General features: G+C 37.2%; 1 protein-coding gene and 1 pseudogene across 6 annotated transcripts; both read right to left on the bottom strand.

The window, feature by feature from the left end:
* Positions 1-51,007: 51,007 nt before the first annotated feature.
* On the bottom strand, positions 51,008-51,089 carry LOC140609129 (U4 spliceosomal RNA; annotated as a pseudogene).
* Positions 51,090-78,121: 27,032 nt separating this feature from the next.
* On the bottom strand, positions 78,122-223,321 carry ADGRG6 (adhesion G protein-coupled receptor G6). 6 transcript variants are annotated; one of them, XM_072825879.1, is made up of 26 exons: positions 221,584-221,922; positions 214,207-214,307; positions 156,972-157,313; positions 153,978-154,601; positions 144,217-144,285; positions 141,841-141,924; positions 129,277-129,362; positions 126,575-126,627; positions 125,344-125,406; positions 121,798-121,940; positions 119,097-119,208; positions 117,950-118,014; positions 117,101-117,311; positions 115,940-116,111; positions 114,179-114,319; positions 111,672-111,791; positions 110,001-110,046; positions 108,468-108,574; positions 104,800-104,927; positions 103,405-103,673; positions 101,939-102,035; positions 99,608-99,891; positions 86,976-87,077; positions 86,195-86,347; positions 83,538-83,583; positions 80,885-81,022 (listed from the first exon to the last, which is right to left on the bottom strand). In XM_072825879.1, exons 1-25 carry the CDS (start codon positions 221,814-221,816, stop codon positions 83,570-83,572), a joined length of 3,819 nt encoding a protein of 1,272 aa, XP_072681980.1. In that variant the 5' UTR covers positions 221,817-221,922; the 3' UTR covers positions 80,885-81,022; positions 83,538-83,569. The 6 variants fall into 6 exon arrangements, with proteins under 6 accessions (XP_072681993.1, XP_072681985.1, XP_072681969.1 ...); XM_072825892.1 differs by lacking the exons at positions 83,538-83,583; positions 221,584-221,922 and adding an exon at positions 223,156-223,321 and having other exon boundaries at positions 78,122-81,022; XM_072825884.1 differs by lacking the exons at positions 83,538-83,583; positions 221,584-221,922 and adding an exon at positions 221,998-222,363 and having other exon boundaries at positions 78,122-81,022.
* Positions 223,322-288,358: the final 65,037 nt, after the last annotated feature.

Below are 288,358 nucleotides of genomic sequence, written 5' to 3'. Positions count from 1 at the left end.
AAGGATAGGACATACTGTAACCTAGAACGTGCACATCTAAATGGGATTATAGTAGCAATTCTGTAATAATTATACAAGCAATAGTCTGAAATCCAATCTGTAGCCACTGTCTCTAATCTGAAAGTGTTCAACCATGAAAACAGGTCAGTCATCTTGTGGGCTGGCCCCTGGGAATCTGTTCAAAGATTTGGGTAATGTGAAATATTTTAACATCTTCGGCCATTGGGTATAAGGAAGTTTGAACCTGTCTTGAGTTGGTAGACTATTCCATACCTCATCAAACTAATTTTTTAGTCCTAGGAATAAGTTGGTTCCATTTAAGGGTTGTCTTATTTCAGGAAACAGTGATACATGTGGGCTTCCAAAGTTAAGTCTATATGATGCAAGTATTTGCATCAGGTATTTAATAAGAGGCATATCTATGGAAACTAACAAAAACCCCACAAAAGTTAATGATTGGAGCATATTATAATTCCTGTTTCTGGATTCTGAAGACAGCCAGACAAAAATATTTCTAGATGTCAGGTCCAAAGCATCTTTAGATGGGGTGAGGTAGACAGTGACAACCTGATAGATTTTTGGTTCATACTATGAATGTCTCTGGTGGTGTTTTTGGGTGTCTTACACAGCAACAGGCATAAAGATTATCTATACATCACCTATTGTAGTGATTTCTCTGAAGTCTGTATAAAGTTGTCCCACTTTAGCTTTCATGGCTTTGGGAAAGGGCAGTTTTAGTTCTCAATGACTCCAAGTCAGAAGAATGGGAAAAAAATTAGGAATGTTAGTTTGGATGGTTGCAGCCAGATATTGGAGGAAATGAAAAGAGTTCAGTCCAATTTATAGGTAGAAAATAAAATTTTAACAATCAACAGAACTAGAATCTAATGTTCACAAGTGTATATTATAGTTTATAATAAAAAGAAAATAATTTCTAGCTCATTGAAAATAGTTAATAGAAAATAATAATAGTTAATAGAAAATAATTTTCTAATAAATAGAAAATAATAGAAAAATATTTTTTCTCTGCACAATCACACCTATTTCTATCAAAGAGACCCATAGTAAATCTAATTTGTTTGCAAATTAAGTCTAGTTTCTATAAATTTGGCCTGGTTATTTACGTAAGTGCAACAAGAATAGTGATTGACCATATAGGCTCTTTTAAGTCTGCTTTGTTGGAATCTTTCATAAGGAATTTCAGATTGAACATTTAAAAGCTTCTCCAGACTAGGAAGTCAAGCCAAGGACTTGTCATTAGACCTTGCCTAAAGTACCTATAGATTTGGATGACTTCCTCTCTTCTTGACATCCCCCAAGATATCCTGAACTTTGGCCCAGGAATCTGCCAGAAAGTGAGCTTCCTTACTCACGTGGTAAGGCTGCCAGGAACCCTGTAAGCAAGGTACTACGCTGATTTTTCAAAAGGGCTTTATCAATCCATAAAATCAAACTTAGCTTTCTTGAAGTTGTTCATTTATTTTTAAGTCTATGCACACTCTATCAAATATATCAAATATGACATTCCAGTCAAAGGCTTAACATAACCAATGTTTCCAATTGTGTGCTTGTGTTACAGGGAGAACAGATTCTTTTTTTTTTTTTTTTTTTTTTTTGAGAACAGATTCTTACTGAACTTATGCAAATAACTACATTGCCATGAAAATAAAAATATTCACTAAGAGTTTCTGAATTCTTTTTTTTTTTTTTTTTTTTTTTTGTTTCTGAATTCTGAAGGGATCAGATAGGGAGAAAAAGATAAATGTTTCTTCTTTGTTAACAAAGGTACATCTTGCCCAACTGCTGATAGCTTGAGAGAAAACAGAAAAAGGTCTCCTTAAATTTGGAAAACCAAAGTATGAAAGAACCAACAATATTTCAAGAAAAGCTCTTAAAAAAAGGAATAATTAATCTCATCAGGTTATTCAGTCCTATGTAATTAATTCTTGATCTTAACCTTTTGTTAGCAATGTTATGAATCCAATTTTACCTTAGAGTTCCGTAAACTCAAACCCAGTTCAGTGGTATGGTTATCAGAAACTTGTACTTGTCAGAGTTCTTCTCACAAATCTCCTTGAAGATGAAGCACTTTTGTAAAAGCACTTTTTGTAAAAGCACAAATGTCATTTGCATTTGTTTTTGTAAAAAATAAGACTTAAAAGTGTCCATGGCTGAAGATCTGATGAGAATTTGTCATAATGTGATTAAGAAGGAAATTTTATTCTTGCTGTGACATACAGTGCTTTAAGAGGATAAGTGGAATTATGACTGATAACATTTCATACCAGATTTTTAGGAATTTCATATAATTTTTGGAACACTTATATTAATGACACATATCCACACAGAGAAATGCATAAAAAGGCTTGGCATTATTTATTTGACAATGCTTCCTATGAAATTTAATATATCAACTAAGCCTAATTAGCTTAATGTCTCTCTTTTCATAAGGAGAGAGAACAATTTGATATGTTCCAGTGACCTGCTGGAAAATCCCAAATTACTTCCAGGTCAAAAAGGTTTCACTTAGGATTTGCTTTGGGGAAGTTTGTCAAAAATATTAAAAGGTTTTGGACACTTGACTAACTGGGATCTACGGCTCATTATGAAACAATAATTACTTATCTACTTAACCAAAGTGACAAAAGATTTTAAGGATAAAACAAGTTGCATAGTGTGAACAAAACTTAGCTCTTTTAATTTTCTTAAGTTATCAAATACCTAGTTAAGGCAATATGAAGCATAGGAAATTATTTTGGTAAAACACTAAAATCTTTGCTTTCTAGCCAGATGACTTCAAAAGTAAAAAAAAAAAAACATCTTTATAAGCTCTTATCAGTAGCATATCCAAGAAAACTTTGTTCTTTCAGCAGAAGAAAGAAAATTACAACAGCATACTATTGATATTAAAACTTATTGAAGGAGATCCTTGGGTGGATCAGCGGTTTAGCGCCGGCCTTTGGCCCAAGGAGTGATCACAGAGTCCCGGGATTGAGTCCCACATCAGGCTCCCTGCATGGAGCCTGCTTCTCCCTCTGCCTCTCTCTGTGTGTCTCTCATGAATAAAAAATAAACTCTTAAAAAAATAAAAAAAATAAAACTTATTGAAAAAGATAAAACAACCCTTTTAATAACAATTCATTTTAGCCAATTTGACCACAAAAGGTGAAATTCTCTCTCTTTCTTCCCAGCTTTCTCTATTTTGTCCTTTCTTTTTCTCTTTCTCATTCTGAAATAACCAGCTTTTCTTTTCTTTTTTTTAAGGACAAAATTACTTTTTTTTTTCCCTTAATAAAAATGTCTTTCCATACCTCATACCTTTTCTTAACCAAAACATATCCTACTTTCCCTGCATACGAGTTGTTCCTTTTATGATTTCTAGTAGCCTTAATAACACATGTTAATTAGAATTCCTTACCCTTAAAAATCCCGGTTTCTAGTTGAAATCCCCAAACTGAAAAGCAATTGTAAACTGTCTGTTATACCAGTATTCTTTACATTGGCAAATTTATGAATACATTTCATAATTTCTAGAAACATACATTTCCTTCCAGTACAGCTTTTTAGTGTGGCACAGATTGTGTTTATGAACAGACCCAAATATTAATTCACTTTCTCTATAATAAGAGGTCAAAAGTAAGTAAATTTAGACTTAATTGTTGAGCAATTAGTGTTTTTATATTTAATCTTATTTGGAAATGATCTAGACATGCAAGGAATTATCACTACTTCACTTAATTTAGCAAAATTCTGAAGTTTCAAGTTGCCATTGAGATTTTGGAAACTATTTTGAAATAGATGTAACATAGCTTACAATTATAGATGAAAAGTTTACCTAGAAGCCTATTCCACTTATATCCATGTAAGCCATTTCCTTCCCAAAATGATGTTTAGATTACCAATGAAACTTGATTACATGGTAGCCAAAGTCAGCCATCATTTCAAGCTATTTTTCTTGACAGGATTTGTAAAAGAGAGAACATGAATTTATTTGACTAGTAAACACAGGTAGAATTAAAGTTGTTTATCTGCATTATATTTAATGTTCATAACTCTGAAGACATACCTATTTTAACTAAACCAAATATAAATTAGCTTGTATTTACCAAAGATTACCCAGATGATGTAAACTTGAAAAATATTTGGGTTAATTCCTATATTTCTGAGTTTTAGGAATACTTAATTCATAAACACCTACTTTTAAGCCAGTTAAATAGAGCTCTTTTACAAATTGGTAACACTATTTGGAGGCAAGGGGCAGGGGAAGCACATATGCCTAATATACATCCATAGACATTCTTTTTTTTTTTTTAAGATTTTATCTATTTATTCATGAGAGAGAGAGAGAGAGAGGCAGAGACACAGGCAGAGGGAGAAGCAGGCTCCACGCAGGGAGCCTGATGCGGGACTCGAACCCGGGTCTCCAGGATCCTGCCCTGGGCTGAAGGCGGCGCTAAACCGCTGAGCCACCGGGGCTGCCCGATAGACATTCATAAACATGACAGACACAGAGACGCTATAGCTTCCGTTTCAAAACAGCCACAAATCAGGTACAAAAATAAAAGACTCAGTAGTTTATAAATGACAATTGAGCCCAAATTGCCATATAAAACAAGTTAAGTTTATCTATGTGGAGGCCGAGAAAATTAAGGCCATTCCACCTTAAATTCAGCGTTAGCACAAGTACAGCCATCCAAGGCCCCTGTGAATAAGAGCTGAACTTTACTTCAGTTACTGGAGAAAAAACATCTTACAGCTTAACGCCCTAGAAAGCCCCATATTAGAATGAGAACAGAGCTTAATACCCTTGAAAGCCCCACATCAGAATGTAAACAGAACTTGAGAAATTCCTCCCCCCCTTCTGGAGATCCCCTAGTTCAGCCCATAAAACTAAGCTGGCACCCACCTCGGGGTCCAAGTCCCTGCTCTGCTGTGTCGGGTATACTTGGACCCAAGCTCGAGCTTGTAAATAAACCCTCGTGTGTTTGCATCCGTGTGGGCTCCTTGGTGGTTTCTCGGATTCGGAATCTTGGGCACAACAATCTACTCCTATGGCTAAAGCATTTTACCAATATTTGTGGGGAAGACTTTCAAGATTTGTATTTGTCCTTGATTTGCAATCTTAAGAAAGCTGTGAACTAGATTTTGGACAAGAAAACTTTTATAGCATGGTGTGTGTGTGTGTGTGTGTGTGTGTGTGTGTGTGCCTGTGTGTATACAGAGAGAGAGAGAGAGAGAGAGAACAGTATAATTGACACATAACGTTACATTAATTGCCGGTATACAACATAGTGATTCAACAAGTTTATACCTTAAACCAGGTTCACCATAAGTGCAGCATTTAAGTGTAGCATTTTGTATTTTAAAAAGCCTCTCCCCTACCCCTCACCCTTCCCATTCCCCCAGGCCCCCACCCCCCACATTTTGCACTCCACCACCCCATCCTGCTTCTATTCTTTCAGTAGCAGGTGATTGTAAGCAGAGTTTTAGTTACCTTCTAAGATGTTTACATTTCAAAGATATGGTAAGATTTACATCTTCAAGGCATAGAGAAAGGATGCAAATTTTCTCCTAGAAGTTTGTTGTCTTTTGGATGGTTTCAGTAGTCCCAATAAAATGTAGTAGCACTGCTTTGTAGTTAGGTCTGGGCTCAGGATCATATGGGGACCTCTTCACAGAAAGGAAGAGAGGGTCTTTTGGGTCACTGTGGTTATGGACATGGTAAATCCATTGTACCATACCAATTTTGTGCAGCAGGAGATGGGCTTCATCTTAATATTTTCCATTCCTTTAGCAATGATCACTGTGATGGAGGAACTGGCACAGTACCAGGTAATATATAGCCAAGTGAGGAGAGGGAGGGCCCAGGTATGAATACTGGTGGCTCTAGCGGCCTTTGCTTTCCCATTTCCCTCTTCCTCCTCACTAGAAGCCTCAATGACCCCATCAGCTTTTCCCTGTAAGCTTCTCTATACCTAAATGGCAGGTTCATTCCTTGCGAAGTATGCTTCTAGCTCTACTCCTTTCAGAGAGAGCTCAGGATCTACAGTATCTCAGAGGAAACAAGGATATATGCCCCATAAACCCAGTTAAATCTTGAAGAAAATTATGGATTTTAGGGTTTTTAGAGATACTGGCCAATTGATTCATTTTGGCAGCTGTGACTAACAATTCAGAGCCTGTTCCAAACAAATGAGAAAACCCACATTGGTCAATTAGTTCTCCTCTCTTCTGCAGAGGCCTGTGATCTCTGTTACCACCTTTACCCTCTACTGTTGTTCTTTGCCCTCTCACCTGTTGGGATATTATGAGCCCAATCTCTGGTGTGATGTTGCTAAAAGACTAATGGATAAATGTAAATTCTTGAACATCTGGTACTAGAACCAGAGGAGGCATATCAGCTCTTTGATAAATGCAAAACCCCATGACTGCTTCCTGGGTGTTAGTGCCATGCACACCAGCATGCCCAGATGTTGGTATCATACTCCAGAGGCTTAGGGGCTTTTCCCAAAGACTCTATGCATATCTCACGGGTGGAGATGGACCCCAATCCTGGAGTGGTCTCTTAGGACACCCTTGAAAGGAAAACAGCCTTCAGTAATAACCACTGGGTAACTTTTACAAAATAAAGGATTGTTACTTACAGGACCTGGAAATTACATAGCATACCTGGGATCACACAGTGAGTTCAAGGGTAGAAAGAAAAAGAGAGAGAGTGAGTGTAAGCGTGGGGTTCACCTTTAACTGGGGTCAAGGGTGGGACCTAGGATTTCTCAATTTACTCTTTATTGGTGGATTTAAAATAAATATTTATATTTATATTTATAATCTATATTGTGGGAAGGTAGCCTGATTTTTTGTCTAGTCAAGAGGCTGTCCATGTGTTATTTAAGATAGCCATCCTTGAAGTGGAACCTGTTTGACATGAATGCTGCAAAATCAAAGCTTAAGTCAGATACTTGCATTACAAAACAGAGGAAAAAACTGTCAGTGCTTACAGGACAATGAGCCAACGTTACAAAATAGTAGAGAAGTAAAATGAAGTTGCACAATTGCTTAAGAAAAACTATTGTCAAAAATACAACTCTTCAGAATATGTAAGGAGATATAAAACCGTAATAAATATTTATTTAAAATTATTTTTTTATCAACATGTCACATACAAATATCACAGTTTAGCGGGCAGCTGGTATTTATTTTTGAAAGATTCTGGAATTCTATTCTATTCCTGAAAATCAGCTTTCAGGATTTCTTGTTCACTGCCTTTTAAAAATGGTAGAGTCTTATTATATCATAGCTCTTTTCAGCAATAATATGCAATATTCAGCAAAAGATATTTTGAAGAACTATTCATTGATCGTAAGAATGTAAGGACCAGTAATTGATTAGATATATGGATGAAAGACAGGAATATGAAAAAGACAACGCATCTTGGAATGATCAGGACAATGGAGATTTCAATGAGAACTAAGGAAGTTGGGGAGAAAAATTATATTGTGAATAATGGACTTAATCCTGATTACACTAAATTAGCAGCAATGTTAGGAAACTCAAGCAAAAGGGCTCAGAAGGCACACTCATGACCATGGAAAGACCATTTTTAATCTGTGACTTGCTGTTCCTTAAGGGTTGCTCTTATGGAGTACGTTGTGAATATTCTATTTATTTGAGTAACTAATGTCAATAGATATTTCTGAGCTAGCCACTAGGATATATATCTATATTTATCCATTTATTTGTTTGTTCATAAGGAAATACCCATATTAAACTAACTGGCTAACTTATTAGTTCTATCATATATTTTTCAATAGTAAATATAAATGAAGCCAGCTTTTTCAGTACTGCCTCAGGGAGCCAGCAAGTTTTCTACTATCCAATCTACAAATCTTGATTCAATAGGGATTGTATTAATATGAAATAGAAGATTTATTTGCTAAAAACCTCCATGGATTATGTAAACAGTATCTAACGGAAGGCCAGTAAGCAATGGCAGGCTGCCATACTCCCTGCTGAGGGTCGTTGATCTGATTTAACTATTATTAAGGAAGGAAACTAATGATCTGAGATAGGCCATTGCAAAGAATATTGGAGCTTTCAGAATTTTAAGAGAGTGGAATGTAAAAGTGTAGAAGAAATTGCATATAAGATGTTTGGGGATCCCTGTTCTCTAAACAGTGAGGGAAATGAGTAGCAAGGAGGTTTTAGGGTTAACCTTTCTTAAAAGGTAACTGTCAATGTATTTGTGTAAGGAGAGAAGAATGCCAAATCTGAAGACTAGAGGACATTTGATCTGGTGAAGAGGAAATTTAGATTAAATCTCAATATGAGAAGGTTGAGGTTTATATATGTTAAAATAAGAAAGTCTGAGTTGATGAACTTATGTTTGGCATTATGCTTAGGTGGGTCTAGGACTTGTAATTTGGAATTGACTCCTACTCATTCAAGAAACAACTGAAATACATGGAATTTAGCCTTGGCTATTCTAGAAAAATAAAAGTCTATTACTAATTTAAATATTTTAAACTACAGGAATCTAAACCTGTTTTATAGCTATGATGTAGAGTGGGGAACCCAATGATTAAGATCTCCATGTCTGAATGGAGGGAAGCCAATTTCTAGCAGAATACTGGACAATAGCACTGTATCATAGAAAACTACCTTCTAATTTCCTCTCTCTAAAACTAATTTGCTCAAAATAGCATAACTATTAACAGTGGGACCTAAACCCAGATGATCTGATTCTGAAACATCAATATCAATTTTGGATCTCTTGCTTGCACTTTGCTCTCATCTGTAGATCACATTGAAACAATGTGCATCTGAACTACTCTGCCATTGTTTGATCCTTTTTAAAGCAGAAACTTGAGGTGTTTAATATTGCCTTCATATATCAGTTTATGTTACTCAGATGAGCTATAGTTGTTCAAATTTGTAGCTTCAAATTCAATGATGTGTATCTTTCTTAAATTAATAATTTATCTTTTAATCTTCTTAGAAGGGATGCTAATCAGACAGATAAATAAGCCTTATTCCAAGTTCCCAAGGCCAAAAGAAAATTCGAGAATAACCTTAAAGGGAATATAGTGGAGAGGTGCTTGAGTGGCTCAGTCATTTAAGCATCTGACTCTTGATTTTGGCTCAGATCATGATCTCGGGGTCCTGGGATTGAGCCCCACATCAGTCTCTGGGCTCAGTGCAGAGTCTTCTTGTCCTACTACTCCTCTCCCCAGCTTTATGCACATGCTCTCTCTCTCTCTCTCTAACTCTAAAAAAAAATAATACAATCTTAAACAACAACAAAAAAAGCGAATGCAAGAGCTAGGCCAGGAGTTCCCAGATAGGCAACAGGAAATACCATAAGAGCTGGCCACACCTTTTTCTTCCTTTATGCATGCATGGTAATTATCAGGTTTGTATCTCTGAGTGACTAATGAACTTAGTTATTAGTGAATGGTATATCCTTCACTCTGGGTTCTGGGAAGGTGTAAGTAAAGGAATGGGCTTTAGGTTATGGTAACATTTTGGTGCTGTCCTAGTAGGAAATAGAGAGTTCATTGAAAGAGGCTACTGAATTGAGCTTGTTTATAAGGAAATTAGTGGGATTAAGGAAAAACAGTTATAAAGTTCCCAGGCATGATATTACCACGCTAGGTCTAACAGACAGAGACTAAAAAGTTAATGGAACCCAAAGAAAGTGCAGTAGTTGGTTAGTTGTAAATAAGCTCTGTCAGACAGAAGCTCTAGCCTTCAGTGAACAAACAAGAAAGAAAAGAAAAAACTCAAGCAACCTTAGTCATGACCCAGCAGGGCTAGGTTCAGGGAAACATACCCACCCTCCTTCCTCACTCAGATCTCCAGCCAGTGCAACAGTGCATAACACACTGGGAAGCCAGAGGACAAGAGAGCCTTTGACACAGACACGGAGGTGGTTCTCCCAAGGCATCAGGAGCAGGGAAGGGGAGTGCACCTAAGGTGTAAACAAACAGTGCCCAATGCAGAGGATGACAGTGAGTGAGGTTAAGGCTAATCCATTTTTTTTGTGGACCAATGCCGGTATATCTGACTCTCAAGTATTTGATAATTATTCTCTAAATGAATGGCTCTTGGCAGCAGAGATCTGCTGTTAATAACACCCTCAGAATCAAAGAGTGAACATCAGTGTCTGAATCTGGAGTCTGGGGTGAGACCCTTCGAATCATGACTTATCCGTTAACAACCCTGGGTGAAAGTGGATGGGGAACTCAGAAGGGAATCCAGCAAGAGCTCAATGGCTTTTACTTTCCTAGAGAAACAACCGCAAGAGTGAAGTAGATGAAATCAGCAAAGGAGAGGTGACTTCATGGTCAAGTTTCTTCTAGGGTATTGGAAACAGGAGCCAGTGCAAAAGTTTTTTGCAAATGAGTTGGTGATGTTTCTTTGAAAGCCAATTAAAGGAACCTCAGATTGAAAATGATTGTGAACAATATTTTTCTCATTTTAAATCGGGAGATTGAGGTTCATTTGTGAGAAATCAATGTAACCACATTTATCCTTCGGTTAGTACTGAAAAAAATATAGTTATAGTGCAAAATGATTTTAGTCTTTTGAAGCTGTGGGTAATATGAATGCTAACTGAATAGAAATTTCAGATTAAAGTGTACAAGATGGCAATTCAATAATGGTGTGGAATGTTTGAGGGGGGTGCGTTTAATCTCAAGACACATGGGTAACTATGCAAAAAAAAAATGTATTGCAGTAAATGATGTAACCCCAAAATTTTCACAGGATGGGCTCAATCACATTTTCACAAACCCAGCACATTTCAGCATCAGTTAAATATATGCTGTGAATGCAGAGGAATAAGGCCGGTATTGATGACAGCAAGCCTTGCAAAAACCAGACCCGGCACAGTATTCCCCTTCTGTTTTCCCCCTTTCAAGAAAGGGCTTCAAGCATTCATTTGAAATTTGTCTCTTAATCTGTTTTCCATTGATGGCAGCAACTGAAAAAGTTTTCAGCCGGAAAAAGTCAAGTTAAGTCAAACCAGTTTTGCGTGCAGCAAGCATGCAAATTGGCTATTTTTTTTAAAAATCAGAACTTAACCATATGCTTTGAATTCAGAAGTGGGATTATATACTAAAAGGCTGCATTATCCTTAAATCACCTTGTGTGTGTGTGTGCATGTGTCTGCACGTGCACGAATGCATGTATATGCCTGTATGTGGGTGTGTGTGCATGCCTGTGAGCAACAGAAAAGTATAGGCCTGCTCTCTCTGCACCCTGCTTTGCAGATGATCCTGAAACTGAGACAGTGGGATGGGGGACACTTACCAGAGATACTACCACAGTCCCCCACAGTGATTGTCTCTTAAGGATGCTGGAGAGACAGACTCACTCTAAATATACTCTGAGAGAAAATGTAGAGCCTCAGGAAGCACAGGAAGATTTCAGTAAAGTGCTTTTAATAAATAGCACTTGAACAGATATGTTCTTTTAAAATAAAAACATGCCATTAAATAGCATACCTTGAAGTTTAAGAGATTCACCACTGATGAATGGGTTGTGTCAGAAAAATATTCTACACACTAGAAATATGTACAACAAAAGGAATGAAGAGAGATCCTACCCTGATGCCTCTCCAGCAAGTTATATCTTTGGCTGAAATCAACAGCACCTCTAGAAGTGACTGCTTCATAGTCTCCTTCCCAGGCAGATGTACCCACGATGCCAAAGTTTCAGGGTTTTGAAAATGTTCTTCTGAGCACTGTGCATATATGTACAGTGCCCAGGGGGCACAGGCCCTGATGTTCTCACTGGGGTTGGAGCTCAGAGGTGTAGGACCATCCTATATGCCTCAATGAGCTCTGGCTCTAGCAAGAGGGGGACATGTTGCAGCCCTTCCCCATGTCCCAGACAATGTGCTTTTCTCAAACGTCAGAAGTAAGGCATAGAGAAGATATCCAATGGAGATGTTGAAGGGGCAAGTCAATTGGGATATTTTATCTTGTAACCAAGACTGGGTGAGAAGTGGAGTGTCATAAGACCGCCCCCCCAGCCCAATTTGACCATTTTTTTAGGGAGGCCACCTACCTCTCAATGTTGCAGCCTCTGGGAACCATCATATATTATTTTTTAAAATGCAGGTGTATCCCTTTACTCACTTTCCTACACATGTTATGGGTAAGTGAATTATCATATAAGCTTTCCCAGACCTACTGGTGAACACTGAGGCAGAAACGTGCTCTAAGGTCTTTGTATCTCAGCAGTGTTTCCAATTATCCAACAACATTTCACAGATGTTGCATCAATGTTAGGAAACTGGGTACTGCTCTGGGACCTCCCATTCTCACTCACCTTAAGCAATTGGTCAGGATAAGTGTGACAGCAGTCTGTGACCACCTGGGATTTTGACCCTCCTTGAGCAGAGAAGATCACTAGCTGTAACTCTCAGGTCAGGCTTGAGGTGGGGAAAAAAGGAAACTCAAGTGTGCATCCTCTTCCTCACACCTGCCCCAAGATGTCTGGTCATGGGTTCTCTGGACTTTTATACAAGTGATAATGGAGAAGGATGGGAATAGTGAAAAAAAGAGGGTGGAAACATAGCTACAGACAGAGGGTCACAACCCTTACCAAACTGCTGGTCAACATAGAAGTGTTCATCTGGCTGCCATGGGCAAAAAAAAAGTGTTCATCTGGCTGCCAGGGGCATGACTGTCCATGATGTTACAGACTCTACATATAAATTTTCTGTACACAAGTCCTCCAAAATCTGGGAAAACTTCCTCTTGGGTCATAGATTAATCCAGTTACATTTCTAGAATACTTTTTCACTAGAATATCATATTTTATCCAGCAATAATAATTTTTAAAAATTTTAAAAATTAAGCAAAGATTTTGACAAGATTTCCAAAAGCATTGGAATATAACTATACTGTAACCCCTGAGGAGTTACCTATGGTTGCTCTATGGTTGGTTTTAGGCAGATATTTTTATTTAATTTTTAATGAAATCAAGCAGCATAGATGGACTCTCTCTCTGTGACTTCCCATAACACCTTAAAGTCTTCTATCACATATCACATTTTATGTAGTCATTGCTCAATTTTTCAGCTCACAGCATGCATTAAAAAATAAAATATTTGCATTAATCATTGGGCTAATTAGATAACATTGCCCACAGCCAGAGGCAATTGGTCTGGGGATCTAAGCATCCATTGCCCAACTAGTCTCCCTGGTTTATTTATTTATTTATTTATTTATTTATTTATTTATTTATTTATTTTATTATTATTTTTTTTTTAGTCTCTCTGGTTCTAAGTTTATCAAATTGAACTCTTTGTGGGCTTTAAGAACATCTCCACTGCCTGAAGAGCAATGGAGAGGCTGGCCATTTTGGTCTTTTTCAGGATTTAGTGTCCCTCTTATATAAGTATAGTGTGAAACACTGACAGGTGAACAATACTCTCCAAACAGATTAAAAATGTCATTGTGAAGAGACCTGAACTGACTTGATGACACACTGATCCCATCCTAGGCAAGGTTCATTTACACTGTAATTGCTTATCTGCCACATCTGATTTATCTTTTTCCTGGCTATTATGTGCATGCTGCCTCAGGAAGTGAACTATCACTACTGTTCCTCTAGCATCAGAGTCTCCTTATATTTTGATGTTTCAAGAGACAATGAAAACATGGAACACTTTCTCTTACGTACATTCCAATCACCCTTGATTCTAAAGGCCTAGTGTGACTCCTTGATATTCTATCTCAATTGTAAGAGCACGATTATAGAAATATTAATAAAGTGCAATGGATTCTAGGCATCCAATAATATCGAACTTGAATATGAAAATCCCAGACTTTGATTCTGTATCAGTGAGGATAACCTATAACACTAAAGTTCATTTATAATTAGATTACATGTCCATCATGATCTGCAAGAGGGTTCTCCACATCATTGACACTCAGGAAGCCAGAATGTAGGAGGCTCCATCTCAAAACATGCTTCATCAATGCAGAGGTGGAGAAGAGAGGGCATGGCAAACCACAAGCTGCTACTTACAGCTGCTGACCAAATATAACCCATTATTTCTTCAGTTCAGTATTCATTGGCTAACTAAGTCACATGGCTATTTCTGAGTTCTTTGCAGGCAGGGAAACCAAGTATCTGTAATGATATAGTGTACCATGTGGCTTCATGAGCAGAAATAAGGCATTCATTTGTTCAACAAACACCTTTGAGTACCTATTATGGGTCAGAACAGGTTGAGGCTCTTGCAATATGTCAAACACAAAAACATATAAAGATCCCTGTCCTCATGGAGTTTCTACTTTAGTGGGAAGACAAAGTCAATACACAATAAGTGTAATGTAAAGTAAGGTACTTATTTTGTTAGAAGTTGATAATTGCTACGGAGAAAGAAATTTTAGAACAAGGTTGGGGAGCAGATGGCAGCGTGTGATTGGAAGTGCCAGAGAAAAAGGAATGGCGATGTTACTTTCTTTTTAATTAATTTATTTTAAAAAAGATTTTATTTATTTATTTGACAGAGAAAGAGAGAGCAAAAATGGGAAGAGGGGCAGAGGGAGAGGGAGAAGCAGACTCCCCCATGAGCAGAGAACCTGAATTTGGACTCTATCCCAGGATTCTGGGATCATAACCTGAGCCAAAGGCAGACACTTAAGGAACTGAGCCACCCAGACACCCCAAAATGATAATTTTAAATAAAATTGTCAGGGAAGGACCCACTAAATAAGTAAAATCTAAGCAAAAACTTGAAGTAGGTCAGGGAGTTACCTCCATGTACATCTGATCCTATACGACTCCCTTGGCTTTTATTTTCAGTAGTTAGGAAACCTTTGATGGCTTTTGAACAGAGAAATAGCATGACTAATATGACTTCTGTTATAAAAGAAACTTTTCTACTGAACATAGACTGTAGGGTTCAGGATAAAACAAGGGAACACGTTACAAAATTACCTCAGGAATCCAGGTGAGATATGATGGCAGCTCAGACCAGAGTGGCAGCGTTAGAGATGATATGGTGAGAAGTAGTCAGAATCTGGGTACTTCCTGAAAGTGGCAAAAACAGATTTTGGGAAGGGCTGAATGTGGTATAGGGGAGAAAGTTTTTGTCCTAAAGAGCTAGATGGCTAATGTAGGAGCACTGACAATACTGACTCCATTTTGGCCCTCCATCTTGTCCATGTTTGCTCAATGATCTTTCTTGGGACTATATGTCCTGGGCTCCTGGGAAATTAATATACATACCTTAAAAATTCCTGCCGAGACCAGGAAGGAGGGAGGCTTGCTTTGGCCTCCTATGATTCGTTAGAGACAACCTGGTCTTTTCCCTTCCTGATGCAGAGGTGATGCTTTGAGTTCTAATTGAAGGTTAGCTGTCAATTAAGTGCACACAAGCTGACCTTTGAGGTGTGTGTACACCTTGTAATCTCACTACAATGCCTTTCTGCAGGTCCCCTCACTCTATAAAGTTTGTGGACTAAGGTCTGGATTTTTCAGGGAGTAACTATGCAGCTGCCATGTCCTCTGCTTGATCCTGCCTGTCAGTAAATTACCTCAGATAAAACTGTGTCAACTATATGGAGTGGCCTGCCTCATTTTCTGGTCTCAAAGTGCCTTCTCAATTTGGGGGATATTTTGCTTTTTAACGATAGAAATGGAGCAGAACTAAAGTGGGGTGGAATCTGGGGGAAGATAATTCGGTTTTACACGTGCTACATTTGACACATTTCTTAGATGTCATGTGGAGGTATTGATTAAGGAGTTGAATATATGAATATGAAATTGACCAGACAGATTGAAGTTGAAGATAGAAACTTAGGAGTCTTCTAAGTGTGGATGGTGTTTAAAGTCATGATATTGAATCAGATTAATATGAGCGTAGATATTGGAAGGGTAGGAAATTTAGGCCTGAATTTTGGAAGACTCCAAAACTAAAGAATATTATTGAGTTTTCCAGGCCTGGTGTAAATTGACCACAGTGTTTATTTAATTCTTGTTTGTTTTTCTTCTTTGCTTCTTTAGGTTATCCTACACTTGTATTCCACATGAAAATGCATTTTCAATTCAATGGACTTTTTGAATGAAAAGTATTTATTCCCTGCTATCATGTAGGAATTAGGCTCCAAATCAATTCATTTTAAAATGAAATCTGAAAAAAATAAAATAAAATGAAATCTGAAATGAGATCTATGACTAGGTGCTGAATATAAAAAAAAGTGAACAAAAGAATCCTTAACCATAGTCTTCTGTGTAAAGGATATATTTCTACTTGTGGTAGATGAATGGAAAGGGAACCTGCTCCTTCTCCTCTGTTCCCAACCTTGGTCTTTGAGACCACCATCTACTCACAGGTGAAGAGAAAATCAGGGTGTTCTCTGTTATACCTGGCTGTCCCTTAATCCCAACATCAGTTGTAGCCAAGTTCTGTTGAATTTACCTTCAAAACAGCTCTTAAGTCCTTGCATTTCTTCCATTTTCAGCGGGTCAGTAGGGCTGTTTTTCAAAGAAGAAGAGGAGGAAGAAGAAAGAGAAGGGCAGCAAGAAGAGGGAGGGAGAAAAGGAGAGCGAAATGGGAGAGAAGAAAGAAAGATGCTTGAAATTCATCAGTGGCTTCCTACTGGCCTTGGGATAGACTCCAGTCTTTTATTACCTGTTCTTGCTGCCTCTCCAGTTGTCTCCTCCTTCTGGTCTTACTCCTAAGTATCCTTCAGATCTCAGCTTCAATATCAAGTCTCTAACACCATCACTCCATTCCTCCTAGACTGGAATGAATGCCCCAATATTTGTTTCTATAATCCCCTTTATTCTTTTGCCATGTGCATGATATGTTGTTATATTTGGACTCAGACAGGTTGTGTTGCTCATCCACATATGCCCAGAACCCAGGATTTTATGAGACATTCAACTAAAAGTTTTTAAGAACGTGAGTAATAAATGACAAAAAGGACACTCAAGTTTTAGTCTCTCTACATAGAGTGTTTGGTTTTTAACAGGGATAAAGCCTTTGATATCAATCAGAGCTAAAGCTGTAATTGATACTGGGACTGGGAAAGAAGGCTGAATATGCCAGGGGAAGCATCATGGAGAAAAACCTGAGCTCCTTAAAATATTTGGAAATGGAAAGGAAATGGCAATTCCCTGTATCCTGCTCTCTTTTAATGTGAGCTGCAGAGAGAGGATGAGAGGTGTGTCTAGCATGAGTGGAAGTCCTGCATGTTTCTTGGATCCCCCTCTTCCTTCTCCTTCTCCTCTCTGCTTTAACATTTTACAAAGGAGGAAGCATTCTTTATTTCCTGAATTCATGTAAATTTATTTGGAATTACCTCATTCTGAAAGCTGTTTCTCTATCTGCCTGTTTTTAATTTGCTGCAAATTTCAGAAAAGAAGATGATTTATGGATGTGTCAAATAATTCATGTTTGAAGTAACTCAAATATCAGCATTATTTGTCTTGCTGAGTATTTCAAGTATGAAAAAAAAATATTTGTCTTTAGAGTCTTCAGATCCTTAAACAATGTGGGAATGTGCAAAACCTACCATCGTACTTAAGTGTTTTCGTGAAATGAGCAACCAATGTTTCAACTGTTCTTTCTCTTCTTTCCCTTCCTCTCTTTCTCCCTTTCTCCTCTTCAAATGAGAATATATTCAAAATCATGGACAAACAAATGGCTTAGCTAGTTAGTCAAAACAGATGGAAAGATCAGATTAACAGAGTCTGGATCAGAGAGCTATGTATGGACTTAATGGTAGTGAGAAGGAAGTGCAAAGGTCTTTGTATTCCCTGATAATGGTCACTTGAGAGCACCCACTACAAAAAAAAAAAAAAAAATCTACCAGTAAACCAACAAGTAGGCAGGACAGAATTAATTGAATAGTTGATAACAGCCAGCCTCTATCATCAGATGTCAATACTCAACAGTATGTGAATGGAATAGTTCTGGTGGCAGGAATGGAGGCTATGCATGGGCCCAACAACATGAACTATCACTCCCCAGTGCTAACCTAGCCACTGGTATCGACAGATATCCAACCTACAAGCAACAGGAAACAGAAAACAATGATTTCCCCCTTCCTGTCCTTCCCCCATACACTCTTCCCTGGTATGGAATTTTATTTTGAAACCAATCAGCCACTCGGCAGAAAGTTGGCTATGTTGGATATCATCTATGCTAAAAAGAGCAGTGATTCATTTTTATGAGAATTGATTCATATTTCCCATTTCAGTTTACTTTTCCTACCTGTACAGCCTCAGCTGACACCACTATTTTAAAGTTGAGAGAATGTGATCCATTAACATGACATCTCACATAACATTCCATCAAAACAAATGAGTCACTTCACAAGAAAGAAGTTGTAAGAGTGGTCAAGTAACCATGGGCTCCATGGGTCTTATCACATACTTCACCATTGAGAAGTTGCCAAATAGAATGATGGAAAGGTTTGTTGAAGGCATTGCTGATGTGTCAGCCTGGGGACATTATCTTGCAAGGGTGGAACACCGTCCTCCCAGATATAATACATACACTAAATAAACAGATATATATGATGCTGTGTCTCCAACAGGTAAAATATCCCTGGGAATCAAGGGATGGGAACAGTAATAACCTTACTTCCCATCAGTATGATCAACGCTGTTGGGGAATTTGTGCCTAAGCTCTGTGGGTTTAGAGGTCCTGGTACCCAAAGAGACATATTTCCAACAGGGAATACAACAAGGATCCAACTGAATATTAAACAAAACCTGTCTTCTGGAAACATTAGGTTTCTTACACCAAGATACCTGCATGTAAGAGAAATCTCTACCTAAACAGGAGATGGAACTGATCTTCAGAAGATGGGACTGTTTATACACAAGGCATACAAGGAAATGAAGCAAATTAGCTGGGTGTCCCTTAGAATCCTCTTTCCCAATTTTGATGATAAATGGACAACTGCCACAGCCATAAAATGATAAAGGCATGGTGATGAAGGGCTTGGAGTCCTCAGGAATGAAAATCGGGGTCACCTCACCTGCCAACTAGAGCAGCCAAAGTGCTAACCAAGATAAAGGGGAATCTAAAATGTAAAATAAAGGAGGAAGATAAGTCACAGTGTAATCTTGAGACCAGATGAAACAAAGGTTTATTACCCACTAGCTTTCTTTTTATAAGTCTCACCCAGGAAAAGAGGTCAGCTGGTATCCTGGAGGAGCTTTAACATAACATATAAAAAGAGGTTGATTCAAGAAAAACAAAAAGTGGATTGCCATGGACGCTGCACTGTCTTGCTCAAATTTCTTGTCAGGTCTGCAGGACCTATTTCCCATAGGCTGAAGACAGTCACATCACCCAGCTTCATGCTCCTACGTTAGGGCTGTCCACATCCAGTAACTTGTCAGCATAGGGGCTGATCTCTGCCTCAACAAGGCAGCTCTGAAGGCAGAGCTGCCTCTCCATCCCAGCTTCAGAGCTCCCAGTTGCTTTGGGTTGGCCCAACCTCTTCCTCTGTCCTTTCTTGTTTCCTGTCCTTTCTTCCTACAGATTTTGATTCTAATAGCACTCCCTAACAAACTTCATGCCCACATATCTCCGTTGGAGTCTGCTTCCCAGGGGCCTTCCCCAGACAGATCAATTTACAAAGATAAAGGAAAGGTTTAGAGAAGCAAAAGGATTGCTGCTACCACTTCCATGCCTGAGGGACAAGAAAAGGAGCTTGTAATAAGAGCTAGATAGGAAAAAGCAACCTGACAGTTTATAATGATTCTAGCAGAAGCATAAGGCCAAGCGCTGTCAACCTCCACCTCTTATCCCTCCCACTCTTTGAACTTCTGCTGGTTCCTCCCATTGGTAGAACCAAAATGGAAGCTGAAGGTCAAGGGATTCCTTTGTTTATTCCATACAATTCAGCCTCCTACCGTAGCACACAATGTGGAAAAGGTTAAAGAGGGGCAAATGAAAGTTATACCATAGCCCACTTGGCTCTGCTGAAAATTTCTTTTTTTCCCCTTTTTCCAGGAAGCAAATTAAATAATACTTCTTTCTTAGAGATGGGGTGTGACTTCTAATTTGAGCTATTAGCGTCAATTAATCAATACCTTAACAAAATGACATCAAAGGAAATATTTATTTGAATATGAAGGGCAAAGACTTAGATTATAGCCAAGTCAGGGCAAAGACTTAAATTATAGCAAAGTCACCTCTTTATTTTTTAATTTAAATTCAATTAGCCAACATATATAGTACATCATTAGTTTGAGATGCAGTTTTCAACAATTCATCAGTTGTGTATAACACCCAGTGCAAAGCCAGCTCTTTACATGATATTTTATGCAAGTGCATTTATAGGAAACAGCATTATCAAAAACTGCTACAAAAACTGGAAAAATGATGCTCTTGTTAAATTCTTGTAAGGGAGCTGATATCAGCCCCCACCTCATTTCTAGGCTTTTACCAGCTCAGATTCCAAATGCCCTTCCATGGCTCTTCTCTTCTGCAGGCTTAGTCTTTCTCCAGACAAGGACCAATCCATATGCAGGACATTTAAATATCCCAGGCTTCATATTTTGTAAGTTTGGGGATTTAGTTAATTCCTAAATCCAAAACGTTTAGATAGCATGTTTATCAGATAGTAAGCAGAGTCAGAATTTGAACTCACATCTGTCCTATTCTTAGCCAATAATCTTTCCACCAACCACACATCATTAATTATTCAATGTTGTACCATTGGTTAATATGTATACCAAGGGACGTCATTGCTTCATGCAATGGTGTCTGTAGAGCTCAAATGGGAACTGTGGGCTCTAGATTCTGGTTTCCTATGGAGTAGCTGCAATGTTATTAGAATATAATCATTTCTCCTTAGTATAGAAAACAATTGTAGATTTCTCAGTAGGGAAGAGCTTTTGCAACATGAAATTTTATTTTAGCCACAGAAGTAAAGAAAATCTTTTGTTTTTGTTGATATGTCAGCATCAGAATATATATGAGCTGTATGTTTTTTATTTTTTATTTTATTTATTTATTTATTTATTTATTTATTTATTTATTTATTTTTGTGAGCAGCAGAAAACACTTTATTCCCAGGTTCTGAGCAGCCCTGTGGCCTCCAGCCAAGAGCCCCCAGACTGGTCCAGGCCACCCCTCATGGCCCAGCCCTGGGAGGCAGGGGCTGGCATCTGGGTTTGTTCCAGGGGGGCCCCGTGGAGACACAAACATGCGAGAGATGGAGGGAGTTACTCTTTCTGGAATATCAAGCACTTGTTGGCCGGCATGTCCACCATCCTCTCCAGCAGCAGGCCACTGGCTTGGCCCCCGTCCTCCAGGAGGGCCGTGTTCCGCAGCCCCCACTCAGGGTTCCTGCATCTAAGAGTTAGATCAAAATCCACGTTACTCTGCAGAGTATATATAATAAATATATGAGCTTTATATAATAAAGATGAGCGAAAGTGGCTGTAAAAGCCAGGTTGCCATCAGAGCATTCTATCCAATCTTCTAAGAGAATGGCCTTTCTGGTTGGAAATCTGAAAATGATCAGAAATTTTGCAACTCTTTTATCAGGTCAGAGTTATAAGTTAAAATTCAGAGACTTTGTAGATGAGAATGTGTGTCCTAAAATTTTTTAAATTGGGCAGCCTGTGTGGCTCAGTGGTTTAGTGCCGCCTTCAGCCCAAGGCCTGATCCTGGAGACCCGGGATCTAGTCCCACATCGCGCTCCCTGAATGGAGCCTGCTTCTCCCTCTGCCTGTGTCTCTGCCTCTCTCTGTGCATCTCTCTGTGTCTCTCATGGATAAATAAATAAAAACTTAAAAAAAAAACTTTAAAAAATAAAATTTTTAAAATTTATTTGACAACTTTAAAAAAATCACACTCTAATGAATCGGGCTGTATATTTCACCGTAGTTCTCATCACTTCACATAGTTCACACTCAGTTATGATCTGGACACGTCTCAGTTTATGACTCCTGGGTCTTCAGGAATTTTTTATGATGTTCTGAGTTTCATGATTTGATGGCTTTAGAGCTTAATGTCCAAATGATCCAAATGAAAAATCCCTCTTATTTCTTTTCCTTTTCAAAAAAACAAGGAGGACATTCAAGGCTTCAGTCTATATTATATTTTTACCATATACAAACAGGTTAATGATATCGTAGCCTAAAGAGATATTGGGGAGAAGAAAAATAGTTCTGAGATTTAACCAGAGTGCAATTTTTTTCTTGTAAATGTCTTTTAATATTTATCATCAGAGAACACCTACTTCTCTGCCTGGGTGATGCTATACAACATTCAAACTGAAGGATGTAGATGTGAGGATATTTAATTCATTCCTCTCATTTCCCAGTCTTTGGGTCTTTGGTGCTGCCACTGAGCTGTGATGCAAACAAACACCAACTTTGAAGATTCCAAAGGCTTTTTTCCTCCCCCCATCAAAAACATCCTTTTTCCTTTTGCACATCTAAAAAGTAAACCTGCAGCTAGCTCTTCAAACTTCCTTTAGTAGGAGTCCTGTTTCTTTACTAAAAATGTGGCTTGCCTTAACTAAGCCCCAGAGCTTGCCAGCTATCTTCCCTTGTTGGATTCGAGGTAGGATACAGGGAGATGAAGCACACTGATGATTGATGAGATCTTATGGGGATGGCAGAAAATATTTCCAATTTTAATTTATTAGGCTCATATTGACAAAGAAATCATAAGCTTTTAAAAGCTTACTTCATTCACATATTTTTTGGCCAACGAAAAGTTGCACTGTTGCCAAGTAAAAATGCTTCCTTTATTTCTCTCACTTCTGCTGACATATAATTTTTTTGGAAAGACTTAATTAGAATCAGAAAGCAGCTGATCTAGCCAGAACTGTTGATGGAGACAAGGTGTTTGGTAGCTGGGTCCTGCTTTTTTAAAAATGTATTTCCTGGTTTTGCTATAGACAAGAGCACGGTCCGTTGCCACCAAGAGAGCTCCTCTCACACTGGAGCACTTTAACTTGGAGAAAAAGGAAAATGAGGACTGCATGTACTATTTCCACCAATATGGATGCTGCTGACCTTGAAGGTTTCAAAAGAATAAATGTTGTTTTATGATTCTTAGAATTTCTGCTACAGTGAAAAAATTTTTGAGTTCCTGATGAATTCTTTAGAAAAATGATTTTTGCAATCCATTCAGTTCCATATTTTTAGCCAGAAGTGAAAGAGTTAAGAATGCTGAAAAAATAAATACCTTCTATAATCAGGAGTTTGGGGGGGAGAAGTGGGTGTATCCATTTGGTGCTTGCCAACTCTTGCTTTCTGTTTACTTCCCTCTTGTGTAATCGTTCTTCATGATGCTCTTGTTGATGTTAACATTTAATGAGGGCCAAAAATATGCTAAGCCCTCTGTGGTTATATAGAATGAGCAAAGCCCTTTCTTTGAGATCTCGCAAGGCACAACGAGGGTAGAAAAATAATAGATTAAAACGGGAGACATAACTATAGAATTATACAATGAATTCCATCAGCTGTTCTCAAAAAAAAAAAAAAAAAACAAAATACCAGTCCTTCCCAAATAAAAACCAAAATGCAACCCCTCAAAGGGGCACATATATACTAAGATATGAGGGAAAATATGTTTTGAGTGATTATATGCTCATGAACTTATCCCTTTATCCCCACATTCAAAAAATGTTTATTGCATTATTGCAGACTCCTGGAATCAGCTCTGTACAGGATAAAAATGTGTTTCCATTATATTCCTGACCTGAAGGAATTTTTTTTTTCTGAAGGAATTTCTGATCTGTTAAAAAAGATAAAGAAAATATGCACAAGATCTTTGCTGACAGGACAATACCACATTTAATAATAGGAAGTTGATGACTTTTCCCATGCAAGTGCCATCTATTTCTCTCCACTCCCAAATCTTAGTTCAGACCACATCATGTCCTAACTGATCTCCTGATTTCAGTTTTGTTTCCCTCTTGCCCATTCTTTAATCAGTAGCTGGTGGGCATTTCTCATCTGGAGAAAGCCTGAAGGTTATGCAGGACTTGGACACTAGAAGGGAACTAAGAATATTCTCAGAAGAAATTCATACATGAGACAAGCACATGAAAGGCATAATAGTGCATCTGAAGAAATGATAGACACCTCTGTGCCTGTCTGCCTGTCAGGTTCTGAGAGGGAGGAAGTATTGAGAGATGAGGCAGGAAATGCAGACAGGGTCTTGCAGGTTATCTGAAAGGAGCTTGTACTTTCTTGGATATGAGAATAATTGGAGGCCTGGAAGACTTTGGAGGGGTACATAGCATCCCTTCACACTTCCTACTTTTCTCATCTCTTTGCCTCTTTGTGTCCATAGAGCATTTTACTCTCCCTTAATATTACTCTATTGGGATTTCATTTCTATGTCTATAAATAAGAATCAGATTTCAGGGCTCAGAAATATGGCAGACCAAGTTAACACAGATAGATATGTTTCCTTGTAGGTGCACTTATCTGTACTGAATAGTATATTTAAAACAAAATAATAGTAGTATGAAATTCATTCATAAGGACAAATGAACCCTTCAAGTGCCAGTGAGTGTCTAAGCTGATGCCAGGAGGTATCTAAACCAGATAAAAGCTCCAAAGGCTAAAAACTGGAAGTTTACTATCCTTATAGGAAATCCTAAGCTAGACCACATGATGGCACAAACTAGGTGGCTTAAAATAACAGAAATTTCTTTCTGTCACAGTTGTGGAGGCCAGAAGTCCAAAACCAAAGTACTGACAGTGTTGGCTTCTTATGGAGGCTTTGAGAGAGAATCTGTTTCAGGCCTCTCACCTGGCTTCTGGTGATGGCTGGTGATCTTTGGTGGTCCTTGGTTTGTGAATGCATCATCCCAGTACTGGTCTTCATTGTCACAAGGTCTTCTTTCTTATGTCTCTCTCTAGGTCTCTGTATCAAAATCTCTTTCTGTTTTCTCTTAAAAAGATCCTAGTCTTTGGATTTAGGGTCCACCCTAATCCAATACACCACATCTTAGTTTTATTATGTCTACCAAGATCCTATTTCCAAATAAGACACATTCATAGATATAAGGGGTTATGATTTAAACATATCATTGGAGGGAGGGAGCACTTCAGCCTAATAACAAGAACATCAGTATAAAATTTGGTCCAGAGTAGTAAAATATTTATAGTGCCACATCAACGCAAATATAAAATATCTCACTAGAACAATCTCCTCCAATCAAGGCACGTGGAACTCCAACAAAAAATATACATACAAACACACATCTGAAGATTAGCTTATAGTAAAAAAATTAAGAGCACACAGGAAATGATCTAACACAAGGAAGAAATAGGAAGCACAACAATAAAGGACATGATTTGGAAATAACAAAAAACATCCCAAGGGTTCGAAGTTATGAAAACCATACACCATAAAATAGTATTAAAGTATTTAAGACATAAAAAAAGAAATGGGAAATAAAATGAAAGATAGGACAAAGGATTATGTGGACTCAGAAAATAGGTACTCTAAAAATAAAAATAATAGTTTTTAAGCTAATAAACTTAATAAATTGATTAGACAATAGATTAAACATAGCCAAAGAGGGGGGAAATCAGTTCAGTGGAAGATGAATCTGGTGCAAGTGCTCAGAAAGAAGCACAAACAGATCAAAGCAGAAAAATAAAATGTGAAATATTGAGAAAGGATGATGAAGGATTGAAGAAGAAAATACAAAATATATTCAAATAATTCTAGAGAAGAAAGGGAATTAATGTATGCGAGGCAATGTTTTAAAAGATAATGGCTGATAATTTCCTAGAATTAAGAAAAGTTATGACCCTCAGATTCATCCCTGAGCATCACAGATGCTCAATAGACTTTGGAATATTAAAGACAAAGAAAAAAATCTTAAACAAGCACACCAACTTGACAAGAAGAACGGATTACCTGTAAAGGAAGAGAAATGGGGCTAGTGACAAAATTTCTTATCAGTAAAAGTAAAGGCCAGAAGACCATAGAATGATACCTTTAAAGTACCAGAGAAAATAACAGTCAATGAGATTCTGTATCAAGTGATCCAAGAAGAAAGGTGTGAGAATGCTAATATGCATCAATAAATTAAACAAACAAACAAACAAATAAATAAATGACAGTGACTCACAAGCGATACAAAAGCCATAAGTAAATGAGAAAGTAAAATGAAGCCCGGTAGGAAAAAAAGAATAGGACCATAGACCATGAAGTAATAGAAATTTTAGAAAGTAAAATGACTAGTAATCTATCTAATGAACATAGATATAAAAACAATGAATGACACATTAGCACACCAAATTTAGTAGTGTATGTAAAAAGTGACTGTGGAGCAAGCAACGAATAGCTGAGGGCAGTGAAACTATTGGACGGATACATGTCATTATATATTTGTCCAAAATGATAAAATACACAACACCAAGAATGAACCCTAATGTAAACTGTGGACTTTGGATGATAATATTGTGTTAGTGTGGGTTCATCAGTTGTAAAAAGTGTACCACTATGACAGGGGATGTTGACAATGTGGCAGGCTATGCATGTGTGAGGGCAGAGGTTTGCGACATCTCTGTACCTCTCTCTCATTTTTGCTATGAACCAAGACTTCTCTAAAAAATTCACGCCTTAAAAGAAATACACATGACAAAGGAGAGTTTATCTCAGAAAGATAAGGATGCATTGATAGTAGCAAATGTAAGAAGATCAGAAATATGTAATAAACACATTTTAAAAGGGAAAAAAGGTGGAAACAAAGTACTTGAATATCTCAGTTGAAGTAGAAAAAGTATCAGATGAAATTCAACATTCAGATGTTATTACACACAGGCACATACACACTTACTCAGCTAACTATGAGTAAGAAGGAAACCTTTAAATAGGTGAATACCTTCCTGACAAACACAGCAAACAACATACTTTAACTGTCAAACATTAAGGGTTTTTCTGCAAAGTCTCAAACACAAGGATGCCAATTTACAAACTTATGAATTTTTAACTTTTTATTTTCAATTAGCTCTAACCTTACAGAAAAGTTGAAAAAAAAAAACAAAATTTTTTTTATATCTCTCATCCAATATCCCCCATAATTAACATTTTATATGACCCATACTATAATTATCAACCAGGAAATTAACATCAGTATAATGCTTATCAACTAAAGACCTTATTCAAACTTCACCATAATATCCTTTTCCTGGTCTAGTTTCCTAAAGAGGTTTCTGTGTTACATTTCCTTGTTTAGACATAATTGTCCCCAGCATTTTGTAATAATTCCCCAGTGATTCCTTGTCTTTCAGGATCTGGACACATGCACAAATATTGATCAGTTATTTTGCTGAATGTGCCTTAGTTTGGATTTGTTTGCTGTTTTGTGTGGATTTTGTTTTGTTTTGTTTGGTTTGGTTTTACAGTTGGGCTAAGATTATGCATTTTTGGTAAGACTAACATAGAAATAAGGTTGTGTTCTTCCTGGTATGTCATACTATGGAGTTCAGTATGTCCATTTGTTTAAGATGTGTTTTTAATATAAGTGATGGTAGCAACAAGACAAATATAAGGCAGAAAACAAAAGTTTAGGAATTGGAATGAATACTGTAAGTTACCTTTTTTTACAGATAATGCTTACCTGTGAGAAAATCCAAGACAGTATACAGACCAAATATTAAAAACAATTATATAATTAAACTTGCTAAATAAAAGATAAAAATAGATTTTTCTTCAACTGCATTAATTGATTTAAAAATGCAATAAAGTAAAATGTCACTTTTCAAAATATAAAAATAACAGTACATGCAAAAACTTTATGCTAAGACTTGAAAGAATAACTAAATGCATAAGGAGATATACTACATTGATGGACTGGAAAAATAGTTGAACTAGGACAATTCTTCCAAAATTGCTCTATAAATTCAGTGTAATTCCAGCTGGCCTTATCATGGTTTTTCATAGAATTAGACAAGCTGATTCTAGAAGATTATAGGAAAATACACCATCAAGATAACACAATTTGATAGATTTTTAAAAGCCTTAGTAAATTAATACTGTGATATTTGTGTGGGGATAAATAAATAGATGAACTGAAAAAAATGAAGCACAAACAAACTCATATATTTTGAGTCCTTTGGATATGACTGAGATGGCATTAAAAATGAATGAGAAAAGGCCGGATTACTCAAAATGTTTTTTTGGTAATTGGTTATTGCCAGTGGTCACTACATCACACTGTAACAAAATATCAATTCCAAATGGATGAAAGGTCTATAGCGAAAAAATTGAAGCTGCAGAAGTTCAGAAAAAGTTGGAGGAGATTATCTTTATGACATCAAGTAGGAATACATTAAAGCCTAATAAATAAATGAGCCATATAGAAAAAAAGTATGTTTGTCTACTCCAAAACTAAAAACTTCCACTTAAAAAATACATGTAAAGACTAAAAGGCCAACTAAACAAAATATTGAAAACTCATATTGTAGACAAAGAATTAGTATTCATATATCACATAGCTTAGATTATAAAATGCACATTTTCCCATATTTTAATATCTCTAAATTTGGATATATCTTGCCACTGGGAAGATAGTTTGACAATATCTTTTTTTTTTTAATTTTTATTTATTTATGATAGTCACACAGAGAGAGAGAGACAGAGAGAGGCAGAGACATAGGCAGAGGGAGAAGCAGGCTCCATGCACCGGGAGCCCGACGTGGGATTCCATCCCGGGTCACCAGGATCGCACCCTGGGCCAAAGGCAGGCGCCAAACCGCTGCGCCACCCAGGGATCCCGACAATATCTAATAAAGTTGAGGACACTCATACCCTCTGACCAAGCAGTTCTGCTCCCAGATGTATACCTCAAGCCAGTGTTTTTTAAATCTTAGGTCCTGACTTGTTGCTGGGTCATAGAATCAATGTAGTACATCATTCTCAGAATTTAGAAAGGAATAGAATAGAATAGAATAGAATAGAATAGAATAGAATAGAATAGAATAGAATAGAATTACATCAGATTGCACCTCAATTTTGTTTCAGTTAGATGTACACGCATATGTTTATGTGTGCTTGCACTTGGGCTTGTGGATGATGACATAAAATGTAGTCTAACTGTATATCCTTGTCAAAAGAAGGTTGAAAAACACTCCCCTAGCGAAATTCTCACACATATGAACAAGGAGGCATATACAAGAATGTTCACTGCAGCACTATTTTTAATAGCAAAAAGTTTTAAATGTGTATATGTTCATCAAAAATAGAAAAGTTGGATTATGGTAAGCTCATATAACAGAATAACAGTAAAGTAGCAGGATATACTGAACTAACTATGTGTGTCAAATTGGATAAATGTCAAAAGCATTATTTTGAATGGAAGATGTAATGTCCAAGAGAGCTTATAAAGTATGATACCATTTTGATATATTCTTAAAAGTCAAAATCATTCATTTTGTAATGCATGGCCACCAAGGAAGTAGGCCAGTAGTTACCTTGGAGAAAGAATGGAAGAAAGAGGGAAGGAGAGAGGGAGAAAGGAGAATTAAACTTTTGGCAGAGAGCTTTTCGATTCTCTTGGTAACATTTTCTTTTTCACCAATTTAAGTCTTTAGAAGATTTAGCAAAATGCTAATGTTTATATCTACTTAGTACTACATTAATTGCTGAATTTTTTTACTATTTGTATTATTTTACAATAAAATTTAATTTCTTGACAGCAAAACAAAGTATTGCATGAATCATATCTATTCCATATCCTAAGCATCTATGGCATGGTTGGGATATAGTAGATGTTTAATTCATTGGCTACTCAACTGATGGGCTTTAGGATATTGATGCCATTAGAGCGCATGCTAGAACCAGTCTATCTTGTGTGAGTAAACTGGTAGAGTGCTCAGGCTTGTAGGAAAAGGGTGGGCAGGGTTGGCAGGTGACAGCCTTATGACCAATGGCTTTCTTCATTCCTAAGCACTCTGTAGGAAAGCAGGAGGAGAGTTCAGACATTCCAGGAAATGTATTTTTGATGAAGATGAGAGTATGGAGAAAAATATCACCATTGCTCCTTTAAGAGTGCAAAGTCAGAACCAAAAAGGGATATTCTGTTGCTGGGTGCTTTTCATCAGTGTCAGGAATTTCCAGGAGGATATTTTAATCCCAAAAGACTAGGGGGGAGAGGAAAACCTTAGGGCACCAGGGCACAACCCAGTGTGCCTTAGATTGCCATGGAGCTGGAGATTCAGAAAGGGGTGAGTGAGAAGAGAGAGACAAAGAGGGTCTCAGGCTCAGGGGAATGGTTTGCCCTGACCATGTGTGGCTTTGTAAATTCCTCTGCATTTCTCCTAGTGTGAGGAGCCCAGGCAGCTGTACTCAGGATACTTCCCCTTCCAGGCTGCAGCTGTGGTGGATGCTGTTGCTCCCCAGGAGAGGACAAAAATAGGTTTGTGAAGGCACACAACTCCCTGGCTTAGAGAGAAAGAGAGAATTCACAATGAGAGAAACCAATCTTGGTTGTGTGAGATGCTGCCTTAGAGAATATGCAGTTCTAATTCATTCAAGGCTGATTAAAAGTGAAAATCCCCTCAGCAGTTGATCACAGAACTAAGGAATCAATTGGCCCCAAACTCTAATTCAGTGCTTATTACCCCAGGCCATTGTTATTGATTCAAGGAGGTAGAGGGTATAGGGCAGTTTCCTCGGTATAATTTTATAATCTCCTTGAGTTTTCATCTTCAAAGAGAGGACTCTGATTTATTTTGAGAGGGTAGAAGAGGAATTTTCTGTTCTTTTTTCCCTAGAAGTAGCTTTGTGGGATGGGGTTGGAGAGGAGAGTTGTTCTCACTTGGAGAATGAATGCACGCACTAGCAGACCAGAACAAAATGCAGACTGGAAAGATAAAGTCCAGGGCCGGGGCAGGGGTGGGGGGAAGGTTAAAAGGAATAGAGAAACATAACAATGCCTACAAGTTATTTGGGGTTTAATACAGATTAATCAGTTTATAGAATCCTATACACATTGCTTCATTTAACCCTCTAACAATCCTGAGAGATAAGCAGAATAGAATTTTTACAGATGAATACAGGGAGGTATAGAAAATTAAATAACTTGCCTGGGAGAGTCATTAGGTCTGCCCACCACTCCTTCTAAGTGCATAGTAGGATAGTATGCTTCTGCTTCTTGAAGGTAGGTGTCACCATTTGACCTGCTTTGTCTAATAAAATATGAGTGGAAGTGACATATGTCACTACTGCATAGTTTTAGGAAACAGCGTTTTCTATGTCCTTGTTCCCTTCCCCTTGCCATGACAAACCAGAGACGCTTCAGATGGAGAGCTGCCATCAGCTTGGGTCCTAGAATGAAGAAACATGACCCAGTTCTATACTGATCGGAAAGCACAGCCTAGAATCTACTGCTTCGGCCCTTCCCACAATTAGCTAATTCAGCAAATTCCATATCTTCTTGTTTAAAATACCTGCCATGTTTTCTGTTACCTTGACTGATACACTCAAGTAAGGACTCCTGTAGAATCTGACACACTGAATCACTCCCTCCTTGACCTTCTCTCTTTGGCTTTGATGGCACTGTTTTTTTTTTTTTTCTGAGTTTTCTTACTCCTTCGCAGTACCCATCATAGGTTTAGTACCCTCTGCCCATCCCTAAAATGTTGCTATGTTTCAGATTTGATTCTTGGCAGCCTTCTTTTATTGCACATTTTGCCCATAAAGTTCTATCCACACATGTTCATTTATACTGTATTCTATATGGATGCCTGCCGATATGGCTATTTTCAGACCAACCTTCCAAGATCCAGATTTGTGTTTGCAGTTACCAACCAGAAATCTCCATCCAAGCACTACTCAAGCACCTCAAACTCAAAATGGAGCTATCCTCACCACCACCAAACCTGCTCCTCCTTTGGGGTTTCACATCTCAGTTAATGGCATCACTATTCACTTCATGGCCTCTACTAAAAACCAGGCTTCTTCAACTCCTTTTCACTAACCTTCATACTTTACCTCCCATCTGTCAACTCTATTTCTTAAGTAAATTTATCCTGTCGTCTTATCAGTTACTTTTTAGTTCAGAAAATATTTATTAAACACACAAATATGTCAGGAACATCATGCCAGGCAATGGTGAACAAGATGTGGTCTCTGCCCTCAGAAAGCTTAGCTTAGTTCATGCATCATTATGTCTCACCCAGACTATTGCAATAGCCATCTAATAGGTGCATCTCTCCAATGTACCTCGTTTTGCTAAAGGGATCTTTCCGTTTTGAGATTAGAGAGTCTTCTGTACTCAGAGTGATCTGGTTTTGAATGCCTGCTCCACTACTTTTCGATTATGTACCCTGGTAACTCAAATAAATTTTCTGTTATGTCCTTCTATGTGAAATAGGCACAGGGTAGCTCAGTAAATGTTAACATAATTAAAATAAAAATCTGATCAAGTTGCTAGCTAGCTTATACTTCTTTTGTGAATCTTTATTGTGAATAAAGTCAAATCTCTTTATCATAGGGTATTAGAATCTTAACGACCAGCATAGAATAAATTTGACTTTGTTTCTCTGCACCCTCACACACCTATCCTGTGTTCCCCACCACACTGAATGACTTGTACTGAATGTACCTGTTATGTTCTTTCTGGCCTTTGTGCTCTTGCACATTCTGTCTGTCTAGAGTACTCTTCTTGTGGTTCACTGTGGACTACTGATTATTTTTCAAGACTCCATTCAGCAATAAATGTATTAGTTATTTATAATTTCCCAGACATTGTTACAGGCACAGGGCACTCAAAATTTTATAAGACATTTTATTTGTTCAGGAGATCCTTATAGTTTAATGAGAGAAGTGTCCAGTAAGCAGGTCATACAATACCTGGTGGTAGGAACTATAATGGCAGAGAAAGACTACCTATCTCAGATTCAGAGAGTCCTATGAGATTTGGGGGTTGAAGAGATGCCTGAGATGAGTTTTAAAGGAGGAAGTGGAGGAGAGAAATTGGAGAGTATAGTCAATGCTTTTGAGGAATTTGCTGTAAAGGGGAACAGAAAAAATAGGACACAAACTCTTGGGGGAATTGGATCAAAAGAGGTGTGTGTGTGCGTGTGTTTAAGATAGGAATATAAAAACATGTTTGTATACTGATATAATTGATACAACTGGACCAATAAAGAAGCAGTAATTGATGGGGGTAATGAGAGGGGAGACTTGCAAAGTGGTAGCTTTGAGAGGACAAGAGAAGACAGGATCCAGAGCATTAAGTACTAGAAGGGGCTAATCTACAGTACCCTCATGTCTGCTTCCTTCTCTGGTATACTCTTTTTCATCTTTCTAGAAGCCCTTATTACCATTTTCCCAAGAGCTAAGACTTTAACCATACTTTTGTAAGCAGAAAGCTAAAACAAAAATCTGTAAAATGAATAAAAAATGATGAATAACCTAGAGACTGCACCAGCATGTGCAAACCTAAAACACAAAACATGTCCAAAGGAAAGAATAATTGAATTACAAATTGTCTTTTAGAGCACACTTATTTGTGAATTGAAAACTACCTTTAAATTTCTTTATTGCAAACAATTTGACCTTTAAATGAATTTAAATAATTTTGCAACTTTTTTGAGAGAGGATTGTAAATGCTGTCTAGGGGATTGTCCATTTCGAAATAATAAATAATAATTTCATTTTATATAGAGAAGCTCTCAGATTTTGAGATTTTGAATGCTTGCTCTGAACAATACCACTGAAGAAAAAAATACTTTTTAAAGATTTTATTTATTTATTTATTTATTTATTTATTTATTTATTTATTTATTTATTCTTTCTTATTATTATTGGAATTCAATTTGCCAACATATAGCATAACACCCAGTGTTCATCCCACCAAGTGCCCCCCTCAGTGCCCATCACCCAGTCACCCCAACCCCCCACCCACTTCCCCTTCCACTACCCCTTGTTCATTTTCCAGAGTTAGGTGTCTCTCATGTTTTGTCACCCTCACTGATATTTTCACTCCTTTCCCTTTATTGCCTTTCACTAATTTTTATATTCCCCAAATGAATGAGACCATATAGTGTTTGTCCTTTTCCGATTGGTACTTATTTACTTGAGAGAGAGAGAAAGTGCGTGCGACAAGAGAGCAGGAGTGGAGGGAGGGGCAGAGGCAGAGGGAGAGGGAGAAGCAGACTCCCCACTGAGTGTGGAGCCCTAAGGCAAAGGCTTATCCTAGGACCTTCAGATCATGACCTAAGCTGAAGTCAGACACTTAACCAACTGTGCCATCCAGGCACCCCTGAAGAAAAAAATATTAAGTAGAAAAATTAGATTATATAATTATTTATCATAGCACTGTTAATTTAAAAAACAGGAAACAACCTACAAGAGGAAATTAGATTTAAAAATTTATTAAATTTGGGGATCCCTGGGTGGCACAGCAGTTTAGTGCCTGCCTTTGGCCCAGGGCGCAATCCTGGAGACCCGGGATCGAACCCCACGTCGGGGTCCCAGTGCATGGAGCCTGCTTCTCCCTCTGCCTATGTCTCTGCCCCTCTCTCTCTCTCTGTGTGTGACTATCACAAATAAATAAAAATTAAAAATAAATAAATAAAAATAAAAATTTATTAAATTTGATACAGCCACTGAAATTAATGAATAAAAGAATAGTTATATTTAATGATAAAAGTCGGTTTATGATATATATATTTAAGTGAAATAAATAGTTTACAAATAATATGTTCAGTTTTTGTCTTAGGAAAAATACAGATTTATGCATTGGAAAAATTCCTGGCATATCATATAATTTTCTCTACATACTGGAAAAATCATTGGTGGTTTTTTTTTTTTTCATTTCTCTCTCTCTTTTTGCTAATCTAAATTTTCTAGTTTTTTGCAATGAAAACATATTACTTTTGATTTTTAAGTGTGATTTTTCATGGAGAAAAATATATTTGCTGCATATTCTATCAACTCCCATAGTCAACATTCTACCTACGTGGCGTATATTCTCCATCACTCACATGCTTAATAGGCCATGTTTTCCTTCACCTCTTAGAAGCACAAAGTAGTTAACTACAGTGTTAAATCTCTCCTGAAGAAAAATGTTGTTTATACAGTGTTAGCATTCATCTGGGGGGGGGGGTGTAATGGTGTGGCAAACATATTATATTTTCCATTTTTTTAAAGATTTTTATTTTATTTATTTATGAGAGAAACAAATTGAGAGAGAGAGGCAGAGACACAGGCAGAGGGAGAAGCAGGCTCCATGAAGGGAGCCCGATGTGGGACTCGATTCTGGGACTCCAGGATCACGACCTGAGCCAAAGTCAGACATTTAACCACTGAGCCACCCAGGTGTTCCATATTTTCCATTCCAGACCAGGAGATGTACAAGTGGTTTGGGTATGTCAAGAGGTAAATGTTCATGGCCACTGGGTGTCCTGCCTATCCTGAAAAATGCTCAGTAGCAATGTAGCTGTTTCTTCAGGTGGTAAATTACTATTCATTTATCATCTTAGGATATTTCATTTTCTCCAATGCAAGTATGCTGTTTAAAAAGTAGACTTCAGTTTTTTTTGAATGAGGGAAGGGAAGGATTAAACTGGTGAATGCATTGTTAATTCTAATACAGAATCTATAGCATCTCCAAAGGGCACTAAAGAAGTATTACACAACAGGTAGGTGTTAGTATTTCCTGGTTTGACTCGTTATAGGTAAAAGTAACATTTTCAATTTTATGTACTTAATGCCCTCCATCTTAGTTATCCTTAATTTCCACTGCAATCTTCTCTAAAATTAGCCTCCAATAGAACACAAGCTTCCTCTCCAAATATAGCCTTCACCAGATCTAAAATAGCAAGCTTTTTTTTTTTTCTTTCTTTCTATTTCTTCTTGGTCACAATCAGAGAAGAGAGAATTCAGTAAAACTCTTCCCTGTGAGAAGGATGTGAAGCATAATTTGAAATCTTTTGGGAAAATAACTCACTCTAGATGTGTCTCTGGCAGAAGTTTGGACTGTTAATATTATATATGGCTGGTGTTCCATCAGCCCTGGAATGGATTTTAATTAAGCAACTTTGTGGACTTCTCCACAGGCCAGGTGACAGGAAGCAGGCTGTTAGCCTCATACTGTATGTTTTCATTGGTAACGGTGCTGAGGGATGCCAATGTGTGTGGAATAAGGAAATGCAATAAGAAAAGACTCAGCAGAAAATGATTTTTAAAAATAGCAAAAGAGAATGGGAAGGATCTGCACATTCATGGGGGGAGCACAAAATTATAAATATATGGGGAATAAATGCCAGAGAGGAAAAAACAGAGTAGAACAAGATTATGAGATTAATCAGATGTTGGATGCCCAGCTAATTGAGAAAATAGCAGTCTTAGTCAAAGGGAAAGAAGTACAAACAAAAGATTTACAGAGCTTCTCCAACACAGAAAATTAAGAAATGAGCACAGGAGAGTTATGATACTTCATGCACAACAAATGTCCAGGTATGGCACCCCTTTTAACCCTGTGAAGGGGGCGACTTTGGTGCAAAAGGATCAGGGAATACATCTAGGAGGAAATTAGTTTATTGAAGGGAAAGAGGCTTTAGAGGCGGAATGATTTGAGAGTTGCTTCCCAACTGTGCCTCTGGACCAAGACACTTTCCCCCCACCCCACACCCAGCTCAAGTCTGCTTTCTCTTATTTAAAATGGCAGTTTAGCCACTGTCTCTTTGGAGTTTTATTATCTCTGAAAATAGATAGTACAATGCCTGATGTATGATTGATGTTCAACAAAGAGTACCTATAATTATTTCAGAGAATGTTCAAACCTTTAAATATAGCTTCCCAGGAGATGCTTGGTTACTCTGACTTTGGGGTATAAATAATATAGTGATACTATACATATTTGTCTAATGTAGCCAATGCCCTTCGCTTTTTATGAACAAACTAATGTAATGCACGGGTTGGCTGATAAATAATCTTTTCTCACTGAGCATCATAGTTTGGTGTTAAATATTATAAATATGCCCTAAATACATTTTGCTTTTGTTGTATAAATTTAGGAACTAGCCAAGACCAGGATGGAGAAATGGATAAGAGTCAACAACAGAAGACTCATAGAATATGGCATCCAAGAGATCTGGTTTGAAAGATTATTATCTGTGATGCTCTGTGACCCTGAGCTATTTGTTTAAACTCTGTAAGTATCAATTTTTTCAACTCTATAAATGAACGTAGTAAATATTAATTACTATCATTAGTAATTAAAACAAATGAGTGGCCAAGAGTGGGTAAGTAGTGGACTCAAGTCCTTGCCTTGCCTAGTATGGAGATGCAAGCTTATGGAAGAACTTGGAGGGTCCAAAATGGACCTAAAAGCAGGTATTACCTTTGTAGGTATAAATTTGATTTTCTCTGACACTTGATGAGGTGTTGAGAACTCATTTCATATTAAATAAATACTTTGAGACTTTTTTTTAGTTATTGTTAGTTATGGTGGGGTTTGCAAAGATGAATAAATCCAAGTACTGTTTCTGTAAAGCATACATCCTCACCAGGATATATACTGATATATAGAGAGAGACATACAAGTGAGAGAGTGACATGTGTCATAAGAGGAGTGGAGATAAGGGACACCTGGGTGGCTCATTGGTTGAGTGTCTGCCTTTGGCTCAGGGTGTGATCCCGGAGTCCCGGGATCGAGTCTGCATCAGGTTCCCTGCAGGGAGCCTGCTTCTCCCTCTCCCTCTGCCTATGTCTCTGCCTCTTTCTGGGTCTCTCATGAACAAATAAATAAATCTTTTTTTAAAAGAGAGAAGTGTAGATAAAATGTTATGGGAGTTTAGAAAAATGATTACTTTCAATTGGGGGCCAATAGAAAAATGCCCTTTTTGTGTGACTTCTTGCAGTTTTTCTAAACCCAACAGAATCTATACCTAAATATGGGATTATTGAGACACAAACAAGCTCTGTGTTCCAATTCACTCAGGGGACATTTGAATACAAATTTGGAATTGTGTCATGAATCGCACCATAAACCAATATTTAGATTCCTTTCAATTTAAGGTAAAAGGTCAGTTTGTACTATTGAGTGGAAGTTCCAATGTGCAACAAAATATACTGATTGAACAAGCCAATTAGAAATTTTGGTTCTAATTCAGTTACCTCATAGATGATTAGCCTTAGGGATCCCTGGGTGGCTCAGTGGTTTAGCGCCTGCCTTCGGCCCAGGGTGTGATCCTGGAGTCCTGGGATTGAGTCCCGCATCAGGTTCCCTGCACTGAGCCTGCTTCTCCCTCTGCCTGTGTCTCTGCCTCTCTCTCTCTCTCTCTCTCTCTCTCATTCTCTTTCTCATGAATAAGTAAATTAAAAAAAAAAAGATGATTAGCCTTAGAGAAGAGTGAGCTAATTGTACCAGAACTTCTAAAATATGACAAAAGCAATAAATCAAGGATTAAGCCTTACTAATAATGATCATTACAGAGAAGTGTTTGTCTATACTCATCTACATGGAAAGCAAGCACCTCCAAAGACTTAAAACCACTTCCCTGCATAATATAGCATCTTTTCTGCTGGGGGCAGTGGGGGGAGGGCAGCGCAGCGGGGAGCATAACCTTAATTGCAAATGGGCTCACTACTCTCAGAGAAAAGTATTTCTTATTTTGAATGACGATCAAAATAGCAAGTTTTCCCTTACTTAGCAAAAGTAAAGTAAACAATGACAAGAAGTCTTTCTCACAGATTCATTATTGATTTTGACCCAGGGATTCTCTGACAGGCTGTTTTTGCATGTCTATAATCTGTTACTCTTAAAGATTACATAACTGAAATGTAGTTTAGACTATTTGAAGTCTCCATTGTTTAGATTGTTTTTTAAATGTTAGTGATGAAAGAAATCAGCTTATTATATATTCCCTATCCCCATTTCCAGATATTCTGATTCACTGAGTCTTGGGTACGACCCAAGGGTCGGTATATATCATAAATGATGCCAATTCATTCTAATACAAGGGGTCCATGGACTGCATGTGATAAACCCTGCTATAGACTTACTAAGCTTTATGACCTCCTTTAATCAAAGATCTAGCAAGTTCTTTCTTCCTGCAGTTTCTAGAATGCATCCTGTTCCCATTTCACTCTTTCTTAAAAATGCCACTCATTTCTGGGCCAAATCTTTGCCATGCTGTGAAAAAAAAAATCTCTCTGTGAAACTGTTTAAATGCTCAAAGTTAGTGATCTTCCAAGTAGGTGTGTGCACCCTAAGATCCGCACGAGGAAATCCACTGGAGAAGGAAGAAAAATTAGAATTTCTATTTCTTTTTGCTTTTATCTAAAAAGAAAAATTAAACGTTATCAATATTATTGGATTAGGGCATTAGTATAAGTGCCTTGTAGATATTTTTTTAAGGTTTATTTATTTGAGAGAGAGAGGAGGGGTAGCAGAGGGAAATGGAGAGAGAAAATCTCAAGCAGACTCTGTTCTGAGTGCAGAGCCTGACATGGATTTGATCCCACAACCCCGAGATCATGACCTGAGCTGAAACCAAGAGTCAGATGCTTAAACCAACTGAGCCAATCAGGCACCCTGAGTGTGTTGTTTCTAAGTAAATAAATATGCAATAGAGGCATGCACCCTCAAATACTTTTTACTGGTAGGGATGAGTTATGAAGACATTGAGAACCATCTGCTTTAATCAGTAAAGTTCCCATTTTCCTAAAACTTTTAGCATTTATTATAGCCTTGTATCATTACTTAGATTTAACATACTTCGGTCTTCTTTTCCCATTTAGAATATAAACTAGAGGACAGTTTAATACCCTCTCCCCCACACCCTCTCCCTACACTTAGCCCAGAGCTTTCAATTAGTGGGTGTTAAATAACTATTTGGAGATTAATGGACATGTTTCAAGTCCTTCAGTCTATTCATTCTCTAATTTCATTAAGATTGGCAGTACCATGGACTGCCCTTTCTCATTCCTGTTTTCACGTGCTGTGTCAGCCAGAACTACTCTTTTACTCATATTCCCCTCTGACCAACACATGTATCGTTGTGTCGGCTCCAATGCTACTTCTTCTATGATGGCTTTCCTACTTATCTAGCCTCAGTCGGCTCCACCTGTTTTCCTGACTTTCCAGAGTAACTCATCCATAATTCCGTCATGGTAATTACCATGCTATGTGCAAGCCTGAATGTCCTGGATCTAAGTTTACAAAGACTTAGGTCTTATGTCTATAACATAGGAGACACTCAATGTGTGTTCTTGAATTCTTGGTTCAATAATGAATGAAGGAACAAAAATGCTGCCTTTATCCTTTGTCTATGGAGGTAAAAAATCTTAGAAATGTGTTTATAAGTTTACAAGAGAAGAAAGCATAATTTTATCAACTTAAAGGGATTTTTCACAGCATCTTTTCATTTTAGTGTGTGAATAAAGAATTGCTATGCTAGAACTAAAAAAATTAGGCAAGTTTTAGTCCAGTTTCCTTTCAAAGGTAGCAATTTATAAACAATTACAAATGAGAAATGTTTTAAGGAATGCACAAGCACCCCAGAGTGCTGGTGAGCTTATATGGTGATTTTAGGAAATAAATGGTTGAAGTTAACTATAAATGAAAAGGTAAGAAATAATCTTAATTAAAGTTCATCTCTTTAGAATAGATCAACAACGCAAGAAACAACAGGTGTTGGCAAGGATGTGGAGAAAGGGGACTGCACTGTTGGTGGGAATGCAAACCGGTGTAGCCACTCTGGAAAACAATAGGGAGGTTCCTCAAAAAGTTAAAAAAATAGAGCTGCCCAATCATCCAGCAATGTATTACCAGGTATTTATCCAAAAAATACAAAAATACTAAATCAAAGGGATACATGCATGCATCCTGAAATTTATAACAGCATTATCTATAATAGCCAAATTATGGAAACAGCCCAAATATCTATCAACTGATAAATGGGTAAAGGAGACGTGGGGTGTGTGGGTTGTATATATATGTTATATATATATGCATACACACACTCATACACACACATATATAATGGAATATTACTGAGCCATAAAAAGAACAAAATCTTGCCATTTGCAATGACTTGAATGGAAGTAAAGAGTATTATGCTAAACAAAATAAGTCAGTCAGAGAAAGACTAATATCATTTCACACATATGTAGAATTTAAGAAAAAACAAAAGGGCAGAGGGAAAAAGAGAGGCAAACCAAGAAACTATGGAGAACAAACTGATGGTCCCTGGAGGGGTGGTGGGCAGGGTATTGGATTAAACAGAAGATGAATATTAAGGGTGGCAGTGGCACTTGTGATGAGCACTGGGTGTGGTATTTGAGTGTTAAATCACTAAACTGTACTCCTGAAACTAATATTACACTGTATGTTAACTAACTGGAATTTAAATAAAAAGTTAAAAAGAAATAAATGAATCTCTGTCCAGGTTTTCTTTCTTATTTCAAATGAACATTTGAACACAGTATTTGGGAATTTTCTACAGTTATATTATTCCAATATATTTTAAACCTCCTATTTCCTAGCAGCTGAGCATGACTCCATCACATTAAGTAAATATTTCCAGAAAGATTCCAACTGAGATGTTTTATAATATGTTGAGGTTGTTATTCTATATTCTATGCCTAAAACTCTAAAGAGATTACCAAGAAACTTCTGGGCCCAGGAAGTGGTTGGAAGGCCTGGTTTTGTCCTGGAAAAGATGGACAAAATGTTCTGGTTTTTATTTTTTTTTTTTGTTTTTTTTTTTTTTAATTTTTATTTTTTTATTTATTTATGATAGTCACAGAGAGAGAGAGAGAGAGGCAGAGACATAGGCAGAGGGAGAAGCAGGCTCCATGCACCGGGAGCCTGATGTGGGATTCGATCCCGGGTCTCCAGGATCACGCCCTGGGCCAAAGGCAGGCGCCAAACCGCTGCACCACCCAGGGATCCCTGGTTTTTAAAGTAAATGACTGTTTATGCCTATAATCAGGAAAATTCTTTTCTTTTTTCTTTTCCTTTCTTCTCTTTTATTTTCTTTTCCTTTCTTTCCTTTTCTTTCCTTTTCTTTTCTTTCTTTCTCCCTTTTTTCCTTTCCTCCTTTTTTCTCTCCCACTCTCCTTCCCTCCCTCCCTTCCTTCCTTCATCCCTGGCAAATTCAATGGTAGAGGTAAATAATAAGGCTGTAAAAAATAACTGTTATTCAAAACTATAAAATTATTCAAAACGTTTTCTGAAGCTGTCCATGTGAAAGGTAGGAGTAGCTTCAGGTAGGGAGGTGGTAGCATCTTTATTTTATTTCTGATTTTAGGGAAAATGTATTCAATCCTTCACAATCAACTGTGATATTAGCTCTTTGTTTTTCATAGCTGGTCTTTATCAAGCTGAGGAACTTACCCTCTGTTTCTAGATTATTGAGAGATTTTTTCAGAAATACAAATTAGATTTTGTCAAATGTTTTTTCTTCATCTTTTGAGATAATATATAATATATATGGGGTTTTTTTTTTTTAGTTTATTGAAATGGTGATTACATTGATTGGTTATGTTAACTAACCTTGCATTCCTCAGAAAAACCATACTTGATGTCCACTCTCACCACTAGACCAAGAACTGAGTTTTGCACAGTTGTAGAATATGAGTTCAATATACAAAACCAATTATATTTTTATTCATAAGCAATGAACAATCAGATATTGAAATTTTAAAGAATATTGTTCACAATAATATAAAAATCATGAACTTAGTGATAAATCTGACAAAAGATGTGTGAGACTTGTATACTGAAAACTGCAAAATGTTCCTGAGAGAAATTAATGAAATTAGAGGTTGTCTAAATAAATGTAGAGATATACCTTGTTCGTGGGTTAGAAGACTCAAAATTAAGATGCTAATTCTAGGGATGCCAGGTGGCTCAGCAGTTGAGCATCTGCCTTTTACTCAGGGTGTGATCCTGGAATCTGGGAGTCCCACATCAGGCTCCTGGTAGGGAGCCTGCTTCTTCCATGGCCTGTGTCTCTGCCTCTCTCTCTCTCTGTGTCTTTCATGAATAAATAAATAAGATGTTAAAAAAATAAGATGCTAATTCTCTCAAAATTGATCTATGGGTTGCAAACAAACCCAACCAAAATTCTAGCAGTCTATTTCATAAGGATTGACAATCTGATTTTAAAATTCATATGCAGATGCAAAGGACCAAGAATAGATAAATCAAATTTGAAAAAGAGCAAAGTTGGGTATTTTTTCAAGATTGTTTATAAAGTAATGGTAATCAACACAGTGTGGTATCAACATAAAAATAGAGGGAGCAGAATAGAGAATCCACAAATAGACTGCACATATATGTACAACTGATGTCTGACAAAAGTGCAAAGCCATTCAGTGGAGAAAGAATACTCTTTTCAATAAATGGCACTGGAATAATTGGACCTCCATATTCCCTCTCCCCGAAAATCAACTTTGACCTATCTATCACATCATACACAAAAATTAGATTAAAGTGAATCATAGAAGTAAATGTCAAACCTGAAATGATAACATTTTCTGAAGAAACATAGTTGAAATTATTTTGACCTTGGGTTAGGCAAAGATTTCTTAGATTCCATACCAAACATAAAAGAAAAAAATGATAACCGACTTCATCAAAATTAAAACGATTAGCTTTTCAAAAAATGCTCTTAATGGGGATCCCTGGGTGGCTCAGCAGTTTAGCGCCCGCCTTCGGCCCAGGGTGTGATCCTGGAGTCCCAGGATCCAGTCCCACGTCAGGCTCCCTGCATGGAGCCTGCTTCTCCCTCTGCCTGTGTCTCTGCCTCTATCTCTCTGTGTCTCTCATGAATAAATAAAACAAAAAATATTTTTAAAAAGGCTGTTAAGAGACTGAAAAGAGAAACTGAGAAAATATTTGGAATACATATATGATAAGGAACTTGTATCCAGTATATATAAAATTCTCAAAGCTCAGTAATAAGAAAAAAAAAATTCTTTTAATGATCAGGGTGCCTGGCTGGCTCAGTTGTAGAGCATGTAATTCTTGATGTTGGCATTGTGGGTTCAAGTCCCACGTTGGGCATGGAGCCTACTTTAAAAAAATGATCAAAATATTTGACCAGGCATTTCACTAAAGACATAGAATGGAAAATAAGCATATGGAAAGATGTTCAGCATCTTTACTCATTAGGGAAACACAAATTTAAACCACAATTAGATACCTGTTAGAATGGCTAAAATTAAGAAGATTACTCATGCCAAGCACAGGCAAAAGTATGGAAGAATGAGCACTCTCATTCACTGCTGGTAGGAGTATAAAATGGTATGACTTTTTGGAAAAGTTCATTGATTTCTTAAAAAGATAAATATACACCTTTTATAGGATCCAGCCATTTCCGTCATATAATTTACCTGTGAGAAATGAAAGCATTTGCCCACACAAAGAATTATGTACAAATGTTCACAGTAGCCTCATTAAAGATAGCCCCAAGCTGGAAATAATTCAAGTGTCATCTACAGATGAATAGATAAACAAATTGTGGTTCATCCATATAATAGAAAACTACTCAGTAATAAAAAAGAAATGAACTACTGACATATGCAGTGACATTGGTGAATCACAGAATAATTATGCTGAGGGAAAAAAGCTAGACATAAAAGAATACATACTGTATGATGTCATTTATATAAAATTCTAAAAAATTCAAATCAACCTATTCTGACAGAAAGTAAGTTAGTGCTTGAGGATGGAAGTAGAGCATGGAGAGGGTGGGATGGATTACAAAGAATGACAGGAAGCTTTTGGGCATGAGGGATACATTCACTGTCTTGTTTGTGGTAATGACTTCACAGTTGTATACGTATGCCAAAACTTTTAAAATGTACTTATTTTTGTACAAAATTATACAAAAATTTTAAAGTATCTATTTTCAATATGTGCCTTTGATTGCATGCTAATTATACCTCAAACAATTCTGAGGTACGTGTGCCTGTTAGAATAGTTGAAAGACTGTAATAAAGCATTTTAGAATTTTAAAGCCAAAAGTGACTATTAAAAAGCTTGTTTTATAATTGTATTTATTCATTTTTTTTAAATTAATAGGTGAAATAAAAGGAATTATTTTCTCAAAAGAAAATTCTAAGAAGAGTTGGTCACCCTACTAGTTCCTGGGGTTTTTTTTTTTTGCCTTCTAAGATAGTTACATCCAGTCATACACCTCCACAGTTTATTCACAGTTAATTGTATTTAGGCTAATTCCTCATATACTCCCACATATTGTTAAAAGCTTTATTGCTTCTTTACCTTTGATTCTTGCTAAAATGTTATTGCTTCCTACAACTGTGCCCAGAGCCAAGTACAGCCAAGTGACATGAAGTCATGCTTTGTGTCCACCACCATTTCTGTAAAAGTCCTCACTTCATTGCTAATGATCCAAAGACACCCTTTTAAATTTAACAATAGCTTCTTTATGGTTGGATCATCTTTAATCATTCATGATGTAGAAACAAGAAAGGAAAGTCAGATCTCTTTAGCCTCAGTATTCTAACAAAATGAAAAATAGCTTATAAAAAGGAACTTAGCAAATTGCCAAGCACCTTGCAAACAATTGTCTTTATTATTGTACCTCTTTATCACTGTGTCCCAATGAATGTCCATCTGTCTGGCTATGAGCATTACCCTCCTCTGTTTCTAGATGGAGAAAACTATCAACCTTCCTGACACAAAGAACAAACAAAAAACTAGTAAGTGATGTAGCTTGGGTTTCAAGCCCTCTCTGCGTAACACTAAAGGCTGAGCTTGTCACCATTCTTGGGTACTGCTTTCCACAAATGCCAACTGACGTGTTGAAATATATAGTAGATTCTCCTAATAGGTGCTCAGTATTTCTGAAATTGAATAAAATTGAAGCTTGTATCAGGACGAGGGGATGGTTGCAGGCCAATACTTTGTTTGCATAACATGACCTTGTATGTAGCCTCCTTAACAAAAGGCAATGCAGTTTAATTTCTCTGCGGTTCCATGAGTAATTTCCCACTGCATTCGCTATGTATCCCCCCTTGCCAAAAGCCAGATGCTCTTTTTTGATCTATATTTGTTCAGTAGTTGTGCTGTGCATGCTATTAATTGGTCAATTGGGACTCATAATATTTATTCCTTTATGATTCAAACAATACTAATTCTGTTGGAGGCAGAGAGCAGTTGTTGATGATATATTTTGGCCTGAACATCTTACTCTTTAAAACCTCAGCCTTGTGCTTTCTTTTCCCTTTTAAAAACATTTGAAGTATAAAAATCCTTGTTTATTCCTCTGAATTTTGTTAAAAACCTAAAATTGTTCTAAAAAACAATCTTTAAGGGGTGCCTGGGTGGCTCAGTCAGTTAAGTATTGAACTCTTGATTTTGGCTCAGATTATCATCTCAGGGTCTTGAAATGGAGCCCTGTGTGGGACTCTGCATTCACCAGGGAGTCTGCTTGGGGCTTTCTCTCTCCCTCTAACCCTCCCTCTCTCAAATAAATAAATAAATCCTTAAAATTTAATCTTGAAAAAAATCCTTTATTCTTCTCATTTGTATTGTATTTCACATCCCACTCCCATCCTAAAGAAACCATGAAAAAAATTCAGAGTGTAACTAAACTTTTAAATATTTTACATGATAATAGCTTGGTGAATGGTGTGTGTATGTGAGAGAGAGAAAGACATATTGTGCTTGTTATAAAAATATTCTTTAGTTGATATTGGTATACTAATTTTTAAAAATCTAATTTTCAAAAAATATTATGGGTCATTGAGTGCCTACTATGTACATGAGGAGTTTACACAGTACGAGTAATCTCATAAGAAATCATAGGAAAATGGAGGTTATGAGAAGTTAAGGGAATTGTCAAGTGTAAGTGCTACAATCTGCATCATTCAATCCCAGCTCTGCCTATTTTAATGTCCCACACTACAGTTACTAGCGTGAAAAGAGGATTATCATCTTGAGAATGTTGCTGCTGGTGTTAACACCCTTCCCACCTTGAGTCTGTTCTCCTCAAAGGCAGGAGGAATTAAAACTAGTTTCAGAGAAACAAATTTAATTCAGAGGTAATATTGACCCTAATCAGGGATCAGAGTTGCTTCATCTCTTTGCTTCCTGTTATCTACAGGAAAGCTTTGGTAAATGTCGGAGCAGAGCTGAGTGAAAGAAATGTCAGGGCTGCTCACAAGCTCCCCGTTCATATCATGGTGGCCACTTTGAAGCTTCCGTGGTTCTAGCAGAGTGGAAAAGGTAGGAAGGCAGTTAGTGGAGAAGAGACTCATTAGAAACAGAACAGGGTACAGTAATTTGAAAGAAAAAAAAAGAAAGCAACAAGCAGAGAACATAAGGGTTGAAGGTCAACAATATGTTTCATTAGCTCCTCTGAGCTTCTAATGGAATATGGATTGGTTTGCCCTGTGAAGGCTGGTTATAGCATAAGTCAGTGGTAATGTTCTTCTTGCAGAATACATTATCAAACTTGTTCTCCTGCCATAGCTGATATATCATCATTTTACAATAAAGCAACCATGAATGACATAGTAAATTTTTTCAAGAAAGAAAAACATGAGGGAAAAAAATTGACAAGTTTATAACTTTTCTCTTTTATAAATGTACTCTCAACACATCATATATTCACCTAATTTGAACAATACTTTTGAGTTGTAGGACACAAGGGTGCCATTCCCAGCTTTTGGTTGGGAAAATTTAGATGAAATAATCAAATTATCCAGCCAAAGCTTTATATGGGTTTGTGGCAGAAAGACATAGGTCTTCCAACCCATGTGCTATCTATCAGTTTCTAGTTGGACTGAGGGTATTTTCTTCCTGCCAGGAAAGACTACTCAGTTTACTGTTGTTTCAAGTGTTTAGCTGCCCTGGAATAAAAACATAACCATTGTTTTGAATTATCATCATCATTAAAAACTGGTAGACCTTGAAAGTAATGGTCATATACCAAAAAGATAAGAGAAGAAAATTTAAAAATTGCCTTTAAGGAAATAAACATCCATGAATGAGACTCAAGCAGTACCACCTCTGAGTTTGACAGTGATTTTTCTTGTCAACTAAAGAGTTCTCTGAATTTGAATTATATTTCATCAATGTCTTTCTTATTAGGAAAGAATTTTTACACTGAGAGTTCCATGTCTATTTTATCAGAATCCCACTGAAAAGAGGAAAAAATATACATATTTTTTACTGTTCAAGTCATTTAGATCAGAAATACTCTTTGGGGGCACTCCCGGTGGCTCAGCGGTTTAGCACCACCTTCAGCCCAGGTGTGATCCTGGAGACCTGGGATCAGTCCCACATTGGGCTCCCTGCATGGTGCCTGCTTCTCCCTCTGCCTGTGTCTCTGCCTCTCTCTCTCTCTGTCTCTCTCTTTCTGTCTCTCATGAGTAAATAAATAAAAAAAATAAAAATAAATTTTAAAAAAGAAATACTCTTTTGAATTAACCTGCCTGACCCATAATGCCTGCAATTGGCACTAAAAAAAAAAAAAAAAAAAAAAAAAATGTGCTGATTAGAATTACTTTGAATTTTGAATTGATAGAAACTGATGTGCTTTTGAATTGACAGAAATTGGTGCGCTCACACTGCCCTGTGTCTGGCAAAGCTGCATTGCCCAGTGGAATACCGAAAGAGGACCATAGCTAGAGCAAGAGAAAAATTTTTTTTCTCTAAATTCCTTGTTTCTTGAATTTTGAAACTACAGAAGAATGTTATTATTCCAATGTTTCCCTCACTAAGAAAAGAGAAAATCATTGTAGAATATGATTCAACAAATCTCTCAGGTTTACATAACTTTTACATTTTTGCCTTTTGAAATCTATATGTGATAGATTATAGATAGAAATCTATAGTGATTGATTTGTAGCCTGACCCAGTTTTTCTAGGATGAAGTAGAACACAGTTAGTCAGGTTCCCCAGAGATGTGATAGTGAAGTGGTTTGAATTTAGGTTCTGGAATTGGACAGATGTGGATTCAGTGCCCAATCACTATCATACACTCAGTTTTGTACACTGGACACTTATGGAATCACTCTGGGCACGTTTCCTAATTGGTAAAGTTAGTATTGCAATAAGAAGTAGCCCATATTTATTTTTCCTAAATATCTGCTGCAATACCAGAAAGTATTTAGCAAATAGTATACCCACCATAAATGTTAGCCATGATTATGACCATTACTTGTGCTGGAAGAACTCATAAGTTTTCTAAGACAGATCACTGAGGATGGAAGGAATCATCCAACTATAAAGAGCCATAACATGTGTTGACTGGTGTAAATGGAACTGGGGATGATATGCAAGTGAGGTCAACCCCTCATGGGGCTGACAGAGATGCAGGCTTGACAGCAAGCAGGGACACGGAGAGCCCAGAGGGAAGACTCCAAAACCACTGCCCATAACTTGCCTGGTGATGCCACCAGCCATAGCCTAGGCACCCGCTGCTTTTGCTGACCCTTCAAAATGCCTCGTGTTGCTGCCATTCCTGGAAGGTGTAAATTCTCACTTTGTCTCCCAGTTTGAATCACAGTCTTTAAATTCAGCGTTTTGTATGGATGATTCTGATCAGTGAAAGGGTCAGAAGAGCAGGCACAGCTTTTCACATTCTAAATAGGAGTCAGCCCTACCCATTGTGACTTATAGGGTGGAAAAGCCCAAGTGCAGGAAGGGAAATGATATGCTGATCCAGCCCAAATGCTTTGTTCCCTGTAAACTCATAGGATTAATGTCAGGTGTATTTCAGAACAAAAGGTACTTGTGTGAGTCATTCTGCAAAATGATTCATGCTTAGAGTGTAGATGGGGAAACTCAACAGTTAGATTGACTGAGTTATCTGATGCTTGAGGCCCCTTATTGGTCATTCTGTTCTGGAAAGCATCTGGCTATCTCCATGACAGCCCTGCAGCTATCTCCATGAGCTCTCTGAATGCTTTTGGGAAAAATGGAGGGTTGACCTATTTGTAAATTTTTTTAAAAAGATTCTATTTATTTATTCATGAGAGACACAGAGAGAGAGAGAGGGAGAGCAAGAGCGAGAGCGAGAGCGAGAGAGAGGCAGAGACACAGGCAGAGGGAGAAGCAGGCTCCATGCAGGGAGCCTGATGTGGAACTCCATCCTGGGACTCCAGGATCACGCCCTGGGCCAAAGGCAGGCCCTCAACCACTGAGCCACCCAGGGATCCCATTATTTGTAAATTAAAGCAATCTCCCTGCTTCTGATGTTCAACAATTCCTCCCAGATTAAAAGGGAAAAGATAGTATAGGGTTTTTGATTGGAAAAAGGGGACACCCATTAAGTCTAGGCATTATAACCCCATCCTACCCCTCCAGCCATAGCCCACTCTTGGGTTCTCATGTTTGGGGGCAGGGAAAAGGAAGTTTTTGAATCTCTTCCTTAAATCAGTTTATCCAGATTTAGTCTAAATAGAGAACATAAGAATAATTTCACCAGTTATTGATGCTTTAAAAATAAGCATGGTTTTATGTAAAAGGAATGTAATTCAATGAAATGGAATTTTGAAAAAATGGAGAAAATGAAAAAGTCTACTAATACTACTATTCTATATGTGCTGCTGAAGCGAGCACATAATCCCACTATTCTAATAAAGCTACTTTGACCCTTTTGGCCTGTCTTCTGTCACACAGCCTCTGCTATTAAAAGGCATTTGGTTGAGGGTGCCTGGGTGGCTCAGTCGGTTAAGCATCTGACTCTGGATTTGGGCTCAGGTCATCATCTTAGGGTCCTGAGACTGAGTCCCGGGTCAGGCTCCACAAGGAGCATGGAGCCTGCTTAAGATTCTCTGTCTCCCTCTCTTTCTGCCCCTTCTATCTCTCTCTCTCTCTCTTTTTCACTCCCTTCCCCCCCCCAAAGGCATCTGGTTGTTTCCCAAAATTGTCCTTATAAAGTAGAATTTGAGGGTTGCTTGGTTGAGCATCTGCCTTTGGCTCAGGGCAGGATCCTGAGGTCCAGTGATCGAATCCTGCATCAATCCTGAGAAGAGCCTGCTGTCTGCTTCTCCCTCTCCCTATGTCTCTGCCTTTCTCTCTGTCTTTCATGAATAAATAAATAAAATCTTTTAATTAGCAATAATCGCACCTCGGATAAACCTCATTGGTTACGATTCTGCTACTCTGCAAGCTATAAATAAAATCTTTAAAAAAAAACAAAAAGAATTTGAGGATCAGCTTCAGGTGTATGTGTGTATCTTTGGAGGTTGGTGGAAATAGGGAACAAGCCTTAGATGTTGGCAACAGGGTTGTGAGTCTACTCTTTACAAGTGCTGAGCAATCAGTTGACCTCTGTGACCCTTATCTGCCAACTGGAGAAATGCCAATCATACATACATTTGCATACATTGATAGGCAAATTCCTGGAGAGCAGTAAAGCCACCAATACAGCATGGACACAGAAGGAAAAGGAAAAATGAAGATTCTTACTTACTTCCCTTATCCTCCATGGAATAGACAACTCATGAGCAGCATCTACACTCTAATTATGTTTATTAGAGATAGCGGCTTTTATCTAACCATATTTAAATATAGCACTTTCTATGTGTCAGGTCCAGCTTTTAGGGTTTAAAAATTAACTCATTTATCCTCTTAACAACCTAGGGAGTGGTATTACTTCACAGCTGAGGCCACTGAGTGCAGAAAGTATACATCACTTACAGACCTCAGGACCCACAGCTGGTAAATGGCAAGGCTGACATTCAAATACAGTAGGCTGGACCCAAATCCATACTCTTACCTCTCACACTATAACCATCATCCTGTTCTAGCCCAGTGCTCTCTTTGGAGTTGCCATAGTCTTTCTTCTTAGGCGGAGGTATGGGCTCTTGTTCTCCTGAAATCCCTAAAAAACAACTCTAAACTTAACATCTTTCCTTAGAGACTTAAGAAATGTGGGCATCTCAGCTGCTTTGCAGGCTGGGTTAGGTCTGTGCAGAGCAAACTAGAAAGAAGACACATCCATGTTGAAGCATGGACCTTTCTCAGGATTATTCACTCCATGTTGCCATTTCCTATAATTCTTTTAAAAATAGTCAATAAAACAATCTAAATAGTTTCAAAATAGGAAGATGAAATCAAAGAGTAAAATTTTACCAGCCCAAACAAAAATCCAATATCACAAAAGTGCTGCAAGTTCCTTTGAATAAAATTTTTTAAACTCTCAAAGAAAGATTAAGTGTTGAGTTGACACAGATTAAGTGCAAGAAGTGCTTCTTATCAGGATGCTGCAGGTGAGGGCCTCTGGAGGATAGAATTCTCAGCTAGAAATTTCTTGTGGGAGAGCTCTCCCCCTGAGAAATAAGTACCTTCAGCTAAATTGTGCAGTTTCACTGGGGATGGGTAGAGGAGAGAGTGCTGGCCATTCAGCCCATCGGAGAAACGGAGCAATGTAGGCTTTTCTTCAAGCAGACACCAAGGAATTGCTTCTTCACAAACTGCATCCCTCAACAAGAGATGCCCTCATTTTGCAAATAACAAAATTGACAGCCTAAAGGAGTTATGTCTTAATTTCCATGGGGAGAATAATATCCCACAGTCTCTAAAATATCCTAATAGACTCTTCCTTCAATCAATCTTCCTTCCTCCCTCCCACCTACGTTCCTTCCTTCCTTCTTCCCTGCACCCCTCCTTTCCTCCTTCTCTCTCTAATATTACCTCTCAACTCTTTTTGCCAGTTGGAGTAGAGAATGTTAAAAAAAAAAACAACAACAACTCTTTTTCTGGGTATTGTCAAGGAGTAAACAACATTCTCATATAGTAATAGTTATAAGAGGTGCTGTCCTTATCAATCACGAATGTGTGCAAGATACTTTATATACCCTGTTTCTATTCTTAACACAAATACTCTAACAAGTAATTGTGGTTAACTTCATTTTATAGATAAGGAGAATGAAGCTCTCAGGAGTAAGGAACTTGCTGAAGTCACACAGTGACCTTGGATCAGAGGTGCACATGGAAGCAGAATGCATCTTTCTTCCTCATGCAGTCCATCCTGAGAACTCAAGAGGACAGGCTTGGGGCTGATTTGGTGTTTAAAGTAGAATGGTTGCTGAACTATTTAACTTAAGACCAAATGGCTGATTCCCTGAAGTATTTTATTTAACTGAATATAAGGAGGTGTGGCATGCTGGCTTTTTTTTTTTTTTTTTGGTTTATTTATCTGTGAGCCATGACAAGAAAAATCATTTTTATAATGTGTGTGCTCCTGACGCCATGGCTCCAAATGGCCAGTGAATGAATGAGTGAAATGAAGCTAGAAGGACAGTGGAAATGGGAAGCAGCGTGGCCTCTCAGAAGTGATGTAAGGCCCCCCTTCCACCCCACAGTCTATAAAACATCTTCAGAACAGGTGTCTTCTAGAATGGCGAGACTCAGAGAGCTCAGTGCCTAATGAGTGCAGGCATTTCTGAACCATACGTCATGGAGATCCCTTTAGACCAGAGCTCTTTGAGTTATTCCCCCTCCCAAGTAATTAAACTGTGTGACATCCCTTCTCCCACACTTACTCCCACCGTCGCACGTGGCTTTGTTAATGGGAACATGCGGCACTGCAATGTGGGTAGCTGTGTCAGGTGTGGGGTGTAAATCTATCTAAGGAGTAGGAGAAGGCGTAGAGGAAGAAATCTCTCTGTGCCTTTGAGTAACTCAGGAAGAGAGAAGTCAAATAGCTAGTGGATAAAAGGCTTTATTTTAGCTTGTCATTGCTATTCCTTAATAAAGAAATTGTCCCTAGAAAAGGAAATTGTGAATTTTGTGGTACCTGATACTCTTCCAGGGTTTAATGCTGAACAGATATCCACCAAGCAATATCTGAATCACTCCAGGACTTTGCACAAATTTCTTTGTCACTGTCCAGAATTGTGCCAGTATTAATTCTTCACGCCTACTTCACTGGATCAGGCTCCAGCTGGCAGTGGCATCACTGCCTTTGTGTGTTGATCTTATTGCTTCATGCCATTGAAGTTGAGCTTCTTTCTTTAGGGTGGTATGAGGACAAGAGGAATAAAACTAGACTTTAGCCACCAGACAGATGTCAATGACTCCCAAGTTGTCAAGCCTGGAGAGTTGAACAGCTACATTTCCTTCCAGGCAGCCAGATCATGACAGGGCTTCAGGTACCAGTTAGCAAGCATTAGCCAACACTGTGCAACCTTAGGATTTTCCCATCCAGGTGCATTTAATGGCTCCCAGGCAGCCAGGGAAGATATCAGGCGCTCTCTCTCTCTCTCTCTCTCTCTTTCTCCCCCCTTTCTTTCTCCCGCTTGCCCCTTTTTCCATTTCTCTCCTGCTTTCTTTTCTCAGACTGTGGCAAAATATGAAGAAAATCAAGGATTCAATGATAAGAGTAGCAAGTGCTCATTATAGAAACTTAGATGGAAAAGTTTAATGAAGAAAATAAATGGCACCAGGAAATCATACAGTTTACAGATAAACACTACTAATATGTTTTTAATACAGACTTCCAGCTCATTTCTACTACATGTGGGAGGGGGAGGAAGGCATGAAATTATCAAGACTTTCTAAGAATTATTATGCTTCATCTTCCAAAGGTAAATATAATTTGCCATGAAATGATGTTGAAGTGAGAGGAGTGTGAGGACTGAATTATAGTATTTCCCATCAGCCACTTAAAACCTATATTCTTCATATTTTAGCACAATAATTTATTTTAGTTTTATAAACAAGAAAAAATACTATGAAGTATTTCTGTTCACCCTTAACCACATCTCCAAATGTTAATATCTTACCACATTTGCTTTATCATTCAATCTATCTTACATTCTCTTCCATGGATGATAGATGATAGATAAATAGATAGGTAGGTAGGTAGGTAGGTAGGTGGATGGATAGATTTTTTTCTAAACTATTTGAGAATAAATTGTAAGTTGCAGACCTTGTACCCACTTATTGATGAATACTTCAGTGTATATTCCCTAAAAATAAGAGCATTCTTTTATGTAACCATACACAACAATCAAAATCAGGAAATTAATATTGATACAGAAATATTTTTTGGTCATGCCATTTTTGAAGAACACAGGCCATTTATTTTGTAGAATTCCCTTCAATTTAGGTCAGTTTGATGTTTCCTTATAGCTAGATTCAGGCTTTACATTTTTTGGCAAAAATACTGCAGAATATTGCATCTTTCTCAGGACATCATATTAGGAGAAACATAATAACTATCCCATTACTGGTGATGTTAACTATAATTACCAGATTAAGGTAGTATCTTCCATATTTCTTCACTGTAAAGTTACTATTTTAACCTTTTTCATTAATAAGTTTCTTATGGGAGATTATCAGTATCTCCCATAATATATATATTATATAATTACATTAATATATATTTTCTTGGTCCTTTGGATTGTATGTATATATGATATATATACAATATATAATATTACATATATTGTATATAATATATAATATATAATATATTTTATTGATCCTTTGGATTATATATTATAAAATATGTAAATATACTTAATTTTTAAAGTTTATTATAGAAATTTAAATATATAAAATTATATAATATATTTATAATATTTTTTCTTGGTCCTCTGGATTATATTTTGGATATGGTAAATTATGACGATTCTGGATTCTAATATTTTTTTCCAACAAGTATTACTTTCTTCAAGCAATGTAATTTACAATATTAATAGTTTTAGAAATTGTGTTAGGCACTGTCCTGGACACCTACCTAGAGAATGAGACAGAAAAGTTCTTCAGCCTCATGGCTAAAGTTTTTTCATGGAAAGAAAAAGACTGACAATGAGCAAGTACACAAATAGGTAAAACATCACCAGTGTGATCAGTGTGATGAAAAGGATAAATATGATGGTACATTACACTAGGGGTTGATAGACTTTTTACGTAAAGAGCCAGATAGTAATATTTTTTAGACTTTGCAACTATTTAACATGGCCATTGTAGCAACAAAGTAGCCGTAGATTATACATAAATGAATGAACATGGTTGTGTTCCAATAAAACTTTATATAAAAAATTGAATGGTGGGCTAGTTAGGCCCATGGGTCAAAATTTTCCAACCCCTGTGCTACGGAATAAAGCAATCTTTGTTCTTGATACTTTAGACAGAAATGGCCAAAGAAGATCTATTCAAGGAGAAATATTTTAGCTAAGGTTTTCAGAAATGCCAGTGTGTTCTGGGAAAAGAGGTGGTAAGCATAAGAGTTCTAAAAGGTAGGAGATGTGAGGGCTGTTCCAGGAGCTGTCAGAAGGCTGGTATAGCTAGAGTGTGATCAGTGGCAAGTTGAGGTTGGGGAGTGGTGAAGAAAGATCATCCAGGGCTCATGGGTCAGCATAAGGAATTTAGGTTTTCTCTCAAGTACAAAAGAGAGTCATAACAGGGTTTTAAAAATAGAGTGATGTGACGTGGCAAATAATTTAAAGGTCATGCAATCTGCCACATGGAGAACAGATTGGAAGATGATAAGAGGAACAGTGAGGACCCCAGCCTGGAGACATCTGCAAGAATCCTGTGAGAGATCGTTGAGCCTTTTACATGGTATCCACATCCTACTATTATTTGACTATTACCACTTGCCCCATTAGGTCTTATAATTCCTATGAAGTAGTTAACAGAGCTGGAATATAAACCTAGGAAGACTAATTTTCAGGTCTGTATTAGCCACTCTCCCAACATCCTTCGACTTAAGTCACCCTTCCTACCACTGCCTATGGTTATATGGTCGAGTGGTTTTCAGAACCCTTTGGCTCAATGCACTATGGTTCAGCAGTAAGCCATACACCTCAGGCTTTTGGCACTGATTTCAGCCAAAAGCCTGTGTGCTTGATGCCTAAATGCAGGGGAGCCAGTATTCTCCACAGGCAACCTTCTCACCTCGGAGAGCATGTGCCAAAGCTCAAATCTGGCTGAGTGTATATTTGAGAGCATGGTAAAGCATGAAGATATGTCATTATTCAGAAGACATCATATTGACAATATTAAAAATACTCTAAATCTAACTTTCTTTAGTTCTTAATGAGGAACGGCATCAGTTTGGCACAATCAGGATTTACAGTTTTGTTTTCATTTTACCAAGCAGTATTTTTTGAGATTATTACTATCTCACATTTAATTCAGTAAATTTGGTGAATAATGACCTTTGGAGCTGGAAGGCATTTTCAAGATCAGTCAGGCTGGTAGTATCCAGATTGTGCTCTCAAGAAGCTCAAGATTCTAGGAGAGAAAGTTCAAAGAGAGAAAGAAGTGCAAGAGGAAAAGTCTCCTTCAACTCAAGCACTTTCTTTTATTTTATATATTGAACTTTTGGATAAGATTTTTTTAAAAGATTCTGCTGGTAAAAATATTTGAACTTAATTATCTGATCCAATGCCTTAATTTTTACAGAAAAATTAAGTAAGGCCCAGAGAAATTAAATACCTTGCTTAGGAAACCACAGTGATAAGACAAGGACTAGAATTTTTTTTAAATTTCTCCACCCAATATGGGGTTTGGACTCACCACAGGGAGATCAAGAGTCCCCTGCTCTGTGACTGAGCCAGCCAGGCACCCCAAGGGCTGGAACTCTTTGACCCTGAGACTCAATGTGGCAAAATGTTAAAGAAAATGTTGGATCAACTAACATGTATCTAATTATCACTGGTTGGGCGTCTAGACAAATCATTTTCCCTTTCTTAAGTCTCCTTATATACAAGAGGATTTTAGGTGTCTTTGTTTTCCTTCCTTTCACTATAACATTTTGTCTCAGAAGTGTGGCTTTCAACAAAGTGATGAAGGACGAGAGAAAATTTAAAGAGAAGCTGTGGACAGTTCTCTTTTCTTGCTCACATATGTTACTTCACTAGGAGTACTCCCCATCACAGCAGTTTTTGACTGTTTATTGACCAGTGTCAACCCAGACTCTGAATAAGATCCTTGCACACAGCAGGAGATCCATAAACATTTATGTAGATCTACCAATCTCTAAAGACTGAACCCACCTTGTTCTAATTGTGTGCTCCGCTATTATTAATGGTGCAATGCCATCTGCTGGCAATATGAATAATTACAGTTGCATCTGTGAAAAAGAAATCTTGAGGGACTTTTTCCTTTCTTGTTTTATATTACTTTAACAGAGAAAGTAGTGTGGGAACACTTTATGTCTTTTATAATGAAATAAAGAATATTATCTCTGTAGACCATAAAATCTCTTCATTTTCCCAGCATAATGACAAAACATGAACCCTCACCTAGAGTGAGAATTCTAACCAAGCATAGGAAAAACCTGGAAGCGAATACACCTGAATCCTGAAGGAAACGAACAGTGGTGAGGGACGCCCCCTTGTGGACATTCTGAGCCCTACTTAGAATGGAAGGATGAAGGCTCCATTGGTGAAGTGAGGCCCTTTTTAAGAGAATTTTAAATTAGTAGAAATTTCTGACGCCATAGAAAATTCTCATGTCTCATTTGCTATGGGGCTTGATCCTTTAGAAACAAAATCTTCCTTGGCTTTTCTAAATCCTTCAGACCTTGTTTTAACATGAACCCTCCTGAAAGAATTTGTGTTTTGTTTCTTTTTTTAGAAGCCAGGATAGGTTACTGCAATGTGGGATTTCTCGGGGCCTCGAGTTTGTCCTATAAAATATGGATTGTTCTAGAGAAACTCTAAGGCAATTATAGCCCTGAAGCCCATTAAATCTGCTAAGCATTTCAGCTCTCCTGTTCAAAAAGTGTCTTCACCATCACTCCCCTTTCTGGAATGCAGTGCCTGTGAATATGAGAACTTACATGGCTAATGGACTTTGCAGATGCAATTAAATTAAGGGTCTTCAGATGGAGGGGTTATCCTGCATTATCAAGGTCAACCCCATGTGATCACAAGGAGACTCATAAGAGGCAGAAGAAGGACCAAAATCAGAAAAGGCAATGTGACAGCAGAAATAGATTGAAGTGATATAGTAAGGAGTAATCAGCAGCCTCTAGAAGCTGGAAGAAGCAAAGAATGGATTCTCCCCTGGAGCCTCCAGAAGGAATCAGCCATGCCAACACCTTGCTCCGGAAGACTCATTTCAGACTTCTGATCTCCAGAACTGTAAGAGAGTAAGTTTGTGTTGTGTCAAGTCACTAAATTTGTGGTGATTTGTTACAACAGCAATAGGAAACTAGTGCTAGACATATTTTTAATAAACAATGATTTTTAACATAATCATTGTGCTATTATCAGACTTCGTAAAGTTACCATTCTTTCATACTGAATGCCATATTCAAATTTCCTTGATTTTATGGCTCCAATCTCTGTGTCACCATCACCTGTTTAACACACCTGCTTTTCCCACCAGACCATGAGTTATTAAGAAGGGCTGATTCTGTTCAGCAATATATCCCCTACAGTGCTCAGGTTGTAGCATATAGTAGACACCTAATAAAAATGGGTTAAATTCAAGTTAATCACATCCACAGTAGCTTTGATGTGAAATTTCTGAAAATGCAACTTCACTCTCATGACTATCCTGTGTACACCAAATCAGAAATATGTTACACTCCAATGACAAAGTTACTATTTATTGAGTAGCCAACCTAACTGCTCTTTCTATGTGTAGTTTCAAATTTAATTGTTCTAGCAGCTCTGTGAAATAGGTAGTATTATCATATAGAGGCATACCTCATTTTATTGTGCTTTATTTGATCATGCCTTGCAGTTACTGCATTGTTTTACAAACAGAAAATTTGTGGCAACCCCGCATCAAGCACATCTGATTGGTACCATTTGTTCAGCAGCACTTGCTTCTTTGTGTCTCTGTGTCACATTTTGGCAATTCTCAAAATATCTCACACCTTTTCATTGTTATAGTATTTGTTGTGCTGTTAGTGTGGTCAGTGATCCTTGATGTCACTACTGTAATTGTTTGGGGGCACCATGAACCACACCTATATAAGATGGCAACTACCATCCTGGCCAGTCAGCAGCCATTAATATCAAAGGCAAGACTCTCCACAAGCAAAAATATTATGACTCCCTGAAACCTCAGATGATGGTTAGCATTTCTTAGCAAAGTATTTTTTAAGTAAGGGAAGTTTGTTGTTTTTTAAGACAATGCTATTGCACACTTAATAGGCCACAGTATGGTATAAACATAACTTTCATGTGCACAAGAAAACAAAAACAAAACAAAAAAATCACTTGATTTGCTTTATTTAGATGGTCCAGAAGCAAATCTGCAGTATCTTCAAGGTACGACTGTACCTCAAACTGAAATTGAGAGGTCTGTAACTGGATAAACACCGTTCAGCAGGTGATCAGCATAGACAAGATTCAATTCTTGGAAACATCAACTGTGAGCCATCCTGCATTCTTCGTGAATAACTACCGCTTACAGAGTTGAAAGGTGCAACAGCAAACAGGACTGGGAGCAAACCATGAACACAGTACCACTTGCTTACTGTAATTCACAGGGCAGGACTCTAGGTGGAGACAGACTGGCAGAGAGAGTCTTTCCCTAAGCCAGAAATGTGGTAATGATTCATATTTAATGTAAAATGTCATTTAGTTCCTGAATTATGAGTAAGAATGAATGTCATCCCCCTCCCCCCCAACACACACACACAAATCAGCTACAGTTAAAAACAAAATGAGGGCAGCCCTGGTGGCTCAGCAGTTTAGTGCCGCCTTGAGCCTGGGGCCTGATCCTGAAGACCCGGGATCAAGTCCCATGTTGGGCTCCCTGCATGGGGCCTGCCTCTCTCTCTCTCTCTCTCTCTCTCTCTGTCTCTCATGAATGAATAAATAAAATCTTTAAAAAATAAATAAATAAAAAACATATGTTTAAAAACAAAATGAAACCCTTAAAAAGCTATGGTACAGTAAGATTCCTGGATATCAGATTTTTCACTCTTTCACTTGCTCACAGTGGTAGGCTAATTTATGCCTCCTGAAGCGATCCAGGTCCTAATCCCTGGAACCTGTGAATGGCACCTTGTATGGCAATAGAGACTTGCAGATGTAATTAAATTGAGGATCTTGAGATGGGGAGGTTATCCTGGGTTAATTTTGTAAGCCCTAAACATAATCACAAATGTCCTTATGAAAGGAAAGATAAGAGAAGGCCGCGTGACTGAAGCAGAGAAAGACTCGTCTCTAGAAATGAAGGAAGGGCTCAAGAGGTGAGAATAGGAGTGCAGAAGAATCTGGGAAAGGCAAAGAAATGGATTCTTCCCTAGAGCCTCCCCTAGAACCTCCGAGAAAGCATAACTTGGCTGAAACCTTAACCTTAACCCACTGAATCCAACTTGGGAATTCTGGCCTCCAGAATCATAAAGAGAATAAATTTGTATCATTCTAAGCCACCGAGATTGTGGGCAGTGTGTTAGAACAACCATAGGAAACTACTACACTCACATAAAGAGATTATCTCTAATTGCAGGTGTACTTTAGTTTATATATAGAAGAGGCATGCTTCAGAAAATACTCCTAAAAAGTATACAGGCATCTCAAATCAATTTCTGTTGTCTTTTATTACAGAATAGTGGATGTTACATTATAGAACTTCAAGGAAATTCCACATTCTAGGAAGAATGAGAATTGGCTCACTAGTGACTATCACATTGTTTTATTTTTAAAAATATATACACAAAAGGGATGGCTGGGTGGCTCAGTGGCTGAGCATCTGCCTTCTGCTCCGGGTGTGATCCCAGGGCCCTGGGATTAAGTCCCACATAGGCTCCTTGCAGGGAGCCTGCTTCTCCCTCTGCCTGTGTCTCTGCCTCTCCTGTGTCTCTCATGAGTAAATAAATAAAATCTTAAAAAAATAAATGAAAATATGTACACAAAAGAAGCTCACAAGTCATAGTTGCAGCTTGACAAATTTTGAAAAGTGAATGTTCCTGTGTTATTAGCATCCATCAAGAAATAGAATATTCCCAGAATCCCAGGCAGCCCATCTACTTCCTCATAGTCACCTCACAGTGGCTACCAGCCTTCCCCAAACATCATATCTTTCTTGACTTTTTTTTTTCTTCTTTCTTGACTTTTACCTGTTTTCAAACTTTATATAAAGAAATCAATAGCATGTGTTCTTTTCTGTCTGGCTTCTTTCATTCAAAATTATGTTTTTGAGCCTTGTAGCTATAGTTTCCACATTTTCTCTACTGAATAATATGTGTTGATAAGGCAGTTTATTTAGCTATTGCATTGTTTGGTGGGCATTAACATCGTTTCCAGTTTGGGGTTCTTCTACACAGTAAACATTCTTGTGCATATTTTTTGGTACACACATTAGTATTCCTGTTACTTATATATCTAACAGTGAACTAGCTGGGCAGAGAGTATGTGTATGTCCAGCTTGGGGAATTACAGATTAATAGATTTCCAAACAATTAGATCAATTTATATTCCCACCAATAATGCATAGGAGTTCTAGGTTCTTTTGATAGTGACAGTTTGTTAATTTTAGCCATTATAAGGTATATAGTATATCTCAGTGTTTGTTTGTTTTTTTAAATTTTCATTTGGGAGGCAGCCCCGGTGGCGCAGCGGTTTAGCGCTGCCTGCAGCCCGGGTTTGATCCTGGGGACCCTGGATTGAGTCCCACGTCAGGCTCCCTGCATGGAGCCTGCTTCTCCTTCTGCCTGTGCCTCTGCCTCTGTGTGTGTGTGTGTGTGTCTCTATGAATAAATAAATAAAATCCTTAAAAAAAATAATAAATTTTCATTTGGTGAAGTTCCTATTGAAGTCTTTTGGCCACTTCTCTGTTAGGTTACTTCTGTTTCATGTAGGATTTTAAAAATATTCTGGACATAAGTCATTTGCAGGAGATAAGTATTTCAATTTTTTTATGGCATGCATTTTCAAGGTCTTAAATGGTACTTTTAATAAATGGAAGTTCTTAATTTAAAACAAAAGACAAAAATTTAACAATATTTTGTGTGTTCTCTTTAAGAAATATGTGCCCTCCCCAAAGTCACAAATATTGTCTTGTATGTTATTGTATAGAAGCTGTATGTTTTATCTTTAACATATAGGTTTACCAGTCACCTAGGTTTATTTTTCTGTGAGTGCAGCAGGAGACACATTCTATTTTTTTTCCATATGGGTATTCAGTTTATTGAATATTGCATTGACTTTATATTATTTATTGAAAAAACTATGTTCTGTAAGCTATTGGTTTTGTCATAAATCTAGACACCATAATGAATGTATGGATGTTTCTGAGGACTATTTGTGTATTTGTCACTTTTTTATGTCCACATTACACTGTCTTAATTACTGTAGCTTTTTAAAAAGATTTATTTGTTCATTCAAGAGAGAGAGTATGTATGAGAGAGCAGTGGAAGGGCTAAAAGAAGAGAGGAAAGAGCCCTTTAATAGACTCCTCACAGAGCGCCAAGCTGATGTAGGGCTCAATCCCATGACTCTGGGATCACCACCTGAGCCAAAACTCAGAGTTGGATACCTAACTGCCTGCGCCACCCAGGCACCCTACTGTAGCTTTATAATGTCTTGATACATGACAATGTTAATTTGGATCTTTAAGGATTGCCTTAGTTATGATTGTCTCTGTTTTTCTATAAAAATTTAGTTTTAGCTTGTCAATTTCTGTATGCAAGAAAAGAAATCCCACTGGGATTTTAAATGGGATTGAATTGAATGTACAGATCAATTTGAGAAGAACTAATATTTTTAAATTAATGACTTTTTAAGTCTACAAACATGGTATACATCCCCATTTTATCCAGGCCATCTTCAATTTTTGTCAATAATGTTTTGTATTTTTCAGTGTAAAGATCTTGCATATTTTGTCTGCATTTGTTATTTTTATGTTATTTCAAGTGGCACTCTTTCTAATTTTATTTTCACGTAGCTTATTGCTTATATGTAGAAATACATAGCATGCAGATATATAAAAATAGAGAAATACATTTGATGTCTTATTTGACATTTTATCCAGTAATCTTATTAAATTTATTCACTAATTCTAGTAATTTAGATATGATTCTTTTAGATATTCACTGAACACTATCACAGTATCTATCTGCACATAATTATATTTTTATCTCTTCTTTTAGAATCCTCATAATTTCTTTTTTTTTTTTTTTTTTTTTTTTTTGCCTTGTTGTCCTGCTAAGGCCTATTGAATTGATGTGGTGTTGGCATGCACCTTTATCTTGTTCCCAAATGCAAAAACAAAGCTTTTAATTTTTAAGATGAAATGTGATATTTATAGTAGTTTTTATTTTGTAGGTACTCTAGATGAAAATAGTTTCCATTTATTCCTATTTTGCCGACAGGTGTTCATGATAAAAAGAATCTTTCTGTACCTGTGGAGATGATTTCTGCTTTATTCTATTTACATCACAATAAGATTATCTCAAATGAAACCCATCTTGGTTATCACTCCTACTCAACATTGAACTGATGGTTTCTGCCAGTGCAATATAATAAGAAAAAAAAAGTCATCTAGGTTGACAAGAATCAAGCTGTCTTTATTTCTGGATGATGTGATTGTATATATAACAAATCCAATAGAACCTATAAAATAGTTGCCAGAACTCATAAATGACTTTAGAAATGTTGCAGGATACAAAAACATTGTGTTTTATATTCTGGTAGTTAACAATAAATAGTTGAAATTCTTAAAATGTAACTTATAATAGCATTGACAATATGAAACAATCTGACAAACAATGTAATTTATATGTATATATACTAAAAGTGAGACATTACTAAAAGAAATTGAAGGAGATATAAACAGATTAGAAGATGATATTTTTAAGATATCAAGCATCCCAAATTGATCTGTAGATTCAATGTACTTTCAGTCAAAATCCCAATAGGCATATGTGTTTGTTTTGTGTGTGTGTGTGTGTGTGTGTGTGTGTGTGTAGATAGATATAGGTAGGTATAGATATCTATATCTTCTTCCAACTTATTAAAACACTTGGGACTCAGCAAACTAATAGCCTGCCAGCTAAATCTTACCAGTCATTTGTTTTAGTAAATAAAGTTTTATTAGAAAAAACCTTGCTTATTTATTTATACACTAATACTGCTTTCATGTTACAATGGCAGAGCTGAGAAGTTGCAACATAAATCATATCTTTATGACCCACAAAGCCTAAAATATTTACTATCTAGCTCTTAGTAGATGGTTGCCAATCTGTGCTAAAAATTATATGAAATGCAAAGGACTTAGAATAGGTAACTTTGAAAAAGAAGAAAAACGTGGAAGACTAACACTATCAATAAAAAGGAAAAAGCTACTGATGCAAGCAATAATATGGATTCATTTCAAAAACATGCTGATTAAAATAAATACGTATATAATGAATAAGTATGTAAAAAGTACTATGCAATTACCTCTGTGGTAAATTTGAGAATGGACAGAACTAATCTATAGTGACAGAAATGTGGCTTTCTGTGATTAAAGAGATTGTAAAGGGCATGAGGTACCTTTCAGGAAGATGGCAATATTCTGTATTTTGTGATAGTGTTTACATGGATTTATACCTCTGTCAAATCTTACTGAACTGTGCAATTAAAATGAATACAATCAATAAAGCAGACTCAGGGGAAAAGAAAAAATGGGTATAAGGAACACAGGTATAGTAATCCAAAAACAGAAGAGTGTCTTTGAAGAATGTTAAGTTCTTTTTCACAGATTTCTCACAAGGACTCTGGCTTGCCATGAGGCCCTGTCACAGGTTTGGGTTCTATTCCTGGGATTCAGCAATCACTAACTGCATTGTTTTCCACAAGGGCTGGTGTGATGGTTAATTATATGGGTCACCTTGCAAGGGCCAAGTATGCCCAGATTACTCATTACTTCTGGGTGTATTTGTAAGATGGTTCTGAATGAGATGAGCCCTTGAATCAGTGGACTCGGTAAAGTAGATTACCCCTCCCCTCTATGGATTGGAATCATCCAATTTGTTGAGGGCCTGAAAAGAACAAAAAGGTGGAGGAAAGAGGAATATGTCCCTTTTTCTTTGCCTCACTGAGTTAGGATATCTCATTTACCTCCTTTGCTCTTGGACTGGCCTTGACTTGGAATGAATTACACAAGTGGCTTTCCTGGGTCTGCAGCTTGCAGACAGCAGATCATGGAACTTCTTAGCCTCCATAATCACATAAACCAGTGCCCATAAAAAATGTTTATATACATATATATCAATCATGGGATCTGAGTATTATAAAAGCCTTGAATTCTAGGGAAAGGACTTCAGATCTGATTTAGTAAACAAGACAGGGGGGAGGGTGGTGATACAGTCAGAGCTTTGATTTAAGAAAATTAATCAGGTGTCTGTGTGTATGATGTATGGTGCACATACCACATGATATACTCAATGAAAGTTGGTTGGATGAATTTTAGAATATACAGCTTTATAAATTCATAATTTAAGAACAAAGCAAAGAAAGAAATGCAAAGGAGTTCTCCATGCAAGTTGATAAAACAGTAACATCAAGTTTCACAAAGTCTTAGTACTTGTTAGGCTGTGTGGTATATATGCTAGTTATGGGAGCTACCAGGGATGTGGGTGATTTTACACACTAATAAAAATGTATGTGCAGGATAAATAGAACACATTTTCTGCTATTAGTATGATTATTCTAGTAATCTAGTTGACAGCAATTTTGAGAGATGGTCAAGATAGAGTTGGTTAGTGGAATCTCACTGAGGTATGAAAATGCCATGGTAGATCATAGTAAAAGAGAAACATCTCTCTTAGACCAACAACAGTGAAAAGGAAATCCTCCTAAGAGTTAGAGAACATTTCTAGCCTAGCTAGAAACCCAGATTCCGACAGGAAAACATCATACATTTTGGAGACTTTATGCACGTCAGGTTTTTTCCACTAACAAGTTGGCAACATCTGCAGAAGAGGCTGAGATTTTATGTTTACATTGCTTTCTGAGAGCCTGGGCTTTGAAGCACAAGGTTGTCACCAGCATCACGAACACTAGTTTTCTCCAGGAGCAACAAACCCTAATGAGCCTTCACATCACTGTTTTCAGTTCCATCCAGGCAGGACAGAAGGTATATCTAGTAATTTTCTGAGAACATTGCAGCCAATGCAGAGCCCACGGGCTGGGCTATAGGAGGAAAGCATTTCCTGAAGCTAAGGGATTCTCTAATGGGGAATTCCATATTCTAGGAAGGAGGCAAGTGCATTTTGTTAGGGCCACCGACTCCCTAGGTAGAAGTCTCCCCAAGTCTAAGGTCAAATTCCTGAGTGACAAGTTAGTAACTCATGGAGACACAAGAGATGCCTTTTTTAAAAATCTCAATTTCCAGTCATGGGCAGAGAGCTGGCACCTGAATAGGACCCAGGAATCCACAACTCAGGGTATTTGACTTAATAGAAAACTGACTACACTAATCAAGGCCACAATCCTTTATCGTTTACAAAATAGTTCCATATCCTTTATCTCAACTGATCTCCACAATCAGGAGATCAGTTATGTTAGTTATGATCAGAATCATCCCCCCTTTAGTGGTGAGGGAAATATGGCTTGGAAAGATAAAGATATTTCCTGGAAAGTGATAGTTGGGACTGCAAAACTTATTTCTTAATGGCAAATCCTTTGCTGTTTTTACAACATCATGCTATCAACCCCTGAATTAAGGCAATCACACTTAAGGAACAGAAAGAACCACCAATATTACTTTTAATTTTTTAAAAAAAAAATTCATCTATTTGAAAGAGAGCAAACATGAGTTGGGGGAGGGGGAGCATAGGGACAGAAGGAGAGGGAGAAGCAGGATCCCGCTGAGCAGGGGGCCCAATCTGGGAATTAGTCCCAGGATCCTGAGATTATGACTCCAGCCAAAGGCAGATGCATAACTGACTGAGCCACTCAGGTGCCCCAGAACCATCAATATTATTAACATTTTAATTTAAAATGAATGACATTTTTATATCACTTTCCTGGACTTTTGGAGGGTACCCTGTAGCTTAAATGAAGTGAGAGATATATAAAGAAGAAATAGGGTCCAGAGAAATTGGAAGTTGGTGGCAGGCCCACATGACCTCCTTCTAATTCCATAAGGTTAGCCTTTTCAGAGACAGTTCCCAAAGACATGAGCTAGCACTGCCTCTTGTAAACTCCAGGAAGTGCTAAAGTGTTTGCCTTTCAAAAATGTCCTAATCTTATCTTTAATCTTAAGAATAAGAAGAAATATATGAAGTGGTTAACATCGCTCCATCCTGCAAAAAGTATCTTGCACATAGTCCCTCTCTATTAATATACTGGTGATGGTTAATTTTAAATGTCAGCTTCGTTGGGAAACTGTCCAATTGGTCAAGCATTATTCTGGGTGTTTTTGTGAAGGTTTTTTTTGGGGGGTGGGGGTGGGTTTGAGATTAACATTGAAGCAGGTGGACTTTGAGAAAAGAAGATAATGTGGGTGGGCCTCAACCAATCAGTTGAAGGCCTTACTGGAACAAAGACTGACTTTCCCCCAACTAAGAATGAATGCTGCCAGCAGATAGACTTTGGACACAGACTGCAACTCTTCTTTGAGTCTCCAGGCTGCTGGCTTCTCCCATCAGATTTTGGACTTCCAAGTGTCTACAATTGCATGAGCCAATTCCTTAAAATAAATTTTTCTGTATCTAGTGGTTTTGTTTCTCTGAAGAACCCTAAATAATCAATAATGTTAGATATATAGCTTATAATATATATGTATACATACACACATAGACACATTCATAGACACAAATACATGTATCTATGGACACTCAAAGCAGCCACTGAATGAATGAGGTTTACTATCCTCGCATAAAATTAAACCTGGCATGTTGACCAAGTAAACAGATCATCCTTTTAAGATGATGCCAACCACACCCTGATTGTCTTCCAGTCTGAAGTTCAGGGTTCAAGAGAGAAGACAGTAATCTCAGTTGAATTCCAGTTGCTTCCTTCTCTGAGGAGACAGATAAGGACTCAATTTGCCTTCCAGCCCTCTAGGGCTTCCATCATTTTGATTTGCCTGAGCAGTATGGAGCAATTTGTACAAGAAGAAATGTTTTATGAAAACTAACAGTAAATTTTCATGAATTTTAGAATATAACAGTACTGTCACTGGGGAAACATTAGATTCTAGATCCCTGTGCACACCCACATCGGACTTACAGAGGTTTATGTTGACAAGAATTTAGGAGGAATGGATTTGCCCTGCTATTTCGTTGTGACTATGGAGAAAGCAACCACACATCATAAATCCTTCCAGAAGTGCTGAGAGGCCCCAGGAGTCACTCACCCTGGGTGGATTGGTGGGTTTAAAAGAGGCCCCTAAAATCAAGGACAGGCTGTAATCCTACCTACCCCTCACCAGGACTCCAGGCTTACCATGGCTACTTGTATCCCAAACACACACTAAGTAAGATATGGGGGAAAATCAACTCAAGGATTAAGGAGAGACTGAACACTGACTGTGCAAAAGAGCAGAACAAATGTTAGAGAAAGAGATCCCTTGAAAAAAAAAGTCCAAGTAAATTGAGAATTATTTAGGAGAATGAAAGCCACAACTATGATAGCAATCCCTTATAGCTTTTGTGGATAAAAACAACAAAAAACCCAACCCAACCCAAACCAGAATAAAACAAAACAAAAATCCACCCAATACTTTGTAGCTACCGGCCAATTTTTCTGTAACCGTGGCAAAAGTCTAGTAAAACATTTTCTAACTCTTATGTTTAGAGTACTTGCTCGGGATTGTTTCTGAAAAGGAAATATCCTTTTAACAATTCTGAGTACTTTATTTAGAAAGCAATGTGTGTATGCATGTGTACACACATTCACCTATATGTAGTTATCTACCAAAACTGTTGAAGATATGTGGGGTTTTTTTTTTTTTTTTACCTTCATGTTAAAATATTAACTGGAAGGAGACTAATCAGATGAGTGACAAATTCTTGTTTGAAGAAATATATCTGCACTAACATTAAGATACTAATCTAATAGGGGATTCTGGATGGCTCAGTGGTTTCGCTCAGGTCATAATCCCAGGGTCCTGAAATCGAGTCCTACATTGGGCTTCCCGCTGTAGGGAGCCTGCTTCTCTCTCTGCCTATGTCTCTGCCTCTCTCTCTGTGTCTCTCATGAATAAATAAATAAATTCTTAAAAATATATATATACTAACCTAATAGCCACACTGACTGCCAACTGGTTCAAGGGACCCTCCTGCTCTGCCCCACTATTTGCATTGCCATAGCTGATTTCCCATCATTATGATGTCTGCTAATTTCTGTTTTACAACTTAGGAGACTCCCAGGACCCTTGGAAGGGAATCACATGAATATGACCTCTTCAAAGTGTGTCTTGGATCTTCGGCAGCTTTCTGTGCCAGGAACTGCCTTCCATAACTTATATGCATGCAGCTTTCTTTCATTGGAATGCAGACCTAGGGGGATCCCTGGGTGGCTCAGTGGTTTGGCACCTGCCTTCGGCCCAGGGTGTGATCCTGGGGTCCCAGGATCGAGTCCCACATCAGGTTCCCTGCATGGAGCCTGCTTCTCCCTCTGCCTGTGTCTCTGCCTCTCTCTCTCTCTCTCTCTCATGAATAAATAAGTATAATCTTTAAAAAAAAAAAACCTGGCCTCGGTGTCCGGGGGCAAATGAAAGATGCTCCTCTGGGCTGTGGGGCATGTCCATGTGTATTTATTAAACGGAACCTATTGCTTTTGCCTTCTCACTCACCCAGTAGGAGATCCTGTATTGCACATCTGAGGACAATTCTTGGCAACTGGCAAATCTGTTCTGTTTGCTGTCTTTGTATTTCCAGCTGATCTGTTTTCTCCATTTCCCCTATGGCTGTGCACATTGTTGTAACACTGCTGGGGAGGAGAAACAGGATTTTTTTGTAACTGTATTGGGGAGGGATCATTAATTCCACAGATTTGTTCAAAGAAAACGGGGTTTTATCTCTGATTTTCACATGAGTACTGACTTGCCACTGGGCCATCTTCTCCTTTGTATTTGAAAGTGAATCTTCCTACTAATTTAATCCCTAAAGATTTCATTAGTGCCCTGAAAATATTAAAGTGTGCATACAGAAAAGGCATTTATTTTGAAAATAAAAAAACAGAATACATGTATTCCCTTAAAAAATTCAGATTGAGGAAGATCAGATGTCTCGGATGATGATTAGTTTTTGGCTCTTTGGATTGTTTTTAAATGGAAAACATGAGAATTTTTATATTTAAAGAAGTTAAAGGAAACTATAAAATTCTAGTGCTGAAAATATTTGAGCTCTTAATCAGCCTTTTTTATTTACCAGACAAACTGAGGCCCACAGCAGACAGGTGGTATACTAAAGTCACACAGCATAGACCATTGCTAGAAGAGTAAATATTTCCTAAAAATTAAACTTATGACATTTCCTCTACATTATATGATTCCTTCCAGAGTGAAAAAAACTGTTGGCTTTAGCATAATGGGATAAATACACCTTTCTAAACCTCAAAAAATACTGTAGTCTCTAGTTCTTATCCTTACTAGTTACCAGCATCATAGCTTGCCATCCTTACTGGAGGCTGTAACATGATTTTCTTGTAGAAACTGCTAGATGGATAGTAATAGAACTCAGGCTAATGAGCTTTTGGGATCTCACACTTTTCACTCATTGCAACAAGTTAACTGGAACAATAAAATGTTTGCCAGAAGCTCCCACAAAGCAACTCTAAAAAATATTGGATTTTTGTTAGCCAAATTACCACTGTTCTCTCAGCAACCTGACAGACACGCAAGGGAACTGATGAATTTACAAATGGAACTAAAAATTAATTTTCAAATGCTCATTTCAGCATACTTCCTGAACATCTCTTGATTTTACACATTAAACATAGAGAAAAATATGGTAGTCACAGTTAATCTCTAAACCTCACTTTGTATTTTCAAAATCTCTTCTCTTTGTAAGTCTCTGCTGAAGATACTGCTCAATGGTGTCCTGTGCTTGGTGTTGTTGGCCCTGTGCTCAGCAGCCCTTGGAAGGTGCCTGGTGACAATCCATCAGGGTGACTCTGCCAGGCTCCTGGCTACACAGCCTTCAAGGCACACTGCCCAGCCGTTTTGTATTTCTGTGAATTGGGAGGGGTGCCCACCGGGGCACGCCACTTGGATCCGTCAAAAGAGAAAGGACTCTGCAAGGAGTGGAGTCAGCTAATGGCCTCCAGATACAGTGCCCTGTCTGCCTGTGTACAAGTGAAGGCAGTCTCTTCCTAAACAGTCCCAACCACTAGCTGAGTGCAGCAGAAGTCAGGGGGTGGGGGGAGCGGGCAGCGTGTCCACCAGACATGCGCTCAGGGATGAGAGGTCCCTGTGCTGGAGCCCTGCTGGGCAGCCAGGGACTTCCTCAGAGTTGGACTGCACTCTGAGGCTCTTCCTACACCATTCTCCTCCCTCACATGCTTCTTAAATGAGTGTGACACCTGCCTCCTCTTGCTCTTTCTCTGGCTCCTTCCTCTTTCACAGGTGTTATTCCCAGTAAATTGCTTGAGTTTCTAAATCTATCCTGCCTCCTGGATGACCCAAGCTGACACAGTGAACTAGTAATAAGTCACCTTTTTCCCCATAATCCACTTATTCCAACCGAATCTTTCGAATCCTGTCTGAATTATCGAGTTTGTCTCTCCCCCCTTCCACAGCTTCTGTTGATCGGTGAGCCAGTCATGTCATATCGTGTTCTTGGACAAGGTATACACACTTGAATAAAGCCGGATCAACCAGGGCCTTTAAAAAATTTTTTTTCTGATTTTGCAAGGTTCTCATCATTCTCTTAGAATAATTATTATTGAAGTATTGCTGACAATGTTGTATTAGTTTCAGGTCTATAATAGTGATTCGACAATTCTATACATTATACTATGTTTGACTGATAAGTATAGCTACCCTTTGTCACCATACAATGTTCTTACAATATTATAGACTATGTTTCCTATGCTGTGCTTTTCATCCCTATTACTTATTTATTTGCAACTGGAAGTTTGTTCTTCTTAGTCCAATCAGGGGCTCTTTCTCAAAAATTTAAATGAAGAGATATTGAAACCAAGGTTCTATAGTATTGAGAACCAGAGATGTAAAATCACGCTTAGGGTTGAGGCCAGATCAGTACAATGGTAATATCAGACCTCACTTAAAACACAGCTATGAGGCCTTGAGAGGAGGTGAGTCTACAGCAGGTATAGAGCAACATGCAATGATGAAACACCATCACTTCACTACTTTGTAGACTATCAGGTGGTTTCTTACAAAACTAAACAGTCTCACCATACAATCCAGCCATTGTCCTTCTTGGTATTTATCCAAAAGAGTGGAAAACTTATGTCCACACAAAAACCTGCACATGGATATTTATAGCACCTTTAGTTATCATTGCCCAAACTTGGGGCACCTGGGTGTCTCAGTCGGTTAAGTGTCTGCTTTCGGCTCAGGTCATGATCCCGGGGTCCTGGGAGGAAGCCTCACGTAGGGCTCCCTGCTTCAATCAATCTCTCTCTCTCTCCCCCTTTGCCCCCTCCCCACTTGTGGTGTTTCAAATAAATAAAATTAAAAAAAATAATTGCCAAAAGTTGGAAGTAACCAAGATGACCTTGAGTAGGTGAATCTATAAATACACTGTGGTACATCCAGGCAATAAATTATTATACAGTGCTAAAAAGAAATGAATTATCAAGCCATTAAAAGACAAAGATGAACTTTAAATGCACGTTACAAAGTGAAAGAAGCCAATCTGAAAAGGCTCTGTATACTGTATGATCCCAACTAGATAACACTTTGGAAAAAGTGAAATGATCGGTGGTTGCCAGGTGTTAGGGGGAGGAAGCGATGAAGAGGCAGAGCACAGTGAATTTTTAGGAGTGAAAAATACTCTGTGTGATGGACACATGCCCCTAGACGCTTGTCCAAATCCCTAGAGCGTGTACCATCGAAGTCAGTCCTAAGGTGAACTATGGTCTTTGGGTGATAATGATGTGTCAGTAGAAGTCCATCAATTGTAATAAGTGTACCACTCTGGTGGGGGGGATAGTGACAGTGGGGGAGGCTGAGTCAGAGTAGGGGCAGGGGTGGATCGGGAAACTATACGTCCTTCTCAATATTGCTGTGAACCAAAAAAATGAAGTCTTATAAACAAAACAAACAAGTATAGCATCACAAAGAAATTGCTTGATGTCCAAGACCATCATCCTGTGGTCCCAGATTCCTCAAAGTCTGGCTACAAGTGTGGCTGCCAGGCTCCATGAGGACCCTCTGTGCTCTTACATTAAATTCCCTAATATTGAAGTTAGTTTGAGCCATTAAACAGTTCTCAAGACAACTGTTCAAAAGCAGGTTTACGTATTTTTTAATCTCAGACTTGAGTTGAACCTAATTCCTTTTCCAATACTATTAAAAAAGGATTGAGTGAATACCAACATGATTTTTTAATTCTTATCATACTTGCCTGTATCATATAAGGTGACATACAATAATTAGCTTAATGCTAATACTCTCCCCTTAATTTGTATTCCTAATCTATGTTCTTGCAAATCCACCAAAATCCAAGATACTTTGGAGATCTACTTTTCCAAAATAAAAAATGCAAATGGACCCAGAAAACTACATATGAATTTCAACTTAATTCAATAAACGTTAAAACTAAGCACCTGTTATGTGGCTAGCAATATGCTATCGCCTATGAAAATGATGATTTTAATATTAATTTCATTCACTAGAAAGGCCATAGATGTATGAAATTTTTAAAAAACAATGTGCCAATTTATGCGGGCACTTTTTATTTATTGCTATTGTGTTATGGAAGACAATCCACTAGCTTTAATTTGGCAGTAGTGATTACATCTCAGATCTTTACAGATAAACATTATTTTTTGAGTTAAAATGGTTTCATGTCATATCTGTTCATTCTGGCCAGCAAATTCCTAGTAGGAAGGTTATAGGGTTGTAGTCACTTAGTATTCTTGATTGATTGAGCTTCAGGATGATGAAGCAGGAAAATACTGCAGTGCTCTAGAGGTCTTTCTTTTGCATTGTTATTTTCTGATGCAGTGCAACTAGACACTATTACATTTTAATATTAAAATGTATATTACATGAATATCAAATGTTTTATTCTCACTGGCATCTTGAATTTATAAAAATCACTTAAGCCAACTCAGAATGAAAATAAGTCAAGCCAACCAGAAGATGTCATTTGAAAGATTCAAAAGATTTTGGGGATATGTCTGAAGTTATTCATCATCCAATTATTCATAAATGTTTAAAATAAATCCTTAATCATTAAGGTTTGAGAATTTAGAATATTAAGTGTTTGGTTATGACCTTGAACTAAACTAGCTTTTCAAAACACACCAAATACAAATATTTTAAAGAGATGATTTGGGGAACATACTTGTTAAGCCTACTCTAAGGGCAAACACCGCTTATTACCTTATTTAATGTAAATTAGCCAGAGATTCCCTGTAAGGTTGTTCCAAATCTTTTTAAACCACCTCTGTTATGATACTCAGCAGGTGAAATGAGGCTCTAATTATTTTGAATGATAAAACTCAGGAAACTCAGCAAGCTTTCCTTACTCTCTGTCTGGTCATCCCTCCTTGTCTCATGTAATAACCATCTTTCCACCCCCAAAGGGCATGGTGCCTCTTCCCTTTGCCAAGGCCGGCTCCCACCGTACAGTTCTTACTCTCTCACCTCCACATAGAGCATCGATTCTTCTGCTGCCTTTCTTTTTGCCTTCAAAAAGGCCTTTGCATTCCATTCACAAACAAGAAACAAAACTCTGTAAGACAACTTTCCTTTATGTTTATACAGTTGACCCTTGAACAGCACAGCATTAGGGGTGCCTACCCCCACATATCTGACAATCCAGTATAAGCTGGGACTCCCCCAAAACTTACCTACTGTTGACCAGAAGCCTTATTGATTAATACATAGTTTGTATGTCTGTATGTATTCTTACAATAAAATAAGCTGAAAAAAAGAGAATGTTATTAAGAAAATTATAAGGAAGACAAATAATTTGCAGTGCTTACTGTATTTATCAAAAACAATCCACTTGTACATGGATCTGTGCATTTCAAACCCATGTTGTTCAAGGATCAATCGTTCTCCTTTAAACAAGATCACCCTTTCTTCTCCCCGCTTTGGCCACATTTCTTGACATAAGCAGCTTCTTCTTTTTTTCTTTCTTGAGAGGCTGTTTCTTAGCTCCTCTAATTCCATGGCATCTGGGACACCTGGGGACTCACTGCTGTTCTAAGTACAGTGAGCTGGTACCTAGTAAAGGTGGGCTGGCTGCCACTTTGGAAGCCTAGTGGCAGGCAACTTCCCTCCCCGGGCCTTGAGCCCAGACACCATCCCTTGAATTGCTTCACTCTTCTGTCAACTTCTCCAAAGGCCTCCTCATTCTTCTCTCCAAGTCCAGGCTCTCTGTCTTCTAATTGTCCTTCTATGGTCACTGTCCTAAAGCCCCTTGTGGCAAGGATTCAGTTCCTTCCCCGCCTAGAGCCTGTATGCGTCCCTTGTGCCTGCCCCAGCCAGACGCTAATCTCTTACATTTGTGACCTGGACTCAGCCTCTTTTCCTGCTCCCACACCCCATGGTCAAGCCTCCCTCAGCTATGTTCTGCTCACTGTCCTGGACTTTCCAACTGCCAAGCCTGGACAGACTTTCCTTACTCTCAGGAGAGGCCCATCAGAATATCTCGGAACTTCAAAGACCACAATGTCACTAATATATTGCTGGTCCAAAGCTTCTGTCCGCAGTTCTAGAAGCTTTCACTGGATCTCATGACATGGATCCTGTCCTTGGAATGCCTGCTTTCATGAGGATGCATGTTTTTTAAAGGGGATCACTAGGCACTCTGATGTAGAAGAGTGAACCCAGAGTCCAATGGATGTAGGTTTGAACCCACTCTCACTTCCTCTGTAGCCACAGCAGGTAGCTTAACCATCTTTAATCAACAATTCTCCCAAATGGAAGATTAGAATAGCAACGCCGCCCTTTCCTACGACTCCGCAGAAAATTAGAAGAGAGAGCAAAAAAGTAGCTCATGCTCAAGTGTGTTTATAGATTTGTTTTGTTTTGTTTTGTTTCTATCGAGTCCAAATTGCCCAATTTGGGCTGAGGCTGCCCTTGGCAATAAAACCTGTCATTTTTTCCCCCATTTTTTGTTTCAACAGGCTGTAGAATATAAATGCAAACACCTGAATATTTCACATTTATTCTTATTTTTCTCTAGGGAGGCAGGAAAAGAAAACTGTTACTTTAAGGATTCTTCCTTAAAATAAAGAGGGGAGTAAGAAAGGAAGGAAGAGCAGGAGAGCAGATGGGAAGAAAGGAAGGTGTGGGCCGGAGGGAGGGCAGGAGAGGTCTTAAATGCTTTTATAGAAGAAAAGTAGAATGTTACTCAACTGCAAACACAGAGATGCTTCCAAAATATTGTATGTGTAAAGCCTAATTCCTCCAGATTTCACAATGTTACAAACATAGGTCAGGCAGCGAATCAAATCAGGGTTTCCTGTCCACTCGCCAGTTACTCCTTAGGCTTTCTGAAGTAACCTGCTTGTATGTGACTGGAGATGAATCTGAAGCAACCGCTTGCCTGTTTTCTTAACATGGCTTGGCCCAGAGTTGTGAACGTTGGCTCAGAAGACCTTCTAATTTCGCAGTGACCAGCCAACACTCCTCACAACTTAGCACTGAGTAAGGCTGTCAGCCAAATTGGCCTTGGCTCTCTGAAGAAAAGAGTTATCCTAAATAACCACACCAAAGGGATGTGGGGAGGTTCTGTTCTAATCATGCAAGTGAAGTTGGCTAACTTCTGTCATTTTCTAAGTTTCCCACAATGAAAACAGCAACTATAAATGTGAGAAAACATCTCAGGACCTAACTCCATATATTACTGATTTGGTTCCCTTTTTGAGATGCTGAAGACCTCCTCACAAGGGAACCTATATTACTTCTAATCTTCCATAGAGCTTGGCTTCACATCAGTCATTTTAAGAAAATCCAAGAACTTCAAAATGCATTAATTCCTAGTGAGCTGGATCTTTGTAATATATTCATTCTTAGTGTTTTGGCAAAGTAGCACCATGTCACTAGCTTAATTGGTGGCAAGTTATTTTCCAGTTGTCAAAGGATCTTTTCCTATTCAAGAGTCAGAAATAAAAACACTCACTCATAAAGGAATTGAATAATTTGGAACACGAACAACGTAAGTATTTATTTGAAAAACATTTTCCATTTAAGTAAAATGGCAAATCAGCTATAGTAGCTTCTTACTACTAATTCTAATTTGCACTCACAGTCACTTTTATTCATCATATTCAAAGATATTGCTACAGAAAACTATTTCACAAAGTATTTAGGAAAAAAATATATACAGTCTCTCTGACAGAAAGTTAATTAAAATAACAAATCCAGGCAATATAGAGCTAAGATATGAAACAAGCTGGCATTTATAAACACAAATAAATAAATATGTACAAAAGAGTCTATGCCAACAATGGACAAAGAAAAGCTTCACAATGCAGGGAATGATGACAGGAAGAGACATATCTCAGGATCCTAGGCTAACACAATGTAGTTTTAAAAAAGGACCAAGAAGAAGAAAAAAAAAAAAACAGGGAATATGATCTGCTATCATTCTCAAGGTTAGGCTAAACTAAATTTTGGCTCTATAGCTAAATTCCTGCAATTCTTTTTTGAAGGAACCCAATGAAGGTGAGAGAAGCCCATGCTTGGAGCTGAGGGTGGATCTGGCTCAGGCTTTTAAATCCATCTACAAATGTTTTTATTCAGCTGTTTCTTCATTTCACCTTACCTGATTACTGGAAATTTCAAAAGTGGAGTTGACATTGTTGTCAGTGGTGAAAAAAAGAAAATGTTTTCCCAGATCTGATTGAATAGGAGTAGAAATGAAAGCCATTTTGGAAGTTATCTCGTCAATACTATTAACTAAATATGCACTTTGGGTAGAAATTTCACATTAGAGAGCTAATGAAATTCTCTCATGAATCTCTAAGGCTGGGGGCAAAGTATATGAAGATTCAGTGACTAAGATTAATTTTCATCTACATGCAACCTCTGCCAGAATAAGAGCCTGTTATTAATATGGCTATAGAAAAGGATTTGGCTCTACTGTAGCGAATTTTAGTGACCTTGAGATTTACTCTCCTTTCCTACTATATACACTATGAAAGTGAAAGCTGAGCAATGCTCATGTCTCCCAGGACTGTTCCAGGCTGCTGCAAAATGAAATAGTCATAAAAATCCACCACCATATTATCTCGTCATCCATTCAAGTCTGCCAAATAGCTTCATGACCGAAGATCAGCAAAAGGTGAGAGGCCCCGGGATGCTGCATAGCTTGAAAGCTCTTCTAGGTCTCAGACTGAGAGCTACCTGCTTTTTGAGTGGAGAAAAAGGTTGCCAGGTGCTCAGTTCTGGCTTCTGCCTTTAAGCAGACTGATGCTGCCAGAATGTCTTATCTTTTTGTCACTTAGGCTACTATCTCCCAGAACCTGATACTTCTCAGATAACCCAGAGTACAGGTAAAGGTACAACATGTACTCAGACCGATTTCTAAGGACCTAGATACAACTCTATCATTTAAGAATAATTTAAATGTCATCTCCACTACATTCACAAGCATGCACATCACTTATGGTAGTTTGAAAATTAGGTAAACTTCTTAATATGCATGCCTTCTATGCAGAAACCTAATCCATAAATAACACACCATCTATCTTGCCAGACCTCCTCTGGCTTTTTATAATCAGAGGACTTAATACAAATAGTTTTTAGACTAGCAATTGCAGCCTCACGTGTTTATAAATTATTTTGATTATGACAAGTCACCCATATTTCTCAGTTTATATTCTTTGGAACAAGACACTTAAAAAGGAAGTAAGAGGCTTTCCAATTGTGCAAATGGAGATGACTTAAAGTCTCTAGAGCAAGGAAAGGGCTATAGAGTCTCAATGATTGTTCTTCTAAAAGGGAGAGACTATTATGCACAGTATGCCTAATGGAAAACCTCATTCATCTCATAAGTCTGTGGGCTCAACAGATGGTAGAGGAGCGAAATGGGAGGTCTAAGGGATTTATTCTTCAACAAGTAGTGGGAAATCCACACTAATGGAATCTCAACATTTTACTTCATCAAATGTATGGGTTAAATTCTAATTAATGATGATGCTTAAACCTTGTATCTTGAGTAGGATGGCTGAAACAGTACAAACTTACAGGGCCTCGTATTAACAGGGTCAAAATATTGGAAATTCTTTCTTAAGCAATATTGATATCTGAAGGTTAAACATACAGTATAATAAGAGAGAATTCCTTTCTAATCTTTGGGTCAGACATTAAGCATTCTTTTGCATCTGTGGTTGAAAATTTATGGAAAAAGAAATGCTACTGCATTCATAGAAACTAGCACTGAGAAGGGACTTGTGGTCATCTAAATAGTTATGACAATTCCTATGTTTTAAATTGTTGAGAAAGATGATATAGCAAATGGCTATACCAAAACCTAACAGTGGGGCGTGAATGAGTGCTAAACAATGCTTGTCCTAGCTCTGCCTCTCCCTGTCCATTAATATCCCCCACCTCCTTGAATTCTCATTAGTCTGATCCAATCATATATTTTAAAAAATCATATCCCCTGTGGCTACTGGGTCATGTTGCTCTCAGTACTAAAGTTTTAGTGATGATCAAAACTTCCCCATGGAAGAAATACACTGAAAAAACAGATTTAAAAAAAAAATTCACAAAAGCCTTCTTAACAAAATACATTCCTCATACATGTACATACAGTTACCTAGATCATAGCACATTCACGTGAGCTAGTCATGGTTTTCACTGCTTGCAGGTCTTCATGTTTCCGCAGACTGATTCTTTTGTATACTAAACACGTTAAAACTTTGTGCTATGGCTGAAGGTGTCTGACATGATGATATTTTTATAGAAGTTATCTGAATGAGCATTGCAGTAACCCTTGACCTTATCAATGACCTGGTGGACAGGGATGATTGAAGTTTGTTCTCCATCAGCATGGGTCAATTTTGATGAGGATTTGTCCATGGAAGTATTGTCTGCAAGAAATGATATCAGAAATTAGGCTGCAAGATGAGCAGGGGACATGCCTAAGGGCCATCAAACTGGATACTATTTTGCACATTAAAGAAATACACAAAGGAAATGAAGCCCTGGTTCTTTCTAAAGTTAGGTAGTAGGCAGCACTACAATTTCCTGCTTTTCATCTTCAAAGTACATTCCTATGCACGAATGAATGCTAACTTGCCTTCTAGTAATGTGTGTTGGAATTTGTTTCAAGAAATGTTCCTGTTAAGTAATATTTTTTAAAGAGTCAATGAAGAGAATAACCAGAAAATTGCCACAAAAATATATGTGACAAGTAACTCAAAAGAAGCAGGGACAGAATATATAGCAAATAAAGTAAAAGATGCCAAAACATCTATGCAAGAAATGTTTAAAGTCTAAGATATGATTTCAAAATAATACAAGGAGGGGAAAATGGGTAGGTGACCATGAGTTGATAGGTACAAGAGGCCTCATTACACCATCCTCTCTGCTTTTTATGTTTGCCACTTTTCATAATAAAAATTTTTATAACATATAACCTAAGAGATTTTGGAGAATGAAGTGAATGAAAATAAACATGAAAGGGTATTTTGAACACATTTTACCATAGTTTTTAACTTCTAAAATGAATGGAAGATACAAACAGGTATCTTTTAATTATTTTTAAATTATAGAAATCAAAATTATCAAATATTGTAAGCATGTGTTTTTATTATCTATGTTACAGCCTCAGAATGATGTTATTGCTGACAGCAATAATATCAGAACAATTGATAGTAATAAAGGACTGCTAAATACATCTGTTCTGAATTTCTTATTTATTTATTTTTTATTTATTTATTTATGTTTTTATTTTAATTCCAGTTAGTTAACACACAATGTAATATTAGTTTCGGGAATACAATTTAGTAATTTAATGCTTAATATCATGTATTTAAATATTATTTCCCTAGATCCAAAACCCTGCTAAAATTGATTCTGATAGTAGTCTGAAACTCACATTATTAGCTCTATTATCCACAAATACATATGGCTATCTTCATGTACCTTATGAATATCTTATTAGTATTGATTCTCTTCCCCTTCCCAACACATTCTGGGGAAAAATTCTATCCTAAAAGTAACAGAGATTTCACACCAATGAAGGAGCAAATGTGACCTCCTACAACTTATTCGGTTCCCTACATTGTATCTTCTCTATTTACTGTGGAAGAGGCAAAAAAATGTATCATGAAAAATTACTTCTAGGAATCATCGCTCCAAGTTTCGAGTGTTCTTTGCAGGCATTTTTATGCTTTAAGTAAGTTGTACCCAGTATGTGACATAACATGAAAAATCCATCAGTAATTGGTAAAAGCCATCATCACTATATCTGTCGTCTTTGGAAATGACTCAGATTGTTCAACTACTGTCTTGTGTTGAAGGGGGAGACTAAATAATATGAAGGCTAAATGAGGAAATGGTGTGTTCACCCCATACTAAAGGAAGAAAATAGATGGTTCATGGGAAGAATGGCAGATTGAAGCATGGCAGAGTAATTATATCCCAGGACTGGTAAAAAAAAAAAAAAAAAAAAAAAAAAAAAAAAAGGCTTAGGGAGTCACCATAGAAATGCCCCTCCCCACTGAGCTCTCAGCAAGCTGATTCTGTGCCTCCTTCAGTTCATATATTCACTAGCCATTGGTTTTCTATTGGCGATTTCTCTATTGATTTAAACATTAGTAACAAATAACTTGTTCTGGATGTTTTTAGAAAATCCACATATCCTCAAAGAAGCTTCAAGGATACACTCATTCTGCTTCATTGACAACTTCCAGTGACATGTGCCTTTTAGAGATTTTGACTAGCTTCTTTCCAAATATGTGGTCCAATTTTCTGGATCTTCTTAGTCAATAAAGTAGAATTCTGAACAAGGGCTGTATTTCAACATATATGCTATTTCCAGTCCTCTGGTTAGATATTACATCATTAACAATATAGATTTTGATTATAGCTACAAGTTTGAAAACCAGGGGCTAGGGAAATGAACTATTATTTGACCTATGCTAAAATATCAAGCAGATAAAAATCTTCAAAAAGCAGGCTTGGAATTGACAATGTCTCTTTTATGACTTCTATGAATGTACCATGACATATCCAGTAATTCATAAGAGCAGTGGAAAAGTAAAGAATTTCACTCCCTTCTATAACAGACTTCTCAAGTACTGTTTTTTTTTTTTTCAATATTTTACCTGATATGTGACCCATTAACTCCAGCGCATGGTACATTTCCTAGAAGGAGCAGCTTGCAGACACCCCCATGCAGAGAAGAGCCAGCACAGCACACAACCATTTGAAATTTCAGAAATTCCAGCTCAATGCAGGAATGTCATTGTGCTAGCTGAGAAGTATTGTAAAGAACAAGCAATTTTGCTGGTGCAGCAAGAGTCTTAGTTTATTCCATGCAAATATTCTTTTATTACCTTGCAAAAAATTCATGCATTCAAAAAAGTAATAAAAGTTTACCTGAATGGTCCACTTTTGCTGAAGGAATGCTCTTAGAAGACATTATCTACACCATAAACATATGAATTTCTAGATCAATTCCAAGAAATAAACCAACTAGATATCTATGATGATATGTAGTGACTTTTTGCATACTTTAAGGGACCCAAGTACACCAGCAGTCCCATTGAGAACTGGCAAGGGAACTAAAGATCATTTGTGTATCAGTTGATTGGAAAGCATAAATTACTATGTCACAGATATAATGTCATATAGCTGACTATATCCTTATGCTAGTTGACAAGAACTCATTTAACCCCAAAGGTTTTGTTATAAGAAACAGAAAAACAATAATGCATTCCTTAAAAAACAGAAACAAAAAAAACATACACAATACTTTGAAATAGCAAAGGTTTTCTTTGGCACCTCCTCCATTTCTGTATTTCCTTTTATCTTTTGATCAATTTTCCCATGAACCTTAATATGCCTAAATATTTCATTAACACTTCCAAAATGCCCCTGTTACAAATGATCTATCTTGTTACGTTCTCTCCACTTTCAATAGTGGCACTTCTCTGGCTAGCTATTCTCAGCGGTGTTAAGAGGCAAATGATTTGGTTGGTCTAATCCCTATTCATTCACAATTGATGTACCATGCACTAACTATTTCCATTTTAGAAGGGGAGGCAAAATGAGTACCTAGTTTTTTCCTTGTAAATGGGATTGTTTTAATTTCTCTTTCTTCTACTTCATTGTTAGTGTATAGAAATGCAACAGATTCCAGTATATTAATTTTGTATCCTACAATTTTATTTAATTCATTTATCATTTCTAGTAGTCTTTTGGTGGAATCTTTAGGGTTTTCTAAATATAATATTTCATCTGCAAACAGTGGAAGTTTTATTTCTTCCTTACCAGTGTAGATGTCTTTTCTTTTTCTTGTCTGATTGCTATGGCTAGGTTTTCCAATACTATGTTGAATAAAAGTGGTGAGAGTGCACATCCTTGTCTTATTCCTGATCTTGGAGGAAAAGCTCTCAGTTTTCACCACTGAGCATGATGTTACCAGTGGGTTTTTCATACATAGCCTTTATTACGTTGAAGTATATTCCTGCTAAAACCTACTTTGTTTTTATCATGAAAGGATATTTCATTTTGTCAAATGCTTTTTCTGCATCTGTTGAGATGATCACATAAGTATCTCATTTTGAGGGGATTAAATAAAGTGAAAAATACATTCATCATAAGTAAAACATTTTGTGCCAGGGAACTACCAATTAGGTAGAAAAATATATCTCAGATTATACATCTGTTATCAATTTTCTTACACAGGTATTTAAAGAAGGTATACACAGACTTCTTAACTTCAGACAGAACTGTTTGTGTACAGGACTAAGAGGCTACATCTTATCCTGGAAGAGAGTCCACAGCTTCTTTTGATTCTCAAAAATGTCCTCTACTCCAAGAAACTTAGAAATGCTATACTATGCTGCTCTAAGTTTTCAGATATTTCTTTGATTAATTTTGTAAATAATAAACACTCAAATATTTTTCCATAGCGCTACCTTGACTCTCAGGCAGTGGCCATTCCAGTGGCAAGGTACAGATGGTGGTGTAAGCAGGGACATGTAGGATTCAAATATATATAAAAGTCATATAAAATTTAAGTGTTTGCAATGTGAACATCTACAGATACATTACACAACACACTCCCTATTTGCAAAAAGCCAAATATGAATATCTTCAGTGTCATTCACCTCTGCTTATGTATAATAACTAGACAAATTCAAAATTATTTCCATTATCCTTTTAGAAACATCTTTAGTTAGGAAAGAGCTAGGTGTTAAAGTGTTGACAGCTGTTTCCTTGAGGTATAATTAGTATTTCAAAATAGCAATTCTGCTATTTTCCTTTTAAATTATTAAAAGATTGCAATGTTCCACACCACTCACTGGCTATCAAGTACTGCAAAAGAATCTTTATTTCCACAGTGTCTTCAGCACTGTTCATACACATGCTCAGTGTTAGAACCTGTGGTCACTGTAAATATGATGAAGATCCAGAAGATGAACAAAGACATGGTGTTTCTCACCATCCTGTACCACTTTCCAAATATGATGCTCTCTATTCTATCATTTTTTATCAGTGATTTAAAGAGCAATTGGTAATAACACTTCCAATGGTTAAGGACTTAAGTCTTAAATGTAAGACATCCTGGATGGTGTTTTTACCTGTTCCCATGTCAATCTGCCAATGAACATTTATAATAAGTTATGAAATAGGAAATATGTAGCATTAATAATTGAACTTCAGTTTCTATATTCTTTTAATATAACTTTTTAAATATCATATTTTTGAAAAGAAAACTACGGTTTGAACCAAATGAAGTTACAGTAATATTGAAAGCTAATAATATTATGGCTATGTAGATTCAGTTTTGGTTTTAAAACTCAAAGATAAAATGTTCACAAAATGTTCAATTTTGGTTATAAAACTTAAAAAAAGACAAAATATTCACAAAAGTTGGATAAGGTCTTCAAATAGATTTTGATTTTCATAAATCTAATATAAGCACCCTAATGGGCACTGTGATCCTTCAATCTTCATAGTATGCCAATTGTAATAAAAAGATGAGAAATGGACCAGAGAACACCTTTAACACCTCCAGAATGACTCACCAGTGTGGCTATTCCTTTTGAAGTAAGTGGTAGAGCTGGATTTAGATTTGGATGTAAGGTATGTTGAGTTGGATCCAATGGAACTTGAGGACAAAGATTTTCCTAAATTATCGGAACTTTTCTTGATGATATTGGTAGCTGTCTTGCTCCAGTCTGAAAGAAATAACATCTCTCCATGAATGTATTTTAGGGGGCATTATGTTCTACTGTGAAGAACCATCACCACATTATTTAAGTAATTTATCTCAAACATTCCATTTTCTACATGCTAGCAATGGCTCAGAGAAGAGATTGGCATAAGAATAATAAACTGAAGAAATAAGTTTCAAACTTTGACCTGTTGCCCATATTGTTTAAAATCCTACTTTAATTTTGTCAGGGTGAGAAGTAATCACTGCCAAAAGAAGTAATGCTATTCTTCAAGTATTTTTTTGTACTGAGAAAAATGTCTGTCTCATAATGCGATTGAGGGCCTCAAGAGCGTAGAAAGGTGCACGTGGCATAGTGGAACCTCTGAACATCTGAGTTGTTAAGTTAGACATAAAACCTTGGACAACTAACTTCACCTGGCTGGAATTCATGCTTCTCTGTAGAACAGAAAGTTCAGGTCCAGAGTCCTCAGATCTCTTTCAATCCTAATAATCTAATACTCCAACTAAGCATCTTCACATGCATCTTTACAATCTGCTACCAGTGGGAAACTTTGACAATGGAAGACCAAATGACAAACCTTTCTGACCACTCTTAGGTATAAAAACCAATTACCAACATCACCCTTTACCTGAGTTGTCTGCTAACCGAAATCTACCACAGCAGAGATGCCGCCTCCACTGTTTCTGAACATTCTCCTTCATAGCACAGTGGAAAATAAATATAAATAAGCCTGGAACAAAAGAAAATATAAACATTTAAGCCAATAGACATATTTTTAAAGATATATCTTGTGAAACATATGGGTTCATTTTAAGTTTGGGGGGGGTGGTGGTATTGTTTTATTTTGTTTTGTTTTTTAACATCTGAGTCCATAAGAAACAAACATCCTAAGGGATCTTGAAGTATGTAGTAGATGTTTTAACCCATTAGAACAGAATACAAAGACTCAAATAAAACTTGAATAATTACACAGATCTGATTCTGTCTTTGCCTGTTCTGTTCAGGAATTATTATGACTTGACCTAAAGATTAAGCTGAAATGGGCAATATTCAGTTTAAGAGGCATTTAATATGTCCCTTATGTTTGTATTAAAATTTTGTGAAAGCATTTCAAAAAGCTTAGAAAAAAAAAGAAAATTTAAAATATCTATAAGCTCTATTGCAGTTTGTGTATTCTAAACTATTTTATGTATGCATATTATTGTAAGTTTGGGCCATAGAAAAAAATGTTTTTTTTGCAGGTCAAAAATGGCCAAAAATCAGCAAATTCATGTGACTCTACTTGGGCTGCTTTAGTTTAAGATTTTATTTATTTAGAGAGTGACAGAGAGCATGAGTGGTGGTAGAGGCAAAAGGAGAGGGACAGACTTAAGCAGACTCCTGCTGAGCACAGAGTTTGACATGCGGAGCTCAATCCCAGGACCCTGAGATCATGACCTGAACCAAAGGCAGATGTTTAACCGACTGAGCTGCCCAGGCACCTCTTTTTAAATTTTTTAAATTAGGCTCCATGCCACACAGAGCTTGAAATCATGACCCTGATATCAAGACCTGAGCCAAAGTCTGGAGTTAGACACTGAGCCACTCAGATGCCCCTCCTCATTTTACTTTTAAATGTTGAGGCTTTCTTTTCTTTTCTTTTCTTTTCTTTTCTTTTCTTTTCTTTTCTTTTCTTTTCTTTCTTTCTTTCTTTCTTTCTTTCTTTCTTTCTTTCTTTCTTTCTTTTTTAAATATTTATTTATTTATGGTTGCCTAGGTGGCTCAGTCAACTAAGCATCTGTCTTTGGCTCAGGTCATGATGTCAGGTTCTCTCAAATAAATAAAATTAAACTTTCTATTTATTTGACAGAAAGAGAGCATAAGCATGCAGGGCAGAGGGAGAAGGAGACAGAATTTCAAGCAGACTCCATGCTGAGCACAGAGGCCAGTGAGGGGTTCAATCTTTTGATCCTGAGATTGTAAACTGAGCCAAAACCAAGAATTGTATGCTTAATTGACTATGCCACTCAGGCAGCCCCTGGCTTTCTGTATTTTCTATGGCTAGATTATCCCAGAAGGTACTCATTTCCTCTAGTCATGTTCTATGAGTGTGATATGCTAATTTATACATTTGCCCCCATTCCCTTCTCTTGCCACCACCACTACCAGGATGTCAACTATACTACATATAGGGCACCTTCATTGGCTGTATCTCTACTTTTGCAGCACCTCAAACCCCTAATGTTCTAAATAGACATCCTCTTCATCACTACCCTCAAACCAACATGTCAAGTTCATTCTTGCCCAATACCACTTCAAAGGCTCTTCTTTCTGATCTTTCCATAACTGCCTCCTATCTGTCACTCTGGTGTTAGATTGTTAACTCCTCAAGGAGGCCATACCCAACTGTTTATTTCATTTTATGTTTTGGCTCTAGTCACACCTTTACACGTACTTTTGTCATAGCATTAATCAGTACCTGGTAGTCTTTTGCTAGGAGATAATAAGCTCCAAGAGCACAGGGATGTTTGTCATCCAATGCTGTACTGCTCCTTTCCAGAAGGATACCAGAAACTAAGCAGGAACTCCATGGATGTTGAGTGAATGAATAATAAGCATGATTAACTGCTCACCTATTTACATGAGTTAACTGAATACTTATACATATATTCTAATGTGTCAAAGGTATTTGGGGACGAGGGATGAAAAACTGGAGTAGAATACAAATTAAGGAGCCATAGAATATAATGAAAATATATTTAAGGCAAAAGTTTCTAAAAAGTACACAAGCTAGTTGCCCAGGTACTGCCAACATAATATACTATACTAAGCAGAGTATCTAGATAAGGGAGGGTCTTTTAGAGGATGTAGGGCTTGAATTGAACCTGAAGAAAGCTTTAGGTAGGGGACAAGGGAAGTTTCTAAAAAGGGTAACTCATTCAGTGACTACAAAGCAGTGTTAAACAAGAGGAATTGTTGATTTAGGACCTGCATATTCAAAGGTAAGCAAGGTAGATGATCATTGCTTTCATGAGGTGAAGCATCTAGCATGGGAAGACATAAAAGTAAAAAATATTACAGTACATTTAAGGACGTTGACTTATTTGTCCTTTTCTAATATGGAGTATTCATCAAGAAAACTATAAATTACATTGTAGTGTGTGTCTAACTGGAAAAGTGGGGCAAAGTATTGAAAGCACTCTCTTTTGAGGTGTATAGTTAAACTGAGAAAATATGTCTATGGTTATACTTATATGTTTTTATGTTTCAATATCTTAACTCTAAATGCCCATAATTTTATTCCAGAATAAATTGCATTATGGACTATTAGAAAAGAAGCATGCTGGATTGCTACTGGATGGGCCCTGACCTCAGAGAAGGATTCTCTTTCTCTGGGATTGACTTCTTTGATCATCAGTGAGTGCCTGACCCCTAGGAAGTGCTCTATAAATTCCTATTGCTATCACTGGTCACTGGTCACTGATTTAATAGATAGCTAGCCTATTTAAAAACACCTGGGAAATGCAAACACATATATCTCTAAGAGGTATAAATAAAACATATGATGACCTAAGTGAAGTAATACTGGTAATCGGTAATATTTACCAATTTATTATTTTTATGAGATCATCTTCTATAAATTTATATAAGTAAAACTATTGTTTCATTTGTTATGTTATTTACTACTAATACTGTATTCTTAAAGCGATTTGTGAAGGAAATATAGCCTAGTGACCTAGTTATTTGTCTGAAATGATATCAGAGCAGGAAAGTTCTAATTTTAAAAGAAAGCTCTAATAAATATGAATCAAATTTCAGTCATTCAGAAAGCAAATACACACACACACACACACACACAGCTCCTGAAAGTGCCCATGCAGTGGGCAGGAGGAGGACAGCGGGGTTGGGCCAGAGGGGCAAGAGGGAGGAGACATGCTTACAGACTGGGCTGGCGCAGGCATGACCAATCTCAGAGGAGGAAGAAGCTTTTCTTTACATTCAAAACCCTAGAGTCAGCACCTGCCAGCTGTCCACCTTCCCAGGGGATAGGGAGACATAACTGGGTTCAGCCCTCACCCTCAGACTGTCTAAATCTGATGGCTTTTCAGAACTTTCCTACCACCTCTCCAACCCCAATTCCCTATGCAGTTTGCTGACACACAGAATCCCTTTAATAGGTAAACATGCCTTTTAGTATAACTGATAGTGTGAAGAACCAAGGTATGTACATAATCTGAATTGGTTAACACAGTCTTTGAGGCTTCAATGAGGTGGTGGCAGTTTCTGAGTTAAGGGAGCAGAGGGCATGAAAGCCTGAGGAGAGTTCCACACAAGTTACAGATGAAGGAGAGTGCCATTCGAGAGAGCAGAGCCCCTGCCTCAGGTTTACTGTTTTTGTGAACCAGGACAGATCTGCAGGATTTGTTCTGGGGAGTATTTGTCCGAGACCTGAAAACACAGGTAGCCATGTGTTCTTAAGCCAGGGTTTCACACAATCACATATTAGAACTGGGAGAGACTACGAACTTCAATTAGAAACTTTCCTTCCCAAGCATCACTCACTACAGGGCCTCACACTGAGCTGATGCTTTTCTTTTAGTTGAGGGCAGAAGGGGAAAGTTGCCAGATGTTATCTCCTTTGTCTTACACTCAGTAATTTTTACAAATGTCATATCTACTAGAGGAAAAAATACTTCAGAGGTTATGGCTGGTGTTTTCAGGACACTGGGAAGAAACCAGTTCTGGGATTCACTTTGTCAACCTTGCTGGAATGGTAAAATGTACATTATTTTGAGAGTCTGATGCTAACCACCATCACAGAGGAGGAGGTTAAAGATAAATCTGACTTAATAAAACATTTTTTTTTAGATTGTGCAGTGCTGTTCTAAATTATAATTACACAGCATTAGATGACATTGCCTATTTTTAAGCATCCATATGTGCCAGTAAATATATAGGCATCCAATAAGTTCAAGAGACACTGGAATATAAATTAGATTTAAAATCTGAACATCTAAACTGCTGTGATGGCAGGCATTGAAAGGTCACCCCCTGTGTCCCCATTATGAACTGTGATGCTATGAGACAAAATTAAACCACAGGCATGAGAAATTAGAATTCTTAGGAATTAATATGTACTTAAGTGCCGAGTTATTATGCTGATTTACTTTAGCCATTGGATACATTTCCATTTTAAATCAGAATAGGATTCTCATAATAGGTTATTTTACTATTCATAGTAACTAGCCCTTTCAAGTGAATTTAAATTAGTCTGGCAATAAATATTATACCAAAATCCTTACAGGACAAAACATCCCTTGTACAGTTCAGCTGTGGGAAATGTGGTAGGTATGTGCATCTGGAAGGACACACATACTCAGTATGGAAAGAAATTCTAAACACTTCAGGAAGGAGGAGGAGAAAATGCAGCAGGAGAGCCAAGGAAACTTGGAGGCTAAAGTGAGAAAACAGGGCTATTCCCTCTTCAATTTTGAAGAGTTTTCCCCCCTCTCATTTATTTATAGGTCTTGCTGCCAGAAGCAGAACTAAAATCACAGAACTTTAGAGTTCTACACTGACATCCAAGGGAATCCGTTTGATTTCTCATCCTCATCTATGCTCTCTTTCTAGCAAATGTTTTCCCTTTGAGAATCTTCCTATCAACCACATGGCCCCTCAAAGGATATCTCCATACCACCTGGAAAAACAGGCTCTTCTAGCTTTCTGGGAAGGGCTTTCAGCTGTGACCAGGGACCAGGATAATTGGCCTTTACTCTTCATATTGACTTACAGCCTTAGTTAACTGACCAGGGAATAGGGAACATTGCCCATAAAAGTTGGAAGCTGAAATGGGCGTAAAGATTGAATCAGAATTAAAACCTTTACTTCATCCTGACAGGCTAGTGCTAGTTCCACAAAACCTTTATATCGCATAAAACAGAACTCATGATGGCCCTTCCACTCTAATGAATCTAAGCCAAAGTTCCTTAGCAATAGCTTCTTCAGCTTGATAACTGCCTTGATTCTTTATTTTACCTGCATGAACCCAGATTCCATGCTAGAACAAGAAGAAAAACAAAAACTTAAACCCATTTTAAATGAATAGATTCCTAACTGATCCTTTACTCACCCAAAACCCCTCACCCTTGCTTTCCTTTTACCACCATCTTTCACTAACTGGAGGGATCTGCTCCCTTTAAAAAAAGACAAAAACAAAATTTAGAACAATATGGGAATTTAAGATGTCTTACTTCTCCATAAATTTTGCAATTTTCTTATTTAAAACAAATGACTTTTTCAGTTGTGATGGAGGATGGTGTTGCAAGCATGTGTGATGGTGGGCCTGCCCGTGGACATTGTTAGGGAGGAAAAGGTAATTCCTCTTGGGGAAGCACATTGCAGGCCAAGGCTGGATCAGCAAATATAATGAAGGGATACCTGCAAGAAAGACCTAAACTTGGAGTAGAAACATTCTGAAAACTCTCATCAAGAAGTGGATTTGGTTTTTGATATCTGGTCCTTTCACTGACCTGGGAACACTTTCAAGACACATGTTTGGGGGGGGGGGGGGTTCCTTCTAAGTAATGGCGCTATGTTTGCTGTAGGTTTTATGAGCTGTGTCTAACCTTGGTCTTTATAAAAGCTATTTTATTCTGTATTTAGAAAAAGAAAATTCTGAGCCTCAATCTTTTGGCTAGGAATTTGGCTCCCGCATGGGACTCATTCTCTTTGGTTGATTCTGGCAAAGATTTGCAGCTTTCTGGGGCAGATGTAAAATGAGTAACCAAAGGGATGTTCTCAGATCTTTAGCCTGATTATCAAAAGCTTAAAAAAAATTGCCAAGGAACAGTTTCCCTTGGATATAAAAATGAAAGCGGTACAGAAAATTCAGGACAGCACATATTGTCATTCTTTGTCAGCTCCAGAAGGTCACTTTCAAGAAGCCTTGGTAGAGAAAAAAATTAAATTAAATTAAAACCCAAATATTGGGTCTTCAACTCTCAATGAGTGCTTCACTGACTAAAGGCCACTGACACTTTCCACTTTCCGCAAGATCTGCTGATGATCAATAAATTCTAACAAATGGCTTCCCTTAACTTTCTCTTACTCTGGATAATAAAGGATCCAGAAACATCATTAGGGGGAAGTTCAGGGATGCAAGGTGGAGTCAGAGTGGCTAGTAATGATGAGTAAGTGTATCTTAATTAGGTACACAGGCATAAGTAGTTCTGGTGGGAAAATCAAGAATTATTCAAATCACGTATGTAGGCAAAAAGGATGCATGCTTTAGATAACGGATTTTTTTTTTTTTTTTAAGTAGGCGCCACACCCAGCGTGGAGCCCAACATGAGGCTTGAACTCACAACCCCGAGATCAACACCTGGGCTAAGATCAAGAGTTCGCTGCTTAACTGACTGAGCCCCTAGGCACCCCAAGAGAACTGATTTTTGACAAAAATGGTCTAGATTACCTCTCAGCTTCCTAGGAAGCCTGAGTCCAGGTCTCTGAACAGCTCATATATTGTGTTGTCACACAGACATAGCCAGCTGGCCCCTGGACTGGGTTTATGGCTCTCTTTGGGAAACTTTTGAATCCTCCTTTCATACTACCAAGATGCCCTTTAGAAAATTATTTCTCCGTGGCACAAATGCCCTGCCAAAAGATGAGTAATTTATTTCCTTGCAATGTGTAACATCTCAGCCAACATGATGTCGTTTCAGATGTTTGGGTTTAAAGGTGGTTCATCTCTTTACCTTGGCACCAATTCCCCATGTTGTATAGGTGATTACAACACAGCTTAGCTGTCAGGAGGTTCCTATCCCTTACTTTAATTTTCTTAGTTTGCCAATAAGATTAAAATAATAATAACAAATATATTTCTCTAAACTATTTTTTCTGAATAAGGCTAAGAATAAATTAGCATTTATTCATTAAGCATATAATTACTAAGTTTTTTCAATGGAAAAAACTAGAAACTTTGAAACAAAAAATTGAAAAGGCAATAATTTTTTTCTTATGCTTTGTCTCCTAATAATGTGCTTTTCTATTTTCATATATGCTATATTGTAAATAATACACTGTCAGATTCAGACTAATCTTGGGGGGGTCCTTAACTCTTTTGAGCCTGTTTCTTCAACTATAAATGCATAAAACACTCTCTTTCTTGGGTACCTACTTTCTACACATACTTTAAGAATTACATCAAATCTGTTTATAGCAGCAATGGCCACGATAGCCAAACTGTGGAAGGAACCTCGGTGTCCAACGAAAGATGAATGGATAAAGAAGATGTGGTTTATGTATACAATGGAATATTACTCAGCTATTAGAAATGACAAATACCCACCATTTGCTTCAACGTGGATGGAACTGGAGGGTATTATGCTGAGTGAAGTAAGCCAGTCGGAGAAGGACAAACATTATATGTTCTCATTCATTTGGGGAATATAAATAATAGTGAAAGGGAATATAAGGGAAGGGGGAAGAAATGTGTGGGAAATATCAGAAAGGGAGACAGAACGTAAAGACTGCTAACTCTGGGAAACGAACTAGGGGTGTTGGAAGGGGAGGAGGGCGGGGGGTGGGAGTGAATGGGTGACGGGCACTGGGGGTTATTCTGTATGTTAGTAAATTGAACACCAATAAAAAAAAAAGAATTACATCAAATCATGGCTGTTGTGTGTTAGTTCTTTATAAACCACAATGAATTATGTGAATATAAATTATGTCTGTTGCTCTGGGTCTATCTTAATGTTATCAATTAATGGCAAACATTATCTCTGAGTAAACTGATAATAACCTTCTGTGTTCGCCATGGCAGCTCCTATTTTCAGAACCAGATGCTGCATCTTATTATGCTGTCATAAATATGTACAGAAGATGGGCTGATTGTGCTTGAGAGTATTAATCAATATTGCTTCACATATCTCAAAAAGGAAAATTGAAGACCAACTTCTTGCTATGGAACTAGATAGACTTCATCTCTTGATAAACTTGTCAGGAGTATTAAACTAACTGATAGTGTCAAATGCTTTTGCACAGTTAATGAAAAAAATATACAGCCTAAATACTGTTCATTACTTTTATAATGAGCAACTATGGGCATATACTTCATCTCAGAGCAATAATCCATCCTGCAAGCACACTGATATTGCCAAGGGCAAGAGGAACCCAAGAGGACTCTGGCCACCATCTTTCAACAATCAGGGAATCGTCTTTTACTTCTTTAAAATGAGTGACGTTGTATTTCCTGAAGTGTAGGCTAATATTCTCAGGCATGTGAATTACGATACACTTTTTGTCAAACATCTGTTCCCTTTTATTTTTTTTTTTAAACATTTTTATTTATTTATGATAGTCAGAGAGAGAGAGAGAGAGGCAGAGACACAGGCAGAGGGAGAAGCAGGCTCCATGCACCGGGAGCCCAAGTGGGATTCGATCCCGGGTCTCCAGGATCGCGCCCTGGGCCAAAGGCAGGCGCCAAACCGCTGCGCCACCCAGGGATCCCCATCTGTTCCCTTTTAAATAGCAATTTGTATAGCATACTATTTTCTCAAGTTGTATTCTTTAGAAAAAATTAAAATTTCTACTACAGCAAGATCTGCCAATTTCATCCTGGGAAAGCAACAATGATAGCAAAAGCAGATAGATCTATAATACCACCATGGCAAGAGAAGATCCATTGATCTTTTCATCTCACAAGAAAAAAAATCAGCAGATTGATTAATAAAATATAGCATACTGAAGTGAAGGAGGTAATAAAAAAAAGCAATATACTGTGGAAAATTAGAAAACAATTAACTTAGGTTTAGGCTTGATTCAATTCATGATTTCTTTTGCTTATTCAAGTAGGTAAAATTTTAGCTACAGCCACACAGATGATGATAATTTTCTAATATGAGCTCAGCCCTACTTTTGGCAGTTAAGTTGTCAACGGCTATAAATGTACATAAATGTACATAAAAATTAAAACATAAAATAATGTTAATAAACATTAAAATAAGAATCTTTAAAAAATTTTAAAAACAATATAAAATTTTAATATGTAAGCTATGCAAATTTACATAAATATCCATATAATCATACATATATGTATGTGTGTTTGAAGACACTCATATCCATACAAGCATTTATTTCTAAGAACCCTGAAAAATAAAACGGATTTTTCACATGTTTGAACAAAAGTTTTGAAGATATATACAAAAATAAGAAGAAACCTGCTAGCAGAAGCCACTCCTATGATAAAGATGTCCTGGCCTCCCTGCAGACCCAATGTGAACACCTGTCCTTCTCAGAGGTGCCATCTCTCTAACATGCAAGGGTAACTTGGGGGTCTTCAAAATTAAGACCTTGCTGATTTTCATACGCTCAGCACCAAGCTAAATCCGAGATTAACATTTGTTTGGCATGGATTTAGTTTTCAGAATATTGTATCACATTCTAAATCTTCGGCCATTGCTAAATCTAATAATGATAGGCTTCAATTAGCGACAGCATGGCATTAAGCAAGAAGACCACTTATCCTAACCATTCTAGAAGAATAAAAGTTTTGAGTATACCAGTGATAAGTATTTTGTGGCAGCACAATTCCAAAATTTCTCTGGACTCTATTTGTGTATCTCCAGCTCCCCCATCCCAGCACAGTCTAAAATACTGCACTGTATTATTTTACCTGGACGACTGAAATAGCCTCCTCTCTGCTTTTCCCAACAGACTACTGGGATGCTCTAATCCCTTCTTCACATTATGTCCAGCTTTATCTTTATAAAATGCACATCTGATCATGTCGTTCCACAGGCCTAAAAGATTTCAGACTTCCCACTGTTCTTAGAAAGATCAAAACACAGAACCTTCTGGTCCAACCCCAGCCTTCCTTTTGTGCCATGCCCACCTCTCTGTCATTCTATGGCTATTTCTTGGTTCTTTTAATTCCTGGGGCATACACTATAATCACCAACTATTGCAGGCTTTTTGCACACAGAGTGCCCTCCTCTTGAAATCATCTCTTCTCCATTCCTACCCCCACCTTCATCTAGTTCATCCCTACTGATCCTTCAGATTCCAGCTTAGCCACTATGTCTTCTGTCATGTGCTCTCAACACCAACCAGCTCCATTTCATACGGTGACTATCTGATTAATGTTGGTCTCTCTTACTAAAACATAAACTCCATGAGACAAAGGGATCATATCAAGTTTTTTGCGGGAATAAAAATAGAAAGAATAAAAAAAATGTAGTTTGCCTAAGTACTACCTGAGTTTATTTTGCCTAGGTACTACCTGAGTTCACTGAATTGTTTCTTTAGACTGTCTAGATCCTACATGCATCTTTTAATAAAGCATATACTTTCAACAACAGCCAAGCTGCTCTTGGAAGGTTCAGAAAATGACTTAAATAAAAACCATTAAGTGACTTTCTATAGCATCCTGACAAGTTTTTATACAAGCCCAGCCAGTAAGCAATTGTTGGTGGACTCATATGCTCTGTATCACTGTGTTTTAATTTAAATTTCCTTTTCAGGAAGTGTTTTTAATGTCACTGGATATGCAGAAATCTGTTCTAAATTTATATAATTTAACATTAGTCTTAAAAGTTAGCGATTTATGGAGAACTGTGACTTGATGATGGTTTAGAACATTTTTCCCTTCTGACAGGAGACCTATGCTGGGAAAAATAAAACATCCCAATTCTCATTAATGGAAACAGAGCTGAACAGACAACTGTAGCTGTTGAAGGTTACTGAAACTGCCAGGAAATTCTAAAAGCAAAAACAAGGTTGGGCTGGCAGATTAATGGGCCTGAAATATAAAACCATGGAATTTCTAATGTTAATGGACATTTTTGTCAATATTTATCTAGGCACTTTTATGTTGTATATTATAGAAGAGATTACATAGAGGAATGCTCACTTTACAAAGCTAGATATGAAGTTGCATTCATATGCTACCTATCCAGTTTCTGACTTTTGGAGATGTACTTAAGGCTTATTATTCTATTTACCAAAGATAATGAGCCCACATATTTCCTCTGTTATGGAAGAGTGAAGCCGAATAAAATTTGCTGAACTAATTAATGCCTATTTATGCCAGAAGAGACTCAGGTTGGATTTAGGCCATCTCCAAGGCTCCTCCCTTTCTTCATCCAGCAATCCATTTACTCATTTAACAATCACTGAGCACCTACTTCATGACAGATTTTTTTTTTTTTGCAGGCACTCAGGAGCTGGAAGGAAAACTAGGGGGTAAAGCAAAACAGGTATGTATGATACAAAATAAACACTCCCCTGCAGGTAAATACCAACTTCTCTTAGAACATACCTGTAAGGGGGGCAACTGCCCAGGCATCTCATTGGATGAATGCTGTAAACTTGCATCTACCACCCTATGCACTCCAGTTCAGCTTTAGCCAGCTCTCCTTTCCCTACACACTTAACAACAGCATGACCAGGAACTTCAGGAAGCCTGGAGTACCCCCCCACCCCTCAATAAAGTCCAAGTTTGGTCACTTCATTCCTTTTTTGTGGGGGCCTTATGGTGCTTCTGAACATTGGGGAGCTTTATCAATAACCCAAGGTATATCCAATATCTTAAAGAATGTCGTTCAGCTTTTGAAAGATGTAATTCATATTTATTTAAGTTTCAACATGAAATTCACCCATAGAGTCTAGAACCAGAAGCAGGTATGTGTTATGGAACCAGAGGCAGGACAGGAAGCTCCTCAATGGAAGCCTTCAATTTTTGTACAAAGTGGGCCACTGGGCAAATGTTTGTTAAATTGTTGAACTAACTGCTATATCTCATGAGAAAATGAGCATTTCTGAACTAGAGTATGTATTTTGAAATCCAAGGGGCCAAGGAGTCAAGGGCTATTGCTCTGTTCCTGCATAGATTCTAAAAATTCTCCTGGCCAAGAATGTTACATGCACATAGGATAGTAAGGAAAACTGTGAAGAAGGTAAAAGTTGCCTGTGTCTCCCTTTAAACTCCCCATTGGGTACCTCCCCGCCCCATATTTAGTCATAAAACAACGGAGATTTATTGAGCACCTACTATCTGCCAGGTACTGTTCTGAGTGCTTGGGATACACATCACTGAAAACAAACTGACATTCTATCTCATCTTTCTATTCAAGATCCTTTTAATGAGTACCCTGTACCTGGAACTATGTTCATTACTTGGAACAATGATGTAGAAACTTCGCATGACATCTACCCCAAAATGGAGGTGTTTGCAAACATGATACATTTAGAAGGCAGAAATTACAAAGGTACCACTTATCTTACCTTGTAATGAGTTGAAGATGGAGAAGAGGTACATAAAAGGGACATTTAAGGGTCCCCAGGCAAAGAAAGCAAAACCCCATGTCATGCCCAGTAGAAATGTCAGGCTGACTACACTGCGCAAGTTCCTTAAAACCTCTTCACGCAGGGTCCGGTTGCTTCTTTTGCCATTCCTCCCACAGATTTGCACCATTACCACGATGAACATGGCAACATTCAGGAAAAACATAACTCCAAAATACCCAGCACAGGTCACATAAAATACGACTGGATCCTGAATCCAACAGCTTAAAGAAGAAACAAGAAAGAAAAAGAGATTTATTACCATGTCCTGTTTACCTAAGACTTCTCCTGGTTTAGTTTGGGCTTCTGCAGATTTCACAGCTGGGCCTTTCTCAATACCTTTAGACAGTCACTTCATTTTCTTGGGCCTCAGTTTCTTTTTTGATGTTTACACAGGTTTTTTTTTGGCTAGGTTTGGATAACCATCATCTTAATATCGAGTTATTTAAGTCAACAACAACAGCAAAAAACCAAGGTGGCTTCTTGAATTCTGACTTGGCGTGAAGACACTCTGGGTTGGCTCACTCAAAACCATGTCTAACCCCTTTTCTCTTATGCGACTGTACTCCAGAGAATGGGAAATTTAAGTATTCATTTTCTCAATCTCTTTTGCATTTAAGGGGTAGTCATGTGGACATTGCTCTACAAAACGATATAGAAGCAAAATCTGCTAGGAGCTTTTTAGGAGAGATCCTTATTTGTTCTTTCTGCTTCCAACATGAATGCAAGCTCTGGAGTTACAGCGATCACCTTCTATCTGAGATAAAGGCCAAGACTGCTGCAGAGTTGCTGGTCCTGACATTTTTAGCCATAAAACCAATGCCAGTTGCGGTCTATTTTCATGTCTCTTGTCATGTGAGAAGAGTAAATTCCTACTTAAGACATACATAATCACGGATTCCATTACTGCTGCAAAATAATTCCTGTTAATATAATTGGCCCAGTTGAGGCAAGACCTTGTTATAGAACTGTGATATTCCTATAGTGACACTTCTCATGAACAGTTAAAAAGCTTACACCAATTACAACACTTCTATGATATGAGGAAGGATATACCTGATATCCAGAATGATATTTATAAATCAGGAAATAAAGTAATTTTAAAACTGCACCATGTGTAAAGTGTTCTATGAGTAAAGTCAACATATACTACAATTTGCAGATGCCCCAGTACCTAATTAATACTATGGGAGTTCTTGGGTACCTCAAAAATTGGATAAATTGTTTAAAGCAATTAAATTCATATTAAAATTCTCATGAAATTCTCATTCTGGGTTACGTATTCCACACTAGATCATGAGTGCCACAAAGGCAAAACCTGTCTTGAACATCTTTGGATCCCAGAACATAACGTGATTCCTGGCATATAATAAATGCTCAACAAATGACATTGTTGATGGCATGATAATTTACTACAATGGAGTGTAAAGCCCTGTGAGAGTTGACTAACATACTTGTAAAATTCCCTTATTTGGGACTGACTTCTACTTTTAATGTATCTTATTATAATAATCCCCTAAAAGATGCTGCTTGTCTCTGGCACTAATATCCCCTTACATATGGAAGTCCCCTTAGAATCCAGAAGTTCCTGACCTAGCTCCTCTATTTTCCACTAGTTCTTGTGGGATATTTTGAGTGCTGCTTTGGAACTATAAGAGAATGGAAGTCTATGAGGGAATGAGCACAGATTAGACACTGCCTTGATATGAAAATGTTCTCCATCCACGAAACATGTGCAGAGATGTGGTCTCATGGGTCTCATCTCAGGAGTAAGCTCTGTGTGCATCCAATAATTCATTCAATCAACAAATATTTATTGAGTACCTATTATGGGCTGGATAAAAGTGAACAACATCCCAATCTAGGCCTCAATGATTCCACACTGATTCCACTGATTATTCTGAAGGGAATTTACCAAATACAAATACTGATTTAATTTTCTTGAAACATGTGTGCGCTTAAAGAAGGGGAGTATTACAGAATGCCCTCACAGGACGGGTCTTCTGAGCCTGGAAGACCATATACCAGACTACCTCTGCAGTCTCCCAGGTGACAGAGTGCAGGTGAATGTGGGGAAGCAGCTCTAGCAGGCAGGGTACCCAGCCCAATACAGTTATGGAGCAGCAGAGATGTCAGCAAAGGCACACAGACACATTTTCAACCTTCCAAACTAAGAGGCTCCCTACTGGCCTGGGAACTTGCACTACACCCCAGGAAGCAAAGGATATGTACTCATCACAAATAAATTTCCAACAAGTTTTTATTACTTACAATTCATCACCTTGTTCTTTTCCATAACTTTCTTTTCCATAGACCTCATTTTGGTTTCTGCTTGCCAGAACAATGGACACAACCAGGGCAGGCAGACCTGTTACAGAAAGACCGTGACATAAGCAACTGTTCTGAGCATCTGGAACTGCTTTATAAGACTGATAATGGCAAGAGGAAAAAAAGGAGAGAAAGAAAACCCTCTATATCACAGAATCCAATTGTTTTAGAACTGGAAACTTGGTTAAAAGGAACAATGCAGTCCCCTCTTTGGTGTGAAACATCCAAGTCTAAATGGCAACAATTAAAACTCACTCTTAAATACAGATATTTAAATATTGTGTGGGATCACTGTGTGGCTCAGTGGTATAGTGCCCGCCTTTGGCCCAGGGCGTGATCCTGGAATCCTGGGATCAAGTCCCATGTTGGGCTCCCTGCATGGAGCCTGCTTCTCCCTCTGCCTGTGTCTCTGCCTCTCTCTCTCTCTCTCTCTCTCTGTGTCTCTCATAAATAAATAAAATCTTTAAATATTGTGTTTTCTTACTCTTACTCATTAGAGAACCAGAACCTCATTTATTCTGAATCCAGAAGCAAATGTGCTTCATTAATGACAGCTGTCATTCTGCCAGAGTTCGGGCAATAAAGGATCTGCAGCTTATTTTGCCCCTTTCTATGTAAAGAAAACTCTTTAGAAACAGTGGGGAAGAAACCATGGGGCTATAAAATTTTTATAGTCTCCTCTTTTCTCTCAAGAGAATCAAGTATTTTCATACATATTTCACTGGAGAAAACCACACCACTCTAATTCCCTGAAAGACACTTTTAGCATCAAATACCTTGGAAATATCCCATACATTTATATTGCCACCTGCAAAACCAAAACAAACAAACACACACACACACACACACACACAAACCCTCTAAAGGTTTGCTCCAATATGAAGCTAGATAAAAAAGAAGCCCATTTAGAAGATTCCAAACAGGCTAATGGTAGCATCCATGTCTGGCTGAGGAATCACGTTGAGAAGTTCAAGGCAAGAATTTTGTCAGTATTCTGGATGCACACACAAAAATAACATTCTCTCACTGCTTCCAAGACATGGGCATGTATTTAGGGGGTGAGGATAGCTAGGAGTCTGAGCTGGCCTTTATATTTTGAAACATAATGGAAAGGCACCACTGTCTGCCAGCTGCTTCTTCAGACTTGGGTGGGCTGGCTCTGATCACAGGAAATAAGTCTGTGGTGACTCAGGAGGCTAAGGCTTTTTCCTTTACTCCTGAGTTTAGTAAGGACAGCTTAATAATTTTAAAAAATACCATACCAAGGAAGCCCCTGCCTTGGGATGTGTACATCAAATCCACATCGTTCACAATTTTGAAGTTTCTTTTAGCAATGCTAAGCTTCCAAAATAGGATTTTCCTATGAAACTGGTGGTTTCCGTGAAACCAACACTTTTTAGGAGGCTTACCCCAGCCAATGATGCAGAATTTCAGGATGTATCTGCGAATGTAAGTGTTAAATACTTTAACCAGGGCAATATACATGTGAATGGCTTCTAGACCCATCCAGGTAAAGGTTGCAAGAAGGAAGAAATGGAGCAAGACAGCAACTGCCGTGCAAAGGCCATCCACATGAAACGAGGTGATCCAGCCATCCAAGAGGAAGAGGAGATTCAGGAACAGCAGGGCTGTACTCAAGTTCATCAAGATTTTAGAAGGATAGTCCCTTCGCAATTTTCTGAAAAGGGGGGAAAAAGATGAGAAGGAATACTGTAAATTAATCTCTTAAGCACAGGCAGTAAATTCCTGTCTTCTGTAAAGCTCTGTAGTGGATTAGGTAGCATCATTGTGACATGACTTCACGAGGAGGAGATTTGTTTTTATGTAGAAATATTTAAAGATATTTATGAGTATTTGGCAAATTATAGTTTTTTTTAATGTTAATTTCATTTCAAAACTGCAATTGTTTACCTAATTTCCAGTTAGCTTCAACAGATTTTTTTTTTAACAGATTTTTTTTTTAAATTTTTATTTATTTATGATAGTCACATAGAGAGAGAGGCAGAGACATAGGCAGAGGGAGAAGCAGGCTCCATGCACCGGGAGCCCAACGTGGGATTCAATGCCGGGTCTCCAGGATCGCGCCCTGGGCCAAAGGCAGGCGCCAAACCGCTGCGCCACCCAGGGATCCCAACAGATCTTTTTTAATCCAGGAAAAATGCTAGTTATAAAAATGATATTTTTGTTATAATAAAACAATTTCCCTTAAATTTTCTTAATGAGGTAAGGATTCTTTTTTTTTTTTTTTTAAGGTACTGTTGGGGAGGTAGTCTGGCTGGCTCAGTGAGTGGAGCATCTGCTTTCAGCTTAGGTCATAATACCTGGGTCCTGGGACCAAACCCAGTTGAGCTCCTTGCTCAGCAAGGAGTCTGTTTCTCCCTTTCCATCGGATTTTCCTCCCTGCTCGTGTTCTTGCTCTCTCTCCCTCTCTCAAATGAATAAATAAAAAATATTTTTTTTAAAAAAAAGGTTTCTATTTCAGGACTAATTTTATAAGATCTGTGAAACAAAAGTTTTCATCTCTTACCATGTAAAAAGCACTTTGTACAATTTGTATATATATGTTAATCATCTCTTACAGGTTTAAATGCATTTTATCCATAGAAATACAATAATTATAAATGAAGATTCTATACTGCAAAATTTATATTGTATGATATATGTTATGAGAAACCTAAATATTAAAGTTGAATTACTCTACATGATTCAAAAAGCATATAAGTATTTTTAAAAGCAAAGGCAATTTTCTTATTCACATTTTGGGACAGTTAGCACTGGATTTTGACAGATAAAAAAATACTTACTCAAAGGCAACATACGTCAGGAGAGTTGCTGCTGAAAAGATAGCAGATATCCCACACCCAATATAGGTGATGAAGGTGAGAACTTTGGTGTTTCTTGCATCTATCTGTGAGGCAGTTCCTTGAAGGTCCTGCATAAAACATGGGAAGTAGCTGTTAAGAATCTCTCTTTTCATGGGAATGGTATTTTATTAGAAAGTTCATTGCTAGCACTTACAGTCTTAGCTCCATCTTAGGGCTAAAAACAACAGTGCATTTCATTTTTTTGTGCTCTTGCAGATCATTCTATGAAGCAAAAGTGTAGCATTACTGAGAGAGTTGCAGGTTGCTTTCTATCATTACCTTGTAATCTAAATTATTTGCACACCAGGATAGCCTGAGGAACAAAACCACTGGGTCGGTCTCCCATCAGAAATTGGGGAGGAGGTCACTGCCTTGCAGAATAAATTATCAGGCCCATTCCTAACATTTGCAGGGCTAGGGACACAAGTACAAATGGAGGCCACCATGGTCAATGTGAGCCTTCAGGCAAACTTTGGCTTCTATGTCCAATAGGAAGGGCTCAGCCAGAGACTGGGACCTCTGAGTGTAGTACAAAGGATCTTAACCATGGTCATTTCAAAGCTTGGCATGTATTGGGTTGAGTGGCCTTTATTTATTTTTTTAAATAAATATGAAGCTACTACAAAGTTTTAGATCATAGCTTTTTTTGTTACTTTTTTCCTTAAATTTTAACCTCTGTAGACCTGAAAGAGCACCATTTAAAGTGTTAGAGGTTGTAGGATAGAAAGAAGTAAACACTTTCTAGAATATTAACATGAAGTATTAATTTCACTGTGCAGAAGCAGACTTGCAAAAGGAGAAAAAAATTGCAAAGTCTTTTTTTTTCTTCTTAAGTAGGGAATTGGGTTAGGGATAAATCTTGAGCTAAGACTATCTACTCAATCCTGGTTGGAGGAGAAAAGATACCTCCATTATGCAGATGTTCAAAAATGGAGCCTTCTTGGGGATGGGGTTCAAGTCAGCGCCAGTGGACTCATAGATGGGTTACCTTGACCAACATTTTGGTTACTCTAGGATTTCATGGAGCAGAGAAAGTCTTGAGGAATCTACAAGTGACTTGTCATTACCTCTTGCAAAACCTATGGCTCCCATCTAAGCAAGGGGGTAGACTTGCAATCCACAATTAAAATCACAATTTAAAGTGTAAATTAAATAAAATAATGTTGTTTATTATTACACATTCAAACACAACTCTCATGCTGTTTTGTACTTTTAGAGAACAAAGAATATGAAAATATTTATTCCTCTGATCTAGCCAACATGAAAATGTACTAATGTTAAAAGTATTAAAATCAGTTTTACTATAAAGAAATGTTAACAGGGAACATTAAATCCTTCATACATTTGTAGATTAGAAGATATAATTATGGGGCTGGGGTGCATTTTTTAACTTCTCATATGGTAAAAGTGCCACAGGGCAATGTAGACTCTGGGAATATCTTACAAGTGACAAGTGAATAAAGAGTTTGTAAAGCATGAAAACTCTTAACAAAGTCTTGGTGGTCTTGAAAAGCCAAGAGGAATGGGACATCTCTAGGAAGAATAAATTCTGGAAAGTTTTTCTCTTAGTACTATATAATCTTATAAGAGAAGAAAGAAAGAAAGAAAGAAAGAAAGAAAGAAAGAAAGAAAGAAAGAAAGAAAGAAAGAAAGAAAGAAAGAAAATAAGAGCACCAAGATGGAAAGAATAGAACTAAAAAAATGCATATGTTCATATATATGTAAAACTAATTATTTAATAAAATGACAACAGAGAAATACACAGTAACAAATTCATAATAAAATTCAAACAATGTATGAAGAAAGTAACCAAAGTAATGGGAAGCCAAACTGTGGTTACATGTAAACCACTGCTGTATACGGAACTATACTTAACTGTTACCTATTTATTTAATCTTAGACCTACAAAGTACATAATCCTGCTCAAACACACACGTGCACATGCATACATATACATGTGTTCACATGTACACAATTCAAATAGTTAAATGAATTAAGCTAAAGTTTATATACCTAAATGAATAAAGATACAAAGTAAATGCTTTTAAAAAAAATGTCTGCTGTCACTTTTGGAAAAAGGAGAACATGAAATTTAAAACTGAAAGTATTTTGGGGCACCTGGGTGGCTCAGTTAAGCATCTGACTCAATTTTGGCTCAGGTCATGATTGCAGGGTCAGGAGAGAGAGCCTGGCATCATGCTCTGCCCTCAATGTGGAGTCTGCTTGAGATTCTCTCTCCCTTTCTGTTTGCCCTTTCCCTAGCGCTCGCTCTCTCTCTCTCTCTCAAATAAATAAATAAAATCTTTTTTAAAAATTGAGAGGTTTTTGTTTTTCTTTTTTGTTTGTTTGTTTGTTTTTCTTAGGGAAAACACAGTTTAATTGTTCATTTTCATGCTCTGGCAGAAAGAAAAATATTTATATTTTGGGAAAGTTAAAAAGTTATTTGCTATGATTGTTTCCTTTTTCAATGACAAGTTTTTTATCCCTCAGAGCATGATGCAGTAGACTGTCAGGAAAATTACTTATGGGATGCCCATATTGACAATGGCCAAGTGGGTTCATGAGCCTAATGCCATATGCCACAGCCCCTACTGCTCCTGCTTAGTACTACAGGAAGTAGGGGTAAGATCTAAGGGAGAGGATAAACATAACCATGGTATCTGCAATCCATGTTCAAAAGGCTTTACTCTCTCAGCATACATTACTGCCATCATCATTGGAAAACAAATGTGGTTTAATCCCTGGGAACTATACCAAATATCAGAAACAACAGCTATGTTACAAGCTGGAAGATGCACTGCACACCAGAAAAGTATCTGCAAAAACACCAGTGTATTAGATATAAGATAGAGGTATAAGTCTGTGGATGAATTCAAACAAGTTGCATAGAGCATGGCTTTTGAAAATTTGGTGGGATGGAAAAAAAAAAACCACGTCTATGTGATCTAATTTTTGTCTAGAACTGTTGGATAGGCTGGATAATGAGATAAAACTAGGGCCATGGGAAGGAAGGAAAAGAAGGAAGCAAGAAAGGAAGGTAGAAGGAAAGAAAGGATTAATATGAAGGCCTAGTGGTAAGAGACCCATGTCACACCCATCACTTCTCTTTCAGGCCTGAAGACTTCATGCTGTCTTAGACCCTAGTCTGTTCTAACAGGCCATGCTCTTAGGGCAAGGGCGGTGGTGCATCATTTTGGGTGACAGCTGGATCACCTAGCGCAGTATCTGCTATAAAGTCACATTCAATCTAAAGAGTGATAATGCAAGAACATTTTATCAGACTTTTCACAGTTCCCCTCCATGTTAGTTAAATCCAACATTTTCTTCCTCTTTAACTTTTCAAGAATATCATGGTGATTTTCTTGTTTCCAGGATTACTTATCATTGCTATTAATACTACTGGAGAAAAAAAAACTAAGGTTCTTTTTTATAATTCCTGTTATAAATTTTATATATGTGATCTCTGCTAGTTAGAAAGATTCAAGATATAGATATCAATTATCAGGAAATAATTCCCAAAACACAGTCTAAAAAGGCTGACTTACAAAAAGAAGTATGCCTTCCCAAATTATATCATTTCAAAATGAGTTTAGAAATTCCTCCCCTACCATCAGAACTCCAAAGTGTGTGAGGTGGTTACATAAGCAGACCGTCTCGCTCTCATCTGAATCTCTGTGTGCCACACATCCTGACGTGTTCCAAAATCCAGAACCTTCTGTAAGAGGAAGTCCACAAACAGTGTGAAAATAACAGCAGGCCAGTTCCTTTTCTATAATGGATGATATCTTCTTTAGGAAAATACGTCTTAGTCTTTTCTGCCTTACAGTTTATCAGTAAAACAGATACTTTTAAGAATACTTAAAACTGCCAATACTTAGAATAATTTAGATTCCCGCCCCCTCCAAAAAAAAATTTTTAGATTCCCAGAATCACAGAATGTTAGTACTGGATTGGCAACGAGAGATTATCTAGTCAGTGGTTTTCAACTGCATTCTACTGAAGTGTCTCAGGGGTCCTGTAAAAGTTTGATTCAAGTTTAACTTTTAATGTATTACAAAATAAACTACCATGAAAAGAGTATCCCCTTTCAAATATATTACATACCAATGAAGTCTCTGAAGATCAATGCATTTTTTTCCCTTAGGTTAGCCTCTATTTTTATAAAGACATGAGAACAAACAGAGGTCTGCCTTCTTGTAACATGCTATTCAGTACACAGCGATGATGCACAGTGGCAGCTTATTATAAATGCCTTGAATGCATTTTATCTAATTTTTATGGTAGGATGTGGAATATGAGCAACTTATAGGTTTAAAGATTATTTTAACACTGCAATGTGATATCATTTTTAATTATGTATCCAGTAAATCCACTTTGTCAAAATTGTGCAACTAGAAACCAAACAACAAAAAATTTCCTAGCTGTGATAAGGTATATCAAAAACAGAGGTTGGACACCCACAGAATTCATTTCTACCAAGAAGCAGACTGTACCGGTGCTGGTTTGATTTAGCCATGATAATATCCCTGGGGATCCCCAACGGAAGGTGACCCTCAGGAGGCAGAGGTAGGAGGTTTCATAGATCATCCTTCACATCAAAGAGTTCTGCATACCTTATACTTAATGACTTATTCCTTAATTTTGCCATTTTCTCTTAATTGTTCAATGTCATTTTGGAAGCAGTTCATTTCTTTCAAGTAAAATATATGTATATAACCACCTCTATATTTGTAGTCCTTTAATATGCTTTCCCCATAATCTGAGATCTGGAAGTTGGATGCTAAATTGTGTGCCTCATGCACAATCAAATAATCTCAGAGGTGTCCTTAAATGAATAAGATCAAGTAAGTATATACTGATGTTCATCTAAAAGTAACAACACAAATGCACAACTGTATCTGAAATCAAAGAGGTTGTTTGGTATAAAAAAAATCAAGTTTACTTATTTCTTCTTGCAATGAGTAAAAAGTTGCAGAAATTAGGTTCACTTCCTCTGCTACCTAAACTAAACTTTGCAGTTCAGTTGTCATCACACTTACACTGTGACTCACTCTGGCTGGGGTGGAATGAAAGGAAACGGGGGTGTCTAACAATGTTTAAAATTCAGTTGTTCTTAAGACAGCCAATATTTTAAAACTTACCGTTTTTGTTCAGATCCCAGAAGGCACAGATGGGATGAGGCACTGCCTATATTAACATAAGAATAAACATGTGAAATTGTGTTTAAAATAAGTGAAAAATCTTAGGATCTGAATATGGGAAAAGAGTCAAAATGCTAAGGTTTTCACAAAGAAATAGACCAGTATTAGTCATGCTGATACAACCTAAGAATGGCAGGCAGTCCAGAAGGATCTCCTCTCACAGAGACTTCAAGTGGAAACCAACCATAAAACCTCATGAGGAAATGTGCTTCCCATTTACCTAAAGGTTACTATTTTTGTACCACCATAAAATGATATTCTTAGCATTTATCAAAGCTCTTTATATTGTAATTTCACTTCATCTTCAAATTTATCCTTTATGTCTTAGTATGTGCCCCGAATTGAAAGTAGGGCTTCAGACAGATATTTGCACATCCATGTTCACAGCAACATTACTCACAACAGCCAAAAGGTGGAAGCAATCAAAGTACTAATTGATGGATGAATGGATAAAAAAATGTGGGAGATATACATACATACATATGTATTATGCATACATATTATCTAGCCTTAAAAAGGAAAGAAATTCTGGTACATGCTAGAACATGGATGAACCTTGAAGAGATGATGTCAAATGAAATAAGCAGGTCACAAAAGGACAAATATTATACGATGTCAATTACATCAGGCGCCTCAAATATTACATTCATAGAGATGGAGAGTAAAATGGTGGTTGTGGGGTCCCGAGGAGGGGAAATGGGGAGCTGCTCTATAATGGTACATAGTTTCAGCTGGGGACTATGAAGCAGTTCCAGAGATGAATGGCAAAATGTGTGCAGAATAACATAAATGTACTAAAATGTCACAGAACTGTACACTTAAAAATGGTTAAAATAGTATTATATTATATATTTTACCACAATAAAAAAAAATTCTTCATGCATTAAGGAGTTGAAACAAAGGAAGCCAAAGGGTAGAACAAGGAAGTCTCAAAGGGCTCGGTGACAAATCAAGGCTAGTTCTTAGATGACTTAACTTCCAAGCCTCATTTCTTATCAGCCAGCTTCCTTCCTGCCTGCCTTCCTGACTGCCTAATAAATGGGAGAATCACAAGTGGGCCCTCCGTCAAGGAGGGGAAAGCCTGTGCCTGGCCTTACCTGGGACCATGAGAAGCCCTGTATAATTTTATCAAATAAACAGACGATAGCAAGGGCAATGAAGCAACAAAAAAGCAACATGTGCCAAGATTTTAGATAACTGCTAACCTCTCAAAAAAAGAAGTCCATCCTGGCCTATTTCCCTTCTGCTTTCCCAGTAGCAGGAATTTCTGACTTGAAAAAAAAAAAAAAACCCACAAACTTTTAACGGCAGGATTGTGCAACTGCATCTGATTTCTCAAAGCAATATGTTGTTCCTTCAAAAGAGGTTGTCCTCCTCACTCTCATTCTTCTCATGACTGAACCCTAGATGGACAAGTCTCCCCACTTGCCAATATTTAACATGATACTACAGTACCGACCTGATTAACTGTTCTCCCCTTTTTGGAAAATTGCTCCCCTCAAAAAAAGTGCCAGTAAAATAAAATTCTTACTGTGTCAGGGAACAAAAAGGCCTCATACTTCTCTGAAATAGTTTGCCTCTTTTCCATTGTTCTCTGTAGCATTTTCTTACCTGGCTTCTTGTGTGTTTGATTTTAATTCGAACAGGATCCTTCAGATCCTGAATAGTAATGTTTCCAATACTGCATGCCATCACATAACTCACTAAGGTGCCTTTCTTGGTTTCTACATCCTTTTAAAGAAAAAAAAGTGGATTATTCATCAGAAGTATCCTTTTATTTGATTTGGGAGTTCCCAAACACGCAAACTGTCAGCACTTTTTACATTTAAGATTTTCAATTATAAAACATCCTGTTTATAAAATCAAATTGCCGGCTTTCCTGAAAGAGCTTTGCTATTTCCCTTATTATAATAAATACATTGAGGGAACATTATGAGCCAATGCTGCAAGGCAGTGTTCATAATACCTACTCTTGATTGCTATGGGCTGATGTCAGCCAGTTAACATCTGAAACAATGTGAACCCAGAAATAATATACTCATAAAAAGCCACAAAACAATTAGATCATTTCCCTGCCCTAGAAAACAGATGAAGTTGTTTGCTGTTAGAAAAACATAAAGAAATACAGTGTGAAAATTAAAAAAAAATTTAATATCCATGCCAACAGCCTGATGTGTTTAGTAACTTACAACTAAATGTAATTCTACTAGATGAAGGTCCCATCCAGAACTACAGCTTTTTTAAAAATTATTTTTAAGATTTATTTATTTGAGAAAGAGAGAGAGAGAGCATGAGCATGATGGCTGCGGGGAGGGGGGATTGCACAGAAGGAGAGGGTAAAGGAGAGAGTCTTATGCAGACTCCATGCTGAGTTCAGATCTGAGGAGGGGCTCAATCTCATGACTCTGAGATCATGACCCTGAGATGGTGACCTGAGCCAAAAATCAAGAGTCAGATACTTAACCAACTGCCCCACCCAGGCACCCCCAACCAGAACTTCTACCTTCTGTGATTGTATACTTGCCACCCTCGGTAGCTTCCCCTTCAGAGACAAGGTTGTCAGGAAATCAAATCAGTGAATCCCGAGCTCAAAAAATGACTAGGGCCAACAGTATGTCTCTCAGCAAGACCATCTCTTACTTCTTCCTCCCTTGTGCTTTTCTTGTCAAACTACCTGCACTTCTCTATTGAAGCTTATAATCAGTTATTTGGGAATAATCATAGGATTTCTTACATGCCAAATAAATCTCAGCATTCAGAATATAGTTTTTCATTACTTTTGTGATCATGCTCAACAAAGTTGGTAATGGCTTATGGATACCCTGTCTTTTTTTTAAAAAAATACTCATATCTTATTCACTAAGTTAGGAGTTTACCATAGAACCCTTAAAATCTTTTGATTCTGCTATTAATTTACTTTAAAAACCAAACATATGTTTCCTAATAATAATATGGTGACTGGGAGATGCTGAGGGAGAAGGGAAAGGTAGTGCGCAGAAGACAGACTCAAGATGAAACAATGTCAGATTCTTATAGTTCTAACCCTTCTCCCACCCCCTCCCTGCTGGGCTCAACTTCTCTGAACAAAGCCTCCTCTATCACCAGTCACATTTTTGTGATACATACTGCATTTCTGTTTTGCTTTTAAAGGTGGCGCTGTAAGCCTCAGATAATTTTAATAAATGTCGTTTTACCTGTTTATAGCTACTAAATCCTTCAGACTACTTAGCAATTACGTTCTTAATTTACATAAAGATTTTATGTAGCTTGTTTCTAAAACATATGCTGAAAAAAACTTTAACATTTTACAATTATTGTAAATGATTTCATGGTATTTCTTTGCCATGCTTCTGTAAATGAATTAGAAGCAATTCTATTGGCCTTGAGACTTGGCTATTTTCTCTTATACAGATGGCATTGTTTAATATATACTGGTGTATTTAATTTAATAGATAACTTTTATTTTTTAAAAAGGGCTCAGTGAAACTCTCTGAATTGGGTTGCACTTTCAAAGGCAATCAGAGGTCACCAGTATTTGCTGGCAGTGGACTTTCTAATATCTAAAAATGATGCCAATAAAAATGACAATATGTGCTTAGCACAATGCCACCCCACTCTGGGGATGTGTGAAGGCCAAAGGTCATGTGAAATATTAATGGGAAAACTGATTAAAGCCAAGAATGCTGTTCATTATGTAAACAGTGCTTCCTGCTGAATTAAAAAAAAAAAAAAAAAAAAAAAACAGAAACAAAAACCATACCTTTCCTTTGGCACACAATTTCTTTGACTCTGAAGGTCTAAATTGCTGGAGAGCATAAAATATTTAACAAAAGGAATAATAGATAGTTACTTCTCCACAAATTCCATTCCTAATTGTACCATGTAAGTCTTAATCTAATATTTAGTTTAAAAACCTACATGAGCACATCCTGTAATATGCATATAATTACCTGAAATAAAATGCTTAAATAATTGTTACAATTTTTCATATTTGAAGATCCAGTAGTTTAATTTCTCTATGCCTCCTGATATATTTTCAAGGAATCCAAACTGTTATTTTTATTTTTTGAGCAAGGAAACTCAATTTGCAATTGAAAAATAATTTAATGAACCCATACCTGGAAGAGTCCAGTTTTATTGAAGAAAGTAAACTGTGCTCTTTTAACTAACACAGAATCTTCTTGATTTAAATTCTCAAGTAAGTTTGGAGGCAAAATTACAGAAGCCAATGGATCCATTTGTCCACTTTCAAAATCCATCTGTCACACACAAAGAGATACACTGGTCAAGTAAAGACAAATTGCAATGATAACTACTCCACATACTGAACAAGGCAGGAGAACAACTACTCAGCTAGGGCCAGGGCTTCACTTTATTTACCCCTACTGGAGTCACTGCCCTCCTGAATGAATCCCTACACACAAAAGCCTGTATCTCGTCTGAGTTTTGCAAACATGGAAAAACATGGAAGACACATGGATTTTAATGAAGGCAAATTGAGAAACAGACTAATCAGTTAACATTTTCAAGTATAAGATGTAGATTTACAATTAATAGATTTTGAGCTTTTCTCAAAACACCTAGTGACAGAAAACTACAAAGCAGGGGAAAAAAAGACTAGAGTTAATTAGTCTGATGCTGAGAATGAGCATCTCTGCACAGAGGAAACAACTGAGGCTTTATGAATACTCTTGGATATCACTTTTCCAGAACCCACCAAGGAGGCTAAAAAGTGTCTTCCTGCAAGTGGACTTGGAATGAGACTGAGGCTCATGACCAAATTTTCACTCTTGAATGTGAAACAGAAATTTCCACAAGAGCCCCTACTCTCAAGCAGAGAAATGTTCTTCCTTTCAACCAGATTTTAAAATATTTTATCTTGGTTTATCTCCACAGTGGAGAAGTAGTACATGCCTTCGTGTGCTCTCCCACACCTAGGATGGTGTTGTGATCATTTAATTTGCCCCCATGGTTAGCACTAACATACAGTAGGAACTTGAAAAATCTTTGCTGAAGGGTCACTTCCACAGATCAGAGAGGCTCTCCATGAACCTGTCCAGCCTTATCACTGCCTACCATTCCCCAGCTTCATGCCACTGGTTCTCAGAGTGCCATTCAAAGACTAGCAGAATTGGCAATGTCTGGGAGCTTGTTCCAAGTGCAAACGTTGGAGATCCACCTAGGACCTACTAAATTAGAATCTCTTGGGATGGTACCCCGCAATCTGTTTTGACATGTCCTCCAGGTGTTATCATGCAATTTGAAAACCACTGGCACGGTTGAATACATGACACTTCTTCTTCCCACCTGGGTCCTTAATAAAGCCCTTTCTTTAAAAAAAAAAAAATTTATTTACTTATGCATGAGAGACACAGACAGAGAAGCAGAGACACAGGCCAAGGGAGAAGTAGGGTCTCTGTGGGGAGCCCGATGTGGACTCCATCCCAGATCCTGGGGTCACGACCTGAAGGATCCTGGGGTCACGAGCAGAAGGCATAAGCTCAACCACTGAGCCTCCCAGGTGCTCCTCCCCCCCTTTTAAAAAACATTTTATTTAAGCCTTTTCTTCTGATTGAACTGATCTCCTCCCACCACTGTCAATGGGGTAGTTCCCACCGATGGTTTAACACTTAGTTCCACTATCACCCCTTGTAGAGGGTAAGCAGACCACCCCATCACCCAGGCTCTAAAAGAATACCTCCTCTCAGCATCTATATACCTGTGATTACTGCTACTATTAACCTTAGCCAGTGTTCTGACCTACCTGCCTGCAACCAGTGGACCAAGATCTTGAAGTAGTAACTGGCAAGCGATCAGATAGTTTTTATTTCTCTAATCTCTTTTATTTCTTAAAACTAAAGAAACCACTGGCTCATTACCTGAAAATAGGATTCATTATTGCTTGGAAGACCAATGCTAAAATTTGAGATTTCATTTGTCCCTGGGGACAGGGATGATACTCCAAGGGCCAAATTCCGAGTTGTAATATTCACACGTGATGTGGTATTTAGGTCTATCTTGAAGGCCAATTCATCAATTGTTTTTAAAGCTCTAAAGAAATAACAATACCATTGTTAATTAACATGTTTTATGTACTTATAAACATGTGACTTGCAGGACAAAATACAGATCAGGTAAAATTGCCTTTATATTTTGTGACCTTAACATGAATACCAACAAAATTACCCCAAACCGCAGTATCAGTTAAAACACAGAATGATAGTGATAAATGCATCCTCAAGAGAAATATTATGCTTTAAGGAAAATCAACAATTAAATCACTCTAAACAAATACCGTTTTTTACCTCTTAACCTCTCTTTCCTTATTTTATAACTGAGTGAGAAGGAAAATAATGAGGCAAAGCATTTATTTTAACTCTAAGACACTATGAAAAAAGTTTGTAATTATTATGTAGATAAGGTAAGTTAAAAAACACATTTTAACAAATATAAAATTTTTATTGAAGAAATTTGGTGGATAGGAAGGAAACAGAAGAAATATTAACATATTAAATGAAATAACTGGATGCAAACTAATTGTGTAAAAACAGGTACATTTCACCTACCCTGGACATTTTCATTCCTGAAGTATAAGGATCACACAGCTGTGGCATATCTTTGTCACAGTCCATAGGACAGAACTTACAGTGACAAAGTTGTGCCTAAAAGATGTGAGCTGAACGTTTGCTAAGTGTCTCCTCTGCCAGCAAAGTATCCTATGCTAATATATATAGTAGCTTATCTTGTGAATTAATTCCAATTAACATTTTTTCAGATGAGAAATGACATATTGATTATGTTTTTCTGGGGCTATTTACGTATCTTGCCAGATGGACAATCCTAATCATTTTGTAAATTATTTTTCTCAAGAAAGAAAATAGACAACTTTGAAGTTCACTTTGTGAATGATATTGGGAAATATTCAGAGATTTTCTGGATATTTAAATGATGAAAGCTGCCCACCATGCATTCAGATAATAGAAATTACATAACATGTATCCAAATAAATTTTACTCCCCAGAAGAAAAAAAAATACTCACTCAGAAGAAGACTCAAGCAAGTCACTGTCCGGACTGGTTAAGATATTGGAAAATATAGTCATTAAAGTTGAACCAAGCATTATATCAATATTTTCTTCTTTATTCACAATCCTTTTCACCTGCTCTACAATGCTGGTGATATTGGCTGAATTTAAGGTTTGCCCATCACCAGTTAAATTTAAAATCTGGTTGGCCACTTCATTTACTTCCCCTAAAAAAAAAAAAAAAAAAAAAAGACAAAAAAAAGAACACACAAAATTTTGAATAGTTCAGGAATCCAAAACATACTATAATATTTCCACTTCATAGTCCCAACTTTGGAGTGACCAATAATCATATATAGTTCTAAGAGAAATGTCCCCAGAATCACAAAAAATAAGTGTATATCTGCTTTTTAAAAATAATACACAACTAGGGGCGCCTGGGTGACTCAGTCGGTTAAGCATTTGCCTTCGGCTCAGGTCATGATCCCTGGGTTCTAGGATCGAGCCCCATGGCTGGCTCCCTGCTTAGCAGGGGGTATCTGCTTCTTCCTCTGCCCCTCTTCCTGGCTCCTGTTCTCTCTCTCTCAAATGAATAAATAACATAATATTAATATTAATTTATACATATTTATTTATATATTACGTCTTCTCTAAAATTGTCTGTTTTTAATTTCCAACAGAATATACAAGAAAGTTAGAATTGGGAAAAAAAGAATTTTCTACCTTATGTAAAACAATCACTTGCTTAGCTTTTAATATTACAATGGCTATCGTATGGCAGAAGAATATATCTCAAGAGGATGAAAACTATGAAATCATTTCACTTTGCCTGTGAGAACTGAAGAAAAATTGCTCGCTCACTTACTTGAACAGTTGGAGATATCAGGAGGCCCCCAGTAAGCCAAAGATGTGTTGGCAGGGTCACGATAACTACAGAACAAAACAAGGTATTTCAAATATTTGGCATAAATGACAGTATAACTGACAAAATTAGTTAATATGTTTGAGAATTTGCCTTGATATCTATGTAAATTTCTTTTGAAAATAAAATTGTAATATATTGAAATAAAACTCCCACTAAGAATTCTTATAGGAAAAAAATCAGGTGCCATGCATCCTAGAAACATAATATTATACCAGCAATAGTATGTGTTCTAAGCTAGGATACATCAGGTTACTAAGGTTAAAGTGTTCAGTAACATGGATCAAATACCTCTTTAAGAACTTTGATAAAATCTGATTTTAATCTCATATAACTGTAAAGCAGATCACAATACACACTTCAAAGGTGAGGAAAAAAGACTTCGAGAAATCAAAGAATATTCCAAAGTCTCACAGCTAGGAAGAGGTAGAGCCTTGTTTCAAACTACGATCAGTAACTCTCCCCTCTTTACTCCCTACCATATGTCAAACACAGCAGAATGTGCAAAGTTCTGGCAGTTTCCATTTCTGATCTCACCACCCCCATGAGAAAACTCTAACAGGGGGTGAGGTAGAGAGTGAAGAGCTGGGTCTCACTTGCTAATCAGTGAATCCTCTGCAATCAACCTGTCTCTGAGGTAAACACATGGAAAATCTACACCCTGACAGTCTCCATTAGCAGTCTGCCCTAACATGGATTCTGTATTTATTCCCTCTTTTTCTGCCTCTTCTCATTCCAACAATAACCACTCCAAATTGTTCAAAAGTTTTGGAATTTCCGATGCATGTTACAAAGCTGTAAGTTAGTTCGTTCATCCTTATACAAAGTGCTCTGCTCTAGACCCACCCTGTGGTTTCCAGACTTCTTCCTCTTTCTTTGTAGAAGGCTAAAATAGCATGGTGCTTGGAGTAAAAAGGGTTTTCTTGGTACCCTACCTGCCTTATCTTTTACCCTCCATGAAGTCTATGATTTAAGTATTCACAGACTTTCCAATCAATATACAATTGGTGGGAACTACTGTGCAGCCTGTGTAACCCAGGAAGGTAGATAATGTGGAGCTTTACTGGCAAGATTCAATTAAAAGCATTACCATGTCCGTGAAGCATAAAAGCCCTGCTTTCCTGGACAGGGAAGGTTGTATACAGAAGGTGGGATGAGTGGCCAATGATAGCCTTTGGGATCCTCATCAGCAGGACACAAACCTATGTGGAAGTAAGAACCGACATGGAAATGTTAATCTATTCTTTGAAGTTAGAAGTGAAAGAGGGAGCAAAATGACAATGTTGGTACTCAGGTATTTATTTCATGTAATACTAAGATACTAGTTGTTTTATGTTCAGAATTGGTAAACATTTAGAAATTAGGAAAAATAAGCATTTAAGTACATTTCGGATATAAAAATTATCCAAATCAAAGTCATACTTATGGGAGTATCATCATGAAACATATATCATTATTCTAACATAAATCATTAGTAGCTAAAATTAGTAAAATAAAGGTTTATTCAAAAAATAAACACTACATACAATGATGATCTTGAAAAATTCAAAATGTAATATGATCTTTTTCCAAAAAGGAAAGCCTATAATACATCAATCCTGTTGTCATTGAGTTGCAAGCATATTTTATGGAAAAATTTCCACCTGTTCTGAAAGCATCTTCTGCCTGGAAGTTTGCTGGGGGAATGGCAAAAGGAGACCCATGAACCAGCATCACATGTCTCTCACACATGCCTTCACCCTCAAATCATCCCATCTGTTGTTGGAAAACTTTCTGGGCAAGTGTCATGACATAAATAACTCAGATTCCACAATTTTAAAAATATCCAAATAAAAGCAATATATTAATGACAACAAAATTGTATTATTCCTGGACTGAGGAATAGCAAGTTATAGCAGACTATTGGGAACTGGTATTACAGTCACCAGTTGAACATTTAAAGAACTTTCCCAACTACATTCTGAGTCTTAACATTATCAGGATGTGGCCTTAATATTTTCAATTGCTATAAACTTTTCCTCATAGGCATACCTGCAGAAAAACAATAAATTATAGAACCTAAATTAAGTAGCATAAATTATATGTTTAGGTCTGCAAGAGAGTTTTCTGGGATTCTGCAGGCTCCTAGGACAGAGATGAGTCCAGCCGGCCCTCACAAAGCTTCCCTGTTACATCTAACCTACCATTCGTCAAGCTACCTCCTCGCGGAGACATTTTTTGTGACAGGAAGCATGTAGACTCTCCCAAGCCTCAAGAAATGCCATTTGTTGGGCAGCCCGGGTGGCTCAGAGGTTTAGTGCTGCCTTCAGCCCGCGGGGTGATCCTGGAGACCTGGGATCGAGTCCTATGTCAGGCTCCCTGCATGGAGCCTACTTCTCCCTCTGCCTCTCTCTCTCTGTCTCTCTGTGTCTCTTGTGGGTATATAAATAAAATCTTTATTTAAAAAAAAAGAAATGCCATTTGTTAATAAGCAAGCACTTTCTCACAGAGGCTCAGAAACTGTTCATGATAGTGAAGACAGCAATGATTCGTATTTCGCCACCTCTATGAGTTCTCTGTAGTTGTGTATGTGGTGGACACATTACATATGGGTAGTTTCTCATAGAAGCAGGGATGCCTGCTTCTTTATTACATCAGGATTCTGGCTTCAGTTGGAATCAGCCTCTTAGAGACTGAGGAATACTTGCTTCTCTCACATTAGCCTCCTGAGTGTGCATAAGGAAAATGTCAAAGTTTTCTCTTGATCTCTATTAATATGCTTAATCAATAGTTATAATCATGTAACATTAGAATAACTTCACTTTTTGTTGTCCATATTTGTGATCATTAACTTTTCCAAAATATTTCCATCAAATCTCATTCACTTATTTTTTCAAGTATTTAAGTGCTAGGGAATGTGCTGGATGCTAGGGAAGGTAGGAAGCGAGGGTGTTAAAAGAAACTAACAGGTGTTCTCAAGTCAGAGAAGATTTCTATTTAAAGATAATATCCATAAGAAAGTCCAGTCTAATACTATGGTCTTCTAATTTGTCCAGTGCTCTAGGTATCAGGACAGCATGAAGTAGAGGCTCCAAGGCAATGATTCCTATTGATACATGATGATGTCATAGAACACATCACAGAAAAGATGACTTTGGGCTATCTTTAAAACAATGATTTGATAAGCAGGTGAATGGTGAAAGTCCAGAAGAGCAGTGTGGGCAAGACAGAGAAGCATAAAGGAACACAGCATAGTCTGAGGTGGTACAAGCAGTATCATGTGTGTGGATGGAGTTCAGGATATGAATGGTGTCTACGTAAGAACTAACTCTCAATCCTGGATAATTCCCAGAATTCTGGCTTATTCCTCTGAAGACACTGATATCATTAATAAAGATAGAAAACATAAGAGAAGGAGATGTTTTCTAATAAGAAATTGCCTTTTCTAAGATTTACCTCATTAGAGTTCCCATACATACATATATCCACTCTTCATTTCTGAAGTTGAAGCTAATTCTGGTTAAGACTCCTGGCACTTTGCTCAAATTCTTAGTATTTCTAGAATATGTCCCCAAAATCAAGTATAAATTCTCTTCTGCCTCTTTGATTCCCTTAGATTCATAGGTGTTGATATCTTTTATATTACCCACGTCACCCCTTTGTTACTATGCCACCAATATGATGAATTTCATCATCAGAAAAAAATAGTCTTAAATAAGCAAACAATACAAAGAGGAAAAATACTGTTGTTGCTGCTTCAATTAAACCTGAATGGTTATATTAAATACATATAAAAAATTGAATGCACTTACCCAGTTGTTTCACACTCACTGCATACAGCCTCAGGCCCTCATCCAGGGATTCATTATTTTTTAAGAGCTTCTGTTGAATGTCTTTTCCTTCTAAATTGGGATTGTTGGTAGCATTGTAAACTAGAAGGGCCCAAATCACCAACCTAGAAAAGCATTTCAGATATAATTGTTAGAACTGCTGACTGGGTGGTTGATTTTTTTTTTTTTTTTTTTTTGGTGGAAAAACAGAACACTTGGATATGGTAGTAAGAGGGACGACCGACCATGAAACATTGAGAGTGGAGTAATAGGCCAAGGCACTCAAAGACTCCTGTCACTGCACAAATTGTAATGTTAAAAATATCTCAGTATGAATAGCTTATACAGGATATCACATGTATAATTCTATCATATCATATCATATCACCTCATATCTTTTAAGGAATATGTTAAGTAATACTTATATATAGTATATAGGCAAGAAAGGGCCATACTTTAATAGTTAATTCCTCATTGTTTTTTTGTAGCCAAAAAAAAATTTTTTTAGAAAAATTAAATTCCAACAAATCTGACTAAACTAATCATTTGACTTTAAAATTATTAAGGGTCTTATTGTCTACAAATGTGTTACAAATATCTCCAGAATTGTGATAATGATTTTCTATCACCAGGAAGCATTTGCAAGTATGCTGTATGGTGAAAAGGTACAAAATAAATACTTAAAATATACATGGTGATTGAAGGGGATATTACAGAAGTTTACAGACTGGCTGCCCCTGAATGTCTTTAAAAAGAAAATATTTCTATGAGAAGCAGAGATGTACCCTAAAAGCCCCATCAAAGTTTTTCATTCTAAAAAAATTTGTTTTCATTCTACATTTTGAAATAATATAATTTTCTATTTCACTGTAATCATAGCTATACTCAAGAGTAGAAATCAAAATTTGCCAAAATCAAGGTAGTAGCACTGCTTTTGAAATAAGTATTGCCAGTAGAGAGGCATAGCATATTTTATTTATAAAGTTATGTAGGTATTAACAAAAATGAAATAGACTACTGATATATTTGTGGTGCTAAAAGAAGAAAGACAAAATGAAACCTATGCTATTCAAGATTAGGTAAAATTAAAGAAGAGCTCCCATTTTTTTTTCTTCTGAATATCTGTGCTAATCTTAAAGTGTTGAGCTGTTCTCATAATTCAGTCTGAAAAGCTATCTCAAAAATGATCTACTCAGGGTTCACATATAAATCATACTTTCAGTTGAGTGAGACATAGATGTAAATATAATGGTGAGCTGTGATAATTTCCCAATTTTGTAAATGCCCTAGGGAAAGTATCCTTTGATTAAATTATTGTTGGAAGATAAGCTTTGCTACTCCAGTTACTGAGAACTTAGTGTTGGGAACATGACCTTTTACTTCTCTTTAATATTGAGAACACAATGAGTACAATGTATTGTGATAATACTGAATACCCAAATTCAGCAATTCAAGAATGGCCATGCATTTTCACAGGTCTTATCTCTGTATTTTCCTCTCTTGTCCTGAAAACTGAAACTAGTTTATGGTTCCACAAAGTTTCATCAGCTGTTACCATCAATCATCCTTTATTTGAATAAACCCGTTTCTGTGGCTTTGGTTTCCTATCTGTCTAGGCAATAGAAGATGATAGCATTATCTGAGGTTATGGTCTATGTTAAGTGTTACAACCAAACTGAAAGAAAAAGTCTGTGTGTAAAACTAGTAGTCACGGTTTTTGAGAGAAAAACTATGAGCGACTATAAAGATTCATCAACGAGTATCAGAGCCATAGATATTAGAAAAAAGAGAGGGAGAAAAAGACTATTATAAGAATACATTATTTTAAGAATACATTTTAAAACAATTTTGAAATGATTAAAAAATTTTAAAACAGGCTTTTAAGCAATTAAAAAAATTTTAAAACAAAGATTTATACCAAGAAAAACTAAACATCTGTACTTTCCCATATACATGGCCTTGGTTCCCTTTCCCTATAATTTTCTGTGAAGTTACTTATTGGTTTGACAGATAGAAAACTGAGATTCTATGAATTTAAATGTTTTTCAAGCAAGAGTTTCTGAGGTACTGACATCTACTAATGATGGCGGACTTTAGTGTTACTGGGTAGTAAAAGAGTCACAGTAGGTGCACTAAAAGGGCAATATTGACTTCCTGAGGAGGATATAGCATTGGTGACACCCCAAACTAGGTCTGCCCCAATTGTTAGACAAAATGTGTGGCAAAGAATCAATATGATCTAGCAGTAAAGGCTAGATCACCTTCAGGTGACCAGGTGGCCTTCAGGTGACGGGTGACCAATCACCATCAGGAATATAGTATTAAAATAATTATTCTATTCTTCAGATCACAAAGGACAAGGAATAATGAAGATAAAAACAAATTTCCCTGATCATATGGTCCAAGCCAGTCTGTTGAATATATATTAGAAAAGTTTCAATTATAACTTAAACACATCTGCTTCTCTATTATTAAACAGAAAAAGAAAAAAAAAGAAAAAACTCTCTGGCCAACTCTCATATAAAATTCTATTTTTAATAGTGAAAGGGAATAAAGGGGAAAGGAGAAAAAATAAGTGGGAAATATCAGAAAGGGAGATAGAACATGAGGGAGTCCTAACTCTGGGAAACGAACTAGGGGTGGTAGAAGGGGAGATGGGCAGGGTTGGGGATGACTGGGTGACAGGCACTGAGGGGGGCACTTGATGGGATGAGCACTGGGTGTTATTCTATATGTTGGCAAATTGAACACCAATAAAAAATAAATTTATTTAAAAAATTCTATTTTTATTTTCTCTTAGTAAGAATATACCATCTGAAAAGAAGTATATTCCATCATCATGGCTGTAAATCTGTAAAATCTATTCGGTCAATTGAAATTAAGCAAGACTGACATGAACATTTACTATTCAACTTTTTTTTCTCTCCTTTGGAAATGTGATAGACGACCTGAACACAACTAAATTTATTTCATTTGGGAGTTTAAATTGTTTTTAAACAATTATAATTATACAGCATTCTGAACAGCTGGCCTTTATGCCAACTGATTCTATATGGTGGATAGATCTGTTAAATTACCTGCCTGCATAAGTCATGGTCCTGATATCAATTTTAAAATAGACTTCCGAAAATTAGCTGTTACCCATATTATTAGATGCTTCTATACACAAGTACTTACTTAAAGTTATAACTATCTTTTTTTTCCCTTTAATGCTCTTTTTGAAATTTCAATTAAGATGTAATGGATTATCATAAATAAACTATAAATACTAAAATAAGAACTCATACATTTAAAATGTTCTACTTCTGAATTATTTTTCTTCATATGTAATGTCTCCATCCAGTCTATTTGATGGTTTTAACTACAAGAAAAAAAACTAGTGTGCTAGTGCTATAGAAATAACTTAAAACTGCTACCTAATTAAAATATATCTCTCCTATCTCATTATTTTCATTTCTCTACCAGACAGTCAAAACAGAGAGCTAGAAAAAGGATGTTACAATTTCTGTAAGACTTTGTCAGCGTTACCTTTGATCATTCACAATGCTTCTCTTGACTTTAATCTTGTCTTCTCCCATGCTCAGATGAAAACTACAAATACAGATATGTGTATTCATTATCAACCTCATCTGCCACATCATCAACAACAAAATTTAAGGAGGTAAAAGAAAGAGGCAAAGTGAACATCCTAAACCAGTATTTCCAAATGTGTGTCCTGAGGTTCCAGTTCTTTTTATATGCTCAAAACCAAATGACTCCATTGTCAAATAAGCTTGGTAGCTGTACACCCTTCCTTTCTTTTCAAGATTCACAATCCATGTTTGTTATACTAAATAATCTGAGATATTCAGATATATGGAAATCTGTTTCAGTTTAAGAATGTACTTCTTGGGGGGATCCCTGGGTGGCTCAGCGGTTTGGTGCCTGCCTTTGGCTCGGGGCGTGATCCTGGAGTCCTGGGATCGAGTCCCGCGTCGGGCTCCCGGCATGGAGCCTGCTTCTCCCTCCTCCTGTGTCTCTGCCTCTCTCTCTCTCTCTCTCTCATAAATAAATAAATAAATAAATAAATAAATAAATCTTTAAAAAAAAAAAAAAGAATGTACTTCTTGAGCAAATTCAACCTGTGATTCTTCTTTCTGTGTTAACTCATAACATCTCTTGGGTCCACAGGATATATGTTTAGGGTTAATGAAATACACTTTTAAAAACTAATTTAAAACTGTGAAAACAAGGCACAGAGGAGGGTATGTGGATGATATACTATTGGCTAGGCAGTTAAAATATTCAAATGGAATAAAGATATTTTTGAAAAGCTAGGTTGCAGATTATAGATGTCTTATTTTGTAGAAAAACAGTCTCCAAACTGGGGTGCTATATCGATGGTTCACTGGGGCATGAGATGAAACTAACAGAACTTCTATATATATATGATTGTCTTCTTTTAATTTGTGATATATTTATAACCTATACTGGTTAAGTAATATACATACACAAATTTATTTAAAATCACAAATATATTTTGGGAATATACACTAATATTTTTTAAAGATTGGGATCCATGATAAAAAAAATTAAAACCAATTGCTGAGCATTGAAGATTTTTGTGCAGAGAAATGACATAGAGTTGTTTTAGAAAGACTATGAATATTGTGTATGTGTGTATTTGTATCAGGTATGTGGGGTATAATCACAGCGATGAAGAGTAGCATTAAATGAGACACTACTTTTTACTTCTCAAGTCATTCACTCTGTCATTTACCTGATATTAACCACATAAACAGTGTAGTTCCAGTTTTGGAAGGTTGAATTGAGCTGAAAAATACAATGGAAAAGGGTGAGTTTTGATAATACTTTCCAAAAAATATCTGAATCTAGTTTTTTTCCCTCCCGTAAGTTGTTATTGGAATAAGACCCTGGGAAAATCCCAGAGAGCCAGAGGAGTGAAAGAAAGGTAAAGATAACAGTCACTGCATCATTATATGCCAAGAACTTCACAAAGGTCGTTTCTTCAATCTCAGAACAACTAATGAGATAGGTATTATCTGCTCCCCCACCCTGATATATGAAGAAATTGAGCTTCATGGAGAAGGAAATAGCTTGCCCAATGTCCCCAACTAAGGCGTAGCCGATCCCAGACTGGAACCCAAGACTGTTTGTCTGGAAACACTATATTTTCCCCTCTAGCCCATATTATAATGGGTCCCTCCATTGTGGTTCTTTGACTTAGCCATAATACTGAGGGCTACACAGCTGTAAGAGGGTACATAGGAGGATTAGCACAATAAACACATTCCATATTTTTCATTCAACAAACACTGTGGTACAATACACATGTTTTTCTAGTAAGCATCATCTCATAAGGATATTGGTTAGGAAAATTACAAATTAACAATACAAACCTTTAAAAAAAAAAACAAAATGAGTTAACGTTATTGGGAATTATGTTAATTATTATGTGGCTATTTAACAGAATTATGGGTCTTAGTGCCAGACATTTTAAAGAAGCAATGGATTATGGATTCCTCTTGATATAAATAACCACCTTCCCATGATGCCTTGTCAATACAATTACAAATGGGATTTCGTTACTGATATGAAATCTTCCTATTTCTATATGATCTGAAGGGTGTTTTAGGACTTATTTCATACACACAATTAGCCTTCCTTGCAAACATTCCTAAAATTGAATGTGAAATCTATGAAGTGCTGGCAAAAAGTATTAAATTATTTTAAAATTGTAAACAGCAATAATATGAATCAGGGACACCAATTATGCTTTCTCTATAATCAAGCATCTGCTTTGGTATCTTGCATCTTAAATGAAAAGGGTCCAGTAAAGTTTAGCTTCAAATGAGAATGAAGTTATGCTGAAAACTATGCATGTAATAAAGATAAATGTAAAATTATACACTGCCTACGGCATAGACTCCAGTGAATGTTAATCTTCCAGAATAACATTAGCAGTGGCTTATTTGAGAATGAATATAAAGAATTTTATCTTTTGAAATCATTCTGGCTTTAAACTAAACAAAAAGAAGAACGCTTGAAAGAAAATGGGATGAAGAATATGCTCTTTCTATAAAGCTGCTCTCCATTTGGAAATGAAACATACCTCCCAGTGTTTGAATTACTTACTGATTCTAATGCATCAGTCCAAAAAGTCAACAGCAGCATTTTTCATTGACTTTTATTAGAGAAGATCACTCCTCCACTCAATTTTATAATAGAATTGTTATTTACATACTCTTAATTTCCTGTGGTCAATTTATTTTTAACGTGTATTCAAAGTAAGACTTTTCTTACTATAGACCCTTCAAAATAAGACTGTATTGTCATATCAAGTTATTCTTCAAAGATGGGTAGGTAGGTAGGTAGATAAATAGTCACCATTACCTCTCAATGTAGGATTTAACTTTGTTTTGCTACCAAGGACATGTTTTACTAGACACCTGCTGCACAAGAAACCCATCTTTCTCAAAATGTATACTTGAGTGACTTTATTCACAATGTCTGAATTGTAATATAGTGTTATATATAAAAAGCAGTACAAAGTCCCACAGTATGCTGCAGACAGAAAATAAAATGGAAAGAAATAGAAACCTATGGAAAATAAATTTTTTGTTATGGAAACAAGAAAAAAAACATAGGTGGTATCCGTAAGGACAAGAAAATAAAATGCTGAATTTTTTTGTTTTAACTGGAAATTAAAAAAATTTCATTAATAGAATACCGATTAAATAAATTAGTATATCAGAAATCTCCATCAACAGAAGACTTGCTAAATTAATGACTAGATAGCCGCATAATGGAATATATCACAGTGTTAAAAAAAGAAAAACAAAAACAAAAACAAAAAGGAAGGTCTCTGGTAATAACAAAAATAAGTACAATGTAGAATGGTATGCAAAATATGTTTTTAGTGTAAAAAGGAGGAAAAATAAGAATCTATTGTCTTGTTTTCCTTTATATGAACAAAGAAATTCAAGGGGAAAAAACAAACAAGAAAAACTTAACAGTGATTTCTAAAGCAGATGGGTTGGTCTCCAAGGAGATGAGCTACAAAGATGGGTAAAATATTTTCACGATATATTTTATTATGCTTTTTGGTTTATGAACCAAATACTCAAACAATTAAATAAAAATATATAATCTATTTTTTAAAACTCTGCTGAAAATGTAGGGATATAATTGTAAATAAAGAGACTTATGAAAACATATTTCTGTTTGTGTGGTACTTTTCGACATTAATAGTGTATTAGGCTTGTCCTTGATTCAAATGCATCTCCCTTTTTAGGAATAAGCATACACCTCCCTTCTAGGTCTATTCATAGTACAGATAAGGGACAATGTCTATGTTTTAGTGTGATCTTTGGATTCAGTTAGCCAGACAATAGAGTCCTTTCCAGATTTCCAGAGCTTAACGATGTCAAATCAAAGAAGAAATTGTACAAGTTCACTTACCCATTCTGCTACCTTGCTCTGTACTTTGACCTCAGGGTGATGAAGGATATTTTGAATCACTATGGAAATTCTATAGACAATTCCATCTGTCCATTGGAAATAGGATTTAGTCCATTAATTATATTTTACAGTCATATAATTATCAATTTAACTTTACAATCACACAATTTAAAAGAAACGCCTTCTGTGGGAGATACAGGTTTCCAGTGATGGAATGAATAAGTCACAGTAATAAAAGGTACAGTACAGAGAATATAGTCAATGGTATTGCAATAGCATTTGTATGATGACAGATGGTAGCTACACTTGTGGTGAGCACAGTATAACATACAGACCTGTCAAATAATTAGGCTATACACCATAACATGTGTCAACTACACTTCAATTAAAAAAAAAACGAAAAAATAAATAAAACACCTTCTACATTTTTCTACAGAAATTTTCTACAGGAAATTTGAGATATTTTGACTTTATGCTGCTCATTGACCTTTGTAACTTCTTAGAAAGAGTTATCAGGAAGCCTGGGTGGCTCAGCACCTGCCTTTGGCCCAGAGCATGATCCTGGAGTCCTGGGATCAAATCCCACATTGGGCTCCCTGCGAGGAGCCTGCTTCTCCCTCTGCCTGTATCTCTGCCTCTCTCTCTCTCTGTGTCTCTTATGAATAAATAAATAAAATCTTTTAAAATATATAAATTAAAAAAGAGAAAGAGGGGATCCCTGGGTGGCGCTGTGGTTTGGCGCCTGCCTTTGGCCCAGGGCGCGATCCTGGAGACCCGAGATCGAATCCCACATCGGGCTCCCAGTGCATGGAGCCTGCTTCTCCCTCTGCCTGTGTCTCTGCCTCTCTCTCTCTCTCTCTCTGTGACTATCATAAATAAATAAAATTTTTTTTTAAAAAAAGAGAAAGAGTTATCAATTAGTTTATTCTTATAAACAATTCATTGCTCCTAAATTATCACCTACACATTTCTTTAATTCTGTATATTTTGGGTATCTACTGTCTGAATTTGTTCATGTACAATTTGATCTCTTATAAGAAGAAATTACCATTATTTTGTACATTATAAAGAATGACAGAGTTTGGAGTATGTAGACTTGAGTGGGATGATGGAGAGAAGCTAACCTGAAAGAGAACAAACAGGTACGTAACATGTTTGGTGCTCTCGACCCCCTAGTCTTCCTTTCCTCTTTCCCCTCCTCAATACAGCATTTACTTCTACGAAATCATTTACCAGATTTTTCATCAAAATTCCATAAATATAGTTGCTTGTATCAAAGTAAATGGGGTAAAGAGAGAATATTTGCAGACAGAATTTTAACTGGACTACATTGCTTTTAAAAGAAAACCTTATGTGAGAAGAAGGTTCCGCTTTTTTCTTTTTGGGATAATCTTTAAAGTAGTCTGATGCTTTTTTTTTTTTGTAAATGCAAATTGAAGTCACCAGCCAGGGTTTGCTAAATATCTCTATGTGTGTGTTATAGGGTACCTTACTAGAAGTAGCTAATAAGAAAAATATCATTTTAAAATAAGGTAGGTTATACAGAGGAAAAAAACCTGAATCTCCATTGTTGTCAGTCATCTTTCTTCATGCTTATAATCTGGTAAATCTTAAGTAAAAGAAGCAGAGAAAACGTAGAAATATATAATCAAAACAATGTTTTGGAGTAGATTTAATTTTAAAAGTTAGGAAATCAGTAGAAAAAGTACAAAACTCTGCCTCTGGAAACCCCTGTATCTACCAAAATGCAAATTCCGGTCCCACTACTTTTAAAGGAGTGCTTTTCCCATGTGGGGTCAGAATCTCATGCTAAAAATGTTGCCACTCCCAAATATAGTAATATATGAAATTGGTACAATCCCAAGGACAAGTGGGTTTAACTTATCCAGACTAGGTTATTTCAGCTTCTAAAGCTCCTTAGGTATTTTAATAATGTTGATTTTATGTTCCTCTAAAAATATTCTGAATTTAAATTTTAAATTTATTCTGAATTTAAATTTCAGAACAAATGATAATAATTCAGATTTAAAAACCTTTTTCAGACTCTGTATGTCATCATATCAAATAATGGGCATGCCCAATGACTCAGGAGAAATTCAAAGTGCAGAGGTCCAAGAATTATTCCAAGACCCTAAGGATATTCTGTTAATATTCACTGGTATCAGCAGAGTAGCTGAAGAGCCACCACTAGATGGAGACCTAAAGCATGTGTTTAAGATTAGTAATCTTTCCTTCTCAGGAAAATATTGCAAAATACTAAAAATCATTATTTTTAATCACTGACATTTCTGAAATGTTCTGGAAATATTTAAGATATTCTTCTTTAAATTTTAAATATTTCCTGCCTCCATTTTTTCAATCTGCTCTTATTTATATGTGAGAAAGACATACAATATCAGAGACAGCCTAAATCAATTTATAAATATAGCACTTTCCCTCAAGTTAAATTGCTTATGGCAAATAAAATATGTTTTCTCATGCTATAGATTCTCTCATGCTATATATCATGCTCAATTAGTCTCTCTTCAAAAGCCTTGGAATGAGATATTTATATACTCGGCAGAGTCTACTTGTTATACTTACTTAAAATTTCTGAATAATGTAGACAATAACTAAACATAAGAAATGTCCAGGGGTGAACTGTCAAAGCGAGATAAAATATCAACCAAAGAATTGGTAGGAAGGGTTTTGGGTTGCAAGAAAATAATTGGTTTAAGCATTGCTGTTGTAGAAGATCATAATTAAAACGTATTGATTCAGGCTCCCCAACCCCGTAGCAAGGGGTCTTCTACAGATGTAACAACTCCCACAGTGTCTCAATTTTAGAAAAGCTAATAACAAATTTTCATATATTCCAGAGACTTCAAAAGCTATTTTATTGTCCTAATAATGATATTTAAGCCAGCAGAATTCGTGACAGACATTTCTTGGGAGGGGAAAAAGAAGTATTTAAGAGTATATCCATTTTCCAATTAGATAACTCTTTCAGCCATGCAGAACCTCAAAGTACAAATCTTTGCTTGCCACTACAGATGCCGTGTCAAAACAGTATTCCTGTCTATGGGTCTTTCTCCAACTAATCATTTTTTTTGAACTGTCTTAACATTCTTTTCAGGGTTTCTTAGAAGATATAGAAATGACACTCCTTATTTATTCTATACTCAAGGGGGAAATACAGGTTTCAAAAAGTAGATTTTAAAATATTAATTTGAAAAGACGATGTTGAAAATAAATCACATGTTATTTTGGAGTCAAAATTATTTCTTTGAACTACTGATGAGGCAATTACCACATGACAGTAGTATTTATAAGTGGAGTCCTGCTCTCCTAAACACATGATTTCCTTAGATAACTGGCATATAAAGCCGGATTGATTGTCCAATTGATACACATATCCAGAGAGTATTTTTTTCTTTGAGTAGTTAAATGTATGTTAAGAAATTAGAAACAGTGATGCAATTAATACCTGTAAGCTAGGTTTTTAGAAAAATAAGGACTAAGGGGGTTAGTTCCTTACTTGGGTTATTTGTGATGACCCCACAAAATTTAATATTCAGTGGCACTGAAACGATGCTTCAGGCAGAGAAGATACCATCTGGCCCAAGAGCTTTCTTTAAGAATGTAATGTAAGGGGGGGAGGAGCAAGATGGCGGAAGAGCAGGGTCTCCAAATCACCTGTCTCCACCAAACTACCTAGAAAACCTTCAAATTATCCTGAAAATCTATGAATTCGGCCTGAGATTTAAAGAGAGACCAGCTGGAATGCAACAGTGAGGAGAGTTCGCGCTTCTATCAAGGTAGGAAGACGGGGAAAAAGAAATAAAGAAACAAAGGCCTCCAAGGGGGAGGGGCCCCGCGAGGAGCCGGGCTGAGGCCGGGGCGAGGGTCCCCAGGACAGGAGAGCCCCGTCCCGGAGGAGCAGGAGCTGCACCGACCTTCCCGGGCGGAAAGGGGCTCGTGGGGAGTTGGAGCAGGACCCAGGAGGGCGGGGATGCCCTCGGGCTCCCCGGGACAGTAACAGAGCAACTGCGCGCCCAGGAGAGTGCGCCGAGCTCCCTAAGGGCTGCAGCGCGCACAGCGGGACCCGGCGGGACCGGAGCAGCTCGGGGGGGGGGCTCGGGGGGGGGGCTCGGGCGGCAGCTCCGCGGAGGGGGCTGCGCGGCCCCGGGAGCAGCTCGGAGGGGCTCGGGCAGAGGAAGAGGCTCCGTGCGGAGGGGGCTGCGCGGTTCCAGGAGCAGCTCGGAGGGGCTCGGGCGGCGGCTCCGCGGAGGGGGTTGCGCGGCCCGGGAGCGCGAATCCACCAGCGCAGGCTCCGGAGCACAGGGCGCCGGGACACAGCCCAGGATCCGGCCTCCCCCGGGACAGACAGAGGCCGGGAGGGCCCAGGACAGCAAGGAGGCTCCTGCCCCAGCTGAGCAGATCAGCGGCCCCGCCCCGGAGCATCCAGGCCCTGCAGACGGAGAGCTCCGGAGTTCCAGGTTTCCAGAGCTGCCCCGCCACTGGGGCTGTTCCTCCTGCGGCCTCACGGGGTAAACAACCCCCACTGAGCCCTGCACCAGGCAGGGGCACAGCAGCTCCCCCAACTGCTAACACCTGAAAATCAGCACAACAGGCCCCTCCCCCAGAACACCAGCTAGACTGACAACTTCCAGGAGAAGCCAAGGGACTTAAAGAACACAGAATCAGAAGATACTCCCCGGTGGTTCTTTTTTTGTTTGTTTGTTTTTGTTTTTGTTTTTGTTTTGTTTTGCTTTTTGATTTGTTTCCTTCCCCCACCCCTTTTTCTCCTTTCTTTTTCTTTCTCTTTTTCTTCTTTTTTTTTTTCGTTTTTTTTTCGCTTGTCTTTTCTTTCCTTCTTTCTCTCCTCTCTTTTTCTCTTTTTCCCAATACAACTTGCTTTTGGCCACTCTGCACTGAGCAAAATGACTAGAAGGAAAACCTCACCTCAAAAGAAAGATTCAGAAACAGTCCTCTCTCCCACAGAGTTACAAAATCTGGATTACAATTCAATGTCAGAAAGCCAATTCAGAAGCACTATTATACAGCTACTGGTGGCTCTAGAAAAAAGTATAAAGGACTCAAGAGACTTCATGACTGCAGAATTTAGAGCTAATCAGGCAGAAATTAAAAATCAATTGAATGAGATGCAATCCAAACTAGAAGTCCTAACGACGAGGGTTAACGAGGTGGAAGAACGAGTGAGTGACCTAGAAGACAAGTTGATAGCAAAGAGGGAAACTGAGGAAAAAAGAGACAAACAATTAAAAGACCATGAAGATAGATTAAGGGAAATAAACGACAGCCTGAGGAAGAAAAACCTACGTTTAATTGGGGTTCCCGAGGGCGCCGAAAGGGACAGAGGGCCAGAATATGTATTTGAACAAATTCTAGCTGAAAACTTTCCTAATCTGGGAAGGGAAACAGGCATTCAGATCCAGGAAATAGAGAGATCCCCCCCTAAAATCAATAAAAACCGTTCAACACCTCGACATTTAATTGTGAAGCTTGCAAATTCCAAAGATAAAGAGAAGATCCTTAAAGCAGCAAGAGACAAGAAATCCCTGACTTTTATGGGGAGGAGTATTAGGGTAACAGCAGACCTCTCCACAGAGACCTGGCAGGCCAGAAAGGGCTGGCAGGATATATTCAGGGTCCTAAATGAGAAGAACATGCAACCAAGAATCCTTTATCCAGCAAGGCTCTCATTCAAAATGGAAGGAGAGATAAAGAGCTTCCAAGACAGGCAGCAACTAAAAGAATATGTGACCTCCAAACCAGCTCTGCAAGAAATTTTAAGGGGGCCTCTTAAAATTCCCCTTTAAGAGGAAGTTCAGTGGAACAGTCCACAAAAACAAAGACTGAATAGATATCATGATGACACTAAACTCATATCTCTCAATAGTAACTCTGAATGTGAACGGGCTTAATGACCCCATCAAAAGGCGCAGGGTTTCAGACTGGATAAAAAAGCAGGACCCATCTATTTGCTGTCTACAAGAGACTCATTTTAGACAGAAGGACACCTGCAGCCTGAAAATAAAAGGTTGGAGAACCATTTACCATTCGAATGGTCCTCAAAAGAAAGCAGGGGTAGCCATCCTTATATCAGATAAACTAAAATTTACCCCAAAGACTGTAGTGAGAGATGAAGAGGGACACTATATCATACTTAAAGGATCTATTCAACAAGAGGACTTAACAATCCTCAATATATATGCTCCGAATGTGGGAGCTGCCAAATATATAAATCAATTATTAACCAAAGTGAAGAAATACTTAGATAATAATACACTTATACTTGGTGACTTCAATCTAGCTCTTTCTATACTCGATAGGTCTTCTAAGCAAAACATCTCCAAAGAAACGAGAGCTTTAAATGATACACTGGACCAGATGGATTTCACAGATATCTACAGAACTTTACATCCAAACTCAACTGAATACACATTCTTCTCAAGCGCACATGGAACTTTCTCCAGAATAGACCACATATTGGGTCACAAATCGGGTCTGAACCGATACCAAAAGATTCGGATTGTCCCCTGCATATTCTCGGACCATAATGCCTTGAAATTAGAACTAAATCACAACAAGAAGTTTGGAAGGGCCTCAAACACATGGAGGTTAAGGACCATCCTGCTAAAAGATAAAAGGGTCAACCAGGAAATTAAGGAAGAATTAAAAAGATTCATGGAAACTAATGAGAATGAAGATACAACCGTTCAAAATCTTTGGGATGCAGCAAAAGCAGTCCTAAGGGGGAAATACATCGCAATACAAGCATCCATTCAAAAACTGGAAAGAACTCAAATACAAAAGCTAACCTTACACATAAAGGAGCTAGAGAAAAAACAGCAAATAGATCCTACACCCAAGAGAAGAAGGGAGTTAATAAAGATTCGAGCAGAACTCAACGAAATCGAGACCAGAAGAACTGTGGAACAGATCAACAGAACCAGGAGTTGGTTCTTTGAAAGAATTAATAAGATAGATAAACCATTAGCCAGCCTTATTAAAAAGAAGAGAGAGAAGACTCAAATTAATAAAATCATGAATGAGAAAGGAGAGATCACTACCAACACCAAGGAAATACAAACGATTTTAAAAACATATTATGAACAGCTATACGCCAATAAATTAGGCAATCTAGAAGAAATGGACGCATTCCTGGAAAGCCACAAACTACCAAAACTGGAACAGGAAGAAATAGAAAACCTGAACAGGCCAATAACCAGGGAAGAAATTGAAGCAGTCATCAAAAACCTCCCAAGACACAAGAGTCCAGGGCCAGATGGCTTCCCAGGAGAATTTTATCAAACGTTTAAAGAAGAAATCATACCTATTCTCCTAAAGCTGTTTGGAAAGATAGAAAGAGATGGAGTACTTCCAAATTCGTTCTATGAAGCCAGCATCACCTTAATTCCAAAGCCAGACAAAGACCCCGCCAAAAAGGAGAATTACAGACCAATATCCCTGATGAACATGGATGCAAAAATTCTCAACAAGATACTGGCCAATAGGATCCAACAGTACATTAAGAAAATTATTCACCATGACCAAGTAGGATTTATCCCTGGGACACAAGGCTGGTTCAACACCCGTAAAACAATCAATGTGATTCATCATATCAGCAAGAGAAAAACCAAGAACCATATGATCCTCTCATTGGATGCAGAGAAAGCATTTGACAAAATACAGCATCCATTCCTGATCAAAACTCTTCAGAGTGTAGGGATAGAGGGAACATTCCTCGACATCTTAAAAGCCATCTATGAAAAGCCCACAGCAAATATCATTCTCAATGGGGAAGCACTGGGAGCCTTTCCCCTAAGATCAGGAACAAGACAGGGATGTCCACTCTCACCACTGCTATTCAACATAGTACTGGAAGTCCTAGCCTCAGCAATCAGACAACAAAAAGACATTAAAGGCATCCAAATTGGCAAAGAAGAAGTCAAACTCTCCCTCTTCGCCGATGACATGATACTCTACATAGAAAACCCAAAAGTTTCCACCCCAAGATTGCTAGAACTCATACAGCAATTCGGTAGCGTGGCAGGATACAAAATCAATGCCCAGAAGTCAGTGGCATTTCTATACACTAACAATGAGACTGAAGAAAGAGAAATTAAGGAGTCAATCCCATTTACAATTGCACCCAAAAGCATAAGATACCTAGGAATAAACCTCACCAAAGATGTAAAGGATCTATACCCTCAAAACTATAGAACACTTCTGAAAGAAATTGAGGAAGACACAAAGAGATGGAAAAATATTCCATGCTCATGGATTGGCAGAATTAATATTGTGAAAATGTCAATGTTACCCAGGGCAATATACACGTTTAATGCAATCCCTATCAAAATACCATGGACTTTCTTCAGAGAGTTAGAACAAATTATTTTAAGATTTGTGTGGAATCAGAAAAGACCCCGAATAGCCAGGGGAATTTTAAAAAAGAAAACCATATCTGGGGGCATCACAATGCCAGATTTCAGGTTGTACTACAAAGCTGTGGTCATCAAGACAGTGTGGTACTGGCACAAAAACAGACACATAGATCAGTGGAACAGAATAGAGAATCCAGAAGTGGACCCTGAACTTTATGGGCAACTAATATTCGATAAAGGAGGAAAGACTATCCATTGGAAGAAAGACAGTCTCTTCAATAAATGGTGCTGGGAAAATTGGACATCCACATGCAGAAGAATGAAACTAGACCACTCTCTTGCACCATACACAAAGATAAACTCAAAATGGATGAAAGATCTAAATGTGAGACAAGATTCCATCAAAATCCTAGAGAAGAACACAGGCAACACCCTTTTTGAACTCGGCCATAGTAACTTCTTGCAAGATACATCCACGAAGGCAAAAGAAACAAAAGCAAAAATGAACTATTGGGACTTCATCAAGATAAGAAGCTTTTGCACAGCAAAGGATACAGTCAACAAAACTCAAAGACAACCTACAGAATGGGAGAAGATATTTGCAAATGACATATCAGATAAAGGGCTAGTTTCCAAGATCTATAAAGAACTTCTTAAACTCAACACCAAAGAAACAAACAATCCAATCATGAAATGGGCAAAAGACATGAACAGAAATCTCACAGAGGAAGACATAGACATGGCCAACATGCACATGAGAAAATGCTCTGCATCACTGGCCATCAGGGAAATACAAATCAAAACCACGATGAGATACCACCTCACACCAGTGAGAATGGGGAAAATTAACAAGGCAGGAAACAACAAATGTTGGAGAGGATGTGGAGAAAAGGGAACCCTCATACACTGTTGGTGGGAATGTGAACTGGTGCAGCCACTCTGGAAAACTGTGTGGAGGTTCCTCAAACAGTTAAAAATAGACCTGCCCTACGACCCAGCAATTGCACTGCTGGGGATTTACCCCAAAGATACAGATGCAATGAAACGCCGGGACACCTGCACCCCGATGTTTATAGCAGCAATGGCCACGATAGCCAAATTGTGGAAGGAGCCTCGGTGTCCAACGAAAGATGAATGGATAAAGAAGATGTGGTTTATGTATACAATGGAATATTACTCAGCTATTAGAAATGACAAATACCCACCATTTGCTTCAACGTGGATGGAACTGGAGGGTATTATGCTGAGTGAAGTAAGTCAGTCGGAGAAGGACAAACATTATATGTTCTCATTCATTTGGGGAATATAAATAATAGTGAAAGGGAATATAAGGGAAGGGGGAAGAAATGTGTGGGAAATATCAGAAAGGGAGACAGAACGTAAAGACTGCTAACTCTGGGAAACGAACTAGGGGTGGTGGAAGGGGAGGAGGGCGGGGGGTGGGAGTGAATGGGTGACGGGCACTGGGTGTTATTCTGTATGTTAGTAAATTGAACACCAATTAAAAAAAAAAAATTAAAAAAAAAAAAAAAAAGAATGTAATGTAAAAGGTGCAAATGTTATTGGTGAGAATACCTAGATTATCCATTACATACTGAAATATCTCTTTATGAAAAGTAACCTAAAGATTTTCCTAGTATACAATCTGAAGTATCAAATATAGGTCCTATTGAAGATAACAAAAAGAAGTTTTCATAGAGAAACAGGAACACTTCACAAAGTCTAGGAAGACAAATTTCCCTGATACATGGAAGAAATGTCTGATTATCAAATAATCTCAACCCCTGCCCCTCCCCACACCAGCATATCGTCACTGACAGACCCAGCAAAACTCTTTGATAATCCAGAATTTAAAGGACTGGATAAATTAGATGACAAATTTGATAGTTGTGCCTATCTTTCTTACAATGAATAAAAAACAGGATTCTCTAACAGATCATAAACCTGAGAATGTTTACTGTGTCAGTTTCCTGAAGAATAAGAAAAGTATATCTAGGGGATCCCTGGGTGGCTCAGCGGTTTAGCGCCTGCCTTTGGCCCAGGGCATGATCCTGGAATCCCAGGATCAAGTCCCACATGGGGCTCTCTGCATGGAGCCTGCTTCTCTCTCTGCCTCTCTCTCTCTCTCTCTGTGTCTCTCATGAATAAATAAATAAAATATTTTTTTAAAAAAAGGAAATCTGGAATTGCTGACAGCATGTAAATGATTTGGAGAGTACAAGACACGGAATTAAATCCCATTTATTCACAAGGTGAATGAGTAATTCTCTTTCCAATTATTTCTAATTTGACTACATCAAAGAAAAAAATTAATTAGATTACAGTCTTACACTTTGTTACTCTCCCTTTTTAAAAAGATAATGAAGGCTTCAGGCATAGATATATGAGAAAGCAATAGGATATAGGGAGAATTCAATAACATTGTTTTCATAATATGTATTCTCACTTTTCTATTTTACAACAAACAGTACTGGTTTTACAATAGCGATATCAATTTTCCCATATAAATGCAAATATTTAAGTAAAAATATGCGCCAATTAAAAAACTATTAAATCAATAGCAGAGGTGGTTCAAGGATATGGTAAAAATTGTTATGACAGTACACAGATTTGAATACACAATTTTGAGACTATTTCTACCACACGATGATTTTTGAATATTTTTAATGCTAGGATTATATTTTTATCGAGAATCATCTAAATTAGATTTTTTTCCTTTCATGTAGTCAAGTCAAACCATTTTAACTGATTCTAACATTTGCTGGCTTTGTTGAAACTCCAATGAAGGTTATGACGCAGACAGAGATGGCTGAACAAGGCTTTCTTCAAGAATGTCAGAAATGACATGATTGAGTGAATACAGCTCCACTCCACCAAGTCAAGGACTCTGAAGCATCACATAAACGTTCTTGGGCAGTAGAGGATGTGCCAGTCCTGGAGGGAGAATGCCACAGAGGCTCTTTGTATGACCATACAAAGAGCGAAATACTTAGTTAGAATTATAATATTCCCATCTACTGGCTGGAGTCCATATGAAATACGCGCTGGGAACTTCAGCTGTCGCTGCTTTCCTGGGGGTTGCTGGAATGTTTGCCCCATCATAAATCTCCTTGGTGTAACTACCAGAATAACCATAAACACTTCCCTGAATCGATGTCTTTATAATCCTAGTGAAATTTATATCTATGTTTCATGTAAAATATTCCATACTTCCAATTTAAATGTCCTTACAGAGGAAGTTGGTGTAACCCCCAGAGCCAAAGGAAAAATGAACTATGTGGGTTTCTTTTCTCTATTATATTACAGATGTTTTGGCCTCACAAGTTAAATAATATTGAGAAAATTCATTTGTTTCAAATAGCTCATATTTGAGAATATTACTGTCTGTTAGGCAATGGTGCAGTCACCTGATTGGAATTTCTCTTTTCTAGGAGAAACTTAAATCATTTACTCTGAATTGCCAAAAGGCTATGTAGTCCATATAGGTAGCAGACTAAATAACTCACATTACCTTGCATTTTCTCTGCTCATTTCTCACATCATATAACTGCTGTATTTGCAAATTACAAATAATATAAATAGAAATATATATATGGAAAAAAAGGCAGGAAGTATTAGCACTTAAATTGAAATTCTGTCAGCCAAAAATTGACTTAGTTGATATGCAATCACATTCTAACCATTATTTCTCAACAAGTAAAAACAGAGAGCAAAGTATTACCATGTAAATTGATCTAAATGTCACGAACGTTTAAGCATAAAGTTGGCTTCAGGGAAAAATTACATTACTAGCATAATTTAGTTTCCTGAAATTATGAAATTCTTTAAAAAATTAGTTTCCTGCAGAGAATAATCTGACAAAATACAAGAATATTTTTTTCAGATACTAGACACTAGCAAATTAATTCCTTTTAATTAAATGCTTTCTTTGAAAGCAATTTTAGGTAAAAGTGTGTAAGAGTAGTACTGGAAATGTACTCATTCCACTGGTCATTAGGATAAAGGAACTCAAGGGAGTCAGGTGATATTTATTTACAAATAAATCTTACAAATATACAAATGTAACTATTTCAATAACAGAAATTTTGTTTGAACATTTGATATTCCCATTCTTAAAATATAATATTTTATCACATCAGACATACTACAAATATAAAAGGTAATGATTTCTTACCATTCCTTTGTTTATCGATTCTATTAGTAACAGGCATGTTAGTGGTGACAGTGGGTGGTGTAGTACTAGGAGAGTCTACAGTAGCTGGTAATAAAGATGAGAAAGATGTAATTTTGCAAGGGCCACATGACAGTTAATATGGATGAGCAATCTATAATTAATGAATGAAAATATATAGAGGAGGAATAGAAACCATTTCTTGCTACTAAATACAAAACAGACTCTAGGGTTACAATGCATAACATGAAGCAATGTTTTCTATGGCACATTAAGAATCACTTCATACAGCCTTTGGTGTCACACAAGACACCAAAGAGTGTCTTGCACACTCTTGCACAAGAGTTTAGACAAGAGTGTCTTGCATACTCTTGCACAAGAGTTTGGAGCTGATGCCAAAGAATAGAAGGAAGAATGTTCAGATTCTACACCCATGTCTGCCATTTAACAGGCTGATGACCACAGAGTAAATTACTAAATCTTTCTAGAACTCAATTTCCTAAGTCTATAAAAAGGAAAGGTTCCATAAGGTAGTCTGTATTGCACCTATCAGTTTGAAAATGATCTAAACTAAGTCTTCTACTGACTAAAGAAGTAAAGTCTCAAAGGAAAATGTATCTTCTCCTTGAGAAGATACATGACAGAAAAACAAAAGAGAATGAAATGTTTATATAGAATATAAATGTATAGAATCATCTACAGATCCCAATAACTCTACTAAATGTTGATGGATAAAACGGATTTCATAAGGACAAACCTTAGAGGGAAGATATTTTCAAGGCATTATAGTTATGATTCTTATACTATTAAAACTTTCAAAGATTAAACCCTTATGTAATGCTTTAATATCTTTCTAAGGGATTCTGGAAGAGCTATATAGGTAGTAAAATAACTATACACACAATTTCCCTTTAGTTTTTCTTAGGAGTATGTTTGTATTAGATGACCATTCATATGTACAATGATCATCTGTTATATATTTCAACTTACCTAAATTTAAAACATTTACACGACTATATATTAAGTGATTAAGCGATTATGATTATGATTACCTTCTTGAAGTAAAATTCTTTGATTCAAAATATGCATCCTTAACTAAAATAATTTTCAATTCTAAAGTAATGTAAAATTCTTAAAAATGGGGATCCTTTTTGAAGTCTTTATTTTTTTAAATTCTGATCAATTATATTTATCTTAGTGCAAAAATACATCAATGAATTTAAACATGTTTTTGGTCATTTAGGACATGGTGGGGGGGGGGGGGGAGAATGCTGGGCATCTGATCTTTGACCCAAGGAATCAGTACTATAGGTACCTCAGGTTAAAACAAAACAAAAAAAAATTTAAAAAACCCTTCAGATCTTGAGCTAGGCAAAATTAAGGTTTCTTTCTATTTTATTTATCTATTTTAAAACTATAGTGAGTTTGTGGAAATTATGTAATGACTTTATTTTCATAGATCATTCATCAGTAATAATAACAAGAAATAGTATCTCAAAAAAGAAGCAAACAATGCCGAACTACATCCCTTCTCCCTGACTACTCCCATACTGGAATCACAGAAAAGAGCTTAGATTTCTATCTATTTAGAAGCACTTCTAACCCATCACTCTCAGGATATGATCCTCTTAATAAGAGATTCAGCTTTTTCAAAAGGCATTGTCATGATTCTTAATGTGGTACACAGAACATGTTACTTCATAAAGAAATATTTAATAGAATAAATGGATGAAAATGGGCCATAAGTAATTAGGAGGAGCAATGATAAAATTAAAGCAAAATATTTATGTTATTATTTTAAAACTTATATGACTTTATATATTATTAGCATGCAACTATTTAGTACATTATATATAATTGGAATACTGGCCATAATATAGTTATTGTGTATTATAATAATAAAATTACACTAATATTAGTTTAAATATAACTATTTTTATCTTAATACTTAAGTTACATTATGTACCATAAATTGCCTTATGCAGCTTAATTGAATAACTTAATTTTCCCCTTGTTTTTCACACATGAATGCTTTTTCAAAATATTGCATGACTATATTTATACTGGACCTTTGCAATAATCTTGAGAATAAAAAGAGGAAAAAAAATGAAATAAATCCTTGTTTAATAGCATATAATCATTCACATTTAAGAGCCCAGTGCTTTATGGAAATATGGTCATCCAGTGTGTGAATGCATTCTTTCTCCACAGTGTATGTACTGTACACCCACACAACTAAAACACATCCAGAAATTCTTCTGTTTTGCTGGTTTCTGGCTTCTCAAGAGAAAATTAAGATAATAATAAAAATAATTACAACCACATTATCCAAAATAGCAAGTAGGAAATAGACCCCAGAGGACGATGTTGGCTCCCTACCTTGGCAGAGTGTCCCCAAATCTGCACAGTTGGCTAGTTCTGCTGCCGGGAGTGGGATCAGGTAGGAACCTTGATCAATACAGAGGGATTATATAAGTTTGACTTATGATTTAGTGACATTGCCCCCAACCCCTATGAATCTTATGGTTGGTATAACAGGAGTGCCCCTAGATGAGTCCATCAATAATACTCCAACATCAAGAAAGTCTCTTAAGGTCTTTGTATCTTAATTTCCACAAATGTAAAATCAGATTATTGAAGTTTCCCTCAAAATCTTCAATCACTTTATTGGCTATCCACACATGAAAGGAAAAGAAAGGCTACTGCTCGTTAGAGTTTGTGTAAAAAGTCCAGGGACTTTTCATAGGATAAATTATGAAGCTCTGGTAGAAATTCATATAAATAAAGTAATATAAACATCAAAGGTAAGTTTCAAAAGTGAACTTGGATATTACTAATATTCATAAAATGCATATTTTGGGTTCACAAGCACCAGCATATGCCATTTACAATTCCGGAAATATGTTTCTGTGACTTCAGGTTGGTCTTTGTGTCTTTTTCAAGCTTTTTTTTTTTTTTTTTTTTTTTAACTGACTCATCCTCAGCAAGAAACAAGTTTAGAGCTGGTTTTCTAGTAGGAGTAATGGATTTTCTCTGTTCCAGTAAATCTCTGACAGTTAACAGACTTTTACCAATAGGTTGAGACTGAGGAAGATGGGTTCAACTTATCACAAAGCACCCACATTATGCATAAAGACAAGAGAACAAATACAAATATTTGTATACATACACATACACAAATACATAGATTTAGTTTTAAAAAGACATTTCCATAATAGTGATTCTATTCTAATGGTTAAACATTTTCCAAACTGTTCTGTGGGAACAGTACATGAAGGCAGAGCAAGTACGTGATCCAACAAAAGATGTCGTATTAGGTGATTGATGTGCATAAGCGGAAAGCATCCCAACAATTTAACAGAAGCTCATGAATCATGATTTCTTCATTCTCAACTACCTCAGGCACCTAGCCCAAGGAAGGAATCTTCAGAAAAGCCCAACTCTACAGGCAGGTCTGCGATGTGAACTGGCAAGACGCTCTCAACATAGTCATTTACATATTCATTCAACAAAAATGTAATCACTGTTTAGTGTGTGAGGCACATAGGCTAGAATAATACTCTAAGACAGTGTCAGTGCTCTCAGAGAGGCACAAATGGGAAACAGAGTCGCAGTTCTCTGAATGCGTTAAGTGGAAGTACTCAGTGGCTCAAAGGAGGGCATGACCAACAGCTTGATGAGAAGGGAGAAAAGAGAATCCATTACAAAAAAGGATGCCTGTGAATAATATCAGGAGTCACTATACTAATGTAGGGACAAGAAATTAGAAATGGAAATTACTAGCAGAGAGAATTACTGAAATATCAAGATGGCAGTGAAAAGTTCTGGGAACCTGGGTGACATGGCATCACTGGAGTACAGCACAGGAATGATCAGATATATAGGTAATGGATACCAGTGGAGGGCCTAATAGAATGTTGGCATCATGAATAATGGGACTCTGTCTTCCAATAACATATCCCACACACATAGCAGGTGGTTACTCAAGCTTTACCGAATAAATCTCTGGATGCATCATGAATGACTTCCTCTTTCTTAGAGGAAAAGGAAAATATGAAAGGAAACTAAGTGAGAAAATTGGATGTCTTGTATCCATCTTTTTCTTGCCATCCTCATTGTATTCATGATATCAAGTCTAAATTAATAATAGTTTTTATTCTTAATGTATATTCCCTCTTAGTTGGCTATGGAGCCTCAAAGATGGTTTCATTTTTTTTTTTTTAATTTTTTTATTTATTTATGATAGTCACACAGAGAGAGAGAGAGAGGCAGAGACACAGGCAGAGGGAGAAGCAGGCTCCATGCACCGGGAGCCCGACGTGGGATTCGATCCTGGGTCTCCAGGATCGCGCCTTGGGCCAAAGGCAGGCGCTAAACCGCTGCGCCACCCAGGGATCCCTAAAAAATTAAAAAAAAAAAAAAATCAAAGATGGTTTCAAATTTAAATCACTTAGAAAGAAAGAGAAGACTCGGGGATATTTTTCTGGTTTCTAACTTGAGAAACTGGTACATAATGATCTCATAAAAGGAAAGAAGAAATACTAAAGGAAAGCAAACTTAGGTAGGGTGGGATGAATGAGTCCAATAATGGGAACTGAGTGACATCTGGATCCATGGGCAGGTATACAGGTTTCTGTGAGAGGCCTAGCCAAGAAATAATGCCACAGCATCTATAGATGTGTCTGGGATCACTCAAGCTAGGGTAGAGATTAGATGGAACCATAGATATGCCTATTTTTAAGTATCTTATTTTTTTTTAAGAGTTCTAAATCTCAGAAGTAAAAATAGTTCTTATAGAAGGTGGTTTTATAGAATTCAAGTGAAGGAAGTTTCACGGAAGGTGTGGCCATATCATGTACACCAGGAAGGTCAAGAATGATCAAAACCGAGAAGACTTTTAACTTGCATTGGAATTTGGGTAGTAACTGTACAGGAATTAGCTTCAGGAGCGTGGGAATGATGAACTCATGACCATCATTTGAGAAGTGAATGCAAAAAGAGGAAGCCTGGCTATGAAAGAAAACAGAGACAGGGAGAATGACTTTGGAAGATTGAAAACTCAGACAAGTGTACTATGGAAAAAAGGGCAGTTGAGGAGGTAGAAGTTGAGGCCTGCCTTGTCAGGACTGAGGTATAATTTTACCATCAATGTTTTCTGCCCACCATTCTTTCCCATCACTTATACCCACTTCTTGCAGAACCTTACTTCTTTGTTAGGTACTTATATTTTAGTGAGGAATTTCTGAAAACTAAAAAAAAGCTTTAAAACTCAACATGAGGAACTGTCAGCAACTGCAACATTAGGGAAAGAGAGAGAGAGAGAGAGAGACCCTTGCTTGGATGGAGTTCCTGTGCTTCTCAAATTACACACAGTGTTGGCAGTCAAAGGCTCCTTAGGCCACTTCTGACACTGATACAATATCTCTGGAAGACAAAAAGAGATAAGGAGATGGTGTGGGAAAGAAATTTCTAGACTAACTACACTTCCACTGCAGTAGATTAAGGAGCTCCGAGGTGGAAATGAGGAAAGAATCAGTAGAGTTATGATTTAGAGTAAAATATTTAACAATTTTCTTAACATTTCCTCAGTTTCACTGTATGGTAACAAGTATAAATTCCATTTTGTGACATCCTTGTCACAGGAAATTATAACATTCCTCAATATTTAAACCATCGGTTGCCTCTTTTTTGGTATTTACAGTTTAGCAAATTAATAGTTATAAATATTAAATAAACACTGTTTTATGATTCAATATAGCAATAGAAATTAAATCTGAACACTACATGGTATAAGTACAAGTGACATTTATTATTTCATTTTTTGAGATTTTATTTATTTATTTACTTACTTATCTTTTAGGGGTGAGGAGAGAAGCAGAGGGAGAGGAACATGCAGACTCTGCACTAAGTGTGGAGTCTAACATAAAGCTCGATCCCACGACCCTGAGATCAGGATCTGAGCAGAAATCAAGCCAGATACTTAACCAACAGAGCCACCTAGGTGCCCCACAAGTGAAAAATTTAATTGGAAGGAAATTATATTGATAAATGAAAGCTTTATAAATACACCAAATTCCATCGACAAAAACCATAAAATATAAAAAGTATATATACTAACTTTTTATTTCCACCCATTTCATATTTTCAGCATATCTGCATAAAAAAAGTCATTCACACAATCAGTTTTCCTAGGTAGACATGTTTATGAACCAGATTGTTAAGGAAGAAGAGACAATTTTCTTTCCTGGATAATAATATAGTTATTATCAAGGAATTACATTCAGAACGTGACCTAAGTGTGTTCACTGATGTTTGTGGATACCACAGAGGTTTTTAAAGGTACTTGCTTAATATTTAACTGCAAAATTTAGAGGCAAATTTCCTTGAAAATGTACGCACCAGGGATGCCTGGGTGGCTCAGCGGTTGAGCATCTGCCTTTGGCTGAGGTCATGATCCTGGGATCAAGTTCCTCATTAGGCTCTCAGCAGGAAGCCTGCTTCTCTCTCTGCTTATGTCTCTGCCTCTCTCTCTGTGTCTTTCATGAACAAATAAGTAAAATCTTTTTTAAAAAATGTAATCACCGAAAATAAACAGGTGATGAAAAGCTGCAAGCTGTTAATCTTTCTTCTCTGTTGTTCTTCCAAAATCTTGCCACTGAGTCACTATTTACACAGGTTGTGTTAAAAAAAAAGACTGATGTGTGGCCAATAACACATCTTACATTCTACAATAATGAGGAAAAAAATATTACTTTCAATTCCCTCTTTGCAGTTATTACTAAATTGAACTTTATAATTTTTCATAAATATATTTAAAATAATATTATTTCTGGAAGCCATTTATGCTCATAGAGTTTGGATCATCTTCAAAGAATAAAGTCCTTTGTAAAGATAATTTTATTTTTATTATTTAAAAAATAATTCAGTTTATGCAAAAATACTACACTCAATATTTTTTAGGGATGAAAGGAAGGCATCAACAATGAGTCACAGTTTTATGGCTGTGAAGGACAGAAGTGTAACAATTGAAAAAGAAAGTACAGGAATCTGTTGAAGCATTGGTAATCAAGCACAAAACTTTGGAAATGAAAACAAAAGTCAGGACAAATCCAAAAATTTCTAGAAAAGAATAACATAAAGTTGTATACTTACGAATTGTATCTTATCTCTATATCCACAAATGGTTAATAAATGGAAGTGTTTAATAAATGCTTGTAAAATATATGTAGTTTTTTTGAACTTAGACCATTCACTGGGTTATACTGTACCACTCCTCAGGAAAGAGCAGTCATAAGGAAAATAAGTAAAACTGATATAGAAGGCACTGTTTGTTCTTTGTGAAAATTGATGGACATTAGCCAGTATCTAAACTTGAATCATAACACAGGCAAATACTTGCAGTTATAAATAAAGAGTCCATTAAGAAAATCGTCTATCCATGGAGGTCATAAAACTGAATATGTTTAACAAAATTATGTAAATAAAATATATTTAATAAAATAAAATTGAAAAATGAAAAATCTAAGAAAAAGGATTATGCTATAAAATGAAAAAGAGCTACTGCTAAATAAAGCATTTCTTTCTGAAAAAGACTAACAAGATGATCTGTGTTTATTTTTTTATTTTTATTTTTTTGATGATCTGTGTTTAAAAAAAAAAAAAAAAACCCTGCTGAAAATTTCTTAATTAAGGTATACTCCTGAACTAGGCTTAGAATAGTGTAGGATAACAAAACAGCCTAATTCTGAAATTTTTGAAACATTAATTAATAATATGTTGATTTTGGGATCCATCCCTGGGTGGCTCAGTGGTTTAGCACCTGCCTTGAGTCCAGGGCGTGATCCTGGAGTCCCAGGATCATGTCCCACATCGGGCTCCCTGTATGGAGCCTGCTTCTCCCTCTGCCTGTGTCTCTGCCTCTCTCTCTGTGTCTCTCATGAATAAATAAATAAAATTTAAAAAAATAATATGTTGATTTTATTAAGGCAGAAGATATTTACTATTTGAAACAAATGACAGGATGTTTTAATGTTAGATGTAATCAGTTCTGTTTTACCATCTTATTTTCATATTATAATTTACTCAAGCAATAGACCTTTGGAAAATCTGTTCATTCTTCCACAAGTTAAATCTGGAAGTAAAGGTCATATTTAACAGACACTGTCAGTCCAAAGGAATGTTAGGCATGAAATTCTATTTTCCCATTGGTTACTGTACCAATCATTAGTTTTTGGAAATTACTGTTACCATAAACAGCAAGCCAAAATGTTCCAGAAAAAAGGAAAGGTTAAAATGTTAATCAAACAAACCTTTTTCATTTGTTGAAGTTCTGCTTAGCTAACAAGCTTAGATAGCATCTCTCTTACAGGTATTTCCTGCCAGTTAATAAGTGACTAGGGTTATTCAACTCCCAAAGCTGATGACTGAGCAACAGAGAACACCCTCTCCCGTGATGACTCCTGAAACACAGCCCAGGATATCTGAATCCACGGAATCGGGTGTTTAGCGTCATTGTGGAATGTCAAGAAGACCTCTATAAAAATTAAAGGAATTCAAATACACGGACTCAGTGACTTGTGCTACTCTTTTAATGAAATCATTTTGAAAACTTACAGATGACTGAATCAGACAAGCATATGTTCAATGCATCTCAATAATCTTAAGCCTTGGGGAAGGAGTGTTAAAAACAGTGTTAAAAAAAATGTGAGGATATCCAGATAATAAAGCCTGGGGAAGGGGGAGAGGAGATGGGCGTGTCTGTGCACCCACTGCCTTAGCCACTTTTTTTTTTTTTTTTAATTTTCAGTTTTTTGCCCTATATTAAGTGAAGGGACTGGCCTAAGTTGGGATTCCCAAGCAGAAATGCCTATTGGGGGGAAATCGGGGGGTGCATGGATGGCTCAGTTGGTGAAGCATCTGCCTTCAGCTTGGGTCATGAAACCCCATGATCTCAGGGTCCTGGGATCAAGCCCCACATCAAGTCCTACTCTATAAGGAACTTTCTTCTCCCTCTCCTGCTCCCCCTGCTTGTGCTCTGTCAAATAAATAAAATTAAAAAAAAAAAAAAGCCTCATGGGGCCAGAAGGCAATCTAAAGATGAGATGGGGCTGGTGGAGAAAGAATACAAAGAATGGTAAGGGCTGAGGAGCACCCTCATCCCAAGAAGCAGACACCACCTAGCTCCAGCTGTGCTGGCCTGACAGCACTGGCTCAGGCTTAGTTTATTGTTTGCCAGAAAATCCAAACATTTATTTTTACTTGAAATCTATTTTTTTTAATGTTTGAAATAAATCATTTAAAAGCATTGTGTGGAACAAATATAAATAAATGAGAACAGAGAAATGCTGCCACCATCATCAATGTCTGAGGGCTGAATGAGCTCACAAGTGGCTGGTTCACTCCCTCTGGCCCAGGAGCTCTAGTAGGTCTTTTCCAGTGTTGTCCAAAGTGTGTGCTTCAGAACGTTGGACCTCATGATTTTTTGGACTCATCTCAGGGAATTGGCACATTTTCTCTTAAAGGGCCAGATGGTAAAAATTTTAGGATGGTGGGTCAACTTAGAGTCTCCCACAATCACCAACCCTGCCCCTGTAGCACAGAGGCAGCTATAGACAATACAAAACCTCCGAAATATGGCTGTGTTGCAATAGAACTTTATTCACAAAAATAGGTGGCCTGCAGTAGGACTTCCTAGTTTGCCAACCACCTGGGTCTAGAGGATTTCTTAGAGAAGTTCAGGAATCCATGTATATCCCTCACATTTTATATTAATGTATCCAAGAAGCAATGCAGGAAAGAAATCTTACTAATTTTGTTTAAAACAAATATAATGTTTATGCTCTAGAAAGCTAGTGTTTTCCCACAGATCACTCCTGGGTCTTCATACTCCTCATCTAGGCAAGAATTAGCTACTCTAGTACATATCATCTTTTAGTCCTGCATATTCTAAAAGACAGTCTAATTTATACTTGTAAGAGACACAGCTCTAAAATTAAACTTCCTGGGTTCACTTCCTGGCTTGGCCACTAATTAAGTAATGCAGGGGAAGTTACTTAATTTCTTTGTGCCTTGGATTTCTCATCTGCAAAACGGGGTTTGTAATAAAACCCTCATCACAAGATTTATGTTTGTAGAAAAGAGTTAATATGTGTAAAGTCTTAAAACAGTACCTAGAAAATACATATTAAATATTCAAGTTAAGTATATAATTTAAGTGTTAGCAATTATTAATACATCTAGTCAATTTTTTTTTGGTTGCCATAGTCCTCAAATATTGCCCCACAGAAAGGCAACTATTAAGTGATCTATATTATGACTTTTTAATAATAGCCAAGGATATGGTGAAAACAGGCTGCTGGGATAAAGATAATCACCCTGGACATAGGAAAAATATCTCTGCCCCCTCGCTGCTCACCATCCCACACCAAACACGCACACCTGATATCTTCTCAATTTTCTCACTGAGTGAAAGACTTCTCAGGGGTCCCCGACCACCCTCTGTAGCTAGTCAAACAGAGAGGATGCCGGGAACACCACTGGCTCTTACAAAGTCCTCCAGTCTTCTTCTGGAACATGGCTGTGGTTTACCCTCTGTCCAACAACCCACAAGGAAATACCTCTCAAATGGCATCACTTAATAGCCTCCCACCATTTACAGGAGCACCATGAACCACAAGGAGGGATGGGTGAATTACAATGACAGTTATGTGACAAGAGTTCCCCAGAGCAGCAGGGCACACACAGGCCAGGGAAACAGGAGAGGTGGTCTCATGTCTTCAAAGGGATCCTACTCTGCTCAAAGGATTGGGAATGAATTTCTGATAAAATATCCTCCACAGTCACATAAGAATTACTTTTTAGCATCAGACCTCTTCTTTCCTCTTTTAATGAAAGTTATCTCCGTGACTGAAAAAATAATAACTTATATTATTTATATTTATATTATATTTATATTTATTATATTTATATTATATAATATATATTATATATAATGTATATGTTATATATAATAATATATATATTATTTATATTTATATTATTATTAAAGTGCTGATATATTATCAGCACTTTAGATTTAGTCATATGACATTCAAAAGTGATAATGAAACTTCTCCTTTAGGATTTTCATCAGTCCTATAATAAAGACTTCCACAATTAACTTATATACATAGAGAATGCTTGATAGAAGTCTATTTTAATATAATGTAGTTATATAAAATTATTTTCCTAAGTATTTGGCATTTAGCTACTTCCAGTAATATCAATTTAAAGTCTCTCAAAGGGGCTCCTGGGTGGATTAGTCAGTTAAGCGTCTGCCTTCGGTTCAGGTCATGATCTCAGAGTCCTGGGATTAAGCCCGACATCAGGCTCCCTGCTCAGTGGGGAGCCTGCTTCCCCCTCTCCTATGACAACTGATCATTTTCAGAGAAAGAAGTTCAAAGAAAAAAATGGATAATTCCTGATTATCAAAGATTTTTCCATAAAATGGAAAAAGCTCTGATATTTTATCTTGGCTGAGTAAATACCATTCTTTAAGGTGGTGTTTATTTAAATAACATAATGGAAATTTCATAAAGATCAACTTTTTTTTTTAATTTTTTTTTTATTTTTATGATAGGCACACAGTGAGAGAGAGAGGCAGAGACACAGGCAGAGGGAGAAGCAGGCTCCATGCACTGGGAGCCCGACGTGGGATTCGATCCTGGGTCTCCAGGATCGCGCCCTGGGCCAAAGGCAGGCGCTAAACCGCTGCGCCACCCAGGGATCCCTAAAGATCAACTTTTTATTGTATCATCTTTGTGATTAAAAACAGTAACTTACTAATTTCTTTTGTTTCAGTCCTGGTAGTAACATTTCTATTTGAGGCATGACAGTTACAACTTCTGTTATGTCAGTGATAAACTGGGTGACATTTTATGACATCAGGAAAACTTTAAAATGGTAGAACCAAAAGCTTTAATTGAATAAACAAGGCTTGTAATCAAATGTATATACTCTGTATGGCTGAACATATAACATTTTAAAAATAAAAAGCTCACTAACAACTATATATACATGTATGTGTGTTTGATTTCTTGTTGACCAACATTCATAGAATAATGCTCTTTAAAAAGGGGGGCAGGTAATATGGGCAGACTTACCACAGCTTAGGTTGCTTTCTGCTTTCAGAGCTAGCGTGGGGATATTCCAGAAGTCATTCTGCCAGTCAACCACATTCCCTTTCACATTACAGCTGAGGTTGGAGAGGATTTTGGAATTCATGGTAAAATTCCAAAGTCGAAAGTTATAAATGTCCCCTTTTAGGGAGGCAATTTCATTGTGACTGGAGCCTAACAGCAATTTCCCATTTCTAGGAATAACTTTACTGATGGTAGACTCGCATGGAACTGCTTCATAGTTTCTTTTGAAATTTACACCAACAGAACCCAGAGAATTATTCCAAATAATGCAGAGCTGCTCAAAGCTTTCTGTGAAAATGTCTTCTTTATCCTTCACAGGTAACACACTGTTCAGGAAGCATTTTGAACCAGAAATAGAAATAAAGTAGCCATTCCTGGTCTTTCCAAAACTAAGTAACTGTGTGAAGGAGGCATTGGAGTAGGAGAAAGCTATCCATTCATGGTCTTCCTTGCCAATTTTGGTTGCTTCAAAACAGAGAGTGAAAGCGCTGAGCTCTGGAATAGAGACACTTTTGGCAACAGATATCTGGTAACTATCTACTGTCTGTGGTAAAATGACCTTCTGGTTCCTTAAGGACACAGCAACTAGGACAAAACATAGTAACAGATAAAAATATATTAATTTCAAACATGAACTAATGAGATGCAAAACATCTGATATGCCCATTCCCACCCCACCGCTCTGCACTGACTTTTGCCCCTCCTTTTATGACTCTCCATTACCTTGTACCAATAATAATAACAATATGGATCCCACCCATATTAAGTCTAATCATGGTGGGATCCCACACCAAAACTTCTGAGGTATACCCAACCAAGTTGATAAGTATCTTTTTTAAATCCCTGAACTGAAACAACAACAACAACCCAAAACCCAAATTAAGGAAACTATTATTTCAAGAAAGCTCTGTCTGTACACTTTTTCCAGAAATATGCTATTTTTCAAAATATATTTCTAAACATAATAGCTAATAGTTCTTTTTTCATTAATAATTAATTGCCTTTTACTCTTCCTAAACACTCCTATGCTACCCCATATCCTATTCATTTTCCCCACCACCAGGCTATTTGAGGAACAAAGGTGAAAATAATCCTATGAAAGAGAGGCACTCTGATAAAAAATAAAAATAAAAATGAAATTTTAAACTATATTTCCTTTACCGCGGTGCATCTGGGCTCCTTTGTGAGGGATAGCAAGGAGCAGAGGTAAAAGGAGCAGACAATGCAACTTCCTATCCTAGCTCTTCCACAAAATGCAGTGTGACCTTGGGGACATTACTTTACCACTCTCCATAAAATGAAGGACAATGACACCGATTACACAGGTGGTCAATAGGAATTAAATTAACACCTTGGAAAGCTCTAGAACAGTGCCTGCTATAGTCAATGTACAGCTAGGATTACTAACATTACCGATTACTAACATTACTGATTACTAATACAGATTATTATTATCATCTGCATAATATAGTCAAAATAAAATGAATTAGCCCAGTCTTTCTGTGACATATGTGAAATTAGTAAATAATACAATGAATTTAACCCTATGTTAATATAATAGACACTGCGAAACAGGTACTGATTGAGAGAGAAGCAGCTCTCCTCAAAAATTCTGTTTAATGCTGGCTTCATAGGAATGCTAGTTTGAATATATTTCAATATATATCAAGAATAGGTCTATGGTATAAAAACATCATTTTAATATAAATATTCTAGTTAAAAATCCATGATGAGGGATCCCTGGGTGGCTCAGTGGTTTAGCGCCTGCCTTCGGCCCAGGCATGATCCTGGAGACCCCGGGATCGAGTCCCGCATCAGGCTCTCAGCATGGAGACGGCTTCTCCTTCTGCTTCTGCTTCTCCCTCTGCCTCTCATGAATAAACAAATAATACCTTTAAAAAAAAAATCCATGATGGAGTTTAACAGAATCATGGATTTTAGTCTACTTTTTAAATATAAAGGACCTTACAGGTCTATTTACCCAAAGGAATATTTATGTAATAGGAAGCCAGTATTCAACATGTGTTATTAAAAGGGTAGAAAGGAAATATGTCCATCAACATTTTATTAGAGGTTATGGCTAGGTTATGATATATGGGCAATTCTAATTTGCTTCTTTTTTATTTTCAAATTTCCTATAATATTTTACAATTTTTAAAACACTATTAAAAATTAAAACACAATATCAATTAACCACACATATACTTAATGTCAGTCACTAATAGTAAATGACTCTGCCACCAAAAACACAATTTATAGTAATGAGGGTCAGTCATTTTCCTAATGGTGCCTTTCTTTATTCTTACTTTCAGAAATGACATCCACTTAAGAAGCTAGTCTTAAAGCTTGAATTTTCCTTAAGCAAAGAGAGGTTTTAGAGAGATCGAGATTATTCAAATATTACAATATGCCAGAATCTGGGAACTATGCTTGATAGAAATATTTTTTGCCTTTCATTAGTCATTTCTAAGGGGCTTTCCTCAGGCTATGTTGTTTATTAGCTTAAGTTATAAATAGATCTTTTTATTTTAATTTATATGCTAATATTTTATATTTGTCCCCTAGCATAGTTCCTTAAAAGGGCAACATCTTAAAAGTCTAAAATAAAATGATTTCTGAATAGGAATGTTTGAAATGTTCAGTGAAGAGCTGTTAAAATTACAGCTTTTAATTATTAGCTGTGGAATATCTACAATCTGTTCAAAGCAGCCTTTAAATATTCTACATATAAACAATATAAAAAATTCAGTTCTACTGTAACCAGATTTTGGATCTGGTAACTATATATTGCTAATGAGAATGTTCAGAGACTATTAACAGATTCTTGCCCTTAAATTCTAATCCTAATCATTCACATTCACATAAAAGAGCATAACTCTGTCTTCTGGTCCTTGTGTTTATTGTAGAACATGTTAAATGAAAGCAGAAGGTTGGCGCCGCCTTTGGTTTACATACCTCTGATGTAGCTGGCATTGAAACCTTTCTTCTGGATGCTAAAGTCACTTGAAAAGGACACATGCATCTCATTCGCACTTGAGTTAAATGATAGGCCTTTGGCAGTTGCTCCACAAAATTTAGTCTGGCTCTCTCCATTATCAAGGGATAATGAGTCATAAATGCAATTGGGAGCTTCTTCAATGTCGAAATCATTAAACGTTATCTGAATGATATAGCCGGTGGGGGCTCGCAGGGTCCACAAGCAAGCCTGGCTGTTAGGGTAGTCATTAGGGTAGCACGGAGAAGTAAATGTCCCAGAAGGGTTGGATAGGACAACTCTGCAGTTGGCACATCCCCACACTGTTGGCCAGACAAAAGAGAGACAGAGAAAAGGGTGGGGATCAGAGGCATATGATAAACCAAGAATACCACACACTGGGGACAAACAATAAGCATTTTAAAATACCAAAATATCATCATTAAAAAAAAAAAGGAGAATGAAACCCATCTCAAGGAGAAAAGGAAAAAGTAACAGAGGAACAAAGAGTAAAAGAAAAAGAAAAGTTTTAGAGCAATGATTCTTAAACTTGAGGGTCACAGATTCTAAGAATCAGATAAAAGTTACAGTAAAACACATAGAAGTCACTACACTCAGTTTTCTATTTTAGGGAGTACATGAGGCCACAGGAGGTAACAATGGATTTCCCAAAGGTTCACTGGCTCGGGGTTAAGAATCTCTACTTTAGCGAGTAACTGAACTGGGGGTAAGGGAGTTAGAGAAGCATAAAAGTAGAGGTCAGTATTACAATCATGGATATAAAGGAAGATAAATACTTAGGAATTAAATGTTTAAAGAGAAAGCTACCAATACAAAATAAATAAATAAGCAAATAAGTTGTCCTATGGCAGACTTTTTTCCCCCTAACATTCAAATAAATAGCATCACCTTGCATGTATGGATATTTATAGTTTAAAAATACTTTCACCTATTTCATTTGTTCATAACAGTTGTTACGTACATACTTGTGTGATTAGCTCATTCATTCATTCATTCATTCCGGTGACTATTCATTGAGTACCTTTCATAAACCAGGCACTATTCTAAACACTAAAAATAATTCTAATACATATTAATCAGCAAGAAAGACAAAGTCTATTCTGAATGATTCTTACACTTGGTTTTGGACTCAGAGATAAACAAATAATATAATGGCAGATGGCAATAAGAGGTAGGAAGAAAAGTAAAGCAATCAATTATTTCTCAATTATAGCTATCCAGGGCCTGGTTACCAACTGGAATGAGAAACCAAGGTCTACTATCTTTCTATCTAGTGGCACTTTTGCAATTAATATTCATGTCTCTTTTAAGTATTTGTATAAATGGAGGCAGTAACTTCATTTATTCAACATTCTGGATAAATAAACTGCCAAAAAACTGACACATACGGCCTAAAACAATAAAATACTTTAACTCTGTTAATGGAAATCACTCTGAAAGTATTGTGTTCCTCCCTCTTTTACCAGGTTGAGTAGAATAAATATGCACTAACTTTTCTTGAACATGGTAGTTACCATAAATACTACTTATTTTTCTATGATATAGTAATATATGCAAGGAACTTACTGGATATGTTACACTGCTCAGGTTAGGTTTTTCTTTTTTCTTTCCCCTGTGGCTACCTTGGATTATGCACTATATCCCTGACAACTCTGCTCCCCATCAATTCTTTGTAACTTGCCCTCCCTCTGTTCTTCCTCCCTGTGCCCGCAATGTGTTGTATAGGGCTGAAGACAGAGAGGGGAAAACAAATTATGATCACCACGTGTTAGCCAAACGCCTTCTCTCATCCATCCCTGGAGTACCACATTCCTCTTCTTTGTTGTTTTCATCAGAGCAGTTATGTTACTTCCACTTGTGACATTATTTGCTTATTGTCTGTCTGTTCCCACTGTTCTCGGAATACAAAAAGTAAAAAATGTACTTGTACTGTTCTATTCACCATCTTACTCCTCAGGACCTCACAGCATCCCTGGTACATGGAAAACTTCCAATAAAATTTTTTAAATTTATGAATAAATGAATAGCTTAAATCCTATCTCAAGTACAGTATATGAAACTAAACCAAACAAAGTCTAAGTCAGAAAAAGATAGTGCATGAGCATGTCCCTTTGGGTGGCATTTTGGGGCTCTTTCTTCCAATTATTCACTCATAGTCTAAGACTGAGAACACCGGGCCTGACACTTACAAGTAATCTTAGTAAATTAACAATAATGTATCCAGTAAAAGGTACTGATTGTTAAAAAAGAAAAACAGGATACCATCTCTGTGTCATCACAATGTGCATGAAGCACCATTATTTTTCCATCTGCCACATTCAAAACACAATATACATGACTTCCTTCATCCTGATATATATATTTTTTTTTTCCAAATTCTTCTCTAAGAGCTGAATAAAAAGTACAGGCAAGTTCAACCTGAGCACATAGACTCTAATATTGAACAAGTTAATGTCTCTGTGCCTCAGTTTCACTACCTTCACACTGGTGGCAATAGAAGCATCCACCTCCCAAGATTATTGAGAGGGTTAGATAGGTTAATATTGGAAAGTCCTGGGAGCCACACCATTTGAGTGTTGGATTTTTATTACTCATTAGTATAACACAAAATCTGTGCATCAATAATTTAAGAGAGAAAAAATATAGCATCCCATTTTAATAGAATCCTATTTTTCCCTTAGGTACTCATTGGGATGAAACAGCCAAAGGGAAGACACCGATAATATTCATTTAAAAACCAGTTAAAGTATTCCTGGGGTGCCTGGGTGGCTCCGTTGGTTCAGTGTCTGCCTTCAGCTCAGGTCATGATCCCAGGGTTCAGGGATCAAGCCCAGAGTTGAGTTAAGGCCCTTGCTTGGCAGGGAGTCTGCTTCTCCCTCTTCCTCTGCCTCCATTGCTCCCCCTACTTCATTTTACCAAATAGATAAATTAAATCTTAGACAAAGTAAAATAAAAACAGATTAAAGCACTCTTTTATGATTCTCATCTACAGTCACTAGACAGCAGTTAGAGATAGTGCTACTAAACAGCAATTATCTTAGTTGGGTGAAAAATCAATTAAACAAGGCACAGTATCATCATGTTCATTGTATTTTATAGATAACTTCACAGTAAAGGGCTTTCACATATATTATCTCATTTGACATCGTAACAACCATGGGAATTAGTAGTTCTATCTTCAGATGAAACTAACAAGGCTAATACATATTATATAATTGGTCCAAAGTTACACATCTAATTGATAAGAAGACCAAGACTCAAACCAACTGTTCTCAAGTCTAGTGTTTTTCCAGGGGAAAAAAAAAGTTTCCACAATTAAACAAAAAACAGTAAAGTGGAGAGCACAAGTACTGCCTCAAAAGACAATGTTTTCTACTGGGCAATTTCTTAAACATAGTGAAATCAACCTAATAGTAATATATTTTAAGAAACTGATTTTGAAATATTTTAGTAAAGAATGCTAGAGAGTATAAAATATGGTGATTTGAATTTGTCCGGTTAGAGCAATCAATTGTCATTGTTAATTCCTAAACAATGAGCTTTTCTTTAAGAACTTTATTAATTCTCCCATAAAGGCACAGATACTTAAAAAGATGGCTACTGAAGTAGCCACTGATTCTGGTCTTGGTAAAACCAGAGTTGACACATTTCCTAAAAGATACTCAAAACATCTGGCTCAAATTGTTTTCAAAGATGGATATAGTAACACATTCACACCTACAAATTTATAAAAGCAAAGTTTTCCGGAAATCTAAGCAACAAACCAAATTCCACCCTCGGCTTTTGCCTATGCCTGTGAATGTTTAGCAATAATTTACTTATGCTCATTTTACAAAACTTTATTCTTCCAAGAAACTCAAATCTAAGATGGAAAACCTTCCAGTCATGCCAAGCCTATTTCAATTTATAAGCAACATTTAGACTCAGATTTAATAATCATTGCCTTTTGTGGCTTTTGTTGTTTTATCTCAAGATTTGGATTCTTACCCCGCCCTTGCTTCAAGTCCTTCCCTCTAAATTAGATAGTATGTTCTTTAAAATCTAAGGCAAAGGTATCAGGTTCCAAAAGATAAATCAAAATAAATCAATTTTAGCTGCTTTCAACACAGATCTATCAATAGAATCACTGTTTTTCCTCTCCTGTGTTAAAGGATGAATAGAATGAATCCATTTAAATGAAATCTTGCTTTTTATCTGCATGCATCTCAAACTGCTGCTAATTAATCTGTTGGAAAACTTCACTGGTGAAAATCATCTCAGAAAATTTTGCCTCAAGTTGCTGGCTCAAGTTGCCTCTATTCAAAGTTGTTGTTTGAAAAAAAAAAACAAAAAAAACAAAAACAAAGTTGTTGTTTGAGTGATCTGTGTGACTATATTAAATTCTAATGAATAAAGTTCATTAGTTGCTTAAAAAGGTTTAAACTATTCAGTAGCCTTGGTGTTTTCTAAAGATTAAGCGGAAAAGTCAGCAAGTGAGAATTCCAGGATCAGTTCTACGGCCTCAATCATCACGAAGCCAGGAACAGAGACACAGGATTTTTCCAGATCAAGTACCACGCCACCAGATGTAACATCATGAAATGTCCAATAGAAATAATACTTTAGATGCTGGTATTTATTAGTTGACTAATAATATAGAGAACTATATATAATATATAGTCATCAAAGTAAATGTAAGTGATTTCAGCCTCTGTGCATATTTTTTCAGCATGGCAAGGAATCTGAAGGCAGTCTGGCTGTGACATCTGCGTTTCTGTTAATGTGACAGACTTGGCAAGCATTCCCACCCTCCCTCACCACTCCTCTTCAAGCTCTGCACTCAGAGATAGCATTTCCATGTAGGGGAGGATCCCTCCTAAAGCAGGGTTACACTGGTCATTCCAATCTCCTGCTGGAATTTCCAGCAGCCAAGTAAGGATATCAATTTGCTCCCAAACTCCTCCTAAAACACTAGTTTCCCCAGGGTTAACCAGAAAATTGATTTTCCCACTGTGATGTTTTGGCCTCAAAACATTGTTTGGAGGTACCATAAATATGAAGCCATCGCCATGATTGGCACATTAGTTTAAAAGGGTGCCGCTTTACTTGAATCAGTTCAATTAAGTTTGACATAGCTAGAAAATTAACAAGAATTTGAAGGTTCCTTGATGAAGCACAGTTAAGCTTAACAATTTTTTTTGAATCTCCAAAGAGATTCACATCCAGCACATCTTCAGATACATTTCTCTCTTCTACAATATTGTTAATGTTTAAACTTCAAGTCCTGCCTTTCCATAACCACTGGAGCATAAAAACATCCTATATGTAACTGTGAAAGGTAATATTTTCTGAATCCAAACACATGAACTGCTGGAAATCTTTCCAGACTCACTTTATTATGTAGCTACCCTTCCCTTGCAAGGGGATTAAACACACAAGCACATGTGCACGCATATGCACACACCCCCACACATATTTTCATGGGAAACTGTTCTCTCTTAACCAGTGGCTGAATCCTTCCCCAGCTGTTAAAAAAATAAAGAATAAAAACATACAACCTAAAGGCAATGCATAATTTTAAACAAACTAAAGCTGTAGAGTCCATCACTTAACCTGTCTTCTGGTTAATACGTTCAAATCTTTTATCCCCTTCTATATTCCTGCACTGCAAACCCCTAACTCTGTATTAATATAGCCATGGACCTTTTGCTCTCTAATATGTAGGCTTCTGAACACTGTTGAAAAGAATCCACAACACTGCAAATTTATACTGAGGAGGCTTCTGATTTATTTCACTCACCTTCTTCAACATTCAATGCTTCCCTGATTCTTGAGTCTCTCCCTCACGGTTTCTACCTTCCCCTTATTATTCTCCTGCCCTTCTCTCAGCCCTCTCTGAGCTTGCCACTGCTCTGCCTCACAATGTTTGCTATTTCAAGTACAATCCTCAGACCCATAGCTTCAGCATCACCTGTTAGACATATACAGAATCAGCCAGACCTACTAAACAAAACTATATTTTAACAAAAATCTCTGGTGATTAGTAAGTACATTAAAATCTGAGAAGTGCTCCTTTTAATAACAACATACTACAGAACCTAGTCATAATCCCCCACACACACACTTTCTCCCCAAGGGATTTGCCCCTCCCACATCTCATGCAGTCATATCAGTACCATCACCCCAGGGAAGGACCCCCTCTCCTGAAGGGAACCACATCATGGGCTTGGCTCCTCAGATTCTCACTCTGAGAATGTGAAGTTAGGGACACAGATAATTTGTTCAGAGAATGATGAAAAATAAAATGCCTGAGTTATATGAATTCAAGAACAGCAGCTGTCTTGCCCATTTGCAAATGAAAGACACTGATGAGAAGAAGAGAGCAAATGTAGAGAATAGAGAGATAAGAAAAAATCAGACCTTTGAGAAACACAGAGGCTTTCATTTTAAACATTCAAAGTCCAGAATTCAATGAGAGGAGCTGTTCTTTGTGGCTTCTCCTTGAATTCCTTGACGAGAATTCTTATACCTACCATCTCACTTCTCTTGATCCAGTTTCAGTATATTTCTTTTTTTTTTTTCCAAAGATTTTACTTATTTATTCATGAGAGACACAGAGAGAAAGAGAAGCAGAGACACAGGCAGAGGGAGAAGCAGGCTCCATGCAGGGAGCCCGATGTGGGATTCGATCCCAGGTCTCCAGGATCACGCCCTAGGCCAAAGGCAGGCACTAAACTGCTGAGCCACCCAAGGTTCCCCCAGCTTCAGTATATTTCTGTTTCTGACAGCCAAGTGTGCCTCAAGGCTATACTTTACCAGGCTCTCCTCTCTCTTCAGCTTTTCTGTCTCTATACTTTGTCTCTCGGATGATCTCATCCACACACAGGCCTTTATTATGTCCAAATGCTGTCCTACTGAGCACCACACCCACACTGGCGAATGTCTATTCAATGTCTCACTTGGATATCCCATAGATCCCTTAATTCACAAACCATTCCTCAAATTATGTGTTTTTATTCATTTTATAATTGTTCATAGTATGAGAAAGATCCAAACTGCAGCTCTGAATACTGCCCTAGGGCTACCTTCTCCCATACCTTTCCAAATATTTTGTCAAGGGCTGTGTCATTATCTTATTCATGGCTAACTAATATATCCCCTTATCTCATTCTCATGGCTCCTTAGTTTAAGGTTCACATCTTTTCTCTCTTGGACAAAAAGCTCAGTAGCTAGTCTATTTGCCAATATCTTATCATCTCCAACTCATGCTCCACATCACTACAAGAAAGATCGATGAGATAAAAATATGCTTTCAAAATCTTCTCTGGGCTCCAAAAAGGACAAACTTCTTTGAATGACAAGTACAGCACCCATATTTTCCTGTTCATACTGTCTACTCATCACTTACCATCCCCCCATATCCATTCACTTGATAAATACTTCTTAAGCATCTCATTACCTGGCCCTGTGAATATCTACTGTATCATGGACAGGATACAATTCCTGACTTTATGGAACATCTAGATTTTTTCAAGTATAGATAAATAAGGGCATAGCAATAGCACAATGTGAAAATTGCTCTGCTAGAACAAGTGGATGAGTACAATCACCTGGGTTTAGACTTCGTGGAAACAGTGCCATTTCTAACAGATGAGAAAGAAACTAAGACCTAAATATCCAGCATAGGAGTGGGCCAAGTAAAGAGGAGAAATAGAAAAGTGTTCTGGCTAGTAGGTCAGCAAGTGTAAAGGCTAGCCGGTGAAAGAGAACACGACTGTTCAGGTAACCTAAGAGTTTAGTTTTGTGGAAACATAGGATCCAAGGAGGGGCAAAACAAGAGATAAAGATGGCAAGGTAGGCAGAAATTAGATTCTGCAGGATTTTGCAAGCCAGCCTAAAGAAAATGGAAAATTATAGTAAGAGCAGTAGGGAAAATAAAGAGGTTTTAATTAGGGGAAAGTAAAATAATGAGATTTGTGTTTAGCACATAGGTTTTTGTTTTTTTTGTTTGTTTGTTTGTTTTTTGGTAATTCCTTACCCTTCTAAACATAAACACAAAACTACCAGTTAACAAAGCCCCTTGTAAGAGTCCCTGCAGCCACACTCAAAGGACTTGACAGAAGACAAGAAAGAGAGAGCAAACCACCCTGGCAGCTCATTTGCGGAGAGAGAATAGTAGTCAAGCAGTAGGAAGATTAATTCTGCAAAGACTCCCCGAAGCAGAGCCTAACTGTTGATGGGTAAGATCTAAGAGCAGCAAAGTGACCAATCTAGTGTTCATCGTAGATCTATCCTACTGTGATCTTACATGTTTTATTACCCCTGATGGAAAACTGAGGGAACTCTAAAAAACACCCACCTAATGTTCATTTCTCTCACTTGAGAATGTCACAGAAAACTTCTCCATATGGATTATCTAGGCAGTTGTTATAGGGTAAAACTGGTTTATGTTGGCATTAACCAGAAAAATATTGCTAAATATTACCAACATAAATGGAGAATGTCTTAGCCTAATTAAAGCTAATTATAGTTCTAATACCCATGAAGGCAATGATATCATTATTGGCAAAGTGACACATTACTAACTTCTTGAACATACGAAAGCAGCTAATGAGATATCCATGTAAAATACTAGGACTGCATTTGATTAGTAGTAAGATGCTCAAATAATATTAACTTTTAGTGTTGTGATTGTGGTTGTTACTTCATAGGAGAGAATGTTTCAGTTCATGTTAGTTCATGCATGCATGCATGCATGCATTCATTCATTCATTCAATTTTCTGGGCTCCTACTTCCATTCATTTCCAGTTTTCTCTTAGATATCTTTACATATGGTTGGGATGCCTGGGTGGCTCAGTGGCTGAGTATCTGCCTTTGGCTCAGGGTGTGCTCCTGGGGTCCTGGGTTAGAGTCTTGCATCAGCTTCCCCACGGGAAGCCTGCTTCTAACTCTACCTAAGTCTCTGCCTCTCTGTGTCTCTCATGAATAAATAAATAACATCTAAAAAAAAGATATCTTTACATATGGTTAACAGAGGGTGGTCAGAATTGGAGGTCAGAGTAAAAGGTTATTGCTTCTAATTTATTACATGTTATGTGGTACAGATGAAGAACCCGAAATTAATAGCTAGAACAAATTTTGGTTTAACAAACTTGCCCTCCCAAATAAGTTGGGAGAATATATTGGGAAGAAGATGACAGTGGCAGAGTAAGTGTGCCCCATAACTCAAATTTTCCAAATGAGCCTTTGAGGGCGTTAAAATCAACAACAACAACAACAACACCCACCTAGGTTTGTACACATAAATGGCAGTAGTTTAAATAGTGAAGGCTTGGAGCAAAGTAAATTATAGATGCAACTAACATAATTTTGGCCCTTTATAGAATACTTTTTATAGAAACATTTTGGGAATAAGAAAAGGCTGATATAAAAAATCCATAATATAGATTTTTAAAATAAAAATATTTTTTCAGTAAAAGTTTCCATTTTATACTCAAAAAAGTCATTTAAATATGCTGTCTAACTGCCTTAAGTTAAGGAATTAATTACTTTTCCAAATATTTATATAATGTCAACTTTGCACACAGATCTCAAGAATAATGTATTTGAGGGTTGTATGAAAGAGGGAAGGAGAAAGAGAAATAGAACAAACCTTAAGTTTGTTCAGCACACTCTAAAATTCAACTTTAAAAAGTTCTATTTCCAACTTCTTTCTAGCTAAATCACAAAATCTGATAAAAAATATTTTGTTATTATTTTCAAAAAAGAAACACTGTGGCAAAGGCAATATATTCCTGATGCTGAACTAGAAGATCTCTCAAAATCCTTTCCAGATGTAAAATTATACCTTCCAAGGTAATTTTATTTTTTAAAGAGAAAGCACAAGTAGGAGGGGTACAGGGAGAGGGAGAGGGCAGAGCCAGGCTTGAAGCTCAATTTCACAACCCTGAGATCATGACCTGAGTCATGATGTCAGAGATGAGACTCAGATGCTTAACCAACTGAGCTACTCAAGTGCCCCGTAGAGTATTTTTTTCATATCAATATTAGCCATTTAAACCCATATATATAGAAACAGCTAATAATTATAGCACCTATAATAACAATTAGCATTTGGTGAGTGATTACTTTGTGCCAGATGAGAGAAAACTACATTGGCTTCCTCTTGAAATAATCTGTTTTTATGAGTATTTGATCATACTACAAGTGGATCACAGTAGGTTCTGGTCTTTGCTCTTCCATTAACCAACCATGGGTCTCTGAGCTAGTAGCCATTGAGGCCTCAGTTGTCACATCTGAAAGAAATGTCTTTTCTAGTTCTAAAACTCTAGGATGGGTGATAGACTCAGATCCTCACACACAGTGGTGCTTCGATAGCTCCCTTTAGTAGGAGGAAGCTTCCAGGAAACTCATGAAAATACCTAATGCTTCCCTAAGGAAAATAATGTGCTGATGTATAGTTCATAGGATATCGAGAAAACAGGGTCTTTTTGAGTATTAATGAGCCTCAGCCTGTTTGTGTTCATCTGAACACTTTGAGCCATAAGTCAGCCAATACAGGTTGAATGGAAGTAGAGCTAACAGTCAGCAAACATCCTGATTTCTGGGACATATTCAGACTGCTCAAGAAAATTTCCACATCTTGCTAACAGTAGTTATTATGCTATTTTGAATATTGCTGGCTTAGAATTATAGAGCAAGCTGTGACAGATTGTAAAGATTTAGAGTGTGGTTACATCAGGGAAAAAAAATCACCTACTTTCTACCTAATATAGCTGCTTTAGTGTGTTCTTGATGCCTACCAGCTTACTTTACAAAAGAAAAAAATAGTTTATTACTTGTATAAAGTTAATACAGCTTTTAAGGAGTAAGGTTGAATTTTGGTTTGCCACACTATTGCTAAAATGTTTATCTAAATTTCAGAATGCCTTGGGTTGTGAATGAGGTAATGTAGGCACTAACTCTGTAGAGCCCCTGGCAGATTCTGTACATCCAGGCAACTCCATCAACTTCACATTTAAAATGCTTCATCTCTGCCCCTGGGGCTCTCCACATTAATCACAAAACCTGCAGCAAAAACACACTTGAGAAAAAGTTCATAAAGGTCACTAAACTTCATAATTATGACTTTCCATGATCATGCAAAAATCTACTTGCTCACTGTCTTTTGGCTACTTTTATTTTTAAACTCCAGAAAAATGGAAGAGTGACTTGTAATAGGTAGGTGAATAAGGTCACACCTGCAGACAAGCCAGAGAGAAGGCCAAACCACCAAAAGTGGGCGTGCTAGGTGGTCTAACAGAGCAAACAGTGCTGCATGTTTCCAGTTGGAGGCACAGACCAAAGAACAGGAGTTGGTGTCCAAGAGGTCTGAACTCGGGCAAACCTGTCAGCGGAGAGTGTAGGAGTGCTCAAGCTGCATACAGCTGGTTCATTATAGAGGGGCTTAACAGTCACTTGAAATTTCTGTCAAATTGCTTCCATGCCCTTGACCACTATTTAGCTTTGCAACATTGAGAAAAAGGGAAACATTATTTTAACATACAATGCCTTTCACAATCCCACATAGAACACCAAGTAGGGAGGTTTTGAGGGGTGTTCTCTAAGGAAGTGACTTTGGAATAATAATAGGTATAGCACTATTCTGGTTCAATACAAGTTATAGGGATCCCTGGGTGGCGCAGCGGTTTGGTGCCTGCCTCTGGCCCGGGGCGCGATCCTGGAGACCCGGGATCGAATCCCACGTCGGGCTCCCTACATGGAGCCTGCTTCTCCCTCTGCCTGTGTCTCTGCCTCTCTGTCTCTCTCTGTGTGACTGTCATGAATAAATAAATAAAATCTTTAAAAAAAAAAAAAAAATACAAGTTATAACACATACAACATTTTCCTAGGGAAGGATATATGACAGGAAGACTATGTGTCCTCCTGGCATCAAATCTCAATACCCTCAAAAGACGAGAAACTTTAGATTTGGTGATTCTATAATAATGTGTTAAAGTAAATAGGAGATATTTGGATAATACTATATCTTTCCGAAAGTTATTTACTAAATAATTTGAACTGAATCTCTACTCAAGAAAATCAAAATGATTTTCTTCTCCCTCCAATATAATCAGCTGACTTTCAGTTTTTATGATGAGCAAGACATTAGGCATTTTTATGAAGAACCACCCAGGCAGTGTGGTGCTGTCCTATGTGGAAGGACTATTAGCCTCACAATGCAAAATGGGCCAAAAAACGAAGTTAATTGAAATTTTAATAAAAGTTAACTTTTGCGCTTGTAAGGTGATGTTAACAGTTTACATATATGTGATTTTGCCTGAAAGGAATAGTTTTTTTAATTATTAAAAATATCTTTTCATCTAATACATCATTTTTATAAATATTATGATGCTTGATAAATTTATTTTCTACAAAACTAAGTCACAATTCAAAAGCAGATGATGCAGATGCAGTTCTTTGGTCACTCTCTCTGTCTCCCAGCAAACAGAGTCAGTAAGAAATATACATATCACACTGATCTTAAGGTGTGGGCCAAAGCTCTTGGCTGAGACATAAGAATGTTCTAAGTGACTGTATGTAAGACTACGTACAGCTGACAAATGGAGGATATTTGGTCATTAACAACTCAGACACAGCAAAGCCCTTTCCACAGAAAAATATGAGAAAAGCAGAACATTAAAGCATAGCCCTGTCTTGTCATTTGTTTACTAGATTTAAACATTTGCTCTGAGGAACGCTGAAAATTAAACACCTAGAGTTCACAGAAGTTGTTTTGGACACTGATCTAAGTTTCTAGTTGAACTGGCTTTGAAGTTGCTCCTATGCCAACATCTTTACAGCAGCTCTCAGTATGTAAACCCTCCATACACTTGACTAGAAATAGCACACTGACTGGCTGGAACTTTCTGCACACTGTTGCAGTGAAAGACACTACTGTCTTTTAAAGCACATTATTCAACAATTAGATTTGGGCTGCTGAAGCAGAAGACAAAGGCAGCACTATATCCTGTGTAATTCAATCAATTTGCTTCATGACGTCATTTTTAGGTACAGCCTTTCAATTCACAGTTTGATTTTTTTACATGGCTTCGAGTGATGTAGAAGCCATGTAAAAAGATGTACATCTACCCCTGGGGGTGCACTCATTTCAGAAATACAAGGGCTTTGGTTAGGAAAATCTCATAAGTTGGGGTAACGTTTCTATTAAAAACCATTAATAAAGGCAAATGTTAATATTTATGAAATTTTAATGAAAAAAGTACATCAAATTGCACACCACTTGGTGTATCATCCAAGTAATACTAATGTGCTTATCCTTTCACTGTCTTTAGTGGGTTAAAAAAAATAGAAAAAGAAAAGATAATGTCAACACTCAGTCGATGTGATCCAGGATTTTCGGGCAAGGCTGGGAGGGAACATGTTACACTAAGAGTGTTTGATATAAGATGTGATTAAATCATTGCAAGATGAGTGCCATCTTGTTGGATATAATTGGAAATGTATTATGGCAGATTAAAGTATCACATTTTCCTGTCAACTGGTAACTGGTAGTAAGAAATACAAGAAGTAAAATAAAATATATTCTGGACATAGATTGGGCAGGAGCTTTTTGCTGTCTGCTTCCTCTTTGATTCTTTGGGTTATATCCAATAAAAAGGGAAGTAGAGTGAAAAAAAAGAAGTGGATATGTCTACAATGACCCACTTAACTTGAGTTCATACTGTGACATTGTATAATGCCCAGCACACAAAGTTATAGACTTCCTTCATCCCACATAAAGTCTTGTTTTTTGGGTATTTTTTTGTTTTATTTGTTTTGTGTTGTTTTGGTTTGTTTTTTTGTTGTTGGATTTGAGGGAGATCTGAAAATCTTGTGGCACACTCTCTGATATTTAAGACTATTTTCCTTGGCACCCTTCATCTAATTTTATTTGCTTGCTTTCCTTGTCAAATATTCTTTTTCTGAATTAAATACCACAATTCATAAGATGAGTCAAGCTAAAAAAAAAACCCAAAACAGTAAAGAATAAAAAAAGGAAAAGTTCTATGTGTGTATGCATAATGTGTATGCCTTCTGAATACATCCATGTGGTATACGTAAACAATTTCCATGAGGTCAGGCAGCATGTCTACCTGATTCACTTCTAAATCTCCATCAGTATCCAACGATACATGGCAAGGATTCACCACTCAAATACCCAGAAATTGAGAATAAAGGACAGACATACATACTCTACACATGCATACTTCAAAATATATACAACATTAACATACATATATTTACATATATTTGAAATATACATTACAAGATCATTTTTTTCTATAATCCTGAGTTTTACATGGTAGAAGAGCATCAATTCATGTATTCCTTCCTGCTCATGATAAAAGTGAAACTGAGGGCAGCCTGGGTGGCTCAGCAGTTTAGCACCGACTTCAGCCCAGGGCCTGATCCTGGAGACCCGGGATCGAGTCCCATGTCAGGCTCCCTGCATGGACCCTGCTTCTCCCTCTGCCTGTGTCTGTACCCCTCTCTCTCTCTCTGTGTGTGTCTCTCATGAATAAATGAATAAAATCTTAAAAATAAATAAATAAACAAACAAATAAATAAATAAATATAAAAGTGAAACTGAATTCCATTCTAGGCTGAGATTATATTTTATTTCATTTGATTTCAACATGTTTGCTTCACTCTAGTCAATCTATACTTATTTTGTATAAGGCACACATTATAAGTACTAAAGAAGAGAATAATTTCCTTTAGAGAAAACAAGCCAAACAGAGATGCCACAAACATGCTGACCTAGAAGGGCTCCTTAATGCCAATTGTTGACTTTATGCATTGCTTCATCCTGAACCACTTAGATGTCTATCATAATATTTGGTAAGATATTACTGCTTCTAGTTCACTCACCACATGCCCTTCACTTTTCAGATGCAGAGGCTTAAGGCCAGAGATATCAACAGACTTGCCCAGGAGAACACCATGAATTAAAATCAAAATGATAATCATTTCTGCTTCCCAACTATGGTAAATGTAAATATTCTCTAATACCTGTATGCCTCTACTAAATTTAAACTTAGTAAATAAATTTAGAGTGCCTAAGGTATCTGAAGTCATGTACAATTATCTTTCCATATGTAAATTAAATTCTTGTGACAGTCTTGCAAAGCATATTATCATTGTTTTATTAATGAGAAAACAGACATTTATGTGTATCCCTTTAACATATTACTTTGCTTCTATAATCTAGCCCATAGGCTTCTGAAAGCCAAGGATCATATCTAACTTGGTTTAGTCAACATTACAGCCTAAATCTAATTTCTAGTTGTGGCAGTATGGGTAGTCACAGTATTAATAACAATTAATTTATTCCAAGCTTTACCCAGAATCAAAGGATTGCAAGGAACCTTAGAGTTTAGATAACCCACTCCACCATATTTCTTACCCTAAGAAGCAGCAACATGAAAAAACATGAGCTTTGGAGTCAGGGAGACTTGACACTTGTATATGATCTTGGGCAAGTTATTTAACCTCTAAACCTCTTTGTCTTCTTAGAACAGGAAAGACATGACCTCCTTTTTTTTTGTGGTTCCTGAATGGATTAGTGAAATCCTACATAAAGGACCTCATGCAGTGGCTGATATTGCATGGGCTATCTGAGTATGTACAGACCAAAGCAGAGACACAAGACCCAGCCCCTTTGCCCCAACTCTGATGGGCACCTCAACTCCAGAGTTCCCTATGGTGTCTGCTGTGGCTCCTGTGGCCATTCACAGCCCAGCTTCTCCCTCAGCCCTGCTCTTCCTTCCCTTCCTCACAGGTGTTGGCTAAAGAATACTCTCTGATAAACTTCCTACATGTTAATCTCCGTCTCTGAGTTTGAGCCACAAGAACTCAACCTGTAACATCTGACTATTTCATTGTCTTGTGCCTGACTGAAACAGAAGGCATTGAGCATGCTCAAGAAAGAAATCTCCATTCAAACTGCAGTGATGTGATAAATGCTGAAGTGAGAAATTAAAGGTGTAGGTCTGGTTCCAGTTACCACCTAGGTATGCTGGGCCGCTTATTTAATATCTTGGCTTTATGGTTTAAAATGTGATCAATTATAACTCTGACGTAAAGCTTAGGTTCCCTCGTTTTAGTTCTGCCTTCAGGCCATAGTGTTTCTCTTGGGCCAAGAACATTACCTGTATTGAAAAAAATCAACTTTTATTTTCATCAAATCCTAATCAATTTACAGACCCAAGACGATGAATTTAAAGGCCATGATGTTTTCCTTAACAGATTTTGAATGCACAACTTTCCAGATTAACCTAACCTAGCCAAGTAGAAATTCATTAAATAATTTACTATGGAATACTAATATAAGTATATTACCAGTAAGTGACACTTCCTATATTACCATTAAGATTAAAAGTAAGTTTAGGAAACTAGTCATTCTAAATGTCTCAGAAGAAAATCCCACGGGTAAATGTTTCTTTGACTTATGAATTTTGTGAAGCTCAGAGAGAGGACGTTATTTAGTTACTCAAGTGCATTTTTGTGCACAGTGAAGTAGCAGATGCTTTCAAGTGATGTCAGGAATGAACACTGGAAGGATACTTTTAAATAATGTAGGGAATTAGAAAATGACATTTTATTAATATCTTATTTTTATCAATCCAAAGATATATATTGTTCCCACTGGAAAAATGACCTATCTCATGCCTATATCTAAATTTGTCTCATCCATTTGATCTTTTAACATTTGATGCAGAGTCCAATTATAAGAAGGTTCACTTGTTCAAAGTTGGATTTTTATATTCCCTTTGATGTATTCTCCAGAGGGATTAACAAACACCATTTTAAAAATATACTGTACTAGAACATAAACCTATCACTCATGTTTGTTTTTCATTGAATTTCTGGTAAGCGGGTGGTGTGATGATTCTCAAAACCTTAATTCCACCACTCCACTACCATGTAGCTAATGGGTTTAGAAAAATCCAACCACAAAAACATAATCACAGTAGTTCTCTGTAAAGAGGTACCTGAAACCTCATTGATCACGACACTTAAAATGTTCCCTGTGAAGGTCAAATTCAAAACATATTTATGAAAAATAAACCTTTATGTTTAGATTTTAAATCTGTTGGCCAGAAAAAACATGGTAGTTTGGTTCAGAATATAAAAAAACTAACACAGGAATCCAGGAGAACATTCAGCAACTTTATTCAAAAAAAATTCTTAGCACTTGGGTGCTATGATGAAGAGTTCCCCAAGAATTTAGAAATCAGATTATTCTTTAAAGTGTTCAATTTCAACTCCTTTGTATTGATACTGACATAATCATCTTAGAAAAAGTTTTATTGAGTAAGCAAATGAAGAGAAACACAGTGAGTACAGAATAAGGGAAATATAAAGCTAACTCAATTGTAGTACCTCTCTAAATACTGTACCAGGCCAATAAGAAAATCCTAGACAATGGCCAGAGACCTTGTGCCACTGAGAAGATCAAGCCTCTTGGAGATGGATGCACAGGCTCAATTGATTGCTAAGGTTAAAAATCTAATCTTCTACTTCTTGCTCAGACGACTGTATGGTTTCCTACATAGATGGGCCATCAATTGTTCTGGTTCCTCTGATATTACTCATTGTATATCATCAAGTTAGCTCATTACAAGTTGGTTTCTCAAGTAGCAATATCCCCATAAGAGCAATATAAAAAGAGGCAATATCAAAAATATTTAACAACCCATAACAATTAGGACTTGGGCCTTAACCAGAGTAAACGCTGGCCCGGAAGGCAGACCTTGTGTCAGTTCTATAACTTCTGCACTTGCTTTTACTTGTAAGCAAACTTCCAGTTACTTGTTTAACATTTTTCTCCCCTCTTATACTGTGAGGTTCCTGGGCACAGGGACTGCCTCATTTACCACTGTATCTCCAAAACCTAGTATAATTCCTAGCCCTGGTCTTAGCTCTGAGAATGCATGAATGAATGAGTCAACAAACAAGATTAATGTGGATGAATCTACTTTTAGGAGATAGATCTACTTTCACAGTGAGTTTAAAATCAAACTTCTGAGGCTTCAAGACTCAGGGTTAGACCAATGCACTATGGTGAGGAGTAGCCTTTGGAGAGCTCTCTTGCGAAAGTTTCAGCAACCTTTCTACCACAAACAGCTCACTATTCTGACCTAGCCCTGCTGACACCAGGGGATTTCCCACCACATAGCCTACAGAGAAATTACCAACATAAGAAAACAACTTTACATTCTTTTGTCTTCTGAACATAAACTTAAGTCAAAACAGCAACTAATTAATTAAATGGATTAAGATAATAAGCTAATTTCGCTGCAAACTAAAGTCTGGCTAATAGTTTTAAGTTTGATTATTGAAATAGTCACTCCAATTTTGAAACAATACAACTTCGTTTCTCAGTTTGTTTTCCTTTACCCTCAGACTATTAGCCATGTTGCCATTGGGGGAAAAACGAATTTTTAGTTGAGGAAATTATTTGATCACAAATTTACATGAAACAAAATAAACCGTCCTACAGGGTATATTCAGAGCATGCTGTAGGGGGAGGAGTAGATATATAGGATGTTGTTTCTTTTCCTTCAGCATGTCAGAAACACCCACTAAATATTCGTGCATTTAACTGGCATATAAACCAGAAAGACTTTTTGAATTCAAACACAGTTGATCATACTGTGAAAAGGATTTCTAACAAAAAAAAAAAAAAGGTTGAATATAGTGTTTAATTGTACATTTACAAACCAAACTAACTTTTTTCCCATATTTTCATTATGTATTCAATGTTTATGATGATCCGCCAACAAGTATGAGCAGAACAGCCTTTGCTATGACTGCCAAGGATACTAAGGTATCTTTTCAAATTATATACATTTTCCCTTCTTCTGGCTCCTAACTAAAAACTAAAGAAAGACCAAAGACAATTGCATTTTTATACCAAAAACCCTTAACACATCACCAGATCTACAGCACATATTTCTTTTCTCCTTTGGCACTCTGCAGAAAATTTCTCAGTCCTGCAAAGCTTTTTAAAATGCAAAATGACTATTCTTTGAGTCCCCTTTGACTTTCTTAATGGGCAATATTTTACCATCCAATTACTGAATGACCCTTAATTCTGACCTTTATTTGGGTGGATTTGACACTTTTCTTATCCCCCTCTCACCTTTCTATGTTCCACCCTTTGTACCAGGAATTATTTGAAGGGGGAGCAGAATCAACTCATTTCCTCATATCCCCATCATCTCAAGGAATTTGCAAATATCCTTGTAGTCATCAATATATTTTATCGCAAAGACAACTAGGTAATTATAATTGAATATCACAATGTTAGATATGTTAAACAAGGTGTGTGTATATCTCTTCTATGTATCCTTTCCATTAAATCTTACCTACCAATTACTGCCTAAAATAGAACCGAAAAGAGAATGAGAAATAGAAATGGAAACTATTTATTTATTTATTTATTTATTTTTAAGATTTTATTTATTTATTCATGAGAGAGAGAGAGAGAGGCAGAAACACAGGCAGAGGGAGAAGCAGGCTCCATGCAGGGAGCCCGATGTGGGACTCGATCCCAGGTCTCCAGGATCACGCCCTGGGCTGAAGGCGGCGCTAAACCACTGAGCTACCCGGGCTGCCCAGAAACAATTTATTTATAGTTTAAGGCACCAACTACTTTAACAAAAGTTTTTAAAGGAGGTAGTGCCTCTTAGTATATCACATAATATCAAATGTCTAAAGAAAACATTTAACTAGCTAATTATAAACTACTAGACTAGCCTTAGAAATTTTCTTCCCTTTAAATATTCTTCCACACTGTTTTCTTTAAAACATGCTTGTAATTAAATGCCAAGTTAATTTTAAGTAAAGGATAAATCATATTATGCCTTTCAAGTCATAACCTAATAGCTCTGTGTGATATGCTAAAATTCATGTAAGATGTTCAGATAGTATTAATAAAGCATTTCAAATATCCTTTTAGTACACAGTTCTGGTATAAAGAAAAACATATTTTATTGATCATCACATTGTTAAATGGGTTTTTCTCAAGTATGTTTTGGGGCTTTTTGGTTTGGTTTTTCTTTGCAATTTTGACCTCATGCAATATTTTTCTTATCACTAATACGCTGGAAACAAAACAATCAGTGACACCATCTACAGAAGGTTTTTTTCCTTTCTCATTTCACAGAGTAATAAATCCAGAATAATAAACTATGTATTAGCATGCAAGCTAGATATTTCTGATTTCTCTCTGAACACCCTTTCAATCTTCCAACTGAAAAAAACAATTCAGTAGGAACTGTAGTTACTGTTCAACACAGATTACCTTTCATACATTTCATTTAGCATATAGATAAACCTTAGATACAGGAAATCAGTGCTGTAAATTTCAAGTGTTAATGAAGTAAATATAATATGATGAGGTATCAGAAATCTTAATGTTTCAATTCAGGAGAATATAAATTGAGAGCTTCCCCTTTTTGAGTTTTTTTTTTTTTTTCCAGATAATTCACACAAAAAGTCTTGACTTTTTAAAAGAAATAGGTGAAATGGAAATTTTCATGGCTTTGGATTTGGTTAATTTAAAAGTTATGGATGATTAAATATTACACTAACAACCAAACATATTTTCCAAATTGGTGACTCTTGCTCATTGTTTTTGAAAATTAATATTGAAACTACTTTTATATTGTTCAAATTTTAAAATCCATAATGTAAAATCTATAATTTTACAATCTCAGGGAAAATCTGAGTTTATATATATTAAAACAGGCATCTCTAAAAACATATTTTTATCTTTCATAGAATAATTTCATTAAATAAGATCATTGTGAGGGAAAAATTGTAATTTAAAATAAACAGTAAGTAACGATCTTTAGTCAAAAATGTTGAGGTCCTTCTTTTTTATTGAAAATAAGAAATATAATTTGTTTTTCTGTTATTATTAAAAGTGAAATGTATTATTTATTTACTTAAGAATGACTATCTCTGGCTACTGAATTTTTTAAAGATACTATGTTATTTTCTTACATCCAAGTGCTTTCTTTATTCCAAATAACCAAGTAAATTTTAATTAAGTACTTCATGAATAGGAAAGACCACCCAGGCACTTATTTAGGTATCACTGGAATTACTAAATAAAAGTATAAGACTAGCAGGCGACGTTTTTATATACTTGATAAAAACACATTTCACTTTATAAAAAATGCAGAGAATATATTTATAGACAAATATCCATATCTTTACCGAGTTTAAAGCAAAGAATGAATTCATATGTGTCTGGGAGCCACGCTGAGGTCCATGTAAAAGCAATAGTACATTAATAAGTCAGAAGTCAGAATCTCATCTGTATTCTTAGCAAAAGTTTTACTTGTCTAACTATATTTTAAAATAAGTAAAATTGGGTCTTTTCCATTATTTCCTCTTCAAAATTTAATATATTTAGTATGGGGACATAATTCAAGCCAGATAAGTATAAATGAAACTGTTTTCATTTTTTCTACTAGATGATTGGCTTTAAGGAATTTTGGTAATTTTTTTAAATTGCTTACAAGTTTAGTAAAATGAAAAAGAAAACCCAATGGAAAGAACACTCCCATCAGCTTTGTGGCTTATTATTCTGATCTTGGTAAAAGAACAACTAAAACGGCCAGTTAATTATAAACCCTTCTATAGGCTTTATTTAGATGGTAATGCTTCAATAAGAATGCTCAGGAAATTAGGGGTTTCATAATAAATATTTTCAAATTAATGATAAGGATCATTTCTCCGATTCTTTTTAAAAGAAATACTATGTGCTATGGAACAATAAAAATCATGCACTTTTTTCCTTGGTTCTTCAGGATATTGTGATTTCTCATTTTGAATAGTAATAATTACTGAACTACCGCATAAATGTGGATGGGGAAGGCACTGTAAAAATGAATCTCCTCTGGAATTTGATTTTTGGAATAAATCCCTGAGATAAACTTAGTTTCTTAATGTTTTTCCTTTCAACAATTTTCTCTGGCCTCTAGGGAATGTTTTTTCCATGCAGTTATACTTTGACTCTTTACCACTTGCTCATCTTTCTAAAACTCCCACTGCTCTGCTTGCCTTTCACTCCATTTTATTCCCTCTTTGCACACAGGTCCTTGTAAGGCAGGCTCTAATAACCAACTGAGACACCAAACACCAGAAAAAATGTTTTCTAGATTGACCCTAAATGGCATGCCTTCTAGGCATGGGGTGTGTCCAGCTTCCACTTTTGACATTCACAAAACAAAACTGATTTGGGGGGCATTTCAAACTCGAGTGATCACGTTTAAAAAGTTGGTATTCATTGATAAAATACTCACAGAATTATAGAACTCTAACTGGAATAGAATTAGAGGGCAGACAATCCACGATTTCATTTTCTAACTTAGAAGGAGAAGGAGGAAGAAAAATGGGAGGAGACAGCGTAACCTGTCCCCAGCCACATAGTTACTCATAGGGTTACTCACACATTACTCAGCATTATAACTACAGTTAGAATCTTGCTCTCCAATGAACACTCCATTCATTCTTATTCCAAGAGCAATAAGCCAAGATCTCGATCTTCCATTAATAAGTACATATTAAGTTCTTATAATGTGCTAAGCAGCTCAGCGAGGCAGACACTATTAATAACTCTATTGAAAAGTTAATAAAACCAAAGCTTAAAGAAAATTAAGTACTCCAAGTCACAGAGCTTCCAAGTGCCAGAACCAGGAATCAAGCTCAAGGAATTCACTCCAGGACTTCCCTGTCACCCTAGGAGCACCATTATTAATTACCCTCACAGACAGAAGTCAATTCCAGGCTCTCATTTTCCATTTTGAAGACCTCTTCATTCTTACAATCCACCAGTAAGAAGCACACTCTCTTATTACATTCTCTTTTATTTTTACTTTCTTAATTTGTATTTTTTTTTATAGATTTACTTATTTATTTGAGAAAAAGAGCGCATGTGAGAACAGAGAGGAGAGGCAGAGGGAGAGGGGGACAGAGAATCTTAAATTGACTCTATGCTGAGCATGGCCAGGCTTGATCCCAGGACCTGAGATCACGACCTGAGCCCAAATCAAGAGTCAGCTGCTTATCTGTGACACCTAGGCACCCCTAGTCTTTTTAATTTTGAAGACATCTTTCCATGATGACAACCTAAACCAATTCTTACTCCTGCATTTTATGAAATTCTTGTTTTCTGTAAATATTAAAATGTCTCAGTTGGTTAAACTGTCGGACTTTTGGTTCCAGCTTAAGTCATTATTCAAGGCTGTGGGATCAAGCCCACAGTAGGACTCGTGCTCAGTGTGGAGTGTGCTTGTCCCTTTCCCTCTGCCCCTCCCCCTGCTCATGCTCTTTCTATCTAAAATAAATAAATAAACAAATAAATACATAAAATCTTTTTAAAAATATGTTAAAGCCAAGTCATCCTACAATGCTTTGAAGTTTAGGATGACCAGAGAAAATGATGTAGTGGAACAGCAGGCTAACTCATTTAAATTCCTTAATTTAACATGAAACTATCCTCAGAGACCTTATGGTAACAGAAACATGCATTATATAAACTTCAAATAAATGCTCCAAGCTTTTAAAAGTTACTCCCTGTAAATCAGCAACTTCACAATTAAGAAATAAAGATTTCTCTGATTCTACTTGGAATAGGTGGGGAGACAAGGATGTTTCTCTCTCTGGGAAAGTCTATGACTCAAAGGGCCTAAAAGTCCAGAAAGAATGGAAATCTCTTTATCTCTTTATTTTGTTCTTAACTAAAGAATAAGGGTATATTCTTTAGAAATTTACTATGTTCAAGTTTTTGTTTTACATGACACACAGGGGAAGCACTTCGGATTCTATGCTCTGTAACTTGATACACCTCTATCTATATGAGCACTTCTGACTTCTTGCAAGTGATCTTACTATCATAAAACCTTCTAGACTAAGCTAAATGCACACACTGGGAATTGAATAAATACAGGGTTATTCACAGAGAGACATGTACCTAGTAGATAAGCAATAAATATGTGGTGATGAATAAATTGCCACAGATGGCCATTCATTTTTGGGAATACATCTGCAGTTCACATTGTCTTCTTTGCAAAATAACTTGCAGCTATTGTTGGTACGTCAGTAAAACACCACATATTAGTCTAACTCCCACTTCTAGTGCTTCTCTTTCCACAGATGTGTAGTTTCATACAGGCAAGGGCCAGATCCCACTGTGCATAAGAGTTACCAGTAATATGCTATATTTATCATTTATAAGACTAAAATAAGGAGTTAACTTTATCAAGTAAAAGTGGCTTAGTATTGCCTAACTCTGCATTCAGTATTTGAAAGCTTTTGGTCTGTAGATCAGGAGCCAGCATGTTCAATGTCAACCAAACCTGCAGAACACATGTTAAATAACAATGCAACACAGAAGGAAATACTTACCCTATTATGTTGAAGAGTAATACACTAGAATAAAAGAAAAAAGAAAATAAAAGCACCTGGTTTCCAAAGTTTCGGCGATGTAAGGCAGTCGAGTAACAATTATCTGGCATTAAGTATAAACAGCTGTATCGAAAAGATTAAGTAGGTAATTTCATAGTGGTTTTTATTCTGTATTTCTAGTAAGGCACTTAAAAACCCTTAAAGTCCAAACATCCCAGGAGCATGGATAGTCTTAAGGAAACCCTGCTCATAACTGACCAATGCAAGAGGGCACTGCACAAACCTAATCCTTGAAATCACAAAAGGATTATGTTATTTAACATGAGAATTGTTTTGTCAACAGCAACATAGAATGGCAAATCTGTGTCCTCTAGCACAGCAGGAGAAAAAGAAATGGCCAGTTTGTATCAGTATTCATTCTTGGCACTACAGAGGGAAAGGAGGGGTTCTAATTTTAGCATAGTTTCTAGAAAGCTCTGAGATCAGCCCTGATATATCCATGCTGGATAGTTTCTAAATCAAATCCTCAGTTTCAATGCTTTATGCCAATTTTGATTGCCTGCTGGTCCCCAGCTTCTTTGGAGGCATTTACATTGTTGTTATGCCTCCAATATCACTGGGCAATTTATAATATAGAAGGGAATCCCTACCTGGCTGGTCTTTGCATGAGCTCTAAGTGGTGTACTAGCTTCCAGTAAGGGATTATAAAAGCCTGTGCATATCTAGTATCATATTCCAAAAAGGGTCTCTGGCTCAAAAATATGAAGAACACCAAATTATCCTGGATATGAAGATTTAAGAGTAAAGTTCTTACAAATTTAGAGTTAATACAATGTCAATCATGCCCAATGGGAAGGAGACTGTGTTTGTATCTATGACACTGACAAATTTCTGGAACAGTTAGTCAGCCATCAAGAGAAAAGTTCATTAATATTTGGGTTGCTTCTACCTTTTAAGTGTGTGGGGCTGGATAGATGAATGGATGGATAAGTGAATGATATGTATTATTTGAATTGGAAAAACATTGGTTTCATTACACACCAGATAAAATGGTTTCATTACACACCAGATAAAGTTAAGAATTATGCTTAATTTCTTTTAGATTATTTATAGGATTATAATATATAAATCTAATGATGTTAACATTCTATAACTATGAAACAGCAATTATCTTAGTAAAATTTTTGCTGAAAACTTTTTATTTTAAAATGATATCAAAGAAAATTAATTTGGATATTTTAAAGTTTTGTGGTTAAGATGAATGTGATATCAAGGGAAGTTATTGGCCATTATTTAAACACAAGTATTTTTTTTAAGTTTTTAAATTTAGGTAATATAATACTCTTATTTAAAGCCTTAAGAACTAAATTATTAAACAACCAAAGAAAATTAGATATTCTCAACATTGGTAAAGAAACAACTTTAAGGGACACCTGGGTGGCTCAGTGGTTGAGCATCTGCCTTCAGCTCAGGGCATGATCCCAGGATCCAGGATCAAGTCCTGCATCAGGCTCCCCGCGGGGAGCCTGATTCTCCCTCTGTCTATGTCTCTGCCTCTCTCTCTGTGTCTCTCATGAATAAATAAATAAATCTTAAAAAAAGAAACAACTTTAGTATAATTAAAGCCACAGATTTATCTCCTTAATTTCATTATAGTATGAAAAATACAGGGCATAAAAAATTGTCAGAATATTTGTTCATTTTTAACATAAAAAGTATATTTAAGTTCAGTGTCAGACATTCATATAAGTAATCAGATATTAAGTACTCACTGATTGATATTCATTTCACATACATCAATAGATGTCCCTGTAGAAATGTACTAGAATGCTATAGAAAACCTCCTACTTCAGACAGGAAACCATCTCCACATAAGAGAATGGAGTCAGGCTGAGCATGCAGTTATACCTTCCACAAATTACATATCATTTAAATCTCTCCAAGAATAAAATCAACCTGGAGCTCAGCTCACTTCACAGGGAGGAATCATCAGAAGAAAAGATAGGTTTCTACTCTACATATACTGTTGCCATTTTTCTGTTGTTTTTTGTTGTTGCTGTTGTTGCCTGAGTTATATTGCAGCATTCGTGAAAACAGTGCATAGGGAAAAAAAATTTAAGACTGACCCATAATTTATTTGGTTTTAATTAAGACTTCCAAAAATACAAAGTGAAAATTTTTTCTTAAGCTCTGATACCACATGAGTATTTTACCAGTAGGTGTATATTTTGTTCTCCCTAAGAACTGTGGGCTTTTCTTGGTAAGACACACTCCCAAATTCACAAAGGATATGGGATCACATGAAACTCTTTGAAGATATATAATATCATAAGAGAATGATAGCATATGATCCTAAAGAATGTTAATGGCAATGAAGTTTGAAGATGAAAATTGGGTAGAATGGTTTCTAAAATTTATTCAAAAAGAGAAAAAAATGCCCATCTCAAAGCACGCAATTGTGGGAGGAACACTGCTCTGGTCCATATGGACCTAGACACCAGTTGCCCAGGTGGTACTGAAGCTCTCTGCACATTAGCACACTCATATTCACACCTTGACAGTCAAGTCCTTGGGTGGTCCCCACTTTGATATGTCCATAACCCAGGAAGTGCAACATGACACAGGGATGACTGAGAATACTGGGTTTGAAAACAGCTACAAACTCAGTTCGCTCATGTGTATAATGACAATAATACCACCTCTCTAAAGAGGTTATCATAAAAGAAGATAATACAGGGGTGCCTGGGTGGCTCAGTGGTTGTGGGTGGCTCAGTGGTTGAGTGTCTGCCTCAGGTCTGGTCAATCCTGGGGTGAGTCCTGCACTGGGCTCCCCACTGGGAGCCTGCTTCTCCCTCTGCCTGTGTCTCTGCCCCTCTCTCTGTGTCTCTCATAAATAAATAAGTAAATAAAATCTTAAAGAAGAAGATAATACAGGTGCATATTTGTGTCTGTGTGTGTATATATGTGATTATACACAATATCTACCAAAGTACCTTAGAACATGGTTCAACAAGTGGTGGCTCTTATATTAGCAGCATGAGTGTATGTGATTGCTAGTAGTATAAACTGTAGTTGCTATGATATAATAGGTAAACTAACTTAGTCAAGGACTGAAGTTTCAATCAAAGCATTTATTTTTATCATATAAAATAGAAAAACATAAAAAAGAAAACCTGTAAATACTCCTCAATTACAGTCTTAACCATACGCATAGCCAAATACAATGTGAGTAAAGATTTGACCTTTCCAAACTACTGTTTTGACCAAATGTTATCACCTGCACGTTATTTCAGGGATAACTGGGAGTTCCCTGTTAGCATGCCCCAACTGTCTACTTTCCCCCAAGAAGGGAAAACGGGGGCACTGCCATCTTCCAACAGAGCTTATCCAAAACTACAAGAAGTCAGTCTGACGTAAAGCCTTTATCCCTGAGAGAAGTCCAGTCAGCGCTGTGGGGAAGAATAACGCACAGCTGGCCACTGATAGGTACTACTGTCACCCAGAAGGGGACAGAAGGACATCATGAAAAGTCACTGAAAGTAACAAAAACTTTAACTTATAATTTGGGGCTGTTTTTTGTTCCTTCACATTTAAAAAATTATACGGTCATCCCAGTGTCCAAGCTCTTGAAGGGTTGTCTGAATCCTCCACAGAAACCTCCAACTCAGGGGGAAAAAAAAAACAGTTTTGTTTTGTTTTGATTTGTTTTTTTACTTCCCACCTTTAAACTCTCTCAGAGGGTCCCTGACTACATTTTCTTGAAATTCTTTTCTTTCCTGGCTCCTGAGAGATATTACGTCTCAGTTATTGTCCTTACTCATTATTCTTTTATTACTGCCTTCTCTGATTTTTCCTTCTCATTCCCGACATTTTGATGTTCTCCCAAAGTTCAGCGTGGAGGTCTTTTCTCCCCTGACAGTTTCTCCGTTGGGATTTCATCAAATATGATTTATGTCAGTTTCATCCTCTATGTAAATAACTCCCAAACCTGAGTCTCGACTCCTGACCTCCATTCCAATTCCTGATGTCTTTCTCAATTCCTGACCTTTGTTCCATACTTGTGGCTGTCAGATGGAAAAGACAACCTGCCTTCACTCCAAAACCTTTCCTCCCAATGGGTTTCCCATTTCAGTGAAAGGCAACTCTGTCTTCTTAGGAGCTGAATTCCTACCTCTGTTCTGGCTTTCAACTTATTTCACTTAGACTTTTTATCCCTCCCTTCTAATCCTTCTTTCCCAAACCTTTTTTCTACCACTACCAAATTAATATTTATGAAACAAAACTCATAGCGTGTCTGCCTCTATTTAAAAAACAAAAGCCCTCCAAAAGAAATCAGGTGTACAAAGGCCAAACATCTGAACTCAAAATACCCGACACTACTTCTGATTGCTTTTGTCCCAACACTGTCCTCCCAGCAGATTTACTAAGTGAAATTATCTGCTTGTAGCTCCTTATACATGGCTTCCACCTACGCTATGTAAGCTCTTTTCTCTGCCAGAATAATACCAAATACTAAATGCAATGATAAACTCTTTCCTAGATCTGTTTGTGTCCGTTGTAAATCACATTTATCCTACTGAGCGTTATAATCACTCCCACGGGCTTTATCCAACTCTGAAAAGAATCTCATCTCATATTCTGCTTATTTTCCTGAAACATACATTATTTTGAATTTATTTGGTTACTTCTTTTAAAAGAATTGTCACAGCAAATCTTATTTCATAAGCCCAAATCTTTCCCCGCACACAATAAACGATATTTATGAAAAACAGTAAAACTTCTGAGTATGAAAGAGAAATAAGGTGTAACCAAAACAGTCATAGAATCACAGAATCTTGGCCAGGGATCTTCAGGTTCATCTGATTCAAACTGTGACCCAATGCTACAACCCCTGATGGTACCCCTGCCAGACAATGTTCTGGCTGCCGTCTGACTCTCCAGTGAGAGGAAACTCATTACTTTGGGGAATGGGACATTCCATTGTTGGCAGCTCTTATTGTTAGAAAGTTCTTCCTTACTCTGGGCCAAGACATACTTCCTGGTAAGTTTTCCTCATCACTCCCAGCTCTGGTGCTACAAACACTTGGGCTTCTGTTATTTCTACAATCTGTTAATGTTTGCAAATCCACCTTATTGTTTTAGGGGGCACCGCTGGTACAGACTGGATCTGCTAGCTGTTAACTGGTATCATATTTGTCTAGTAGACCTGGGAATGAGGAGTTCTTTTGCCTTGCCTTTCTTTTTATTGCTTTCTTCCTTTGGCCACTCACTGTTTTGATTTCCCACTTTTTACATGAAATGTTATTCTTTCTAGCTTCCTCATTTTTCCATCCTTCATATATTTCTTCTAATGGTCATATTTCTAGAACTTCAGGTCAAGTTGCCATACCTTGGGGCTCACATTGGAAACATCCTGAAGCTACCACAGAATAGACTGCTACACCCATTCATTGGGACCTACTGGAAAACCACTTTCCTCCCCAAGTCAACAATGTGATAACATTAATAGGATGCAATTTGTATTAGCTCTCCCTCAGAAGCATCACTAGTTTACATATACACAATCCTTCAGAAAATATTTTATTTGCAAAAATGCATTTGAATTAGGAGGAATTATAGTTGGATAGGATATGGGATTAGAGACAGAAAGACTAAATTTAAGCCCTACCCAGCCACTAGGTCCTAATATGGACAAATCCCTGAACTTCTCTACAACTCAATTTTGTCATCCCTAAATAGTAATGACCTATGTGTTATATTGTTTCAACCTTATCCTAGTATAACATTGGTATTCTTAACCTCTTCATCAAAAAATCAGAACACTAAGTCCAGTTTCCAAGTTCTCAGAGCCCATGAAGGTGAGTTAAGGGCTCTAGTGGGCCTGACCCCAACACCTACTCTTGAGTGCACTATACATTCAAAGGAAGAAGAAGAATTCCCTGATCCCTGATAGATCCAAGATCTACCATATTTTATGATTCTAATGATATATGTAAACACTTAAAGAACATTAAAATAGTCAAGAAAGAATATAACCCTGAAAAAACAACATTAAGTATACTTGGTGATGAATTAAAACAAATGAGTCAACATATAGTGCTCTTTTTCTAACCACCTGCCCCCCCCAATTCTGTCCAACATTGTTCCCTGAGCAGATTTGATCACCGAGACACTGATTAATTAACAAACCCAAGCAAGAAAAATAAATTAATGTTGTTTCAATCAAGTCCCACACCATATATTCTCTTTGCTCTGAAATTTGAGACAATCCACAGGATCATACTTTTCTAATGTTGTCACCATTTGCGTGATGGAAGTCTATGACCATCTCTACTCTGTAACTTTTGGAGCAGTTCAAACACCTCTGAGTCAGTACGGTAAGTGCCAGGCTATTTTTATGTTCAGCCAATTTCCTAGGGTAGCTGAGCTAGGATGATAACTAGATAGCACACTGGCATTGCCATATGCTTAACTTTCCAGGCTTCTGGACAGAAGCCCTTCTCTGGAAGGTTTAGAATTCCTATTGGTCTGTTCCTCCTGCCACAGTCCTTCAGCCCATATTATGGTTCTGTACTTGCATCTCTGGAGTGGGAGGAAAGGGGGCTCAAGGGTACTCTTACTAATTTACACAGAATAATTTACAGAGGGGAAAAAATTGGGATAAAAGCCAAAGATAAACCAAACAGATGCATATAAAATAAACATAACCTATCTTTATTTCTCTTGTGAAAGCTATCACATCTTGGCTTGGTAGATAATAATGTTTTACGTCCACACAACATCCAAGCCTCACAGCAAGATTTATAAAGAAAGGAAATCATTTCCTAGAAAAACTGCCTTGCAATGAGGTGGCTCATTATCCAAGCCAGCAGAATGTCAACTGTGCTTAACCCAGACTTCCTTCACAAATGAGGCAAAAAACATCCTGGTCAAAAACATTCTAGTTTAGTGGAGAACAAGAAAGGTCATCAGGCTAATATATACATAATTTACTTTTATTAAAAATAAAAACTTCCCATCTCTATGGAATGTCTTCTAATACATATGTTCAAATTTTTTGTAAGTTGAATTAAGAGAGACTATCACTAATATTCCAAGACACACTACCTACCCATCACTATGCTAACAAGTACAGCCTTTCTTCAACAGTTCTGTATCTAAATCTTTTGTCAGGGAAGATGGGAACCAATTTTATACTGTAGAGATACAGTCATTCTAAAGTAATCAACAAGTGGTAATCTACTCATATTTCGATATTAAATTCTGCTACATCTAGTTTAAGAACTGTGTGGCATACCTGAATTTACATACAGTTTCTTTTTCTGGAATACCAATGATATAAATTTTAGATTTGACAATATTTTATTCTAAAAGTCTAAAGATTTGCACTTAATTGTCCCGCCACGAAGCTCTTCATAACACGAGATATCAATACAGTTCTGAATGGTAAGATGGCAGTTAACTTGTTTGAGATAACAACAGTTCTTCACATCTCATTAAAAGATGGTCTAACATTCTAGACAAAAAAATGTTAACATGAAAACATGCCAAATTCCACAAGCCGTGAATTAAGTTGATTAGTTAATGGAGAGGGGTTGGGGGAAGCAGTGACACATATTTTCCTATTTAGTCATAAGTACACTTAAAAAAAAAAACAGTTTAAAAAACAGCAGAGGGCAATAGATTTCATCAACTCTTCTGTTCCATTAATCCTGCCTATAGGGATCAATATTGTTGCTTTAAAAAATTTTAAATATACCACTCTAGATCCATAGTCTGTAAATACCAGTGTTTTTCAGAACTATTTTCATCAGTGAAAATAAAGCAAGGTCAAGCGAATGACAGTTCTAAAAAGTTTTCTTTTAGCATCCTTTTCAGAGGATCATGTCATTGTTGGATTCCCATGCATTTTCATCATACAGCATGAGGATTATATCGGCAAATAGAGAACACAAGAATCTCTTTTCATTTCTGACCCTGCAAGATGAGATCACAGAGAGCCCCACACAAAGCCCATGGGCTGCAGGACATGTTTCACTGGACCTAAAAGGACACAGCCCTTTTTCACTGTGGCTTTTCTTTGAACTACACACTTTAAAGGAGCCATAAGATTCAAGGAGGGAGGGGCAGGGGCAGAAGAAAAAGAAGAGACAGAGACACTATGTCTTCTCAGAACTAGGGGAGCAGGGGATGGCAAAGGTTAGAACTTAGGCAGAAACACTAAAAAATCCAGAACAACTTAAGAACACTAGTTGAATGATTATCTTTTTTGTTATTACTGTTTTTCTGCTATATCCTATAGACTATCCATGTCACTCACAGGCATTCCTAGCCCCAACTCCGAAGGGGACCTGGCCTTCCTGTGCCCCGTCAGTGACTTCCAAGCAAAAACAAATGTGGCTTCATAGCTCCCACAGACAAAACTGTTGATCCAGCCCAGTTACATAAACGAAGCTTAAAAAAAAAAAACAAAACAAACAAAAAAAAAACACCGTCTTGAAGATGATAAGTCTGCAATGTTTTATATGCCCAAGAATTCTATACTTTAAAAATCCCAGGCTACAGTCCCTCTGCTGTATAATAGACTGAAAATTGATTTTTCAAGATAGAAAGAGCATGTTTTTATACTCTAGTAATGAAAATGGAAAGAATACACTGTAAATTCCTCCCTTTCCAAATCCCAAATTAATGACGAGTAGGGGAAAAAAAGCATATAAACCAGTTGCACTTTCAGCCTACTGAACGCATTCAGCACTACAAGGTTATGGTAAATCAAACTGTCTTCTTCTCAAGCATATGTTATTTCTTTTCCTGAAGGGAAAGGCAAGGTATCAAAAACACTACTCCCTTAGCTGTTTCTTGACTCCAAACACAGTAGAAAAAACTGAGACGAAAAAGGGATCCAGTGACCTAGCATCTGACACGGAGGAGCAGGGGAAGCCCTTTCGTTAATATGGTTTTCATGATGAATGAATGAATGACATTACCATATTTACTCCCACATCTTTCCGGCTTGCCTAAGTCCCTTTTGGCTGAGAATACCATCAAGAAAAAAAAATGCTCTCACCACCTAGTTCTGAAGTTCTCTACTACCCTGTTTTTCTGCTTTTAAAAAAAGTTACAGTGGCAAGTAAAAAAAAAAATTTCTTCCAGCAGAACATGTTTTGTTTTTTTTTCCGCTTGCCAGAAACTATGAAAGACTAAAATAAAGGAGCAAGCAGCTGCTGGCCATGGGTTGCCCTGAAGAGGGAAGTTCCACAGCGGCTCTCACACAGCTAACCTTTGCAAGGCTGCCCTTCCCTACCTTTCCTTTTCTGCCCTCTTATCACGGGTGGCAGATCCGTGACTACCACCAATTACAGAGGAATAAGAGAAGTTAAGGAGTGACCTGGGAATGCCTTGGCTACTAGAGTTTTTAAGCAATGTTTAGATGAAAAAGAAATCTTCAGGGTAAGACCACCTTTCCATTACGGATAAGTCCTTTTGCTTTATTTACTCTTTGAGTGGCTCACAATGGTGATGATTATTCATTAAAGGCAGGAGGAAAGGCCAGAAGTTGTGGACTAAATTCACTCTGTTAGGATTTTCTTTTAGTAAGGGTCATGAAAATCTGACCGCTTACCAAAAGTAGACACTAAAGGTTGCAGCAGAAGCTGATGCCAGCAGCTGATGCTTACCTAATTCTTTGCTTCCCTTTCAAAAGTAAAAATAGGAGAGGAAGAAAATGAGGAATATCCTCAAATGATTTGAAAGGGGGATAATATTCTCTTCATGCCTGCTTTTAGTCGTTAATAAATTGTTTATGAAGATGAAACTGCAAACATTTAGAAAGAAAAAAAACTGCTAATGAGTCATGCACATTATGTGCTGCCCCTGGAAAGTCTTCTAAATGGGTCATTTCCTCAAAAGTTCATTTTTAAGATCCTTGGTTGAAACAAAATATCATTTTCCAAAACGATATTTACTTGGGGAATGATTATTAACTGTGCAAACCACTGTGTGGAATAATGATAAAAATTATACCTAGCATCTCTCTGGTGCTTTCCTAGGGTCAGGGTCTGATAATCCATCGTATGGATCTATGAACTGTCACAACAACCCTACAGAGTAGAAACTATCATGACCACATTTCACAGAGTAAGTTCTCCCAAAGCCACATAATTCATGAACAATAGAACCAGTACTCCATCTCATAGTTTGTCCTCAGGGCCCATGTACTGAACCATTGCACTCTACCATCTTAGGTAGTTGGATGATGCAGACATAAAAAAAAAAAAAAAAAAGTTTTTTTTTTGCATACATTCCTTATGAGTCTCAGAAAAAATAAATAAACTATAACTTGAATTTCAACTGTGGTGAACAACAATTTAAAACAGTGGTTCTCAAACTTTAGCTTCCATGAGAATCTCCCAGAGGGCTTGTTAAAAAACAGACTGCTGGATCTCACCCCAAGAGTTCCTGAATCTGTAGGGGTGGGTTGGGGCCCAAGAATCTGCATTTCTACCAAGTTCCCACATGATACAGATAACTGCTAGTCCCAGGACCAGACCACACTTCAAGAACAGCAAACCATCACAGCACGGATACTAAAAACTGAGACATAGTAGAAGTAATTTTGTTAAGTACTATTACTGAATAAAAATCAGGCATAAAATACATACCCTGACTCATGGTTAGAGACAAAATACATTTAATCAGAGAAGAATAAGCATGTGAGTGTGTATGAGAACCTTTGCAGCCTTGGCTTGCTTGGTATCTGTGGGCAGTTTGTGGATTTACCTTTAACAAATGGAAAGAACAAAGAGTAGGAACCAGAAGAACTACATTCTGGTTCTTTTTCTACATAGCTGTGCTTCTTTTTCTTTTTCTTTTTTTCTTTTCCTTTAAGATTTATTTATTTGCTAGAGAATAAGTGAGTGAGTAGTGGAGGGAGAAACAGAGGGAAAGGGAGAGAGAAAATCTCAAGTCAACTCCACACTGAGCATAGAGTCCAAGTCTGACTGGGGACTTGATCTCACAGCACAGAGATCATGACCTGAACCAAAATCAGACACTTAACTGTCAGACACTTAACTGACTGGGCCACCGAGAAGCCCCAGCTGTGCTTATTTTTAAAGTCAGTCTCCCCTTCTGTGTAACACAGTAATAATTCCTTTCCTTTTCTTCTCTTGGAATATTGTAAAAATCTGATGAAAAAACTATAAAAAATATTTTATATACCAAGAAACAATACATGAAATAAACCAAACACTACTGTGATTCTGATTACATTTATTTGGTTTAGTCTCAAAATGTAAGATTTTTCTTTAGAGAAAATTAAATTTTATACTTATTTATGAATTATTGATAATTGTGTCATAATTAGAGCATATTTTAACACCAAAATTTCCTAGTGAGAGGAAACCATAGAAAGAAGTTAGTGGGCAAAAATGGAGGATTCACCCTTTATAAAAATAACTTCCATGAAACAAAATAAATGGAGTTGATTACACAATTCTCTTGAGGAGAAGGAATCAGAAACAAAAAGGTGATTGGTAAGGAGTCCTTCACAATTACTCCCAGGTACAGGTAAAACAGTTCTGGTATTACACAATTATCAAGAAAAGGTAATATTAATTTCCTAAAATTATCTAATGGCTATTTTTAAACCAAAATGAGCCACACTGTTCAGCCTCAGAAGTCTATTTGAAGTCAATAGTAAGAAAATCTGTTTACTATCAGTGATCTTCATACTGTCTTCAGAAGCAACATTTTTTAATATAAAAGGTGGACTTCAGTTGTTAAGTTTGAATTAGGGGAGTTTCCAGTTTACACAGAAAGTTACTGTTATGGTACATCTAGTTCCTCCTGGTTTTCAAAGACTTACTAAGATAAATAAAAATTTAAAAGCCTATAATGCCTCTTTCTCTCCCTGTCATTATTTTAGTTCAAATCATGGTTCATGTGCCTCAGCCCTTATTTTATGAGGCTCTAAAAATTAAAACATTTTTAGAAAAATATCCCACTGACGACTGCATTACATCTGGAAACAATTAATAAAATATAAATACCCAAAGTATTAAAACAAAATGGGACACTAGTAAGGGGAAGCAAAATATGCCACCCCAAAATGTGCCACTTTAGTGTGTGGATTATTTTGAACAGAAGGCAATCAAGACCTATCAGACCCAAGAAAAACTTATGCCTCTCCCTAACTACCTAAAATAATTTCAGTAGGGACCTACCCCAGAAAGAGAGCTCTTACCAGAGATAACTTTCAATGCATCAGGGCAAACAGCTACTCTTCTGCTCTTCTTATCAAGCTGCGAATCACAGTCCTCCTCTCTGAAGCCCCAGGCTCATATCCCATTCTTTAGGTCAGAATGGTATATAAGCCTCAACTAGCTGACTTGTGCCTGAGTGTCTGTCATATCTCTAGGGCTCGTATGCACAAAATTCAATTTGTTTTTCTCCTGTGAATCCACTTTCTGTCAATTTAACTATTAGACCAGCTAAAGAACTAGAAGAGAAGAAAGGAACATTTTTCGCCCCTACAGTAGTCCTTCATAATCAGACCAAGATAAGAAATTATACCTTCACAATACTCATGATTTGGTACTGGATCATTAAATAATGTATGAAGATTTTTCTGGATGCTATTAGATTCTGAAAGTATGATCTATGTCAATTAATCTTAAAAAAGATTCTTAAAGTGAACAGATTTTTAAATTAAAAGCAAATGTATGCAAATATAAATCCTGTAAGCCTACAGAGAGGGTTCACTGTCAACTAACCACTGAGCCCCCCCCCAACACACATACACACACACACACACACACACACTCTTTATTCTTATACAACTTGACTGTATGGCTCTTTCCACAGATGCTTCTGCGATCACTTCAGCCATGAAGTCTCTGTCCCCACCTAATAACTAAGTTTTGATAACAGATGATCTCAGTCTCATAAAATGAGTTTGTCCTTGCATCATTAATTTAAAAGAAGAGTGAACAGTCAAGAGGTACATAAGAACAAAACAACTCTGTTCCGGATAAGGAGTCAGCAGTAGTGTGACATTCCATCTTGAACCACATTCAAGATAAAAAAAAAAAAAAAAAAAAAAAGCTGAGATTCTGAAAAATTATGATAACATTGTATATTATAAATAATTAGGCCTGATAAGATATGCCAATTTTCTTTTTAAAATTAATTTTTAATCCCCATTTATTTTGTATGTTTAAAAATTCACAAATGGTATAGCAATGTAGGGAAAAGGAACCACAACTGGGGATCACATATAAACAATAACTTTTCTTGTAAGGAGGGAGTGTGGAGAAACAAAATCATAGTTTTGAATTTGTCTTAGTGCATACTGCTTTAAATCAGCCTGCATTACTGTTCTAGAAGCAACTCATTTAATTAAGTAGAGGGATCCTTCGGTGGCTCAGCAGGTTTAGCACCTGCCTTTGGCCCAGGGCATGATCCTAGAGTCCTGGGATCGGGTCCCACATCAGGCTCCCTGTATGGAGCCTGCTTCTCCCTCTGCCTATGTCTCTGCCTCTCTCTCTGTGTGTCTCTAATGAATAAATAAATAAAATATTTAAAAAATAAAACAAAAATAAATAAAATCTTTAAAACAATAAAATAAAATAGAATTATTTTAAAGATGTATTTTGAAAAAGAAATGTATTTGAAAAGTTATATTCTTAACACTCTTTCCCCTATTTTAATATATGCTTATTACCTGCCAGTCACCTATATACATGTGTATTTTGCAAACATGGTATACCTAATACTTAGGACTAATATTTTAATATTTTTTATTCTAAACTATATATTTCTACATTATAATTGTAGTTACTTAGAAATAGTTGATAAAATTATTTTGTATTAATGGAACCTTAGGTGGTTTTTTTCTACCATAGATAGTATTAAATGAGCATCTTTATGTATAGAGCTTTTGCTTCTATTAAATTATTCTGTTTGGCAGATTTCCCAGTAATCAATCAGAATGTATAATATGCATCCATCATAGATAATTCTTAAAATTCAAACATATACAATTTTAGTATGATAAATCCACTACTTATAAAAGAGAAATCCTTTTTAAAATCTACATATACTTATTTAAATGAGAAGCATATTAGACAAATTGATAAAGCACTGATTATATCATGTTTCTAAATAATTCACAATAAGGATATTTTAATTTGACTTTTTTTAAATTAATTAATTAATTAATTTATGATAGTCACAGAGAGAGAGAGAGAGAGAGAGAGAGAGAGAGAAAGGCAGAGACACAGGCAGAGGGAGAAGCAGGCTCCATGCACCGGGAGCCTGATGTGGGACTCGATCCCGGGTCTCCAGGATCGCGCCCTGGGCCAAAGGCAGGCGCCAAACTGCTGCGCCACCCAGGGATCCCTTAATTTGACTTTTTAAAAATAGGGCACAGACACAATAAATTTTGCAATACTTGGTCTTAAAAAGTCAAAAATACCAAGTCCAAAATGTACTGATTCTTATATTGCAAAAAATAAGTTCCTAGTTGTTTGGATTTAAAATTTTTTTTTCCCATGGAAATAACATAAAATTTCATTAAAATCCCAGGCCAACTCATAACATAGCTTAAATAAAATTACTAGCAGCCCAGAATCCCAAACCCACTTAATACCATGGAACTTCAGCCTGAGATTCTGCTAAGCTGTGAGCTGCATGGGAAATGTAAAGAATATGAAAGGAGAGCTGGGTAGAAGTTCTGGTACCTTTCTTCCTCTCCTATGGGAAGGGGGAGGAACATGGGTGACAGCAGAAGGATCAGCACAAGCCTATCACAGGGATGGGTCAGTCAAAAAAAGACAAGGTGAGTTTCATGATATTGGCTATTAGACACATTGTTTTGTTAAGACCACAGTTTTTATGTTACCAACTTCTTGGGAGGTATTATGTCATTTTGTCTATACATAAACAAAGTCAAAATGAACACAATACAGAATGAGCCACCAGGGTCTGCAGCACCCTGATTACTTCAAGCAAACCTGTTCCAGGATGACAACTGGAATGTACAGTTGTGCCTTGGCCTACTTTTTTCACAACATAACTTCTACGGCTTTCACATCAATCCTGTAGAATGGATGGGTTATCCTAATCTCAAATAATGTGCTTCAATTCATTCATATTGCAGCAACACACTTTCTTGGTTTTGTGCAGAATGAAAAAGGAAAGAAGAGATGGCCCCTATCTTTTAGGCACTACTGATCAATAAGAAAAAAAAATATGTACCTTAATAATCATAAAACACAACATGGCAACAAAACATAAAGTACAAACTGTTACAGAATTCCACACGAGAGACGGAATACTTAAAAAATATTTTCCTGCTCTAGTTCTGCCTTTACTATGGGATCTGATATGAGGTTACATGGGTATACACAGACATGAAAATTAAGGAAAAGAAACTTCTCAGCCTCGTTTTAAAGGTTTCTGACATCAAAAGTGCATTTATCATAGGTTTTGAGATGCTAAAGTACTTCATGAGGTAGCAAAGGGGAAATTGAGTTTTAGGTTGAGAACAAAGTGGGAAGAAAGACTTGGAGGCAAGGAAGTATACGGAATACCAGAGAAAAATAGGTTTTTCAATATGCTTTTTTCCCCTTAAATTATGAATGAGGAAACTCAGAAATAGCTTAGAAAATACTGGTTGAGGCTCCATGGTGAAGGATACTGATCAATCCCTAAAGGCAGCATTTAATTCCCCACACCTGAAAGCTCTTCAAGGTTCCTGAGCAAATTACACTTTACTAAATGTTTATATGAAAGTGGTTTATTATTAGATGGCAGAGGAAGACAGGAAACAATAGTGTCAATTTTTCCCATTATTACAAAAGTAGAGGCAAGAAGCAATAAAATAAAGAGCATTCAAAAGCAAATAAAAAAAAACCTCCAAAGAGATAAGAGACTCCCAGATTTAGCAATGGATTAGAATTCTAAGAGGTGTTGCTAAAAACAAGGCAAAGATACATCTGAAAGTCTGACTCTAGATGGAAGAAAAATAAGGATATTAGTAAGACACTAAGGAAAAAGCAGCTTAGACTGAAGAAAGATACAAGCTTGAACAGTCAAAGCTATTAGTCCTGGGAGGCTGGAATTCAGATGCTTCCCACTAGGTGAGTTGTGCTTATTGATCATGTTTGTCTTCAGACAACTTTTTGCTGGTTGTACTTCATATCACTGTTACAAAATGTATTATATCTTACATAAACCAATAAAAAGATGAAAGTCAAAGGACATAGGAGTCCATGACAACGTAGTTGAATGGTTAAGAATGTTTTTTATAAAGGTAAATAAATAGCCATTGAATTAGATATGGATCAGATGATCTTTAATGACTGGTGGGAAAACTGAAAGATTCTGTGTTCAGAACACTTGATAAGCAATCTCTCTCTGCTATAAAGGAATCAGAATTAAAAATCACTGACACATTGTGGGCAAGATTTATGAAAGAAAGACAACACTAAGCTCCAATTCAGATCTATCCTCAAAGGCCTTAGTGCTATATGAAATGAATGGCAAGGGCAGCCCGGGTGGCTCAGCGATTTGGCGCCGCCTTCAGTCCAGGATGTGATCCTGGGGTCACCGGATCAAGTCCCGCATTGGGCTTCCTGCATGGAGCCTGTTTCTCCCTCTGCCTGTGTCTCTGCCTCTCTGTCTCTCATGAATAAATAATAAAAATAAAATAAAATAAAATCTTAAAAAAAAGAAATGAATGGCAAATAAATGTCATTTATATGAAGTACAAATAAAATGGTACTATAACCATCATGGCTCTAGGTATGATGATGTAACAAGTATTGGACTTCCTTTCCCAGCATAAGCAAAAATATAAGTGGATGAAATACATGAAGCAATTGCTTTCAGACTGGAAAACTGACAGAACAAAGCTTTCTGATCCTTGAGAGAGAATAAACACACTAGGTGAGCCCCACATATCTGTCAGAGAGTAATTTCCAAGCCACTGCACAGGTAACTGGAGCACCAACAGAGAGCAGTGGTTTCGTAAGTGAGAATATCTATAAAATTTCCTCTACCATGTCATAAGCTTGGTTTCAAGGCACCCCGGTACCTTAATAATGTATAAAGATTTTTTTTTTTTTTGACAGAGAGAGAGTGTGAGCGAGCACGTGAGTCCGGGGGTGGGATGAGGAAGACAGAGAGAGAGAGATCTTAAGCAGGCTGTCATAACCCTGAGATCATGACCTGATCCAAAATCAAGCATACGGTGCTTAACTGACTGGGCCATCCAGGTGCCCCAATGTATAAAGATTTAAAAAAAAATAAAATGTCCCATTCAATGGCCCCAGCAATGATACTATAACTATTAGCACAGGCCCTCCCTCCATAGCAAAATATCTGCCAAATCAGCTGAATTTTAAACTTGTATGAAACTCAGAAATGAGATCAGAATTTAAGATGTAAAAGTTGAGCTTTCTACCTTTTTGTAATATAAAGTTTGAAATTATACCTCTATTCCCCCTTTAGATGAACTGAATTATACATAGCACTTCCTCAAATTATCCATCCAATAAGGATATAATCTTGCTTTCATGAATGTTCGTGTATGATCTCTACATCATCAGGGATTTTAATATTAACAGTTGATGATTATGGGTCCCATTATTTTCTTTCAATCAATGGCCATTCTCATTAGACCCTTCATGGGCAAATAGCAGCCTTTATACAGGGATACAGTCATAGCAGGTGCTTCTCCAGAAATGAGACTGTCTTGAGTGATGCTTTCAACCCACTATTTACCCACATAAACCTCTCAAGTCAGTAACCAGGGCAGAACAAATAACCCTTCAGAAACCACTCACCAGGTGCTGACCCCATTCCAGGTCAGAATTTTCAAGTATTGGATTGAAATTTACCTTCTGATTCATGCTTTATATTTGCTGAGCAATCAAATTTACAAAAAGATTTGCGAGGTTTCTCACAAGATCCATGAATTTTTGAAATGAGTACAAATCACTTTACAGTAAATGAGAAACAGCTCAGTTAAGATAGAACAAAATAAACAGAAGAAAATGAGGCTTACAACAATCACCAATGAGAGTTAGTTTTTCTGGTCCACCTTTCTTGTCTTTAATTTTTATTAAAGGTAGTAAACCAAAAATACAGTAAGTCTACCATAAGGTTTTAGTTAAGAAGCAAAATCCAATGTACACATGAAAATACAACAAACAGGAAAAAGTGTATTCATTTTAATAGATGGAGGAAAGAAGCTCTCAAGGAAAACTGCTGCCAAACAAAGGAATAATAATTTGAATTTTAGAATGTATGTAGGGGCTGAAGAAGGGTGAAATGTAAGCTTTCACTTGAGCTAGGTGAAGTTTTTATTCTTTGCAGAAATTTCTTCTCCCACACATACCAAAGATTCTTAAGTACTGAAAATATCTGAACCACCATAATAATCCATATGTACTAATACTGAATATTACTTTCCTACTGGCAAAAATAAAACAAAACTTGCATCAACTAGAACAAAGAAGTTGTACTTTAGAAAACTATTATTTAATTCTTGACACACCTAGTAAAATCCTGAGAGTTATGAGGGCACTGGAATTCTATTTGTTGTGCCCTAGAACTATTAACTAGTATTTTTTCCAATTGGCAGAGTTTTTTTTTTCAGAGGTATAAGTGACTTGCAATTAAAAGCACAGATTTCAAGTGTCCTGTTCAATGAGTTTTGATAGATGTATTCATCTATATAATTATATCCCAACCAAACTTTGGAACAAATTCATCAACCCAGTGTATCTTCCTATGTCACTTTCCAGTCAGTTGCTCCCTGGAGGCAACAACTGTTCTGATATTTATTATTATGATTAGTTTTGCCTATCCTAGAACTCCATATAAATAAAATCACGAAGAATATACTTTATGTCCCTTCCTTGCTAAACATGTTTTACAGATCCCCATTCATGTTGCAAGGATCAGTAGTTCATTTCTTTTTTGCAGAGTACTGTTCTATTTTCTGAATATACCAAAATCTGCTTATCCGTTTGCATGTTGATGGACATTTGAAATTTCCCCAGTTTGGAACTATTATGAATAATGATATCATGAAATAGTTATGGGAGTTTTGTGAACAAATGTTTTAATTTCTTTTGGAAATTAAAACCCAACAGTAAAATTATTAAATCACGGTGTAGATGTGTGTTTGTAACTTTTTAAAGAAACTACTGAACAGCTTTCCAAAGCAGCTGTACAATTTTACACTTGCTCCAACAATCTATGAAAGTTCCAACTGTTCCACATCTTCACCACCACTAGAATTCTTCAGTCTTTTTAATTCTAGCTGGAGATGAAGCAGTATCTCCAGCTTTCAGGATGAGAGCACTACTGTTCAAACCAGTCTTCTTATGCAAGAACATTAATCAGTAGAATTAGATTAGGGAACTTTATATATGTATAACAAATGAGCATTGTATGTATACACTGTAATATACCAATATAAGGCCAAGAGGTTTTATAATCATATCCACGCACAAAACTATATAACATTCATACATAAAACTATAAAAACAGTGAGTATACATTGATTTTATACTATTATGAAATCTATCCATGTTATTGATAGAAACATAAAGATATGATGACAAAGGAAGCACCTGAATCTCAAGAACACAGTTTACTATCACTTTCTATTTATTTTTTAACTCAGACCATTGTTTAAAAAAAATCATACTAGTCATAGTTTGATGTCCCGCCCTTTTCAATTTCACTTGAATCTTGATCCCCCCATTTCACTAAACATTTAAAAAATTAAGTTAGAAATATGTATACCATATCATCATGTAAATATACCAGAATTTATCAAATCCCCTATTGTTGGATATTTAGGTATTGTTTAATATTTAGTAATTATAACAAATCCACAGCACGCATTGAAAGGGTATCTCTGGGATGCCTGGGTGGTGGCTCAGCAGTTGAGCATCCGCCTTTGGCTCAGAGTGTGATCCTGGAGTTCTGGGATCAAGTCCTGCATCGGGCTCTTGCAGGGAGCCTGCTTCTCCCTCTGCCTGTGTCTCTGTCTCTCTCTTTCTCTGTGACTCTCATGAATAAATAAATAAATCTTTAAAAAAACGTGTCTCTGACTACAAATGAACATGTCTGCAAAATTTAATTTCAGAGTTAGCATTTAACTCATGTTACTGATTGATCAAGTTAGCAGTGCCACTGATATCACACCAATGTTTGTCATTATCATCATTAGTTTAGATGCATTTTAAAAATAACTTGATGTCCTATTATGTGGATTTCAAGTTTAAATAAAACCCAATACAGGTTTGACTTTTTCAAATATGTTTCTCGGGCAGCCCCGGTGGTGCAGCGGTTTAGCACCGCCTGCAGCCCAGGGCGTGATCCCGGAGACCTGGGATCGAGTCCCACATTGGGCTCCCTGCATGGTGCCTGCTTCTCCCTCTGCCTGTGTCTCTGCCTCTCTCTCTCTAGCTGTGTTTCTATGAATAAATAAATAAAATCTTTAAAAAAATAAAATAAAATATGTTTCTCAAGGGCACACTTTTAAACAATACAGGATTCACTAGCATTTTTTTTTTAATTTTTATTTATCTACGATAGTCACAGAGAGAGAGAGAGAGAGGCAGAGACACAGGCAGAGGGAGAAGCAGGCTCCATGCACCGGGAGCCCGACGTGGGATTCGATCCCGGGTCTCCAGGATCGCGCCCTGGGCCAAAGGCAGGCGCCAAACCGCTGCGCCACCCAGGGAATCCCTCACTAGCATTTTTAACCTGAAATAGCACACATGTTTTCTGATTTTCTTTCTGACTAGGATTACTAACATTAATAATATGCTCAGAAGGTAGTATGGTCTTACTTTTGAAAAAATGACAAGATCCTCCTAATAACAAAGAAAGCAAAATTACACCTGTTAAATTTGATTAGATTGCAAATCTAATTTTTTGTGTCTATATGAATAACAAAATCAGAGTAGTTTATATATTCTGCCCTGAGAGCTAAAAGACTTCCAACCTATTTTTTTAAAAAAAGCCTAATGAACTGTATGTTTTTCCTGAACAAAACAGGAAGGTGTGATTTTTAGCACTACATTTTTATCTTATATATCTCTGCTTCTCACAAATGAGAGCTTTAAATGTAAATTCACCAAAACTCCCTAGTTCAAAATGATCTCAAATATAATTACAACAAAAATAAAGGTCACTGTAAAGTAAAGCCAGATACCCATACTGGACAATTATTAAAGACACTTTTTTTTTTTTTTTTTTAGTTTCACTGGAATCGATCACTCTGATATAAATACCCTAATAACGGCTTAAGATCCTAATGCCAGAAAATTTTAAGATATGATGGGAATATTGGAAAAGAAAGAAAGAGTAATGGAAAACAGAACCAAGTAGGCAAATCTGCATATAATTTTGATTTATATGAGAAAATGATTTAATTGAGATTAAATTAAATGATTTAATGAGAAAAAAAGAATATAAACTGACAGGAAGTCAGAGGCATGTAAAGGAACAATCTGAAGAATATGAAAAAATGCATGTGAAAGGTACCTTATAAAAGTTAAATGCAAACCACCTAATTCCTAAATCATTAGTTATCTCATTTTGTGACACAATTTCATCCTATAACACACTTTCTTTGAAGGGTTTTCTTATTCCCTTAATAGCAAACATGATTATAAAAAAATATTTTCCATCTATTTTACAAAATTCTTAAAACTAAAAAACCTTTGGAAAACATCAGACAACTCAGGAGATCTTTAGGGCTTTAGAAAACCATACATACTTGTTTAGACACAAACACACACACAAACCGATACTTGTCAATGCATCTCCAAAACAGAATTATCCATTTTTTAAGGGTGAGGAAGCCATAGATCCCAATGTATATTACTCTTTCAAGACATTCAAAAACGAAGGGAATAACAAATGAAAACAGTTGCCTAAGAAAACAAAAGGGTTGAAGGGAGGTGGGAAATTTTTGTTTGTTTTGAAAAGAAAAGATGTGAATATGTTTGTGAGCTAACTTGGGAAGGCATAAAGCAAGATAAAAGTTTAAGATAGTAAGTGATGATGAAGATAGCTGTGGAAAAGACTGACAAAGGGGAAAAAGAATAGCTGAAAGAATTTTAAGATAATAATCACCTTTTTTCCATTTTGAACAAAAGTAGATATTTTTAAAAAGAATAGAAGTATATATTTTAATAGTGATAAGATTAGTTTGGTCCTTAAAAAATGTATTTCCACAAGAAACACAGTCCTTGAAGCAAGTGTAAATAAACTATTCTAGTTATTGTACACATGTAGAGTGACTACTTTCTTCTTTTAGCACAAATAATTCTTTTAAAGTTTTATGAAATTTCCTCTCTCAAAGAGTTGGTCTCCTGCAAAGATTGGAGGGTTCACCATTAGTTTTTAAAACTTCACATAGCACCTATGCTACACATAAACTTCTCTTAAATAACTGAATATTTATCATATATATTATGTATGGATAGTTATAATATATGTAGAACAGATATTCATAACATCCATGGCTAAATCCTAATTATGCTTCACAAAAATATATAAATTCTTTACTTTCTGCACTCTTTCAATATTTAATTGAGGCCCTACTATTTGGCAGGCACTTGATAGGGGTACAACAAAACTAGGGAGCCAAGAAATTATAAATTAGACTGGATTCTATCCTGTAGGTAGGGAGAATCTTCAAGGCAATTTAATTAGGGCAGTGGTATGATTCCAACTATAATTTAACAGAAACACGACACAGGGAGATGACTTAGGAGCTCAATTAACACACCTGACAGAGATAAGCACCTTGGAGGTAACAGTTATGAAGATGAAGGTGACATTTCACAATTAAATATGGGTTTGAGCAAGAAAGAGAAGGCATCAAGGGTACTTGGCATTCTATTAATATCTCCCGCTTTCTGTTATGTGTATGGATGCTCTTCACCACTGGTGAGCAAAGTGAGGCTGCCATTTCTGGAGCAAAATGGTACAACAGAGAAGAAGCATAAACTACGGATTCAATAAACAAAAAACAGTTCTGCCCCTGAGTTACCAAACTACAAACTTCAGGAAGTCCTTAACCTCCATTCCCATCAGCATACATTTGTCATTACACAGGTCTTCCTGATTGTAGCTGATGGTGACAAGTCTCTCTCCCCTCCTGGGCTGGAAGTCCTTACTCAGCTTTGTGTGCCCAGTCCCAAGTGACATGTTTCACAGCCTGACTTCCCACTCACTTAACTTCATTCCTTACCCTCTTCTGCAGAGACCCTTCATTCTAGCAACAAGAAGTATTTATCCTTTCATAATCATTTTCAATGCATCTGTGGGTTTGCCTTTGGCCCCTCTTCCCCAATACTTCACTTCTCTATCGCCAAATCCATTTTCTGTTCTCCTGCTTTCTGTTCCAATCAGAGGGGACACTCGATGGGTAAAAACCACTCCCATGACTGCCTCAGATTTTACAGCCAGCCATACAATCTGCTTGCAGGAAAATCTCTTCAAATGTTTAGTGAGGAAGCAATACCATTTTGTGAATATTTTGTTCCTCACCTCTGGTAGAAGACACAGTTTTTTTGTTTTGTTTTGTTTTAAAGATTTCATGTATTTATTCATGAGAGACAGAGAGGCAGAAGCATAGGCAGAGGAGAAGCAAGCTCTCTGCAGGAAGCCCAATGCAGGACTTGATCCCAGGACCCCTGGATCATGATCTCAGCTAAAGGCAGACACTCAACCACTGAGCCACCCAGGCGTCCCAGAAGACACAGTTTCAACATTACTTCCTCCATGAAAATGTTTCTGAGTTCTCCTCTGCTATCCCTGGGTACCACCTTTGCAATCCTATTAGAACCACAGATTACAGTGCTTCCTACTTGTCTCATGTTAGGGTCCTCATCAGCAATGTCAAAAACTCCTTGACAGTAAGGACCACGATTTTGCCTGTTCTAACACATATCTGATATATATACAACACAACACTCAAATATTATATTATTATAACACAGCTCTCAGCTTTTAAATGCATCTAAAAGAAGCAATATTAACTCTACGTTCTTTATATGGTATTTAAATACCATAATGTCCTCATTAGTGTTTAACATACTTTAATAATACTAGAGGGAGGGGCAAGGCTCTGATGAAGACGACCTACCTCTTAAATTAGCTAGACTCACCACGCTAAGGGAATCAAAGGCCCAGAAGGGCAGCCTGGAAAGCAGTTTGATTCATTCACTACACATTCGCTGAAAACCTCCTCTGAGGCTACATGATCATGACAAGATCACAAGAAATGGTTGAAAATTCAGGAAGGATGTTCTTCTGAAGTAGTTACTAAAAGGGGCAGACCTCTCTCATACATGTGTGAGAGACATATAAGCAAGCCAGATGGTTAAGTCATGACAGTCCTAATCAAACACCAACAAAACCATCAAGGCTACCAAACTGGAAGCAAAGAAGTCCTATGTCAAATTATCAAAGGCTCCAAGAGAAAAACCACAAACTTTATTTTTTACTGAAACATTAGGATTTCATCAGTGCCATCACAGACATGCTATATAGGGTCAGGAGATTGCTAAAATCAGGTTACCATTTCTAAAGAGAGATGAGATTAGCAGTCCAAGTTATGAGCTAATATTGACCTGTGATGAGCCAGCAAGGAGACAACAGGTACACACAATCTGGTGAGGAGCATTCAGGAAGTGGTGGAGGCCACATTCCACAATGCCCAGTGCACATACTGAGTGCTCCTTCTCTCTAAAATACCTAACACCGAGACAGAAGATCTTTAAAAGTCTTGCTTCCCCCCCCATACCACCATTATTGAAGCCTACCGAAATCACTAGGACCAGAAAACTCTCATCCTGTGCCTTAAAATTCTGTTCAATAAAGCCAGTAATCTAGCAAAACTCTTATACTCAATAGGGGCCAGTATTAATTACACATATTTATGGCAAAAAAAAAAATAACGGAAGAAAAGAACTGTGGACGTGTTTAAAAGCAGTGATTAATATTCCCATTCTGACTATTTTCTTTGTTTTCAGCTCTGTAATTTCACTCTGATGATACTCTTTAAAGTTCCAACCAGGTAAGGAAATCTTAAAAAAGATCCTTTTGTCTGGAGATTTGGAAAAAGCACGAGCAGTAGCCCATTCCTGTAGCTTTGCCCTAACTAATAATAGTGATTAGAGTAATTTTATAATTAAAGAGAAGGGGAAAAAATCTGATTTGTAATTGACTTGGCACAATCTATCACCTGGGCTCTAGTGTGAACACATTTTTGCTTTTCTTTAAACTAGTGGCACCAAGCGTGAAGCAGATTACACTAGAGAAAGACATCTTTTTTGACTCCTAAGAGTTGATGTACTGAAGAAATTTAGTAACTTTGTAAAAACAGTGTATCCTTTCTAAACCACAAGTTTAAGATGCAGGTGATTTAGGAATGACTGTAAACTAAGACTATGTTATTTTCGCTGAGAGTTTTTTAGTTCTTTTAAAATAGTTAGAAAAGTTTATCTGAACTAGTGAAAGCCTCCACCCGTGTGCTGGCAAAAAGACCTTGTTTTCTTTTCAGGTGTTTTACTCTCCTAATATAGTGGAAGGGAAAGGATGTTTGTAATATTGTGACTTCACGCTCATTGTGGGATGAATGTATTTTCTCATCTAACTTCCATACTTCCCTCCCCTGCTGCCACATCCTCCTCCCCTGCTGCCACACCCTGCAAAATATATTTACTTATTAAATCTGAAATAAGTTTCTCTCTCTCTGGTTCATTTCCATTTTGTTCTTTTCCACATTCTTCACTTATGGAATCCTATGACATTGCAGTCATAGTAAGAATGGTATCAAAAAGCACATATTCTACTTGCTGAAAATAAAATGAAAACTCCTTAAAGAATGATTTATTTGAAAGTGGAGGAAAATTCTATATCTGCCAAAGTCTAGAGCTCCCCCAGTACTCTCCTGTCAAACACAGTGGCCTGCCCGATCTCCAGTTCAATATAAAAATTACCTGCTAAACTGAAAGGAAATGCATCCAGAAGAAATTTTTGAAGCAAGACAAAACTATGTGTACCTCAAAAAACTAGAGTGTACCACTCTCTCTCTCTCAAGTTGTAGACTGAAGAGAACTTCACGGTCTTTAGTACAAATTCTTTTTCAACTTTAAGATTCTTTGTTCATGTCCTGATTTTCAATGATGAGGAATTTGAAGGACAGCTGGTTTTATTTCTTGTCAATTAATTACTAGGAGAGTCATTTGGTAGAGTACCAAGTCAATCTTCTTATCTCTTCTCTGAGAAAATTTAGAATAAGTCTGTTATCACTTACAAATGACCACTCTTCAAATACCTGAAGGCCACTCTCTTACTCCAACTGACTTCATGATTCTAAAGTAAATGTGCCATTTCTCCTTTTTTTTTTTTTTAATTCAGCAGGATTTTTACTTAAAAAGAAAAAAAAGAAGTGTTACACGAAAGCAACCATATTGTGTCTGGCAAGGGGTTTGAGTCTACAGTGGCAGCCCACCCCCAAAGAGGCTTCCCAGAGCACAGCAGAGACAGATGTCCTAAAACATCCCCCAGACCACTTGAGACTCATCACCAAGCAGATCTGCTCCTGCTCCTGTTTACAATCTCTCTAAAGGATCATCTAAAGAAGATCATCTAAAGAATCATCTCTAAAGGATGCCTGGACAGCGTGACCTGACCAGGAAAGTGTAGGATATTCTACTGACAACCCCTCTCCCTAATGCCTTCTAAATGGGGTCAGTTTCATTAGTGGCCCTATCACACTGCTTCATCACTTGAAATTGTCACAGTGGTGACAAGTCATTGTCTTTCCACATTTATGTGATTGACTTTCTGACCCCAATATAAGATTTCATAGTTACCTACATTGAATTCAGATCATCTCAAAGGTACACAAAGGAAATTATCTGAGAAGATGCTTCAAGGAAATTTTTGTGTACAAATTTCTGGGGTTTGTTTATTCAGTCAAATTGGCTCCTCTAATCTCAGGTGTAGAATAAGAAAAGAGCCTTTTAGCTGATGGCTGCAGACAGTAATTTGAAGCATTTTGATCCTAACTGAAAAACAAACTTTACTACTATATAATTTTCTTAAATAGCCATTATTCTGGCTATTTTTTCACTTGATAAGAACCATTTGCTGGGTTGTAGGACAGTTCCACTTTTTGAGGAACCTCCGTACTCTTTTCTAGACGGCTGCATCAGTATGCATTCCCACCAACAGTGTGTGACAATTCCTTTTTCTCCACATCCTCACCAAGACGTATTGTTTCTTGGGTCTTTGATGTTAGCTATTCTGACAGATGTGAGGTGATATTGCAGTTTTTTTTTTTAAACATTTTTTTAATTTTTATTTATTTATGATAGTCACAGAGAGAGAGAGAGAGAGGCAGAGACATAGGCAGAGGGAGAAGCAGGCTCCATGCACCGAGAGCCCGATGTGGGATTTGATCCCAGGTCTCCAGGATCGCGCCCTGGGCCAAAGGCAGGCGCTAAACCGCTGCGCCACCCAGGGATCCCTCTTATTGCAGTTTTGATTTGCATTGCCCTGATGATGATTTATAGCAGTATTATTTACAATAGTTAAATTTTAGAAGCAGCCCAAGTGCCCACTGATAGATGAATGGATAACGAAAATGTAGTATGTATATACATGGTATGGTATGATATAAGGTATGTATATCACAAGATTTAGTATGTAGATCCAGGCAATGGAATATAATTGAGCCATAAAAAGGCATGAGATCTTGCCATCGGTAACCACATGGATGGAGCTACAGAGTATAATGAAATAAGTTAGTGAAATATAAGTGAAACAAGTGAGTCAAAGACAAATACCATATGATTTCATTCCTATGTGGAATTTAAGAAACAAAACAAATGAGCAAGGGGGGAAAAAGAGAGAGAGAGAGAAGCCAAGGAAGACTCTTAACCATTGAGAACAATGGTTACCAGAAAGGAAGTGGGTGAGGGATGGGTAAAATGGGTGATGGGGACTAAGGAGAACTCTTGTTTGTCCTGGTGAGCACTGGATGACATATGGAAGTGCTGAATCACTATATTGTACACATGAAACTAATATAACACCATGTTATACTAGTTAACCACACTGGAATTAGAGAAGAGAATATTTGGCACAACAGGAACCTTGTTTTTGAACTTTGAGACACATGAATATAAAATGGCCAAAAAAGCCTGGAAGACTTGTAAAAAGATGATTTTTCTATGCATTTGAAAGCCTTTTTGATCAAATATATGAAAAATATGCATAAGGTGATATGCCTAACACATAAATATAGATTGCAATGTAATTGATGCTCTAGAATAATTGCTCATTCTTTGATTATGAGAAAAACAAACAAACAGAAAGTACAGGATTGCTTCTGCCCAATTACCTACCTGCCTTCTAGAACTATGGTGTGCTCTGGGCTAGAAAGTACACAATTCAGGCCAGACTGTACTTTTAAGAACACTTCCCCTTTTAGCTATTGATGCATCATAGATATCAGAACAACACTGAGCTTTGAAATAGTCTGTTGGTATCACCAGTTTTTCAGGAGAGATGGGAGGCTCCTCCTTCAGTGCTCATGACTAAACCTATCTGTGTGGATATAGGCTCTTGGTTGCTTAGGAATTCATTGGCTCTTGGCTGTTTGTTTCCCATTCTACTTGAAGCAGTAACCTTCATTCTGCTTGAGATACCATCATTCATCTTCAGAGTCATGGAGTGTCATGCTACATAAAAAGAGGTTATATTTTGAAACACCTTTAAGAGATTCCTATTAAGTAAAGAAGAGTCAGAGTAACAGTTACATGTCTAACAGAAAATTATAACATTCATGTACTTCAACGGTCTCCCTGGCCATTTTTTAAATGTGGCTTTTAAAAAAATTATCAGGTTTTCTTTTTTTTTTCCCAAATTACTAAAGTAATATACCTTCACTGTAACAAGCAAATAATTCAGAACTGTATAAACTTCCATTGCCTTTCCCTTTCTCATTCCAACCTATGCTCTTGAGGATGACCCATTTTAAAACCTGATGTGTATCATTCCAAGTTTTACTATGATTTTTATATAATCTTAAACAAGCATATACATGTAAAACACATTCAAGTTTTGTAATACAACCTAGTACAAATCTGATATTATTCAGCGATTTGTTTTTTGACTTAACATTATCACCGACCTCTTTTAAAGCCAATATAGACAGTTTGACCACATTGTTTTGAATGACTGCATGATATTTCATACTATTAAAATAATTTATATAGCCATGCCCTTATTGAAGAACAATTAAAGTCTTTGCCACATGTTTGCTTATAGTTATAAGCAACTATAGTTATAGTTATAGTTAACATACCAGTACATATTTCTCTATATATTATGTTTTTTATTTATGTAAAATAGATAACCTACATGTGGGAGTCACGTATCAAAGAAAATACAAATTCTTAATTTTTAAAAAATGTTGTCTACTTATTCTCCCAAGGGACAGAGCCAACAGTGTTATTATGTGCCCTATCCCCAATAACTCTGATAAGACTGGATACAGATATTAGCAATGTTTCTAAATATTCTCAAGCTAGTGGATTAAAAAAATCATGTTTTATTGTATTAATTTGCACCTCTACGGGATTAGTTTAAATATTCAGCTATTATTTTGTTGTAGTTCCTATTGAAAGTTATATTCATCACTTGTCAAGAGACAATGACATTTTGTACATTCCTTTTTTAAATCCTGAAGGGCACAAATCTCTGTACTACTTGCTTTATAAATTCCCCATGAAACTATAATTGTTAACTTATCTACTAGAAGACCAAACCTTGCAATTCTATTACTTTAATTAAACAAAGATGTTATCCAAATTAAATTACAGGATTCTAATTTTTAATCATCTCAGCTAAGTGTCAGTCTTAACAATAAAAAGCGGTTTTGCCAAACCTCTACCTGAGCTATCTCAGCCAAATTACCAAAGTCTTAACAACCAAGGGAGCAACCAAAATCTATAGATTATCACTAAAGGGTAACATGGTAAGAGAGTGGCAAAGGGGTGCCTTTGGGGGACAGGAAGGCTTATATGAAGTGGTAATAATTAAGATCAGAGTGTCAAAAAAGAACCAGGTGTGAGCAGTTAGGAAGAAAAGGGGGTGAGGGAGGCATGGTCAAGAAAGAGATGGGGATCTCTGGGTGGCGCAGCAGTTTAGCGCCTGTCTTTGGCCCAGGGCGCGATCCTGGAGACCCGGGATCGAATCCCACATCGGGCTCCCGGTGCATGGAGCCTGCTCCTCCCTCTGCCTGTGTCTCTGCCTCTCTCTCTCTCTCTCTCTCTCTCTGTGACTATCATAAATAAATAAAAATTAAAAAAAAAAAGAAAGAGATGGACCAACATATCTAGAAAATTGTAAGGTGGGAGAGAACAGCAGGATATAGTAGGGTAGACTGTACAGATTGAAAACGAAGTGGATTTTGGGATAGGAGGTAGGAATCAAGAGTCTTATTTGCACCTGTGAAGTTTGAGGCCATTATATATCCAACTATAGATATGGATAAGCAATCCCAGAGGTGACTCCAGGGTCAAGGAAGAGGACAGGGCTGACAATACAGATTTAGGAGACATTGGCATCAGGATGCCATTAAAAGCCACTGGATTCCTTAAGGTCACATAGGGGTCATCGAGGGGTCACTCATGAAAATGTCAGAGAGTGCAAACATTGAGATACCACATCATAGTTAAGCATCAAATGTTCTCAAGAATAGTTATTCAAAATTACACTATGACTTAAAGATAAAACTTTGAAAAGCAGATATATATAAAGTTTTGATATGCATTATTTTAGGGAATCTCATACTGAGTTGTAAGGCAAAAATTTTATATTAAAATACCAATAATAATCCCCGAAGTACTTTTTGTGAGTTTAGACACTCATGGCTGAAGTAGTGGCATTCTGAGTGAGTCATTGCTTACAGGTATATAGATACATAGCATTCTGGGCTCATTAGTAAACACAGATTACCATCAGTCACAAAGCCTTACATGATGCACATAAAGTATTTGGTAATGAAAGAAATTCTTTAAAAAGATTTCTTGTATGAGACAGTAACTTAAAAACAGACGTAAGGACTTTGATTTCCATGACCTTGAGAATGAGTGCCCTCCTTAAATTCTGCAACCCAGGGGCTTCCCTGGCCCCACCCTAGTCCTAGCCAGTGCTGACTTCTTTTAATTAGTCTGAGAACATGTGTTTCATTTCATTGATTCAAGTGATTAAAATAATGATGTGGGTATTTCAATTAAAATGTTGACATCAAAAATAAAAAGTCTCAATTTAAACTCTGAAGAAGCCTCCAAAATCGACAAAGGCCATGACCTAACAAAAATGAAAGTAAATAGACCTCGACTAATTTTAATATCATAATTTATTATACATCATGTAATTGGTTCTTGGAGAGTCATTTTTGAAAGTTGAGAAAAAGTCTAATACTGGAACCTAGTTAATCCGATGTATATTTATTTTCAGTTCTCTTTACTTGTTTCTTTCCTCTTTTGGCAATGAAAGTAAAGAGTGGCTTTATCATGAAACTGAAACAAATACACAAAAGACTTCAAAGATCAGTTTTGTTTTGAAGCCATTAAACAAGTGCCAGGAATTTTCGAAGTTAGTAGCTGAAACTTTTAAAATACTTGATGGCTTGGAAAATCATACTTATATATTAAATACAAGTTGAATTTCTCAATCCATGAATAAATAGTTTTAGCAGATAATCTATTTTCATGATTCATTAAATTCAGGATTTTTAACATACAGATATATCATATATATGGAATGTATAAAATCTTGATTAAACCCCAAGTAATAAATACATAAGACTACCTGGGTAACAATTTATTCTAAAAACAAATATAATAAACGGAAAGAAACAGCAATTTAAAAAAGCAGGAAAACAAAATGGACTTCCATGAAATGCAATTTGCTCAGGAACAAAATCAGATAATCATGGAGAAACACTTCACTTTTAAATATCACTGACATTCTTCAGGTTCTGATAGGCTCATTCACATAATTAACTGTTTATAGAAAATTTAGCTTGCAACAATAGCTAAAAGGATCTTGTTTCAAAGTTCAGAAAAAAATTCTAATTACAAATATTTGATATTTTTACTCTAAAAATACAACTAAAATGAAATTTTTCATATCATTTTAAGCCAACTAAATAAACTTCATGGTCTAAATACTTAATTTCAAATTCTTGTCTTATGCTGCAACATGGTAAGAAAATCAGGATAAATACAAACAGCAAAGTCTATACTTTCCATAAGTAACTACATGAAAACTTGAAAAGTGAAAGAACTGAATACTGTATATTTATTCAATAGTAGAATAGCTAGCACATTTTTAATGTCAGACATGTAGCTATCTCATCATTCCATATGGTTGGATAAATAAATAAAGCTAATAGAAATGCAGCAAAGATTAAAGAAATAGACTCGTCAGAAAACAGAACAATGATCAAAATAATAGTATTCACATGAAAGTCAGAGAGGCCATGGACAGTAAAAGTCTGTAAGGACAGAAGCAGAAAAAAGACAAGAAATAAAGTTGACTTAAGTAAGTAGCACAGTTGTACTGAAGGCAATGCTATCACTATTAAATTCAGGATTTGAAAGAGAAAAAGTCTTACTTACCTGAAAGTGGAACATACACAACACATAAAGCAAATAAGAACAAAAGAGAATGTGGCTTCCATTTCCAATGACAGTTCCACATTTGATCTGAGTGAAACATCCTGCAACAGAAGAAAGCAACCATCAGGACACTCAGTATTCACTAAAGTGTTAGGACAATAATAGTCAAAGTGTAGGTTTTCAGCAGAGATTGGAAAACAGAAATCGTTTTCAACCTTGCTTCCAAATAAAGGAGGAACTTTAGAGATGATAAACCAAATCACCTCTTTTAGCTAATTAGGCAAAAGAAAAAAAGAAATTCACGCATGTCATTTGCACTTGCTGGCACCTTCCTTATCAGAGTCTAGGTATAATAGGTGATTTCCCAATGAAGACGGGGAAAAATTCAGATAATTCAAGTTCATTTATTAAAAAATAAAGCAATTTCAGCTTCAACCTTCAGCATCACGAGCCATATGCCCATCTAGATGGCAAGAGGATTTTATATCAATCTCTTCTAGAATCTTCCAAAAATTTAGACTTAAAGGAAATGTTTTCATTTTATAACATCTGCTGCTTTACAAATGGAAACAGTTAAGATAAATTTTCCAATCATGCGCTTTCCCCTAAGAAAAAGCAACGAAGCACTAATATGCAAAAAAGAATAATTTCCTTATAAATAACAATAGCTTTCAATGTTTTTAAATGCCGAGTAAACACCAAGCATTATAGAAACTAGTATATGGCATTACGTGGAGGGTTGCTGCTTTGAAAATTCTCAAATAACTATCCATACAATGGTCTGATCTTTAAACTTAAAATTGTACCTAATGATATTTTAGATAGGAACATCCACATTATCTTGGCTTCAAACAGTGGTAATGATACCTCGCATTGACTTAACCTCATCAAAACAGGTAAGCCTGTGAATGGGGCAGCAAGTATAAAGGTCAATCATCAGAAGGTCCATACAGGGACCCGTAAGCATGAGAGCCATCAGGCAGGAAGATGGTAAGAAATCTCCAGATCCTAAAAATCTCCAACTATGGGAGTTACCATAGTTCCAGGTGATAACTGAGAGTCTTTTTATTTCTAAAAAGAGAAACAACTAATAAGATACTGTAGGATCAGAGTAATACCTTTTTTACCTGAAGGTTGCTTACCTGGAGTAAAATATGTAACACTAAACACAAAACTAGAAAAGTAGGAAAGGGAATACTCAGACAAGCAAAAATAGTCATCAAATGATTCCTGCACTTGCCTCAAGCCTTCATTTCCAATCTATCCTTTACTGTCAGAGACCACCTAAGCAGCAGAGACCAAGCTCTAGAGTCGACAAGAGAGTCACTGCTATTTGTGAGCTATGCCACCCTTGGGTAATTTCCTTGACTACCCTGCACCTCCTATTTTTCACCTGCAAAATAGAAATGGCAATTGAACCTAATCCATAGAGTTGCTGGATGATTAAATCAGATCACATCTTTTAAGAAAGTGCCTGACACTCAGCAATTGCTCAACAAATATTAGATGTTATTGGGGCACCTGGGTAGCTCAGATGGTTGAGCATCTGCCTTCAACTCAGCTCAGGTCACGATCCTAGGGTCCTGGGATGGAGCCCAGCATCAGGCTCCCTATGCAGCGGGGAGTCTGCTTCTCCTTCTCCGTCTCCCTTTTGCCCTGCTCTATTTTTTTCTCTCTCTCAAATGAATAAATAAAATCTTTAAAAAAAATATTAGCTGTTATTATTGCTACTACCATTCCAGTATAATTGTGGTTATTCTGTCCACAATAAAATCAAAAGAAAAGGCTTAAACAAGAACAGACAATAGGATGTCATAAACCAACACCCATCAGTTGAGTTTGGGACTACTTCTGTATCACCTTGGAACAGAAACGGGAAAGGATGATTCATGTCTGCCATGAATGCAGAAATTTTGAGTACTGTCTGACATGCATGCCATGTTTTTATATTCGCTCAACTAGAAGTTCTAGCATCACACAGCTCCTAATGGAAATTCTAAACTGGCAAAGCTTAAGACCTGAAGAGTATTTTTCTGAATGGAAGGTAGGTCTTAAAACACATTTATCCAAAATAATTGAAATTTAAAGCAATGTTACTACTTATGAGAAGCAACATGCCACTGTACATCATAATAATATATAATAATGATGGATGTGAGCTCTGGAATAGCAAAATTACAACCTGGTGCCTCTATTTATTGTGTGACTTCACAGGCAAGTACTTTAAACTCTGGACTATTTCCTCTTCTGTAAATAGGATACCATCCATCAAAAAGATAGAGATAATACTACATGGCACTTAGTAAAAGCTTTAAAAGGGTAGATGATAGACTGCTGTTACATGGAAAGTTCACTCATTTGGAAGGATGGATCCATTTCCCACTGATGTTGGATGAATGAGGTGTTTCCCATTCATGCCATGGATGAATGAGTATGCTCCTAAACTGAGGCCCAGGAAACCGAGGGGCAGACCAATCAAACTTGGCTGCCTGCTATACCACACACAGTCAGGAGTGTCATCAGCCTGAGAGAACTCCCAGTTTCCTAACCTTTGCGGCATATGACAATTTTCCTTTATCAGTATGGGAATAATGGTCTCCTCTTAGACTTATGTACTCTCTAAACAATCCTCAAGGAATCATGTTTGTTAGCTTTGGCAACATTCAATACTATTTATTTCATCATGCAACTTTGTTTTGCTACAACAGGTTCTGACATTTAGGGATTCCATAATCAATCCTGAAGCTGTTTTACAAAATCTGCCTGTAATTCTTTCAGACAAGAGCTGCAAACGATGATCTGGGGCTTCATGTGTTCTGGTTCTCAAGACTCCATCACTTTGTATTGAAAAGGAACCCAGGATAGGACAAGTACTTAGAACCAAACTTAAACCACATGGCAAGTCAACTTTCATCCAGTTTACTGTTTACTGAAGAACAGAAACAAATAAAGTAAGAATAGAACAGAGGAAGGAAAGCACTGTGTGTCTTCTCAGGGGATCACTTAGCAAAGACACATCCTTGAGATTCAAACAACTTTCTCACAAGAACGGAAAATCCTGAACAGGGTTACTAAGGTTCTAAATGGGAACTACAAAAAACATAATCCTGTATTACTTGAATTGTAGCCTCAAAGTTCTAAAGAGAGAAAGAACTTTTTTTTTTTTTAAAGTAAAAGAGAGCCATCCATGGACTTCTACCACCTGAAAAGAATCTAAAAATTATGCAACAAAACCTATCACTTCACAGGCAAAAACAATACATTAAACCACTTGCCAACTGGGTCACCTGGCTTCCTAGTCACTTGTTCTTTTTGAGAACCAAGCTACCTCTACTGCAAACCTGCTCCCCTTTTCAAACTGCATAGGTGACAAAATACAACATGCTTAAGTCCTATTTCAGGAGCTTTAGAACTTAACCCTTCCACAGGAATTGTTTTAACGTCAATGCTCCCCTTGTAAATGTGATTTAAACCAGATATTATCAGGACTCCTTTGGCTCAGGGCGTGATCGTAGAATCCTGGAATGGAGTCTCACATTGGGCTTCCTTCATGGAGCCTGCTTCTCCCTCTGCCTATGTCTCTGCCTCTCTCTGTGTCTCTCATAAATAAATAAAACATTAAAAAAAATAAAATAAAAATAAATAAACCAAACATATCACTGAAATAGTCTGTAATCTAGACAACCTACCTACTATCTTGCACCTCTTTACTCCTGCCGGATCCCTTAAAAGTCAAATTTAAAGAGAACTTAGTGAAGAAACTTTGAAATCAGTTGAGTAATTGACATGGCACTAATTCTATTATTAACCACAGTGGTCAGAATTACTTCATTCCTCATATCCCAAACGTATTCATTTTTGTTTTTTTCAAAGATTTTATTTATTCATTCATGAGAGACAGAGAGAGAGAGAGAGAGAGAGAGAGGCAGAGTCACAGGCAGAGGGAGAAGCAGGCTCCATGCAGGAAGCCTGATGTGGGACTTGATCCTGGGACTCCAGGATCATGCCACAGGCCAAAGGCAGGTGCTAAACTGCTGAGCCACCCAGGGATTCCCCCCCCCCAAACATATATTTATGTTAAAATTGTCACCAAGGGGCATGAGGAGTGGCAGCGAGAGTACCATAATTCTTCTAGAGTGAAAAGAATGTAATTTGGTTTATTCAAGTCTGTGCTCACAATTGTATTTCTTCTTCTGGTTAAAGATCATGTTCCTGAGCTCAAGCAATGAATAAGAGAAAGTGCTATTCTATTACTCAATTCAAGTTATTTTATTAAGTTGTGTTCACCCCCACTTCGAAAAGGTAAAAAGGTTTATTCTTCAAATCTGTACACATCTTGACCCTTATTTGAGCAGAAATAGCCACTGTTCCATGACTGGTACCACAGGTGAAATTAAAAGGCAACCCTGAGAAACACACCTGAGTACATGTAAAACTGGGAATGTCTGAAAAAGAATACTGTCTCAGTATTCTGGTTGTGGTATTGTACCACAGTTTGCAAAATGTTATCCCCGAGAGAAACTGAGTAAAGGGCATGGGATCTCTACCATTTCTTCCGACTGCACATAAATCAACAAACATCTCAATAAAATTTTCAACTAAAAAAGTAAAGCCTGAAGCCATGATGTATATAATTTACTTAATGTGAGTCAGGAAAAATACTGTGTGCATCTACTGAGAGTAGTGGGTGGAGGGAAGAAGGATGGAAAATAAAACAAATGGGGTAAACCTTTACATTAAGTGATTCTGTGTAAAGTATAAACAGGTGTTCTTTGTATCATTCTTGAAACTTTTCTGTAGGTTTAAAGTTATTTATAAATAAATTTCCACACACCCATCCAATTTACACTGAGGTGTATCAATGTTTATATCATGATACTCCCATCACTATTATTGTTTCCTCATCACCAGTTTTACAGAAGTACCATCTCATTTGGATTTCCTTTATTTGGGTTGGCATGTTCATCATTTTTGTAGTTTCTATTATAATAGAAATATTTTTCTTACTAATTTGTGATTTCTTTTTACCAATGCTAAGCCCTTGTCATATTTGCTACCAATGTTTTAAACACAGTAATTCTGAAGTTTTCCTCAAGGCATTCTAAATAATTCCATCCTGAGTAATGCTTTAAGGGAAAGTAAGAGGATACTCAGGTAACCATGCTTAAGTTTTATTGGCGTTTTTAGTTACCACTGCAAAGTCCTTTTGATGTCTTCACGCCAGCCACCCAGTATGCATCGCAATGCCATCCAATGTAGATAGTGTAATAATGGCATCCAAACAGAAAGGAAATGGAAGGATACGTTTTTGTTTTTTTTTTTTTTTTGCCTCAGCATGCCACACACATTGAACAAAGTCTTCTTCTATTTAGTCTAAAGTCTAAATTGTCTCTAGAAAGTTTTAATCATCCCATCAGAAATGTAAACTCCATAAGAGATGGGCAGTTAGAAAACGGTCAAGTTTAAGGAAGTGGTTGTCAGTTTATTTTTAATGTATAAACTGATTCTCTTTCAAATCATTATTTCCAGAAATCAGAGTGACGTGTCCAGTTAGGCAGTAAAACTACAAGCTTCTAATATTTCCCATAAGCCAAGAGACAATAGCCTCTTTCACCATTCATATTGGAAAAGCACAATGTCATGTAATTTATATAAGCCATAAATGGAACGAACGGGAGCTCCATGAAGCTTGAGACCAGCTAACAGGAGCCTTGCTAAATCTATTAAATATGTAGTCACTATAACTCCAAGTATATTTATAAAATCTGTAATTTCATAACTTGAGTGTCACAACATAGTAATACTTTCACCGCAAAGAACAGGCAGAAAATATCTTAGTTTGTATGCCTGAACCCATTAAGATTTAAATTTAAAAGATAACAGAGTTTGTGTTCCACATTGTAACATTTTTCAGTAAGATACTATGAATATTTACTTTGGAAAGATTAGTATTATTTCCATTTATTCTAACACACTAATATCTTAAAAGAATCAGATCATCTTAAGCCATTCCATGTGAATCATAAACAGCAAAATGGTAAAAGAAACAGCTATAATCTGGCAAGAAATGGAAAAACTTTCAGTCCAAAAAGCTCAATAAACTCAAATCAGGATACTAAACTTTATATTTTATGTGATTAAATATTCGTATCTTTATATGACAGAAGTTTTAATCATATGCAATTCAAATGAGCTACATAAATTAATTACATAATGAGGAAATCTGTACATTACCTGCTGTTCAGGTCCACATATTTTATTTTAAAAATTGGTATGCACACTTGTTTTCATTTCCCATAAGATCTAAATTACCTAGGAAAGCTGAAAGGAAGCTAGGCGAATATCTGCTGTTAAAAACCTTACTATACTTTCAGGAAAAACTGATGTTTAAAACAAATTCACATTCATTCAAAATGTGCCGCCTGCATATGAGAACAAGTCTTATGTGGGGCTGTTGGCTGTATCCCAAGGTAAATTAGTTCAGGTTATACCTTGCTGATTCCAACGGGCATAAATGAAACCTTAAAACTCACAGGTGTGGGATTACTTCACATGCAATTCTAGCAAAAATAAGTAGTTCTTTTCTAATTATACTGCTCACTACCAGGAACAGAAGGGCAGAGTGCTAGGCTTGCAGTGGGCACTACTCTTCCTGTTTTAAAACTGTGTGCTGGGTGGGGAGAAGAGGAGACACTGGGAGGAAGGGAAAGACAGGGCCTGAGGCGCAAGTCTTCCCAGGTATGAAGCTGAAAGAGGAGATTTTAATGAAAATACTTAAGGATCCAGTAGCTGGGGGAGGGAGGGGCAATAAGAATTTCTAGAAACACTTGTATTCTTGTGGAAGGGAGCAAAATGTCTGTCAGGGTATCTGCGCAAGAGTAAAGAAAACACCAGAGCGAACGTTACATATTACAAGAAAATTAACTTCTGCATTGGCCGCAAAAACAGGCCCTTTTTAGAACAATCCTTCTCTTTGCATTCTGGATGTGCTCAGTGGCCCTTTCTCAGGGTAGCCCTGAGGAATCTCACCGCTTCCATGGTCACTCCATTAAATCAGAACCTTTGGGACTTCTCTGACCATTCCTACCCCTACGTCCCCCACCTCTAATTCAAGGCAAGTCGCTTCCCAGGCCCCATCCCGTAAAATGACAGAGTCCTTCATTACTCATTAATCTACAAAATACAACCAAGAAACTTCTCTGCGCGCTTCTTTCTTTCTTTCTTTCTTTCTTTCTTTCTTTCTTTCTTTCTTTCTTTCTTTCTTTTCTTTCTTTTTTTCTCTTCTTAAACCATTCAAATAACTCAAAGATGCAAGAATAACTTCTACAGTCGGGGGTGACAATGTGTAAAGTCAACATTTTCTCGGGATACCAGTACCTTCCAAGCCCCCCGGTGCTGATCCAGGATCGCTCTTTCTTGGCAGGGCGAGGCCCCTGGATGGAGGAGCCGTGCCTGTTAGCCCTTGTTTGATTTGACTCGAAAACACGTTTTCCCCATTCTTGAAGCCCTGCCCTTTTTTTTTTTTTTTTTTTTAATGCTTTCCACCGCCCAAATGTGAGGTTTACCTCTCCCTGGAAGAAAAAAAAAAAAAAAGCCAGCCGCACACACATGCCACAGCTCCGCCTGGCAGGACCTGCTCGCTCCTCCGCGCCTCGGGGTCAAACTGAAGACAAACCGGTTTATTCTGTCGATGCAGTCCTTACAAAATCATTTAGTGGAGGGAGGTGGGGGCGCGGGGGGTGGATGCAGGTAAAGGTGTGAAGGAGTTCTCAGCCGCAAGGTGAGACTTACATGCTGGCATCACTGCGCTGAGGTCGCCGGGGCCGCGCAGTCGGGTCCGCGGCCTCCCGGCTCCGCTGCTCGCGTCCCCCCGGACCCGGCGCCCGGGCGCCGCCGGCCCGCCCGCCCCTCCTTCACGCGCCTCCCCGGCGGGTCCCCCGCGGGTCCCCGGCTGGGGCGGCGCAAGGTGGAAGGCCCCGCGGCCGGGTTCGAGCGCCGATCCCCGCGGCCGGGGCCGGGCGGGGCGGCAGGTTCCTCCTCGCAGGCAAGTCGGAGAAAAGTTAGGGCGACAGGGCGAGGGCGACAGGGCGAGGGCGAGGGCGAGGGCGACCGCGGGGCGCCGGGGCGCTCGAGCGCTCTGGGCCGGGCGGGGTGGAGGGCTCTGACCCCGCGACTCGCGGGCGGCGCACGTGGTCGCGCTCCGTGGCCTCGCCCCCCGCCCCCTCCCCCTCCCCCGCCCCCTTCCCGCCCCCGCCCCCAGCCCGCGGGCTCCCGCCGCGCCCTGCGCCCGGGCCGGGGGCTCAGGTGGCTGCCCCGGCGGCGCGCGGCGTCTGGCCCGGCCCGGCCCGGCCCGGCGCTCCGCCGCCCCCCGCCCCCGCCCCCGCCCCCGCCCCCCGAGCGCGGCCGCCCCACCCAGGATCGCCCGGCCCGGGGCCGAAAGAAGTGTGACCGCGGGGCGGGGGAGGCGCGCCCCACGACGGGCAGCCGGCGGGCGCGGCGGGGGCAGCCCCGAGGTCGGCGGGAAGGGAGCCGGGGGCGCGGGGGCGCGGGGGCGCGGGGGGCGCGGGGGGCACCTCCTCCCTCCTCCCCCCTCCTCCTCCCCCGGCCCGCCGCCGCCTCGCCGCGCTGGGCTTCTCGGGTCCTGTCCCGTCCCTTCCCTTCCCTGCTCTCTTCCCTTTCTGTCTTCTCTGCCCCTCTCTCCTCTCTGCTCTCTTTCTTCCTTCTTTTGTTCCGCTTCCTAAAAATTGGAGCGAAGGGGGGGGTCCGTCTGCTCCCCGGCGTCCTCGGCCCTCGGTCGCCGCGCCTGGGGGGAGCTGGTGCTCTGCGGCCGCACCTTCCCCACGCGGAGCGCCAGGGCCGGGCCGGGACGCGCCGCGCCCCCCGCAGATGCACCTGCCACCTGCTCCCCCTCATCCGCCGACACCCATAGTTCCATAAATCGATATTCACCCTTTTGCCTTGGAGTTCCGTCGTCTTCACTAAATGCCTCTAAATGCCGCCACGGAGTGCTGATCCTTAAAAACCTTTGCCATTGCCTCTAGTTTGAGCTGTTCACGTCCCATCCAGAAAGAAGTATTGGAAGGGGAGGTGGGTCCTGCGATATGAGAGGAAGCAGACTCGGGGGTGGGGGCGGGTGCTGCCCGTGGGTGCAGAGGGATTCAGTGAAAGCAAAACTTGGTAGGACTAGTGACAAACTTGGTTGACAGTTTTGATTGAGACCGTCCTACCAGAGCCCTATTACTTCACTGGGACTGAGAGCTAGGACTAGATAAGTTGCGCTTTCTTTTAAAATCGGCACCATTAAAAAAAAAAAAAAATGGGGGGGATATTACCAGGGGGCTGGGAAAATGTTCATATAACATTTCATTCAGAATTGATTTGCAAATACAAATTCCATTACTCATTGGGGAAAGTCCACTGCCTGGACTCCAGGGCTCCTACAAAGTAGCTAACTGGCGAAAAAAACTGGACACACCTCCTTGGTGATGAGAAGAGAAAAAAAAAAAAAAAAGTACTCACACTTGGAAAGTAGCTCCCTTCCCCCTCGTGAACTGACGGAGTTAATCCGTGAAATGCTGGAGGCAAATGTTCTGGTGATAGAGCTGTGCTCCCCACCCAGAGCCAGAGCAGCCCAGCTTAAACTGTGAGCATGCATATGCATACATGCACAGGCCACAGAAGTGCCAAAGAACTTATATAACATCGACTGGCTACTGATAGAAAACTGTTGGGGTGGAAAAGAAGTAGAGCAGGACTTGAGGATAGACAGCTACTGGCAGAAAGGAAGCTGGCACACTGCCACCAGATTCAGAGGCTTGAAAATCCAGGGTGTGTTCTTCTTGTGACTCTTATCAGTGTTTATTTTGATGAATAAACAGTTTAATTAATGGAGACATTGAATTTAGCACCTAAGGGAAACTGAAGATCCTCTGTCCCATGCTCTCTTAACAGAACGGGAAATGAAACCCAGAGATGTGAGGTCGGCAGTAACTAGCTAGAAGTGGCCAGGGGCTAGGATCCAGGCCTTCCAATTCAAATCCGTCTCTAGGACACCAGAACATCCTAGGAAAATTTAAGTTCCACTCATAGAATTTTCTTTAGAGCAACAATATTTATTATTTCTCAGTTTAGGAATGTGAGTACAGTTTAGCCCAGTGTCTCACAAGACTGGCTGAGGCTACAGTCTCACCTGAAGATCTGACCGAGGAGCACGCTGCTTCCAAGCTCATACATGTAGCTGTTCACTCAGAATTTTAAAGCTAGGAAACGTAGGGCAAACAATGAAATATGAATAACTGCACTGGAGTTCTTTAGAGAAACAGGACGAACAGGATGTATATGTACATATAAAGAGTGATTCAGAAATTAGCCCATGTGATTATGAAGGTTCAAGTCCAAAATCTGCAGAGTAGGCCAGCAGGCTAGAGACCCAGGGAGGGGAGAGTTACAGGCTAGGCCTAAGGTAGTCTGTTGGCAGAATTTCCTCTTGTTTGCGGGAGGTGAGTCTTTGTTCTTATTTATGGTCATGAACTCATTTGGAACAACAGGGAGCCTCTAGTGAAAATTAGGCATGAAACGAGGACTAACAGCCCCCCCAAATGAGGCAGCTCTAAGTAAAACTGAGGATTGGATGATACTGGTGCATGTGGTCGGTGCTGCCTGGAGCATCCCAGGAACTCATAGGCCCCCTGGGGTGACCACATCTTTGCTCCGGCCTGGAAGACACCCAACATCTAGCTTTCCCAGTATTTTAAAATCTGTCCCCAGTACATGTCTTATTAGAAAGTGAATTAGGGGATCCCTGGGTGGCGCAGCGGTTTGGCGCCTGCCTTTGGCCCAGGGCGCGATCCTGGAGACCCGGGTTCGAATCCCATATCAGGCTCCCGGTGCATGGAGCCTGCTTCTCCCTCTGCCTGTGTCTCTGCGCCTCTCTCTCTCTGTGACTATCATAAGTAAATAAATAAAAAAAAAAATTAAAAAAAAAAAATTAAAAAAAAAAAAAAAAAGAAAGTGAATTAGGACAAAGTGGTGAAATAAAGGTTTATCTCTCTAGTTTGTAAACAGAAAAAAAAAAAAAAAGAGGCCTATTAAGGCCTTCCACTAATTGGGTGAGGCCCACCTACATTATGGAGCAGAATGTGCTTTACTCTATGTCCACTGATCTAAATGTTACCCTCGACTAAAAATCATCATCACAGAAACATCCATGATAATGTTTGGCCAAATATCTGGATGCTGCGGACCAGCCAAATCAAACATTACTATGATGTTTCAGTTCATCATAGTAACTGAAACAAATGTATATATGTCTAGATGATAGGAATAGTATATTTACATGTGCTGTTATATGCTGAAATGTTCATAAATGGATATATTGTTATTTCTATATGATTAAATAAATCATAGGTAAAATATTTCCTGAGACAGGGCCTTTCATTGATCAGTACTTAGTAAAATATGTGTACTTCTGTCCTCGAACTGAGGATTTGTTCTTTTTCTTTGAAAGAGCATGTTAGGGAAAGGGAGTATGAACAGGAAAGGACATGACCTTTTAATGCAACAACTCGAATTCAAAATGTGTTCCTGTAATTTACCAGCACTATGAACTCTGGCAGTTTTCTATCTAAACTATAAACGTGATTTGTAATAATGCTTATAATACCTAACTCATGGAGTCAGTAGGCAGATTCAATGAGCTGAAGAGACAGAGCAAGCACCCAGAATATTTCCTGGAATTTGGTAATATCGGTTGCCTCTGCCTGTCTCATACATCATCCTAAAACTGAAAGTGCCAGGACCACATTCCTTTGCACACAGGAATCCTCTGACAACATTCCAGACAAAATGAATATTGAACATCTGTTTGAATCTTTAGCATTGATGAACACTCAACTATGAGAAACTTCCTCTTTCTGTTGGTTGAATCAAACATTCATGCCATCAACTTCCATTCACAACAAGGACATTCTATCTTCCACAAAAAGCCTTTCAAATCTCTGAAGGCAGCTAGCATCTCTCTCTACTCAGCTTTTCCTTATTCAGTGTCCCCAGCCATGGTCATTTTCATCATTCAGTGCCTGGCTCCTCACTACACATATGATTCACCCTTTCCTATCAAAACGGGAGTCAACATCAGCCCTCTTGACGATGTACTCAAAGTGGATTCCACATCTCACTCCTGATTACACTGAGATCTTTACCTTTCCTGAACTGGATATTACTCTTGAGTAAATAAAAGCTAATAGTGACCTTTTAAGCAGCCACAGAAGATATTTATAGTAAGAATAGGAATACCTATTATCATCTTGATCATCTACTACATGGCAGAGAATATATAAATTTTACGCCACAAAGCCGTTCAAGATACATATCTTAATTCATAAATAATTCAATCCAATTTCTGTTTTCATCTCTCATTCTGCCTTAATCATTTCGATTCCTCCCCTTCTCACCAGGCTAGTTGCTTTCTTCAAGGAGGGTAGAAAAACATGGTCCTTGATTTGTCTGATGTCAGCAGACATCAACCTCTCGGTCCCTCCCTGATCATCAGTCCACACAGGTTTTCAGTCTTGTCAGTGAGGTCCCACCAGGGTTGTGACTCTCTCTTGACTTCCCGATGGCCATCACTGTCTATCCGCTTTGTCTCTCCAAGCGGCTCTTCCCATTCTAGGCCCTTGGTCCCTCTCTTGGAATCATAGGTAGAGGAGAGGCAGCATTCAGGAAACCACTCAGCTCTCTGCTCTAATACACCCATGATCTATCGTACTTCCGTTTTTAACCAGAGAAGGGAGATAGCTTCTCTCTCTCTGCTATGTCTCAACATTTCAACTGTACCTCCACTCCTCTCAGTTCTCTTGGTGTGATACTTAGGGCATGAAAAACAAATCCAGACATCCTACATGCTTTCTCTTTTTTCTCTGCCCCATTATTTCCAGAAGCTGTGAGCATCCATCAGCTAGAAGCTTGAACAGGGAGAAGGAGAAGGGGACATAAGTAAAGGGAAAAAGGAAAACAAAAAGTTAATCTCACAAAAATAGCATGCCTCCACAAATTCAAGTGTTTTGCAAATGGTTATTATTCCTCTTTAAAGATAGGAAATTAAAGTTCAAAGTGGTTAAGCAATTTACCCAAGATCACAGCACGTAAGGAAAAGCTGACCCCTCGCCAATCTGAGTGACTTCCAGTGTTGTCCTTTTCCTATGACCTCTCCTCATCTTTTCACATGAGCTATTACCAGGTCAGACAACCCATCCTGTCCCAAAGCAATAATCTGAATCCGTGTCAGGGAGCCTAGTACATTTTATTTTGTTGCATTCAATCCAGCAGATCAGTTTGCAGAAATCAGTGGTTCCTTTATTAATCTTGTTAACAATCTTTACCAAGTTTTTGTTACATGAAAATTTAATGATTCTATTTCCTATATTTGAGTCATAAATGACCATACTGACCCCAGCAACGCCCTGTGGGATTCCATGAGGAGCCTGCTACCTAATGCTGATTTACTAATAATCGATGTTGGAAGACACACATTTCCAACCAGTTATTATTTGTCTTACCTTACTCTTATACAATATATTTTCCCCAGCTGGGGCCCCCAGATGATCACAAGATACTGTATACATCAGGAAATTCATATAGCTTTTATAGTCTCCTGATCTACTTACAATCTAGACATTCTAGTTTTCATCCATGAACATGAGTTTGAGGATCGGACTTATTTTTGGTCAGCTCTTACTGGCCCTTAGTAATACCTCATTCTGTTCCAGTCCTCAAAGCTATCTTTTGTATAACCCATCCTTAACTACGTCTAGGAGAAACATTAATTTCAGTAATCCTGCTTCCCACAAATCCTTTTTTCCTATGACAAAAATCAAAACAAATTATGTATTGTTTTAAAGGTAACATGACATGCTTTGTGAGTCTGATTCTCAGAGTCTTTGGTGATTAACGTAGGCTGCTGTGAATTTCATGTGCTGACAGCTAGTTCTGTAGTTTTCCATTGATAATAAAATTATTAATATTGGGACGCCTGGATGGTTCAGTGTTTGAGCATCTGCCTTTGGCTCAGAGCATGATCCCGGGGTCCTGGGATGGAGTTCCACATCAGGCTCTCTGTGCATGGAGCCTGCTTCTCCTCCCTTTTCCTATGTCTCTGCCTCTGTGTGTCTCTCACGAATAAATAAATAAAACCTTTAAAAAAATACTAATATTGACAGCAATTACCACCATTAGGGCTGCCTATGCATGTGATACTCTATTGAGATGATTACCTGCAGTATCTCCTTTATTTTTCACACCAACACTATAGATACAAAGATTTGGCCTAAAAGAGTCTAGGCAACCAGAACTTAAGTTCAGTTTTTTTTCCAACTCAACGCCCATACCCTTGATCCAGGTCTAGGTATACTTGCCTGGAACATTTATGTTCAGGGTTTAGTGTACGATCTGGCCAGAAGAAATGCAAGGAAAAAAGATGTGGGTTCCAGAAGTATGAGTATACAGTTGTTTCTGCTATTGTATTTCCCTGCTTTTAAAACCACTCCAAAACTGGCTTTCGCTAGCAGGGTGTCTGAGAATCCAGCAGAATATATAAACTTCAGAGTTTCAAACACTGGGAAATAATCCTGAATTATATAAGAAAATCAAATGTAAACTAATGCAACAATGAGAGGTACATTCATTGAAGTAATTATTAATTTCCCTTTCACTGATTTATTCATCAATAAAATTATTGATTGCCTACTTCATGTCAAGCATTGTTCTACACACTGTAATTATAGCAATGGATAAAAATAAAGTCTCTGCTTTCATCGAGCTTAAATTCTACTTGGAGTGGGAGGGGAGGTCAACGATAATGTAATAAAAAATAGATTTATAGTATGCAGATGATGAGAAGTTCCTTGAAATAAAAACAAGGAGATATTTTAAAAGATTGTGATGACAGGTACTATTTTCTACAGAGTGGTCAGGGAAAGCCTCTCTGATAAGATGTATCATTGAAGAAATTTGAATTAAGTGGAGAATAGAAACAGGCAGTTATATGAAGGGAGAGGCTTTAGTGTTTAGTCTTGTTTAGTGTTCTAACAAGAAGGATAATGCCCTGTAGTCCTATAGGCTTAGCCTGCATATCAGAGCAAGGATAACAGAGAGGCAGGACTTGAAGGAAAAAGAGGGAATGAGATCTGAGAGATAACAAAAGTCTTATTGATTGATTGATTGTCTTATGGGCAAGAGAACAGATACTGAAATTTTTTATGGGATTAGTAAATATTGGAATAATCTTGAATAGACAGAAGTGTGGTCCATAGAATCTATGGAGTTAAAAAATGGAAGCAGAGAGACTATTTAGCAGGCTGCATCATCAAAGAAAGATAATAATGGTTTGAACCAGGGTGATAGAAATAGAAGTGGTGAGAAGTTATTGGACTTCGGATTTTTTTTTTAATATTTATTTATTAATGAGAGAGAGAGAACGCAGCAGAGACACAGGTAGAGGGAGAAGCAGGCTCCATGCAGGGAGTCCGACATGGGACTTGATCCTGGGTCTCCAGGATCAGGCCCTGGGCTAAAGGCAGCGCTAAACCGCTGAGCCACCTGGGTTGCCCATGGACTTGGGATATTTTGAAGGTGATTTGTTGATGATTGGATATGAAGCAGAAATGGGGAGTCCTCTGGCATTTTCACCTAGATAGCTGAGTGAATGAAGTTGATAGTGACTGAGAGAGAAGCAGGTCTGGGAGGGAAATCAACAGTTCAGTTTTGGACATGGTAAGTCTGAGATGTCTATTAATACATGTGACTATCACCCTGCCTGGAATATGCTAGGTGTTTGATAAAAGTTAGTTACTTAACTAAGCAAGCATTGCCTTCTAAGATTTTTCTTGAGATCTCTGTCAAGCTTCTTTGGCAATTATTTGTAGAATAAATTTTCACAGAAGAGTGAGAGGTTTCATGAAGTCGTGAAGAATAGGTTTGATTCTCAGTGACAGCGGAAAAGAGTGAGAATATGAAGCAGTGGGGCTGTTTTAATCACGATGTAGGAAATGATGATAAATACTTGAGGGCAAGAGAGGAAATGGCCTGGCTACAGTCATAGATTCTAGAGGCTGATAAGGAGTGAAAGGCTAATTGATGGCAGATTGTTGGAGGCTTGGAGGGTCAGACTAAGGAGTTTGACTTATTTTTAATTGTCTTCTGTTTTTGTTTAGCTTGTTGGCAAGGGAGCCACAGATGAAAGCAATGTTTGTAGAGAATTAATCAGGATGGACTATAGTAGAAAGATTTATGCAAGAGGAGGACTGTAGTAGCTCTGAGTGAGAAAATAAATATTGTGAGAAAAATGGAAGTGGAAAGCAAGCAACAGGTTCAAGAGGCTTATGAAGGCAAGGAGATATGATTCTTATCTAATCCAAACTTACGAAATGGACTTCTAAGGTCTTTGATGCTTGGCATCATGCCAACAAAGTATGATTGATTGGATTCTTGTTAATTTACACAATTATACATGATCCTTTGCTATTTTTACATGCTATAGCTTTGGGAGTCATGAGGGCTGTTTACCAGGGTGGTGGTTCTCTTTCTCAGCACGTGGTAGGAGGGCTCTTTCCTTTACCTAGGATGTTAGGCATAGGAATGTGACTTGCTTTGGGAAATAGGATATGAGCATAAATGGTATGTGTCACTTTGAGACGGAAGTTTTTAAAAAGTAGAGTACAAATTCATCACCGTCTCTTCCTGATGCAGTCACTGGCAATATTAAAAAACGGTGGAGATTGCATCAGCTGATTTCATCAGTTTCAGAGTGTGGATGATTGAAGCAGCTACTCCAACAAAACTATAGGGTCAAGTGTGAGTGAGAAATATGGTTTTGCTCCTAAAAGCCACTAAGACTTGGGATTATTTGTTATTAGGATATAATCTAGCTGATCCTGACTGATACAGTAACTGTTATCTAAAGAATTGATAAAGTGTTAATCAAATGGCAAATATATTAATACTTTAAAGGGACATATTTTATGTGGAAAATCATATCTTTCCTTTCAATACTATGGAGCCACAGTATAACTCTTGAACTGTAATGATATTCAAAACTGGCCAAAAAGAGACCAGCAAACAGGAAGTAATAGTTTTTATTATGTATTTGCTTTCCTGAGTTGATTCTATACAAGTTTTCTGTGATCCACTTTTTTTTTGTTTTAAATCAAAGGAAAGTAATTTTGATCTTCAGATGACAGGTATCTCCAAGTCCCACTGAAGATGGAGTTTGAAGATAAAATGTTTCATCATTGGGGCACCTGGGTGGCTCAGTGGTTGAGCATCTACCTTTGGCTCAGGGCGTGATCCTGGGGTCCTGGGATTGAGTCCCACATCGGGCTCCCTGCATAGAGCCTGCTTCTCCCCCTGCCTATGTCTCTGCCTCTCTCTCTCTCTATGTCTCGCATGAATAAATAAATACAATCTTTAAAAAGAAATGTTTCTTCATCATGAAAAATAGATGTTAAGTGGTGGGTTAAATGGTGAAAATGATTATTTAAGAATTGAAGAATGACTTACGAACTTGAGCACACTTATTCAGAATTAATTATTTAAAAGGTTGAAGTTTAGTACATTTGTTCTGGTTTTTCAAAAATTGTGCTTAAAAACCAAGTTACAGTATAAGCTTCAAAATATGTAAAATCTTAATCATTCTGAGCTCATTGAATTTATACTCTGAAATAGTACTTTTACTCTGCTGCAGCTTTGAATTAAGTGCAATTTCTTAACATTGATGGAGTTAATCCGACCTTTTTCTATTTAACACATTTTTATTTAACATACTTATGTGCTATAATCTTGTCCCTGTTTATAAATAAATATATGAAGTGTCAAGAACGATAGTAGCTATCATTTCTAATACTAGTTTTTAGGACCTAACTACTACATCCTACTAAATCTTACTGCAATGCTAAGTGGCTCTAAAATAACCATCTCTTATGCCAAGTTTTAGTCCAGAAAATTTAAAACAAAAATCAAAATCAGCATATTGCTTATATTTCTTTTTTTTGCTTATATTTCTAAAAACACTAATAAATGCCATGCATATACATATAAACACAAACACAGACACACAAAATACATGACCCATCAAACATGTATAAGTTGACAAAAATTCTCATATCAATATTTAGAGAAAAAATTAAGTAGAGCTATTAATCTGCATAGAGTCAGCTTCGTGGGGTTTTTAGAAAGGAAAAATTGATCTTAGATTTTTAAATTCATATATTCCTTAGCAAAATGATGACTGCTTTAAAATCTCCACTGCTTGAAAGAATAGGTTTTTTTCATTACAGATTTATTTTGCAGTCCAAGATATCTATTCACATATTGGAAATGTTTGAATATATATTTTCTAAAAGTTTAGGCATACCTAAGTTCCAACTAGGTCATTGATTATTGATTTGATATTTAGTGTGCTAATTGACATGGAATATTGTCAGAATTTGGACTTTTTTTCTCTTCTTTCATAACACCCTTCATCTTATTTTCTGTGCTTGTCTTAAAGAAATGAATTTTATTGTTAGAATTGTCTGGCAGAGTCAGAATAATTGAGAACAAAGGAAGCACAATCCCAGGCTAAGAAATATAACTGAAAATAAGACATGCCTCTTAGATAGTACATGAGAGTTGTTAAAAAATGGAATGAACTGTCAAAGCCTGTTTCAAATGGTACACAAAGAGGAGCTACTCATTGAACTTAGCTTTGAAGTAGAGGCCTCAAAGAGTAAGAAATCAAGAAGTTCTAAAACCTGGATACAGCAGAAGGAGCAATGAGTTTGGGGCTCCAGCAGAAAGCAGAGCACAGTGGAAAAACACACAGGTGGGAACCACAGATGCAGAGATACAAACCCAGGCTTTCCCACTCCATCAGGTGGCCTTGGCAGAGGATCTTAAACCTGATTCCATATCTATAAGTGGGAATAAATGATGCCCAGTTTCATTTATTATTATTATGCTTAGAAATACTATTAGTAAAGTGTTTGACAGAGTTAGAGCTTAGAGATGACAGGAGCTATTATTATTAATTTTAATTGGAAACAGAATCAGATCTTTCCTTGAGAAAAAAAAAATCCCCTCAGTGAAGAAGGCAAGATTCACTAACAGAATAAATAGCAAAAATTAGTTAAGTCAAACCAAGTTGGGTTCGCTGACTCTGTTTAATGTCTGTATGTTCTCATCTTGGTTATAGTTGTAGGCAACTTTCTTAGAGTCGCAAAATAGATTTTGCTGACCAACATAGAAGAAAGACAAAGATCTTGAACTACGGAGGTATGACACACCCACCCAAGATTTTTTGGTGTTTCTGTGTTTACTGCAAATGTACAAGCCAAGTAAACTGGGTGGGTATTCAGCAAACCTGAAACCCTCCAACACAGTAGCTTTGTGAGCAATACCATTACCAGAAACTACTTTTTTCTGAGTTCTTTATAAACCAGTTCTGTTTTTGATTGACAAGAAAGCTACAAGACTCTTGTTCTCGTAATTTTATTGACCTGCCATTTGTATTACATATGGTTTTTTAAATAATTTCTTATTTGTTTTATTGAAACATTCTGAAATGCCTTTTCAAACTAGGGTTAAATTAATATATTGAGTTATATCACTTCATATCAACTTTCTTTTTACTGTAGTAAAATACACATAACATAAATTTACCATTTTAAACATTTTCAAGTGTACAGTTCAGTGGCATTAAACACATTCTAATTTCTGTCAGCCATTACTACTTTCTATCTTCAGAACTTTTTCATCTTTCCAAACTAAAACTCCATCCTATTAAACAATAGCTCCTCTTTCTCACCTCCCCCAGTCTCTGGCAACCTCTATTACGCTTTCTATCTCTATGAATTTGATTTATTCTAGGTGCACCTATGCACCTTTGTGTCTGGCTTCTTTCACTTAGCATAAAGTCTTCATGTTTAATCTATGTTGCAACACATATCAGAATTTCATTCCTTTTTAAGGTTGTGGGTTTTTTCACTCCCAAAGGCGTAATTCATCAATTAACCTTATTTTTAATAGACTTTTTAAATAGCAGTTTAAGGTCCATAACAAAATCAAGAGAATGATATAGAGATTTCCCATATATCCTTCTGCCCCCACAGGTGCACAGCCTTTCCCATTGTCACCATAACCCGCCAGAGTGGTACATTTGTTGCAACTGATGAACCTACATTGACACATCATTATCATCTCCAAGTTCATGCTTTATGTTAGGGTTCTGTTATGCATTCCGTGAGTTTGGACCAATATATAATGACATGTATACATTCTTCTATAGTATCACACAGAATATTTTCATTGCCCTAAAAATCCTCTGCGCTCCATCTATTCATCCCTCCCTCCCCCTAACCCCTGGAACCACTGATCTTTTTACTGTCTCCATAGTTTTGCTTTTTCCAGAATGGCATATAGCTGGAATTATATGGTATGATTGGTTCTGTTCACTTAGCAATATGCATTTAAATTCCTTCCATGTCTTGGTAGCTCATTTCTTTCTAGTGCTGAATAATATTCCATTGTCTGGATATAGTACAGTTTGTCTATTCATTCATATACTGAAGAACACCTTTTTTTAAAAAAATTAATTCTGGTATAATTAAGATACAGTGTTATATTAGTTTCAGGAGTACATTATAGTGACTCAACAGTTCCATACATCATCTAGTGCTCGTCACAACAAGTGCACTCCTTAATACCCATCACATAATTCACCCAACACCCTACCCACCTCCCCTCTGATAAGCATCACTTTGTTATGTGCTTTTCTGTTCTTTTTTTTTTTTTTTAAGTAAATCCTCAATGTGGGATTTGAACCCATGATCTTGAGATCAAGAGTTGTGTGGTCTACTGACTGAGCTAACCCTCCCCCTCCCAATCAGGTTGTTCTCTATAGTCTGTTTCTTAGTTTGTCTCTCTCTTTTTTTTTAACCTTTGCTCCTTTATTTCTGTTGCTTCTCAAATTCCACACATGAGTAAACTCATATGGTATTTATCTTTCTCTGACTGACTTATTTCACTTAGCATTATAACCTCTAGTTTTATCCATGCCATTACAAATGGCAAGATTTCTTTATTTTTGATGCTGAATAACATTCCATATATTATAATATTTTATATATAATATTCCATACATATAAAGAAAAAATATATATATATCTTTGTTCATCTATCAAGGACACTTGGGCTGCTTCCATAATTTGGCTATTATAAATGTTACTATAAACATAGGGGTGCATGTGCCTTTGAATTACTGTTTTTGTATTTTGGGGGTAAGTAGCTGGTAGTACAATTACTGGATCATAGGGTGGTTATATTTTTAACTTTTTGAGGAAACTCCATACTGTTTTTCACAGTGGCTCTACCAGTATGCATCCCCACCAACAGTGCAAGAGGGTTTCTTTTTCTTCACATCCTCGCCAACACTTGTTGTTTCTTGTGTTTTTTATTTTAGCCATACTGAAGGACATCTTGGTTGCTTTAAGTCTTGGCGGTTATGAAAGTATCTGCTGTAAATATCCACTTACATGTTTTTGTGCAGATATGAGTTTACAACACTTTTGCCTAAATACCAAAAAGCATCATTGCTGGATCATATGGTAAGGACATACTTAGTTTTGTAAAAAACTGGTGTATTCCAAAGTGGCTGTACCATTTTGCATTTCTACCAGCAATGAATCTGAATTCCTCTTGTTCCACATCCTTGCTAGCATTTGGTGTTGTCAATGTTATGGATTTTGACCATTGTATTAGGTGTGTAGTGATGTTTTATTCTAATTTGCATTTCCCTGATGACACGATTGGAGCCTTTTATATAATATTAACCTATCATTTGCTGAAGTTTCTGTTAAGGCCCATTTTTTAATTGAGTTGTTTCTTTTATTACTGGGTTTTAATTGTTCTTTATATATTTTGGTTAATAGTCCTTTATCAGATGTGTTTTTTGCAAATATTTTTCTCCTAGTCTGTGGCTTATCTTCTTATACTCTTGACCTTGTTTTTGGCAAAAGGAAGTTTTTAATTTTAATAAAGTCTTTCATGGATTGTGCCTTTGGTGTTGTATCTAAAAAGTCATCCTTATACCCAAAGCCATGTAGTTTCTCTTATATTATCTTCTAGGAGACTAATGTTTTGGTTTTATATTTAGGTCTGTGATCTATTTTGAGTTAATTTGTATGAAGACTGTATGATGTGTTTCATGGAATTGGTTTTTTGCATGTGGCAAAAAATTTACACCACCATTAATTGAAAAAAGTATCTTGTCCCTCTTGTATGCTTCTGCTCCTTTGTCAAAGATGAGTTACTGGGCAGCCCGGTAGCCCAGCGGTTTAGCACTGCCCTCCGCCCAGTGTGTGATCCTGGAGACCCAGGATCGAGTCCCACATCAGGCTTTCTGCATGGAGCCTGCTTCTCCCTTTGCCTGTGTCTCTGCCCTTCTCTCTCTCTATGTCTGGCATGAATAAATAAATAAAATCTTTAAAAAAAAAAAAAGATGAGTTACTATGTTTATGTGGGTCTCCTCTGGGCTCTCTATTCTGTGCCCCTGATCTATTTGTTCACTACTACCACACCCTTGAATACCATGGCTCTATAGTAGTTTTGACATCAGCTCATGTCAGTTTTCTGACTTTATCTTCCTTAACATTGTGTTGGCTAATTTGAGTCTCTTGCCTTTCTATATAAATTTTAGAATGAGTTTTTTAATACCCACAAAATAACTTGCTGTGGTTTTGGTTGATTGTTACACATATTTTTAAAAATTTAATTCTTGGAGTTTGGAGGGTGTCCTGTAGGAATCACATGTAACATTACAAAGTGGTCAGTAAACCCAAGACTTTTTAAATGGAGTTAACATGGTAATCAGAAACAGGACAAACAGGACGGGGCTGGTAGAGTCCATGTTGATTGCAAGTTTATGACCCTTCTGCTACCCAATTCTAGCTCTGATAATAGGTCCGAGATTGTGCATATGGATAATAACGCCCAGCTGGCTCAGTTGGTGGAGCGTGTGACTCTGGAGCTCAGGTTTGTGAGTTTGACCACAATGATGTGGGTAGAGATTACTTAAAAATAAAATATTAAAAAAATAATCTCACTAGTTCAGAATTTAATTCTTATCATTGAAATTTTGCTACATTGTTTTTGGAGAACCAAAAATATATTCAACCTGGAGGAAAATAGAAAAAATTAAACTCCCCATTCTTGCCCCTTTTCCCTTCCTTCATTATCCAGCATTAAATATTTGAGCAAAAATAAAAACAAAAAATGCTTGCAATGACTACAATACTACGTAGTAAATAAGAGAAAGAAGGAAGTGTACTTCTACAGAGTTAACAGCAAGCAAAATCTTTTTTCCAATAAAAACTTTTCCTTTGTAGACTATTTTAATATGCCACAGAACTAATAATTATGTTTAAAAAGTGGCAATAAAATTAAAGGAGACAAGAAGGAGGTGCCTTCCATGGAAGCCAGAATTAAAAACTTCTTTTGAAGCTGTGAAATATCATTAATCTTTGAGTGAAGTGAAAACAATCCTCCCTCTATTCTCACATAGACAGCTGCTAATGGTTAGGTAGTTTCAGGAAAAAAAATATTTTGACGTGGAAAATGCTAGTGCATTTGGGCATGGGAAACTACGTCTAGAATCCAAACTTATTCAACCAATAAAACATTTTTTAAAATGTATTTTGTTAAAAATATTTTTAAATGGTATGTTCAAGAGTACCCTAATGATATTTTTAAATAATTTCTCTACCATATTAATACTTTTATAATCAGTTTCTCCTCACTTATTTAAAATTTTTCAGCTGGTATCAAAGAAACCATCATTCATACCACAAATTGGTTTTTTTTGTTTTGTTTTGTTTTACTTTGCCAGCATCTCCATATACATTCATTAAATTTAACATGGCTACTGTTTACATGCTCAATACCACTTATGGTCTATGGAGTTGCATCATTAGCTCACATATTTCTATTTTTATATCTGGCCATTGATTTAAGTGGAAGGAAATCTTTGCCAAAATTAATAAGATTCATGTCTGTGAATGCCTGGTCATTTTTATGATTTCCCCAAATGAACCTAAATCACAGATCTTGCTTTCTCAACTGAGCTAGACTCCATAAGCTTCTACTCTTATAATCAAAGCATAAAATCATTGGCGTAGGAACTGAGTCCAACGAAGCTCAAGAGAACTATTAATCTATTCCTGCTAGACACTGTTTGGTCTTTAGTCTTTTTCATCGCGCTAACACAATAAACACAAAATAGAGTCATATTCGTAAGTGGCTAGATTTATTCTTCAACCATATTTAAAATGGCTACTGTCTCTTAAAGAAGAAATTATCCTATAATGATTATCCTAAATCATTATAAATTAGATGAGAAAATATAAAAATTATTTGTTATAATTCCTTGTGTTTGACTCTCTGAGCAAGTCATGAAACAATTAGAAATTTCTTATGTTTAATTATTAGCAAATCAATATTTCCCGAGTTTCTAATATGTAAAGGACTCAATGAGAGGTATTATTCAATATTTCATAGAAAGTGGAATGATAATCCCAGACTGCAAGATTATTTTTTATATGTGTGCTCATATCTAAAGCCACTTCTCAAATTTATTAATCAGATTTTAACAATGTAATAAAGTTTCCTTTTTAGAGCTAACTGAAAAGAGTAATAAACACAAAATACTTATTAATTATGTAGTCTGGGACAGAATAGGGAGTCAATAAATTACAGTAATTGTTATTGTTAACAAAAGTATTACATTTTATTTTTGTAGTATTATTTTGCCTTCAAAACAATTTCCAGTCATTAAAATAAAGAATTGACTACAATGTTTTCATAATTTTTTATTTATTCTTTTATGTATCTAAATTTCCTCCTAAAAATGTAAACTTTTTTCCTTCAAATCAAACGTAAGCCTGAATTTCTGCCTGGCATTATAGATAATTTATAAATAAGTTTATACCATATCTTTCCTGCTTTGTCACATTTTACTTTGCATATATTATGAAGCTTATTATTATTTACATTATATATTTTCTTTAATGTTCATACGCAAAATAATGATATGATAAAATTAATATTTTGGCTTTGATTTATGAACTATATATATGTTATGTAAATATAAGTGTGAAATATGAGTTTTGTAATCATATATAAGTATATCTGGTACAAACTTGATCTAAATTTAAATGTAAGAATATTTTTTCATTATTTGAATTTCAGATTTAGATTTTTAAGACTAACATTTTTGACGTAATTATTAGTTCTACAATATTTATAGCTACAGAAACATAGTATAAAATGAATGAAACATTAATTTTGGAGCAAAAATAAATATGGAGCCTTGTCACAGTTTCAGAGAAGCTAATTTGAATGTAGTATGTTATGGACCATAGAGATATTAAAGCACTGTTTCTTCTATTCTGTGAATATACATCATAACTACCTAAAAGACTTTGAACATTTTGCTTAATTTTGGTAAAATTGGAATCATAGCAACACCTATTCCACATATTGTTTGGATCACATTAAATAATAGATGGGCAATGCCTTAAATATTGCAAAGTGATGGGTAAGTGTTTGTTATTATTTGAATATTTTCCATATGATTTAAATTGTTTTCAGATTTCTAGTTTAGGATGTCATAAAAAAATCAACAAATTCATTTTTGATGACAGTAACAAACACTGTTACAATGTTGAACCATAATAAATAAAGAAGTACCCCCAAGTGTGATAAATCCTGCTGTTAGAGGAAAGAACACAAAAAAGAAGAACTTAGGCAGACTTGTCAGAGCTTAGAGTGCTTTAATGTAAGTAGAAACACTCCATGGTCAAAACCAATAATCTGTTGTTTGGAACAATTAGAGTGAGGTAGACTGGATGGACTCTGAAGTACCCTTGATCCCCCTTGGCATCATGTTTTGGAAGGGGAAGCAAGACTGAATGAAGAAATGGAAAAAACATAGCAATTTAGAAAGAAACAGTCTACTGGTATGGCAGTGTAGTGGAAAGACTTAGCAAGGTACAGTCCTACAACTGTCAATTTTCATCAAGCAAACACAAGACAAAATCAGGACAAGTCACGTGCATGTGCACAGACACACACACACGTTTTGTCATATGAATTTTCTTTTTCCTGAGCAATGGTAATTTCCAGGATGCCAGCTAAAACAAACCTAAAACCAAAAAAAAAAAAAAAAAAGGCAACTAAAAGTCCAAAAAGCTAGGAGCAGAGATATCAATCCACAGATTTCATAATTTGAGTCCAGGCAAGTTACAGACTACTCGACAAGAAACCAACAGTCCTCCAAAGAGTAAAACAGATTCCATAGTTGCTACTGTGTCTAATTTTTAATGAAAATTTATTAGTTATAATACAGAAAAATCAGGAAAAAAGCTATCAATAGACAAATATTTAAAGTGGGTCCAAGGGTTGAATTTAATAGTTATAAACTCCAAAACACTACTGTAAATAAATTCAAATAATTCAAGAAAATTTGTTCAAGTAATTAAGGAAAACATCATACTAATGACTCTTGATTTCAGTTCAGATCATGATCTCAGGGTCCTGAGATGGAATCCCATATTGGGCTCCATGCTCAGTGGGGAGTCTGCTTAGAGATTCTCTCTCCCTCTGCCCCTCCCTCTGCCCCCTAACTCTCTCTAAAAAATAAGTAAATAAAGTATTTTAAAAAGTTGTTTAAACAATAGAGAAAGTCATACCCAGCCACATTAAATTCAAAGTAATAAAAGCCAAAAATATAGTAAATTTGAAAGCAACAAGAGAAAACTGACATATTATATAATCAGATAACAATATGATTAATGTTCACCCCCTTTCATCAGAAAAAATAGAGGCAGAGAGCCTGGGTGGCTCAGTCCATTAAGTGTCTGCCTTCTGCTGGGGTGATGATCCCAGAGTCCTGGGATTAAGCCCTGAATTGGGCTCCATGCTCTGCTGGGAGCCTGCTTCTCCCTCGCCTTCTGTCTGTCGCTCCCCCTGCTTGTGCTCTTTCTCTCTTGGTCAAAAAAACAAATAAAATCTTTAAAATAAAAAAAGAAAGAATGAAAACTAGATGTTAGGATGACATATTCAAAGTATTGAAAAAAAATGCTCAAGATATCTATCATCAGAGAAATCATCCTTCAAAACTAAAGCAAAGATCAAGACATTTTTAAATTTTAAAATCACTGAGAGAACTTAATGCTAGCAGCATTACATTATTTAAAACAGGAAGTTTTTCAGACCAAAAGAAAATCGCACCAAATCATAATTCAGATACACCAGAAGAAATAAAGGCACCAGAAAGAATACATGTGTAATATGTGAGTTAATATAAATACATATATTTTTTCTTTGCTATTGGCTTCTTTAAAAAATATATGCATATTTAAAGGATTTTTTATACTACTCTACTACTTATACTATTATATTGTTGGGATTATAATATATGTAGATGAAAACAATGCAAAGAAGGGAGGGGTAAAAAGAACTATATTGTTGGAGGTTTCCTATATGCAGCTAGATGTCATTCATTATGGGTTAAATAAATTTTGATAAGTTAAAGTGGCATGTTATAATCCCTAGAGCTACCACTAACAGATTGTCAAGACGTATATTAAAAAGTCAATTCAGGATTTGCAATAACATACTGCAAAATATTTGTGTAACACAAAGGAAAGCAGGAGAGAAGGGGGAAGGGCTAGAGGAACAAATCAGAAATGAAACAAATAAAAACAGCAACAAAATGGCAGACCTAAAATCCACAGTATACATAATTTTATTAAGTGTGAATTGACCAAATACACAACCTAAAATGAGAATGTGAAAGTGAATTTAAAGAGCAAGATTCTACTCTGCATGACCTAAAAGAGGTACACTTTATTTTATTTTTTTTAAATATATTTTTATTTATTTATTCACGAGAGACAGAGAGACAGAGAGAGAGAGGCAGAGACACAGGCAGAGGGAGAAGCAGGCTCCATGCACCGGGAGCCCGACGTGGGATTCGATCCCGGGTCTCCAGGATCGCGCCCTGGGCCAAAGGCAGGCGCCAAACCGCTGCGCCACCCAGGGATCCCAAAAGAGGTACACTTTAAATACAAAGACACAAATAGGTTGATATAAAAAGGATAGAAAACAATGTACAAGCAAATAGCAAGTATAAGAAAACGAGTGCAAAATTAATAAAGGAAAAAAGTTCTATTCAAAGAATGTTACTGCAGAAAAAGTGAAACATTTCATGAGGTTGAAAGAGTTGATTCAATGATTGTAAATTTATATGCATCTAATAACAGATACCCCAAACTGGAAGAAATAAAAGGATAAATAGATAAACTTCAAGCCATAATAGAAGATTTCCATACTCCTCTCAGTATTTGATAGAAAAAATAGACAGAAAAACTGGGAAAAATATAGAAGACTTGAACACATTATCAACCACCTAATTGACACATACAGAAGACATCACATAAACCAACATGATATACAATCTTAAGTATACATGGAATATATGCCAATATAGACCATAGGCCATACAAAAATTGTCAATAAATTTGCAGTATTGATATCATACAAAGTATATTCTCCAACAATAAAATGAAACTTGAATTCAAACATACATATATGTGGAAATCTCCCCATATATTTTGAAATTAAATATTTAGAAATTAAATTAACCCATTAGCAAAAAAAAAAAAAATCAAAAGGAGAACTAGAGAATATTTTGAGATGAATGAGAATGGACACATACTATAGCAAAGTTTGTAGAATGAAAATAAAGCAGTGCTTAAAGGGAATTTTTTTAAAGACTGAATCTATCTATCTATCTATCTATCCATCATCTATTTATCTATTTATTTATTTCAGGGAGAGAGCAAGTGAGAGCGCCCAGAGGAGAGGGGTGGGGGTAGGGGAATGGATGGGAGAGAGAGAGGGAGAAGCCGACTCCCGGCTGAGTGTGGAGTCCAATGTAGCTGGCTCCCAGAACCCTGAGATCAGGAGGAGCCTAAGCTTAACAGACTGAGCTACCCAGGTGTCCCTTATAGGGAAATTTATAGCAATCAATGTTTACATTAGAAAAGAAGGAAGATCTAGAATCAATGATATAAGCTTTCAACTTAAAAAGCTAATATAAAAAAACTCTTTTCTAGGTAGAATGGATGAAACAAAAAAAAGAGTGGAAATCAATAAATAGGAGCAAGACAATAGAGAAAATATATGAAACAAGAACGTGGTTTTTTAAAAATTTTGATAAATTGGTAAAACTCTAGCTCATCTCATCAATAAAAAGAGAAACACAATGTTTCAATATCAGGAATGAAAGAGATGAAGGAGAGGGCTCAATAGATATTAAAAAGATCATCTTATGAAAAACCGTCTGCCAATAAATTAATACTCAGATGAAATAGACAAGTTCCTTAAAAGAAACAACTAAACAACATCAATGATTTAAATACAACAGGACACAAAGAGTATAAGGAGGGGAACAAAATATATGCATGTGAGATGGAACATCCTAGGTTGGGAAAATTTCCATATGAGAAGAAGAAAGAAGAAGAGCATCACTTTAAAGTCAAGTAGATGCAGATTCACATTCTGCTCTTACTTGCTTTATAATTCTAGAAAGTCACTAATTGTGTGTGTACCAGCGGTAAAATGGGAAAACGAAAACTCATGTCGTGGGAATGTTGTGAGACAAAACTGATAGGTAGTAGCGTATAAACATTACTTAAAGCAGAACCCAGGAAATGGAACAAGCTCAACAAATTTTAGAGATAGATATCAGGTTGAGAGGAGTGAGAAGAAGCACAGAATTAGAACAGCACAGATAACTTTGGCAAAGACCAAGATTCTTTTTTCCCGGATGACGAGATGCCAAGTAAGGGAATCAACTATTAAGATGAAGAAATAAAGAGGTATTTTTGGAAGGTCTTGCTGAGCAGAAAGTGCATTTTATCCCACACCCATCAATGGATAGTTGAATAGAGTTTAAGGAGAATAGTCTGACAAGTATAGAAAATGGGTTGCAGACTTAAAACATTTGTGTGTGTGTGTGTGTGTGTGTGTGTGTGTATGTGTTGGAATAGCTCAGGGCAAGGAAAACTGGCATTAAGCAGAAGAGAGGGATCTTGTGTTCTGGGGACAGAGGAGGTGGCAAACAGGTTCTGAACTTGCATCTAGATGACCAGAAAGATGGCAATTTCAACATAAGATAGAGAAAAAAAAATAGGCAAAAAAAAAAAAAAGGATCAGTAGAGCATTTATGATAGTAAAATGATCCCATCTCCCCTCCTGGATCTAGCACACTTTGCAGACACTATAACTTTCTGCTCTTTAAACAAGTCATTTAACTTGGCTGAGCTTCAGATGACTCATAGCTCCATTGAAGCAGAAAACGTGAAAAGAGAGAGAAAAAATGAACAAACCCCACACATCATCACAGAATTGCTATATTGCAGTGATAAAGACTTATGTGGACATGAATATTACTGTTATTATTCTAATAGCATAATCTAGTCACATAGTGTTTGCTTAAGCCAGGATACTATCTGCCTTAGAACATGCTTTTTCTATAGCCAGAGTCAGACGCGGTATCGACAGGGTGCTCTGATGTCATAGTTCAGGGAAGCATCCTTCGTTCTCAGGAAAGAAGACAGTCTCTGATTCCTCATCTCTTGACTCCAGAATTAAATACTGTGCAAAGCGACTTGCTCCAGGTTAGTCAAACCTCCTATAAATTAGAAGAACGGGGGAGAGGGGGATGAGAGATTTATAAAATACATGTGTATTCAAATCAGGAAACTAAACATTTGTAAAAACTACTACAGTGCAAGGGAGTATGTGCAAATCATGACATCAGTGCCGAATCCTCCTGGATAAAGAAATATCGTTTTGCTTCTGACTCAGACACACCAGGAAACTTCAACAAGAAAATGACATTAAATTAGTCCTTAAAAATGTGAGGCCTTCATACTGATCTCCCCCTAAAGCTTCCCCTTTTTTTCTTCTTTCTCTCTTTTTAAATTGTTAATTAAAAAAAAAAGATTTCATTCATTCATTCATTCATTCATTCGAGAGAGAGAGCAAGAGAGAGAGAGAGAGCAAGAGTGAGAGAAAGCACACAAGGGAGAAGGAGAAGATTCCCCACTGGGCAGAGAGCCAGATGTGGGCTGGATCCCAGGATCCTGAGGTTATGACCTGAGTGGAAGGCAGACACTTGGCCTACTGAGCCATGTAGGCGCCTCTTCTTTCTCTTACAGTATCTCTCCCACACCTCTGATCTCGGCTACCTTGTGATATTTTTGTTCCCTCTCTACCTTCACCAAAATCTGCTGCCAACTAGAAAATTGAAAGAGTATTAAAACTAGGAGTGCCACAGCTGCCTTCTTCCCTGGGTACTTGTAGTTTAACATGTAAGGAATAAAATTAATAAATATCTAGAGGTAAAATTTAAGGTATTTACAATATTAGCAAAGATAATTTTTAGAAGAAGGCCTTTGGTAGCATCTAGGAAATCAGCTCTCTCTATTGATTTTAAGTGGCCCACGATCGACAGCTAACATTCAACTAGTATGAATGAGAAAAATATTAAAATGGCAATTGGAATGTGACATTTTGGCGGGTCATCTTTAAGAAGATCGAGAGAGAACAGCACCTTATTATTACACAACATGCCAATGTCAATACAGAACCCAAATAGTTTATAAGAGAATGTGAAAAAAATGACAGGAAAGATTTTCACTTGGATTTTGTCTAGAGCAACACAGGATCCAAGAAAAATATTTATGTACTTTCCAGGTATGTAGAGATGTACATTATGGACACTTGATATTTGAACTGTTGATGAACCTGATTGTTGACTTGGCAGCTGTGCTCCACAGTTATCATTGCTGAGCCATTATTAAATTCCTCCTTAAAATATCCCATTGGTTGAGCGAGGGGAGTATTTTAACAAGTGCCCAGAATTTCACTAGGAATTTGTATACTGTCCCTGCACTTGAGGCTGATAAAGATATGCCTTGTGAAACTTCCCTAAATGTGGTGTTTCTTTTTGTTTCCTTTTATTTTGTTTACAGGAAGCTTTATTCTTTGGCCACCTGGACTTCATAGCAGCATTTCTCTGTGTTCACTTACATGCGTATGCCTAATGGTCAATTAATAAATCCAAAGAATAACTAATTTCCCTCCCTTGAGGTAAGAGTTTCTACCAGAAGGGTGGCTGAAACATGTGGTTTTAAAATTTATTATGCACGAAAAACAAGGAACTGGTGGGTGGTCAGTACAATTCAGCCGTCACAACGGAAACCAGAGCAAAGTGAAAAGTTCCTTGTTGAAAACACGATATGTATGTTAGAGATTAAAAATATGTAAAGATCCCTGTTGGGCAGGGAGCCTCTACAGCAAATGTAAAATAAATTTAATATTGTTTCGGAATGGAGTTTTTAGTGGTTTGGCTTAAAATGTAAATAACAAAAGGTGATAGAAGAAAGCATGAAGTGCCATCGAGCTAAATTTGTAAATCAGTGAAATAAATTGCTGATAAAAGTGGAATAATGTATTTGCTTTTCAAAAATAAGAATGATGATCTGAGTATAGATCATCATCCGAGTATAGTTCTATCTGGATACAAAGGTGTGAAACCTGTGACCCCCATTGCAATTTTGTTTCTCTGTGATTGGTTATGTTCAATACTAAGTTGAAGTAAGGAGTCAGAGCTCCTACTTCCACTGCCTCAGAAGCACTTATTTTTTTTTTTAAATTGAAAGTATAAACTATCCCAGAGTTACTAAAGATACATCCTCTCATCGGAGCTGCCCATAGCATACTGGGAAGTTATATGGGGAGCTTGTGAAAGTCCTCAGGTTTCTGAAGCAGAACATAAATGACAAGTAATGGACATCTCCGTGACCACTCTGATCTCTTTTCCATGAACTTTCTGAACTAAAATGGTTGGACACATATTCAGGTTTGATTCACTTTAGAAAAGAAAAAGCCCAGAACAATATTGAGTTCTCTGACTCCTCAAATATAATTTTTTCCCCTTTTTCCTTTCTGTGAAATTCAATCATTATTGACTGAGGTCCCATGAATAGAGCAGTTGGCCAGCTTCTGTGGAAAACTGAAAAGAAGTGAAAGATGTAAATCATCTCTGGATGCAGGAATGAGATAAACGTGGAAAGGTTGGAAGGAGGCATATATTTATAGGCAAAGACACTGTCATCAAAAAAGTATTGTTGTCCAGATAAGTAGAAAACGTGAAGGATATCTGGCTAGAGTGGCACATTCTAAGAAAGGAAATAATGAGACCTGAATTTCCTGGAGCATTTTAAATCAGGGAAAAGGTATTATCATTCTTGCCTGAGAGGTCTTTTGACCTTTTCCAGTTTCTTAGAAAGTCAAATGTACATTTTACTTCTTTTCTTGACCTATTGATCTGTGCAGTAAGAATTACAATGTCACTAACATGTAGTATCTGTTCCTTACTGTTCTGTATTATGTTCACTAGGCAGTAGTCAGGGTTTATTTGCACTTTATATTTTAGAAATTTGAAACTCAAAGAAGTCAAATGATTCATCTAAAGTTATACACGAAGTAGATAATGAAGATTCAAATGTAGATTCTCTGACACTAGCACCAGCTCCTTTCAACATTTCCTTTTCCTGGATAACCATGATTGCTCTCAAGAGCTTCAAGGATGTGTTGGGGGTTACTTACAGCCAAGGAATAAACATGGTATATATTCCTGAGACATCCATTTTACCACCAAAAAAATCACAGATATATTAAAAGTAGCATTAATTTTAAAAGCAAATGAAAAATTAACCAAAACTCAGCCTTGAAGGTGATTAGAGAAAAGACTCTCTAACAGCCTGAGCTATTAGGGTGGCTATTTTATTATTTAATTTAATTTTATTTTATTTATTTACTTATTTATTGGGGTGGCCATTTTAGATTCTTTCTAAGTCAACATGACGGTATGTAAGCTTTATTTAAACCAAAAGCCTAATTTATGGCCACTGAGCATACATTGTGCACCTGCTTTGTTAATGAGTAGCCAAAAGCGAAACTATCTTGTCCTTGAGATCTCGATCAATGTCCCCACTCCCTCCCTGCATTCTTTGTCATTAAAACTTGTGATTCCTGCCTATATGATAATCTATGTGGTTGAGCTTTCACAAGATGTAGAAAGATATATAATCCTGTAGAAACTGTTCATTCTCCAGAGCACTATCTTCCCTTTGAAGATAGTGTTTCCTGGGGAGGTATCCTAATTTGGACCAGAATAAAACTCTCTTTCTTACTTTCAGAGATTCTAGAAGTTTTGTTTATTTTGTGTTGACAAAGGAAGACTTTAAGGATGATTGGTCTTTAAAGAAAAATTCAGGCTTTCTTCGAAGAGCTTACTACAGTAGATGTTTGTTGGTGTCCACTACCCAGCACCCATTCACTCACTCTTTCCTTTGGATATTTACATCTCCTTGATTTCTATCTGCCTTCATTGTTTGTGATCTTAGAGCTATCTGGAAACTCTGTGCTCTCCCTGACTTTCGCCAAGAGGTAAGCAGAAAGCCGCAGCTGCAATAATCAGGTTTTGTCTTCTGCTGATTTTGATTCTTGAGCCTAAAGTCAGAAAAAATGGTTGGAACTTGCACCTTCTAGTTTGGGTGGCTTGCGGATAAAGGCAATACAGCTTTTGTTGCCCCCAAAAACCCCCTGGATCTAGCTGATTCCTGAACTTTCTTATCTTAGGTCTTGGACTTCTTTAATTCTGTGATCTCACTTAACAATGTACAACAAATTCCCCTTTTGGCTTAAATTATCCAGAGTCTGTTTACATTGCTTGCAACTGAAGAACCCTAATGAATGTAGCAGTTCTCCTTGTGCATCTAGAGCATCAGTTAATATTAAAAAAACATAATTTAAATACATCTTGCCCATGATGTACAAAGTAATGTGTATGTATATTGTGTGTATGTGCGTGTATACACATCGATATACATGAGAGAGATGTACATATAGATTGAAATAAGAACAGAGATTCAGATGAGAGAGAAGTTATCAGTCTGGTATGAGATGTCTTTTGTTTTTTTCCAGTGCCTTAGGAAGTAAAAGATATGAAGTCACTGAATATATCTAGACACTCTTAACCTACTTTTCTGGGACCTCTGTTAGAGCACATAGTCCCCTTTGTTCTATGGCCATAGATCCATATTGGATGCACATCCAGTTTGCCCAACAGAAAGTAAGCTCCTGTCCACAGGATCAATGACTCACACATCCCCCATTTTTCCATTCCAGGAGACATGTGCACAGTGCTCAGAGATTCCTGCATATAGTGTGGTCGCCTGGAATTATAAAATCTCAACTTGGAATTGCAGAAATATATTACTGAAAGAGACTTAAAGATTATTTTATCAGGGCCTTATTAGCAAAGAAATTGAAGGCCAGAATACAATGATTGACTTAGATGACCTAGAAAGTTAGACAAACTTGGGCTTAAAGTCCAGATCTATTGACTTCAGATCCAAGTAACCTCCTCCCTTCCGTTTTGTGGCCACACTTCATCAACTTGGAGTCTATACACATTTAACTTTATGTCAAGTGCTATGAGTTCTTTGCTCTTGAGGGACAAGCCTTGCAAGCTTGTCTTAGGGAAAAGTCGTTTCAACTCTATTCAACCAAAATATAAACTCCTAAGGCAGGATGCATGTTTTCCTCTTCTCTTTGTGGCCTCCTGAGCTCCTAGCAGCCTGCTGGGAACACAAGGGCAACCAATCAAATTCTTTAGCATGTGCATTATGGACTTCAGCCTGCCACCTAAGGAGTTGAGGAAGGACATGGTTATTAGAATACAGCATACAAGAATCAGAAGATACTTAAAAGGGATTCCTCTGGCTTTTTGGAGTAAAAGAGTTGCAGGCAGCTCTTTGATCTATTTCCTCCCACATCAGGCTGACTTTCTTACCATCTGGCAGCCACCTTCGCAGTTCCCCAGATTTGTGTGTATCACATGGAAATACTGATGATATCTGGGTCTCTGTTCCCACCCAAGAAAGGCATCTTTGTGAATTAACTTCCCTTTTTATAATTGAAAATCTCTGAATTAAGTGAAATTGCATACAAATCCACTCAAACTCACTAAAATATTTAGAAGAGAAGGATGTGTGGCTGGTTTAAAATGTTACCCCAAACACTTTCCTGATTAACAATTGAGTTCTTCTCATACCTTGGCATTAAGAAGGGAGCCATGGATTTTTTTTTTTTTTTTTGAGAAATAGACTCTTTTAGAGATGTCTGACACATATTTGACCCACTCATATAGCTAAGAGCTTTTATGTTTTGGTGCCTGGCTGCAGAAGAAAAGGAATAACAAACTTCACCATGGAAAATTGAGATGGAGAGTTATCATTGGTGTCTACAAACATGCCTTTTCTGCATGGCTAAGATTAAAATGGCACCAAATCCTTACAGGGCTGTTATTTATGAGGAAATTATTTTTTTCCAGAAGAGATAGAATCATCTATAGGGAAATTATGACCTTTTAAACAGAAAAATGAGTGAGAAACAGGTTTTTAAAGAGTCAGAATTAGTGCCCTTGGCGATGAAATTTAAATTGTAATGTCTTCATCAGGGCATGTACTGTTCCAAGAAGACTCATTCAGCTACCTGGATTACTATGTAACACTGTGCTGTGATTTTAGGTACATTATTTCATTAATTCTTGGTTACTCCCTGAGTAGATATTATTATTATCCCCATTGTGCAAATGAGAAAATTGAACTAAAAGCACATAGCTAGAAAGTGACAGAGCTAGATTTTGAATCCAGATCTGGTCTGACTCCAAATTGCATCTTTTGACCAATATACTTTAATACCATACACAAAGAAGTAAAAGCAGGCTCTGGAAAAGAAGGCATCCAAAGAATATTTTCCTCGGGCAACAGTTTTCGTAGCATCAGAAGAGATGAACACCTAGAATGCCCTCCTCAGAAGGCCTGGTGCCTCCTCTAAGTGAAACAAGTCTGGCTAACGAGTCAAAGCTATTTACCAAGCACACACATAGTGACTCATTCGTGGCCCTCACAGCACTTGGTGCAAAGGTAGGTACATAGAGCATTTGCACAGAGCCCCTTAAATTAACATGACAATGCTACATAGCACAAAATACAGAGTCTCTGGCATTGGATCCATTTAGGGATAGATTCCATCTTACCATGTATTGGCCAATGCGACGTTATAATTCACTTAACTTTTCTGAGCCTGTTTGCTCATCTGTACAATAACGGTAATAATAATAATAATAATAATAATAAGTAGTGGGGATCCCTGGGTGGCGCAGCGGTTTGGCGCCTGTCTTTGGCCCAGGGCGCGATCCTGGAGACACTGGATCGAATCCCACATCGGGCTCCCGGTGCATGGAGCCTGCTTCTCCCTCTGCCTATGTCTCTGCCTCTCTCTCTTTCTCTCTCTGTGACTATCATAAATAAATTTTAAAAAAATTTAAAAAATAATAATAGGTAGCATTATTGCTAAGATTAAATGAGAAAAGCAGAACTTTGGGCACCTCAGATATTTCCAATGATTCTGTACTCTTCCATTGAGTAGTTTGTATTTGACCACAGCCCACAGCCTGGAGTTTCATTGCATTCTGAAAGCAGGACCAACATAAAGGGACATACTGAGAATCCAAAGAGGAGAAAGGTGAAGGTTGGGTCCTTGGATGTGGAGAATTTTGCTGTTTGCTCCTCATTCCCATGGACACGGTGTAGCAGGCATGGTCTGCTGCTCTATGACATTCATTGTGACCCCTCTTGTCTGAATCTTGGGGGCAGGCATTGATCACATGGGAGGTAGACAGAGAGGCATGTTTAGAGTCTGTCTCTATAGTAACAACAACAGTAACTATAACAATAAAGTATTTATGAAACTTCTTGAGCATATTCTTACTTGTAGAAAATCTCCTTTTGGAGATCAAGGCATGATGCAAATTGATAATTTTATATGGGCAGCAGAATGTCCCTTGTCTTTCTCTGGCCACACTCCCTTTTCTTTCTCCTTCCCAGGGGTACGCTTCTTTTTCTGGGTTTGAGCTAAGAATTGAGCAGTTCCATCTGGTTTTCCCCTTTGATGGAGCTGGAAGAGGGAATATTTTCAGGTCCTGTGTGTATCTGGAAGGAGCGACAGAAACTGGTCCTTCCTGAAGTACTCTGCATAAAACAGCCTCAGACAGATGCCCCCCCCCCCCCCCCCCCGCCAGCTTCTCCTGGTAAGTCACAGTACAACAAGACCTCTGGTTCTATTGTTTCATTTACTGAAGAATGATAAGATGGCCTGTTCTGTTTAACCTACCCTGGGGTAGATCAGGGCCCCAGGAGGAGGGTAGGGAAGCTCCCTGAAATATGACAAGTGGGGAATAGAATTCTTTCTGTCCCCTTCATATATAATTTTATCATTTATGAAGGGATTTTTACACACTGGGATCCATGAGCAATCTGAAAGTCAATTCCCTGAAAACACAGACTTCACAGAATTCCTTTCAAAATATAGGAAGGAGAAAGTATGATGATAATGAAATTTACAATGTTGCTCTTAGAACTTTTAATAAAACCATTTGTGATATTTTATGCATTTTTAGACATCACCATGTTTCTGAAACTAAGACACTTGTGTACTACTTTGTCTTTTGGTACATTTCTCAAGATTAGAATTCAAATCGAATGCATGTCTTTCCTTCAAGACACACCATTAATAGGGGTTTTTCCTAAATATATGATAAGATGGTGATTCACTTAGGTTTGGCAGCTGCACCGAATCTGCTAGAATGTAAAATGTGAGTGGCAAGAGGTGTGTCTGGTTTGATCCACTGTGGTATCTCAGCTGCCAGTACAGTAGGCACTTACAAAGTTTGTGGAATTAGCCAATAATATCTAAAAGTGCACTTCTGTGCCTATGATAACAATCTCTGTCTCTGACCACATATTTCTCTTTATTCCTCTATCCTTGTGACCAAATCTTGTCCCTCTCCAGCCTTTACCTCAGTCTCACTACCCCCTCCCCAACACACACACACACACACACACACACACACACACTCCTTTACATTATTTCTAAGATTCATTTGGAAAAGTGAGAAATTTGCTGTGCTGTCCTCAACCAATTGACAGAATTTGGGTGCCTACAAGCCAATGGATTTCAATGTATACAGAAGTGATTGTTATACTTCCCTGATTTAGTTGCAGTGAATGGAATGTTAAGGCAAAGCCACGATGTGTTTCACAATCTGAGGCACCCAGTTGGGATGGCCATAACTACTTAAGTACAGTTGGTTGACAATGTAAGAAGTAATCCAGGAAATACAACCCACATGCACATAGTTTTTCTATCTAAAAACTCTCTTTTTTAATCCAAGTGAGTAAGATAAAATCTACAGTAGGGTTTCTTCCCCTTCTTCTTCTTCTTCTTCTTCTTCTTCTTCTTCTTCTTCTTCTTCTTCTTCTTCTTCTTCTTCTTCTTCTTTTTTGAAAGAGAGAGAGAAGCCAGGGCAGGGGTGGAGGGCAGAGGGAAAAGGAGACAGAGAGAATCTTAAAGAGACTCCACACCCAGCACAGAGCCTGATGTGGGACTCAATCTTATGACCAAAATCATGACCTGAGCCAAAATCAAGAGGTGAGCCACCCAGGCGCCCCAGCTTCTCAAGTTTTAAAAGGTTTTCAAACATTCCATCTAAAAATAACTGTTTGAGCCTATGTTCCCTTTATAGCAGCCATGATAGAGTAGTAAGGAACGGATTTAAACAGCACATTTCTCTCAGATGTGTTTGATTCATAGTACATGATAGCAACTCTTCTCAACTAGTAAGAGTCACTTGTGTACCAAGAGATAATGATCCCCCCTGCCCTCAGGGTACCTGGAGCCCCAGGGTTGGTCATTTCTGACCACAAGTAGATCTGTCTGGATTTCCTCAAATGGTACATAGTGGCACAGGGTCCAGTGGAGCATCTCACTACCCCTGCAGGTGACAAGCATTCAGGACTCACCGTTCCTCAGTGATGTGACCGGTAAAACAAGATCACCATGCAGGGGGACAACTCTTTTTGCAACGAGTTTCAGAGAATGCCACTGTTCCTCATGCTCCTTCATTGGGGAAGCTGTGAGAGGAGCTTGTTCTCCCGGTGCCTCGGGAAAAAGGCTATGGACCTGGGTTAGTGGATCTGAGGAAGCTTGGCCGGATCCCCTGGCAACAGCAGCATCAGGTGATGGCTTCAAGCCTGTGTGCTCAATAATCACAACACCTGGTCATATTACATTTATCAATAAAAGAAGAAAAAGGGACATTAGTTTCTTTAGTAAAATTTAAACTTTAAAAAATTTTTGGATGGGTAAAACAAGAGGCTGGATTTATTTTTGTCACTTTATTTTGTGAATAAGGTGTTTCTTCATTGAAGATTAGGAACTCCATGCTGCTATTTCATTTTTTTTAAATATGAAGTGACAATACCATCACTTCTGTCCTATGTTGTTTTTTTAAGATTTTATTTTATTCATGAGAGACATAGAGGCAGAGACATAGGCAGAGGGAGAAGCAGGCTCCCTGTGAGGAGCCCGATGCGGGACTCGATCCCAGGATCCTGGGACTACGACCTGAGCCACAGGCAGATGCTCAACCACTGAGCCATCCAGGTGCCCCCCATGCTGCCGTTTTAAACTGAAGTTATAGAAAGTTATAATCACAAAGGCAAGTTTAAGTTTCACATGAACTATTTCTGAAATTTTAATTTTGAAGTTATATACAACTTCCCATTTTTATAGATTTGCATGTTGAAACATATCAGTATTTTACATAATTTAAAAACAAAATTTTAATTTAAAAAAGAATTTATAAATATAAAGAAATAACTTTAAAAAACAAGTGAATTGGGGCACCTGGGTGGCTCAATTGATTAAACATCTGACTCTTGATTTTGGCTCAGGTAATGATCTCAGGGTTGTGAGATCGAGCCCTGTCCAGGCTCCTTGCTCAGCACATTGTCTACTTGAGAGTCTCTCTTCCCCTCTCACTCTGTCCCTCCCCCTGCTTGCGTGTACCCTCTCTCTCTAAAATAAAGAAGTGAAATCTTAAAAAAAAAATAAGTTAATCTATTTTGTATTTATTGACTCCACATACCAAGTGGAGCAATTTCAAATAACTTTAAAACACAGGAATTTATGCAGTTTTAGTCCATTACCAAGGGACAGAAACACTGTAAAATGCTAACTAAGTTCTTTCAATAATTGTATCGTTAGGGATCCCTGGGTGGCGCAGCGGTTTGGCGCCTGCCTTTGGCCCAGGGCGCGATCCTGGAGACCCGGGATCGAATCCCACGTCGGGCTCCCGGTGCATGGAGCCTGCTTCTCCCTCTGCCTGTGTCTCTGCCTCATTCTCTCTCTCTCTGTGTGTGACTCATAAATAAATTTTAAAAAAAAATTAAAAAAAATAATTGTATCGTTAGTAGTTATTTTTTTTTAAAAAAAACTTATTTCTTTATTTATTCACGAGAGAGAGAGAGCACGCCAGAGGCACAGGCAGAAGTAGGCTCCCTGCAAGGAGCCCGATATGGGACTCGATCCCAGATCCCGGGATCATGCCCTGAGCCGAAGGCAGATGCTCAACCGCTGAGCCACCCAGGTGTTCCTAGTTAGTACTAATTTTTTTCTTATTCTGAGGGTGTTCTGTGAATCACATGTATCAAATGAATAATTTATGTGATATTCAAATTTTAGCATCTCATTGTCCTGGAAAACCAGAATTCTTGGTATTGGAGAAAAGAAACAAAAATGTAAGATTTTTGAGGAAATGTAAAAACCATACAGTTCTGAATTGGTATTGGAATTAATTTATATTTTTTTGTAGCTCTGTTCACTGAAAAGACCTAGAAATGATGAGTAGTAGCAAAGTACTCTTAGAGCCTGGATTGTGGCCCCCAAATGTTATTTTTCACTAATTAAAAAAAAAAACCTATTTTAAAGATATGTATGATTCCTAGGTCTGACAAGAAGTGTATGAGATGAGCTTAGAACATGCTATTATCTCAGATGAATGAAACTATCAAAGACTAGAATTGTGTCAGAAGGATTCAGGATCTAACATAAAATGTTCCCAGCAATCAAAGACGGGACATCTATTAGGATAATGACTACAGTGGATAAGACACATTGCATATGTTTATATGCATTAGTTCTAGTAATACTGGAAAACAAACACCGCACAATGGTTGCCATTAGAGGATGCTGTGGAACTGATTGATTATTATGAGGATGGTAAATAAAGGGGGAAAAAAAAAGACGAGTGTCCTGCCTTTCCTGTAAAATAGATGCCACTGTGCAACCAAATCGTAGTAAGGGTAAAGTTTCTCTTTATAGATGTGTTCCAGTCAAGTAATAAAAATAAGAATGGCACTACACTCCATAATGAACTAACGGGTCAGGTTCTTGAGCATCAGTGGCTGTAAACATCACGAAAAAAAGGAGAAGCACTAGTTGTGTGTCTCCTAATAGAAGAACATAAAACTAGTGAAGTGGTCTTCAAAACTGTCAACTTGAACTTGGTCATGCCACTTGCTCATGTGTAGGAAATGCAGGGCAGAGCACACCATGGTGTGTTATAATCAGCAAACATAACCAGGTATCTGCAACAAATAAGTTGTACAAGAACAATGACATATATAGCATTGGAAGGAGAATTCTAAATATTAAAAAATACTTAAAAACAACGATATATTATTAAACTCACTCCGGGGAAAAGTCACGATTTGTATGTTTGCCAATTTCCATGGTATAAAAATTTTTAAAAAAACGACAAAACTTTTTCACTATCATATTGACTTTTCTGGGTCTTTTGCCTTTTAAAATATTTTTAAAAAATATTTCATTTATTTACTTGAGAGAGAGCAAGAGTGAGAGAGAATGAGAGTACACAGAGGAAGAGGGAAAAGCAGACTCCCCACCAGAGAGCCTGATGCAGGGCTCTATCTCAGGACCCTGAGATCATGACCTGAGCTGAAGGCAAATGTTTAACAAACTGAGCCATCCAGGCACCCCTCTTTTGCCTTTCCATATGAACTCAGTATCAATTTTTCAGTAAACATCAGGCTCGGATGGCAAGTGATGAAACTCAGTCCCGCACAGACTTCCCAGCTCCTAGAAAACCCAGAGGAATAAGGAAAAAGGATCATGAAGGCAACGACTATCCAAATATTCTTCACCATTATCATTCTTCTCTGGGCCATGTCTATTTAGAGAAATGGATGTATGCCATAGGACCTGCCTACCCATGGTGTCTTTTCTACTGCCCTGGCATTATAGAAGTCACCAGAACAGTGGTTCTCAACTTTGACTATACACAAAATCAGTATCCCAGTATCAGGGGCCCACCATAGAGCTTGTGACTGGTCTGGAGTGGTATCAGGGAATTCATTTTTTAAAAACAAAATTCTCCAGGTAATTTACATGTACAGTCAGAGCAGAGAACCACCGCACGGAGAAAATCCCTCTGTAAAATAACTAGTTATTTTATACAGAGGGTTAGTTTATACAGAGGGTTAAAGCACTGTAGATTCCCTGCAGTGTGCTTCAAATGGATGAAAAGAGTTTGGGATGCCGATTCCCTCAGTCCTCTGAGCCTTTGCCTGGCACAGGCTCTTCTATTTTCCATAATGCCCTGCCAATATAGTATCATTTTCTATGTGTGCCCAAACACACACACAAAAGCCTGGAAAGTGTGAATGTAAATGAGAGCAGAGCCTTGTCTCCAGAGAGCACTAGCAAATACCCACTTGTTACCAGGGCAAGGAGAGAAACACAGAAGGGGCGTGTCTCTGTTCTTTTCCTGGCACAGTTAGAAAAAGGAGGAACTCGAATGCAAAGAGCGTCTTTGCGCAATGGCTCCAGCCGTTGCTCACATCCCACCCTGCCTCTCCATCCCCTGTCCCCCTCCCAGCCAGCGGGAGCCAGCCTTCCGTACCTGGCTGGGGCTCCTGTAATGCGTAACTTGGTCCCAAAAGCCCTCATTGGCCTGGGTGAAATCTCAGAACTGTGCTAGAGTCTGAGATTCCTCCCCCTACTCCAGCCCTCCTGCCCTCACCTTTCCTTCACTAGGGTCAGATTGGAAGGTGCTCATGTCCTTTTCTATTCCCTCCCTTTAACCTTTATAAGCATGCCTTATGCCTTTATAAGGGCAATAGCTCTTGCACCCCTAGTCCCATTTTGGCATCTGCTTCTCAGAGGTCTGAAGCTAACACACGCCCATGAGCACATGAGTAAGAGCCAGTCCATCAGATAGAGTGAGTGGCTGTTTCCTTGGGAGATAGACAAAGTCCAGCTTTGAGAGATAGGATAAGAAAACATATTTCTGGAAAAACTAAAGGAAGTCATATTTCAATTGGTTCAGGAAAGAGATCTTCAGCTATGGATAAGGAGACCAAGGCTTCAGGAGGTTTCTAGCCCTGATTATAAGGAGTGAGTTAGAAACAAAGAGTTAGAGCCACAAGCTCCAGAGAAGAGTATTCTAAGTGACTTACTAGCAGGGATGTGGGTTTATAAGGTGGGGGATATACATCTATTCAATGATTAACCGACAGATATTTGAATGTCTACTCTATGCTAGATCCTTTGAATATATTGCTGAGGAGGAAAAGAAAAATCACGGTTCCTTCCTTGGTGGAGTTTCAGTGCTACAGTGGATACTAAAGTAAACTCCCTACTTCTCAGTCTGGTGTGGGAGTAGTCCTAAGTTTTACTTCTCTGACTGCCTGCTGTTCAAGATGCTTCATTCTCCTCTGCTCTGTTAATGCAGAAGATGTTTCTTCCTTACTTTCCAGTATCTTTCTAACCCAGAGCTAACCTTGACCTAAGCCTATTGTGTAACATGTTTGCATATAACTGCTTGAGCAGCAAGGGGCAGAAGGGGGCGTGGAGAGGAAGAGAAGCAGACTCCCCAAGGAGCACAGAATCCAAAACCAGGCTCCATCTCACCGCCCTGGGACCCTGACCTGAGCCAAAATCATGAGTTGGACGCTTACCTGACCGTAAGCCACCCAGGCGCCCCTAGCTGTATCATTTACAGTCATCTGAGGAAGTGTTTTCTACCTAGCATGTTATAATAATTCTTTTTTTAAATTTTCATTACACTTATGTTAGGATTTTATTTGTGTTAGGTAATATTAGTATTAGTAAGAAGGGAAGTTTACCTGGGAACCTCACACATGAAATAGCTTACACATGAAATTTTAGTAACAAACATATTGTTGAATGTGCTCATCCTCCCTGTTTAACAACACTGAATAAGATTGACGCGAGTCCATGCCTGTGTACTTTTATCGAGACAATGGGCAAGAACAGTCACCATAGATTGGCCAAAGAGAACAAAGACAATTATTGACCTTGGAAAACTGTGCTGTGTCTTTTTGATGATTTTCTCATTTTAATACTTCTCTGTGTTGGGGATGAGGAAAGCAAGAGAGTGTAGCTTAGTGTTTCAGAGTAAGGATTAGAAATAGGATAAACCTGGATTCAGGTATTAGTTTCACCATTTATTAGTTGTTGTTTAGGTTCTAACAGTAATGAGAGGATTTACTGGAAAGAATCAAAATTGCTACCTTGTATTTTTGCTAAAACTATAAAGATTTTGTCAGTATATTTGAAGATGAAAGTGAAGTAGAAATAGGAACCATTTTGTTGATATATGGCAATAATAGTCATTTCATCTATTTTTATTCATGGTCCTGTATTTCAAAAGATCAAATTTTTGTCTTTGATGTTTTCTATGGTGATGATCACGAATTCTTGTACATAAAGCTTTAAGTATGGGAAAGTTTTGCTAGATTAGTGGAACCATACCTGGAGGTATGGTATAGAGTAGAAGAGTATATTGCCTAAAAATAATAAATATAGAATACCTTCCATTATAAAATCATTGTGAATTTCAATTACCTGTGAAAATATCTAAAGGTATCTGGCATTTTATCATCTGATTTGGACTGCAAGAATTTTGCCCACCAACTCTTCCCACAAGGCAGCCCAGACTGATGGCAAAACTTTGTCACTAACAATAAGTAAATTTGCAATTTTGAAAATTTCATTTTTCATTTTAAACACAGAGAAGAGCACAGAAGATAGTATAACCCAGGTGTACCCAGTGCTGGTATTAAACATTCATAGTTTGCCATATTTGTTTCAGGTCTGTAAACTAAAATTTCCTCCACTCCCTTCCCTCGCCTCAGCTCTCTTGCCTGAGGCAGCCATTATCTGAACGTTAGGAGTGTTGTCTGCGTGTTTTTATGTGTTTAGCATATCTGTATGTCTCGGTAAACAATATGCACTATTGTGTTTTTTTTTTTTCTATTTTAAAGTGTTGAACAAGAGGTGGTGTGCCAAACATATGCTCACAATCTTATGTTTCTTGACTTTTTATGTTTTAGTTTATCCATGTTGATCTATATAGATGCTTTGAATTTAATGCCAGCATAAATTATATTGAATGCAGAAAGCATTTGATTATTTTTCCAGGATTAAAAAAAATATATTTGATACGTGCTACAGATTTAATTTTCTCTTTGTCTCCCACAGTTTTTGGGTTCTTTTGTTTTTTGTTTCTTTTTTTTTTTTTTTTTCCCAAAGCCATTTATTAACTATCCCTGTTTCGCTACTGATCTGTAATGCCTTCTTCTTCCTTTCCCTGGGTCTCCAGACCCTTATTCTCTCTACTTTTCAACCTCAGCCATTCATATGAGAACTGCACTGACCTACAAGATGGGAACCATCACACACATGCAGCTATTTAAATTTAAATTAGTTTGAACTAATTAAATTAAAAGTTTAGTTGCTCAATTTTTCTCGCCCCATTTCAAGTGCTCGACAGCCACGTGGTAAAAGTTGTTTGCAATTCCTATTCTTTAAGAACAAGGCCACCTTTTACATTATGGGGAAAAAAACATGTAAATCTTCAACCTATATTAAAGCATGGGAACTACTCATCATGGGGAAATTAAAAAAAAAAAAAAAATTCTTCCTTTTAACTGCAGCCAGTGGAGAGAGAGAGACCTGCAGGCTGGAGCCTGGGCCCTCCTCACCATTTCTGTTGGCCTTTTTCTAGTAATTGGCATTTCCTTTGGAAATCATTTATTGTAGGTAGCTTCCCTCCTCTGGTCCACTATTTTTAGAATGCACTTATTGGTTGTCATTTCTTGCCAGCGTGTGAGTTATTTGTAATGTTTTCCACCATCAAGAATCCCTGTTGTGGTTTATTTTTAATGGACTTATTGCCTATTCCCAGTAGGAAACTTTTATGATGGAATTTATAGCTACTCAATTACTTTCTTCACGTGTTTTAGATTTGTGAACCTCCTGGGACGGAGTGTATAGCAGAAACGCGGATCTGGCTCGGTGTCTGGTTCTTACTCTGTGCCCCTGCAGGAGGATTCCAGCCTACCCAGGGGCCAACCTCACCTCCTCCCCCAGTCGGGTTGTGGTACAGCCTTATCCATCAGGAAATTGAATAAAAGTAAAACTGAAAAGTTTTCCCTTACGATCAACATCATTCTCGGTTCATTTCAATTTTATTCCCATTGCAAACTTTGAAGCACCTCAGCTGTGTAGGAGAAAGGAAATGGAATTGGGGGTCTTCTCAGGCCTGGGCAGATTCGATTCTTTTTTTTTTTTTTAATTGTGGATTTTCTTTGTCTTAAACACACACACACTTTCATACTTTTAAGAAGACTCTTGCAGCTTTTCAAACTGAATAATAATAAAGAAACAGGCAGCTGCTTTTCAAAGGAAGACTTGGCTTATGAAAATTCCAGGCAACCAGGGCTGTTCTGGGACACATGTCCCCAAAATGTGTCTGATAACTCAAGGAACAGGCTTCCCTCCCCTTTCCTTTTATAAAAAAGCTGTTTTAGTTTCATTTCCATGTAAATTCAAGGATTGAAAGTGTTTCGTTATTTAACTGATATTTAAAAGTTAAAATATTAATTAAAAATTAAAAGTTTCGAACAGAATAAAACCACTGACTGGGAATAGAAAGTTCATGGGTTAAATGGAAGTTAGCAGAATGAGAGCAAAGACAAAGTGTTGATAATAATAGTATCTGCATTTTTTTTTTTTTTACACCTTTAGGCTTTTTGAATCTTTAACATAATCTTCGCTGATCTGCCTCTGACTTCCTGGAGAGGGCTAGAAATAAGATAGGACTCCATCGCTCCTCCCCCATAATAGGAAAAAGAAAAAAGGATGTTTCACAACCAATAAACTGAACTTTTTTAGTGGTACATGGTTTTCAAGGCCCAGATTTCTAGAAATTTTATTTTTATTTTATTTTATTTTTTTTAAGAAATTTTAAAATAAGGAATCTTTCTTCATTATTAATGGAAAGTTACAGCCACTTAAAGAACTTAACGTTTTGGATGTATCATTTGGGAGCTCTTTAATGAGTAGGAATGTCTTACTCATTCTTCCATGATCTCACTATTAATAACTGTAATTGAAGTGCACCATAAAGGTTCAAGGAACACTGATCCGTCGGGAGTTAGGTCCTATTTTTCTTGTACACTGAAGAAGTTAATTAAGAGCATGAAGGACATGGGGTAAAGGAACCAGAATGTTATTATTTTTTTATTAATCCACCAATCCTAGCATTCTTAACGTCTGCCCTTTTCCTCAGTTATCTTGAGCAATTCTGAAGTGCCTGCAGAGGATGGTCTTTTAGGAAGGAGCTGATAGGAAGGAAAATGGAGTGAATCAGGATAGTATATAAAACCCTGTCCTTCTGGGGAAATGCAGTAAATTGGCCCATTCTGTGCAGCTCCCAAGAACCTAGGTTGAAGGAAACAATTGGATCGTTGAGTGTATTTGAAATCATGCTAAGTAGATGCTCTTTACACTGAAGGGCCAATACGAGAATAAACAAGCCCATAAAACATTCCTCGGTGAGAATGTCAAGTTCTATAGGCCAGGTATCATGTAGCCAGCAGAGCATAATACAGAGCTTCTGTGAAGGTTGGGAAGGGTCAGCTTAGACCAATGGCCAGCGTTCATATTCTCCAGTCCTCAGGTTTTCAGTTTATTCAGTTCAATAAGCTTACAGAAGACCAGTTATGTGTTCGTGACAGGAGCTGATACAGGACACAAGGCAAGGGTTCCTCCTGCCGACAGCGTGGCTCTTAGTCACCTGATGAACTGAATCCTGAATTCTTCCCAATTTGACTGTCAGCCGCCCTGGGTTCACGTGGAGCCTTTTGCTTCTGAAAAGAAAAGAGATTCAGTTTTTTACCTGGCAAATGGTTTGTCTTACTCCTTTATTTGCATAATTCATTGCCGGGGGAGGCAGAACAGTTAATGAATATTTATTCTAAATATATGAGCTCATTTATTGCCATTTCGCAAGAGCAAGTTTGCTTTCCATGAGCCTCTCACCCTTAAGATGGTATCCCTGGGTTTCCCAAATCTTACATTGTTAATTTCCTTCTCTCTTGGTCCCTGGTCCTGACGCGTTTCTCTCTCCCTGTCTCCCATTTCTCATTTCCCCCTCCACATCCCTCTCTCTTTTCCCTTTCCAAAGGCAGAAGGCAAAACCTTACTGCAAAATTAAAACTAAGGCTAAAAAACATTAAAATATTTAACACACACTGTATATAAACTCGATGATATATTTGGCTAACATAATAGGAATGAAAGATTATGATACTTAAACTTCATTTGTAAGCATTCATCCCTTAAAAAAAAAAAAAGAATTCATCCCTTTGAAAAACTCTAAAGTAACTGTTCAGAGAATGTGAACATGTTTGTTTCAACAGGCAGATGAGTTTTTGTTTTTGCTATCCTTGGAACATTCTGATTTTCATTTGTAGATGAACCCATGTGCTCACACGACACACACATGACTTTACTGCTAGGATAAAGCAACAATTTCTTTAATGCCCTATGAAATAAAATACAAGTTCTTAACCTTAGAAATTATGGTCATCCCTAACTTTTCTGTAACTTGCCCCTCCAATCTTTTTCTCCCTACCTTCCTGGCATCTTCTGCTTCCATCTTGCTGCCTACTCACTGCTCTGCACCTTCCTGCCATTACACTTTTGTTCACCATCTTTGCCCACAACTTCATTGCCTCGAAGCCTACTCTGCCTTCAGTGTCTTTCTCATCCATGAAGCTCTGAAAACACTTCATACCTTTGAGAATGATAACAAATATTAATATTATATTATAATTGCAACCTTCTGTGCCTACTTTGCATCAGCCAATCACCATGCTAAGCGCTCTGCATATATTATCTCATCGCATCCTTCCAAGGTTGAGGAGACAGGCGTTTAAAAGCTTACTCAAATTGACCAATGTCAAAATAGAATTGGATCTCAGGTATAGATCAGTCCAAGGTTCAGATTTGCAGCCTGAGGAAAGAATAACTGAAAAAAACTGAAGGAGAAACTTTAAGCAGTGAGGTTAGACGTTGACAAAAATAATCGAGGTGAAAAGTAAAGGGTGGATTAATGGCAATCGGGAAAAGGGGAAACTGGTAAAAATATTACAACAGAACTAACAGCACTTAACATTTGATTGACTATGAAGGCACAAGAAAGATCAAGAAATGTCTTGATTACCAGTGTTGGTGGCTAGAGCGAATGAGGGCTCCATGGAGCCTGGTTGGGATTGAAGCCAAGCAGAGCAAAAACATTTACTTTGAGATAATAGCTTAAATATAACCTGTCACATTTTTTTTCTCTGAGTAACTGAGATTTGTCCCTGGCAGTCCTTCTGCAAAGAAGCTTAAGACCTAAACCTGATCTTACTGCCAAAAGGTAGCAGAGGGTAGGTCCAAACAAAGAAATTGTTCAACAGTAATCATTGTTCTGCTTTGAATTTCAAAGAGAGATTTTTGAAGTCCGTAGCGAGATAATGGCTTGAAAAGAGGCCTTTTGATTTGTAAGAGCTTTTCTTTATTGGAGAGAAAGAGTTTTCTTAGAATTTCCAAAGCTAGGCTTTGAATATTAAGAGTCGTAAAAAGAGGGACTGTAGCATAAAGTTTTAATATAAATTATAGAACAAAGAGCGATGGGGCTGTGGCACGAAGGCAGTTCCTGTTAGGGAGGAAAAGGAAATAAAAATCCTTTACATGTCTAAGGAGAGGAACAGGAGTGTGATGGGCAAAAAAGAAGGTAGAAGAAAGAAAGAGAGCACAAGAACACAATGAGGCATGAAGAGCAAGAGATGAACCAATTGGGGGATCTAGTCCATGCTCCATTGCTACCTCACCAAGGCAAAGGAGGAGAGGATTTGTTGCTAGGTACTGTGGTGGAAAAACCCCAGCAGGTTTGGGAAAATCCCAAAGAAGAGGACTTGTTCCTTCTTTCCTATGGCATGGCCCCTTTGAAAAGGCCTCCATTCATCATGATCCCAGAGCAGCATGCCATCTCAAGAATACAGCAGTGAACAAAAACAGTAATTATCACTGATAAAAGGGTTTAGGTGGATGGGCCTTCTATGTCATTCCTGGCTCCCAAGGCCTGTATGTAGATTGCAAAGTATCCAGAACTTTCTATATATCTTGGAAAGGAATGGGGAAGTGGTAATAGAACCAGAAAAAACCAGGGGTCAGGAAGCAGAGGCTAAAGGGTGAGAGAACAGCAGCACCAAAGGCTATTGTTGAGAAGTAACATGGGAGAGGAATGGAATCTGAAAGAACAGGACGGGCCTACCTATGCCATCTGGTGTGGATGGCAACCCACATACCATATTAGTGACCAATGGGATCAACCTAGAGCATAGAAGAGGCCACTAGGGCAAGGGGATGCTGGCACAAGTTGTACTTCCTCCCTCTTCATGCAACATAGACTGTGTGACATTAAATCATCTCTGGAGAAGCAGATAGGGGAAGGTGGAGAAACAGTTGAGGGATGAGTATTTATTCAAAATTTATTCTAGGATTTTAACTGGAAAGATGTTAATGACTTTAAATTGGCAAGCAGAAAAGGCAGGAGGTCTTGTCAGGTTATCTTCATGTTAGGCAGTGTAGATAATTTATAGAAAAATTAGTTTAAAGTTTCCTGAATCTAAATAAAAGTGGGTCCACTTTGATGTCTCCATTATAGATGATCTCAAATCAACTTTGTACTTTATGGTGTGGTGCCCAGATTTGTGTCATTAACAAACGGAGGCTATTTGGCAGCTTTCTATCTTAGCTATTTTTTTTTCTCAACATGTAGGTGCTAAACTCAGATATTAAATTTCAAAACTAATAAAACATTCACTAAAATCTGTGTGCCTTATAACTGTGGATAGCTGGGGCAACATTCTGGTTGTCCTACCACAGTTACACAGACAAAAATAGGGAACATAAGAAAAAAAATACTTGGGAGGGAAAATTATGAATTTGTTATTTTAACACTTTTATTTTAGAAGAGTTTTAGATTCACAGAAAAATTATAAAGATTTCACAGAGAGTTTTCATCTACTCACACTCAGTTTCCCTATTCTTAGCCTCTTAGTGTGGTACATTTGTCACCATTAATAATCACGTATTTATGTATTATTGTTAACTAAAGTCCACACTTTATTCAGATTTTTTTTTTTTTTTTTTTTTTTTTTAGTTTTTATCTAATGTCTTCTTTCTGTTCCAGGATCCCTTCCAGCTTACTACATAGCATCTAGTTGTAATGTCTCCTCAGGCTCCTCTCAGACCTTCCTGGTTTTTGATGATCTTGTCCATTTTGAGGAGTACTGGTCAAGTATATTGTAGAATGTCCCTCAGTTATTATTTGCCTGATGTTTTTTTATGACTTGACTAGGGTTACGACTTTTGGAAGAAAGACCACAGAGAAAAAGTACCATTTTTATCACATCATATTAGGGGTCTGTACATGGTGGTTGATCATGATTTTTCTGGCTGAGGTAGTGTTTGCCCAGCTTCTCCATTGTGAAATTATCCTTTTCCTACAATACTCTTTGGAAAGAAGTCATTATGCACAGTTCACACTTAAAGGAATGAAGAAATATGCTCCACTCCATTGAAGGATAAATTTGTACATACAATGAATTCATTTTGACACAAGAGTTTGAGATGTCTTAGAAACGAATTGTGGAAACTCTCTGGGAGGGTTGAAAATGCAAAATTGTGGCTCCATAGAAAAATAATGGTGAGAAAGAGAGAGGAAAGGCTATCAGGGTCATAGAAAGATGTTATTAAGCAGGTATCTAGAAGGTGAGAGAGAGAGAGCTGGAGGGAGAGAAGAACTAATGTAGAACAATGGACTAGAAGACAATGGAAAACAGTTTCAAAAGGAGAGAAGATTTTAAATGCTCCAAAAAAAACAAGAAATTTTGTGTCCTGCTAATTAACAGAAATTGGAACATATTCTTTTGAGTTTATGTCATCATCACCTCTTAGCCATTCCAACAGTTGATATGCCTGCCTCTTCATTAAACTCTGGTCATGTGCTATCTTGGTTTTCCAATGAATTTTTTGTTACTGTTATTACAGAATTGCATTCCACAGTATCTGATGGAAGACGGAGATTCCTGACATAGCAAACTGTCAGTATGCTTTTATATTACAATTGGGTATTGTCTTATGAAAAACGATTTTCTTAACCTTCTTTTAAGTTCAAAGGTACTTAGGAGAAATAATGGATGAGTAGAAAAATAACGTACCAAAATGAAAATGATACACTGGGAGAGCACTCCTTGGGAACTTTGCACACGAATATGCCAGCAGCAAGAGATGCAGAGGTTCAATGGGAGAGGCAGGGAAATGAGTGAGGAGAAGTGCATTTTATCCTGACCTGCATTTTTCTTCAAGCAACATGTCAAGGGAGACTCCTCATCTTTGAGTTGGCTTCCTCATTTATGAAGTGAGCAGCCTGGGTTAGCTGTACCCTACATGTCTGTTTGCATTATGTGATCTGAAGTGTACATGATTTGTTTATGAATAAACTTAAGACATAAAGAAATATTTTATTTAATATGATAGCAAACATATTTCTCCTTACTACTTTTAGGTAGAGGAGAAGAGCATAGTTAGACTTAGGTGAAAGTCATTTCTTTATAGAGTCAATACTATCCTGAGAGCCTCAAGACTTTGGCAAATATTTCAGGTAGAGCCACACTGGAATTTGGCTCGCTTAAGGTGTACTGTAGAAATGGTCAATTCTCAACCAAATATTTGTGATCCCACACAGACCAAAAATCAAAAGGAAATTAAGCATTTTAGGGCCTTGCTTTTCAAACTCTGCCCTTGAAGCGGTATTTGGTAGATGAACAGAAGGATGTTCCTAGAAATCAAAATATTGTTGGGAAGAGTAATTCAGGGCTTTAGGATATAAATTTGTCTAAGAAGACTATTCTGAGAAAAAGAAAGAGAAGAAGAAGAAAAAAGAAGAAGGAGGAGGAGGAGGAAAAGAGAAAGACGACCATTATTCTGGGGAATTCTGACAGAGATAATATATATAAATCACCCAACACCATCTCTGGCTCATGACAGTAACTCAATATATTTAACTTTTTATAAAACAAGGCTTTACTTTCACCAGGCACTAATTAATTACATTAGCAACTGGCAGCCAAAGTACATTTCTTTCTCTCCCAATGCAAGATTAAGTGATTTTTTTCTTTCAATCTTTGGCTTTCTCAGGAGAGTTATGTGTAAATCTTTTGTATTTTGAGCCATTTTTAAAACTTACCAGAGGAGATAATATCTATAGGAAACATGAGCTTTGAAAATAAACATATTATTTTTTAGAAATTGGGCTGCGGAGAAAGATTTCCTGGATCTTGTTGGATTAATGTCCAACAACCCCAATTACGGAAAGATTACCCTGCTTATTATGGATGGAAGCCTGATTTCCACCTCATTTATATTTCCTTGGAAAGAATGAAGTCCAGATGAATGCTTATCACACAGCTGTACTTACTAATTTGGGGGTCTCTGTCCCTTCAACTAGACCCTGAGCTCATTGGGAACATATTGTGACTTTGCCTGACACTTGGTACAGTCCTATAAAGTACTTAATATATATTAAAAAGCCAGACATTATCTCTAGGTTCCAAACGTAAGGATAAAACCAGTTCTACAACCCAAATTTCTGAGATGCTGCTAAGGGATCCCTGAGTCAGAGACATGGGTAATGGTTGTGGTTAAACATTCTCCATAATCTTCTTCACCGCCACCATAGGCACCCTAAATAAAATCAGAGTACAGGTCAACCAAGCTTCAAAGCAAATCTGTCTGGTTCTTCCAACTAGATGGCCTCTAGGCCCCAACTACATAACGGTTTTGGAGCTGACCATGCTGAGTTTAATTTGAGTGCTTCCTCCCTCTAGCAAGTATTCCATTTATGTGAAAAATTTTATTCATAAGCTTTGTGATATATTTTCTTGAGCCTAGAGTCAATTGTGTTTTTTGAAAAACACTGGGCCTATCGCATGTTCATTTTATCCTCCTTTAGAAGTGAGCTCTTTAGAAATTAGGAATAGCAATTTTGCTCCTTTTATCATTTATACTTCCATTTTATCTGAGTCCTTTGCATTTTATGGCTAGTATGATGCTTTTTGCATAGTGAGAGTTCAGTAACTATTTTTAGGTGAACATATATGCAAACTCACCCTAATGGAATTATAACCTCATTGCTTTGTACATAGACAAATTGTTCAAACTGCTCTGGGCTACTGAGCAGCCAGTGCACACTGTGATCTTATGTTTGTACCTGGAGAAGCCTCTGCGAAAGACCAATAAAATGTTTAGCAAGAATGGTATTCAGACCATTACTTTCACCTTGTCTCAGTGACATACTCCTCTACCAAAATGAATAAATAAATATATGAATGAATATGAATGAATGAATAAAACCTCATAAAGCATTACACTGAGCATCTATTATGTTGAACATCCATCCACTCCATGTAGTAATCAAGCCAGGCATTTTGTATACATTATTTTTGGTTGTTTAAACAACTCTTCATTGTTATTTCCCTCTGCAGCTAAAGAAATTGAGGCTCAGAGAAGTTAAACAACTTTCTTTCAGGTCTTAGAAGGCAGACCCAGGTTTGTAATACATTGACTGCAAAACTCTCATTTTTTCTATTATACAACTAGCTTCCTATAGGGCTTAAGGGAAAAACTATTATAGCTAACTTTTTAGATGATGTTCAGTGTGATAGTTTTTTCCCTTACTAAATTAACTTATTCCTTAAAGAGAATTCCCTCAATAGGTTATATACCTTAGATGATACCTGTTCAATTTGTGTTTCTCACCTGATAAGTAGCAGTGTGCCGGGAAGCTCTCAAATATATACAGTGCACCTTTTCACTGAGATTTTAAAATAATAAATATAAAAAATAAGATGTAGAATTTAACATTTCTACAAATCATAAGTTACAGCTGATTTCAGAGATATATCATGTTATTCTGCTCTTCTCCAGAGCATCTGGCAGGTGTCTTTTCATTCTGTCTTCTGGAGAGGAACATTTGAGAAGCATTGATTTCCTCTATTTCAAAAAAGTAATTCCCTGTCTTTTAGGAAGTATGCCTCTCAGTTTAGTTAGACATTCTTCATATTTTAATATTTTTTTCTTAAGCTACTAGAGTTTTGAATATATCAATTTTTTACCTTGAGTGGGGAGGAAGTGGATTTTTGGTATAGCTTTTCCACTATGGCTCATTGCTGTGCTTTTTCTTCTCACTGAGAATCAGATTCAGAAGATGTAGGACTTTTTTCACCACCATTGATTAGGACTCTGCACCATGTGTTGATTCATAATCAACTTTAATGTCCAGAGGTAGGAAAAGTTGATAGGCCCACCTGCATGATTCATCATAAGCATGGACTGAAACACTTCTGTATATAATTACACAAGACATCACATAAATGCTTCAAAAATATTCTATTTTTATTTAAGCAAAGCTTATGTGGTATGTACTAGTATCTCCACCATTTCATAAGAAAGGAAATAGAAGTTTTGTCATTTTAAGTAACTTGTCCATGGCAACATGGCCAAATGCTGAACCTGAATTTATTCTGGTGACCAAACTTCAGGGCCTGTATTTTTATTATGTATTTATTTTTCCCCATGAAGAGGTAACCATTAATACTTAGCATACAATTCTTTCTTTTTTTTAAGATTTTATTTATTTATTCATGAGACACACCCCCCCACACACACACACACACACGAGAGAGAGAGACAGAGACACAGGCAGAGGGAGAAGCAGGCTCCGTGCAGGGAGCCTGACATGGGACCCGATCCCAGGACTCCAGGATCATGCCCTGGGCAGAAGGCAGGCTCTAAACAGCTGAGCCACCCAGGCATCCCTCATACAATTGTTTTTATTTACAATCTATTTGATATCAAACACAAGTGAGACTGAACAAGGTTAAGTATGGAATGAGGTTGAGGGAGAGAATATTTCTAGATAAAGCTTCACTATATGTGAAAGTCCTGGGGCATGACTTTGGAGGACCTATAGGAAGCCTAGGGTGTCTTAACACAAAGAGTGAGGCGGAGAGTGATATGAGGCCCACCAGAGGCAGGTATGGATCAGATGGCAGAGCACCTGAGAGGCACTGTGAAGGATTTTGGTCTTCATCCAGAGGGCAATGGGCTCATACTGAGGGTAAACAGTGATACAGAAGAATCAGATTTAAGGTTTTAAAAAGTGATATTGATTTTGGCAAAAAGTGGACTAATGAGGGAAGGACGGAGAGCATGCAGGGAGAATCATTGGCTTCTCCAGATGAATCCAGGTGAAAAGTCCAAGTAAGAGAACCGTAGCTTGGATTAGCATTATGGTCGTAGAGATCAAAGAACATGCTATTCACCAATTGGATAAACACAAGGTTTGGGAACTGGACGTGGGGAATAATGCAAAGTAGGAGTCAAATGTCACTAATAGATTATACAATTGATTGAGTAGAAAGTGTGGCATTCCTTGAGACATTGGTGAGGGGTCAGGTGGTGGAGGGTGTAAGAGTTTGTTTAGTTTAGGGCATGTTTGTGTACCTTTAGAATCACCCCAATAGAAATGTCAAGTGAAGTTTGGAATACAGAAGAAAGAACTGAGTCTGAGTAACACAGTTAGAAATCATCGGCAAGTATGTGGCCAATTGAAGGTAGGCTCACAGATGAGACAGGGTGGGGAGAGAGGTATTAGAGCCCAGAGCGGTGCTGTGAGGCGCTCCACTTTTAATGGCTGGGACAGGAGGATCCTATTGAGGGTACCTGATTTTCTTTCAATCTAAATAATTTACCAAGTATTTACTGCGTGCTTACAATGTATTAGACACCTGTCTAGGGCCTGGAGATAAAGCAGTGCAGGAAACAGAGTCTTTGCCTTCATGGAGTGATAAAGCATATGACAATAAATGGTGAACAAAAGTCTGAACTAGGGCAGCCCCGGTGGCTCAGTGGTTTAGCACCGCCTTCAGCCCAGGGTGTGATCCTGGAGATCTGGGATCGAGTCCCGCATGGGGCTCCCTGTGTGGAGCCTGCTTCTCCCTCTGCCTGTGTCTCTGCCTCTCTCTCTTCCTCTCTGTATCTCTCATGAATAAATACATAAAATCTTAAAAAAAAAAAAAGTCTGAACTAACGAGACAAGTAGACCTCTCTCCCTCTGCTCAGCAAGTACTGCTTCTTGAGGCCACCAAAGTGCTCCCTTTCTCCTTGTGTTGGTTTTTCTTCTTGTGGGTCCTGTCAGAGGACCCCAATTCCCCCAAACATTGCAGGAAGTAACCATCAGATGTAACTGACGGTGACATCCTCCAAATTCAATGCAGTGGTTGGATGAGGGTGACAGGTGGCCTCACGGGGAAGAGCTGAGATAGTGGTGCACAGTGGGGATTATGGTTTTCATGATTCTTCTCTATCCACAGTGTTAGGAGGCCGGAGAAAGAGGAAGACAGATCAGCACAGATAAAAGGAATTTCATTAAGAAAAGCAGGCGGGGCAGGAGGTTTTGTCATGCTGTTTCTACATGGATATAGCTTAAAAATACACCAGACATTGGGATCCCTTCTTACACACAGAGATGCAAAAAGATGTGCATGGGTGAGGTGAGGGGAGAGTTGCCAGTATTTTCTGGGGAGCAGGGCTTTTCTTTTTCAAAGTCTCCACCCCATTCTTTGGGAAGCTGTGAGCTGTCCCCAGGGTGCGTCTCCTACTGTCCCTTTGAGGACTGCAGTCTGGTTGGCCGTGGGGAGCCTGACTACTGAGCATATCGAGCTGCCTTTTCTCCTCAGTGTCTGAGAAGGGTGGTCACTGACCCTTCTCCCAATATATTGGGGGAAATTTCTGAGCATGGTGGGATTATGGATGATTCTTATTACTTATGTATTTTTCTACACTTAATTTTCTGAAATGAAAAACGTCTATCTTTAAAATGAGAAAAAGCCTGTTATTAAAAAAATTCACCCAAAGCTTCTCACTATCTAAAAGGACAAAATGGCTAAGCTGCCATAGCTTTTCAGAGAAATCCAATCTTATATCTCAGAAGACAAAAATTGTTCCTGAGACTGATGACCAGGAAGTATCAATGACAGCATGTGACAAGAGTGCAGAGTGCATAATAGTAGCGTTTAGACTTTGAAGTCACAGGGACAGGATATAAATACCACCTCATGTCTTTATTAGCTGCACAGCCTTGGTCACTGACTCAATCTCTTTGGTTGCAGTGTCCTCTGATGTAAAAAGGAACCAGCACACAGCTTGCAGAGTTACGGTAAGATTCCGCAGCATGCTCTTCGCTGAGGGCCTGTCACAGAACAGCCCTTAATAGGCAATTCATATTATAGAAATAGACTGGTTTCCTGCAGGCTTTTGATCCAGGATGTCTTGTGCTGAACACTGAAAAGAGGAAGAGATACTTATTTCACAAATAAGCCATAATGTTTTAGAAAAGTCAGAGATCTCACTGAATCTCATGCACCCTGAGGAAACAGACACAGGGAGCTTCTGTCACAGGCTAAATGGTGGCACAGCCCGGAGTACGAAGGATAGGTCTTCAGACTCCTAGGTCAGTGCTCTCCATCACAGCATTTTGTGACAAGGTGATACATGGACTTACTGTTTGCAGAGAAGCAAGGATACCTATAATTCTTTGAATTCTTTTAGTTATTAAAGTACATTAGCATAACTAGAATAAAGTAAATTAGCACAATTATAATTATGGATGCTTTTATGAAAAGAAGTTTTCTTTCAAATTGTATTTATTGAAACATTTGCTTATTTCTTTTTTTAATGATTTTATTTATTTATTTATTTATTTATTTATTTATTTATTTATGATAGAGATAGAGAAAAAGAGAGAGAGCATGAGCAAGGGGAGTGACAGAGGAGAGGGAGAAGCAGACTCCCTGCTGAGCAGGGAGCCCAACAGGGGGCTCTATCTCGGGATCCTGAGATTATGACCTGAGCCGAAGGTAGACACTTAAACCAGCTAAACCACCCAGACACTCACGTTTGCTTATTTCTTGAGTTTGGTTTTAATTGCGTCTCATAGTTAAAGGAATCCACAGGGGAAATTATTAACTGCGAATATCAATAGAAATAAATGGGTGTGCATGGATTGACTGTTCAAAATAGATCCAAATATACTTGTGTTTTATATACCTAATATAGTATGGACTCTAGGTTCATGTTTACCATCATCTTTATTAAAGAAAAGTAGCACGCAAATAATACAAAAGCTGTATTTTATTTCGTAACTAATACGTCATCAATTCAAAGAAAGTGATCAGTGAAACTGGGATGTTGGACCTTATGTAAAAAAACAGTAAACTGAGCCCTGACATTGTTCCCCAGGTCGAATTTAATAAACTAGTTATTAGCTTTAGTCTCTCCTTTCCCAGATGTTCATTGGTAAAGCAAATGAAGAGTAAGCACTTAGGTCTCTTATTTTATTCTGGTGTTGGGATTCAACTAAGTTTAAATAATGAAACATCAGAATAAAAAAAATCTGTTGTGGTGAATATTTTTATAAATTTCATTACAGAAGGCTTTCTGGGGCACCTGGGTGGCTCAGTGGTTGAGTGTCTGCCTTTGGCTCAGGTCATGATCCCGGGGTCCTGGATTGAGTCCCACATCAGGCTCCCCATGAGGAGCCTGCTTCTCCCTCTGCCTATGTCTCTGCCTCTCTCTCTGTGTCTCTCATGAAGACGTAAATAAAATCTTTAAAAAAAGTAGGCCTTCTAAGCATGTCATAAAGCCTGGAAACAATGAAGAGAAAGTAAAAATAAATTTGGCTCATTCAAAACTTTTTTTTTTCTGTTAACTAACTAGAATTTAAAAAGTCAAAACAAAGAAAATTCCATTTTTTCTTATGATGTACATATAAAAGCGTAGATAAGGCTGACATACACACTGGAAACATGTTTGTAATATATATGAAAGACAAAGACTTGATATCTCTGTACAAAGAGCATGTGCAAATTAATATAACAAAACTAAATCTCTGTAGGACAATTGACAATGAACGGTAACAATTCATGGGACACAAAAGACAAATATGGCTCCCAAAGAACTGAAAATAGTCAGCTTCACTAATAATATAAGAAATGTCAATTAAAAATGAAATATACTTCACTTGTCATGTTGCAAAGGTAAAAAAAGTATGAATAATACCAAGTGCTGCCCATCTGGGAAATTGGCTTTATCACATGCCCTGGTGGGATTGTAACTTGATATCACCTTTCTGGGAGCAGATAGATGATATATTTAAAAACATAAAATGCACAGTTCTTTGAGGCGTGAGGCAATATGCATGTATATATATTCCACATATAAGAGGGATCATATAGTATTTGTCTTTCACTTAGCATAATGCCTTTGAAGTCCATCCATGTTGTCACAAATGGCAAGATTTTATTACTTTTATGGCCTAATAATATTCCAGTGTGCATATAGATACTACAGTTTCTTTATCCATTTATTCATTTATTGATTGTTTCCACATCTTGGCTATTGTAAATAATGCTGCAGTGAACATGGGGATGCATATATCTTTTTTTTTTTTTAATTAGTGTTTTCATTTTTTTTTTTTTTTTGGCTAAATACATAGAAGTAGAATTCCTGGATCATATGGTAGTTCTATTCTTAATTTTTCAAGGAGCCTCCATATTGTTTTCCAAAGTGGCTGCATCAATTTACATCCCCACCAACAGTGCAGGAGGGTTTCCTTTTTCTTCACATCCTGGCTGACACTTCTTATTTCTTGTCACTTTGATTTTAGGTATTCTAACAGGCATGTAAGGATAGCTCATTGTGATTTAGATTTTCATTTCCCTGATGATTAGTGATGCTGAGAAGCTTTTCATGTATGCATTGGCCATCTGTATGTCTTCTTTGGAAATATGTATATTTAGATCTTCTGCTCATTTTTAAATTAAGTTGTTGGTCTTTTTCTTTTTCTTTCTTTCTTTCTTTCTTTCTTTCTTTCTCTTTCTTTCTTTCTTTCTTTCTTTCTTCTTTCTTTCTTTCTTTCTTTCTTTCTTTTTTTTTTTTTTGGCTATTGAGTTGTAGGAGCTCTTTATTTATTTTTGGATATTAGCCCCCTACCAGATATATGATTTGTAAATATTTTCTCTCTCTCAGTAGGTTGTCTTTTCATTTTGTTGATAATTTACGGGGCAGAAGCTTTTTAGTGTGATGTAGTCCCACTTGTTTATTTCTGCTTTTGCTGCTTTTGCTTTTGGTATCAGATTAAAAAATTATTGGCAAGACCTATGTCAAATGGCTTACTGTGTATATTTTCTTTTAGGAATTTTATGGTTTCAGGTCTTACATTCAAATCTTTAATCCATTTTGAGTTAATTTTTGTGTATGGTGTATGAGAGTGGTCCTGTTTCATTCTTCTGCATGGCTGTTTTATTTTCTCAACACTATTTATTGAAGAGATTGTCCCTTCCCCATTGTTTGTTTGTTTTTTTAAGATTTTATTTGTTTATTCCTGAGAGACACACACACACAGAGGCAGAGACATAGGCAGAGGGAGAAGTAGGCTCCCTGCAAGGAGCCCGATGTGGACTCCATCCCAGAGCCTGGGATCACGCCCTGAACCGAAGGCAGATGCTCAACTGCTGAACCACACAGGTGTCCCTGTCCTTTCTCCATTATATATTCTTGGCACCTTTGTTGTAGATATATTGACCATAGGGGTGCCTACCTGGCTCAGCTGGTAGAGCATGTGACTCTTGATCTCTGGGTTGTAAGCTTGAGGCCCATGTCAGGTGTAGAGATTACTTTTAAAAATTAATTAATCGAATATATGTAGGCTTATTTCTGAGCTCTCTATTCTATTCTGCTGATCTTTGTGCTTGTTTTTATGCCAATACCATACTGTTTTAATTGCTAGATCTTTGTAATATCGTTTGAAACCAGGAGTGTGATGCCTCCAGCTTTCTTCTTCTTTCTCAAGATTGCTTTACCTATTCAGGGTCTTTTCTGGTTCCACATAAATTTTAGGATTATGTGTTCTGTGGAAAATGCCATTGAAATTTTGCTAGGGATTTCATTGAACCTGTAATTTTGGGTAGTATGGATATTTTAACAATATTAATTCTTCCAATCAATGAGCATGGGATATCTTTTCATTTGTGTCTTCTTTGATTTCTTTCATTAATGTCTTGTAGTTTTCAATGTATTGGTCTTTTAATTCTGTGGTAAAATTTATTCCTAGGTATTTTATTGTTTTTGATGCAATTGTAAATGGGATTGTTTTCTTTCTTTTTCTGATAGTTCATAGTTGTACAGAAATGGGACAGATTTTTGCATACAGATTTTGTATCCTACAACTTCACTGAATTTGTTAATTCATTCTAATAGTTTTTTGATGGAATCTTTAGGGTTTTCTTTATATAATACCATATCATCTGCAAATAGTGACAGTTTTACTTCTTCCTTTCCAATTTGGATGACTTTTGCTTATTTTTCTTGCCTAATTGCCCTGGCGAGGACTCCCAATAGTAGGTTGAATGAATGTAGTGAGAGGAGCATCTTTGTCTTGTTCCTGATCCTAGAGGAATAACTTTCAGCTTTTCACTGTTGAGTATATTAGGTGTGGACTTGTCATAAATGGTCTTTATTATGTTGAAGTACAGTCCTTCTATATCCGTTTTCCTGAGAGTTTTACTATAAATGGATGTCAAATTTTGTAAAATGCATATTTTGCATCTATTGAGATGACCATATAACTTTTAGCCTTCATTTTGTTTATGTGGTATATCACATCGATTTGTGGACCATGAACCATCCTTGCATCCCTATCCTACTTGATTGTGGTCTATGATCCTTTTAGTGGACTAGTGAATTAGATTTGCTAACATTTTGTTAAGGAGTTTTGCATCTGTGTTTGAAGATAATGGCCTGTAATTTTATTTTCTTATGGCATCCTTGTCTGGTTTTAGTAGTATGCTGTTTCTATGAGATAAAAATTAATTAAAAAAATCAGAGCTGTTAAGTGCAAACTGTTTGCAAACCAATATGTAGTTTCTGCCTTTTGTCACTATTTACCATATGATACACAAGCATTTAGGAAGTGTGTAGCTATATGAAAATACCAATAAAATGCTAGTCCTAGTTGAGGATTGCTATTAGAGATATGAGATGTTTTTGAGGTGTGAAAGTATGTAAATGCTTTAATGAAAAAACTTGTTATGAAGCACAAGTTAAATATTTATGGATTTTAAGTGGGATTTTAGCATCACTTTACTTTTTTACTTTTTAGAAAACTCTCTGCAAGGCAGTCTCAAAATCTTCCATGTAAAAGTATAGAGTATTTAACACAACTTTATGTCCCTGAGGCCAGAATGACTATGCACCTTTAGTCCTGAGAAATATTAGCTTTGAATTCCTGAGAATGTATTAGGACTCATGAAGTATGGAAAGCAGATGTATCAACTAAATTAGACCTTGCACAGTGGAAAGTTGGCAACATTCTAGTTTTGGCATTACATTTTGTCCAAGGTCCAGATATCATACTTTATTATATACTGTATGTACTTGACCTCAGCAAAACTAGCATGTCTGTCTTTAATTACTCGAAGGAGCCAGTTCTGGGAAAGGAGGATTAGATTGTTTTATGTGTATTTTCAAAAGCAAATTGATCAATAATTTAGAATTTTGTAATGTTTGCATTGTCAGTTTTAGCTCTTTTTTATTTTCTTAGGATCCAAATGCACACATTTAGCAAGACTGTTTGTAATAAGAGCAGGTGGACATGCTGACAAGTATGTTGCAAGTTATGCCCAACAGCAGACAGATCATGCTGCTGTCAACAAAAGCAAACTCATGTTAGTTACCTCATGTGGTTTTCTATGAGGGAACAAACACCTCTTTTGGAATTACAAAGAAAGATTTTTTCTGATAGACTAAAAACATTGATAAAAATGCGTTGGTAGAATTATATCAGGTACTTCCCCAGAACTTTACGGAACCCAAACATCATTACCAATTTTAATTAACCAGATACTTCAAAAGGTGCCATTTACATTGAACAAGTAGGATAATGGAAACTCTTTTGTAAGTCATTTTTGCATTAATTAACATGTTATAGCACATTAGGAATTGATCCCAAGAATTTCAGTAAAGGATTATCAGAGACTCTATCATCACTGGGAATGGAAAACACATCTCCTTTGGCATAGTACTTCTTTATTGATTTTCATTTTCCTACAACAATTCCCTAGCATGATATTTTAGTAGCTGCTGGGTTCACTTGGAAGCTCATAAAGTAATAATGCCTATTAAGTGGATTAATATCACTCCTCCCTTGGCTTTCATTCCTGCATGAAAGAGTAGCATATATGAATGTAATCCAGATTTGGAAATGGCGGAAGCCAGAAAAAATAAGAACCCCTAAGAAAGAAGGTGAGAGGAAAAGTAAAACTTGATTAAGAAATATAGTAGTGATTTTGCTACAGAAGTTTTTACTGGAACATTTGGACAATAGTCCAAAAAATATGATTTACCTTGGGGCCCCACCACATACTGACTGGTGTCATTGTTAGAGTACCTAAGGTTTTCCTTTTCAAGTAGCAACAGACAGTGATAGGGAGGAGTTTTCAACCTATTTTGTGCGTGTATGTCTTTGGAGAAGTTTCTCAGAATGTTATTTTTAAATGTGTAAAATAGTGTACTTTTTTCCTATTGCTGCCAAAACAAATATCCACAAACTTAGTTGGCTTAAACAGCACAAATATATTATCTTAAAGTTCTGAAGGTCAGAAGTCTGATAGAGGTCTCAGTGGGTTAATATTAAGGTGTTGACAGGGCTGCACTTCTTTTTGGAGAATCTAAGGGAGAATCTGTGTTCCTTGTCTTATCCAGTTTGCAAAGCCATCCATATGCCTTGGCTGCTGGCTTCTTTTTTCCATCTTCAAACTTTGCATAAGCTAATATAGTGCTTTGTACATTCTCCTCTCTGACCACCTTGGGGAGGGTTCTCTGCATTTAAGAATGCTTCTGGTTAGATTGAGTTTACCTGATAATCCAGGAAAATCTCCCCATCTCAAAATCCTGAACCTTAATCTGGAAAGTCTCTTTTGCCACATATAGTAACATATTCACAAATTCTGGGGGTTAGGGTGTGAGCATTCTTGAAGGCCATTATTTTACCTAATTAGGGTTATGGATGAAATAGTATTAAAATACAAATTTGCAATACAATAATATATGGTTGTATTTAGTAAGACAATAATATTTAGAGCAAATCACATTATGTCCATAAATTCAAAATAATGGTAACCACAAATGACTTTTCAGTATATCAGTAACAACTGCAAAAGCTGTAATGAAGTAGGAAAACATCTGTCATTTTTATTGGTAACAGAGTCACAAGAAGCACTAGTACTACTGTGGTTTGTTGTTTATATTCATAATTGTAGGAAATGTGACATGTCAGCTAGACATTAAAATAGTAAAGACATATATTCTTTTTCTCTCACCCTAAACCATAGATTCTTTTTGGGGTTGAAAAGCTCTGTTGTAAGGAGATGTTAAGAAACGAAAGGGAGACAGAACGTAAAGACTGCTAACTCTGGGAAACGAACTAGGGGTGGTAGAAGGGGAGGAGGGCGGGGGGTGGGAGTGAATGGGTGACGGGCACTGGGGGTTATTCTGTATGTTAGTAAATTGAACACCAATAAAAAATAAATAAAAAAAAAAGAAAAAAGAAAAGAAACGATAACCCTGATGTTGGCCTGACAGTGGCAGGAAGACCTTCCTGCGGCCACATAATGATCCTGAGTAGTGAGCCTGAGTGAAGATAGCAGGTAAGTGAGAGTTTTAATGCCAGAAAAATCCTATCACCTTCAAGCTCTGCTTTCTCAACAAAGCCTTCTTGGACTTTTCTAGCTTCTCTTGGCTGCTCTCTCAATTCTGGTTCTCCATAGCACATTTCCATTGTTTCCGCATAAGGTTGCTAGCACCTTGTTCTTTCCTCTCTCATTAACTTGGCATTTTGTTATGCATGGCCTTGGGATGCTGGCCATATTTTCAAGTGCATGTTTTCTATCACCCTGAACCTCCATAAGTAAAAGTGATACACATCTTCATTCTTTGGTGTAGCAATAAGGACTTTTCACGGTAATAGTGAGTGAATATTTACGATGAGATTGACCAACTCTCCAATTAATATTCCCCACTGAACTTACATGTATATTGTGGTGAAAATGTGCAAATATCAAGAATTTGCAGAGTCTTTTTCAACTAGCCTTCAGAACAAGATACATGATAGAAAAAGATCCGTAGTCTGAGAATTGGAGGTTTGTTTTTGTTTGTTTTCTTTTTCTTTTCCTTTCCACTGATTAACCAGCTTTGTGATCCTGAGCATGTAGCTGCATTTCTCCTGGGCCTCAAGTCCAACGTTTGTAAAATGGAGGGATTGGATTAGATCATTTCTAAGGGCCTCCCATCTTTCAGAGTTTGTGAATCAAGAGTTACTGTCACTTTTTAACACTTCATTAGGACTGAATTCAAGTTTCCAGATTATTCCGTTTCCCCAAGCAGTTTAAGAATTTAAATGTCTAAAGACTGAGGCTTTCCTGAGAAGATAAGTTGTGACTTTATCAAACACACTCCTAATAAGATTTATTCCTTCTGGTCAAAAGACTCATTTGAAGTGACATGCTATCTCCGATCCTACAAAGATTTTTTCATACCCAGATGAAAGGGGGATTAGTTGGTAAGGTCCTCAGAAACCTTTTTATGAGAGCATGCTGTGAATTTTTCCAAAACTTTCTTACAAAAACTTAAGCATCCTGATAACTTACCATAAGCACTTACTGGATAGACAGTTATGACAGTAATAACCACCAGCAATTCTCCAAGCTGGAATTCAGTGACATTTCCTGTAAATTATTGAGTCTGAGTTAATGCCTTACATTTCTTCTGAAGATCTTAAAATACCTACCCCTTAACCTGCTTTCGATTTCCCTCCCCACCTTTCTCTCCCCACAGCCCTGTTCTGTCCCATCTGCTCCACAGCACTGTCCTCCTTACGATGAGCTCTATTTCACTTCCATCCTAGGTCTCTGAGATGTAAAGCATAGAGCAGGATGGATGATGATCATTAAGAGGACTGAGGCTTATACAGAGTTGGGACCTACAAGTAAATGCACATTCAACTTCAGAAAGAATAACAATAGCTTATTTAGATGGATTTAGAATTTGCTTGGGCAGCCTGGGTGGCTTAGCAGTTTAGCGTTGCCTGCAGCCCAAGGCCTGATCCTGGAGACCTGGGATCGAGCCCCATGTCGGGCTCCCTGCATGGAACCTGCTTCTCCCTCCGCCTCTCTCTCTCTCTCTCTCTCTCTGTGTGTGTGTCTCATGAATAAATAAATAAAATATTTAAAAAATAGAATTTGCTTAGGATTTATATAGAAGGAAAGGATTTAGACTCGAATCTATTCCATCTTTAAGAGATCGCTATCAATCTCATTGGGACAATGTGACCTATACTCACTCAGTGTGATGATATTGTTTAGCCAGTTTCTCCTTATGACTATTTTACTATAATTGAAAACAACTTATCATGCACTTTCCCACTACTATATCTTTCCTTTTATGCTTCCCTTTGCCTTAGTTACCCACTTCATTTTATTGCAATAAGCTGCAATTCAAATGTCACCATCCCAGGGTAATGTCCTATTCTAGCTTCCCCAGTTTGGGGGGAAAATGTTAACATTTCAATAGCAATTCATGAATGTTTTCATTATGGCACTTAAAACCATGCCTCTAGGGATCCCTGGGTGGCTCAGCGGTTTGGCGGCGCCTGCCTTTGGCCTAGGGCGTGATCCTGGAGACCCGGGATTGAGTCCCACGTCGGGCTCCCGGTGCATGGAGCCTGCTTCTCCCTCTGCCTGTGTCTCTGCCTCTCTCTCTCTCTCTCTCTCTCTCTGTGACTATCATAAATAAATTTTAAAAAAAATTAAAAAAAAAAACATGCCTCTAGTTATGTTTATCTGTGCACATCTGTGTCCTACATAGATTTTAAGCTCCTGAACAGGGATCCCTGGGTGGCGCAGCGGTTTGGCGCCTGCCTTTGGCCCAGGGCGCGATCCTGGAGACCCGGGATCGAATCCCACGTCGGGCTCCCGGTGCATGGAGCCTGCTTCTCCCTCTGCCTGTGTCTCTGCCTCTCTCTCTCTCTCTCTGTGTGACTGTCATAAATAAATTAAAAATTAAAAAAAAAAAAAAAAAAAGCTCCTGAACAGCAGAGGCTTCTGATGAAACTTTGCGCCCTCAGGTTACAATAATAGAAAATAAATTACCTTATAATCTTCTTTGCTTTTTGTTCCACATAATTCTAGAGTATTTTTCAAAAGGATTACTACTATCTGATACATAAATATATGTATGAATGATATATATGTAATGTATATAATATTTTATACACAAACACATATATAACAGGATGCTTTGCATTATTCTACCTGCAATGCTGCAGTACTAGGATATTTCTCAAAAATGATAGCAATAAATAATAAATTAATCTGACAGTTTTTGCTACGGTGACTTGGAATAAATTTTTTCCCAAGCTGACTGCAAAGCTCTCAGACTAATTCATTTAAAAAATACATAGAATATCAGGGGATGTTTATAAGCAGTATCTCAAGACAATATTAAAAAAGGAATCAATAGCAGGAGATTGGCAAAATGGCAGAAGAGGAGGGGTCCTCAACTCATCTGGGCCCACAAACTTACCAAGATAACTTTCAAAACATCCTGAACACCTATGAATTTGACCTGAAATGTAAAGAGAGAACAGATAGAATGCTACAGAAAGAAAAGTTTTCGCTTCTAACAAGGGTGTATTCTACTTAGGTCGTGCTTGATATTTTTGACTCAGCTTGCTCATAGAGCCACTCTGCACTGGACAAAATGACTAGAAGGAAGAATTCACCACAAAAGAAAGAACCGGAAGCAATACTCTCTGCCACAGAATTACAGAATATGGATTTCGATATATCAGAAATTCAATTCAGAAGCACAACTATAAATTACTGGTGGCTCTGGAAAAAAACATAAAGGACACTGTTAGGCAGAATTTAGATCTAATCAGGCCGAAATTAAAAATAGGTTAACTGAGATGTAATCCAAACTGGATGCTCTAACTGCTAGGGTTAATGAGGTGGAAGAGAGAGTGAGTGACATAGAAGACAAGTTGATGGAAAGGAAGCTGAGGAAAAAAAAGAAAAAAACAAGTAAGTGCCACGAGGAAAGGCTTAGGGAAATAAATGATAGCTTGAGAAGTAAGAATATACATTTAATTGGCATTCCAGAAGAGGCTGAGAGAGAGAGAGGACCACAAAGTATATTTGAACAAATCATAGCTGAGAACTTCCCAAATCTGGGGAAGGAAACAGGCATTCAGATCCAAGAGATAGAGAAGACCCCCCCCCCCGCCCCAATCAATAAAAACCGTTCAACACCTCGACATTTAATAGTGAAACTTGCAAATTTCAAAGAAAATTCTTAAAGCAGCTCGAGACAAGAGATTCTTAACATATATGGGGAGAAATATCAGATTAACAGAAGACCTCTCCACAGAGACCTGGCAGGCCAGAAAGGACTGGCATGATATATACAGGGTACTAAATGAGAAGAATATGTACCCAAGAATACATTATCCAGGAAGGCTTTTATTCAGAATAAAAGGAGAGATAAAGAGCTTCCAGGAGAGGCAGAAACTGAAAGAATATGTGACCACTAAACTGGCTCTGCAAGAAATGTTAAGGGGGACCCTGTAAAAGAAAGAGGGAGCCCAAAGAAACAATCCACAAAAACAGGGACTGAATAGGTAATACGATGACACTAAATTCATATTCTTCAACAGTTACTCAGAACGTGCATGGGCTAAGTGATCCCAGCAAAAGACGCAGGGTATTGGACTGGATAAAAAGGCAAGACCCATCTATTTGCTGTGTACAAGAGACTCACTTTAGACCTAAGGACACCTCCAGCCTTAAAACAAAGGGATGGAGAACAATTTACCATTCAAATGGTCCTCAAAAGAAAGCTGGGGTAGCAATCCTCATATCAGATAAATTAGAGTTTATACCAAAGTCTGTAGTAAGAGATGAAGAGATACAGTATATCATACTTAAAGGGTCTATCCAACAAGAAGGCCTAACAGTCATGAATATTTATGCCCCTAATGTGGGAGCTGCCAAGTATATGAATAAATTAATAACAAAGTAAGGAGATACTTAGATAATAATACACTAATACTGGGAGACTTCAACACAGCACTCTCAGCAAATGACAGATCTTCTAAGCAGAACATCACCAAAGAAACAAGGGCCTTGAATGATACACTGAACCCAATAGATTTCACAGATATATGCAGAACATCCATCCAAATGCAACTGAATACACATTCTTCTCAAGTGCACATGGAACTTTCTCCAGAATAGACTACATACTGGGTCACAAATCAGATCTCAACTGATACCAAAGGATTGAAATTGTCCCCTGTATGTTTTTAGACTACAATGCTTTGAAACTAGAACTCAATCACAAGAAGAAATGTGGAAGAAATGCAAACACATAGAGGTTAAAGAACATCCTACTGAAACATGAATGGGTCAACCACAAAATTAGAGAAGAATTTTAAAAATTCATGGAAACTAATGAAAATGAAAAAATAACCATTCAAAATCTTTGGAATACAGCAAAAGCAGTCCTAAGAGGGAAATACATTGCAATAAAGCCTCCCTTAAGAAATTGGAGAAAATTCAAATACACAAGCTAACCTCACACCTAAAGGAATTGGAGAAAGAACAGCAAATAAAGCATAAACCAAGCAGAAGAAGAGAGATAAAAAGATTACTGCAGAACTCAATGAAATAGATACCAGAAGAACTGTAGAACAGATCAACAAAACAAAGAGCTGGTTATTTGAAAGAATGAGATAGATAAAACCCTAGACAGCCTTATTAAAAAGAAAAGAGAAAAGACTCAAATTAATAAAATCACCAACAAAAGAGGAAAGATCACAACCAATACCCAGGAAATACAAACAACTTTAAAAATGTTTTATGAGCAACTATATGTCAACAAATTAGGAAATCTAGAAGAAATGGATGTATTTCTGGAAAACCACAAATTACTAAAACTGGAACAGGAAGAAATAGAAAACTGAACAGGCCAATAACCAGTGAAGAAACTGAAGCAGACAAGACACAAAAGTCCAGGGCCAGACGCCTTTCCAGGGGAATTCTACCAAATGTTTAAAGAAGAAATAATAACTATTTTACTAAAGCTGTTTCAAAGGATAGAAAGGGTGGGGATACTTCCAAACTTGTTTTATGAGGCCAGCATTACCTTGATTCCAAAACCAAAGACCCCACCAAAAATGAGAATTATAGATCAATATCCCTAACGAACATGGATGCAAAAATTCTCACCAAGATAGTAGCCAATAGGATCCAACAGTACATCAGGAGGATTATTCTCCATGGCCAAGTGGGATCTATCCCCGGGATACAAGGTTGTTCAACACTCATAAAACAATGTGATAGATTACATCAACAAGAGAAAAAACAAGAACCATATGATTTCTATACACTAACAATGAAACTGAAGAAAGAGAAATTAAGGAATCAATCCCATTTACAATTGTACCCCAAGCCATATGATATCTAGAAATAAACCTAACCGAAGATGTAAAGGATCTCTACTCTAAAAATTACAGAACACATATGAAAGACATTGAAGAAGATGTAAAGAGATGGAAAAACATTCCATGCTCATGGATTGGAAGAATAAATATTGTATGCTACCCAGGGCAATTACATGTTCAATTACATGTTCAATGCAATCCCTATCAAAATACCATGGACTTTCTTCACAGAGTTGGAAAAAATAATCTTAAGATTTGTAATGGAATCAGAAAAGACCCTGAATAGCCAGAGGAATGTTGAAAAAGAAAACCAATGCTGATCACAATGCTGAATTTCGAAGCTGTATTACAAAGCTGTGATCATCAAGACAGTATGGTACTCGCACAAAAACAGGTACATAGATCAATGGAACAGAATAGAGAACCCAGAAATGGGCACTCAACTCTATGGCCAACTAATATTTGACAAAACAGGAAAGAATATCCTGGAAAAAGGACAGTCTCTTCAATAAATGGTGTTGGGAAAATTGGACAGCCATGTGCAGAAGAATGAAACTAGACCATTCTTTTACACCATACACAAAAATAAACTCAAAATGGATGAAAGATCTAAATGTGAGAAAAGAATCCAACAAAATCCTAGAGGAGAACACAGGCAACACCCTTTTTGAACTTGGCCATAGCAACTTCTTGCAAGATACATGAATTAAGGCAAGGGAAACAAAAGCAAAAATGAACTATTGGGACTTAATCAAGATAGAAAGCTTCCACACAGCAAAAGAAACAGTCAACAAAACTCAAAGACAACCTACAGAATGGGAGAAGATATTTGCAAATGACATATCAGATAAAGGGCTAGTATCCAAGATCTATAAAGAACTTATCAAAGTCAACACTCAAACAAAAAATCCAATCATGAAATGGGCAGAAGACATGAACAGAAATTTCTCCAAAGAAGACATA

Source organism: Canis lupus, chromosome 1 (assembly GCF_048164855.1).
Source record: "Canis lupus baileyi chromosome 1, mCanLup2.hap1, whole genome shotgun sequence".
NCBI classification, from domain to species: domain Eukaryota; kingdom Metazoa; phylum Chordata; class Mammalia; order Carnivora; family Canidae; genus Canis; species Canis lupus.
This window is presented reverse-complemented; position numbering and strand designations above follow the sequence as displayed.

Bases quoted from the DNA above. Each gene is read 5' to 3' on its own strand.
- ADGRG6 (XM_072825868.1), bottom strand. From the start codon at position 221,816: ATGTGTGTGCGGCTGGCTTTTTTTTTTTTTTTCTTCCAGGGAGAGGTA. The intron at 119,209-121,797 runs GTAAGTGCATTC...ACTTCCACATAG, and splicing joins AGTGAGTGTGAAACAACTGG to GTTTGTGTCCTGCTGATGAG. The intron at 114,320-115,939 runs GTAATGAGCCAG...TGTGTGTGACAG, and splicing joins ATAATGAATCCTATTTTCAG to ATGGATTTTGAAAGTGGACA.